This window comes from Ceratotherium simum, chromosome 28 (assembly GCF_057802395.1).
Source record: "Ceratotherium simum simum isolate JZ-2026a chromosome 28, ASM5780239v1, whole genome shotgun sequence".
NCBI classification, from domain to species: Eukaryota; Metazoa; Chordata; class Mammalia; order Perissodactyla; family Rhinocerotidae; genus Ceratotherium; species Ceratotherium simum.
The window spans coordinates 17,022,533-17,310,890 of record NC_141927.1 but is presented as its reverse complement, the minus strand read 5'-3'; the positions used below and the strand labels follow the sequence as shown (position 1 = coordinate 17,310,890).

The window sequence follows — 288,358 nt, the reverse complement described above, 5'->3', positions numbered from 1 at the left end:
AATTTTAAATAAATTTAAGAAGATTGAAATAATACCAAGCATCTTTTCTGACCACAACGGTATGAAACTAGAAATCAACTATAGGAAGAAAATCAGAAAAGCCACAAATACATGGAGATTAAACAAAATGCTACTGAACAACGACTGGGTTAACGAAGAAATCAAAGAAGAAATCAAAAAATACCTGGAGCCAAATGAAAATGAAAATGCGACATGCCAGAATTTATGGGATACAGCAAAAGCGGTTCTAAGAGGGAAGTTTATAGCAATACAGGCCTATCTCAACAAACAAGAAAAATCTCAAATAAACAATCTAACAATGCACCTAAAGGAACTGGAAAAAGAAGAACAAACAAAGCCCAAAATCAGTAGAAGAAGGGAAATAATAAAAATCAGAGCAGAAATTAATGAAATAGAGACCAAAACAACAATAGAAAAAATTAATAAAACCAAGAGCTGGTTCTTTGAAAAGATCAACAAAATTGACAAACCTTTAGCTAGACTCACCAAGAAAAAAAGAAAGAAGGCACAAATAAGTAAAATCAGAAATGAAAGAGGAGAGGTTACAACAGACACCTTAGAAATACAAAAGATTATAAGAGAATACTATGAAAAGCTGTATGCCAACCAATTCGACAATCTGGAAGAAATGGATAAATGCTTAGAATCATACAACCTTCCAAAACTGGATCAAGAAGAAGTAGAGAATTTGAATAGACCAATCACCAGTAAGGAGATTGAAACAGTAATCAAAAACCTCCCCAAAAATAAAAGTCCAGGACCAGACGGCTTCCCTGGTGAATTCTACCAAACATTCAAAGAAGACTTAATACCTATCCTTCTCAAACTCTTCCAAAAAATTGAGGAGGGGGGGAAGCTCCCTAACTCATTCTACAAAGCTGACATTACCCTGATACCAAAACCAGACAAGGACAACACAAAAAAAGAAAATTACAGGCCAATATCACTGATGAACATCGATGCGAAAATCCTCAACAAAATACTAGCAAATCGCATACAACAATACGTTAAAAGGATTATACACCATGATCAAGTGGGATTTATTCCAGGTATGCAAGGATGGTTTAACATTCGCAAATCAATCAACGTTATACACCACATTAATAAAATGAAGAACAAAAATCACATGATCATCTCAATAGATGCAGAGAAAGCATTTGACAAGATACAGCATCCATTTATGATAAAAACTCTGAATAAAATGGGTATAGAAGGAAAGTACCTCAACATAATAAAGACCGTATATGACAAACTCACAGCTAATATCATCCTCAATGGTGAAAAACTGAAAGCTATCCCTCTAAGAACAGGAACCAGACAAGGATGCCCACTGTCACCACTCCTATTTAACATAGTATTGGAAGTCCTAGCCAGAGCAATCAGGCAAGAGAAAGAAATAAAAGGGATCCAAATTGGAAAGGAAGAAGTGAAACTGTCACTATTTGTAGATGACATGATTTTATATATAGAAAACTCTAAAGAATCCACCAGAAAACTTTTAGAAGTAATAAACGAATACGGTAAAGTTGCAGGATACAAAATCAACATACAAAAATCAGTTGCATTTCTGTACACTAACAACGAAGTAGAAGAAAGAGAAATTAAGAATACCATCCCATTTACAATTGCAACAAAAAGAATAAAATACCTAGGAATAAACTTAACCAAAGAGGTAAAAGATCTGTACACCAAAAACTATAAAACATTTCTGAAAGAAATTGAAGAAGACACAAAGAAATGGAAAGATAGTCCGTGCTCTTGGATTGGAAGAATTAACATAGTTAAGATGTCCATACTTCCTAAAGCCATCTATAGATTCAATGCAATCCCTATCAAAGTTCCAACAACATTTTTCACAGAAATAGAACAAAGAATCCTAAAATTTATATGGAACAACAAAAGACCCTGAATAGCTAAAGGAATCCTGAGAAAAAAGAACAAAGCTGGAGGTGTCACACTCCCTGATTTCAAAATATACTACAAAGCTATAGTAACCAAAACAGCATGGTCCTGGCACAAAAACAGACACACAGATCAATGGAATAGAATCGAAAGCCCAGAAATAAACCCACACATCTATGGACAGCTAATCTTTGACAAAAGAGCCAAGAACATACAATGGGGAAAAGAAAGTCTCTTCAACAAATGGTGTTGGGAAAACTGGATAGCCACATGCAAAAAAATGAAAGTAGACCCTTACCTTACACCATACACAAAAATTAACTCCAAATGGATTAAAGACTTGAATGTAAGACCTGAAACTATGAAACTTCTAGAAGAAAACATAGGCAGTACACTCTTCGACATCGGTCTTAGCAACATCTTTTCAAACACCACATCTGACCGGGCAAGAGAAACAATAGAAAAAATAAACAAATGGGACTACATCAAACTAAAAAGCTTCTGCACAGCAAAGGAAACCATCAACAAAACAAAAAGACAACCTAACAATTGGGAGAAGATATTTGCAAACCACACATCTGATAAGGGCTTAATCTCCAAAATATACAAAGAACTCATGCATCTCAAAAACAAAAAAACTAACAACCCAATTAAAAAATGGGCAAAAGACCTGAACAGACATTTCTCCCAAGAAGATATACAGATGGCCAACAGACACATGAAAAGATGTTCAAAATCACTAACTATCAGGGAAATGCAAATCAAAACTACAATGAGATATCACCTCATGCCCGTCAGAATGGCTATAATTAACAAGACAGGAAACAACATGTGTTGGAGAGGATGTGGAGAGAAGGGAACTCTCATACACTGCTGGTGGGAGTGCAAACTGGTGCAGCCACTATGGAAAACAGTATGGAGATTCCTCAAAAAAGCAAGGATAGAACTACCATATGATCCAGCTATTCCTGTTGGGTATTTATCCAAAGAACTTGAAAACACCAATTTGCAACGGTACATGCACCCCTGTGTTCATTGCAGCGTTATTCACAATAGCCAAGACTTGGAAGCAACCAAAGTGCCCATCAAGGGACGAATGGATAAAGAAGATGTGGTATATATACACAATGGAATACTACTCAGCCATAAGAAACGATGAAATCCAGCCATTTGTGACAACATGGATGGACATTGAGGGTATAATGCAAAGTGAAATAAGACAGAGGGAGAAGGTCAAATACCGTATGATTTCCTTCATTAAGTAGTAGATAATAACAACAATAAACAAACACATAGGGACAGAGATTGGATTGGTGGTTACCAGAGGGGAAGGGGGGAGGGAGGAGGGTGAAAGGGATAATTCGGTACATGTGTGTGGTGATGGGTTGTAATTAGTATTTTGTTGGTGAACATGATGTAATCTATGCAGAAATAGAAGTACAATGATGTACACCTCAAATTTTTGCAATGTTATAAACCAATGTTACTGCAATAAACAAAAAATTTAAAAAATAACAAAAAAAAAAGGTGCTGGCCAATTTGGTTCCTGGTGAGAGCTCTCTTCCTGGCCACCTTCTCTCTCTTTCCTCACATGGCTTTTCCTTGGTGTGTGCATGCGGGGATAGAGTGGGGAGCAGAAAATTCTTACTCTTCTTATATTTGCTTATTAGTGAATCCCACAGTGAAGGTCGCACCCTCGTGACCTACTCTAGCCCTAATTACCTCCCAAAGGCCCCGTCTCTAAATACCATCTCATTGGGGGTTAGGGCTTCGACATATGAATTTAGGGGGGACACAATGGAGTTCATAATAGTATAGGACGGCACAAGACAGCCCATTTCCTGTAACAGGGCCTGTCTCTTCATCCTTCTTCCTTATGATACAGCATAGAAATCATAGTACCTTCCCCTGCTATAGCGCATAATTGTCTCTTTATTTCCGATCTTCCACATCTACGCCCTTAGCAAATTCAACACCAGTCACTTCATTAGGTCTACATAATAATTAGTCAGGGTATTTGGACTAGAGAAGAATGTATTACATATTTCCCTCATTCTTGTTTTTAGATACCACAGTTGTCCTTTTACCTGCTCAAATTTGTTCTTTCTTTGGTGGTAAACTACAAATAACATCAAATTTACCATTTTATCCATTTTGAAGTGTATAGTCGTGTAGCATTAAGTACATTCACGTTGTTGTGCAGCCATCACCACCATCCATCTTCAGAATTTTTTCGTCTTCCCAAACTGAATCTCTGTACTCATCAGATACTAACTCCTCATTCTTTCCTCTCCCTGCACCCTGGTAACCACCATTGTACTGTCTGTCTCTATGAATGTGACTACTCCGGGTACCTCACGTAAGTGGAATCATACACTATTTGTCCTTTTGTGTCTGACATTTCACTTAGCATAATGTCTTCAAGGTTCATCCATGTTGTAGCATGTGTCAGAATTTTCTTCCTTTTTAAAGTTGGATGATATTCTATTATATGTATGTACTACATTTTGTTTACCTATTCATGGACATTTGGATTGCTTCCACCTTTTGGCTATTATGTAAATGCTTCTATGAACATGTATGTACAAAGTCTTTCTTCATAAAACAAATAATTTGGAATTCTGACCCCGATTTGAGGAATAATGAACATTGCTTGGTGTTTGCAAAAAGGAAATGCTGTAGGGCTGTCTGAGTGAATATTTTAGATGATGTGTAACCTTTGCCCCTTAAGGATACACGATACAATTCTAAAACATTATCAACTTTAAAGTTCTTTCATAGCTAGATATTTTCTTTAAAATCTTTATTCTTCTGTATAACCCAGGTTAATTTCTTAGAGAAATCGAAATGTTCTAGTTTACTTTGATGCTTAAGGGTTTCTGGTATAAACAAAAGTAAAAAAATTAATTTGGCATCAAATTTAACATAAATATAAAAATAGTTATAATGGTTTCTCAGATTAAATTTCAGGAGATGCAAAAGTTCATTTATTTTTTGTTTACTGGTGCAAAAGAGAAGTACTAGAATATACAGAATCTTAAACTCATAACGTTTTAGATCTGGAAGGAATCTTAGAGACGATCTATCTCAACTCCTTTATTTTATGGTTGAACAAACCCAGAGAGCTTATGTGATTTTTCTTTCATTCTATTCATTCATTCATTCATTCATTCATTCATTCATTCAATATTTGAGTTTCAACTGTGTATGGTATACTGTGTCCAAGACTATAAAACATATGCAAATTGCTTATAATTTTTTTCCTACCCTTAAAAATCCTATCTTCTAGCAAGGCAGAAACTCTAGGCATTGAAATTCAACAAATATCGAGTCACTGCTATGTTCAGGCCATGTGCCAAATATTGAAGAAGATACAAAGATGAGAAGGAAGACACACCAACACTCAGTGAGCATCCAAGCCAATAGGGGACAAGACGCACATATGCTGTGCTGTTGGAAAGGGCCTGAGTGAGGCATTGTGGCACAATGGGGGCTTGAAGAAGATGGGGATCACACCCATCAGGGGAAAATAAGTGACTTCTCGAGAGAGCAGTTACTTGCGGCAGGCCTCAAAGGATGTGGGTGAGCTGAAGAGGTAGAGATGAGAAAATTGAGGAGGAACTTGATCAAGACAGGAAGGCAGGGAAGGGTGAGGCTTTTGGGAAACTCAGGAATGGAGTCTGTGTGGAGGACGGCTTAAGGGACGGTCTCTCTCATGGGCTCTCTCATTAGGCAGTAGAGATAGAGGGACCGGTTCTAGTTCTGGCTAAACCTTAGGATCTTCATTTATAACACCCAAACCGTTAATGTCCCTGCCACATAGGGTTATTGTGAAGGTCAAAGGAGATAACATATATGAAGTGCTTCACAGGGCCTGGAACACAGTAAAGCTCCATACATGTCAGCCGTGGTAACAACTTTGTGTTGCAAAGAGCCTTTCAATGTCAGTTGAAGTAAATTGAATTGAATATACTTAATTCAATATGGAACCATTAGAGGATTTTGTACAAATGAATGATATGTTAATAAATACACTGTTAAAAAATTAATCTGTCAGAGTTGTGTAGGAATGGATGGAAGGAAGATAGGAGGTAGAATTAGGTGGTAATTGTAATAGCCCAGGTGACAAGTAAGTAATGAGAGCCTCATTAAGTCTGATGGAGTGACAATAATAATCAATAAATTATATAGATGTTAGGGAAATAAAATTGGCAGGAGGGGAGGAGCCGATTGGGTTTAGTGGAAGGAAGGAAAACAATCAAAGATGAACATTCAGCACGTAGGTTAGAGACTGAGAGGGACATTGAAAGATAACCTGGGGTTCAAGGTGATGATATTGGCTGTAAACGTGTTTAATCTAAGAGACCAGTGGAGATGTCCGATAAGCAGTCCCCAGTAGAGTTAAGTGCTAGAGACAGATTAAACGAGATGATGCCCAGGAAGTGGGAGCTGCACTTTATAACTCTGAAATCACTAGTGAATTTGACAGAATAGTGGATGGTAAACATGGAGACCAGATTTGGTGTGAGTTAGAATGAGTGAATGGTGAGGCATTGGAAGTGATCTTTAAAAAAAAGACAGTGGAAAAAAGTTAAGTATGGTGTTAGATAGCAGGGCATAGTTCCATTTTCTTTCTTTAACATTGATGGACGTTATTATGGTTTTCAGCAGAGAAGAAGGGGCAAACAGAGAGGGAATAGACTGAAAATGTTTTCCAGAAAGGGAAAATGGCTAGAGCAAGATCCCAGGGGAGATGGAGATGATTACGATTAAAAGCCTAGCCAGAGAGTTTAACCTTGGAATGAAAGAGAACCACTTTTTCCACCAAGATAAAAGTACAGTCATGTCAGGGATACATTCTGAGAAATGTGTCTTTGTGCGAAGATCATAGAGTGTACTTACACAAACCTAGATGGTAGAGCCTACTACACACCTAGGCTATATGATCCTAATTGTATGGCACCACCACCACATATGCAGTCTGTCATTGACTGAAGCATCGTTGGGCAGCATGTGACTGTCAAATGGAAAAGAGAAAAGAGAAAGCAAAGGTGATGGGTGAGAAGAGAGGAGTGGAAGAAGCTCACTGAGCCTCAGTCATCTCACGAGGCATAATGACAGTGTGTGGCACGCTGGGACACATGTCGTGCGAGAAATGCAAGACATGGGCTGGCAATTCAGAAGGTGGAGGGGTTGGCTGGGCACTTACTCTGCAACAGGTACTGTGCTAATTATTCTTAATTTATCTCATGCAATCTACAAACAATCATGAGAGAGTTTTCAGAAGAGAAAGCTAAGACTCAAGGGTCTAGCGACTTTCTCAGTGTCGAGTGTTCCGTGGTGGAGCTGAGTGACTCCTCTATTACGCTGGTTGGAGCGGAGACAGGAGGCTATGTGAAGCTAAGTCTTGAAGCATTGGCAGGATTTTAGTACGTGGTGACTGACAGGGAAGGAAATTCCAGAACGTTGTGTGAGCAATGTTTAGGAGTCAGGAAAAGGCAGAAAAACATACTCCAGAAGTGCAGAACACTGTATTCATTTCTTGTGGCTGCTGTAAAAAATTACCACAACTGGGTGACTTACAGCAGCAGAATTTATTCTGTCTCAGTTTTGGAGGCCAGAGGTTCAAAATCAAGGTGTCAGCAGGGCCGCACTCCCTCTGTTCCTTGCCTCTTTTAGCTTCTGGAGGCTCTGAGCCTTCCTTGGCTTGTGGCTGCATCACTTCAGTCTCTGCCTTCGTTTTCATGTCACCTTCTCCTCCATGTGTCTGTTTCAAATCTCCCTCTGCCTCTCTTATAAGGATACATATGATTGCATTTAGGGGCCACCTAGATAATCCAGGATAATCACATCTGCAAAGACCCTTCTTCCAAACAAAGTAAGAGTCACAGTTTCTGGACATATCTTTGGGCCATTACCAGCCCAGAACCAACACTTTACAGAGTATGATAAATGCAGTGAGAATTCAGAATAAATCAAGCAATATGTTGGATGCCAAAGGACAAAAATCTAGAATGGCAGGTTTCCTACAGTTTGTGCTTATCAGAATTGTAATGAAAATCTATAACAATTCAATGTGTACATGTGTATATACTGTGTAATTCAGCTGTGATAACTTAGTAAAACAAAAAATGAAAAACTAATTATTTCTACCCAAAAAGAACTAAAGGATGAAATTTTTGAGGAATAAAATTACAAATGTATAATTAGATTATTTGTTATTAAGAAGGTCAGCAACCACATTTTCTTAGAAACCCTCCAGAAAATATGAAATGATACTAATGATAATAAAAATAATTGAAGGGCCAGCCCCAGTGGCCTAGTGGTTAAATTCAACATGCTCCACTTCTGCAGCCTGAGTTCAGTTCCTGGGCAAGGACTGCACTGCTGGTCAGTGGCCATGCTGTGGTGGTGGCCCACAAACAAAATAGAGGAAGATTGGCAAGGATGTTAGCTCAGGGTGAACCTTACTCAGCAAAAGAATAAATAAATAAATAATTGAAGAACATTTTTCTATAGTAGGGGGATAATACTCAGACTTTTCAAAGTCTTTCTAGGTTCTGGTTGTCTCAGTGAGAATACTAACTTGTTTTACTTAGGTTACAGTAGCTCATTTTGCTAAAATATCAGAAATAACATATTTCAAATCACTTGCAAGAAAAATATTTTTAACAAACCACAGAGTCCCTAGTGCATAAACCTGCATGGTATAAATTTACAGTGTCAAACTCTTAAATAGTAAAGACCACAGTCTGGGATAGCCCATAAGTTGTGATTTCCCCTTCCTGAAGCCAGATTGTGGTTCTGAATTAAGCAATACTTTTTCCACCCTTCAAACAACCAAATCTTTGTAACAGTCTCAAAACTGTGTGAAAGAGGGAAGTGTGTTTCTTCAAATACTGTAATTTTGTTTGCTCAAAGACTTCCTGGATACACAGAGCACCTTCTCTTCTGCCCAGCCCATGTAGCGTCTACTAACAGAGGAAATGTATTTTTTTCCTTCATCACTTGAACTGCGAGTGTATATGTAGGTGAGAGCATCTCCATTCTCGCTCAACAACTACACCTTGTTCCATAGACTCCATTCCCTGGCTCCTTGAATGCCTTTTCTCGCTTCCCACTGGCTGGCTGTCCAGGCTTTGCTAATGGAACTCCAGGGCGCCTGCAGAGCCAGCACTCACTTCTCAAGAAGCCCATTCTATCTTCAGACCAGCTGGAAGGTTCTTCCTCTTACTGAGTTGAAATATGTTTCTCTGTAGTCTAACCGTTTGGTCTAAGTTATATCATTTGGGTCACACCGAACAATATGCAACTCTCTTCAAAGCACGGCTCGACAGATATTTGAAGATGGTGGTAATGTCCCTTCTTGCCACACTGAGTATGCTCCAGGCTAAATGACCCACATCCCTTCAGTCATCCTTTATGCCTCATAAGTCCCCATCCTCTCATCATGCTGTTTTCCTTTTGTTACAGATGTTCTAAATCCCTTTTAGTGTGTGCTTCACCACACCAAATCCCACGTCCCAGATTCGGCCTGAGCAGTGGATGGCAGGGCAGGAGCAGACCACATCATATTAATAGTGTACATCTCTTAATACAGCCTAAAATACCCTAGCCTTTTTGATGCCCACCTCACATTTTCTTTCAAAAGTTTCTAGCAGGGGATTTAAAACTCTTGGTACATTGGGAACAGATCATTAATCAGCCTAAATGCTTTCTCAGCCATTCATAATTTTCCATCTTTGCCCGTGGACGTGCTGTGTTCGCTTGTAACACATTGTATTTGCTTGTAAATACTTGTATTTACCAACTTGTCTCGTGGCTTCCAAGGAGCCCAGTCACTTACAAGAGAAGGAGAGTTTCATGCCACAGATTTCCTTAGAACTCTTAAACAAGAACAAGTTGAGAAAGTTGCCTTTTGGTACCTATACGTTAAAATAGAAAGCTTTAAAATCAAGCATCATTTACTTTATGGAAACTTATACGAATAAGACTAGATTCTTCTTCTCTACAAAGATATCCCCGAAGAGTGTAATGGAAAATGGAGTGGGTGTGTGTGAAGCACGATTTGGCATTCAAATGCTACCTTTTTTTCCTCAACAGAGATGCCAAGGATATTCTAGAGAAATCCTAAACCACGAGCCAGTGTTGAAGTTCATTTCTACATTATTAGATATTTTATTCTTTCCTAAAAATTTTGAAGAGCGTGATGAGAAGCTATAAAAATAACCGGTTAGGTTTTTTTTATTTCAGTTTATGTAAGGCAATGTAGATGGTAGGCCTAAAGAGATCTTGAAAACTAAACTATGAAATGGTAGCCTTTTGAACTGTGATTGGCAATGGAGGTAACCCCATACGCTGAGTGGGGGGTATGAGTGTGGAAGTGATCTGGGTTCGGATTTGGCCCCTGAGCTATAGCGGGTGGCGCTGATCACGACTACACTCTGAGCTAGGCCTTTGTTCTGGTGGGGCCTTCCCTGTAATGCTTGTTTATTCAGCAGTGTGAGCCAAGGGAACAGGTGCCCAGGGGGCTATGTCTTATTTCAGAGGCAGGAATGTGAAAGGGCCAGAGTAAACTTTTACCTCACTCTCAGGTTATGTAGTTAACCTAGCAGCATTTTACCCATCCCCAACATTCCAACAGAAGGCTACAAATAAACACGTCTTCCTTCTAGCTTAAGTCTTAACAGCTTTAAGAAGAAGCCTGTGAGCCAGTTCTGCTTATCCTAGAGTTCAGTTTTGGTAACTAGCCCCTCTTCTTGTCTAGCAACATTACTTGAACATTTTGGGGTTTTTTTCTTCCTATTGGTATCATTCCCAAGATAATTGCAGGACAGGTGTGGAGGAGCTGGTGCACACATTGAGAGCACAGGGCAGATTTGACAGATGAATTTATTCAGAGCCACCAGTTTAGTTACCCGAATTTTGCTGTGGGAAAATCAGCAGCATGACTAAAACTTTATTACTAAAATTATTGTATCTGTTAATACATATATTTATTATATATACTTATATATTTTTATATATTTACTATAAAAATATATACTTATTATATATTATATATATTAGATTATATTTATATAAAATATATAATAATTTCTCCCAAGGACTGAAAAAGGATTGTGTCGATAATTAAGAGAACTATGTAAAGAATTCTCTATTATATGAGCAGTCTGGGAATATGTTAACTTCATAAAAGACAATGTGAGAAGCTTCTTATGACTCAGGAGTGTGTTTGGAACTAAAGAACAATGAGAGATGAGGTGGGAAGTGGGTCGTCTTCTGAGGAAACTGTAAGCCAAATGATGAGTGACTACCTAATAGCTGCTCAGCTCATGACCTGAAACCCAGAAAGAAGGCTGATTCAATCCCCCAATGAAATCATATTATCTTATCTCTGTGGGGCTCAGTGCCATTCTGGATTAATTTTGTTCAGATCTTATTGATATTTTTTTTTTTGAGCCTTTATTTTGAGCTTTTGACAAAAGACTAATGACTTTATTGTTTCTATTAAAAAATAGTACATGCTCATTTTAAAAATCAAGCAATATACAAATATATAAGGAAGAAGGCAAAATGTCACCCAAAGTCCCATCACCCTGATGTATAATCATCATTAATGTTAACTGATAAATATTAATATCCATCTCTCTATAGGGACATCCAGATAGAAAAGATAAATGGGAACAATTTCCATATACAAGAATTATAAAGATGTCAATTTAGTTTTTAAAGTCATGTTTATTGAGGAATAATTTACATTCAATAAAATTCACCCTTTTTAGGTGAGTTTTGGTATATATAGTCATGTAAGCTCCACAATCAAGATATAGAATATTATTGTCACCCCATAAATTTCCCTCGTGTCCCTTTCTAGTCAATCACCTTTTCCCTCCCCCAACTCCTGGCAAAAATTGATCTGATCTCTGTCTCTATGGTTTTGCTTTTTCCAGAAAGTCTTGTACATGGAATCCTACAGTATGTAGTTATATGTGTCCGATTTCTTTCGCTTAGAATAATGCTTTTGAGATTCTTTCGTGATATTGTATGTAACAATAGTTTGCTCATTTTTATTGCTGAATAATACTGCATTGTGTGAATGTACCACACTGGTGAATGTTCACCAGTTGAATGTACCACGTTTTATCTGTTCACCAGTTGAAGGACATTTGAGCTGTTTCCGTTTTGGCTATTATAAATAAAGCTGCTTTGGACATTCGTACACCGGGCTTTGTGTAGATATAAGTTTTCATTTCTCTTGGGTGAAAACTCAGAAGTGGAATTGCTATTGTAAGTATACGTTTTATGCCATGAGAAACTGGCAAACTGTTTCCCAAAGTGGCTGTACCATTTTGCATTCCCACCAGAAATGGATGATGGTTCTAGTTCCTCTGCATCCCCATCAGCATTGGTATCATCAAGTTTTAAAAGAATTTTAGACATCTAGCAGGCATGTAGTGGTATCTCACTATGGTTTTAATTTGCATTTTCCTAATGACTTATGTAAAGCATCTTTTTCTGAGCTTTATTTGTCATTAATATACATTCTTTGGTATCTCTTCAAATATTTTGCCCATTTTAAAAATTGAGTTGTTTTCTTCATAGTGAATTTTGAAAGTTCTTCTCATAGTATGGATGTAAGTTCTTTTCCCAGCAAGTATTTTGCAAATATTTTCTCCCTGTCTATGGCTTTAAAGTGTTTTTGAAAAATCAGCCTTTAATTTTATAGCTAATGTGTTTAACAGATTGCAAATTGTCATAATAGATTTTGTCTTTCTGGTTCTTTTATGGATGGTTATATATATGACATTATTATGGCTGCTGTTTATTTGTGCCCCCAGGAAGCCATTTTTAAAGGAAATGTAATTATGTTTCTACCCTTCATGATCCAGGGGTTATTACAGATAATTTTATTCTTTTATTGAAACAGATCTCTGACTTATGGCCTCATCATCCAAGAGAAATTGCATTTCAAAATTGAAAGAAAGTCCTAAACTCCAACCATGACTAAAAAGAATTAACCAATTAAAAAGATATCTTGGTATTTTAACCCCATCAGCACATTTTCTGATTCTTAAAGTTTGGTTTTAGGGAGACGTGAATAGTTTGATAACAATCCAGTTTGTTCAGTTTGTCCAGTACAAATTGACATCTATTGTTCCAGCATCCTATCTAGTTTAGCATTTGTGCCAGAATTTTCATTTTAACTGAATTATTACTGTTGTTGTTAACATAACAATGCGTTAACATTTGTATTACAATAGCATTTGTTATTGACATTTGCATTTAAATAAGCCAATAGTACTTAGATTTTTGCATTATTCTTTCAGGTTCTGCCATGGTCTCATCTATTAGTGTGTGAGATACGTGAGCAGAGAAAGAGGGCGAATGGGGCTAAACCTGAAAGCTGACCAGTGATAACCCTTCTCTCTCTCTTTTTTTTTTTATTTTGTGAGGAAGATCAGCCCTGAGCTAATATCTGCCAATCCTCCTCTTTTTTTTTCGCTGAGGAAGACTGGCCCTGGGCCAACATCCATGCTCATCTTCCTCCACTTTATATGGGACGCTGCCACAGCATGGCTTGACAAGCGGTGAGTCAGTGCGCACCCAGGATCCGAACCGGCATACCCTGGGCTGCACAGCAGAGCGCACGCACTTAACCGCTTGCGCCACCCGACAGGCCCCAACCCTTCTCTCTTTTAAAAACACTTTTGGGCATATTAAAACCAATCCTTTCCTTTCAAATATAGAAAGAAGGATGCTCAGTGATGAAGTGCACCAGGGACATATGCAGTTAGGGAAAGCTAACTCCTTCTAGTCTTGGTGGAAGTATAAACTATAAATCCTCTTGTGAACGTGAGGGCATTTTACCAGTAAAGATCAAAGTTTAAAATGTATAAAATGTTCAAACTTTAAAATTAAACTTACTGCAATTCTTCTAGGATTCTGTCATACCTAAGTACTTTACACTCATGCCAAAAGATGTATGGAGAGGAGCACCAAATACAGAGAAATGTTTGTTTGTCATGGAGAAAAACTGAAAAGAATATAAATGATCACCAATGTGTTGGGAGGTGGCTAATTAAAGTACAGGAATTCCATATTAGGACATATTATGCAACTTTTAAAAACAGTAAGATAGATTTGTGTATACTAAGGAAAAAAAAAAAAAGGTCTGGCAAGTCATGTTAGTAAATGAAAAAAAGCACACAAAAGACAATACAGGCACTAGGACGCCATTGATGATGAACAAAGCAACAATTGTATGTGCATATCAATGTGAGTTATATGTGTGTGTAAGCATGGACCTCATCAGCTCCTGGAAAGATCCAGGCACAACTGTTCGCAGTGTTTGCCTCTGGGGAGAGAGAGAGGAGGGGTTGAAGGCAGAGGCCAAAAGGGCGACTTTCATATTTATTCTCTCTGTATCGGTATTGTTTGAAACATTAACAGAGAAAATAGAATCGTATATCATGTGTATAATTTTTAAAAACCAAACATAGAAAAAAGAAGAGCCACTCTATTAACCGTGTGCATTAACTAATGTCCTTAACACGAAGATTCAGTTACAGAACCACAGGATTGACCACAAGGGGAATTTAAATGCCTCTAAAACCTCCAAGAGAGGTTTTTGTGGTGGTGTTGTTTTTATTTGTTTTTGTTTTGTTTTTAACGAGAAGTGTTTTAACTTCAGCGTTGGGTAGGTTATAAAACAAGTGGTTCAGCACATACTTTCTGGTACGAGGACTTTTAGGGGATCTTGAAATGACTGCTTCCCTCGCTTTCTCTGAATCACCCCTTCACTTTCGTGACGAAACCTGATTCCATTCAACCAGTATTCAGTAATAAAAATTTAAAAATCCAGGATTTTAAAAAATATGAATGTTTGCACCCATGAAGCTTTATGCTAAACACAATATTCTGTAACGTGCAAGAAAAACAAAGTAGTGTAAAATGTGATAATAGCTATTTAACTTTGGAATCAAATAAATGGCCTTGTCCCTGTGTTAGTAGCAAGGTCATTCACACAATGATAGCCAAGGGCAACTGAGGGAAGTTTAACGTCAACAAGTCACTGAAAACAATTGTTGAAATACTTAAAGATATAGCAGAATTTATTTAGAATTAGCTCTTTTATGAAAACCATCTACAAATAACAAGCGTCAAATGTGTGTGACGAGATGGCATCAGAGAATGACTTGGCTGTAAAGCTACTGTGTAACTTAAGCAGGCCCTTAAAAGTGCATCTTTTAATTATAACGAGCAATAGAAATTTAAACAACTATAAATATGTAAAAATAAGAAAATAAAGTCATTCAACATGCATTTATTGGGCCCTTACTCTGTACCCGGTCTTGTTCCAGGTGCAGATTAAAATAATGAACAAAACTGACCCAAATTCCTGCCCTCAGGAAGCTCACGTTCTAATGAACAGATGCCATAATTCCATGTATGGCACTTCCAAATATTCCCTAATATCTCCATAATTCCACTACTTACACAGAACTAAAGTTTATAGTTTGGGGTATATCTTTTCTCTTTGCATTTATGTATGCATTTTTACACAAAATTGAAATTATGATGTGAGTGTTTCCTACTTAATGTAGCCAAAAAAAGGAAAATGAATGCAATAGCAAATTTAAATAATGTAGCCACATCTTCCACATTTCTCAACAGCAGTATTTTCATGGCGTCATTGTGTTCCAATGTCTAAGTGAACTGTAGTTTATTCAATCAGTCCGTTATTGTTTCAGATCATTTCATTTTCTTTTTCATCATTATAAACAACAATGTGATGGACATCCTTGGAGATAAATCTCTGCATGTCTAAGACTGCTTCCTTAGGATAAAGCATAAGAAGTGAAATTGCAGGATAAAGGGTTACAGGATTCTCTTCCATTACCGATGAAGTTACTATTTTAGTATTAAAATGAATGTTTTATATAAACTAGCAAAGCCTTACATAAAAGACAGAGATTTCTATATATTTTATTTAATTAAAGTAGGGAGAAAACTACACTGCTTAGTTCATATTAGTTTAATTATTTAGAATAATATAAATATGCAGCTTATATTTTTATGTCTGTATATTAATAGTTCTCCATAAGAAAATAGTTAATATAATTTGGTTTAAAAAGTATTTCTTATACCGTATTTTAGGGAAGAAATCATTTTAAAATCATAGTTTTGAACAACATGCAGGATAAATTATGAGCATAGAAGTGTATCAAACCCCATTCTTTCTCTGAAGTTATTTTTTATACGAAAGCAGAGATTATAATCACTGTTATGTGATTGATCCATTGTTTTGATCAGTGCCTCGCAGCAGAGAAAAACAGATACTCATTTCTCTAGATTTCTGAATTATGACTGTAAACTTCCTTTCCTGGGAGTTTATATATATATATATATATATATATATATATATATATATATATACACACCACATTTTCTTTATCCACTCATCCATTGATGGACACTTTAGTTGTTTCCATATCTTGGCTGTTGTGGATAATGCTGCAATGAACATGGGGGTCAGATACCTTTTCTGTTTTCATTCCCTTTGGATATTTACCCAGAAATGGGATTGCTAGATCATATGGTAGTTTTAGGTTTAATTTTTTGAGGAATCTCCATACTGTTTCCCATGGTGCCTGGACCAATTTACAGTCCTACCAACAGTGCACAAGCGTTCCCTTTCCTCCACATCTTCGCCAACACGTATCTTTTTGGTGATAACCATTCTCACAGGTATGAGGTGATATCTCATGGTTTTGATATGCTGCATTAACTATCTATTTGGGAAATTATTTCCTTTGAGTCCCCAAAATGTACTCGAGGGTTTAGTAATCACCATTGTGCATATGGAAAGAAGCTAAAGAAAGAGAACGGCCAATGTCACTTACCCTTGTTTCCTCAATCCCTAACACAGCGATGGGGTCTTAACAGGTACTCAGAAAGTTTAAATGAATGAATGAGGCTTCTTTCCTTAATGTTCATGAAAATATTTAGAAAAGCAAATCCTTGATTAACACTGGTTCTATATAAAGGACAACAGTGTACCCCTTCCAGCCAATAGCATCACCTCACCAAAGTGGATTCTTAAAACTTTCCGAAAAGGCCTGGCCCTAGGATCCACCTGGCATCAATCGTAATCCAAAAACCTTTTGAAAGGTGAAGATAACTCACTGCAAAAGGCACCTGAGAATGCAAGGAGGGGCCCTGAATGGTTCTCCTTAATTTATCATTGCAACATCTGTCTAACTATGCTGACCTCAGAAACTTGCTGTGCAGGATTTTCTGATGTTGCCAGCAGTTCGGTCTCATTAGAGACACAGTTATTGTGATCAAAGTTCAAATGGGATCAGAGACAAACAGTTTGAAACATAACACTAAAAGAGTGGTTGTGGCTTCCGATTATTTTGAATGAGTCTCCTTTGTTGGAATAAGAAGTTGGGAAGCCCATAGTGGGTCATGAACAGAAGGGAGACAGGATCCGGAGAGGAAGGGTTTGCTGTGAGAGGCCTGGGGCAGACAGCCTTATGTTATACTGTGGCTATCTTTCATCTCCTGAAGATTGCACATATATTGCAATTCCCCTAAGCAGGAAATCCAGCTTTTCATTTATGGCCATTTGCATTAGATCTCAAGCTACGGGCACTATATATGACAAATAGATTTCCCTCACTTAGAAGACAGATATAGACAGAAGTTTAGAGCATACAATGGCCCAACACACTTGAAAATGTACCACTTTGTTAACTGTGTAAATTACTGCAGTGTAAATTATTGTAAATTATTAAATGATTATGAAATCATTTATAATTGCTTCACATCTAATGTACAACACAATTGATTTAAAGTATTACGCTCTCAGTAAACAATTAAGGAAGATTTTTCAACTTTTTATTCCCCAGAGGTTTACAAACAAAATAAGTCTAATGGGCTTTATGTTTTATGGTTATCTTTTATTTGAAGAAAATGTTAATAAAGTAACTGACATTTAAATGATTCCTCAAAGGAACCCATTCTTCCAGAATTAGAAAAAGAACCTCCTTCATTTTGCAGCTGGGAAATTTACATTAAATGTGCAGAGTTAAAAAGCAGATATGAGGTTCAATTTCCAAGTTCATAGATCTCTCCATGAGACTTTATTTCCTGTCTCGTGTCTATGGCAGGCATTCTAAGTTATCTGCCCAATATCCAGTCTCCTTTCTTACTATAAGAACCCCAGTCACATTTGAAGTGACAACATGCCCAAGTTAAAAACTACATTTCCCAGCATCTATTGCAGCTGGTTTGGGTCAATGAAACGCAGGTGGCAGTCACCGTATGGGGCTTCAAGAAATGTTGGGCATGAGCCTTATTGCCCTTCTTGCTTTTTCTTTCTTGCTTGGAATGTGAATGTGATAGCTGAGGCTACAGCAGCCTTCCTGTGTGAGCCAAGTATGAGGCCCTCTACTGAGGATGGCAAAGCACAAAGGTAGAGGGAGCCTGGACCAGTGACAAGATAGAGGAGTCTTCACATAAGTCTTGATTTGCCTATCTACTATTTTTGATAGAAAAAAATAAACCCTTAATTTGTTTAAGCTGCAGTTATTTGAGTTTCTCCTGTGAATGGAATGTATACCCTAACTGAAAGAGTGTCCCAATGCAGTTTTGTAGTAAAGCAGAAAGATTAGAGAAACATTTTACATCAATTATTTATGTCATCTCTGTTCTTAGAGTTTGCTGCTGGAAATAGAAAACTGCTTCCCTTTCAGAGTCCCTGACTCCTGGATGTGGTCCTCATCCTTTCCTTGTATGCACATCCATACTAGGCAGAGTGCTGTTTTGTTTTCCCTTGTTCATCACTAAAGGCAAATTCTGTCCCAACAATCTGAGCATTCAGAACTTTGCTGGGATTGTGTGTCTATCTTATGCTCCATGAAATCAGCATCGTTTCTCCTCTAGAAGCAACTGCAGAGGATTTTGTTTGTCTTTATCACTTTGTACTTAAAGCAGAACGTTCTGGGTTATCTTGAATGAACATCAGATTTATATCTGACAAAGTGTCCAACCATGGCCCAAGACAAGGGATTTTTCTGTACTGGTTCAGAAGCAATTCTCTTTGGTAGTTATCTGTCACAGTGTGACATCCTCCTGGCTATGGAAACAATTCCCCTGCCACTGGATTTTGCCACATACCTTTAGCTTTTCTCTCTTCCACTATACAGGCCTTATAGAAAAGGGATCAACATAAAAAAATTGCAATAGTTGATGGTACAAAAAAGATGACACTTAGCTAAGATCTTAAAGACTGGTGAGGTAATTTATTGAAATATCAATGTGTCTGTGTTCTGTCTTTCTCTCCCTTTGTGCTCCTCACCCCAACACAAATCCTTTCTTCCTGTGATTTTGGGGTTTTGCCCTGTAGAAAGTAGAAGCTTTCTATTTCTACTCTATGCCAGTCTACTTCACTCTTCTGACTTCCTTTTAAATATTAGAGACATTTCCTGTCTTTTATGGGGATTTAAATGAATTGAGAGTAGGCAAGTGTCCTAAAGGGAAGGGAGAAAGGACTTGGCCTTTGAAGGCCTCCAGAGGGAGAAATTTCTTAACAGATGACATAGAGGTGGAGGTATTTGTCCTGTGAGTAACCTGTGGAGTTGGCGGTAACTCAGAGAGTTGGCTGTGTGGTGCCCCTAGAGAGGGTACCTCTCAAGGAGTAGATACCCCAGCATCACTAAAGACTTCCAAAACCAAGTGTAGTAACAAGCTGTAGAGTCCCCAGACCTGAAGGTGATACAGAGAGGCTGGATAGTGGATGACATTTATACTCAGACTGGGGTCTCTCTCAATACTTCTGGATCTAGAAAGACACCAGGACCTTTACATCACATGAGGCTCAAGGAAAACACTCTAGTAACAACTAAGGTTTCAATTCCTGCCACTCCGATGGCTGAAATCAAATTTAAGTTGACTTAAAGAGAAATGTGATCATTCTTCCCCACCTGACTTCCTGGAGAAGATATTCTCCAAGATTCTCACCTACTACTACTGAGATTGAGATTCTCACCTACTATATCATTTCTAGAGGAAATGAAAGATCTGCAAACACAGATCTGATGGTCATGATCTAAGATCTCCTCTGACCCTGGCACATTTTTAGCTCTACTTGTGCCCGTGTGTCTTATCAGGTGATTAGGGATCATTTTGATGTCATTCAGAGCCTGGATTAATTAACAAAAATTATTTAATCTTTTGCTATTTGAAGTATTATTTTGATCATTAAAATAAACTTCTACGGAGCCAGCCTGGTGGCACAGTGGTTAAGTGCACATGCCCTGCTGCAGCGGCCCCAGGTTCACAGGTTCGGATCCCCAGTGTGCCCCAACGTACCGCTTGTCAAGCCATGCTGTGGCGGCGTCCCATATAAAGTAGAGGAAGATGGGTACAGATGTTAGCCCAGGGCCAATCTTCCTCAGCAAAAAAGAGAAGGATTGGCATCAGCCCAGGACTGATCTTCCTCACAAAACAAATAAATTAATAAAATAAACTTCTATATTTTAGTTTACATTGCCTTACACCTGAATGAGAGAGATCTCATCTCATTAGAACACTGCCAGTATTACTTTCTCAGAACTCAGAGTTCTGCCTTCATTCTGGCAATTCTGAAATTTTGAAATTGAAATAAACAACCAGCTGAAATAAACAATTCAGATTAAGAAATGTACATTTATCAAAGCTGGCAATTCAGGGTATAGTAGTGCAAGTGGTAAAATATATTCCGAGGTGGCAGGAATCTGTGTCTTTTACTGAAGTTTCTAGTCAACTGTCAAGCTGAAAAACAAATATATTTGTCTTAAAATATGATTTGTATATAGATTAGAATTAAGAATTTTGAGATGGAGGAAAAAGGGAAAATGAGAAAAAACTGATTCTATCTTACCTAGAAATAATTTTTAAAAATGATTTGAACTTAATGCATTAAACCAGAGCAGCCTCAATTTATATAAAGCAAGCTAATTGAATCTGCTATTACCTCTGCTATGTATGATGGGACCAGAAACAGGAGGAAAAAAGAATGATGCCCTTGAATCAGGTTCACGGCCCTTATAAAACTGAATGTGCATTAAATGCAATATATGCATGTGAGTATATAATTATTTGCATCCAGGGAGGGCAGTTTTATTTAACTGAAACTCATTTCCAATGTAAGATATTTTATTTTAATTAAATGTTGTTATAACAATTGGATTAATTGAATTAGAAATGAAATGAGAATTGATTTGGAACAAGTCCTTCTTTTTGGCTTCCTGGTAAACACTGCACGTGGTTTGTTTGCTGTGAGGCAGGGAACATTGGCCCATTTAGTGTCAGGACTGGTACTCACCCAACACCTACTTCCCCCAGCCACCCCCTGGTAATAGTTACTAAGATGACAATGCCAACTGGCTGGTAACTACAGAAACTAGTGCAGGGATTAGAAAACATCAGAACTCTCTCAAATATGACTACATTTTTCAGGCTTTCTAGGCCTTCTGGAATTTCCCTTGGCTATTTGTACGAATCATGACCTGCGTTTCCTGGGTGAGAGTTCAAGAAGACACATGGCAAAAAGCCTGGTTAATCATGTCATTTGAAACACGCTTGTGGACAGTTTGTACTTCAGAGCCAAACCTTTTTCATTACTAAGATAAAAATCTCAGCACCATGCTCAAGAGAAACTAAAAGCTGTCTTTATCAAGAAAGAGCTAGAATTTTTGCATTAAGGTATTGGATAAAAATTGGGAGCAGAATTTAAAATCTGTTGGCGCTATTTGAGAGTAAAACCAGAGGTTACGTTAGAGAGGACTAGAGACAAACATGAAGTATTCGAAGTGAAAGGAAACTTCTAGAAGTTAAGGTAGGAGTATGCTGAAAATTTCCTGAGCAAGTGAACAATTCCTAAATTAGTAAGGATGGTCTTGGAAATGGTGTTGTGCAATTTTCAGTGTTCCCATTCCAGAATGAAGTATTCCTCAGAGTGTGTATATATATATATATATATATATATATATATATATATATATATATCCTAAATCCTTCAGAGTTTTATTTTTTCACTAGGTCCCAGGGGAGACAGGAAATAGTTAATCTGCTGGTTTTAGGGAGATCTGTATACGGCACTTTCGCAAAGAGGATTATTTCCAACAAAGTTAAGCTAATTAGTGAGTCCTGGTGAAGGTGGGAGTGTCGGGGCGGGAGACGGAAGGACAACAGGGAGGAAGCAGCAGAAACTGTGGAGTCACGTGATGTTGTTGCCTCTTGTTCTCGTGCAGGGGAGCCCAGTGTGCTATTGTTACTAGTCTCCTAGGTTGCAGTCACTTAAGTTGGAAGTCGATAATTAAACTTATGTGAATTATTCTCTTTTCGTATTAAAGGCAACTCTAAATTACTCCACCTTGGCAGCCGCATCAAAGACAGAAAAATACAGAACAGAAAGATGCCCAAGGTAATGTCTAAACTAAGGATTCATTTTGGGAGGTAGGAAAGTTGCAAGAATATGGGCAAGGCAAGGTGAAGATTTATCCGAAAGGAACCACTTTAACTTCTGCTGTTGTGTGCCAGCTTCTATTAATCTTTACCTCCCGTTCTCGTTATGTACCACCCACTTCTACAGGATATTTTATTTGCTCCTATCAAGTTGTCTTTCTTTTGGCAAATTGTTAAATAATTCCTTGGCTGCCCCTACTTCTCAAATCTTTAGAACTTAACTTGATTAAACAAATCTCGCAATAGTTAGGAGTGATGATTTCAAATCTTCAAACGTGATAAGAATCCAAATTTCAACTGGATATTTCTACCTTAACTTTTTGCTTTGTAGAAGGGTTTGCAAATTGACACGTAAAAAGCCTTACCATACAAGTAAGAAACAGAGCGGCATGAAATAAACTTAACACCCAACAATCCTTTCATATCTGAGAGACCACTTCTGTTCGGGGCTTTTAATTTCTTTCTTTGATTCTAATGCTTTCTTGTGGGGCAAGTTCGATGTGATATTCTTTGCCTCAAAGACATTTCGTTGGTTGGATGAGATTTTTTTCCTGAGGTATGTTTTCACCCTTCTGGCTTTTTATAGTGTTATGAGAACAATGACCTCACTCTCTCCAGTTGATAATAAGAATGGCATACTTTTTATAACTTGAAAAGGCATCTGCTTATTGATATGAGAGTTAAAATTAACTATAACGCAAGCGTTAGCCATTGCATGCCTTTTGCCTTATCTTGTGGAGCAAAACAAATAGGATGGAAAAATGTGAAGCCTGCGATTGTTTAAATCTTTGTAAATGATAATCTGTGTTCCTGTAGAGACTCTTAACTTCCTTTTAGGCTTTATTTCACAGCTGAGAAATTAAACAAAGAACCCAGTATTGTTGCGTATAGCCCTTTCTAAATAATACTAAAATGGGAGAAAATAAAAATCCTGTAATGGAGAGGTGACATTTAATTCACAATCATAGCATTTGATAGGCTAATAAACATGTGAAAATTGACAAGCTGACCTTTCTCCTTGGAGTTGACACGTACTTCCCACCTGGGTGCATCCTCCAACCTGTGGGATCCTGTTCTGCTTAGAAATCACAGGGATACCATTAAAACTGATTGGAAATTCAATCCTACACATGAGAAAGGATGATAAATGAATTTCAAGAGACTGGCAAGTTAAGAAAACTGAATAATTATAATAATCTTATGCTATAGCACTAATATTTCTAAACTAATCTGTGAAATAACTTAATTCTCAATGGATAAGAAAGCCATACATTTAACATGTGGTCTTTGTTTTTGAGTTAAAGCTGATAGGCTAGGATGGTGGATTGCAAATAGCGATAAATTCCATAATGAAATCAGGATAGGACTTTGCACAGTATTGCAATTGTCTGTTTACTTATCTGTCTCCCTGAATGAATTAAAATATCCTCATAGGACTCCATATTATCTTTATCTCCTTAGTACACTGCACATTGCCTGGCACACATAGGCACTTGATAAAGGCTTATTGTTATTCAGATTATACACATTGTGGAAAGAAGGCAGATCCTATAATTCTTAATCTAGCCCAGTGCTCTTTTTAAAAATTTTAATACAATGCTTCTCCTATTGTAAAAATGGAAAAGCCATGTGGAGGGATGGTGCATTTAGGCCAATAGGCATTGAATGCATTAGGATAACCGACAATTTCAGCTATTTGAGCGCTTTTCACCACTCTCTCCCTGTCCCATCTCACCGCTGGCCTGGTGTGCAGGGTACTGGCAGTGGCAGGGATGAGAGGGTATACAGAGGATGGCACCAGACCCCAAGCAGGGCGATCTGCAAGAGGCCAAGAGTTCTGAAAGGGTGAGTGGGTACAAAAGATGAATTTTGCCAGCTGCCCAAATGTAATTATGTCCATACCTAATCACCTGTCTAGAAGGTGGCAGGTGTATGTGAAAAGGGAAGACCCCACCACCACCACCCTCAGTGGAGGGGAAACGTCAGGGAGACCTGGGAATGAAGGACAGAAGGAAGAAGAGGCAGAGTCCCCAAGCTTCACCCCAGAGCAAAAATGATCCTACAACATGGAACATTCATTCAAGAAATATGTTTTCTTGCATATTATGTCTGAGACACTGTTTGGTCCTTGTTAAATGTTTTAAAAATGAATCACATAAGCTGCTACCTTCGAGGCACAAAGAACTTAGTGATGGAGGCAAGGGCTGTGCATAGATAATCAGCCACATGTGGGACCTGGGTGAATTTAGTGTGTTGGAGAGGAAGTCCCTTGGAAGCTCTCCCACCCTGATGGTGAGCCTGACATCTGGTGACCCTCCAGTCCACTCTCCTCACTGTAGTCACAGAAATACAAAGTTTGCTCAAAGTCAAACTTATCGTGTCACTCTCCTGCCTAAAATCTATCAGTGGCCATTCGTCCTTGGTTTTCAGATGAGTTAGACTCTGTACGGCAGCCGAGAGGGCTCAAGGCTCTGCATAGTCTCACCTCTTCCGACTAATCTATAGTCACTGCCCGACTCCCACTGCATCTCCTTTTTGCGGTTGCACTTAATCTTAATTCCTCTCTCTCTGTGTCTCACACACACACACTGGTTTCTATTCCATTTGTGTACTATTTCTGGAAATTATGCTCCTCTCCATACTCAATTAATCCCTGTGGTTTCAATTCTCTCTCTCTGCTACCACCACCCTGCTCAACCCACCGTCATCTCCCATCTGGCCAGTTGCTGTCATTGCCCTGCTTCTAATTGCTCCCCTCCTATCAAGACTCTGCACAGCAGGCAGAGTGTTCTTTATAAAATATAAATCAGATCTCTGTTCACTTATTTAATTAAAATCCTGCAATAATAAACTCCAGATCCCTCTCTATGACCTCTAAGGGGCTGCGTTGGCTGCCTTCTCTCTATTTCTCCAGCCTCATTGCATGAATCACTGTTTTCCTCCGACTCTGTGCTCTGCCCACACTAGCCTTCTCTTGGTTTCTAAAGCACTCTGAACTCCCTCTGATCCCCCCATCTGCCTGGAACATTCTTCTCCCAGATGTTCTCGTGGCTTTTCTATTTACTGAGGTCTCAGCGTAAATGTCAACTCCTTAGAAAGGCCTTTTCTAATGAACCAAACTAAAGTAGTCCTCCTTCAATTACACTCTTGTCACATGGCACTCTTTATTATCTTCATGATACCCTTCATTATCTGAAATTATTGACTATTTATTTGTGTACTTCTTTGTTTACTTGTCTGTCTTCCGCTGCACTGGAATGCATCTCCCTAAGGTAAGGAACCATGTCAGTCTTGTTTACCCAGCACCTAGTTTGGGGCTGGTGATTTGTAGAGACTGAACAATTGTTTCCTAAATTCACGACAGAATCTTCTTTCTCCTACTCTTTTCAGTCTTCACTTGCTCATTATATTTTTGTGTAACTCTATTTCATATCCAGTGGAAAGTTTCCCAGAACCTGCAGCTGCTTACACAATTACTAGTGACCTTTCATTTATGGACCACCTTCAAGCAACCTTCAAAGTTAAAGAGAAAAAAAAAGTTAATAAGTTATGGAATTTACCATAAGGTTAACATTGTAAAGGCTTAGTGTAATTTTTACCTACCATTCATCTCTCTAAATGACTCATAGTATTTGTTTCTTCACTTGTTCATTATTTCCAAACACCTGTTCTTCAAAATAGTAGCCACCAGCCCCTTAGATTTTGTTTGTTATCCACACTCATTCTTGCTTCAAGTTTTTATCCCCTCCACTATATTTTTTCATTTATTTGCCATCTTTTATTGGTTGCCTACTATGCGCCTGGCACTGGGAATGCAAAGCTGGCTTAAAAATGGTCCTGGCCTCAGGAAGCTTACAGTCTACTAGAGAAGATTGGAATGTAAACCAGTAAGAGCAATCTATGTCATCAGGTCTAAATACAAGTATGTACAGGGAATAGTGGGGCCTAAATAAGAGAGAGTGGCCGATTTTCCATAGCATCAAGGGTCAGGAAATGCTTTGGGGAGGAGGTGACCATAGAGTGATCTTGAAGAGGAGGAAGAGGCATTCCTCGCAAGGAAGCGAGGTCAGTCAAGGTAGGAGCTGTGAAATAGTCCGGCGTTTGGAGGAACTGCACAGAGTTTGGGAAGTGGAGGCCAGGAGGGAAGTGGATTAAGAGATGCGAAGCAAGAGGCAGGCACAGAGCAGAACCATTAGGATGACGTGTGCTCTGCTGAAATATGTGTTTTACCCCATAGGAAAATGGCCACTTAAGGTGTTTATTTTCCACTCTAAGAATCCTAAGAAAGCCATGGTCCATCTGCAGAATGAATTTTATTTCTTTAGTCTTTTTGACTGAAATAAGTCCTATTAAGGCCAATACTATATTATTTTAAAGACTTAGGAGAAGCCTCCTTACAAACAATAAAATAAACCAAGGTTGTTGTTGTTTGGTTTACAATTTTCTGCAAGTTTTCTCATGTCTTTGTTTTCCATTAGCTTTTTGGATTCACCAAAACCTAGAATGCGTTCATTTCAATGCATAAATGGACCAATTCCGATGAGAAAATTTTAAAGGTTTTATGGGAACTAATAAATAATTAGTAATTTCAAGGCATCATTGGAGACTGTTGTAAATATCTAGACTCTTCTTGATGTTCTTAGCCTTGTTTGCTTTTACTGTAAGAATAGATGAAGCTGTTACAAGGAAAGAAAATGGAAAGTTGTCACATTTTTGGCCATACCTTTTGGATTTTCTCCAATTATTTCATAGAATAGCTTCATGAAGCCAATTAACTCTTTGGATAAAAATGTCTTCAGTTTTCTGTTTAAAGATAGACTTTGATATTAGTCAAAGTGGGTGATGTGGGCTTCTTTAAAATCTGTTCTGTGCCTCTTCCTTCATGGATTGCCCTGAAATGCAGTCTTGCCTAAGAGAAACCAGTATTTACAGCAACCTCAGCAAGAAGACAATTTATGGACCTGGTAGATAGGAAGTGTGTCAAATGGCGATCTGCAACACCCAACAAATGCAATGCACCCTATTTCACCACAACGTTTTTATTACTGCTGCATAAGGGAGAATGGGGAGAAAAGGTGAGAATAAGAAACATGAAAATAAATAGTCAAGAAAATTAGAGTATTTTAACTTGTGATGCTAGAAAAAAAAAGAATAGCTAGAGAAGATTTGACACCAGTGAAAATCCTGAGGTTTACAAAACTCACAGTTTTAGCTGTCCATAAGATAATGGGTGATATTAAAAGGGACCGGGTGGGAGTAAGAAGGAAGTAACTTCTATTGTGTGGTTTCTACGTGCCAGGAAGTGACCTAGGCATATTAATTCATAATCCTATTTATTATTTGCCACACTTTTGAATCAGAGTCAGATGACATTATTGGGATTTTACCTAGTAGGAAGGTAAAATTGAATGGGTTAAGTAACTTGAGCTGGTCACATGGCTGTGTGGGAGATGGGATTAGAATCCAGCCCAATCCTGAAGCCCTTGATCTTTCCACTTCATGAGGCAGCTTCTTTTATTCTCACCTAGGAACATCCTAGTTAAGACGCATGATTTAAATTGGACTTTGGACTAAATGAGTAACAGAAAGGAATGTAAGAAATGCACTGATTTGTATCCTGGTATTTATTTGTTCGAATTTCATGCTTTTTAATAGGCAGCTAAATTTGAGTTGAATTATAGTGTTGTAATCTACAGTATAGATTCATATTTGCCTTACATTTATTGAGTGCTAACTATGTGCTGAGAATCACAAAGGCACATTTTTTTCATTAAAACATGGTGATTCATTCCACAAACCCAACAACCAAGGCAGTACCTTATCATCTTTTGACAAACATAGTTTATTTCAAGTGATTAAAAGAAAACGGCTTCTTAATGCTAAACTGTATCCCAGACATAAAATTCAATAGCAAATATCATAGGTAGGGCTGCGGTGGTGAAGAACTTTGATACGTAGTGAGACCTAGGAAAGGTTTAGTGTTAATACCAATATCTAATCAGGGTACAGATGCTTGGTTTTTCTTCTGCTTGATTCCTGATGGTTCTTCAGTGTTTATATTTACCAAAGACAAACAGACCTCTCTGAGTGTACTTTCAGAAAGTGCTTTCCAAATGGTTTGTTTTCCAGAAAAGGAAAGTTGTTACCAGATCAATGTGCTTAAAGAAATGAAAAGCCCTTGATTAGCAGCCAAGAAGCTTCCTAATGAAATGGCATTTCCCTCCAGGGATTTCAAGTGGTTAATAAAACCTAATGCTTTCTGTGTAAAGTGCTTATGTTTGGTTTGTGTGTTCTGAGGTCCACTTCGTAAACGTTGATACAAACATAAAGATGGTCCCCAAAATAAATGGATTTGCGCATCCACGTTCGGTACTGAAGCAAACGCTTTCTCTGCGTCATACCTCGGTTGTGTAGCTAAAGGTAAATTTACCCTGTGCACATCCCTAAAGGACCTCTTCATAAGCCATAGACCTTAAGAAAGGGAATGCCATACTTTAGCCTGAACACAGCTAATGAGTTTTCGTTTTATCTCCTAAAATACTGGAGAGAATTTGAGTGTATTGTGAGGAAAAACTATGCCCCAAATCAAATAAAGTAGTTAATTCTTGGAGAAATTGATAATCTCTGATGGTTTTTGCAGAGGTAAGGAAACTATTAGACTGTGGTCTTTGTTTTACCATCATTTAAATGTGTGTATAAATATATAAAGAGATTATAGTCTTTATGATGTCTTCATATAAATGTGTGTATATAAAATGCTTTAATTCTAAGTATGAGAAACTCACTAGTACTACATAGTTTGAAACTAGTAGAAAACATTTTAATGTTATGGGAGAGTTTCACGTTACCCAAGGGCAAGGATGCATTTGGAATCAGAGACTAGCAAATTCTCTCTCTCTCTTGTTCTCTCTGTCTCTCTCTCTCATCTCTACTTCTCTCTTTCTCTCTGAGCAACTTCTTCATTCCTCTTTCTTACTGTGCGGGATTTCTCTAGCCAACACAAGAATTTCTAGTTGTGCATCTTTCTCTTCAAGAGACTCAGTTTGAGAATAGAATCTTTTGGTTCCAAATTTAGATTCACAATAGACACATTTTATTTGATTAAAACATAATGATTTGCTCCACAAACTGAATAACCAAGACAGTGCCTTGTCATCATTTGACAACTAAGCATCACTTACCTTAAGTGACTAAAAGAAAACAGTATCTTAATGCTAAACTAGTGTCCCAGATGTAAATTACAAGAGCAAATGCGTTCTTGCCTACTTTGCGACAGCTGCTGTTCCCTGGGCAGTCAGCTGTAGCCAGGGTTCAGGTTCACAGTGGTATGAATATGCTGCTTTGCCATTATCACGATATGCACTTAGATGGGGGACAGGCTCCTCCTCCCCTAAAAAAGGATGAGGTGAAGAGAATTCAATATATCTACTCAATGACTTTATATAATTAAAGAGATTTCAATTCAAATGGGACCATTGCATTTTTGTAGCTAACCTTCAAAAAATTATTACCGTTAATCTTTTTCGTATTCCTTATGAATTTGTCTCTGCCCTCCATCCCCCCACACACTTGCTGACCAACTATTGCTCACCTTCAAAACTCAGCTCAGGTTTCTACTCACTCTGGGATGCCTTCCTCAGCTGCTCCCCTCTTTATTTCATAGCATCTAATTGTTCATACTTGAAAAAAGCACTTGTCATGCTCCTTAATATAATTACCTGTTTAAAGACTGTAATGGATTCTTTATATATTGGGTATCTTATTTCAGAGACTGGTTTCTTAACCTCTTATGTAAAGATAATCCCCAGTAGTACAGATGGCTGGCTCCTATAAGTAAGCTAAGAATAACATACCTATAACTCTTTTTTTTAACCTATTTAATGCTTTCTGAAAACCTTACCAAAAGTCCTACACGTATGTCAATTATACCTCAATTAAAAAAAAAAAAAGAATAAAGTCAGCAAATGCATGAAAAAATAAAAATCCTAGACACAAACCACAAACCAATGAGTCCATAGTCTTGCCATCACCTTAAAAAATACAAAAATGATTTTCCTTCTGTTTTCTCCTTAAGCCTCATTCAGAGTTTCTAGGTGTCAGCTCCATCAAAAAGAAATTTTGTAGAACACTCTCCGTGTTTCTACTCCTCGTCTGATGGTGTGGTAATACGATATGCATATGTCTAGGAGAGTATTTGAGAACTTTTACAAAGATAATATAGAGAAAGAAATCCTGACACTTATTTTATATCTCACATAAAAAAATTAAATAATTTTGCATATTTCTGCCCAAAAGTGGATGGGAAATATATCTCATTAATGTATCCCTCTTATGTTCTCCTTATCATACCCATAAGAAAGAAAAAATTATACATCTGTCACCATCTGAACAACTATCCCAATCACACCCCATTGCACACATTTGGGGTGTGGTAAGAATCCTATGTATTAACTAAAAGAAGCCAAGATCATGCTTCAAAGAGTACCAGGAGAATATATTTTCTGGTCCTACATTATGTTTTTGGAAAAGGATACGTACTTCGGCCTATAAAACTTTGGAGAAGTGATTTTATTTCTTTTAGCTTCCATTTCTTCATCCATAAAGTTAGCCTTATACTACCCACCTCCCTGGGTGGTTGTTGTCTTTGATATTATTTATCTGAAACTCCATTTTTTGGTTGGTTTTGAATTTGGCAACTGTGGTCACTTTATATCTATGAAAGATGGCTATGATCCACAATTAGACAGAATAGTACCTAACTCTGCAAACATCAGTTTGAAATCAAAAGGTGATAATAAGATTGATGAACCTATGGTGATGGGCCTAAAGCACTAGTTTTTAACCTATTTTCTGTTCCAACCTGCCTGAGAGATAGGATATAGTGATTAGTAACTTACAGGCTATGCCTTATAAGAAGATATATCAGAATTTAAGGAATGGGAGCAGAATTTATAGTTTTAAAAAGTGCCCTGGGGATGCTGATAGGATGCCTGTAGCAGCATTGACTCTATGGGATTTTGCTACTGTGCTAAATTTACCAAAATCTTTGAATTATAATACACTGAAAGAGTTTGTTCATTTAGCAAACAATTTTTATCTCCTGATATGAGTCAGGCTCTAGGTTATGGGACAGTCTCTGTTATACACTCAAAGTTTTCCTCTACAGTCTTCCACAGGATGTCATTTAAAAAAAGAAAAGAAAAGTGAATGTGGATCATGAAGATCCCATAAGGACAATTTGTAAGTTATTACGTGTTTGTCACCTCACTTATTTCTCATAGGAATGGTAAGGCCATCTCCGAAAAATGACCATGAATAAATCCACATTTCCTTTGTAATTATATTATTATATTTCCTAAAAGGAATGTGAAAAAGAGAACATTCTTAAAAACATCTGTTTGCAAATAAAATTATAATACCAAATCATGGTCTTTCTGGTAGTGGAAGTGGATTTCTTCATTTCTGAGAAAATACAGGCCTTCTAAGTTTAACAACAGCCGTGTTAGAGGCAAAATACAAAAGAAAAGCTGCTCATCTTCTCAGCTCTGAACAGTGTTTGACGAAGGCTCTAAGTATATCCTGACCCCACTCCATAAAACTACTGTCTTGCAAGACGTATGACATACGGAGCTCGATGGTTTTCAGTACCGGTGGTTTGCCAAGGAGAGAAGGCAGGTTTTTAACATCGCTCATGAATCAAAGGCATGAAGTCCTTTTTCTGCTGTACAAGAACAGAACTCACATTTGGAGCAAAAGTTTTCTAAAGCCAATGATGCAGAATATCAAAGAGCTACACACTGTCGTTTGCTTGAGTTTCTCTGACAACCATGAAGAAACTGTCCCCCTTCCCTCCAGCAACTTTTTCCTAAAGATGTCAGACTCAACATATGGGATAAGCCAGTAGAGCAGAATCTTAAACTTCCTGTAATATCTCAGCATTTCTCAAGATTGCTGTGAGAACCCATGATGTGTGGATTGTCAGGGAGTTGTGTGTTTTTCCCAACTCAGTCATTACCAATTGTACAACCCACATGAAAGCCACATTTAGTATTTCTGCATATTTTAAGAGGGATTGGTGACTCATGCCTGACAGGCAAAATGAGCAAAAAGGTCTCATAGGCATCTTCAAATGAGATTCTCCTGGGCTCCGCACTTATGAGCTTCATTTTATAACAAACCAGAGACTAAGTCTAAATTAATACCTACACAATCTTGAAGTCTCGAAGGCTTATACAGACAGTAGCAGTAGCTGCCAAGGTGGGTGTGGATCAAAAAGCCGTGTAAAAACCCTTATGCCGTTGCAAGCAGACTGTCTTCTCTGCTCCAGTTGTTCACGTAATTCTAACAACCATATGCTTGTCTTCTGTTTTCTGGCAACCTAGATCTGCTCTTTATTTCTTTTTTAGTCTCAATAGAAATTAAGTGGTTTTGTCCATCAACATTCCTGCCTGTCTGCTTTCAGTCTCCTGTGAAGAGGACCAGGTGGAATAAGGCCTTTTATAGTTCCAACACATTCATTGGAATTGAAATAATGGGCTGCTAATTTTCCATTTTTATAGGCAAAGACCCAGCCTCCCCCATGAGAGCATGGCATGCTGGGCTACTGTCTTATTCTACAATGAGGGGTGAAGCATCAAAGATTGTATCTAAAAGAGTAATTGCAGAGACAGGAGGAGGTTAGGAGCACGAATTTTATAGCATATGAATGAAGAATTATTCTCACATTGGCGTTGGCTTATTTTATCATGGGAATGCTACCAGAATCTAAAAAAGAAAAAAAGCAAGAGGAGGGGGAGGATGGTAAGTGACAATCCAACCCAACTAGTTTGAGCAGTCAGTTCAGAACGTCACTTTGAATTCATGAATTCTTTACTTGTCAGTTGAACAGAAATAATGAAGAAAGACATTTCCATTAAGGAAAATCCTACTTCAAAATACAATAGGCTGTCTTGCAAAATCTTAAAGCAGAATTCACAGTGGCCTTGCCCTTGGTGAAGCTCCAGTGACTCCATCACATAGCGCCTGCTCTCTGGAACGGCAACAGAATCAACAAGCGTGTGCCAAGATTCGAGGACCTTTACAGGATCCTGTGTAGGAAGGAGCTGCTCTGTCAATCTGACAGATGGAATAGCTGTGGTCGTTTTACTAAGGAGGCAGTTCAGATATCACTCTCATGATTGAAGAGCGTTATCCAAAAAAACAAAAACACGACTTTTCCAGACCAGTCAGCGGCAGTCAAGTCACTATGACACAAGTATGTCACTATTATTTGCTTCTTTGATATAAATAAGCCACAGTGGTAAAAATGCCACAGTAGATGTTTTACTTTGCTTCATCTGGGGGCATCTAACGATCTCAAGCCACTTGAAAATGTTTAGGATATGTTATCTGTAGGAAGGAAGCATGGGACTGCACCCAGTGGATTTCATAGTCAGAGGAAAGTCTCAAACTCTTGGTCAGGAAGCGTCCTTATAAAAAGAAGATATAGTCATGCATCGCTAACAATGGGGATGTGTTCTGAGAAATATGTCATTAGGCAATTTTGTCATTGTGTGAACATCGTAAAATGTACTTACACAAGCCTAGATGGTATAGCCTACTATACACCTAGGCTCTATGGTACTAATCTTATGTGACCACCATCTTATATGCAGTCCATCATTGACTGAAACATTGTTATGTGGTGCGTGACTGTTTATGTTTATATTTATATTTGTATGTCCTTATATAAAGGACATTTAAAACTTGGGTTTAGTTCTGAACCATGAGAATCTTCATTTCTATGACAATTTTCCTAGTTTGTTTTGTGTGTATGAGGAAGCTCAGCTGTGAGCTAACATCTGTTGCCAATCCTCCTCTTTTTGCTGAGGAAGATTGGCCCTGAGCTAACATCTGTGCCCATCTTCCTCTATTTTCTATGTGGGACACCGCCACAGCATGGCTTGATGTGTGGCGCGTATGTCTGCACCAGGGATCCGACCCTGCAAACCCCGGGCTGCCAAAGCAGAGTGTGCGAACTTAACCTCTGTGCCACCAGGCTGGCCCCAATTTTCCTAATTTTTTAAAAGTTTATTTCTCATAAATTTGTGTCCGTTTGAATTTCCCTTTGTTCAGGTTGATTTCCTAGTTTCCAAAATCACAGTGTCACAGAAGTTACTGATATGAAAAAAATTGCCAAAGCAAAATTTAAGATGGTGTGTTACAGTGGGATTTCATGGGGTTAAAAATCACCACCATCATCCCCAGCAAAGACTTCTACTTCTCTTTTTATTCCACGATATTAGGGGATCTGTAGCTAAAGGCAGGTTGACTGTCACCCATATGACACATGACTTCCCTGGAATGCCTTTGAAGACCTGAATCACCATGGGAATCTTTAAACTTGACCTGAATCCTACAGGCTTTATGAAAAAATTGTCATAGCTACATCCTCTTCTCTGCCTCCATTCCACTGTACCCATAGAATTTGGGGGGTATCTGAGGCTAGAACTTAAAGTATAGTTCCCAGAGGTCTTTGAAACTGATCCCATTCTCTGGACTGCCCCAAGCCCAAGCCAAGACTTAGGGATTAATTTTGGTGTTCTTAAGTTTCTGGATAATTCTGATCCCAGATGCAAGCCAGGCCAGCCTTGCATCTCAGCAGGAATGTGAAAAGCTTGTGGAATGCCAAGGAGCCAGCTAGCTCTGATATGAAAGACCAGTCAACTGTTCTTTAATGAGATTAGCCATCAAAAGTAATTGTAAAAAAAACCCTTTCCATTGTGTAAGAAATATCACTTGTTCTAGACATTTTAGTCATTGTCTATTAAGCCAATTTCTGCCTGATGAACAAGTCTCCTTAGATGTGAGCTTCCGTAGTTTAGTCATCATTCTGGGGCCCCAGAGTACAATTTATTGCTCTGGAATAGCCTGTTGCTAAGTAGTCTGTGGGGTTTAAGTTGTCACATTCCTTATGGAGTCAAGGTTACTATAATCGTCACTACAGCAGCTCTGGGAAAGGCAACAGGGTGGAGGGGAATTTCACACATGCCATGTGTCGCTTACTCATCCTGTGAGATCTGGCTTGGACTGGCTGCAGTTGGGAAAGGGGGAGGAGTGTGTCTGGACGATACAAACACGGGGACCCCAGATCCTGCAAGGATGGCTTCTGAGCTATAATTGTTCACCATGACTCACGTGTTCAGCTTGATTTTATGGTAACAGCATTTCAGCCCTCAACCGTCACCTCCAAACCAGGCAGAGTGAGAATTTGGTGAATCGATCCAAAAGATAACGAGAGTGTTTTCAAAGGGAAACCTAATCCAATCATTTCTTCCAACCCCAAAGAAAGTGACTTACCTCACCATTTACTCAGTAGATAGAAATAACAAAATTAGATTTTTTTCTTATCTTAGAACAAATTGTTTCTTGTTAGTTAAGGCTCAAATACGAGGTGTCAAGAAAAATTAAAATAATATCAATATTGCATCTATTATTTTTTTTAATTTAAAATGGAAGCAAGTTATTCTTTTTTTTTTTGCTTTGCAAATTGAGTTCTCTGTGATTTTTTTTTCATTTTATTGTATTTTTTTATTGAGGTAACATTGATTTATAACATTATATAAATTTCAGGTGTACATCATTATATTTTGATTTCTGTGTAGACTATGTCATGTTCACCACCCAAAAACTAATTACCATCCATCACCATACACATATGCCCTATCATCCCTTTCGCCCTCCTCCCTCCCCTCTTCCCTTCTGGATCTATTATTAAATACAAGATGAGTGTAAGTGTGTGGGACAGAATTTCTCTAATTGTTTTGGCCTCTGCTCCCCTTGGTTATAAAATATCTCAACTCCATCACTATTCCTGCTACACCAAGAATCCTCACAGGCAGCGTGATCCCATAGTGAGTCATTTTTTTTTTCCTGGGTGTCCTCATCAAACCAAAGGTTTTGTCAGGCTTTAATTTCTCTAGTTTTTATTTGACAAATAAGGTTCTTTCTCCAAATTAAATATCATAAATAAGATTTTTCAAGCCCAAATGCCCTTGGAGATTTGAATCATTACCCCACGTCCCCCTCCTTCTGTCCCACCCCCTAAACTTCCCTGGTTTTGAATTACAAGCCTAGAGGAAAAGACACATGGCAATTTAACTCGATTAATGTAGCGCTCAGCAGAGGCCCACTTGTCTCCTTCTTCGAAGAATGCCTTGCTTTCTACCTCATTGACTAGATGTATGCTATTATCTCAATCTTGCTTCAGGCTTTAACCAATGAAATTGCTCTCAGTAGGATTGCCAGTGCCCTTTAATTTGCCTTAACCAACTGGTATTCTCAGTTATTTTTTAAAGTCAGGTTTTATGAAAGTATAATTTATTATACTGTAAAATTCACCCTTTTTAGGTGTACAGTTATATAAATTTTCAAAAATGCATGCAATCATGGCACTCCCGCCACATCAAGATATAGAAAATTTCCACTCCATAAAGGTTCTTTGTGTCCCTTAGTAGTCAGTGTGCTCCCCCTAGTCCAGCCACTGGCAACGCCGATCTGCTTTCTGTCCCTACAGTTCTGTCTTTCCAGAATGTCATATCGATGGAAACGTGCAATTTGTAGCCTTTTGTGTCTTCTTCTTTCACAAGCATAATGCATTTGAGATTCGTCCATGTTGTTGGGCACGTTGCCGAGCAGCATTCTATTGAATGGATGTACCATAGTTTATGTATTCATTCTCCAGCTGGTGGGTATTTGTGTTGTTTCTGGGTTTTAGTGATTATGAAGAAAGGCTCTATAAACCTTCACATACGGGTTTTTGTGTGGACATATATTTTCATTTGTCTTGGATAAATACCAAGGAGTGGGATTACCGGGTTGCATTAAGTTTATGTTTCACTATATTAGAAACTGCCAAACTGTCTTCCAAAGTGGCTGTATCATTTTGCATTCCTACTAGCAATGAATGAGAGGTCCTATTGTTCTATATCCTGGTCAGCATTTGCTAGTGTCAGGTGTTTTGTTTTTTGTTTCTTGTTTTTTTAATTTTAGCCTTTTTAATACACATAGTAAAATGTTTGAGAGCTGGCCCTGTGGTGTAGTGGTTAAGTTTGTGCGCTTCACTTCTGCGGCCTGGGGTTTGCAGGTTCTGATCCTGGGCAGGGACCTACACACCGCTCATCAAGCCATGCTGTGGAGGCGTCCCACAGACAAAATAGAGGAAGATGGGCACAGATGCTAGCTCAGGGACAATCTTCCTCAGCAAAAAGAGGCAGATTGGCAACAGGTGTCAGCTCAGGGCCAATCTTCCTCACCCCCCAAAAAAAAGTTTGCCTTGTTTTCTTAAAATAATCTGTCTAAAATATCTGTGTTCTTCCTCAGCTTTGTATCACCTACAAGGTAAAATCAAGTTCCGTCGCAGGGGAGAAAAGGCCTGGCCTCTGACATCTTTTATTCTCTGCAATGCTGTGCGTACCACACATTTCCTCACCGATTGTCCTTTCTTCATCTCATCCACTTTACCTGGTCTGTTTCCTGCCCTCCTCTGCCTAATTCTGCCTATCCTTTAAGACACAGCTCAGGGGTTGCCTTTCCCAGGAAGCCTTGCTTCACCTCCTCCCTTCCCTCCCCCTTGCCCCTCTGCTAGCATCCACACCCAATCTGAGTTAGGAGCAGAGCATCTCCTTGGTACTTCTATTCGTATGATAAGAGTCAGTTTACGGATCTGTCTCCCCGCCAAGAGACTTGTCATCTTCAGAAAACAGATACTGCCACCTTGTCTTGGTATCAAGTGCCTGACAATACAGAGCACACAGCAAACATTTGACAGATGGTTGAATGAATGAATGCACACATAAGTACGACATGCATTTGATTCCTTTAATTGTTTTTAAAGACTGGATATGTGCAAAGAAAGAATTCCCAGAGAAACAAAATGGAGTTGTACATAAACAGGGGCCAGTACTTCATACTTCTCAGAGACCATCCCTGATATCCTTTCCAAGAGTAGTGCATTTTCTTTCCTCCTGCCTAGTCGGATTTGATGAAAAAGAAGATTGAATGGAACTACAAGGGTTTTGTACCACTCAGATAGCTTACAGACATGCTTACAGGAAATTAACAGCAGGGGCCACGGATCAGCTATGCAAGATACCAGCATTATTATTCTTTTAAATACAAGCAGTTGGCCACACAAGAGAGATGCTGAAGAAAGAACCACACCAAAGTCCAGCCAGATTCTATCTAGCATGAATGAGAGAGATTTTTGGTCTACAAATAACCTGGTGTTTATTACTTCAACATTCTCTGACCCATTCATATGAAGTTGCCTTTTCTTAGAGCGTTTCTGTAATACAGGAAGATTTGACTTTTCTTTGTTGACCTAAACAAAATGCTTAAAATGAACAGGCCCTGTTTGTCCATAAAATACCCTGACTCTACCCATAAACTAAACAGCACAGAATCTCTCTATTAATCTTCACAACTGGTGAACGACACTCGTGCTCCCAGGCTGTCAGCAGTTATGTTCACAGGTACGGATGAGCACTGGTGTGAAACCTGTGTGGAGCTGTGCTGCTCACAGCTGCTCTTCTCTACTCTTTCCATTTCTTCCACAGGCAATGACTCATGGGGAGCACCAGATTACATCCTACTTAATAAACCATTACATGATGCTCCACTCCACTCACAGATGCCCCCTCAGTCCCCTTCTGGTGCCAGTGCCTCCTGCCTTTATGATGCTGCCCTCTGAGGGGGCTTCTTTGATCAAACCAAATACCTAATGCTCCCAGGCAGTCACTTCAGATTTCTTGCTTCACCTCCCCAGACCCAAGCACACTACATTTTAGTTTGTACAAACTGCCTTTATTTTGTGGTGCTGTGGCTTTTAATTTGCATTTTAGAGTTTTATAACTGTGCCTTTTATTGAACAAGACTCAGAAGACAATCTCATCAAAAACAACTCGTAATAGCATTATAAACAAATTACAAGCACATGAAGCACTGCAGTGCATGAGAAGAAGTTCCAGTTCCCTTCCAGCCTCTCCCCATCCCCCTTCCCTAGGGAGCACTCAGTGCTCTATAGCTTTTTCTTTGGAATGGTGATTGCAGGGTACATGAATGTTGTAAATATTGCTAAAAAAAATAGTCCCCTGCACACCTCCTGCCCAACCCCTGGGGCCAGTGTCAGAGTTCCCAGAACTGCATTAAGGGCCTGAATCTTGGATAAAATGGCCCAATTTCCCCAGATCTGTTTCAGTCCTTGTCTAAAGACTCATTTGGAAATTCTTAGAACCTTATTCATCTTCTGTGTGTCCTCTTTCTATGCCTGGATCCAGTGACAGAGATTAAATCAGAGGGTTGTATCTGAGTTATCCTAGGCATTTGCCTTTTGAATTTGTCTTCTGACTCAATTCCCTTCTGAAAGTTTTTAAAATATTTGTTCACAACGAAGCCTGAGTCCCACTGTTACTGGATCTCTCTAAAGACAGACTGCACAATATAAGGAAGAGGAACATTCTCTCCTCCCTTGCAAAATAACATCACATAGCATTGGGACTTTGAAGATTCAGCGTCTCAAAGGCAGGATGAGAAAGTGATGGCCAGTTGATGCCCCATGGAAGATAATGGTACCTGCTAGAAAGACAAACAGACATCATATAAATCAACACCATCAGATGCCTGATGGTAGCTGCTGAGCAGACATGTTTGTGAGCATATATGATACCTCCTAGGGATTCTCAGACCTTCATGGTGAGCTATTAGAGATAGGAGGTTCTATGTTAAAATGAAGACAGTGAAGTCTGGGTGGTTACAGTTAGTAGGTCTTAACCAGTTTCCCTAGAACACAGAGCCTGGCAGAGCTACATGCTAAGCTAATACTTTGTGGGGGAGGAAAAGGGGTATGCAAACCAAGAGGCAAGGGTGAAGGAAAACTGAAAGTGAGGCAGAGAAAGAAGAAAAGCAAATACAAGGTGATAATTTACTGAGCTGGCCAGAATTTCTCAAGGAAATGTGGGTGGTTGTTAGGTCACATGGAGTGAGCTACTATATCGCAGATCTGCTGGCTTCTCCCTCTCTCTTTCCTCTTTTGATCAGAGTTAATTCCCCCACACTCCCAGTTTCTCCTATTTGAGCCCCCTGGGTAGCCCCTGGGAAATCAGAGCCTCCATGAGTTGAGCTGGGCCAGACCTGGGTGGTGAATTGCTGTGGCACCAACCCCTCTGGGTATGATGGCGGCCTTGCCCAAGTCCCCAAGTAGCCTGGGTGAGGAGATGAGATGGCAGAAGCTGTGGTTTTATAACCACAGGAATGGCACAAGTTATGGCTGGGACCACTCCAGCTGGGAAGCCAGGCAGACAACTGATGCGGCGGGGGGCAGTGGGGCCAACCAGACCTAGGGTGCATTTAATATGGGTCCTGTGCACGCTCTGGCATGCCACAGATTGGGAAGGTGTGAGAAGGTGCTGGTTATGTCCAGGGTTTGTGAATTTTCTAAGTAACAATCCTTAGAAAAGTGTCATCAATTAGAATTAGCGCCAAATGGGAAACGTTATAAAGGAAGTTGTAGAATTTCAGTAGGGCTCAATACAGACTCCTAGACTTGGCTAAACGGGGGAGCTGTTAGAGACTATCTCCACATAAAAAAAAAAACTTCAAATGGAAGAGGTTAGGTGCTGCTCCAACTTCTGCTACCCAAGCAGCATCACAAAAGAATCCAGAATCCTTCTTTTTCTCAAAGAAATGTTTTTTTTTTTTTAACTAAAGAAGCTATACCTTTTGGGGATAGTCTGTGTAGTCTTAGAGTAATTTAGATAAATTTTCTCTTCAGATCTTTTTCATATCTATGATTTTATATTTTAATACTTTTATGTTGATTAACTACCTAGAGATTTATAGGCTTTTCAAAAGAAATATCTCAACAAATCTCAAAGAGTTACATTTGTATGGAATGATCTGACAGCAGGAATGTTAACAATTATATTAGGGGTTATGTTCATAAGTCTAAAGAAGAGTAATCTACCTCAACTTAATTAGAATGAAAGCCACTACGGCAAAGCAATAAGCATATATGTTCTTTCAACCTCGTTGCATTTGATTAAGGATTGTATGAAAACTTTTCCCATTCTTGGCTTTTCTCCAGAGGTTTTTGAAATGCTTAAGAAATAAAAAAGTATTTATTACAAGAGCTTTGAAACCAAGAGCTTCCCTGTTTCTAAAACGTGCAAAACACTAGAGCCTAAACATCAACAATTTCAAAAACTTTTTTGGGTTGAGATTTCCTGGCTTACCTGCAGTCCTTGGCTCAGAAACAAATGGCGTTGCAACTTCTAGGAAATGCTTTGGCCTTCATCTGTGTATGGACCTGCATTTCTCTAGGCACAAATAGTTGATGAACTCTGTTTTATGTCAAGTTCAAAAAGTCCATGCCAATTTAACAATTTTGGGGATATGAGCAAGATTAGATTTATGTAATTTTGTTTCTTGCATATATATATATTAGAACTCATCAACGGTTCAATATTGTCTAGTCTACCATGAATAAATGTGAGGCCCTAGGCACTGGCAAGAGAAATAATGTCAGATCTGTTTTTAAAAAAACCTTGCTTGTGGGTAAGATAGACTCATAACCAAATATTCAATAGTAAAATAAGGTAAGTGGATGTTATTCCAAGTGTTGTGTGAACACAAGCACCACACAGTTTTAGAAGTGGCGGGAGCTCCGCTGTCTTTGTAAACTGAGTACACTGGGGTCAAGAGGTCCTGAGTGACTGTCCTTAGATCACAGAGCCAGTTTTAGGCAAAAATCCCTCTTTTTAAAACTCCAACTACTCGGATAATTCCTTATGTCTGTGCTTTCGTTCATTAAAATTCAAAATTAGATTTGTTCTATGAATAACTTGGATAAAAGGAGCTTGATTCTCGGGTGTTACTGACATGCTCTGGGACCACATTCCCTGGGTTTGAATCAAGGCTCTGCCGCGTGCTAGTTGTGTAACCTTGGCAGGTCATGTAATTCTTTGAGGCTCAGCGTCCTGTTCTGTAAGATGGGGATGAATTTTGTGCCCACCTCAGAGGTTCCTTATAAAGATTAAACGAGTGGCTTCTGTAAAGCACTTAGTGATGGGCACAGAGTAAGCACTTAATAAGTATTGTTTATTATTATTATTTAAATTGTTTTTCATAAGCTTATGAGAACAGTTTTTTAATATATTTACCCTCATAATCTCTGTTTACAGAGAACGATTTTTCCCTCTGTCTGCCCCCTGGCCTCTTCTATCAGCTGACTTTTATCTGCTCTGATCAGGACCCTGGCAGTGCAGCTACTACTTCAAAGCAGAAAATAAAGCAGATATAGAAGGAGGTGCTGAGGACTGTAAAAGCGAGAAATGCACAGGGCCTCATCGTTCACTTAGTTTCATTGGGTCAGTATGGGTTTTGACACGTTAATGTTCCAATCACTTTAGTAAAATGCTCCATGATTATGCTTTTTAACAACTGAAGCATCAATTCATGATCCAAGTTCCAGGTAGGCAGCTGTAGCTGTTCCCCTGAATCTTTTTATCAGCATCATGCCGGAGATGATGTTTATCATATTCTTGCTTAGGTTCCCTGAGAATTAAACTTGATTGCTATAATAAGAGACCTCAGCTACGGATATGTCAAGAGGCTTCATATTTCCCTTGACTCTGTCATAGATTGTTTATGGAACTTCTTCAAGGCAACAGGCCGGGTTGAGACTCCTCAGGAATTCCTCATCTTGTGAAAGCAAGTCTCCCACCTTCAAGGGAGGTTTTCAAAAAATTGAAAGTTGACTCCCATGCCATTATGTTGGTTTCTGGGTGGAGGAGAAATGACTAAAGTGTTTTTCCATTACTTAGTACCCATTAGCTGAATACTGCTGAAAAAAAAAAAAATCATTTTCAAAATTGGCAAAAATACACACAAAATTTAAAATCCGTCTGTTTTTATCACTTTTTTTGAGCAATGTTCATATGAATTTTCAATTGAATTTTTACTTACATAAGCACATTCTAATGTTCCGTTGACAGATTCTTTTTCTGTTGTAGTCTAGATTCCTTAGGAGAAAATGCCAATGGTTGACCTAAATGTAAGATGATAAGGTTTCATTCCTTTTTCTACTAAATAAGTCAATAAAATTTTGAACTTCATTGGAATTGAAATATTCTTTTATTTTCCTTGATCAAGCAACATTTTTTCTAGTCACTTGGGTGCTTTATTTCATTCCACCTTTTTCTATAAAATTGTTAAAAATTATTTTTGGAGATAATTTTTCATGTATTTTATAACTTCCATGTTAGGTTATTTTATAACTTACAAACATCTTTCCTTTGGGAATATGTTTTGAAAAACAATAGTGTAGGTGGCAAAAAATTATTATTTTTTATTGTGTACAAATCAAATCAAATGTATACTGGTTTTCCATAATGCTCATAATTAAGTCATTTTTGGTGTTAAAATTTATAATACTCAAACTTAGAATTATTTTAGATAGAAATATTTATATTCGCTATTTTGGGAACATGCAGTGTAGTTCTCATTTTAGGATCTAGTGGCATATATCTGGTAGAGGGCTGTATACATTTAGCACGGATCCCATTCTACCTGATTTGAAAATAATATGTGTATATTTTTTCTTCGTTTCGTGAACCTAAACTTTTCAAGAGCAGGGGGGCGTATTTTGTTCCTAAGCAGAAATGTATACATGCTAAATGTACACTGTAAAATACATGTGTTTATCCAATCAGGGTTTCATATGTGTATATATTTGTTACTTTGTGTTTATTTATGGAGCACATATTGTAAAAGCTGGTTTACCCATTACTTTATTACCTGAACATCTATTAATTGACATTTCCAATGTCATATTTATATTCATATTATCCATTGATTAATTCTAGAACTATCTATTGAGCACGTGTTCTGTGCCAAGAACTGTGCTACTTGCTGCAGACTTATACTCCTGGAGTTTTCAGTCCATTGAGCGAGTCAGACATTATGTGATGCAAAAATATCAAGTGCCTTCTGAATCAAAATTTAGGGATAATTATTTCCATTACAATTATAGTGTTGAATTGTATTACATTTTACCTTTTTATTAATGAAAGTACAGATTAGTTGAGAATTAGTATTAAATATTAATTAAAAATTAAGCAGTAAAATTAAATATTAATTGAATTAAATGCCCTGTGTAAATCCTTGAAAAAGCCTAGGAATTAGATGCTATGATTCCTGTTTTACATATGGAGAAACATTAAGATGATATTCCACAGTTATCTTGTTTTAAACATTGATAATTCTTGTGTATTTCATATGTAGTAGTAATCTATTACTCAAAATATTTCTTTTCTGAACCATTTTATTTTAAAAAGTGTGTTTAAGGCATATATTAATTATATGGTTTAGTAGTGCTAATTGTGTAACTCCTTACATTTGAAAGGATTTAGTTAGACAAACTTAAAAGCACAGAAGCTACAGTATTACAAGATGATAATCCCAGGAGCAGTGTACATGATGCCATTTAATTAACTTGAATGACCAGTTTCTGGAATGTTTAAGCTTTGTTGGACTTTCAAGAACAAAGGGGATGTGACCTCCCCGTGAAAAGAATGCTGTGGCTAAGCTGACCAGTTACTTATCAGCCCTGCTGTTATAGCTGTGCCAACCAGACATGTTCGCATTACTGGGACATGATGTGCAGGGGTGCTTATACTCAGACAAGGGTGATAAAGATAAAATTATGACTTCATTTTCCATGGATAACTTATCCTTTGTTCTTTGGAATTAGCCATTCTAAGACCACGTACAAGGAAAATGTAAAGTGAAAAATGTTCCAGCTTGTCCAGTAGTACTTTTAATACTCTGTAACAGCTAGATAGGCAAGATCTTATAACTGCCAAACCTGTTAAACTCTGCTATTATTTAAAAAAAAGCATTTGGACAAGTTTAAGAAAATATTAAACCTCAGCATTACACTTAAATTCTAAGTAATGATTAATGATAAAGATAAAGAATTTCATTTTGTTCAGAAATGATTCCCAGCTTAGATTTTGAAAATGGGTTACAATAATTATGATTGATTATATTTATAACCAGAGAACATCAATAATAGTGATAATAATATTTGAGATTTATTGAACAGTTAGTATGAGCTAGACGCTGTGCTAAACACTTTGCAGGAATTATTTCATTTAATCTATAGCCTTGTTAGATGCTATTATTAGTTACAGTGTGGAGATGAGGAAGTCGGGGTCTTTTTAACCTCGCAGTTTTGCTCTGTTCAGCCCTAGGTAGACACACAGGGAATGCATTTTTTTAAGCACCAATAACGTGGCAGAGTGTAGTGGTAAGAGTAGAACTTTGGGAGTCAAGAGATTTGCATTCTAGTCTAGATTGTAAACTTCCTGAGGACTCTGTCTTGGTTACCATTCCATGCCCAACACCTATTCTAATACCTATGACTAATAATAAATACTTAATAAGCCTTTATGAAATGATTGAATGAATGAATGAATGAATGGGGCTGCTAACTCAGTTTAGAATCTTGGCCAAGTTGTTTCACCCTTTTCGGCTCCACTCTTTTTTTATTCCTTTTCTATTTTATGTCTTCCTTGTTTCCAAAAACTATTTCAGGTATCATAATAAAAGATACAACTGCATAAGATCTTTAAAGTAAGGATAAAAGGTCAAGAATACTTTAAGAAAAGAGAAAACCAGATCCAAAATCAAGGATAAGAATAGCTGCTTCAATTGAGCATGGAATTTAGACTGAAGGTTGCTGCAGAAATGGAACATCTGCTTGCAACCACCCCACCTACCAGCTCTTCTTCTGCCACATTTGTCCAGAGCAGTCTGCTCCTGGAAGGCGTCTTGGAGAAAAGAAGAGAAAAGCCCAAAATATCAGCTGTGCTGTTTAATTATTTTTAATCATTAAATCATTCTAGTTCTAGATGATCATGTTGGGTCCATTTTTAGAACGTATGATCAAAAATCCAAGTAGCAGAAAAACTTTGGGTAGAAAAAGTCTTCTTTCTCTAGTGAAATCCAAATACCATATTGAATGGAGGAATTAGAATAGCTTCAAAAATAAGGAAGAGGTCTAAAGGACAGGTTTAAAAGATCAGAGAGAACCAAGTCCCCGCAAACTATAAGTACCAATATGGCGGCACAAATTAGCCCTGATCCTGTCTAGCAGAATGGTTACTGGAAACAAGAGAGATCATGAGAGAAAGAGTAGAAAAATGTTCTGCCACCATCACACAAACCCAGCTTAACATGATCACTAACTGCTCGAGGGAGGTTATTTGTTTTGGGTTCAGACATAACAGTTTGATAAGAAAAGAATCTGAACCGAATGGTGAGAAAGGTAAATAATTAACCATGTAACTTTGACAAACAGTGGCAATCTGAGATATTCAGGTTATGCCTTGAAAAAAGAAGCCTTACTCCCAGCAAAACTTTATCCTGAGAAGTTTTGCTTTATCGTTTGGAGGTTTGCTTCTTTACTTTTACTGCAGAAGCCACCCCCTTTCTTCAGTTGGACCAGGGTGCACTTCAGAGATCAAAAGGAAGCCTTTCCAGCACACTAAAGATATGCTGCTATTTCTTCCATGTTTATGAAAATGTTTGTTCAGCTGCTTCCTCCCATAACTGTTTTCTGTTTGCAGACTCAAAATCAGGTATTGGGTGATTCAAAGAACAATTCAGCAAAAATGTGCTTTTTTACTTCATAGCCCCTCATAGGTGTTCTGAATTTCCTGCCTCTATATGGCTATCCTGCAGATTCATTAATTGGGAAACTTCCAATAGCTTAGTGGCTCATTCTCCAAACTATGGTCTAAGAGCATGTAGATGGCCAACCAGAATGTGAATTTTCTCACTATTTTTCTAAGTACCTTTCAATTTGCTACATCTGGATTAATAATAGTAATCAGGGAAATGGAAATAAGGAAAAAATGTGAAGTGAGAAGAATACAACTTGACTTGAAAAATTGCCAGTATAAATGTATAACATATACATTTATAATTGTGCCCCTTAAAATATTATACATGGGGTTGAAACCCTTGGGAAAATTACAGTGGAAATTGCTGAATTAAAAGATACAGAATGCAGGAGTGTTGGTTATGCTTCCCATCCCTTCTCAGTCCAATTCAGTAAAGTCATTTCACCTGAAGATTTAAATCTGAAAATTAAATTATGTATCTTGATCTACTTAGCAATACATCTTTAGTACCACTCAAGAAATTGGGTGGAGAAATTAGTAAGTATGGATTGTACAGAGCAGATGGATGGAATTAATAATTGATGAAAAAATATCTTGTGACATTCTTTATGAAATAATATCTTCATAGATCTTTTATTCCAGTGCATAAGTACAGAGTAGGGTGTTAACATTTTATAAATAATGACTATGTGACAGAAATTGGGAGAACACTTAGAAGCAAACTCACTCCTCCACTTTTTGGTAAGTGGGATGCTCAATCTGCTTCATCTAATCCTTCAAAGTCATTTCTTGGTTTGTGTGTCTGTGTTTCTAGTGGGAGCAAGGACGAATATAGAAAAGTGATTATTTTATCTCTCATTCTTTCTCTCTTTCCCTGAATTTTCCATGTTGTTCTGTCCAATATTTTTATTGGTGTGTGTATGTGTATGTACAATGACCCTAATAGTACTGAAAAAAAGATCCCCAAACAACATCAGGACCCACCAAGATCTCAATAGTTGGGATGAGAGACAAAATTAAGTTTTACTCAGATCTGTGCAGAGTCCTACACTAGCATTGCAAAAAAGCCAGCTGCATTAGTGCAAGACTAGGAGACAAATGGCTTTAAAACAAAGCTTTATTCAGCAACCCTATCACACTTTTCACAACGTGGAGCTTAGAGTCTAGTATTTTAGTATTAGGCCACCTGAATAGAGGTCCAGGAGCCAGATGAAGATGATTGTCCCATCCTTCTTTGCATGGATGAGAGAAAACTTGGAGCAATCATCACGGTTTAAGAGGAAAAAGAAGAAATTCAAAAGGATAGAGGCCATGTATAGGTTTTAAATGTATTACAAACTGGGGACAAGTTTTGGGAACTAAGCGCACTTAGTTCAAAAAGAATACATGTATGGCACATATGGAGGATAGATTAAATCTGTTCTGTTGTCCCATAACACAGCAATGGGACCAATGGTAAAAACTGTGAGAAAGCAGATTCCACTCACACAAGAAGTCCCTGACAACAGAATAAGCTGCTTGGGAATGTAGTGAGCCCTCATCACTGGAGTTGGTCCATCCAGTAGTAGGCTGGGTAGTATTTGTCAGCGTTGCTAAGCAGAGCTCAACCACAAGGTAGCATTTAAATCAGCTCACCTGTAAACCTCTTTCTCACCCTGAGAATCTATCATTCAATGAAAGGAATGGAAGTTGAAGAGCAATCAATGTGGAGACAAGAGATATTTGATATGGAATTGATGTGCTATGCTATGCTTATTGGGCCACAGAGGATCTGATCTTGCCATGACTGTGGGTGGACCGTAGTTCCATGCTTTCCTAAGATGCTCTTGAGGTCCAGCTATAATTTGGTGCTGAGTTGCTATCAGGGCAGCATTATCTTTTCTTTCTTTGTTGTGTTATAAAAGAGAAATGACATGGCTGTACCCCCAAGGACTTCTTGAAGGCCATTTCAAACCCCAGATGATGATGATAGTGGTTTTCGTAGATGCTGCAGTCCCTCATATCTCCCCTTCAGGACCAAGGCGCTCACCCACTCAGCCCCCAGGAGTGTGTACTGCTGAAGGCTCACAACTAAGTCTCTCTCCAGGAATGGCTTCACCCAAGGTTACACCCCCTCCACGTAGGCAGCCTGAATGCAATGACTGGATGCAGGGGTACAAAAGCCCAGCCCCCCTCTCTTCATTTGGGACAACTTGGAAGTGTTATCTCAGCGCCATAGCTTCCTGTGTCCTCTGTCCCTCCCCCAGTCCCTTACAGATATTATAACTAAGGGCACTTCCCAATAAATCTCCTTCGGTAAATCCCCTTCTTAGCATCTGTTTCTAGAGAACCAACCTAAGACCATAATGGCAATGATGTTAACGATGACGATGACAACAATGATGATGACGATAGTGGTGGCGAGGCAGCCTAGTGGTAACATAGGAAAGGAAAACAAAGTGCATCTCATTTGCATTATCCTTCATACTAGCAAGTGAAAGCTTCATTTGATCCTCATAATAACTTATGAGTGTACAGGGGCCCAAATCATCCCCAATCTACAAATAAAGGAACTGAGAAACATAAAGTCAGTGATTTGGTCATGATCACATAACTAGGGATAAATTTTACAGTAAATCCTGTCTTCTGGTTCTCATTTTAATGTTTTCACCTGATTATAGTGCCTGGCACATCACAGAACTCGGAAAAATATTGTTGATAAATTAGGGTGATTTCATTGGCCCTTTATCCTGCTTTTTCTCCCACTGACCCTGCAAATCAGGGAAAAACAGTGTATGTTAATCTTCCTGATTTTGCAAGATAATCACAGTTTTAAATATTCTGAATTATTTTTTCAATAAATTTGCTTATACTCGCCAGCTGACATGACCAACTTCTTTTGTTTAGAGACTATGACTTGTTTATGAATAAAGTATGGGCAAAGTAAAAGAAAATATTCAACAGAATACTCAGGAAAGATTTCCTTGACATGCTCACACACCGGGTTGCGGTCCTGGATTTACATTCCTCATAGACTGGTGTGACTCAAATAACAGGTATTTATAGTCAATAAGTGCACATACCTCAGCTTGGCGAGTGTACCTGATGGGTCACTCTGAGTGAAAAATATTGCCGGTGAGTCCTGGATGTAAAGAAAAACTTTAGAGAAACACTCCCTGGTTCTGAAGAGTACATGAGCTCCAATAAATGTTTGTTATGATACAAATGCATTGATGTGGCAAATGAATTTAAAAGAATTTGAATCCACATTTGATGAGGTGTCACTGATTAAAATATTTCTCATTAAAACATTGCTCCCCTACTTCAATTTTGCTTGAATGAAATTCTTGTTTGGCTTGTTAAGCCATGGACTGTAGAAGCTTTCAGACTATAGCTTGTTTAACTAACTGCAGAAAGACTCCCTGTGGTGACCTGCGATATTTCACTTTGTAGGAGTTTTAGGTGAAGATGTTCTATAGCAGAGAGGAAATCTTGAGTGTCTAGTCATTGCAACTGAGAGAAAATCAAAACCATTCCTCTTCCTTCTTCACTGTGGACTTAGATCCAGTGTAAAGAACAGTTGGTAGCAGAAATTGTTTCCTTCATTTCAGGAGCAGCTCTGGAGTTTGATTGTCAAGTGATGACTGTTGCTAGTAAAATAATCTAGCATCTAAATTTCGCTAATGCTTTCTGCCATAGTCCTGTGTTCAGTATCTCAAAACAGTGAAAAATGTAATACTTTATTCTAAGAAGCAGAAACTATAACAAGAATGATCAAAATGATTTATCCTAAAATTTTTATCCAAAAAAAACGTGGAAATGTCACCATTCCTTTACAGCTGACTTTCAGTAATCTGATCCAAACAGAACCAACAGGAGTCTCTACATTTATAGGCGATTAGTTAAAACAGCTTAGATAAGAAATTTAGTAGAGTAGAAAGATCATGTGATTCTCTGATGTTGGAAGTCATGATTTTTGAAGCCTAACTTCTCATCTGTCAAATAAAAATAATTCCTACTTGGCAAGCCTACTATGAGAAACAGATTTAATATTTGTAAAACTTGTAGCATAGTGCCTGGCACATGGTAATCTGCTAAATAAATTACTTTCAGTTTTATTACACTATGCTTTGAAATTATAAATGATCTTCAATACAGTAAAAAACAGAACAAGATGAACAAATAAAAAAAGATGTTCTCCATGTGCCTAATAATTCTCTGTGATTTTAGGCACCTTTGAAAGTTGCAATAACTACTTTGATTACTGATGATCTGCATATGCTAAAAGTGCTTGACCTAAAACCAGAGAATGGGGTAAAGTCTGGGAGAGTCTGGATTAAGAAGTAATGCCTGCATTTGGAGATAAAATGAAATCGTACATGTTTCCTCTAAGAAATTGATGGCTGAAGAGAACATGGAAGCCCACTGATTGAGCGCAAAAACCTGCCTGGGCATCAGATGCTTATCGCCTACATGGGGGGGCACTGTGAAGTGAGAGTATGGGTTTGGAGAATTTTGCTTTGGAAGATTCTTCCAGAAAAAACAATCAGTCTGGAGGAGATTTGGTAGGATCTTTTTAACGTATCAGATATATCCCTTTTTGTTGTTGGTGCTTCAACTTTATAATGGTAGAGTCAGTCGATATGTAGTAGGGGAATCTTCTAGTCAATTCAGTAGAGGGAAAAAAAAGCATCTAAATAAACATTTTGTTTGATATGTCCATCAATTTCCTGGAAATTCACTCATTTATCAATTCAGTTCAGTAGAGTTGTTCACGCTTTAGTTCTTTGCAGACCCAACTCTGGATAGAGAGCAACAACATTCTCCCCAAAAAGAATAACTGTAACACCCTGATGGTTATGGGTTGAATTGTGTCCCCCAAAAGATATATTGAACCCCAGAACCTGTGAATATGACTTTATTTGAAAATAGGGCCTTTGCAGCTGTAATCAACTCCAATGACTGATGTCCTTATAAGAAGAGAGAAATTTGGACACAGACGCAGAGGAAGATGGCTATGTGAAGCTGGAGGCACAGATTGGAATTACACTGCCACAAGCCAAGGATCACCAAGGATTTCCGGCGACTACCAGAGGCCAGATAGAGGCAAGGAAGGATCCTTCCCTAGAGCCTTCAGAGAGCATGGCTCTGCCGACATCTTGATTTCAGACTTCTAGCCTCCAGAACTCTGAGACAATAAATTTCCATTGTTTAAAGCCACCCAGTTTGTGGTACTTTGTGACAGCAGCCCTAGGAAGTGATACAATGACCATAACCATTTTGATGTGAAATATGAGGCCCAGGAAGATTAAGCCAATTGCCCAAGATCACGTAACTACTAAGAGGTACTCCTAGCCTCAGATAAGGTACAGGCTGCAGACCGTTCATTTGAGGTTATTTCTCTTCAATAGCTGAACAAATTTTTGAGATCCAATCTGCTGAATTCTCTATTTGGCCTTTATATCAAACCACAGACATAACAATCTGTCTCCTTTATTTAAAAATCTCTATTCCATAAATATATGACCTTGAAAAAGACCAAATAAAAATTACACATAATGCCTATGTTCATTCTGTTCTTCTCTCCTCTTACTATAATTTATGACTAACTCATTTTTTTTCCAGTCTCATGTGAATTGAGAAAGTCTCATAAAACAGGTCCCCACCTTTTCACTGAAAATATGTTTATATTTACCAAGCTTCCCCAGAGAATATATTAGTAAAACCCAAATCTTTCTTTGACTTTTTCATAAAGTCAGTTTACTATTAGTATTTTTTTTTTTTTGGTGAGGAAGATTAGCCCTGAGCTAAAATCCGTTGCCAATCCTCCTCTCCTTGCTGAGGAAGATTGGCCCCAAGCCAACATCTCTGCCCACCTTCCTCCACTTTATATGTGGGATGCCTGCCACAGCATGGCTCAATAAGTGACATGTAGGTCTGCGCCCAGGATCCGAACCCACAAACCCTGGTCCACAGAAGTGGAGTGTGCGAACTCAACCACTATGCCACCAGGCCAGTTCCTACTATTACTATTTTTAATAACTGTTTTGTTATAGAAAATATGTCAGTTTATTGATGACCATACTATTAAGCACAAAAGAAAATTCATACATAACCCAATCACCGATTATTAAATATGGTTAATGTTTTGTGTAAATCCTTACTGCCTTTCTTCCACGACAACATATCCAAAATTTTACTTACGAAAATGGAATTGTGCTACCATACATTTTTATGGATTTACTGTTGTTGCCGTTTATCTAAAATATAATATGAACATCTTTTATGCCATAAATAGAAAAATTCTAGGTTAAAAAATCAAATAGGATCTTTGCTCCTAGCCCTCTCAGAGCTTTCAAAATACTCAAGTGCACTGCGAAACGCTAAGAAAAGGACACGGTTTGCAGGGTTACCCAATCCTTTTTTTGCCTGAGGTGCCCTTTTTAAATCACCTGTCACAGAATGAATACATTTAGGAAAACATTGTTCTACCTAATTACTTTTAGACCATCTCCCATGGTGTGGAGGTACCATAATCTATTTAATCAGTTCCCTATCATAGAAATCAAGTAATCATTATCATGAATGTACTCTTGGCAAAGTTTGTAAAATTCCCGTCCTATTTCTGAAAGAAAACATCATATTTCAATGATTCTAGGATGCACACTTTTTGTAACTTAACATCCCAGTATACCAGCAGTTGTGACAGCCTTGTCCTGCATGTACATCAAAACTCACCGAATGCAAGAAAATATTGAAAACGGGAGTGATACACTCACTTAAGAAGTGTTCCTGTGACAACTTTCCTGATAGTATAGGGCAGTTCTTCTCAAACTTTGGGGGTCTTAGAATCTTCTGGAATACCAACATAGAATACAGAAGCCCAGACTTGCTGAAATGGATCATGGCCTGGGCTTCTATTTTTGCCACTTTTCTAAGTGATTCTGATACATGCCAACCTTTGAAAACTACTAGATAGACGATGATATTGTGTGTGAGAGAGAGGGAAACAGGAATACCAACAGCTCTGAATCTGATGTCATTCTGAGGAGGTGAACGCTGAAGGTGAAGAATTTTAGGAGTATCCTTACTACTTTCACTTCTTTTTCTTTCTTGTTTTTTGTATGCACAGAGTGATAGATGACAAAATTTAAATAGATACATTAAAAAGAGCTCTTCCTGGGGCTGGCCGGGTTGCGTAGTGGTTGAGTTCATGCGCTCTGCTTCGCCAGGCCGCCCGGGGTTCGTGGGTTCAGATCCGGGTGTGGACCTACGCACCGCTTATCAGGCCATGCTGTGGCAGGTGTCCCACATATAAAGTGGAGGAAGATGGGCACAGATGTTAGCCCAGGGACGATCTTCCTCGGCAAAAAGAGAGGGGTTGGCAGCAGATGTTAGCTCAGGGCTAATCTTCCTCACAAAATAATAAAAATAAAAAAATAAAAAGAGCTCTTCCAACAAATAAAAATATTCTAGTTTAAAACAGGATGTTGTGTTACAATTTCATTGGCAAGTTTTTTTCCTTTTAGTGGAACATAAAATATTGGTATGTTTTATAATTTATGGGTTCTTCATTTTGTTGGCACCTCTTTTGGCACGCAGTATAATATCTTACATAAGAAGGTGTTCAACAAATGTCTGATAATAATGAGTATTAAAAGCAGTCAAAACATACAACCCATGAGTTGCTCCATTAAAATATTATTGCCTTGGTAAATGTGTCCCAGAGCTATCTTCCTAAAATACAAATACGGTCACATCTTTGTTCTTTTTAAAACCCTACTGGTGGCTTCCCATTCCTGAAAGATAAAGTCCAAAGTCCTTAACGTGCAGAACAAGGTGTTTCACAAACTCACATGTCTACCTGCTCAATCTTATCTCTTCTCACACCTGCCCAAGCCTGTGTTCCAGCTACATTCAACTTCTTGGGTTCCCCACACTTCGAATTTGCTTTCCTGTCTCTGTGCTTTCTTGAGTGCTGCTTCCTCGTCCTGGAAAACCTGTCCCTGATTTCCCAGACTCCCCTCTTCATCCTTTTGGCCCAGCTCAAGGATAGCCCCTTCATGAAGCTCAGGAACTAGTCATTTTTCTCTGGCTCCCTGGGTATAATTGTAGAGCAGATCACATTGTAACATAAACACCTGTTCACTTGTCTTCTCCCCCACCCAGAATGTGAATGTCGTTCAGTAATCTGACACTGGATGAGGTTCTTGGCATGTAGCACAGGATAAAGGGATGTTTGTTGGATTGAATTGTGGGACAGCTTCAGAGGCAGATACAATTCACCTGTGACTTCCTCAGCCCGCTCATTCATTCATTTGTTCATCCATCATATCTGTATCTACATGTCAGGTGCTATGCTAAGCAATAGAAATAGGGTGAAGACAAAACAGAAATAATTCCTGCTCTCATAGACTTTATAATCCAGCAGGACAGAGCTTAAATAAATAATGCACAAGTAAATATAACTACACAATGCTACACAATGTGTATAGTCTGACTGTAACTGGGCTGCCCTAGGGCCCTATCTGTGAGTGGTGTCACTTTCAAAGTCCAGCTGCAGAAGCCTTAATGAAAAAGGTGACTCTTTCCTGAAAGGGTCCCTCTGACATGAGTCATGACCGATGACCCCTGGCTGACATCTGGCAGAAGCAGCCTGTGGCCTACCCACTATCATTCTCCATTTCTTCCTCATTAATAGGACACTGATTTATCTGGGGCCACGATGTGCCCAGCTGGAAGATAGCATTTTTGAGCCTCTCTTGTAGCTAGGAATGGACAATGAGATATCACAGAAGTGCTGGGTGAGAGTTGTGAAAAATCTCTTTATAAGAGGCCAACTCATAATGTTATATTTCAATTACATCTCAATAAAAAAAAAAGAGAGAGAGGCCAACTCAAGTGGAAAATTTCCCCCTTTTCCTTCCTTTCCTTCTTCTTGCCTGGAACATGGACATGATGGCTGGAACACAGGTAACCATTCTGGACCATGAGGATGCCTTGAGGATGGAAGCCATTTTCTAAAGATGGCAGAACACAGAGAAGGAGCTGGAGTACTGATGACCATGAGGCCAGTTTTATACCAGCCCTGAACTTCTTGTGTCTCACTTCTTAAAGTGAAAGAAAAATATATTTCTGTCTGGTTTGAGCACTGTGATTTGGGTGTTCTCGTATAGGCAGCCAATCTTAATCCTAATAGATACTATGACAAGACCATTCTATTTCTATTAAGACTGTGTGAACGATAACTTGAGTTTCTTTGCAATTGTTGAGTTTAAAACTTTTTCATATATTATCTTTTTTGATTCTCATAAAAATCTTGTTAGGAAATCAAGGGATACATTCATTTCACCCAATTTATGAAAGAAAATCCACCATGCCCCCTCACATATCTTAAACTTGGCTCATGTTAGTCTCTTGGTTTATAAACTTTTTCTATGTCTTTCTCTGATTAAATCCTCCATATCCTTTAAGATATGGTTTAGGTATCAACTCTTAAAAGAGTTTTCCTTATCTATCCTCATGCCTATAGTAAAGTTGGTTGTGAAATGATTTTTTGTGCCAGTTTAAACCCACAAAGACTGTTTACAAAGTTAACCTCCTTCCTTTGATGTAGAAAATGTCCAGAAAAAGAACATTCTCCCCAGTTACCAGTTCAAGGTAACTAGCCAGCAAGGAGGACCTCTGAATCTGACTTTTGAAAGCACTGGAAATGAATTCTGATGAGGATAGACTTGGTAAAATAATTACCATTCTGGATTATAGTCCTAACTTGATAAAATGGAGCCCCTGTCCAGTATTCTAGAAGGTCACATTTTCCCAAGTTGTGTATGCTGTCACTGGTAGACCTTTAACCGTGCATCTACTACATCCAGTGCGTTTTTGTTTTTAGTTTTCTCATTTTTCAATCATTTTTCTCCTTTGATATCAGACCATTGGATTCTCAAATATGTACCAAATTGTGTATTACTCGGACCTCATAATATTTATTCATTTGGATGAATAAATCTCACTGAACAATTATATCAGAAGTGCTTCTAAAGGACAAGGGTGACCCTTCTATTTATCATTTCCCTGAGATTTGCACATTTGGCATCTGCTTCTTCAGAGTTTACTGAAACTGCCAAGTTTCACCTCGTGCCTCAGAGTTTGTTTCCGTGCTTCAGGCGAAACCAGCAGCGTTTGTTTTAAAATGCTCCTTGCCAGGCGTTGTTTGCCGAGCTGATGTGTTTCGTTACTAGTTCAATAACGCGGTGACGGCAGAGCCCGAAGGTTTTTCTGCGCAGTCGGCATCGTGGCGCACTGCCTGGGGTCATTGTTTCCATAGGAAACAATGGTTAGTGGGCAGGGTCACTGGAGGTACACTCTGTTAATTTGGTCACAGTGCCTCTCGGAGAACAAAGCGTGCCCCCTCTTAGGAGAGCGAAAGCAGCCAGCCTCCTCTTTCCGGGTTGCTTTTGAAGCTTATCATTATGAAGTAAAAACAACCAAGTTCCTTGGAAGCGAGTGCAGCTTTTTCTATATTGCTAGCAGAATCTCTCACACTGTGGGCTTAATAAAAGCCACGCGTGCTTTTCTTTATCAGGGGGTGAGCAAGATATATTTGTGTTTGGGGTTACCAGGGCTGGGGGGTGAGGGGCCGTGGATGGTTCATTGTAGCTTTGTTTCTTCTTTCGTTATTGGATAACACTACAGTTTTTCCCCCACCTGGTATTGACACATATTAATGCACATTTGAAGATCAAGTCCATCTTGTGAGGTACTGCAATTGCAGGCATTCGCAAGCCCAGAACTTGATAAACCTGAAATATTAAAACCATGTTGTTATTATTGGCCATCAAGACCAAGTTCTCCAGAACTCCTTCCTGGACCTCCTGCCCCTTTTCCCTATTCCTTTTAATCTAGAGAGGACACAGAACTTCTAGTGAGTTCTGGTAACAACTAGTGGAATGTTCTTCTATGGTGCACAGGTGGTATTTTTGTGTTAATAGATTTTATTTTATATTCTTTTTTTAAACATTTATATTGCTGACATTTGTCTTCTTATCATTTGCCCTCTGGTAAGGTTTTATTCTTGTGTAATCATTTTCTCATTTTTAATTTATTCAATAAGTGGATTTCCATAAAGCCTTCACTCTGGGTTTGTTGTGGTTTCAGGTTCCTCTGATTGATCAAGGTCATTCTGGATACTTCTCAAGGTCATACTTCCTCAGAGGATATGAAGGCATTTGACCCCCAGCCTGTGGGTCAGTCTGCTTCCCAGCATACGTTTCTTGGGTGATGGAATCGTAGAAATAAATTCAACTTGCTTTGCTGAGATACTCTGATCCTCCCCAAGGGAGTTGTCCACTTCCCATCTTGGTTCCATTTAACAGCACATTGTTCGGGTCGTTGCTAACATAACTAATTATGCAAGATTTAGGAACAAGCTTTGACGTATTCTATTTGTTGGTAGGAATTAGGAAATTCAGTCTAATCTTTATAACAGTCTGTGCTGTCCCATTAAACAAACCGTGCTCAAATTTTCTAAGTTCTACAAACAACTTCTTTGTTATACCAGGGATTCGGTCCCTTGGTGGATTGTCACCCAGCTGTGGAGGCTGTAGGGGTAGGTGTGACTGGAGGAGAATATGTTGCTTCAGTCAACAACAATCTTGTTAAATCTTTACAGCAGTGAAGGAACCAGACTAAGAAGGATTTCAACATGGGAACCAAGGGATAAGTGGCTAAATATCAAGATTCAGGGAAGCAATAAATGTAGGGAAATAACAAACTTCTTTCAAGAAAGTGCAAAATGTTTCCAATACTCTCTACTAAAGTAGTCTCTTAATAATATTAATAATAATAACAATAATAATCACCTGAGTCAGTCCATAACTTATCAACTTTAGTTTTAACTTTGATAAACAGGCCCTCATCAAATAATCTTACCTTAAATCTGTGTTTGTTCTGAACAATGTATTTTATTTCATTTTTTTAAACTTTTTATCTTGAAAACAAAAAACTTCAGGGCCGGCCCCGTGGCTTAGCGGTTAAGTGCTCGCGCTCTGCTGCTGGCGGCCAGGTTCCATCCCGGGCGCGCACCGACACACCGCTTCTCCGGCCATGCTGAGGCCGCATCCCACATACAGCAACTAGAAGGATGTGCATCTATGACATACAACTATCTGCTGGGGCTTTGGGGGGAAAAATAAATAAATAAAATTAAAAAAAAAAAGAAAACAACTTCAAACTACAAAAAAATGGTAAGAATAGTAAAATAAACTGGAAATATCCTTCACCTAAGATTCACCAAGTATTCATATTTTGTCACATTTGTGCTAACTCTTGATAGATAGATAGATGGATAGATAGATAGAGGTGGGTATAAATCTTTCTGTCATCTATCTATCTGTCTGTCCATCTATGTATCTATATCTGTTGTTATAAGAGCTGAATTATACCAAACACACACACACACACACACACACAATACAGATATATTATTAAGCATTATTCTTTCTGCTGAACCATTTGACACTTTAACATATTTCCTAAAAACAAGGACATACAGTTTTAAAACCACAATATAATACAATGTAATACAATAGAATATATAAGATAATTATCAAATTATATTATTATATTACATTATGTCATTATATTATTATTATATATAATTATCAAATTATGGAAATTTAAAATGCAAACACTACTGTCTAACATATAGTCCATATTCAGATTCACCAATTGTCTCAATTGTGTACCTGATAGCACTCTTTTCCTAATCCAGAATCCCACCCATGATCACACGTGGCATTCAGTTTGGTCTCCTTTCATCTGTATCAGTTCCTCAGGCTTTCTTTTTCTTTCATGCTATTTGCTATTTGTGTGTGTGTGTGTGAGGAAGATTAGCCCTGAGCTAACATCTGTTGCCAATTCTCTTCTTTTTTGCTGAGGAAGATTGGCCCTGGGCTAATATCCGTGCCCATCTTCCTCTACTTTACATGTGGGATGCCTGCCACAGCACGGTTTGACAAGCGGTGCATAGGTCCACGCCTGGGATCCGAGCCGGCAAACCCTGGGCTGCCAAAGTGGAGCACTCGAACTTAATCACTATACCGCTGGGCCAGCCCTGCTATTTGACATTTTAAACATGAAAGTCATATTAATTTTGCAAGGCACTTTTGCTGACAACATTTTTATTATGTCATTTGTGTGACCTTAGGTTTTGTTTTAGAAAATCATTCTTCATAATATGGTGATAGTATATACTTTCATACTAAAAAAAATTTCTGATGGAGATCTTCACCCACAGTCTGTATAATAAAAACCAAAACAATTAGCAGTGTGTATTATTGGTTTCCCATTGTATATCAGTGGATATCTTATTAATGTTTAATCATGTAACACATTTAATTGTAATGTTTAAATATATAAAAATTGTGAAAATACTTTTCGTGACCATTTTGTTTAAACTCCCACACCAAGACAATAACCTCAATAGAGAAAACAGGCAAAAGCTGTGAACAGGAAATTTATATAAGAGATAACCCAAAAAACGATTGAACATGAAGAGATGTTCAATTACATCAGTAATTCAAGAAATGCAAATTATGACAATAATGAGCGATTACTTTGCACCTATTGTATTGGCAAAAATTTGAAAACTATGTAATGCCAGTGTCCCTTCTGTAGCTGATCGGACCATGGAGTGGAACCTAATATAGGGCAGTCCAGGTATACAACTGCTGGCAACTTATGAGGTATTTCATCTGGGTCAGAAAGATGGGCTGCAAAAATCATATATGTTGCTTGGGAAACTGTATTTAGAAATTTTTATTTTTTTAAGTTGGGAGGGAGAATGAAAGAGAGATGAGGGAGAACAGAGCCAGGGGACCAGATTGACACTGAGGGGCCATGACAGCTAGTTATGAGGGGAGGGGTTAGGGGCAGGTGAAGAAGCCAAAGATCATAGAAAAAACAGAGCCCCAGCACAGAGTGATATATAACGATAAATAAAGATGCCGTGAGAGACACCATGGGAGCACAGAGATTAGTCTCAGTTCCTGCCAGCTTTCCAGTTTCTGGTCCTGTGCAGCTTTGGTGTTTTCCAGTTCTCTTCTTCGGGGGAGTGGCAGCTTGAGGTTTAGTAGGGCAAGAAGATACAAGATAAAAGAAGAAGGCCTTCAAAATCCCAAAGGAAAATGACTTCAAGAGTCTTATACCTAGCTAAACAATCAATCAACCATGAGGGTAGAATAAAGACATTTTCAGACATACAATGAAAACAAAAGCCACCCTAAAACACAAAATGAACTTAGGATGTTTCTTGATAACTTTTTTAACATGCCAACATTTAATTGAAATCACTTAAATTCTTCTGAAGTTATAGTAAGTCGATAAATGTATGAAATTGAAAAGGTGAATTAAAACACAGCCCTCACACTATCCAGTCATTCAGCACCTGTTCAGACAGGAGTTTTGGTCCTCATTCAAAATGTACTGTGAAATTAGAATATTCCGAGCATGGAAGACAAATGAGACGTGGACCAGGTTGGCTTTTGGGGAGTTGACAGAGCAGCATGAAAGTCGGACATGAAAGGAAAACTGCTACTAAGTCAACAGGGCAGGACGAGTGTGTGATAGTTGATCCAGATCCCAGGGACAGTGGACGCACAGAGGAGGTCAAACTCTTTGCCCCCCACTGCAAACTACCTGGAGTGTCGTTAGTGAGGTGGTCTATTTGAGCAAGGTGTTGAAAGATAAAGTAGGAGGCAGATTGGGATGGAGGTAAAAGGTGCCTGGGGGATGGGGTCCGGTTGAGAAGCTTTCAGATAGCACGAACAGTTGCAAGGCAAGGAAGCAAGAAATAGGATGTAATTCATGATTACTGAAACATGGGGAGTAAAGAATAGAATATGAGGCTGAAATTGAAGGCAGGGGCAAGTTCAGGAGCAGCAAAGTCAAAAATAACTAAGAGAAGGTCACATAAATGAGAACAGGTGAGCAGATTTAAAACAATATGAAACGGTGAGACTGTACCAAGCAGAAAGGCCCACCCACTTTTCTTCAGTAGATATGCTAACCCTGAGCCTGGCTCAAACCTCCCAAATGGGAATCTCACTGGAGAGGAAAGGGAAATGGGATCCCCAAATCTGCATCCACAGGATTCTTATGCATACTGAAGTTGGGGAATTGCCACTGAAGGCCAGAGTGCCTATGTGGGTAGGGAAACACAATACCTACAAAATACTAAATCAGTGACTACTAACAAAGGAAGCATCTATGTTTAGAAGTCCGAAGTGTTAACACAACTATTTCAAACAGGTTGCTAGAAAGAAAAATAAATGGGATGGTGTCTTGCATATGTACCAAATAGAATATGACTGGTGACAATATTAAAGACAAGACTGGAGATTTTGCAGAAGGTGTAAATGGTTAATGGCATTAATCATGGGAAATTCCCTGAAGAGGTGAAATTTTAAGGAATGATGGTGTGTGATCCATCTGAGGAAGTAAAACTATTCTTGTCTTGGAGGCAATGTTTAAAGCAAAGGATTTTTAATTTGGTTTGGATTTTTTTAAGTATTTTTAAACTACAAATAAATTATAATTCAGTTAAAGAATCATTTTCTGCCTTAGTAAACAATAGGAATTTTTAAAATCCTATTTTAAATTGTGTAGTACATAAAAACTGTGTTAAAATAGTTAGATAAATGGAATCTGTAGGTAACATCTTATTAAAATATCCTAACTAATTTGGTTGTTATTTTGGCCACATATAAGGACTTTGTTTCAGTTTAGTGGCTGCAAGATTATAATTTAAAATCAAAAAGTATAACTGCCCACATTTGCCAATCCCCCTTACGTTTTTTGTATGAGGGGAAGGTACAACCTGTTTTGACAATGGTTCCAATTAGTGCCTCTGCAGCGATTTGCATGTTATTAACCTGGATAGACCCGAATCTATCTGTTGAGAGGGGCTTCCCTTTCTCAAATTCACATGTAGCACAGGCTCATATAACAAAAGTTTCTCTTGAAAGCTGAAAACTCAGAGCACTTGTACTATGGGTGAAATATTTAGAAGGAGGACAGAAGCTACCGTCCTCAAAAAATGATGAGTGGTGAAAAGAAATTAACAAGCTGTGTTGGTGCGCTGCACATGATCGGCCATGCTTGCTGTCTAAGTCTGTCTGTTGGTTGTTGCTATGACTACGAAAAGCCAGTGGAACCCAATGAGCTGTCTGCAGCAGCGCTGGGAGGACCAGCCATTTTACTTATGGAAAACAGTGGGGCATATTCTGCTGACCTTTACCCTGCAAGAAGCATTTTTGAAAAATCTATTCAGAAAAGAGAGAAGTAATGGGCATGTTAGTATACAATTCTTCCAGCCACGCGTGCCTGCAAGCTGCCGTTTGGACAAGCTGTTGACTGCTATTCCTATGAGCTGATTTGAGAAAGTGGAATGCAGAGTGATAATGCTGCATATCTGCTATCAGACCGCAGAAAAGGTTTTTGTGTTGGGAAGGCAAGCCTTCCCTGCAATATTGTCTCAGCAGCTCTCTAGCTGCTTACTCGAAGAATAGTGACCCGAAAGGAGGGTGTTACCGTCTGTGAACACTGGACTTGTGTGTGGCTGCTGCATGTGAGCGGCAGGTCTGAAGTAGCAGGTGCGTGCTCCGATGGGCACTGGACTGTAACACAGGCTGACGCGCTCGGGTTTACCTGCTTCCTGTTAACAGATTGTTGGCTCAGAGAGCATCTGCCCACACGCTGAGGCCAAGGCTGAGAAGGAGGTCCCTGTGTATCCACTTGACTGACAGAGGTAAGCTCTTTTGCCTTTTTTAAAGCACAGCCTAACAATAACTTGGAGCAAAACTTAACCTAAAAGATTTACATTCATGTGTGATCTGGCTTTACCAAGGAAGCGCGCGCGCATGCACACCACACACACACACACACACACACACACACACACGTTTCCACAAAATAGTGTCAGAGACATAGAGTTGTTTCCGTGAGTTTACATTCTAGAAATCATATGATAAAAAACATTACTAATATGCCTTGGGGTTTAAAATAAATATTTACTGTTTTAACAAACCGTGATGGCTGGTCATTCTGGAGAGTCTTGGTAACCAACAACCTTTCTCCCTTACAAACAATGGATTCTTTTACTAACCGCACTTTGACATAAATTGCATGGAAAATCGGCAGCTCGAAAATTGTGAAGCATTTGTTCTTAAGCCTTATAAATGATTTAACTCTTCACATACCATGTATACGCTTAAATTAAGAAATTCTGTTCCCTGTGTAGGTCATTATAGCTGGTGGGTCACGCACTTCCTTCTTCTGAATTCAGAATCTTGGTGTGCTGTTTGATTTCATTTAGGGTAGTTGTAAAGCAAATAGTGTAGATACTGGAAGCAGTTCACACGTCTTTTCCAAGTATCCTGCATGCCACGCTAGCCCAGAGCACAACACCCCCATTGTGCTCCCCCGGCTCGGAATCCAGGGAAAGAAAGGAAGTGAATCTCCACATTGATTTCCAGCAAAGCTATAGTATGTGGTGGCAAAACTTCTTTTATTGCACAATTTTTCTCACAAGCAGATAGCTTTCAGAGAGAGTGAAACCAAAAACACCACACACCTCCTACAAATATACACTCATACTTGCAGAGGATGTTTGCTGTCAGTTGCTTTGTGATAATAACACAGACTTTGAATTGTAGTAGAAATTGCCCCTTAGTGAGTATTTCTTTGATTTATAGTCTCTTAGGCACAAAGCTGTTACTGTGAATTGAAATTGGTCAGTCAAATCAAAATCCTGGTAAGAAAATGACCAAACATTGATTAAATTCTGTTTCAGCAAAATTTCAGCTTTACCTAAGTCAGTTCTATTGTTGGTCTACCAGAAACGTCAGATATTTACAATGCTCTTGAAAATATTTAATGAAAAATACTTTGTTGAAAACTTGGAATAAAAACCTCTATCTACTAAGAAGTGAAATACCATGAAATGTAAGATTAAATCATATCTGAGATCTACTTCTAAGTAATATATTTCTATTTGCTAGATTTTTCCCCAAAATATAGGTGACATGAGAGTCGCTTTTTAATTTTAAGTGTAATATAATATTCAGGCTACATATGAGCATGCATCTCCTGTTTCACAGATAGAGCAGTATGCCCTCAGATAAGAGAATTATAAAGTGTAGGGAGAATATTGTTCAAAACTTCTGTACTAAATGTCACCAATGTTCAAGATATAAAGATGCAGACTAAGCCTTCTCAGTCTAGATAATCGTGTCCATATGTTTACTGATAAAAACAAATAGGAATATGCCTATTTGTGCGTGTGAGACATTGTATGGGATAAAATGATGACGTGACAGCATTGTACTTCACTTATGTTTAACTTTCAAAGGAAAGCTTCATGAACAGATTTAGTCGTGAGTCAAATTCTATAAATAAAAATATCAGCCAAGGGAGTGATTCTGTTATAGTGGAAAGAAAAGTAGAAAAAGTCTCTCTCCAATTTAATTCCCTTCAGAGCTTTGCACTGCAAAATTCTTAAAATTAACACAGTGAAAAGACCTGCAGCAAGAAAGCGATTTTGGGGGGCTTTTAAAAGAACAAGGAGTGGAAATGCCTAAGGCACACCTGCCTGCCGTGCCCTGCTGCCTTTGTCGTGGCACCATGTGGTACAGGAGCCTTACCCCAAGGGAGGAGGGATGCACAAACTTATACCTGTGTTCTTTTTTCCTACATTAATAACCTTTTGAAGTGATAGGCCATGAAAGATTGGCATTCTAAGTGCACTGGTGCACAACACATCTACATAGTTATTAATTCAACAATTTTGAGAGCCAGATGCAGAGATGTAATCCCTGTCCTTCAAGAATGCACTTTGATTTTTGTCTATTTATGTACCCTATTTTCTGCCACTTCCCAGATCACCTGCTAACAATATCAGATACTTTGTAATTTCCCAGATGCACTGTATCTAACTTTTGCAAAGCCAGTCCTCTTTGTATAGACTTTTTCTTCAAATCTCCCCCAGTGGCAGCCGCCTGTCATGCATCCTTCAAAATGCAGCTAGGATGTTTCCCCAGACACTGCCTCACCTTCTCCTTCGGCTCCATCTGGATCTTACGTCTGTAGTTCTGTCTACTGCACCATATTGCATTTGTCTCTGCTCACAGCCTTCCAGAGTCTTCCTGACCTCTGAATGTACTTTGTCCAGTGTCTAGAACTTGGCATTCAGACATTGTACTAGGAACCTCGGACTTCACTATTTTCCTATTAGTTACTGTAATTATAGGCTTGCTCTCAAAATAGAAGTCTTATTATCTATTATACTGCCTTTCATCAGAGAAACTCAAAGCATTTAAAAACTTCAACGAAGGTTTAATTTCCCTGATATGAAAGGATGGCTTCAGGATCATCCTTTGATAAAAGCTATAAAACCCTATAGGCTATCAGAATTTTCTGAGGGAAAATTTTATAACATATAAATTTTAAACAAAAACAGCTTTGAAAGCTTTAGTATCTAGAAGATGCTGTTTCTCTATTTACAGCTGTTATAACATTTTTAGATGAAAATAAGTTGAGTAAGTTTTTCTATTAGAAGTTTGCTCTAAAATCAGGCCACTTAAAATTAATGTTGAATTGATGGTGATTAGTAGCTGATTATTAACGAAGATACTTATGGAACTATTTTTCATACTGAAGCCAGAAGAAAGCAGAGGTCATGAACTGGAAAAAGACCAAGTAATTGAAATAAAGTCTACAATTTTAGAATTTCTTTTCATTTTCCTAAATAAACCTGAAAAGTTACTGATAATAACTATTTACATTTTACTTCCCTACAACTTGAGTTCCTGAATGAGGGAAAGAATATTCTGTTAGTATCTCTCTTGATACAGACATACTTTTGGGTATAGAGACTTCCCACCCTTTTTCTATATTAAATGGCATCATTATTATTTTTTTAAATAAGCTTAAATTTTTATAGCTTTTTAATGGAAAAATTGCCACAATGCTGTAATAAAAAATAAGAATATATCGGGAATTCTATTAAGATGTAATAATATGTAATCCATTGTCTCCAAGATGCCCATGTTGAAACCAAAAGTTGTAATTAATTTTTGTACATAAAGTAGCAAAGATTAGGAAGTTTAAAATATCCAAATGTTTGGAATTAGAAAACAAAATATTTAGGAAACCACTTAAATTCCTACTTCTAGATATTTTTATATTATATTCCAGCATTGAATTATATAATAAAAACAAGATAAATAGCAACTTTTAATTATCATGCTGTCCTGTAAAAGTTTATTTTGGCTATCCTCCAGCTGATTTGAACGTATAGCATGCTAATTCAATAATAGCTTAAGTTGAAATGAGTTCTGTTTGTCTTAGAGACTAATCATGTTTAATCAATTATTTTAAACCATATATAGTAATTAGAATTCAGGAAATATGAGTCTAAATTATTTGTGCATCATTTTTAATACTTTATATTTTAGGTAAGTTATATATTATTTTGAAGACCTAAATTATGTATTACTATATTTGAAATTCAAATGAAATGAGTGCCTTCTTGTTGCGTTTTATAATGAAGTATTGTAATATATAATTGTATTAGATAATTTTCTAAAAGTTCCACGAACTAATAATTTAATTATGGATGTCTATTAAATTCTGAACTATCACTGCAAAGAGTTTTACAGAGATTTTCCAAATGTCTTTATCTACATTACTTCTGAAAAAGTTAAGACATATACATTTAGTTATGAAGAAACACTTAACTATTGAGTTCTAAATATTGACAAATAAGAACTCTCATTCCAGCTTATGCTCAATTAAGATGATCTTATTTGAATAAATAACACAGAACCAGCAAAGACAGGTTTTTATTTTGAATTTTGACAACATGACATATTCACATAGAACTAATACTAACTTTATTGTGCCCTAGTCTTCAAAACAGAAATGCACTATTTTACCAACTAGGAAATTTAGCCCAAAAGGCAGTGGTTTCCTCTTCCCAGTACAGGTCAGGTATGCATAGATCCAGCATTAATTCTGCACCTTAGAACAGCATTATTTGAGCAAGAAGTCCAGAAAGTTTTCCCTTTTCCTGAGTCTAACCAAAAGTCTCACTTTCAAGGAAAATTTTCCTACCTTAAGAAAAAAAAATCTAGTAATGTTCTCATTATATTTCCTAATTTCTTTTTAGATTCATGTTATAATTTAAGAAAAATTTATTTTTTAATAAAAAATATTATATGAATATTTCAGTGATATTTTTGTTTTCTTGTACTATTGCCTACTTCTTAAGTTTTAGACTTTTTATTAACCTAGACAATCAATCTTCTAGCTTTCCTTTGAGATGTTTTCTCAATAGTGGGCGTAAATTGTGTATCAAAAATACTTTCTTATAATGAATCCTATCCTCTGCTTTAAGTGGGAGAATTAGTCCAATCAATGTAGAGATAATTCTTCTTTATAGATTTCTTTCCCTAGTAAATTTTTTCAGGAACGACTGAATGTGAGGGGCAGCATAAACCCCTCAGACTTCCAATCTTCTGATGTTCTACTCAATTCGGCATCCTTTAGAGACTAATGTGGTTTTAAGATCAGCCATAAGCACTTCAAAAAACTATAGCAAAAATAGCCTTCTAACCAAGAGCTGCAGCGCTTGTTAAAATCTAAGAGTACAAGCAGGGAGTGGCATGAAGAATGGTAAGTTTTTTGAATGCACCGAAAAACTATATGCAAATGAGACATTCTAAGGGATTTTGGGCCATGTGGGAGAAAATGTATTAGTATAAACGTTCACTCTGTCCTCCTCTAAAAAGTTGAAGCCCTTGTACCTACTTCTAGTTGGGGGTAGTTAGCTTTTTCAGAGACATTTGGTCCTCTAAGAAGGTGACCATGTGTAGAGACAGCAGCCTTGTTGATAAAAAGAAACATGCTTAAGCTTTCGACCGTGTGGAGAATCATCCTCCATATGTTAAGTCAGCTACCTCTGCCTCTTTGGGTTGTATTAATACCAAATCTTAGCACTTCCTAAGCTTTTCCTATGCTTTACACTATTAACCCAAACAGTTTCAGAAAGCAACACTTGCTTGCTTCAAAGTGACCTGCCTATTTTGTAGATTATCAAGATGGCTTCACCCCTAATGATTTCAGTTTTCTGTGCTACTGTTCACAAAGGAAAAGAGATTAGACAACGAGAACTTTAGCTGTTCTCGTGTTAACTGTGTCGTCTGGTGATCAGTTTGGGCACTCTCTGAAAGGACACTTAATCTCTCAGATACTTAATTGCAGTATAGTAAATACTATGTATTATATCCTGTGGGGATAAATCACTTTTAAAAGAGCTTGCCTCTCAATGTGTAGGATAGCGTTACTAGTAGTGAAGATAAAAACTTTATAACCACTTAGTGTGAAACAGTGTGAAAAGACTTGTGTTGTTCCATATACCTCAAGGACCAGCTTGAACCAGTTTAGGTAAAGGGAGGTTCTGAGAGTGGTGAGGGGCAATAGGACAGGAAAAGTTATAGTTTGCTTGGGCAGAATGAAAGTTACGGGGAAAACTCAGCTTGCTTTAGAATAGCCGCTGGAGCATGGTAGGCACGTAGCAAACAGGTCAATATATTAAATATTCAGTCAGTATTTGTTGAATGAATGAATGAATCACAGTAATCAGTTTTCCCCCCAGAATTGTGCTAATGCTAACACATTGATTAGAAGATGTTGCTTGAATTTAGAGATAAAATGGTAACTTACGAGTGTTCTGATTTTTTTGAAATCACAAAATAAAAGAGAGGAAAAAAAGGATGAAAATTTTAGCAAGTGCTACTATTTTTAAAAATAAAATATAGTCTTCCTGGTGAGAAGCACTATCTTTTAACAATGATATAAAACAGGAATATAACCAGAAGCTTAGATAAAGCTCAAATGTAACACATCATTTAGTCAATAAATGATTTTAAGAAAAATTGATTTCTACTCTTAACTTTCTTCTTGTTTTTTTTGAGGAAGATTGGCCCTGAGCTAACATCTGTTGCCAATCTTCCTCCTTTTTTCCTTTTCTTTCCCCAAAGCCCCAGTAGATAGTTGTATGTCATAGTTGCACATCCTTCTAGTCGCTCCATGTGGGACTCCGCCTCAGCATGGCTTGATGAGCGGTGCACAGGTCTGCGCCCAGGATCCTAACTGGCGAACCCCAGGCTGCCGAAGCAGAACTCGCAAACTTAATCACTAAGCCACTGGGCCGGCCCCTACTCTTAACCTTATTAAAGCCTCTGGTTACCATCACATCCATCAAGCAATATGGTCAACACTAAAGAGTTAAATTTTTCATTTTTAAATAAGCATAAGGGAGAAAAGTTTAAACCTAGAGTTAAAAGAATTAAGATCTTTATTTTAAGGCTTTAGAAGATAAATAGAGAATTCAGGATGAAAAAAGGTATTAGTTTGGGAGATCATTAAAACCATAAGAGCTGGAAGATCTTATATGGTCAATCAAAATATTTGCTCTGATTAAACTCAAGAAAACAATAAAAACTTGAACGGTTAGATTTCAGTAAACTACAGAAAAAATTATTCGATTTATTCAATCCAAAAGATATTGATAATAACAAATTATATAGAGCTTACTCTGTTAGTTATTATCCCAAGAGCTTTACATATATTAATTTTTAATAAAGGATGTGGGAAATCCCAAAACTTGTAAGCATATTTTAAGTGGAATTTTCCAGAAGTATTACATGTGATCTTAAATTATTTCCCAAAGAGGGATTTAATGAACAACACATTTAGTTGCTCCTTCTTAGATGCTCTCATACCACTTTGTGCATTATATTATTTGTTATCTCATTTTGATGAAGTTTTTCTACGTGTCTAATCTTTCCACATGAAAGTGAACTGGATGGGAGAGAAATAGTGTTTTATTTCTGTTTTTACCCCATCATCTTGTCTTGGATATGGCCACAAATAAATGAGGGATGGCTGGCTGATTAGCCCAAGTGGGTTGTTGGATCGAATGTCAACGAATAAAGGAAGTTACACGAAGGAAAAGTGATGGAGTCAAAGTAAAATAAACTGTGATTCCCTGTAACCATCATGAGCAAATTAATTCAGTCCACATATTATTGTTTGTTTTATTTTGTTATAGTTTTTTTGTTTGTTTTTGATTAACATGCTTTTCTTGTAAAACCCTAGGCTAAATGTCAGAGTAATCCTTTTTAAGTCATCAAACTTCCTCAAGAGGAAATCATGACACAACCAAAAATGATGTGGCTCATTTAAACCACTATAGACTTTTTCCCCAGAATTTAATCTCCCGAACAACTTAACTTTATGTTAGCTATCTCCGACCATCAAGAAAACAATAGAAATGTGGGAAAGCCTAATTATCTCCTTTACCAGAAAAACTACTATTCATTTGTTGAAAATATATTTGTTTTGGGAAAAGGGCTTTCTTAGGTCAATAATTCAGATGACTGGTAATATATCCTGAATTCTTTGACACTGACTTTATTTAGAAACATGACTTTTTCTATGTGGTCTGAAAGCTGATTATATCACTGACTTCCTTGCTACCATAGATTTAGTTTTATAAGACTAATATAACTGATTGATTTATATAATAATTAATATGACTTTTTTCTTGAATTAAAAAAAAGCCTTCCTTCTAAAGTGCATAAAGTGTTTTTAATATATTTTTAGTTAATTTTTAGAGGTATTGGCAGCAGAGAGGAGTTCCATCACCCTCATTTTATGTAAAAGCAATTGATAATCAAAGCTGTAAATAAGCTAGTTTATCTTGAAAAATACCTTCCTTTTGATCCAGAGTCCCAAATGTCTTTTCATTGCCTCCTATTGACAGTTCTCTGGTAAAATAATTCACTTGATCTATATTTTTTATGTGATGTATTAATTCATCATAATCATTTTAAACCCTAAACTTTTGCTTCCTTTGGAATGAATTGGGAAAACATACCCTCAAAACTCTGGCTCGTGCTTTTTGGCAGTGGTATCTGACTTTGCAACTGTCAAGAACTCAAAGATTGTGATCATAAAATTAAGTTTCCTGTGGAATGTTCCATTCATGAACTGCCTCTTTCCCAGATTCCTCAGGCATTTTCTGCATTCCGCTTCTAACCCAGCCTGTGAGAAGTGGTGTTGGGTTTCCATGGTCCATATAAGGCCTGTGAGGAGGAGAGAAGAGGAGCTTAGTGACTAGGATTTAGAAGGACCCTATTCCTCCAAGTATTTGTTGTTGGACGGAGTCATTCAACCAAAAGAGCTTTTGAGTTCAGTAGAAATTAGGAAAAGTATTGTGAAATTCACATTTTCTGATTTCCAACCAAAAGTAAAGCATTTTTGAGAAATTTGCACAAACTCTATCTAAGGCATCTCAAAGGGTGAGAGTATTTTATCTGGTGAACAAGACAGAATGGCCCCTTGTGGATTGACGTTGAGAAATGTCACTTCCTGAAAGGTCAGATTATCCTTTGGTCACTGTGTTCTTTTGGGGAATAAAATCAGAATTTCATCTGGCAAATGTAATGCCAGGTGACAAATGATTTTAAGCCTATCATCAAACTATATTTGCCCAACGAACACGTCAGTACCATGAGTTCATAACTGCCAAGTAGACTAGAATATCTGGGTTCACCCTTTCCCATAGATGGGCTTGCCCATACACTGACAAGTTCTCTAACTCTCCTTTTTTCCAGACTTTTAAAGATCGTGGTCTCAACTGTTGGTATATTAATATAAGTTAGCTGATCATATCCTTTCTAATTTTATCTGATATGGGAAATAAGAGAAATATAGGAAATATCTTTGATAGGGAAAGCAGAGAATGAATGATCCTAACTTCTGGGCACAACTTAAGGCGAGACCAGACCCAAGTATAGATGTCAAAGTTGTGATTGTATATTTAAAAATAATTTTTGAGTTTTCGTATCATTCATTTATTGCACACCCATCAAGGACCTACTATGTGTTTAGGGTGAACAAAAAGATAAGAAAATGAGTCAGAAAGCCATTAAAAAAGTTTACGGTTTAGTGGAAGAGAGGACAGGAACACTAATTACTATAACTGAAGACGGAAGGTGATAAAGTGCTATAAGGCAGATATAATCAATGCATTTATTTATTCTTTCAAAAAGATATGCACGGAAGTAACTATCATTCAATGTAGATGTAGAAACTCTTTAATTGTCTCAAGAAATAAAGTCCTAGAAGATGGTAATAACTGGCTCAGGGAAGGGAGATTTCTTAGAGGATCAGGGAAGATGACTTAGAGAAAATGATGTTTGAATTAGGCCTTATATGAGGTGGGATTTTGACAATAGCTTGGAAAAACAAGCTTTGTAGGCATCAAGAATTGTTTTACTCAACTAACATTTATGTAGCACCCGCTCACTGCTTTCACATAAATTGTTTAATCTGCACAACAACCCTGTGAAGTATGTACTAACATCACCATTTTACATGGGAAAAGAAGAAACTGAGGTTCGTTGAAAGACCCATCGGATTTTATTTTTATGAATTAGTTGCTGACTTTGAGGAGCATTTCATTCCAGTGCAGGGATAAAGGTATATCAAAAGATTCAGGAGTGAGTATGTTTTTAAGGGTGTGGAAGCAACACCTACAACTAAGAAATAAAAGGAGAATATTCCAGCTGAGACAGTAGAAAGAAAAGAGGAAGGAGGGAGAGAAATGAAGAAATTTGTTGGTATCAGCAAAGAGCTTAGCCTGAGTTCATAGCCGTTGGGGAGGCACCAGCAGGAGAGAAGAAAGGTACTAGAGCAAGTGGGGCTACTCCAGGAGCAAGACCCCAGAGAGGACAGCAGAGAGGAGACCCGAGGACAAGGGCTAGCCCAGCCTCAAAGGGAGTGGGGGAGACTGGGACCACGGGAGCACCAGAGAGAACTGAATAAATGGATCAACTTCTGAGAGCTGGAAGGCAGGGTGAGGGAATTCCCAATGGGAGGCCTTGCACACGAGGTAGGGGTAAGGTCCAGGGATGCATGTGAGGTGGCATGGGAACCTTTTCCTGCTCACAGTGCAGAATCAACAAGGAGGCACAAAAGATGGAACAAAAGCTGGTGGAGCCAGAGTCAGGAGTGAGGGCGTATCGGGAAGAACACCGCCTCACACTCACTCCTTCTTTGTGGCTGGGCTCTAAATGTCTAAAGGCACATTTTAAAAATTATTCATATAAATTACTATGACATTGAATGTCCGATGTAGGCGAGATTTCTCTGAAACAGTCTTTTAATAGGAAGTGGTATGTCATAGGCTGGGGGCTGGTGTTTACAAGCATGGATCTCAGACTAACGCATCTGTGGGTGGGAGTCCTGGCTCTGAGACCTGCCTGCAGTGAAGCAGACCAAGGTGCAAACTTCCCTGAGCTGTGGTTTCCGCTTCCAAAATGAGCGTAAGCATGGTACCGAGCGTTAAAGATACATATATTGTATATCGTATATAGCACAGCATCTGACATGCAGAAGGGTTCCATAAATGTCAGCCACTATTGTTGATGTTAGTGGTTTGTGGATTAGAAATTTATAGTATGATTCTCCTCTTAACGTGTGGGCCACTTACTTAATCTGAGTCCTCTGAAGACTTCCAAAGCCATGCATCTTTGAGTTTGGAAGGGACACTGCTACTGTTGCTCTGTGGTTAGATCCTAGTTACCTCTGAAAGGGGTGTGAAATCTAAGACTCATGAATCTCAGAGGGCCTCCATAATGCTCATCCCACAATTGATCAATTTAGGGCGTTAAAAGATATGGAATTCGAGGGGGATCAGGTAACTGGGTAGATGGTGATGCTATTAACCAAAATGGGAATGGAGACCTTTTTTGCTTTGTTTTTTTTATATGAGAGAGAAGACGTTTGGACATGTAGGACTTGACATATTTGTTGGAAACATCTAGGTGAAGGTGCCTAGTAGGCAGCTGGAAATACTTTTCTAGCTATCAGGAAGAAGCGAGCAAACTCTGGAACAAATCAGGACCTCAGATATAGCCTAATTCACGATAGGAATGGACTGATGACTGTATATAGCTTGAGAATATATTACCTCTATTAATATTATATATTACCTCTATTAAAGGCATTTTTCTGATTACAACATGTTTAATTAATAAACGATTATAATTATGTCTTTTTAGCCACTCTACAGTAAAAGATCTACATTTCAAAACATACGTAGTTTTTTTTTAAAAAAAAGCTTTTTTTTAAAACAAACTTTAAAAAAAAAAAAACACTCAGCAACCATTGAACGTGGTTGCTAAGTGTACTTAGGTCAAAATGTTTAAACTGCCTTCACCAGTTTTTTTGCATTTGTCTTCACTCATAAGTTTTAAAAACAAATACTAAATTTTTTATTTCTTTGTTTAAAAGAAAGATAGGAGGGGCCAGCCCGGTGGTGCAGCGGTTAAGTTCGCATGCTCCTCTTCGGCAGCCCAGGGTTTGCAGATTCGGATCCCGGGTGTGGGCCTACATACCGCTTATCAGGCCATGCTGTGGCAGGCATCCCAGGTATAAAGTAGGGGAAGATGGGCACAGGTGTTAGCCCAGAGCTAATCTTCCTCAGCAAAAAGAGGAGGATTGGCAATAGATGTTAGCTCAGGGCTAATCTTCCTCACCAAAAAAAAAAAAAAAAAATGAGATTTTACTGGTCTAAATGCAGTTGTTGGGAAGAAACAATGCAAATTGGCAACCGCCAGTATATTAGGCCAACATTAGTTATTTTGTGGAGTTTGGTATTGAGCAAAAGTTATTTTTTTCTGTTGAAGTTATAAATACTACTAACTTAATTTTCTTGAGAAAAATAAGGATCAAAAAGATAAATTATCTCAAAGAGTTTTGTGAAGATTAAATGGATTATTTGTCTTAAGTGTGTATAACAGGGTCTGGCATGTAGAAAGTGCTCAAGAAGTGTTAGCAAGGGTTGTTATCAATCATTTTTATATAAAATTAAGTAGAGAGGGAAGTGCTTTGCGTCTCTGATTCTCAGGGCTGTGCGAGTTCAGTGGTGACTAGTCGGAATCTTCGCTCTTGAGGATGGTTCACGGTCTTCAGGGATGAGGGAGGGGAAGTTAATGATCACACAGCATCACAGGTACCAAGACAGAGGTGAGCAAGCCTCAGAGGGGGGCGTGAAGGATCTGCCTGGACAATCTCAGAAGTGTGCAAGGTGAAGGGGGAGGTTGTAGATGGGAAGAACACCGTGTGCAAATAAACGAGGCAGGAAAGAAACTGAAGATGGGTTGGTGGGTCTGGAATGTAGGAACAGCAGGGAGAACTGGGCTTGGTGTGGTGAGGGGTGAGCCCATAGGCTCTACAGTCACACGAACTTGGACTCCATTTCTAGCTCTGTGATTGCTAACTGAGCGTTCGGGAGCAGGGCCCTCGGCCTCTCTAGACCTCTGCTTCACTTCCTGTAGAGCAGAGGTAATAGCATTCACCTCTGAGGATTATTGTTAGGATTAAATGAGATTATTGTAAGTGATTGGCATAGCACCTGACACATCAGAAGCACCAAAGGAATAGTAGCCACACCTATTTTTATCATCAGCCTCAGGATCAGCCTCACGTTAAGTAGTTTGGATTAATTTCTTAGGAGAAAGGAGAACCATTGGAGTTTCTTTAAGTGGGGAAAAATAATGCTCATGTTTGTGCGTAAAGAAGATATAACTGGTAACAGCATATCAAATCAAATGAAGAGAGCAAGAAATGGGTACAGAGAGACAGTTTCCGTATCTTAGGCAAGAGAAAAACAGGCATGAACTAAAGTGGTGGCACAGGGGGTAAAGAGAGAGGGATTTATTCAGTCAGGATTCCCACGTATCAGCCACTCTTCTAAGTGTTTGTAATGTGTCGAAAACAGTGACTGCTAAGCAGTCTTAAAAATAGGCGATTCTAAGGCAGTGTGGTATCACCTTGACAGAGGTGTATGACACGCTCGGAATCTACTTTGTGGAGGAGCTCCTGAGGCATCACTGAGGAAACGTTTGGGGGAAAGAAGAGCTGGGTGTTCACCTCAGAATGTGCTCAGCTCACTGTGACCCAGGAACAGTATGTGCTCAATCACAGAGGTGAGAAGGACGTGTTCTAAGGACTGAGAGTCTTTCTGTATGGTTGGAATGCTGGGTGCCCGACATGCAGAGATAGAAAGTAAAATTGGCCAGCGCCAGAGCCAGATTGTGGCGTAATTGTGTCACACTCAGCTGAATGAGAAGGCATTCAAAGAGTTCAGGCAGAAAAGTGAAATAATAATATTTCCGTTATAAAACATCTACTCTGGGGAAAGAATACAATTGAGGTGGGGTGAGAATAAATTCAGGGGGTCACGTAGGAGGATAGTACATATTACAGGAAGAAAGGTTCAAAGGCTCAGCTAGGAAAGAACAATAGGTCTAGAGAGAAAGCGCTGGAATCAAGAGAAGTTACGGAGATAGAAGCAATAGTACATAGTATTCATTTGAGGGTAGGGGCAGGGACATAGTTTGATTACCAGGTTTCTGTCTTGGAAAAAGCATATTTAAGGGAGAAGACAGTGAAATTGGTTTGAGAGGTTTTTTTCTTTTTGGTGAGGAAGATTGGCCCTGAGCTAACATCAGTTGCCAATCTTCCTCTTTTTACTTGAGAAAGATTGTCCTTGAGCTAACATCTGTGCCAATCTTCCTCTCTTTTGTATATGGCTTGATGAACAGTGGGTAGGTCTACACCCGGGATCCGAACCTTCGAACCCTGGGCCACCGAAGCAGAGTGTGTGAACTTAACTGCTACACCACTGGGCTGGCCCCTGGTTTGAGACTTTTTGAGGAGGAGATGCAAGTAAGACACCTAGGTGGAATAGTTCCAAGCGTTGTTTTTTAAAAAAGGGGTCTGGGCCAATAGAAATATAATTTGAGCTGTAAATTCAAGCCACATATAGAACTTTAAATTTTCTAGCAGCCACATTAAAAAAGGTAAAAAGAAATAGCTGACATCAATTTTTATATTTATGTAACCCACTATATCCAAAATCTTCTGATTTTAATAAGTAATCAATATAAAAAATAGTAATTTTTTACATTGTTTTTTGGTTTTTTTTTTGTATCTATAGTGTATATTTTACACTTATAACACATCTCAATTCGAGCTGGCCACAGTTCAAGTGCTCAATAGCCACCGGTGGCTGGTGGCTGCCATATTGGACAGCATAGCTATAGACCTTCAGAGCCTGTGCAGGAGATGTCTATTTGAGAGTAACCAGAATAAAAGTCTAAGGGGAGCTTATGCAGGGACACTGGGGGGCGGCAGGGGGTGGGGGAGAAGCAAAGAGAGCTTGTGCAGTGGCAGGAGAGAGGGAGGAATTGCCATAACCGCCCCCGACTTTGATCTTTTATCTTTTAAGTGTGTGGGATGTGAGATTGGAGTCTCAAAAATTTCAAGAAACGTTGATTATCTGTGTTGAAATTTTATAAAACCAGGAACTGCTATATAACATGCAGAGCGCAGTGCAAGAGGAAAATGCAATCCCTTCTATTCAAAAATTATTAATAATTTCAGGGCTGGCCCAGTGGCACAGCGGTTAAGTGCCCGCACTCCCCTTCAGCGGCCCAGGGTTCGTAGGTTCAGATCCCAGGCGCGCACTGACGCACCACTTCTCAAGCCATGCTGTGGCGGCGTCCCATATAAAGTAGAGGAAGTTGGGCACGGATGTTAGCCCAGGGCCAGTCTTCCTTAGCAAAAAAGAGGAGGATTGGCACCGGATGTTAGCTCAGGGCTGATCTTCCTCACACACACACACACACACACACACACACACACACACAGAATTATTAATAATTTCAAGATGAGGACCACAGGGGATTAAACCCAGCACCTGGCCCTTGTAAGTGCAGAGTCAGGTGCAAATGCTCAGGTCACAGGCTCATCAATCCAACTCTACACACAACTTGCATTTTTATGTATTATATATGAACGCTATTGCTTTTTGTGAATTAAACTTAATTTATTTAATAAGATGACTAATGATTTGGGGCTACTGTGGGTTATCACTACTGGCAGCCATTCTTTCTGGCTGGAGTTGAAAGTCTCATCTCCCCAGCCTGGGTGCTTGGAATGCATGAGTCCTGCTGTACCGTTCCCACACACCCCACACAGGTAGGACCTCAGTCAGGCCAGAATATCATCACCTGGATTCCTGCATCATGTCGAGGGGGCCCATGGGGTCCCCAACCTGGTAGTGATCTGGCAGCTCCTCATTATCATTCTACCTTCTAGAAAACCCTCTTTCCCCACCTCTTCCCATGGTAAGAGAGCATCCCAACATGGAAGTCAAAAGATGTGCCTCCTCAGAGGATGGGGAAGGAGCATCAGACCAATGGAACATAACCTGGAATTCCTTCCTCTAAGCAGAATAGCTTGGGAGTTTGGGGTGAGCGGTGCATCTGCAGCTCTAGCTCCAGGACAATGCTTGAAGATGCATTATTTGCATGTTCATATTTATGGCTTTCCGTGAATGGAACTCCCCCTACCTTAAACGTGCAAACTAATCATCAATTTCAGACTTTCCCTGTAGTACATTATGTATGAAACTGGGGATCTGCTTCATTGAGTAACACCAAGCACCAAGATGGCCCCAGACAGCCATAAATGTTGGTGTGCACCCCACACCCCCTGCTCTGGTCCCGTTTGTCCTTCCTCCTCCTCCATCTCTCTCCATTCTCCTTTCCCTGCACTATCTCCCCAGCCTCATGTCATTTCTTTACCTGATTATCGTAAAAATCCATATTATAGTTTGAAGTGCCACTTATTGTATTTAGTAAACAATTTCATGTTATTTATTCTTGGTTGCTTAGTTTTACAACTCATTGAATAATAGTATTTTTCCTTTAAAAAAAATGTGTGAATTCAGTACTTTTTAACATTTTGATATCCCATAACTGATTTTCCCTTTGTGTGTGCCTTGTCAAAGACAAGTTTCCTCCAATTCGGCATTCAAGTTCCACCAATTTTGTAGGAAAAGAGGGAGCAGGCAGGGCAGGAGTCAGCGGGGAGCTCCAGAGTAAGGTCCAGTCGTGGACCTGGCCCTCGTGGAGGTGTGACCACTGGCATGTGACTTAACATCTTTCAACCACAGGTTTGGTACCTGAAAAATGAGAATATTATGCCTATATCATAGGACCACTTGTTCTATTATATGAAATAATTCATGCAAAGTACACATGACAGTGCCTAACACTCAACTGGCTCTCAATAAACTACAACTATGCCTTAAATAAAAGTCTGCTGAGATGAAAGAGAAATGAAGATCTCCCAGAGGTCTTGACATAATAAAGCTTGACTGGGCCTAGAGCAAAAAAAAATTACATAAAATAAAAATTAATTTCCACAATAGATAAATAAATGTTTAAAACTTCTTAATATAGGCCGGCCCTGTGGCTTGGTGGTTAAGTGCGCGCTGCGATGCTGGCAGCCCGGGTTCGGATCCCGGGTGCGCATCGAGGCACCACTTCTCTGCCCATCCTGGGGCCGAGTCCCACATACAGCAACTAGAAGGGTGTGCAGCTATGACATACAACTATCTACTGGTGCTTTGGGGGCAAAAAATAAAATAAATAAAGTCTTAAAAAAAAAAAAAAAAAAAAAAAACTTCTTAATATAAAACCCACCAGACTTTCAATAATCACCTAGTTCTTAAGCTTAAAGTTTAACTTAAAACTCAAAGAAACTTCTAAGAGAGTCTAATAACACACTTCTGTATCTTCTAGTCTTGACTGAATTATATCACACTAAGGCAAACTAATCTTTTAGTTACAGATTATGCAGAGTATTAACTGCCAACACGATGTTAGGACAGAATGGGGGAGATCATTATTTTTAAAAATCCTAATTCCAAAGAATAGCCATCCTGCCATTAACTACGCTAATAGAGAAGAATTTTAATTAATCCTACAATCCTAGAGTACTCGCTTAAGAATGCATTATCTGATGTTTTTCCGATAGATTTACCTGCTTAATTATGTTTTTCTTGGGCTGATCTAAAATTAATCTTCATGTCACGTGGTGCTGAGCTTTGTGATCTGCAAGGTTAGTTAGGAATGTAAAATAACAGTAGGTATTCTTATAAATAATAATAATAGCTACCATTCATTGAATGCATACTGTGTCAGGCAGCTTGCCAAATTCTTTAAATAACTCTCATTGACTATTCACAAAAACACTCTGATGAGGCTATTCTCATTTCACGGAACAGGAAACAGGCTCTAGAAGTTGAACAACGTGTACAGGGTCACATGTGGGGAAGGTAGGATTCAAAGTTGTGTCGGCCGGATTCCAAACGCTGAACTCTAACATTTTTCTAAACTGCCTATTTGTGGCAACTTCAGATCAGCCAAAAGAAAATGTTATAACTCCCATTTTATCATTCTCCCTGTATTTTTGTTTGTAGGCTCTATGGAAACCTTTATTTATAAGAGTACACCAGATTTCTTTATTCTCAAAGACCAGAGGTAGCACAACAATGAAAAGAGGTAGGGAGAAAAAAACAATCTAGAAGGTCAATAATGATTATTTCTTTGTGATGAGATTCTGGATGATTTTTCTTTTCTTCTTTTTGGTTGTCCATATTTTCTAAATTTACTTAAAGTTACAAAAATTTCAAAATAAGGAGGTGCGTATAGGTGAGGACCACAGGAAAACTGTGTGGCACCAATCATATTTAGACATCTAATTATGATACTATAATGATAAGCAATAGAAATTAAAAACAAGACAAACAAACATCTCTGGATATAAATATTGTATCAATTCTCTTTTATTGTTATAATCTGTCTCCACTTTAATTTGAGAGGTTTTTTTTTGTGTGTGTGTGTGTGTGTGTGAGGAAGATCAGCCCTGTGCTAACATCTGCCAATCCTCCTCTTTTTTTGCTGAGGAAGACTGGCCCTGGGCTAACATCTGTGCCCATCTTCCTCCACTTTATACGGGACGCCACCACAGCATGGCTTGCCAAGCGGTGCGTGGGTGCGCACTCGGGATCCGAACTGGTGAACCCGCTTAACCGCTTGCGCCACTGGGCCGACCCCTGAGAGGTTTTTTAGATGTACCACTGGAAAACTGATCACTACCAACTTGACTTTCTGTGCTCAGTGTCAGTGGACCTGTTTACTGGCAGCGATGGTTTTACCTCCGGATTAAGAATGATTAGTTCTACTTTGGAACCAAATACAGTTCAGTTGGAGTTGGAAAAGAATTAAGTGTCTTGTGGCTATTTAGGCGTTGAACAATTTCCCTTTGTTAACTGTAGCACTCTGATCTAAAGAAGAGAGTGGCCACTCTGAGAGCACGTACTTTTGGGAGGAAACAATCTTATTTTCCTCACGTTTTTAAGAGAGTACCTTGCGTGATAGATAGCAAGTATGAGCACTAATGTTTATGAGAAATTCCATATCACAGGGAAGTCCTAACACACTGGGTGAAAGAGATCACCCAAGGCATTTAAAATAAGAAAAATAAGAAAAAAAACATTCTAAAGATCATTCTCAAAGCATTCATGTTCAGTATATGTTACATGGCCTTGCCTTTGTTCATCCATTTTTCCATCATTCACTTTTCACTGGCATGAGGTAAGCTTTTTCTATGAGTTAGGCCCTGTACTATATGAACCAAACAGAAGTCCTTGCCCTCAAGAAGCTTATACTCTCAAAATCTATTTATACTTTGTGTATGAGGGTGAATTGCCCGATTTATGAATATATCAGCCTGTACAAACAAAACATATGATCATATGAAATGTGGAAAAGTTTTTTCTTAAACATCTACTGTATTCATAAATGTATTTCTCATATTTTGTTCTTATGTGGGTGCTGAATTTATGCATACCATTGGATGCTAATAAAATATGGCATTGGCAAAAGTATACTCATTCTAATTTAAACAGATAGAGTTTTTAAGTTGTATGGAAAATTAGCATACTTTTCAGAATTAGTACTTAGAAAAACCTTTCAAGTTGTTCATGAAAAATGCCATTTTAATAAGCATCATTACAAGCGGCACATTGTTATGCTCTCAAAAGCATATTGATATCTTTTATTCTTTTCCCCACATACTCGTGGTTTTCAACTCAATGTTCAAATTTTTCAGAGGACAAACATTATGGAATATTTATAACCAAATACCAAAATCAGCTCTTCTTTTCATTTATGTGATGTGGAAAAGGAAAACAGTTTCAATGATACAGAGTTAGTGCTGAGTCAGAAAAGTGGCTCCTTTCAGGAAAATGTAAACCGGGAATCTTGAGTGATGCCCTAAATTAATACATCAGTTGTTAAGTGATAAATATATTTTAGAGAATTTATCTGTGAAATGAGAGATACTTTCTACCAGCCCAAGGAACTATTGTAAGAATAAGGAAGTTAACATTCTTGATATTAAAATGTTAAAGTTTCTTTTACATGAAGAAACCATCCGTAAGTGTGACTGGTTGTGCAAATAGATGGCGTAAAATAAGAATCCTTAGATTTCTTGGCTCTTTGGAGGTGGAAACAATTCCAATTTTAGAGTCACTAGCTACTCAAGTTATCTTGTAATAATTCCTGAAGTTTAGAGTCCTTATCTATTTGGGCAAAGCTCTTAGCACATATCCAACAGATGAAATGACAAAGATACATTTATTTTTCTTGTAAAGCCACAGTGATTATCATGTAAGTGAGAATAGGGTATGTTTTAGTTTAAATGTGTCTTTGTGTGTGAGTGTGGACACTAATTGGTAGGTGTTAATAGACTGATTTACTTACTTCATTGTTTTTGTGTTTTATATCTTACCCCAATGCGTGTTCCTCTTGGTATAAAGTTAACAAAACCACTGAAGCATTGAGTGGAGATAAGATATAATGAGAAATAAGACCCCAAATCTCCTGCCTCCTTGAAGTCTGTGAAACTAGAGCCATGTTTCATCAGCTTAGAAATTGGCAAGGACCGTTCATAAACCTTTAAGCACTGTAGATATATTGTTTCTCCTTGAAACAGAAATGGCAAACACAGCCCAAGAGGAACTGCTCACTTTGATTTGGAAACAGTGCAAGAGTTTATATGTATTTATATGTGTAGGAAGAAACTTCACGTTCATAACTAACTTCCAAATGTACTAAGCCCGTGAGAAGATGGTTGAGAAGCAAGAATAGCAGCAAAATTACATAACCATTCCTCACCTTGTATGTTTTCAAGAATTCTTAAATACGTAAAAAGGAGCTTAATGAAATATTGCATTAAAAATCAAGACGATTTAGGGGCCGGCCTGGTGGTGTAGTGGTTAAGCTTGCTCACTCCAGTTCAGCGGCCTGGGTTCGCAGGTTTGGATCCCAGGCGCGGACTTACACACTGCTTATCAAGCCATGCTGCGGCAGGTGCCCACATAAAGTAGAGGAAGATGGGCATGGATGTTAGCCCAGGGCCAGTCTTCCTCAGCAAAAAGAGGGGGATTGGCAGTGGATGTTAGCTCAGGGCTAATCTTCCTCATTGTAAAAAAAAAAATCAGACAATTTAAATGTTGTGGTGGCTTGCTTGAATGACTCTGTTGTAAGAAACTAATGTATTCTGAATTCACCATGCAAATTTGTCATTTTAAAAATAAAAATAGAGATGAGTTTGTAGAACTAAATTATTATTTTATTTGATAAATTATATGATTTATTATACAATATATTTAATCATTGATAAATATATATTATATAAAATATAATTAATATATGATATATACTTAATATATCTTTGTATAATGATATAATATGTAAATTATATTTGTAAATGCAACTTATAACTGATTTGATAAATTATATTTTGACAAATAATAAAATTATGACTTGATTTTGAATAATTTCTGCATGAAACTTGAAGGCTCTGAGTGTCTTTGTATTTGATTCAAATCCGGATAAGAAGAGCAATGGTGAATAGAATGATTTCTCCACGGAGATGGGTAGGAGTAGAAGGAAGACAGTACCATTTACTTTGAACAGTGAAAGTAGCTAATAATCATCTGTGGCAGCAAAAGAGTAAGTTTTAAAAATGGACCATAAGCCGATTTTTGAGGGTGAAAGGAATTTAAAAAAGAGCAATATTATGTTAACTGGAAGAATAAAATCATTAGAACAAAGACAACTAACCTGGTCTAGATCTGTAAGTCAAACACCCAAAGAATGATTGGCGCCTGCAGCCTGGATGTGCCCTGAACCCCGAGAATCATGTATTCACCCACTTACGGTCTTCAGTTTGCAGATTGTGGTGTTTGTTACTACCTGAAATTTCTAGCACCTTTGTGATTACCCAAAATAGAATGTGGTGCAGAAGTCCAGTTCAGAGTCTCAAAGGTGTGTTCAAATGTGCACCAGTCTTTTAAAAAGAGGCCAAGAGGATAGATCTTAATCAGCAACACGAAAACAGAGTTCATGTTACAGAATGGTCGAGCCACTGCCATTTATAGCCCAGCTTTGGCCACAAGTGATCGGCACCGTTTGTTAAGACCTTTCCAATTCCTCCTTCTCTTACCCAATGCTGTATGTGCAAATCTAAAGGCGACCTGAATTTAATCCTCTTCATCTGCCTTTGCAGGTAGGATTCATTACAGGGTGTAATCATAAAACTTGCCAAATAAGTGCACCCTAATATAACGCTATAGAATGAACTCAGCTGCAGATTTCTGTTTCTTAGAAGAGTTTTCCTAAGCAAGCCCTGCATGAATAAAAATAATTTCTCATTGAGAATTATCTCATTTTTTGAGCCGTTTTTCTAATTATCATAAATGACATTATTGTCCTTTGGTAATTGATTGATTCTGAGATCGCTTTATTCCACTCAAGTGTCTGGCTGTGCCTCAATTAAAATGTACCTAATATTGAACTTACAAGCTCCAATTTTTGCTTATTTCTGTTTAGGATATAGTCTATTAATTTCTTTCCCCCACTGAATCCCTTCTCACTAAAATTGAGACTCTCGTCTTCTCTCCTGTTCATGTCTATTTTCTTCTCTCTCTAAAAACCTTTTTGTTGCAGTTGAGGCAATCACTTGATACTTAAATGAGTCTACTATTGTGGATAGCATTAACCTCTAATTTAGTTCATCAGGGGTTTGAATAGCAAGTCTCTATCAAAGCTGCTCCCAGGGGAAAGAAAGTAGCACTTGGTGCTGGAGTAGCCCTGGTTCCTATGGTACAGACTGACAGGACACAGTGGGAATTCTCATCCCATCTCAGACCTAGAATATGCTGTCAATGCTGATTATGCCCTTTCACCCCCACTGGGAAAGTGTTTTTCAGACCCTGGTCCTCATAATGGCATTCCTATAAAGTCACCCTCTGCACCCCAGTTTTCAAAACATAAAGAGGATGATTAGGTAGGTTTTGTAATGTTCCTTCCAGTTATGATTCAAGGTTAAATGAAAGGTAAGAAACATGGGAAGCCCAAATTGGTGTTGAAAGTCTCCAGGCTGTCCCATATCCGGGGAATGTCGTAGACAGGGACCTAACGTAGGACCAATACGTAAAGCCTGCCTTTCTAGGATCAGTGTCACTGGATTTAGGCATAAAACCTATGAGGCCCCACGGTGAAGACAGTAACCCAGTGTAGGGAAGAGAGAATGTGGGAGAGGCAGCGGGGCTCAGAGAGGAATCAGAAGATCTGAGTTTTATGTAAAAAAAATCTGTGACATGATTAGGTCACAGAAACCATAGACCTAAGGTCATTACTATCTTTCTACAAAGGAACAAAATATAGGTGGTATATGGTAATAGTCCCATTTAAAGATGCCATTTAGGGCCGGTCCGGTGGCTTAGCGGTTAAGTGCACGCGCTCTGCTACTGGCGGCCCGGGTTCGGATCCCGGGTGCGCACCGACACATCGCTTCTCCAGCCATGCTGAGGCTGCGTCCCACATAACAGCAACTAGAAGGATGTGCAACTATGACATACAACTATCTACTGGGGCTTTGGGGGAAAAAAAAGAAGGAGGAGGATTGGCAATAGATGTTAGCTCGGAGGCGGTCTTCCTTAGCAAAAAGAGGAGGATTAGCACGGATGTTAGCTCAGGGCTGATCTCCCTCACAAAAAAAAAAAAAAAATTAAAGATGCCATTTATAATCCCCTCAGGTAGCATAATGATCACCGTGACAACCTTTCTCTGTCCCTTACAGCTTCTCCTTCCCTTCTAAATATGTTGTGTGAGGAAAATGCTGTCTTTGATTTGCCTTTTATTTAAATCTGTTTCCCAGAACATCAGTTCAATTTGTCAACGCCTATCTCCCTCAGCTATTTTCACTGAAACAAGTCAAGCCTTCTGTACGTTTTTGTTGTTGTTTTAGTTTTCCCTTCAGGGTAGCCCTGTCTTGCTTCATTCAATACATATTCGCTCAGTACATTCTAGCAACCAGACACTGTGCTAGGAACTGGCTATACTTATGTTTTTAAAGGAAGCACTGTCCTCAAGGAGCCTATGGTCTAGTAAGAAAAAGACAGGTCAACAGCAACAATGATATATTAAGCCCTCTTCTGCAACAGGTGTCTGACCAAGTTACTGAGTTTCACACACAGTCTCATTTAATCCTCTCCAAAGGTTCCCAAAAAGGTAGGTGGTGGTGTCTGCAATTTATAGATAAGAAAACCAAGACTCAGACAGATTAAATAACTTGTCCAAAGTGACAGAACTTGCTACCAGGGAAGCTAAGCCTTGGGGTCACCTCTGCCTGACTCCAAAGTCTTGTTTCTTTTCTCCTGCAATGTAATTATTGCTATAATAGAGAGATACTTAGACTTCCATTATCCTTCATTGTAATTGTAGTCAATGGATGTAAGTTAGTGTTTGTTTGTGACAAAAATGGATAGGATTATAACTCTGCTCCCCCCACCTGCTAAGGGAGTGATAGACTTGTACAGGGACTTACAAAGTCAATTCTTCCCTGCTTCTTCCGGGTAATTCCTTTTAATACCGATATCTTTCCTCTTCGACTTTCTTGCTTTAAAGAGGCTGTTATGTCTACCATAGACGAAGTCATTAATAGAGATGAGACTTTCTTCTTTTTTGGAGGGGGGAGAATTTTATTAATCAAGTTGTTTGACAATTCCATGAATTCTTGTTTAAAATGAAAATTTTAAAAAAGCCATAAAGTCTGAATGTGAGCTATCTGAAATCAATTGTAATGAAATTAAATTCAATGTCTAGGTGTGTCTGATCCATTTCATTTTCCCCATCACCAAAGTAAAAGTACATATTTTGTGAAGATCAATTAACATATTTGCAAAGAACTTTTTTCTACCCGATTTTGAAAAATTACTGATTACTATGTGCCAGGTGTGGTTTTCCTTGCATTATCTTCTTCAGTCCTCTTAATGATGCTCTTAGGTAATTAATGATATCCCCACTTTCCAGATGAGGGAACTGAGATTCAAAGATCATGCCCAAATCAAAGAGCTAATAAGCGGCAGAACCAGAAATTTAAGGACTATTTATCCTCAAAGCCCGTGCTTTTAACTGCATAGTTTTGTGCATCATTGAGACAATGATGATAACAACAGCAACAACCAACACTTATGGAGTGCCTTTTGTGTATCAGGCATTGTTTTAAGAGTTTTGCATGTATTAATTCACTTAATCCTTACAACAATCCTATAAGGCAAGCACTGCTATGATTCTTATTTTGTTAATAAGAGAAAAGAAGCAAAAGGAGATTCAAGTAGCCACTCTGTTGGAAGCAGTAGAGTTAAATTCGACGGTGGCAGAGCCTCTAGCAGTTTACTCTCAATCATTATGTTCTTGGCAAATATAGACAGAAAGACAAAATATTTATACATGACTGCCTGTTATAAAATGGAATATATTATGATTTATATTCACTTCTTCAATTTATGGTACTTAATCAGAAATCATGAGACAAGAAAGCTTAAAATAATTTCCATATTGTATGTATATCTTTAGTTTTATTTAGTTCTGGAGAACTATTGGCTTCCTATCCAACATACCTTCACCTCCATTATGACTGATAGCATTCATCATTTTAAGAAATCCTAAGTAGACATCTTAAAGGTTATTTAATATTCAAACTCAATATATTAATAGCCTTGAACATCTTTCAAATGATTTTTTCTGTCACAGGGACAAATTCCACCATTTCAATTTAGATTTTAAAAGCTCGGTAAACTACAGTGAAGTGACTCTGTTTCAAGTTTTATGAACAATGCTTTGGCAGTGTACGCCAAGAACAGGATAAACAGTTGGTTCCTGTTTTGTATTTCCTGTAGATTATTACTATGTTCTTATTTCTTTTGATATCACTGATCATTACATGTTAGTTTTAGGGAAAAAACCCAACTACTTTACTATATTTAGAGTCAAAAATATTCAAATGATGAAGCTCCTAGGGCTTCAAACATTTGCCTGTTTTTCATGGCAATTTTCATTCCATAAGGAAATGATAATGGCCTGAAACTGAATGTTGCAACTGCTGTGGAGGCTGGTTGTCGATGTGCAGAAGTTCTTTCAAAACTTCTGAAACTATTTTTTTACGTGGTATCTTAATGGCAGGCCTAACAGTCTACTCCTATCTTTCAGCCAGCCTATGTAATGAAGTTGTCTTTAGATGATTATGTCAGGTATGTTTCCAGCTCCCAGTAACAGATTACCTCAATGCAGCCATTTAACCAGGTGAGAGGTTGGTTTGCCTCAAACCACAAGAAGCCCAGGGTGGGTTCAACTTTGTCATCCTTCCCTTAGCACTTGCCTCCTAGAATGGCATCTGCGTTTCCATCAGCTAAGAGGATCGGTGCAAGGTTAGAGGGCAAAGCATGAAGAAGCCTTCTCCTCAGGAGGTTCTGTGTTGTTCGTGCATATGTGAAGCATTCAACAAGGTGTCCTGCCTATGGCTTATTGGCCAGAACAAACTGCAAGGAATCTGGAAAGGTAAGTTTTTAAGTAGGCGTATTATCAGGAATCTGTCGTAAGAATGAAAGCAAAAATGGGTCCTCAAGAGTAGAAAGCAGTGTTTGCCACAACTGTGTTGTGTAATTTATTTTAAAGAGTAATAAGTATGACAATAGTGACTTGATTGTAAAATAAAATGTAATAGAGAGAAACTTCAGTCAAAAATGATCCTTAAAGAAATATTTTCTGAGAAAAGGAGGGCACTTGCTAGTAGGTAAAAATGTGAACGTTTATTTTGATTCAGAGGTCCATTCCCCACTTATCTGCCAGAACACAAAATATCCATCACTGCAGTCAGGATCAGCTCTCTTGCGCCTTCGACGGGAGACCAGTCCAGTTCTGGCTCCGTCCTGAAAGTCTGAACAAAGATTTTCCCCCTTTTTTTTTGTAAAACTGAGATATCATTACTCATTTCTTGACATTTATAACATGCCTCTCCCATACCTTCTTATTTCTCGTATTTCCTTTTGTGAATAGGACTATTGTTGCTGTTTTTAATAGGTTGACCTTGTTGGTAAAAGCATTCTTTCCCAAACTTTTCTATATCTGGCATACATAAAAGTGAGAATATTTGTAGACACACTGAGATAAACCAGTGAGGTTGCTAATGTCCAGAGGTCACTGGTCCAGGAGCTCTAGCTGGCCCAGGCCTCACCTGGCCACCTGACAACTGAGGGGGTCAATGTTGTAGCAATATCCATAACCCACACCAATAGGTCGCACAAAGAGGTAGGAAAGTCTGGATTAGAGGCCAGCTAACACAGAAAATATTAATATGTCCAATCTCTGAAGGTTCCCGTTTCCAACCTGCATTCATTGAGGAAGAAGTTTTTCTTATGCACTCCATTTAATGAACCTATAGTTCCTTCTGACTCTTGAATGCTGGTCAACAGTTCCTTATTGTTTTTTCTCATCCTTCATCTCTGTGAGTTTCAAGGACACTTTTCTAACATTTTGTGTATTGTTTATGTGTGTGACTATCCTTGCAAAATTAACTTTTGTGGTCATAGTAATGATGGAAATGTGCCACAGATGGTTGGGTTAATTCATTCATCTTTTGAGTGCCTCAGAAAAGATATTTTTCATGCTGTGCCTTGGTGATTTCAAAGTGTTTTATAAATTGATAAAGAGCCTGTACATCTTCAAACATTCTTAGCTATAACAATCATCCGTCTGCCCATGGTAGAAGAAAGGGTTACACAGCCTCTTCCAAGACAACATGGCAAAGACCAGCCCCCAGCCTCCGACTCCTGCTCTGTAGCCCAGGCCACATAGAGCTCTCCTTTCCTCTCCTATTGAGATCACATGCCCCTTTGCCAGAGAACAAGATTGCAAATCTCCCAGCTACCCAATCAATGACTAGTAAATCATTGTATGTTTATAACTAATGTGCAATATGGACACGAGAAAGGGTTTCATGCCATAGGAGTGACAATGGCCTGACCAGGTAGCATTGTTGGTGTGATACTTCATGTCTGTCTGCTCATAAACTACCCTATAAATAATATCAGATATGACTTGCAGAGAGCCAGGTGGTGTAACTGTCTAGCAATATACAGACAAATATATAATTCTCTCAACCCTAATCAGAAGAAATTTTTGTCAGGGACCTCAACTGAGTGATTAATACACCCTAGTAGAGTATTACGTGGTTTTGAAAAGGTCTGGAAGTATACTATATGAGTGCAGGTAAATTGATTTATTTCAAACCCATTTTAAAGATAAATGCAAGGTATTAAGATAAAATATATTATATTCTGAGGGGACAGCAAGTAACACCTGCCTCTTAAGACAGCTGTTAAACCAACTATGAAACTACAAAGCAATATATTTCAGAGAATTCTCTTGGTTGGAAACAGCTGCTTAACTACAATATATCATTTTTTGCTTTTTACTGGATAAGATACTTTTTATTTCACAAGTTCTGATCATATATAACAAAAATGGCGTCATGTGTTGTTTACTATGCCTTCTGCGGAATTATTTAATTGCTTATTTATTCAATAAATACATATGGAGCACTTTGTGTCAGCACAAATATAATACATGTGTGTCTGGGAATGCAAGTGAAGGGAAACAGAAGCTTCTAGACTAATGGAGGAAAAATACATTAACTGATCATTCAAATAAATGCAACTGAGTTTGACACTTGAAGGAATAAGGAATATGATTCTTTAAGAGTTAAGAACAAAAAACTTGACCTTGGCCAGATCAGGGAAGCCCTTCCTGAGGAAAGGACACTTCAGCCAAGGGCTGGAGGATGTACGGCATTACCTGCTGAGCAGGGAAGGCGTTCCGGTGAGAGGGAACAGCACACACAAAGGCCCTGAATGTGGCCCATTCCAGGAATTGAACGAAAACCAGAGAAGCTAGAAGAAATGGAGCTAGAAGGAGGGTAGGGAGATGTGGGTGGAGATGCACGAAGATACCAGATTGTGCAGAGCCTGAAATAGGCCACTTTAAGAAGGCTTATCTTAAAGATTTTTATACCATATTTAGCAACTGTTGCATATGCTCAATTTCAAGGGAATATAAATATCAAGAAAAGCTAAGTCATGGTTATATAAAACAGCAAAGGCACTTCTTAAATACATATGGGATTCAGACAGCACATTTAAAAACAGTAAAGTTTTAACTGGAAAAGGGAGTTTTAACAAAGGTTTTAAGAAGTTATTTCTACATAATCTCTTGCATTTGATAATAGTTCTTTTACTGTTCATTAAGATTTTCCCTTTATTTGGTAAAGTCAGTCCCTGATTGCATAATTGCACATATGATGGCAAATCACCTCCTAAAATACATTTGCTTCATATCAGTAACTAGGTAGTAGAAATAATTGGACATATGATTTGACAACTTGCAAATGATGACATCTTTAGATGTAGATTATTGGGGGTGAGGGGGATTGCCAAATGTAATTTATATGAGCCCAAGCCAAACCAGAGATGTTCGAGTTAGGAAGGGGTTTATAGCCAATCCCTCTGCATACATTTCAGGGCACAAGTGTAGAAGGCTTGCATGACTGATCTGAAATCACTAAACTCTTAGGCTTGAGTTTGTACATTGATTTACTGCTCAGCACTCAACATACTGAGGTTCCTGTAGATGGCCTGGCTGACACTTACTAAGTGCGTGATACTACGAAGTATCATCATTTTTGTTGCTTAGTCTTCACTTTGTTTCATGTGATTGAAGCAGACAAGCATAAAAGATATTACTACACTTATTCTAGCCTTCATTTTGCATCCAACATGCCTGACTTCAGGGGACCACCCCTTCCTTTAATCAGCATTATCTGATTTCTATAGTCTCTATAATATGAGAATCTGACTGCCTTTTCAGTCAGTCTTTGAAACTCATGCCAGTGTTTCAGACAGTCTTACTGCCTCTCCCTAAGCACTAAAATATTTGACTAAGAGAATGACACATCGTTCTCCTGGAATATTAGACAATGCTACTAAATTGACATGGGCCACCAAAGCCTTCAAACCTTTATAGTGCAACTCACTTTTCAAAGGACTTCGGGGGTAAAAAATATAACCTAGAAAACAATATTCATGGGAAAACTACATTCACTTCCTTCCTATTGAGATCCTCTCAAATAATAGGAAGTGATGAGGAATCAATTGAGAATTCTGAGTTCTCTTGGGAAAAAAATTTAAACAACTCTCAAAATAACATGTATTCATGAAACTACGTGCATGAAAGTCCCTGGAAATCATCGTGGTATCTGAAAAAAAAGACTAAATTAGGCCATATATGGCAACTTGCACAGTTATTTTACTATATTTTAGTTATTTAACCAACAACGGCATTTACAATGTGCCAGAATTTTCTACACTCCTTTCAAATAACAGCTATTTTAATCCTCACAACAACTCAATGAGATAGGTTCTATTATAGAGGAGGAAACTGAGGCACAGAAAGATGAAGTAACTGGCCCGGTGTTACACAAAAGTGGCGAGACCAAGATTCAAACCAGGCTCACTGGCTCCAGACTCTCTGCTCTTAAGCATTACGCATTTTTTAAAGTTTTCTGAAATAACCAACCAATGAAGTGAGAGGTGAAGCTACCAATGGCCTCTGCATACAGAATTGGAAATTTTAAATATTAACAATATTAGCCCATAGTCTCTCATACAGTGAGGATTTTATTTTTATGAAGCCCTCTGGAACACACAACACTCTGGCGCCACTTGAAAAGGTGAGGAGTCAGGGCCGGCCCTGTGGCTTAGCGGTTAAGTGCGTGTGCTCTGCTGCTGGCGGCCCAGGTTCAGATCCCAGACGCGGACCGACGCACTGCTTCTCCAGCCATGCTGAGGCCGCGTCCCACATACAGCAACTAGAAGGGTGTGCAACTATGACATACAACTGTCTACTGGGGGGCTTTGGGGAGAAAAAGGGAAAAAAAGGAGGAGGATTGGCAATAGATGTTAGCTCAGGGCCGGCCTTCCTCAGCAAAAAGAGGAGGATTGGCATGGATGTTAGCTTAGGGCTGATCTTCCTCACACACACACAAAAAATTAAAAAAAAAAAAGTGAGGCGTCATTTGGCAAACTGGTGAGATCGTTCAAAATAGTGTGCTCACTTATTTAAGAGTGGGACAGAGGCTCAATGAAGAATAACAGAAGGCCTCTCTACTCCAAAACACCAATCATTCTCATGGGTTCTGACAACTGGAGAGTTGTGTGAGTTCACAAGATCCTCTCCTGAGATATAGATACCCTCTCCGATAGTTTGGTCTATGTCAACTCTGCCTTGGCATACGTTGTTTTAATTGGACCAATTCTTTGCTGAGAACAGTCTCAATTTTTATTTTGTGCTATGGAGGGAGAGAAGGAAATGTCCAACTAAACCAACTATCAACACTTCTGTCCAATTTTTTTTTTTTTTTTTGTGAGGAGATCAGCCCTGTGCTAACATCTGCCAATCCTCCTCTTTTTTTGCCGAGGAAGACGGCCCTGGGCTAACATCCGTGCCCATCCTCCTCCACTTTATATGGGACGCCGCCACAGCATGGCTTGCCAAAGCAGTGCGTCGGTGTGCGCCCGGGATCCGAACCAGCGAACCCCGGGCCGCCGCAGCGGAGCGCGTGCACCCAACAGCTTGCGCCACCGGGCCGGCCCCTCACTTCTGTCCAATTTTTTCCCTCCTCACCTCTGAAAGATTATTCCTGCTTGAGCCTCTGAAACCAATCCTGTTCTTATGGAGAACATCCAGATTAATTAAAGCAAACTCTCTAGAGGTGGGTCCACATACTGGTATTTAAAAAAATTTTCCAGGTAAGTCTCTTCCATACCCAGGCTTGAGAGGCACTACTCTATATAAATTTCTCTCAAATTCCAGTGTGCGTACACATTACCTGGGGATGTTGTTAAAATGTACTTGCTGGTTCAGTAGGTTTGGGTAGGGCCTGAGATTTTGCATTTCTGACAAGATCCCGAGTGATGACTTTGGTGTTTGTCCATGGACCACTCTTTAAGCAGCAAGGTTCAAGACCAGTGGTCCTCAAAGTGTGGTGAAAAATCACCTGGGGACTTGTTAGAGATGCAAAATTTCAGGCCTCCACCTAGACCTACTAAACCAGAAACTGGAGGTGGGACCCAGCAGTCTGTGTTTTGACAAGCTTTCCAGGTGATTCTGCTGCTCACTACATTTTGAGTGAAATATAACGCAAGCCACCTAGGTAATTTAAAATTTTCTAGTTGTCACATTTAAAAAAGTAAAAAGAAACAGGTAAAATTAATTTTAACAAAATATCTTATTTAACCCAATATGTCTGAAATATTATCATTTCAACATGTATCAATATAAAAAAATTAATGTGAGGGGCTGGCCCCGTGGCTGAGTGATTAAAGTTCTGTTCGCTCCTCTTTGGCAGCCCAGGGTTTATGGGTTCAGATCCTGGGTGCAGATCTACTCCACTCATCAGCCATGCCGTGGAGGCATCCCACATACAAAATAGAGGAAGATTGGCACAGATGTTAGCTCAGGGCTAATCTTCCTCATCAAAAAAAAAAAAAATTAATGAGGTAGTTTACATTTCTTTTTTTCATACTAAGTCTTCAAAGTACAGTGTGCATTTTACATCTATATGACATCTCAGTTCTGACCAGCCACCCATTAAGTGCTCAGTGGCCACTTGTATCCACTATATTGGACAGTTAAGATCTAGACTTAACAGCCATGATAACAGCATTAACTTTTATTGAATGCTCGCTTTGTATCAGCATTACTTAGTTAAGCATTTTATGTGCATTATTTATATAAGCCCTACCACAGCTCTGTGGATTGGTACTGTTATTATCCCAATTTTATACAAGGGAGGGGTTATGCCAAAGCTCTATTTAGTGTCTTACCAATATAAGAAGCCCACTCTAATATAAACATTGCCAAATTATTTTAAATGTTTATTCATAAAAACAAAAAAGAGAGAAAGAATATACATAAAATCGTTAACAATAGTATGATTAGTACAATTGCTAAGACATCAATAGCTTATAAAAGTCATAGGAGTTGAGTAAGCAGAAAATTCACAAAATTCCAAATTTACTATCCTCTAACCTGTTAAAATATGCCTAAAGTCCACCTTGCACTCTTCTGTGACATCAGATCTATTGAAAGGTGCTTATTGACAGGCTGTTGGGAGAGTCAGGATCTTTGGGAAACAAAGGAGACCTTGGTGAGTCACGTGGCAGGATAGGCTTCATCCAAAGTGGAAGTAGCAAGCAGGGTCAACGCCTGTTCGTGCAAGTGCAGATTTGGGCATAAAATGGCTCTAATACTAGTTAAATGTGAGGCAATGGGTTTCTCTCAGTATTAACGCGGAAAGCAGACAGTTTGGCATTTAAAAATAATAGTTGACTTAGTAGTCAAATAGTTAATCTTTACTTCTTTAACTTCCGTAGTTTCTCAAGGGAGGCCAATTTTTAAATGTATTTTCCTTTTCTTTATAAACGACTATAAGAGGGAACAAGTAAAAACAATTTGAGAAATTTCTATCTGAGGCTAGGCTTCCAATTTTTTGCCAGAATTGCCATTTATCATTTTGACCAAGTAAAGTAAGTATCCTATTTTAAACTGACAGGTATTTAAGACATATTAAAATGTGACCATTTAAAATAAATGAAAAGAAAAATGCATTAGTCCACAGAGATTTTTTTTAAACCCTGCTGTATGTTTTTTAAATAAAGTTAATCTTATTTTAAAATTTTGATGAGATATTTCAAATGTAAGTTGTAGTCTTTTTTAATTTAAACATCTGTGTGGTTTTAATATAAGTGTATTGCACTGAAAGATTTCACTATTTCACCACAGCACTTGAAATAGCAGTCATGTAACTTTATTTTTTACATATCATACATAATCTTCAGTATTTTCTATAATCAGTTTCAGTGTCTTTCTTTAAATGCAAAGAAAGAATTGGATTTGAGCTGAGCCCATAGTAACCAACCTTCATAATATTAACTATAAAAGATATCAAAGTGGTTTTTATGCTGGACTAGGATCAGAGAATCTTCTTCCACTTTCTTTTACCTCTCAGAAGTACCTTCTGACTGCTTAAGCATTCTCTTACGGGGAGTAGAGAGTTGAAAGAATTCGGGGATTTTATCTACATAGAATAAAGGCTTTGATAAAAATACTGAAGTGTTTCCTTGATAGGAAATAACTAATTTTCCTTTTTAGGGCTGTTGTAAAAGCCGTAATGAAGCAATGGAAGCCGGGAGTTGGTCTGATGACTCATAGTATCTTCCTTCAGTCATAGTAGAAAGATCTGGATGTCCAGTTGCTATGGTTTGAATAGTCTTCATCGTGTGAAAAAGAAGCTATAAACGTTTGTAACAAATTCTTTCTTTCTTCTTTACTCTTGCTGCGTTTGTGGGCTGTAAACCTTTCCAGGCAAGGATGCTGTTTATTTTGCCCACTATTGTACTCTCAGAGTGCCTGGGATATTGTAAGCTCGGAAGCACTTGCCATGTAAATATTTGCTGAATGAATGAATGAATGAATGAATGAATACAACTTTTAGATCTTAATTTATAATTTTAGAAACAAAGTGAAAGCTCAAGGTTTGCTGGTCGTTGTTGGTGAACCAATCTGAATTATTTCTTCGTTGGCCTTTGGAGGCAGAAGCGGGAGATTGGTGTCTGTCTGCATCATGTCACTGAATGGTCCTAGTCTCTGCCAACAGATAAGAAATGTCAACAGCTTAACCCAGTAGCTTTCAAAAATAGCCTAGTTGATGAAACTGGAAATTTGGGTGCCTGCTAGAAATAAACCATTTGTCTTCAGTCTTGAGAAGGATAGGCTGACAACAGATATTCCTCCCAGAGAGATCTAAAATATTTTTAAGACCCATATAAGGGAACAAGTAAATATCAGCAGAAAAGTCTTCCCTCTCAATAAGGCACACACAAAACATCTTATTTTCAACGAATCAGGTAAATCATTTTGAAAAGTTGAGGATTATGGCAAGGCACTATGTTTCTTTAAGATTCCAGTCAAGTTTTTTTTTTCTGTTGTCTTCAAAAGTGCTGGCAGTTTTCCTCCAAATTTAAATGAATATTTGCACAGTGAACCAAGTTGTTGTGGGTTTCCTGGTTTGTGTGCCCCCCCCCCAAGGGGGGTGTGGCGATTTGGGCACGGCTTTTTCATCCCTTCGCAGACAACTCCGGCTGCTGTTAATGCTGAAAATAGCTCAAATGCTTGCAGAACAGTAGCACCACCCAGCAGCCGGGATTCTTTCCCTCTCTTATTCGCCTTCTCTCCTGCCTTTTTTCCTTCAGACACTTGGATTGGACTTAATCTTAAACCTCTGGAGTTCAAGACCTTTTAAAAAGGGCTAAATAAACAATCTCTTCATCTGAAAGGCCAATGACTCCTACTTCCTCTGCTCAGAGCAACTGTTGAACCCAGCTGCCTGTAGGTAAGATTTTTATTCTAGAATTATTTAATTGGCTTATGATATGTTTATGACTAATGTTTTTTAAATAACTTGTTTATAGTGAAAATAAACGGGGGTTACCAATGATTTCCAGGTAAATGCAGTGTTCCAGAATACAGCAGGAGCATCTGTGCGTTTTTGTGGCTGTGATTTTCAACTTTGCTTCAAGCTCTCTGTAATGCTGACCTGCAGTACACATTCGCCTATGACTGAACTGCATGAGAGCTCTAATTAAGCCTGATTGCCAGAGCAGGGAGAGGGCCTTTCAGACATCATAATTTTGTTGTTTAGACTGCTTACTTATTTTCGACTTTCTAAGGGCATTTAAAAAAAAAAAAGGAAAAAAGATGCAACCACCTGAGTAAAGAAAATATATTAGTTCTAAGGACAATGAGCTAGCTCTATTTTATTTTACTCTTTCATCACTCTTTTGTTCATTGCTCGTGTGGAATTAGAAGTTTTTGTTCGTTTTGGGTTTTGTATATTCCCAGCACAATTTGGTGAGTCGGTTTTGCGAATTTCTTACCTAGATGAATGTCTTCGCCAGCAGGTTTCTCTAATGTGACAGCATACTATTTTGGATAGTTTTCTCGGCTTCTCCTCTCCCTCTCCTTATGCTGGTGCTTGACATTTTGCACAGTACTTTGATCTGTGGACTTGAACTTCAAACACAGCATTTACTTTGATTGTGGGTATTTACTATGTTCAGTAAAAAGTCTTTTTTTCTTTTTTTTTTTTTTTTTTTGGTTTAATGCTTTTATCCATTTCCTTTACATAATCTAGTGGACTTTGGTTTTCCTTACTGATATGTCTTGGGTTTTACTAGGACAGGGACTCCCCCAACTGAAAGGCAAAGACTGTTTTATGGCAAGTTTCTCTCACCCTTGTAGATTTTATGGCAATGCTCTGCTCCCCTCCAAGCAAATGTCTAAAAGCAAGCAGCAAATGACGGGGCACAGAATGAGTCTGCACAACCCCTCCCTTGAGTGCCTGGCTGCCTCAAAATTACCATGTGCCTTGAGGCCTAACTGTTGCTTTTTTAACATGGACACTGAAATCCTTGGAATTTAAAGATTCTTGTTTCCAAAGAAGTTTGTTGGTATCACAGACCACATGTCAAAAGCAAACATGCATTTTAAACACACAGTGATCTTCTGGGTAACACAAAAAGAAAAAGAAGAAAAATTTTTAAAAAGGAAGAAAGAGAAGAAAAATTTTTTAAAGGAAAACTAGAAAAAAAATAATAAAAAGGAAAAGCAAAACCCTCTGTAGCCAAAAGTGTGTTGTGCTGGTGAAACTTCTGCTGAATGAGGGCTAAGGAATGAAAAAAATGTATTTCCTAAAATAGGCAAAGTGTAGCACTTTCTGGCCATTCAATCAACTTTTAAATGTTCTCTTTATTTTGGAGAAAACTCGTGTGTATTTTACATTTGTTTGTTACCCTTTTCTTCCCTACCCCGAGCAAGAGGGCGTTTTCAAAGTCCTCAGCCAAAAACTAAGTTTGATGTTCCCTGACAAGCTGTCCCTGTAGTTCTGTGAAGGTTAGGAGTGGAATGAGCCTAATCCTGTCAGGAGACTGTTTAAGTCCCAGTCAAGGACTGTGGCTCCTCAGCTGACACAGTCTGCTCCCTGTACCCTGCACCTTGCTAAGAAGGAAGGAAGCAGGTGGCCGTGGGACAAGTTTTCAGAGGGGTACAGCTCTGGAGCATGCTGGGAGAGGTCCCTCCAGATTAGGAGCAGAGGCAATATGATCTCTAGAATTTGGATTCATAGCAGGAAACCTAGAGATGTTCAGTCCAATTTTTTATTTCCCAAAGCTGGACATTTAATTGCTACTCTTTCCCCTTCAAATCTGCATTCTAAAGAGCATATTAATCATCACATTTCTGTGATGAGTGTACAGTCAAAATTTTAAATCCTCCAGTTTTTTTGAGCATGTACTTTCCTGCCTTTGGGGGTCTAGAATATTCTCCCGCTTAGTACTAGGAAGCCTTGATTTGGCATTGCTGAGTTCAAATGTATTGTTAAAGGCGATACAAGTTCAGTTGCAGAATCCACTGGCACCGGAATGAAATGGGTTTGGAAGATAATAGACGGCCATTCTGTTCTCGGGCAAGCCATTTTTTCCTGTTTTGTTGTTTTTTTGTTTCTCTTCACCTTTTAACTTTACTCTGAAACTTTGGTTTGTTTCTGAATGTGAAACTCAAGGTGAAACCTAGCCAAAGCCACTAAGTTTCACACAGGTTCCACACGAAAGAAGTATTCTACCCAGCCTTGCTCGAAACTTGGCCCATGTTTTGCCAAAAGATTCATGAATGTCAGCGAGCCTGGACTTGAAACATAATCCAAAGCCAGGTGACTTCTGGCGACTTTGAGGCCTTATTGTATAAGTATAGAATCTGTCAAACAAGGACATCCCTTATTCTCATATCTTCTACTGTGACTTCATGTGTACACACATTTTTTCCAATTAACTCCCATTTTCCCTATGATATTTAAAGCCAGGTTCACTCCTAATATGAGTTTTTATAGCTGTGGTATTTAAGCATTGGCAAATACAAGTATGTATTTTAAATTCCAACACAGACTGAACCACAGTGGTGTGAACATGTTGGTATAATTCAGCTGAAGGAAGGAAGTCCCAGGAGGGTCATAGAATGTCTTTCTTTGCTTAAATATACCTCTGTGCTCTTGAGGAACAAACAGTAACATTTTGTCCAGGTCTATCCACTTGACAGTATGCCTTTTGTTCGCTCTCCAAAGGTGGTGTCAAATATATTGGTGGAAAAATAATAAACTTCCAGATTTTTTTGTGTGTGCTCAACTGATATACTCCTAGGGAACATTGTAAGCATTGGAAGTTCAGTACTGTTACTTGTAATGTAATGTATACTGAGAATAAAGACATACTCAGCAGAGTCAATTTCCTTCAGAAAAGCTTGGTGACCTACAGCCGATGTGTGTGTTTACAGTAAAATGGGGCTGGGTTGGGAAGGGGTGTATGTATGTGTGCTGAATGGGGGTAGGGTGGTTTGAGAAAATTTGTAAACTTTGTTCAGCAAATCTGTCTATCTAAAACAAAAATAATAAAGCCCAGGATCTGAAAACATTCCTTTCTTTTGTTGATCATCTAAATTTCTGTTGGCTGAACATTGAATTTTTTCTGGTATTATTTTTCTCATTAAAGACACCAGGAATTACATTCAGATCATTAGGATTCCAGAAATGGTAAACAATCTCCAATGAAAATAAGACCAATTGGGAGACCTACGTAGTTGTAGATGAACTTGCATGAGCCAGGCTCAGAAAGATCTTCATGGTTCTATGGCCATTATAGATGCTAAGCCACCCAGGAAACTAAGATTTCACGTGTCATTTTATTCCTTGGAGGATTTCTGAACTCATTTGGATAATTTTCATATGAATGAATTTGTGACCTCACTAAAAATTTAGTTGGACTAAGTTTAGTGAGATTTATAGATAGATATTCATTGTAAAATTAAATTGCCATCACATTTCATTTTGAAAATTTTATAATCTTATTTTTATTTAATGAAATAGGCTTTTTATTAAAGATACAGTCTGCCTTTTAGGAGGTGACTTGCAAAATGACTGTAATTGATCCCATACTAAGTAAAGCATTTGAAAAGCTAACAATAACAAAACTTGGGGTCCCCTACATAGGCACTGCATTTTAACACTGACTTCACTGTTCATAGCGTAGCATTTATCAACATATCTAATTTTGATATCCCAAAACTGATACAATAGGGCGGAGGAAAGGAAGATGCTCAAATGGAGATGCTGGAGAAAATGATTCATGACCTTCCCACAAGGAGGTTCTCACTGAACACATCAATGTATAAAGAATGCAATCTTTGAAAACAATCATCATCCACAATAAAATAGGAAAAGGGAAAGGGTAAATATACCAGGTTGAAAATAAACACCAAATTTGTGCATATGCAAATATTTCTTTAAATCATAAAAAGACCTTCTTCTTTCAAGAATGACCTCACTAGTCATTTAAGAATGCAAAAATCAGTCACTTAAAAATCTCCTGTGATTGACTTACCATCAGAAAAATGGAGTCCACGTAATACTTATCCATTCCTCGAGGATATATTACTATAGCCTAAATTTAGATATGTATTGCATTTGTTTTCTTAAAAAAAAAAGTTAGTATTAGTCTGATCAGACCATGATGACATAAAACAGGGTCCCTCCGCTTGACAAACCAAAGAGGATTATTTACCTGGAGCAGATGAAACCATCTTTTCCAAGAAAGTCATCATTCTCCGCCTAAATTTTTATTTGTTTTTGGATATTTTAATTTTCTCTGAAATAGGAAGTACTATTTAAAAGGTGTTTTAATAATGACAATGCCAAAACACCACAACGATCTTAAAGCCTTTTCTCTCACCTATCCAAGATGGACTGTCCAAAAGATGTGGGCATTTCTTGTAGGTTTAAATGCAGAGACTGCTGTCAGGAGATAAGTCAGGTCTCCTGAATGCCACTCTCTTTCCTGGGCTGTATCCTGGGCATCATGGAGTAGGAGACCCTAGGGACCCTCTAAATCCCTCCTATACCCATGGGGAAGTACAGCCCACTTGGCCGTGAGTTAGAATGGAGAAGGGACAAGGAGACTCCTCTTTCCTCTGGACTTGGGCTGAGGGCCTCCTTAAGTGTTTTGGTCCAACTATTTATTTTTCCTTTTCTCATGGCATTATCCGTCTTTTCTGTTATTTCCACTTCTCTTTTTTCTGGAGAAACAAAGGTCTTCCCTGCAAACTTCACCCTTCTTGAGTTGTTGAAGAAGGAAAACTTCCCAAGGTAGCTAGCTCTGGGGGCTGCAAGATTCATACAGTTACAAAGCTAGCTCATGGCCCCCTGAGTGAGAAGAGCGTTTGCGTGTGTGTCACAGGTAGAGCTGTGTTTAATAACTGAACAATTCATACCAAAATAAAAACAAAATGGAGACGAGGATAGCCCTTCAGGTTGGAACAAAATATCCATTTTGTAAACCAAACTTTTTATTTTAGAACAATTTTAAATTTACAGGAAAATTGTGAAGATGGGACCAGAGTTCCCATAGACCCCACACCAAGGTTCCCCTATTATTAACATCTGACATTAATATGGTAACTTTGTTACAATTAATGGACCAACATTGATACATTATTAAATATTTCCTTAGTTGTTACCTAATGTTCTTCTTCTGTTCCAGGATTCTATCCAGAATACTATATTACATTTAGTCATCATATTTTCTTAATTTCCTCTTGGCTGCGACAGTTTCTAAGCCTTTCCTTGTTTTTGATGGCCTTGGCAGTGTTGAGGAGTACTGGTCAGGTATTTTGTAGAACGTCTTTCCGTTGGAATTTGTCTGATGTCTGTCTCATGATTAGACTGGGGTTATGGGTTTTGGGGAGGAAGACCACAGAGGAAAAGTGCCATTCTCATCACATCATATCAAGGGTACATACTGTCAACATGAGGTGTCACTCTTGGTGTTGACCTGGATCTCCTGGCTGAGGGAGTGTTTGTCAGGTTTCCCCACTGTCAAGTTTCTCTTCTCCCTGTTCCACACTGTGCTCTTCAGGAGGAAGTAACTTTGTGCAGCCCATACTTCAGGAGTAGGGAGTTACGCTTCTCCTCCTGGTGGAGTATCTATATAAATTATTTGGAATTCTTCTGCATGGGAGATTTGTCTAGTCTCCCCAATTTATTTAAATTCAATCATTTATTTATATAAGTATGAACACGTGGTATATTTTTTATACTTTGGTTTATAATCCAGTGCTACTCTACTTATTTTGTTACTCAAATTGTTCCAGCTTTGGCCATTGGTAGCTCTCGCTTGGCTGCTACGCCCCTTTGATGTAGTCCCATCATTGTGAAGGTTTTTTTCCTGATACTACAAGATGCTCCAGGCTTATTTTGTATATTGTATATTTCCTGTCCAAGTTCTAGAATCAGCCATTTTTTCAAGGACCTCTGTTTCCTTTTATTGAAGAATGGTATTAGAAACCAAGACCAGGGCATCTGTTTTAATTTTTGAATATAACCTTAACAGCCACTTATCTTTTCGCTTGAAGAAAACTTTCTTTTTATTTATGGATTTTCAATCTGTAGCTGGTAATACCTTGATATGGTATATAAAGATAACCTTTCTTGATGTTTCGGAACAACAGGCCATGTGTTGCCCTTGCATACTCCCCTTTCCATCATTTTGAAACAAATTCAATTAAATATGAATAAATGTATTTTTTAGTGTTTGTTTTGGTGGGAGATTGAAAGTCTTACATGTGGTCTTCAGAAGTCTGAAATGCAGTCTTAAAAGGTAAAAATCAGTTGTTTCTTCCTTGAATACATGTAAGGACATGTTGAATTATTTAAAATATGATCAATCAAGACCATTAAATGAATATGGAATTCTGCTACCAAGACTTCCACTTACTGTACGCAAGGAACTGTGCCACGTGCAGCCTAACAGTCTGGTGGGCAAGTCAGACAACACACTCATCGGAAGAAGATGGGCAATGTAGGGGTCCACAGTGCTATCAGAGCACGGAGCTGGGGTTGGGAGTCAGGCATCCATGGTACTAGAAAATGAGACATGTTATCACAGAGGGAGAAACTGTATTTGAATTGAGACTTTGGGTCAGATAAGAAGGCATTCGGGTGGAAGAGAGCGATTGTGAATAAAGACTCAGAGGAGAGAAAACTCAGTACTCAGAGAATATCCAGAAATCTAGTATAGCAAAACCTTTGGTCTGATGGGAGTGCCCCTGGAAAGGTGTATTGGGTTGGCGTTTGTTTATTGAGGAGAATATTCTCACAGTTAGGTCCATATGTTGGTATTATTGCTGGTCAGTGTTCGAGATGATTAGAGAGATGGAGCACTGGGCAGTCCCTAAGTTGTTATAACTGAGAAGAAGGGGACAAAGATGAGAGCAGTAGAAATAAGAAGAGGAAACCAGCTAGTGCAGAGCATGAGGCATCAGGATTGTCCAAGACTGCCCTCTTTAACTAGACTTTGTCTTAGAAACTAAAACTTTACCTGGGAAATAATTGCTCTTGCAATTTTATTTAATATTCAATTTTATCAGAGAAAATAGGTTGTATTTCACATTCAGTAACTACTTTGATGTCTGTGACCATCTATTTTTGATGTAGGGTGGTATTACTATCAATATGGGGTTGGTCATGCAGGCATTATGTTCCCCGGTGTACAGGTAAGGATACTGACACTTAGATAAGTTGCTGCGTTTTACATCCCTAGTAAATAGCAAACAGTAGATTGGCCTTCATGTCAAGGTCTTTCAAGGTGTGCCATTCCGCCCAGTTATAAAATACAAAGATATAAAATGGGTTAGAAATAATAGCCAAAGGCTAATAAGAAAACAATTGGTCCAAGCAATGAAGGAAATATTTTCAAATCGTAACAAGTTTTGACTTTCTATACTTCCCTGAGAGAAAAACATAAGCAAAAGAGCGATGAGGATTACAGAGAAAGACACGAATGTACCAATGGTAGAACGAAACAAAAGTTATGACAAGGCTGATGGAAACAAAGATACAAGAGAGCAAAAAGAATCAGGTTAGTAACTTGACACAGTTTAAACACAATAATGTATTTTGTAAGGTCAATACAATATTATGAAAGGTCAATTCAATATCAGAAAGGATAGAATAGAAACAATCCCTTGTTCTAAAGACAAATTTGGGCTTGAAAAAGGAAATTGAATATAGTTTAATGGAAAAACACACATATAGCATGTGTTCTTAAAACATCGTATTTTGGTTACTTTGACCCGTTGCACATTTTGGTCCAAGTACAACTTCAAATTGGTTTAATTCTAGTGGAGCCTTTGCTGTTGACATGCATTCAGCTCAGTGGTACTTCTCTCGTTCAATTTTGCAAACCTAAGAAATTTGGTTGGTTTCAAATTTAGCTCCAAGTAGTGTTGTGAAGTTTTATGTTTGTTTGAACTGACCGATTAAATATTTTAAAACTATGTGACACTCAACTTGTAGAACAAATTCTTAATGTTAAAAATACCCAAGAATGTTGGAAAAGTTATTTATGGGTACATTTATGTGGATTTAATGAACATATCACCAAATATAGTTAACAAATATAGTTTTGATCTATAGATCAAAAATATTTTCTATTCGATGTTTATCTTTTTTACTATGAAAGTATTCACTTTTTAAAAAATTGTTATTATACTGAGATTAAAGATCATGGTTAAGAATGGAAAACTATCCAAAAACAAATAAGGCTATCTAAATGTGCAGTTAGATTGGAAACCACATCCTTGTGGTTCTAGCAGAGCCAAGTGTTGGAAGGTATGGCCTGGCATCTGGCTGACCTTCATGTGCACATCTGTGAAGAGATCACAACAGTGAGCCTGTACTGAAGAACTCAGCAAGGGAGTGTTGGAGATAAACAAGGAAGTTTTGTGCTAATTCAAGAAGGGTGTTAAATGTCAAACTAAGAGATCCAGGCCTCCTTCTGAAGTTGCAAGTGGTCATTGCCCCTGACTATACGGGGCAGTAAAATGCTAATTTTTCGGAGAAGTAAATGGCTTCAGAGTATCACCTTTTAGTGGTTGAGTTTACATAAGAAATCAAATTGTTTAATATAAAAATTGCTTTATAATTTAAAATATAAATTGTATGTTTATTTAATTTAATTACATAAAATAAAATTTTAAATAAAATGAATAAACAAATAAATAAAATAACATTTTTATTTTATTTTATTTACTTATAAATTGTTTTTATAATATGAAATATAAATTTTTTACATATAAATTCTATTTTACTATAAAATGTTTACTATAAAAATCAATAGTTTACTATTACTATTTCTGATGTTAAATTAAATCATTGAAATTTTCTTTTTATATCAACTATGATTATTTTCATTCAAGGCAGAATAAAACCAAAATTAGTTGGAAACAAGTTTCTAAACTTTATATTGATATCACAGAAGACTGTGGTTTATGATGAGAAACTTTAAAAAAGCCAAGTAAAAGAATGAAAAACTAAATGAAATGGTAAATTCAGTAGGAGTTAGATGATTTTTGCTAGAAAGAATAATGACAGTTGTTTTTTTGTAAAGAAAATTTTTAAGATGACTACTGGTCTTCAGTACAAAATATATTTCATTTTAGTTTGTGTTTGAGCAACTTTGAAAATTAATGGATGCATTTCTTGTTCCAAAATTCATTTGGGGTTGGCACTCCAGCTTTGTCTCATGTGGTGAGATCCAACACTTAAAAACCACAGCTTGTGTAAAAACTTGTCTGCAAACAAAGTGACGATTTTTATGCTAAGGTCGGAAAAGTTGATTGCGGTGAGAGATTGATCCTCCTTACAATATTTTATCTATTTTGGATATTGAAATTAAACAAAAAACATTGAGCACTAAAAATCATATGTGCCCACATCATAATTTTATAGATTCACATCCTTTTTCTAATCAATACAAAATAAGAGCATATGTGTAATAACACTTGACAGAAGACCATTTTGTATTTTTCAGTGAGCAGTATAGCTTGGTACATTTAACACTCAATTGTGCTTATTTATTTAAGAAGAATGATCTATGTATAAATCAGAAAGGAAGGAACTTAGGAGTTTACTAGTAAACCAAATAGTGTTTCAAGTGACCAAAGATAACGACTTTTAATGCCTTAAGCAATTTCCTATTCATTGAATGAAATATTGTCCTAAGGATCTTTTTGTATTGCTTCAGTCATTTATTTCTTAAAGACTTCTTTCACCATCATATATGAATCATATGGAGTTTGAGGTTTAAAATTTACACTCAGAATATAGACCAATCTTAATGCAGAAAAATTTGATAAAATCCAAAACAACCTTTAAGATAAAAATTCACAACCAGACATAGGAAGGAATTGCTTTAACCTTAAAAAAAAAGCATTGATTAAAAACCTATATCATGAAAGTACACAGAAATATATGGACTGAAAAATATGAAACTCAGATACTGATTATCTCTGCAGGAGGGAGGATATTTCAGAGACATGTATGACAGGCTTTAATTGAATTCATAATGTCTTATATTTTAAGATGAATGGTGGGTACAGGGATATTTGTTATATTATTCTTTTTATCTTTTGAATGTCTAAACAAAGACCTACATCATAAAGTCTTTTCCCTCCATCTCCCAAGCCTTAAATTTAAGATACATTCTATATACAGAATAAATTTCAAATATATTTCTCAGCTGCTAACATTGAGAGACAATATGAATTTTCTCCTAAAAGCAGCCCAGATTTTCTGAAAATTTACAAAGAGGAAACAATCCAACAGGTAGTATCTTGTTTGGCCTATCTTTCTATATTTTTACCTAGGACTCAAAACTTTCATAAATAGTGAATTAGAAAAGAAAGTGAATTTAGTTCTTTAGCAGACAAATATCTATTGTAAACCTACATTCAAGATGGTTTTTGTAGTGTGTATCATTCCACAAGACATTGTTATATACAATTCTTAGAACCTACTAAATGTGATATTTACTCCTTAAACTATTAAATAATTTGTCATGCTTTATGAGAATTTGTAATGGGGGTTGCATCTAGCAGTGAATAAGCATATTTTATCTTACCTCTTTAACGTTGGTTTTGGGATAATAGATTGAGAAAAAGGATTCCTGTTTTAAGATGCTCTGTGCAATAAATGTATGGAAAGTGATTTTATAACATATAGGCAATCCTCTCAGTTGCCACGGGACCATGGAAAGTAATGATAAGGTTCAATATGCATGAGTTTCCAGTTAATACGATAAGCAGGGACTGCCTATATTTAGTATAAAAATTTCACTCTGTGACTTAACATTTCTTGAAATTTAATTTATTCAAAAGATTTATAAACATGCAACTGTTCCTTAATTTTTACACTTAACACTTTGATATCACAGGGAAAAAACATAGTGATTTTTCATTACCATTTGGCAGGAATCAATGCTTAAATTCGAGGATTTTTATTTTGATGTTTTCTATTTGTTTTATGCATAGAGTCATTCCAATATTCTAAGAAGGAAAAGGTGGCAGACATTACTATCTTTTAAGGGTTTTGACAAATGATGGATAATACTGAATGATTTTTTTCTTTTTCTTTATTACAAATAATTTTACATGTGGTCTGAAAATCCAGCGCAAGCCTAAAGTTCATAATTTTAAATCATAAAATTCAAAGATAAGGAATTTTCTGTGTTTTTAGGTAAAGGCCATGAAAGTATGCAAAAAATATTTAAATGGAAAAAATAAACACATTGAGAGAAATTATAAAGTTCTAATAACATAAAGAGTACCTGAATTTCCTCATGTTATTGTTACTAACGCTGAGAAGCCAAATATGTATCACATAATTAACATGAAGTAGTATCTGGAAACAAATGTGAGAAAAAATTTTCAGATTACTGGCATTAGACACTGTTGATTCTCTGACCCCCATTAGAATCTCTACTCCTTTGCCTTCAGTGACACTGGAGGATTTTCCTTCAACCTCTCTGATTACCCTTGAATTCCACATACAGGTGCCTCTTTCTTTGCTTGAGTTTAGAGTTATTCCCTCGGGTTCTGTCCGTCTTGCCTAATCTCCCTTGAGTTCACCTGTTTCCTCCTTTATGATAATTCCAAAATCTATATCCCTCATCTCTCTCATGAGTTCCAGACTCATATTTCTGAGTAACAGGTAAACATCTCATATGAATGTCTTCAGAGTACCTCAAATTCAATACCTCTAAAATCCATCATCTTCTAACTCCCAAGCTGCTTTTCTTCCCCAGGGCTATATTTTAATAATCATGTTACCCAGTTACTCAGGATTAGAATCTAAAACAAGCATTCAAAGTTTTCTTCATACCAACTTAGTCACTACTCATTGATTCTATCTGCACACACAGCTTCATGTCACCCCTTGCCCTGACTAACAGGCTGCTGCAACATTCTTGACTGGATTTCTCAAGAGTGTCCTGACCAGTCTTTTCATCCAATCTCTCTGCCTTCCAGTCTAATCCCTGGAAGCCAGAGTTATTTTACTAAAAAGACTTTGCATGTAGACCTCCCATCTACCAAAGTCTCCTGTCATATAGCAAATACATTCACTTTGCTTTCTCTTCAGGCTTTAAGGACCAGGAAAGATGACCATGTCAACCAGTGGAAGTAAATTCAGTGCATGGTGTTTAGGCATAAATAGCCTTGTGTTCCCAGATAAGAGACAGAGCTGGCCACTTTTCCAGACTCATTAGTAAGGAAAGGGTGTGGCTCACTTTGCCAGACATGGAACAGAGCTCCAATGTCAGTCCTGTTACTTCTCTCAAAGAACCCTTTTGCTCAGATTCTCCTTCTGACAGAGTAATGACAATGCTCACAAATCACCTGTTTCGTTGCCACATATTATGCATTGATGTGATGGTTGCAGGCAAATGCTAAACGATAAATGTTTTATTTAAAAAAATTGAACTATGGTCAGAATGAAAACTTTTAAACCACAAACTCCATATTGTTGGTAGTGAAATGAGTCTTTAAGAAAGAAGTGACTGAAGCAATATAAAAAGATCCTTATGACAATATTTCATTCAATGTATATGAAATTGCTTAAGGCATTAAAAGTCGTTATCTGTGGTCACTTAAAAGATTATTTAGTTTTACCAGTAAACTCCTAATTTCCTTCCTTTCTGGTGTATACCTAGAGCAGTCTTCTTAAATATAAGCACAGTCGAGTGTTAAATGTACCAAGCTATAATGTTCGGTAAAAAATACAAAAACAAGGAGTGCAATCATATATTGGGACAGCATAAAGGCCTCACTCATTGAATTATTACCATAATTAAAGTAAATACAACTTTGTCTGATTAGCATTATATGAAGGATGAAATTCTAATTACCAATTCTCAGGAGCTTTTACATTTATGACATCATTGGTCTTTATGTCATTTAATCAATAACTGTTTGTTGAGAGTCTATTCGGTACTCTGTCCTGGCCTCTGTGGCAGTTGCTGAGGACTAGTATTTCTCCCCTCGTGGCACTTAAAGTGCAGTGGAGATAGTTATTGAAAGGTAATTGCCCAAGTAACCACATAATTAAAATTGCAATAATAGCTATGAAAGAAAGATGCAGAAGGCTATGAGAACAAAATCTACAATTTTGAGAACCAAGAGTCAATGACAAGAAGACTTCTAGATTTGGAACTTAATGAAATTATTAGGAAGATGAATTACTTGAGGTAGAATTCAGAAGAGGCATTGCACCATGCCTAGAATGAGAGCTCCTCCTGTCAGTAGCTAAGAGTGAAGATTAAAGAGATATGGGTATGATTCCTCTAAAAACAGATATATCAGGCATCATCATGAACATACACTCTCTAAATACAAGTTAATTTACATGATGGCCTTTGTCTCCTGGGGAAAAATATCTTTAGAGTGACAGCTGGCTGGAATAGTATATATAAATTCTCCGTGGATTATAGAGAAAGTATTGTGTTTGTTCCTATTTAAATATTGAAGGAGTATGATTTCATAGATGAATGTGACTTTGAGAAAAACTTATTTGAGCTTTGAGTAAGAATTTTCTAGATAAACACCCAAGGAAAGGTCTTACAGAGTGATATTGAAACAAAATTTCTCAATGAATAAAGACCTTACTGATTGCAGCTATGAATTCCAGCATTTTAACGTATGTTATAAAGTGTTTGCTTTGAGGCATGTAAGGACTTGAACATGAAAGAAAGTGTTTAAAGTTTTCTTCCTCACTTTGAACTACATTTCAAAGAAATGCATAATTTCAACATAAAATATATATTTCCTCCACAGACCAACACAAATGTGTGTGTGTGTGTGTGTGTGCGCGCGTGCACGCGCGTGCACGTGGGTGAAAATTAAATCTTGTGGCTGGGGTTATGTCTGTTAATTTTTATAATGTAACTGAAATAACAGTCATTTAAAATATTTTCTGCTTTAGTAGTTGGGAACAAATTATTCAGAATGGGATTGATAATTTTTTTCTTCTACTCTTTATATTCTCATTCACATTTTTGAAATTGGCAACAGGGCTAATTTATTTCTAAAAGGCAGCTGAACACTTTTATAGCATTTCTTTCCTAGGGATCAGAATTGCTCTAGAAAATGCTGTTAAAATCACAAAGTGGATGTCTGTATAGATATATTTTGTTAGTTTTTTCAGATTATTCCTTCCTCGTGTTTGGCTGAACCATGGACAGTAACAAAAAGTAATAAGTAAAAGATGATTCACTTCCAATTCAATGAATATTAAACAAAGTACATGTAGTTGTTCCTGATATGAGATAAACCTGACAGCTGGGAATCTGGGCATGGATAGGGAATGAGAATTATGTTGAATAAAGTAGAAATCAAAATGGCTGTTGAGAGTCCCCAAAGCTGTATATGCCATTTCAGTGAGCCAACTTGTAGTGGAAAACAGAAATTTGCTACATAGGAATATCAAAGTTCTGTAGCATAGAGTATTTTATAGAAGTTGAAGATCTAACCTTAATTGATGGCTAAAGTTGACTTAGAATATTGATAACAAATAGAGGATTTAGCAAAATGTGATAAACTTTGAAATAATTAATATAATAGTAACATAAGACCATGAAAACAATTAATAGAATTCTAACTATGTAATCTTATGGATTTATTCTATTGACTTACTATTTGCAATATCACCATCTGTCTTTGGATATTTACCATTGGGGATAATGTTTTAGAGCATTGAATTAAAGCGCAGCTAAATCTTATCAAATTATTCCCTTTTCCACATTCTTTAAAAATTGTGAAGGGAAATAACATTTCAACCCCTAGGAAACTCATCTATTTCAGAGATTTCTTAGGTCTTCTCTAATTCATTCCTTCACTTTTATGAGATTTCTGTGAATTGCTGTAACTATGTTCTCTCTACCCGCTGTCATTAAATATGCCATATCATTTAGTCTTGTAGCTCAACCCTCAGAGAAAGACATTCCCTCTTCCCCTCCAACACATGCAAAAACCTTATTCTGTTACTAGATACATCACAAGGGACACCTTGCCCTCGTCTCTGTAAAGAGGACAACACAACCTGATAATGTGTGGTATTGTGAGAATTGCCAAGTGAAAAGTAATCAACTCTGAGGTTCTTGCTTGAAAGGTGCTTTTCTTATATTAGGCAGAAAGAGTTTAACTCCTACTTCATATCTTTAAGCAAGAAGCTGTTATGTTTCCTGCAGGCATTTGGCGCATCACAGGACATGCTTCATTTCTAAGCTCAGAAAGACCAACATGTTCAGCACTCTAGAGACAGCCTCGTCATTCACTCACACAGATTCAACCTGAGCACCTTCTGAGAGCAGAACATTGTTCTGAGTGCTTGGAACACATCAATGAACAGCACTGATCAAAATTCCTGCCCTCAAAGAGCTTACGTTCCCACAAGGAAAAACAAACAATGGAAGAAAAATATAGTAAGAAATTACACAGTAGGTAAAAAAATGAAAGAGTGCTTTAAAAATATAGCAGGGTAGAGGGGATCTGGAGAACGTGTTGAGGACAGTGCAGCTCAGGGTTTTAAACGGTGAGCCAAGAACTTGAAGGAGGTGAGTTGTCCATGTGACTATCTGGGGGAGATGTGTTCTAGGCAGAAGGAACTCCCTCTGCAAATGCCCTAATGTGGCCATGGCTTCCCTGTTTGAGGTACAGCAAGGAGCCCAGTCTAGCTGCCGTCAAGAGAGGGAAGGGGAGAGTACAGGAAGATGAGATCAGAGAGGCACTTACACTATAGAAGGATCACTCTGGCTGCTGTGTTGAGAGTAGTCTGTAAGAAGGGAAGGGTGGAAGCTGGGCGACTAATGAGGAAACTAGTGCAATAGGCTGTGAGAGAGGACGATGGCTTGGAACAGGGTGGAGATGGAGGAGGTGACAAGAAGTGGAACTTGACATATCTTCAAGTCTTCTAGCAGAAGATCAGGCCCCCCAGCAGTGTGCTTCCTGCTTTTGCATGCAGTTTGATGAGGAACCCATCCCAAAAATGGAGAAATGGAAACCCTCTTCAGGATCCAGCCCTGGGTGTGACCTATGTTACCTATAAGCACATGTAGCAGATATTTTTTTGTAGGCTGACCACATGGTTAAAATTATGCAGAATAAGGCCATGCTCAACAGTGAGTTTGAGTTTTTGGATGGCTTAAATATATAATTCTACGGACTGACTTATATGATTTCTTTCTAGAGAATAAGCTACCTAGAACCAGGATTCTAGAATTCTAGAATAGAAGATTCTAGAATAGGAGAGTAAACTTTGGGAAATATTCTCTTTATCAGAAATTGACTGCCGAGATTTTTGGAAAACATCATTAAAAATCCATATAAACACCAAAATTATACTGTACTGTATAACTGTGCTGTACTGAGGGGAAAATTTTAATTTGGTTTACAATAATCTTTCAGTCTTACTGAGATACATGTTCTAATGTGAATAATGATTTTTGATGACATAAACAAAATAACAATCATGAGCTGGATTGAGAAGGGCTTCTGTTGAGCATCTTCTACTTCATATTCTTGGAACATCCTCTGTCCAAGAAGCTATAAATGAAAAGTTCAGCTGATTTAACTTCTATTCTGCCAACCACCGGTCTAAATGATTTGCACACCATTAAAATTCCTGGATGTCTTCGCTTGTTTCACATCAAGCTGCCTCGATTTTATGGTTACTTTAAAACATAACATTTGTAAAACTCTGGGACATTTTTGTTTTGTTTTGTTTTGCTTTTTTTTTTTTTTTTGCTGAGGAAGATTGGCCCTGAGCTAACATCTGTGCCAATCTTCCTCTATTTTGTATATGGAACACTGCCACAGCATGGCTTGATGAGTGGTCTGTAGTCCACGCCTGGCATCCGAACCCATGAACCCTGGGCTGCCAAAGTGGAGTATGCGCGAACTTAACCACTATGCCACTGGGCCGGTCCTTGTTTTGCATTTTAATCCATGTATTTTCAGATAATATACTGATATTTACTTCAGATGTCTACTAACACACAAAGTTAAATTTGTTCTTTTAATAAATGTGACTGGGTATGAAATCAGGATAAATGAAATGAACAAACAGAAGATTTTGACCCCAAGTGAGATAAAAGGAATGAGAAGCCATTTCTTTATATGACATGATTGCTATGAAAAAAAAGACTGTCAGTCACAATGGGAGAGGAGCATGATTGCTTGGAACCCCAAGAGGGTGGTCTGGGCTTGATAACTGACCCGGTCTGTTCCTAAATGACTGCTTGGAACAGAGGCTTCCCCATTCCACCCTCACGACTTCCCCTCCACCAACCTGCACTGGATATTTAATTTTCTTGTGTTAAGCCACTAAAATTTGGGGATTGTGGGTTACAGACATTGGCCAGCCTTACACGGTTGGTGAAACTATAGAGCCACATGACTCTATAACATAATATGCCAACGTATCTTAATAGATTTTGTGATTATATATGAAGATATATTTCTAAAGGGTAAATTTTTTAAAAGATAGGTGAATAATTCCAGAAACTCAGATCCAAGGGTGCCATGATTTCAAAAGAACAGAAAAATCATCATAGAATTTAACTTTTTAATTTCATTTGAAAGTATTTAAGTTACATATATGTCTTTTGGACAATGCTGATTAAATAATTCTGCCTTCTAGGAGGTTAAGAGTTATTCTATTGAAGGTAAAGAATGCAAAAGATTTTAATATTTTTAATTCCCCAAAATGAAATTGTTATCCTTTTGATCTGAGAAGAACATTTTTATAAACAATCTTTAAAAACAGACTTGAGGGGCCGGCCTGGTGGTGCAAGCGGTTAAGTGCGCATGCTCTGCTGCGGCGGCCCGGGGTTCGCCGGTTCAGATCCCAGGCGCGTACCGATGCACCGCTTGGCAAGCCATGCTGTGGCAGCGTCCCATGTAAAGTGAAGGAAGATGGGCACAGATGTTAGCTCAGGGCCAGTCTTCCTCAGCAAAAGAAAAAAGAGGATTGGCAGATGTTAGCACAGGGCTGATCTTCCTCACACACACACACAAAAAACAGACTTGAAGCTGTCAAATTCCAAATCAGTATCCCAATTAAAATTTGCCCAATTAAATTTTTAGAAAGCATATTTTACCTTGAACTTCTCAATGAATAAAATAAAGGAAATTTAAGATTTCCTATTACAAAGTACATTATATTGAATCCTCATACAATTTATAATTCTCCTGATAATGATTTTTTTAAATCACAACCTATCTTTTAAAAGCAACTTCCAGACAATACTTCATCGTCATTAAATGACTTAGGGAAATGAAAAATGTTAATGGTGGTGTTAAAATGGCTATAGTGCTATATCCACACTCCCAAAAACCTTTTTTTTTTATGTTTGTGGGTCAGTATCTTACAAAAGCATAGTGGATACAGAATTAAAATTCATTCATTAAGTCTAATTAGGATCAAATATTTATTATGCACCAGTAGCTGCACTAAATGTACTTCCTAGGATGGAAATTGTTTGTGGCTAATGTGCTGTTGCAATCCATAAAGTACTCATGGCTGTGCTAACTGGTGCTGAGATTGGTCCCCCCCGCCTTGTGGAATGTCTTTCATCTCAGTAGCTGCTTTATATAATTTGGCTAGAGTTTCCCTTAGTATTCTAAATGTAACATATTCAAAGACCAATATTATGAATAATAGACATGCAATGTTTTCTTGTCTGATAAATATCCATTAGTTACCTCAAAGGGATACAGATCCTTCAGGATATACATTTTGTCTTGACTAAATGGGTCAGAATTCATTAGCAGTTTGGAAAGACAAATATAAAATGGAACCAGTAGCTGGGTTTAATTAAGTTGTCACTTCTTTCAATCTTTTAAGGCAATTTTCCACTCATTATATCTGAATTCTTTCTGAAAAGGACTGTGCTCAGCATATCCTTGCTTTCCAATGGCATGATTTTGATGGAAGTGTTTTCACTTTATTAAAAAAGGGCGATGAAGCTGAATATATTCTTTTAAAAGTCTTGCAGTAGAAGTATATATTAAATTCTAACCACAATAATAATTGTTGCTTAAATTTATGATTAACAAATGCACAATGTTAACCTTTTCCAATTGTACAGTGCTATTTTGCAACTAAGTAATGTAGTTTATTTTTAAGATAGTGTTCTTTTTTCGCTGGGATCCTCTAGATTAGTTTTCTCAACCTTGGCACTATTAATATTTTGGGCTAGATAATTCTTTGTTGTGAGGGTCTCTGCTGCTCACTGTCAAATGTTTAGCAGCATCCCTGTCCTCTACTCACTAGACGCTAGCTAGCATCTGCCTCCACCCCCTGAGTGTGACAACCAGAAATGTCTCCAGATTGTCAAATGTTCCCTGGGGAGCAAAACTGCCGTGGCCTTAGATAATAAAACCACTGCCTTAGATAACAAAATATCCCTAAATGTCACCTCCATGTAAAGGTGATTTGGGTTATTTTTAGATACTGACTTTAGCAAAAACTCTTCTCCAAAGCATCTTGGACTCATTGTCCCAATTGTTCCTATGCCTAAGCTTCTCCTGGGGAATGTTGGGCATCTTTCCTTAGCTTCCTTTCTGTCTGTATTCCCTCTGCTCTCAGATGTCCCATCCTCTTCTATGCACGTGTGCGTGTGAACACACACACTCTGTGTGTGGTCATTATGTATCTGCCGCATTCACAATGCCTCGACCATCTTCTGAGCACAGCTGGGCAGCTCCCTCTCCCGCCCCTCCCAGCCCTAAGTCTATCCTCCTCGAGCTTGGTCAGAGGTTGGTTTTGACTAAGGATGCCTATTTCTTGCCCCTTTTGCCACCTAATTTAGAAAAATGTCAAAGAGGATCACTGATCTTCCATTCATCTCACTTTTTCTCGGAGCTGTCTGTTCCAGTTTGTCATTGGTCTTCCTCATTCCTGGATTCAGCACTAGATCTTACATCCAGACTGACTTCAATACTCACATCCTTTTCAAATAGTTCCTTTTTCCCCTGCCCCCAGCCTCAATCTTAACTGGAGCGTGGATTTCTCTCTTTTTCAAATTCATACAGTAGTTAGAGCTAATAGCATTCCTTTGGCAATTAATTTAAGTGCCCCTGTTATGTAACAATTCTTCTCTGGTTTGTTTGAGCCTTTGTTTAAGTCCTGTCATGAACTTTTCATGTGGTATGTTTTGTCTCCTCAAACAAGGCTGTATACTTTTTGATACAGAAACCATGTTGTTAATTTTTTGCTTCCCTTAAAGTGCCTTATATAAAATGCCTTATATATAGTGGCAATTTGATTGTTATTTGCTCGTGTGCCTTAAATATCCAGACCCACCTAAGATCAAGGAAAAGAAGAGAAAGAAATGATATCAAAAGGAAAAAAAAAAAAAGAGAGAAAGGAATAAGTGTTCCTATGTAGCTTAAAATTTTCCCCCAAATTTCAAAATATAAGTGAAAGCCAAAAACAAAATAAAAAGCCACATTTTTCTCATTCAAATTCTCTCACTCTTGAGCACTACTCACTGCACCAGGAGGGAGCATTTAATTCTCAAACAGGAAATGTGATTGAAAGTGTTGTGTGTTTATTACTTTAGAATTATCTCAATTATTTTCTATTTGGTACAAAATAACTGTGCAAAGAGTATACCAACTTTATCAATAAACTTCACTGAAGATCAAATGTTGGGGACTCCACAGCAGCCTTGATCCACTCTAGAGCTTTCTATCGTGCCATATGACCTGGCAGAGCATGTTGATCATCTTAGCTATTATGTTATGGCAGGTAACATGATGCTATTGAATTTTTGAATTCTTTTCAAATATTTGATTTGAGGGGTGCAGATTCTGATTGCAGGTGTGTTCTACGTTCTTGATATTTTCCAATTGGAAAGAGACAGTATTATCTACAGTTTGATGGTGATGAAATTAAGCAGGATTTTATAATTTGTACGTATTTGAGATATATAGTTGACACAACGATGATATTTTGAATCATCCTTTTTATTCACACAAGGGGAATAGCTTCAGAAGTATTAAATAACTTGCTCAAAGTCAGACATCTAGTAAGTGGCAGAGCAGGGATTCTAAGCTGGGTTTTTGTGACACTGCAGCATCCAGGATCAGTCCACTACAGCATAGAGTCTCTCCATAATATGTTGATGGGATCAAAGGGAGGTATTTGTGTGTATCCATATAAGTCACATTTGAACGGTTTACTATTTCCCCAATGAATACACTTAGCAACCAGCCCAACCACTGTTCGTAGGCAGAAAATGAAGCCATAGCAGCCAGCTGGGACAGCAGGTGAGCAACAATCCCCAAAGAATAGCTTCTGATTTTTTGTTTATAAGGAGATTATGGGTATACACTTGGTAGGCAGGCAGTTTCTTTTTTTGGTTGCATTAAAGGCTTTGGTCTCCATTTCTGTATCTGTTTTGTCTACATGGGCAATAGAAAGTCTTTCATTAGATCCATAAACTCCTGGAAAACCAGTCTACTTTGGCCCATTCTGCTTTTGCCTCTGCACCATCTTCAAAATTAATTCCTAGTATCTTAATGCATACATTGAACTAATTTATCCTTACAGTTCCTTCCCTTCCTAAAATCCCACTAGCTTAAAGGTCCACATTTCCTAAGCTTACACAACTTAATGCTTTTGTCTCTAATTCTGACTCAGAACGGCCAGGACTCAGAGGTCCATGTCATTAACTAATTTGTGTACAATTAGATCTGATATCCAATCCCATCAAGATTTCAAGTGAAAAAAGTCCTTTTTTTTCTTTCTTGTTGTTGCTTAATACAACAGGAGGGCTCTATCCCCTTTTCCCTCAAGACCTGATGCTCAGTGGGATATCAAGAAGGCAGGAAGCTCAAAGCAATTAAATCTTCTCTGACAGTCTCTGCTGTTCCCAGAGGTGGCTCAGGGCAGGGGCAATGCCTGGGAGCTGTTTTTTTCTTGGCAACATCAGACCTTCTTGCCGCTGGCTGTGGCACTCGGGGCGGTTCTAGAACTCAGTGGTTTTTGCAGTAGCAACTTACGCTGACTGTTCCAGCGCTTCTCTCCTCCTTGGATGGCCTAGAGCAGCTTCTGTATCTCAGGAGGGCCGGGTAGTTCAGTCCTCCCTCGGCACCAGCTCTAGAGGTTGGCTAATGGCAGTGTAATTGCTGATCCCTACTGGTGGCTGTGGAATTCCACGGCTTTATCAAGGACCAGTTTTTATTAACAGCGTCTCCTCAAAGTTCCCTAAATGCGCATTAAAAAAAAAACAACAAGCCATAACTGTAGCAAGCAGAGCCATATTTCTGAATACCTTTGTGGCCACTGTCTGCCACCCTCTGAGAAAAGAACATCATCTTAGTTTGGGGCTCTCTCGCATTCTTCTTCAGGTTCTCTTCCAAGAATGTTGTAGGTGGGGCTCCTCATTTCTTCAGGTGGAAAGATGCTTCTTACAGTAGGGCACAGAAGCTCATCAATAAATTAGGCTCCAGAAACAGCCCAGGGAAATCCTATAGTTGCCAAAGGTAAAATGTAAACCAGCTCTAATAATAAGCCAGGTTTAGCTATCATTTTTCAGTATGTTACTTGGATTACAAAAAGCTGACAAATAAGTTCCACAACAAAATCTAATTGGATTCGAAAATTACTTTGAGATGGTTAACAAATCCATTTTATTTATGCCTAAAATGTCTCCAATGTCAAAACTACAGATACAAAATCTATAATAAATCTTCTCTCACCATCAGTTTTTAGCTCCTTAACAGTTGCCGTCGGGCCCTCCCTTGAGAGCCTGGCTTGGCTGTGGAGGGTGTCTTTGGTTTAACATGCAGGGAGATCGTGCAATCCTTAAGGGGCTTCAACTCTCTGCTCCCTGTCTCACCTTACTTCAAAACCCAGAGGCAGATGTAAATACAGAAGGATAAGATTGGTAGACACTAAACTCTGAAAATATTTTCAAGGACAAATTGCGTAGATCAAAGCTGGCATGATTAAAAAGAGCTTCCCCGAAAGACTAAGTGTATTCAGGTGGCCTACGTGGATGTATGAGGTTCCTGAAAACGGAGCTAGTCATTCCCGGTAACCCCGCGTCACACACCCTGAGGCCCCGAGCCACAGCTTGCTTCCTCAGAGCCCAGTCCTCACTGATGAGGCCAAGAACACACGTCTGGCTGTTGTATCGTTAAATGCTAATTTCCTAGTTTCACACTGTCACTGAGAGCAGCCCTCTCTACCGCAGAGTGGACCACCCCAAAACTCATGAAATGTTCCTCAAATAAAAGCAAGCTTTGTTACCAGCCCTTACCACAGCGTAGACCAAACTGGGGAGAAATGCAAGAATCCCTGTTCCAGGAGATGGCAAAGGCCACGTCTTTCCCCACTCCAGGCACGGAGCAGTGCGTGCTGACAGAGGACGAGGAGAAGCCATTGCCCCAATCACCTGTGGGTTGACTCACCTGTCTGGGGCTGAGGTGGGGACAAGCAAGGGACCAGCAATGGCACAGTCCTGGGACCTCTGGCTGTCCCTGAGAGAGGACAGAGTGCCCTCTCTTCTATGGGGCTCTTCCCAAGAAAGGTCAGACTCCCCTGAGCACACTGCCCACCAACTAATGTCCTCCAGTTCTTTCCAATAAGATCATTGAAAGCCTGTTTGAGCTCATATTCAAACATTTGCAACTAAATTCAGATTACTGCATCACAAAAAAGTTGCATCCCCTCCTCATAGCTTAAAGTCTACAGGCTGCAACTAGTTTAGGAGACAGTCTGGTTGATGGGGGAAGAAAGTCTCCTTGCACATTGATATTTCCTCACAGAGCCTGACTCCACACAGGAATATTTTACTGGGCATTCCTAACCATACGTCAATCCAGGATGAACTCAGCTTGTCGTAGCTTGTTGTAGTTTGTCCTGGCCTGTAGCCACAGCCTCCATCCCCACTTAAGTAACTCTAATCAGATAAAAGAGACCATGTGGATCCATAGAAATCCATCACGCTTCTGAAAAAGAACCCTAAAATCATGCCTTATGGTGATGTCAGTGGAGGACTTTTCCGAAACAACTAAATGTGTTTGAATTATGTCACTGGAATCATCTTTCTATAACTTTTCAAGCTACTTAAGTGTAGAGAAAACATTCTCTCCTGTAAATCTTGCCTAAAGGCGACGCTGATGAAAAAACACTTGCTATCCACCCCCACCCCTGCCCCGTGCATCTGTCATTGTGTTGTTCCTTCTATGATTTTCTCCTCTGTTGCCTTTCCCTTAGTCTGCAAAGTAGAAAGATATAGTTGAGGTTTGCTGATGAATGGAGAGAACAAAAATATGACCAGGAACACATATTTGTGACAACTGGGGCTACACCCCACTTTTCAGGAAGGCCAAAACCGCAGTAAGAGTCATGGCTGGGAGATACGTAGTAATTACAGAGATCAATGAAGTAGGCTTTTATCATATGCGCTCTTCAGGCAGCCTGAGGTTGGTATCTTCAAATTGTGTGTGTGTGAGTAGTGGAGGGGGGTTAGTATATGCTTAAAAATAAAATATACCAGCTAAAGAAAGCCACAAAGAGAAATGCTGCTGGTCCATTGCTACTTTGTTTTTTACCTATGAAAATCATATTTAAATGTAAATTCTCCTAAAGTATTAAGCTACTATTCTACTAAATATAGTATAGTACACTATAGATTAGAGTAATACACTGAGCGATACAAAAAACTGGCTCCAATACCCATCCAGTGTTCTTGGGGACCCTGGAAAAGGCGATATGGAGCTACCGTGTTGCCAGATCCTATGGGAATGCAATAACTTATGCAATGGGGGGTATGGTTTTGAAACCTCCGGCACTCACATGATCATAGTGTAACTGGATAGTGATAAGAGCATCCAACAACATGAACTTTTAGGAAACAAAAGTGGGAGACAGAATAACAAAAAAATAAAGAGGAGAGGAGCAGGAGGGGAAGGAGGAAGAAGAGGAGGAAGAGAGGAGGAGGAAGAAGAATTAGGAGGAGGAAGGGGAGGAGGAAGAGGAGGAAAAGGAGAAGTAGGAGAAGGTGAAAGGGAGGCATAAGAGGAAGAATCTTCAAGTTTGTCTGGTCGAACCACTCATTTGATACCTGAACCCTCTCTAACAAAGGATTTCTGGGAGTGGGAGAGGGAACTGCAAAGTAACCGAGTAGATTATGAAGCTGAGAACCAGAGTTCTAAACTCCTAAACTCCCAGGTGTATATACTGAAAGGAGTCAATAAATCATTGCATTTAGCTCTGTGTCTTCATCCTCAGGAGTGAAGGATATCTTGGAATAAACATTGCGAGACTCATAGCCTAGTTTGAGACTGCTTGCAACTGAGGGATTATTTGTCCTTTTCTTCATCGCCATAGGTAGCATTCAGGGATCTAGTGGGTATGCGTGAGAGAGTGGGTTAAAAACACTCTAGAATTTTATACTGTGCTGAAATTTAGTGAGGTCAAGTGACTTAGCAACAGCAAATTCCCTCTAAGCAGCACATTGTAAAACTAGCTTGTCTTACTAGGATGCCACAGAAAAATAATAATAAATAGAAATGATTGTACCCGGGGTTCGCTGGTTCGGATCCCGGGCGCGCACCGACGCACTGCTTGGCAAGCCATGCTGTGGCGGCGTCCCATATAAAGTGGAGGAAGATGGGCACAGATGTTAGCCCAGGGCCGTCTTCCTCAGCAAAAAAAAGAGGAGGATTGGCGGATGTTAGCACAGGGCTGATCTCCTCACAAAAAAAAAAAAAAAAGAAATGATTGTAAAAATATAACTTGAAAAGGACAGTGTATCCAATAAAAAGTAACAGTACAAAATCTGACTCAATCTTACCCCTGTCTGATCCTGAGATCTAAGGTTCAGATCTAGGGTGCTTTCGTAGATGGGTGTACATGAGATCCCTCTTCAGGAAACTGAGCTGGTAGTGACCCTGCCCAGAGGACTCGGAGCTGCTTGTCACCATGCTCTGTGTGGCTCTTTAGAGTTAAGGAGGGCGCTGACACGTGCCGAAGGCTGTACCGCACTGGAGTGGTGCCAGAGGGTGTGCATATAGATAGAGACTTTATAAATACACGTTCCCAATTATGTAATGCCACACCAAATAACACAGAGCAAGGATTAGGAAATACTCGGGATCTACTTAATGCCAGATTTACGAATAATTTTTGCAAATATTCCTCTTTCTTGACTTCTTTTTATTTTTTCTCCTTTTTCCTATAGCAGATAGATCTTTATTTCTGACTTTTAAATCTTTGCTAAAAATTTGGTGTTATAATAATAGCTAACAACTCTTGAGTATTTACTATGTCAAAGGCACTATGGTGACCAGTTGAGGTGAATTATCTTATTCAATCCTCGAAGTAAACTGCACTGGAATATAAACTCAATGAGGGCATAGACTCTTACCTGTTCTGGATTATTCTGGATTCCTGTTGCCTGTTGGGAGGTCATAGGTACTCAATAAATATTGGCTGAAGGAATGAACAAATGGATGAGTGATTGAAAGAGCAACCTATAATGTAGGTACTATTATTATTCCCATTTTGCATGTGCAAGGTTAAGTGGCCAATGAATGATGAGAACAAGAAGCAGAGCCAGGCTGTCTGTCCCCACAGACAGTGCTCTGGGTGTGTCTAGGTACTACCTTTACATAGGTCAGTGGGTTTTGTTTTGTTTTTATTCACTGCTTGCTTTAGGAATTGAGGAGCACTAAAGTGCCAGCTGACAGGCTTGAAACATAAGATTCTCAAGGGTTGTTTGAACTCCACACCCAAACTCTGGGAGCCGGGGCTGGCCCCCGAGAACTAGAAGTTATTATCTTCACCAAAAATGATCAGAGAAAAGATGCTAGTGGGGCAAGTGAAATCAGAAATGACATAAGGGAGCTGAGATACCAATTTCAGAGAAAGGCAAGTGGAGAAATCAGGAAGGGCCTCCACTCTTGGAGGGACTAGAGGCTGCATCAAACTCCAGCAGTTCTGAAATGTAGGAGACAAGCACGTACAGACCAGGATCAAGTGGAGGACCCGATGGGGCGGGAGGCGATGAGCATCTTAATAATCACCTTTAAGGCCAAGCATTCAAGTTTGCTCTTGTAAGCTGGCTAGTGTATGATTTGTGGCTGGGTTGGTTGAACTTAATGGGCCAGAAATAAAGCAAATAACAAAAACAAAAATGTTTTTTTAGTTTACTTTGTGTAGATTCTAGGGCAGTGTCCAATCAGGGCCACAAGACCAGGGAAGCGTGATGGAAGGTAAGCAGGAGGTTCAGTCTCAGACTTGATATCTGGTTCTAAAGCGGTGATAGGACTGGAGAAGCAAAAGGTATTTTTCATGCATTTCTCTCTTACTCTCTCTGCCTGTTTCCTTCTTGAATCCTCTTGTTCTCTCTTATATCATGTTCAAGTTTTCAAATGATATTTCGCTTTAACGTCTTCATGTCATATTACACATTCTTGTATTTACAGACCACAGGTCCTAATTTTGCAATTTTTAGTTAGACTTTCTCTACACATTTTTGGGCTCCGATTCTATGCCCAAGGACCAGTACAGGCAGTTAGAGCTGCTCTGGGGGGATTATTTTGCAATTTGACCTCCCAGCATCACTCCACACTGCAGTGCAGACTGGGTGACCTTCAAGCCTTTATTTTGCTGACTTCCAGCTTTCCTTATGCCAAAGCCACAGATCATTCTTGTGATGGAAATGACCTTTTTGTAAAACCAAAGAGGAAATCTCAAGCTCCGTAAATAACTTGGCCTGCCCACTCCGAAGTGATAGTCCATAGGCTGAAGTTTCCGTGCCGATTGACTTCTAACAGGAGTGCATATGTTTAGCTTGCTGCCATTTCTGTAAATGGCATCAGGCATTGCCCGTGCCCGCAACTCTGAGTGTCCTGACAGCATGAGTGCGCTGTGCACGTGTGTCTGCTGGCCAGGATAGGCAAAGCCCAAGTTCAATGTATAGACAAGACCAGCACTTGGCTCTGCTCCAGTCCTGTAGAAGCCACACACAGCAGACTTGTATTTCTGTCAAGGGCTTCGGTTTTCCATCATCTATTTTTTATAGCACTGATACTAAACCAATTGCAGCAAATGAAGGGTATTATTTCTGACTTGGGTGCATCACGATGCTGATTTGCCCTCCGTAGGAAGCAGGCTCGCTGTGTTGGGTTTTATTGTTTACCATGGGAGACCCAGTTCAACAAAACGTAAGTGTTTTGAGATGCTTGACATTTTCAAAATGTAAATCACTAATTTCCCATGCACGAAGGGGACAGGGTGGTGATAAGATGGGATAGGGATGGAGATTTTATTTGGTACAATTTGTGCCGGGATGACAGTGGATTGAAGACAAGCAGAACAATTTGCTACATCCTCAGGTTTCTCAGTATATCATTAATCCTTGAGAGAATCTTGGTTTATTCTGAAGCAACTTTGTGACATTTCAGAATCATTTTGTGATGTGTTCTTTCTGAACTGTTTGTATGTCCTCGTCTCAGTGCTCTCCAAATACAATAAGCTTGCATTTTTAGATTTTAAAAAGAGTGACACAGACTTGCAAGCCAAGAAGTTTAGAGGGAACCAGTTATAAAGGACCGTAGCCCCTTCCCCCATCTAAACACACACACACACACACACACACACACCCACCCCTTCACATGCTAGCGAACACTCAGATATTTTAAAAATTAACCAGCAAACTAGCAATAACATTATATATCAACTTAGAATGCTTTTTGTTGACAGTAGATTTACTTACAATGATTCGTTAAATATCAATAATAAATGATCTTATACTAAGTTGCCCAATGTTAAGTTTTAAATCTGTAGTGTATTTCACCAGGTCGTTAGTGGTTTTATGAAAGCTAGTGCCATGCAATTTATGTCTCGATGAATACTGATCACATTTTAGGTCTACAGCTATTATTGCTTTTTCAAGCGTGTTTTTATTTTGTCCTGTTTTCTCGACTCTAAGACTATTTATTCAGCTTTTTGGCTTTGTGAATGTAATTACGGTTTTTAGCTGGTAAAAAAGAACATACCAAACCAACCCATACAAATTGCTATTTTTCAGTGTTCCTATGTGTCTGTGCTTTACCTAAGAGCAAGATCAGAAGGACACGAGAAATGGAAACAAGTCAGCGCTGGGCTGCATTATTCACTTTCTATTAAACTTGACAGCTAATTTGCAAGTTCGCACTTTTTTAATGCTAGAGTTCTTGAAACCCTGACAGCTGAACCCTTCTAACTCCAGCGAAATATGCAAATAAAGAATGGAACCCAGAGGGTTCCCTTGCATTGGTATCGTTTCCAAGGTATTATTTTGGCCAAAGACAGAAATTCATTCTTATTTAATGCTTTCTAGTAAAAGAGAATAGCATGAGAGTAGTAAGAGAGAAGGGAGATTGAAAGTGTTGTAAAACACTTTCCATTGAGAGCCACAGAAACAATTCAAAGATCAAATAGTTAATCAAAATTGATTTAACAAAATCATATTAAGTAAGGATCCTTCCTTAGACCCATTGGTAGAATGTTTCAAATGCTTTTTCTATATAAAGAGATGTTTAATCTGATGGAGCAAGTGGCATTTTTATACCCCAGAAAAATTATTTATTCTTAGAAAAGAAGAAATCCTGGACATGTAGCCAGATATGGGAACAAATGTTCAAGGGGTAACATTTTTTTGGCATGAAATAGAAAGAAAAGAGTTTTTTATGAAACTCTTGGCAAAGCAGAAAGCTTAAAAGTATTTCTAAATTTGCCCAGTTGCAAAACCACACAGCATGTTTTGCCTTTTCTGTTAGGAAAGAAGGAAAAACTGAGCTGGGACTGGCCTTATGAATCCCATCACTTCCCTTCTCCTGACAGGGATTTGTTAAATTAACTCAACTGTCGGAATGCCCAGCCTGTCATCTATTCTGCAAGGAAATGAAGCACATGGCATTCTAAGAAAGAACTTAAAGAAAATATTTGAATGACCCTGGGAGGTTAACAGCACAATCATTTACATGAAAATTGCTTCAAATGAGGATAATGTGTTCTTCTAGGGTCAGCAAAGTACGTGTGTCTAAAAGCTGCACTTAAACAAGCAGCTGTCGTGAAATCAAAAGTGTAGGCAGATGCTGGGGGAGAAGATGACACGGAAATCACAAAAATGTTCTATTACTACTTCTTCTTAATTCTCTGGCTTCTTTCTCTCAACGTGTTTTGCCCCATAGCGTGTTTTATTTTGTAAAGCAGTTTCATTGAGATTGTTAAGCAACTAGGGAACTAGTTCTTCTAAACTAGTAAGCCATTGTGCTCTTGAACTCCTATTAGGGGTCAGCAAAGCGTGTTTCTATATGTTGAGTAGGGAGTGGAAAGGTTTGTTTACTGAACGGAAACATCACTGTATTATTAATTTTTTTTTTTCATTTTACCTCACAGCTCAATAGGAGGTCTAGGTCTTTAGACAGTAGACAGAACCTAATTTTGTGGAGATTTTGCTTTATCTATGGGAAAGTCCTTCAGTAATTCCCCACACATGCTCCCCTACATATATAAAATGTAAATCCTCATAAAGGTACCCTACCATCATCCATGCTTCAGAATCAGGACCTCTGATTTGTCAAGGGTCTTATAAACCATCTACTTTTTGAGAAGACAATGTTTTAAGTGTTTGTGTGTGTGTGTGTGTGTGTGTGTGTGTGTGTGTGAGGAAGATGAGCCCTGAGCTAACATCTGTTGCCAATCCTCCTCTTTATGCTGAGGAAGACTGGCCCTGGGCTAACATCTGTGCCCATCTTCCTCTACTTTATATGGGACGCCGCTACAGCATGGCTTGACAAGCAGTGTGTAGGTCTGCGTGCAGGATCCAAACTTGCGAACCTTGGGCCACTGAAGCAGAGCGCGCTAACTTAACCACTATGCCACTGGGCCGGCCTCTAAGTTTTATTTTTTACGATAGAATCCCTCTCCTCTCCCCATCAGCAATTTTTTTAAAAAATCTCCTTTCTTTTGAATTGCACCAGTATTGTCAGTACAGGTCTTCCTAAACAGTACAACCATTCTAGGGAAGGCACCAATTCTAAAGGAGCAGACACATTCTTGTCAATGATTGAGGAAAGAAGAGACCCTGGCTCCCGATAATCCCATTGTCCTCACCCGCCTCCCTCTTTCCTCCAGTCCTGGAGCAGATACCAGCCTGCCCTCGGGGCTGGACAGTTGTTGCTCTTCGTACCAAACCTCTTTAAGCCCCAAACCTGAGACTTGAAAGCAGTGGAAATTCTAAGTATAAATGCCAACTCAAAATAATCATTGGAAAATCAACCTCTCCTTCTGTCTTGCCCTGAAAACAGTGAAAGAAACAGTGCTTTTAAAGCACTTAAATAATTGCTGAAAAGGGAGAAATTATGGGTATCTCGAGGCCAAAGAATGTTGCCAGTTCTTACCTTGGTTACTATTCTTTTGGAAAGGAGGGTAGAAGCTCAAATTAATAGATGTTGCTAAGAGCAACCCAGAACTCAGACATTTTCATTGTGCTTTACTCGACATGCTAACTTGGCATAAACTTGTTAGTGATGGGGGCAAAGGAAGAAAATATGCCAGCATGTATGGTATTGTTAGGTAAAATGGACCAAGCTTTCTTGTTGGGGAACCTTTCAGTTTACCCTAATATGGACTATCAATTACTGATTCCAAGTCACTGCTGAGAATGAGCCGCTGGGTGGATGACTTGGGTTTTTGATCTGCAGTGGTTGTGGGGTGAGTAAGTGGCAAACACAAATGAATGAGTCTTGAACACAGTCTTGGAGTACCCCTGGGTTTGAGTGGGTTGTGTTAGAGTGGCCCTGGGCTGAAGAAGAGGCCCGGGAACTACCCTGGAGAACGGACAGGGGCTGGGTGTCATCCACAGTACATAACCCGTGCCTATGGCTAATGAAGCCTTGGCACCATTGGGGAAAGGTATTTGTCTGAAGCCTCATTTTCAGACTGTTAAAGTACACAGTGAGAAACTAACGCTGTGATCATTGAATATTGTCAGCTTCAACCTCTCCTTAAAGCCCTTCCTACTTTCTCCTGAGTCCCAAAGTCTACTCAGTAACCTGCAGCGTACTGTTAAATAAGCTGAACTTCGTCTAGGCACATGCACAGAATTTTAGTTATCTGTAGGTAAACCATTTATTTTGATCCATCATAGATGAAGGGACAAAAGTACACACACATACGCACACACATACACACACATAAATACTTTATGATATAGTCCAGGAATGGCGATTTAACTAAGGTTTAACACAGAAGCAGGTGCATTTTTTAGTGAGATTTCCATCAGATATTATTTATAAAGAGGTACTTTAAACAGAAGGAAGACTTGGAGGGATTTGGGGGAGGGTGCGTGTGAGCGTGTGTGTGTGTGAAGTTCACCTTTTTCTCCTTGTCAGAAGAGTTCCATTTAGGAAATAAGCTCTCTTCCCAAATTTGCAGATATCTGCAAATAGTATTCTGCCCAGAAGGGAAAAAATAGCTATGACTCATTTGAAGCAAATCTCCTAGGATGTCAAAATGGAGTATTTGTTTCTGTTAGAGGATTGATTTATCTGCAGAAACATATATTGCTTCTCACTGTAAAATGAAATTGGTTGATTAGGCAGCTGCCTCATGAAGGGACATGAGGACCCCTGACAGGTTCCCACTGGCCCCCAAGTAGCTCCGACATCCCACGACCCTCACTTCCTACCTGGTCTGATATTTCTGCTCACAGGGTCCATCCTTCGTTCAGAAAATATAAATGACTCTCTTAAAATATCTTATAATTTACCTGAGAGAGTGTTGAACTTCTGTTAGCACGTTGTAGAGCCTTCCATGGTCATGTAAGCACTGCACCCCTTTAAGTTGCAGAGAGCAGTCCCTAAAAGATGATTTTCAGTTATTGAAAAGAGTCCCGGCAACGGAAATTTGAATTGCAGAAAAAGAATATATCAAGAGCTCGTGTGCCGATTAAGGAAAGATTCTTTGAGGAGGGAGACCAGGAGGGGTCTCCTTGCATGATGAATTGGCTTTGGGTGGAGAGAAGATATCAGAGCCCTGGGCTGGGGGATGAGGGGTGGAACGGACCATGCAAGAAATGGGTTTGCTTCCCTTTTACCCTCAATAATTCCCTCCTATCCTGCTCCACACAGATCTGGAAAGGACTAGAAAAGTGAAGAGGAGATGGGAATAGCTAGTATAAAGCATATTAATAACACTATGGTCTTTGCCACAGGGTGCTTCCATTCTATTAAAATGATGATCAATGGTATTAAAGCTTTGTTAGAGAAAGTTTGTTTTAAATAAAGGGGCAAGTTAAGTGGAAACGAATCAGGGCGGCCCATGTTGCACTGCGTGCTTCACTCCCACCTGAGACCCATCCTGGGTAAAACAGCCCCGATTTACCCTTTTCCATATAATTTTGGTGACTCATTGTGGTATGTAACAAACTAAAAATAATAACAAGTATTTGCACAGTTTCCTTTTCCTAGTTTTTTCCTGAGAATTAGGTATCAACTTTGTAAAGAAAAAAGTATCTATTTAATGATAAAGTTAAGTTTTCCTCAGTGTGATTTCACTGCTTTTGTGGTTGTTTGGCGATGGTGGGGCTGATCCCACCCACCTATTTACTGTACCGTTTCTTTTCTAGAGCCAGACTAGGACAGACTCATATACCATTCTGATCTGGGTGCATTTCTTCAGAAGGTACGCTGTAACTCACGGGGAACGTGGCTGCCTGGGCTTGGGGCTGACAAGGCCAGGAGGAGATCTATGCATGTATTTTAGCAAAAAGATTTCTCAGTGAAGTTCAGGAAATCAGATGAAGGGCACCAAAGAATACGAGTACACGCTGACCTCTCCTTGACATTCATTCCTGTTCTGTTCCCAGCAGAATTTCTGTCTTGAGATTCTGATAGATACTCTTGATTTAAACTGATTTAAATGAGGCCAGTGGAGAACCAGAGGAAATGAGGCAGGCGAAAGGGGTGTTGAGATAATGCGATTGTTTTGGAATTCTTTACTCTGCCTTATTTCACAATGGAATATTTGCTGGGGGTCTTAGGAACACTGTCAGGAAACTATAACTGAGCCCCATCCTTGTCCTAAAAATCCTTCTTTCTTGCAGCTTCTCGGTTACAGCCATTCCCATATACATTGTCCCTACCTGTCATAGCGGGTGCATCAGTGGGTGCCTTCACAGGGGCACAGAAAATGCTCTTATCACCACACACACACCTGATAGCAGGACTTCTAAGGCCCTCCAAGCCACCTATGTTGAATTTTCCTGGGCTTTCCACCTGGCTCAGTGGGGCTCCAATGGTGGACAGGACAGCGAGGCCCCCACATCTGCATGTCACTGCCTCCTGCTTCAGGCTAGTCGGATTGCTTCAGCTGCTGACTCTCAGGTGTCTTGGTTCTCTCTTTTTCTGAAATCACCCCGGCCAAATATTATCTGGATTTTACTCCACCATGTGTTGCTCATCTAACTCATCATGGAGGAATCTACCTAAATCTACCCAAAAAAGCAAATTTACTTAGTTCTCTTACCCTTTCAGGACAAATTGTTTCAATCTTTGGATTGCAAAAGAAGAGAAGCCTACAGGATATATTTTAGCCACTGTGTTCATTTCCTAGGGCTGCCATAACAAAGTACAGCGAACTGTGTGGCTTGAAACAAAAGAAATACATTGTCTTGCAGTTCTAAAGCCTAGAAGTCTGAGATCAAGATGTCAGTAGGACCCTGCTGCCTCTGAAGGCTCTAGGGAGGAGCCCTTTCTTGCTTTTTCCTAGCTTCTAGTGATTGCCAGAAATCGTTGGCCTTCCTTGGCTTATGGCAGCATCATTCCAATCAGTGTCTCCATTGTCACATGGTGTTCTTCTTGTGTGTCTGTCTGTCTCTAAACCCCTTTCTCCTTATAAGGATACCAGTCGTTGGATTTAGGGCCCACCCTAATCCTGTGTGACTTTATCTTAACCTGATTATATCTGCAAAGACTCTGCTTCCAGATGAGCTCACTCTCACAGCTACGGGGGATTAGGACTTCAACATATCTTTTGGGGGTCACAATTCACCCCCACGATAGCCACTATTGAACATTAGGTCATCTGCAAGAAAGAAGCAGCTCCAAAGTATGTATCACAAGCTGGAAGCACACCCTTCAATCCCCAGACTTAGCACTCACCCCCTCCCACATCCGTGAATCTGACCTGCTCTGCGGGGGCCACGGAGGGCCATGACCTAATGTCTCCCTGGCAGGACTGGCCCACCTAGTCCAGGCTATTTCTGAGTGAGGCCAGAGCACAGAGAACCAATCATCCCTCACCATCACCCAGGCACTTTGGCCTACCTGAGAAATCATGAACTACTAAAGCCCTAGAGAATATCTGCATGAACTTTAGGCCTACAACTTACTTTTCCTAAGTCCTATGATCATCCTTGTAATAGATCACTCTTTTTTGAGATCCTTTCTGTCACACATTGATGCCCTTCCTATCCACACACAATATTGAAATTATCTTCTAAGAGGATGAGTTTTTCTAAAGCCTGATGGGTTCCCTTGACTGTTCTGACTTTGGAGAGTTACAGAATGCCCTGGAGTTCCTTATTCCCACGCTAACAATCTATAAGATCACTAATCTCCATTGAACTTTCCATTTTCCACTGATATATTACTTTTAAAAGGAAAATTTTGACTTCCTGAATTGTAAATGAGGTTTTAAATGTGCATATTTTTCAAGAAAGCAGATCAGATATCTGGGCACAGATATCAGATTGTAGCATTTATTATCCACAATCTATGATAATAATCTGTGTGATACTTTTAGTCCTCCATCTGCAGACTGATTTGATTGTATATCTAGAAAGAGGCAGAGACAGAGGCACGATGGGAGAGAGAGAGATTCCACTTTCTAAAAGTCAGTGCTTGGTCATTGCATCAGATTTGGGTAAGGACAAAGAAAATCCTACTGAAAAAATAAATACCAAGAGGCTTAGTTAGGTATGAAGTGTGAAGACATTTTATAAATATTTTGGTACATAGATACAACAGAGTGATTTGTGAGGTAGTTATTTTGCATTATGCTATGTTCAAAGCCAATTGAAATTCTTCATTTGCACTAACCATCTGAGCTGTTTTCCATTCGGAGGAATGTTCTATTAAGTTCCAGCTCCTCCCATATTAGGTGGGCAGCATTAGAGCCTCTCTATTTGAATCTGTCTAGATGAGGCTGTATACTGAAGTAAGTTCTATGTATCAAAGATGAAGGAAAAGATTTAAATTAACCAGTGGGACTGAGGTTTTTTTTAAAAGCCATTAAAAGAGTATGGTTACTTGCCCATGAGAAAAAGATGCAAAATAGTGAGTGGCATGAGTTATTTGTTCCCTAACAGAGGAGAACCACCTGTGTAGTGGTCTCCATAGGCAAAATACTCAGTAAGCAGATAACGTCAACTTAAAAAATATATCGATATAACATTTTATCAGTAACAATGGAATTTGGGTAGAACAGTGATCTGCAGCTAGGTCAGGATAAAGCCCCTTCCAGGTTTCGTGATGGCCGGCACTAGGTCACTGTTCCAGCAGGCAGCCAAGTGCCTGGGTGCCCAGCTCCAAAGGTGGGGCTGCATTGAAAGCCTGGATCGCCTCAAGTCTGTGACTTCAGGGGCTGAGGTGAGCTGCTGCCGTGTTTGAACTGAGACAGCCCAGTACAAACCAATTACTGCAACCAGGGCCTCCTCCCCGAGGCCTGCAGCAGTTCCCATGAGGAATCTCTGACTGGCCTCTCTTGGAGGAACTAAAAAGAGACTCACTCAAGGACTTCTTGTCAGAGACGCTGAGTCATCAGTATTCTATTATAATTCGTTGAACACACATGTTGCCTACATTTTTGAAGATTCCTAAGTGCTGAAATGTCACTTTGTAGTTTCTCTGTTGTCCTGACAGTGTCCTTGGAGTGGGAGAAGGCATGTTTCACAAAAGAAAAAGGAGGTGATTTTACAAAAATTCAATCCACCCTTGAGATGATAAAATGAACATTTTTCTCTCCTGTTTTTTTTAAAAAAATCATTTAACCTTTTAAAAAACTATTGGAATTACACTGTTTGCATTTTTTGCATCTTGCACTTTTAATTCATTATTTTGAGACTCTTTTTCTATATCATTAAGTATGCTTTGAAAATGTAAATTCATTAGCTGCACAAGGAATTGTATAGTAAATAAGTAAATTACAACACACCCCAATGATAGAATACTAAAATTTCATATCTCCTAACGTTAAAGGAGCCAGAAATTCTTCTGCATTGAGTGTTGTATTTTTCTCCTTCCATGAACAAAATTACATAAGTTATACTATACAAGAAATGTTGTGGGTTTTTTTTTTTCCTATGAAGTAGATCTTGCTAATTCTAAAATTGGGCAGAACCATCTGGAGTGTGAGTCATTAGACTAAGTAAGAAGAAAAAAGAAAAAATAATAAAGTGCCTTCCCAGCAAACTGAAGATCTGCATTATTCCTTGTATTTCACAGGCTGGAAACTAGGGATCTGAGCAAACATTAGATTGGATGACTTTCTAGAATTAATTGAACTTGAGTATTCATGATTCTCATACCTACAGAACTACAACCATCAATTTACCAGATGGTGAGGGGTGTTCTCCCCAAATCAGTTTAACATAAGGACGAGGTGGATAGAGAAGGCACTGAGCGTCTAGCTCTGCCCTTTACTTATTCAGAAAGTGGAATTTCAGGAGAAAATCCTGTGTATAGCCTCTTAGAGGGGAGTCCTCTAAAAGAGTGGAGATTTGCTGAGCTGTCCTAGAGAGAGATGGGTAGAAGGTCAATGAAAATCTAATTCCCTTTGTTTTTCAAGTATACAAACGTAAAAGTTTTTACTTGTTTAATACCAGTAAAACTTATTCTTTATCACATAGGAAAGTAAAGAGGAGGAATTAAAGAAGCAGCTTCTATAAATCAGAGATATGGCCTTCCTGTAGAAAGATAATTACCAGTTATAGAATTCTTATCGTATGCTATTCCCTGAGCTAAACACTTGACATATACTATTTATTTCTCACACACCAGGGGTAAATAGATATCACATTCTATTCTGCAGCTGAGGAAGGAAAGATCCGAGGGCTGACTTTATTCGTTCTTCCATTTCCTCCCTCAGAAAACATGTATTTGGCTCCTAATGTGTGGCCAGCACAGTGTGAGTGCTGGAGACACGGTTAGGAACGGGGCCCATCAGTCTCTGCCTCCTCATGGAGCGAATGGAACTCACAGCCAGGATTTGAGTCTCTCTGCCTGTCTCCAAAGCACTGAACCTAACACTAACAGTGCGATTTAATGAGAAGCCTGTGAGATCTCACAGGAGACCTGTAAATAATTTGGCACCTTCATTTATTTTCTTCCTGATTTGAGAATCCTGGTGATTAACTTTAGAATTAGGAATTAAAATAATTAGTGCTATTGTGCACTATTTTGTGATGACTAAGTGAATGCAGGCGGCATTTGCTTAACTAGATTTAGAAATAAGGCCTTGTGGTTTTGCTGCTTCACCAAAAAGAGTCTTATCAGCCACTACAAAAGAGACAAGAATGCTTACAGGGAAGAGGTAGTGAAAAAGTATTCACTAGTATTTACCTAGAACACAAGATTTATCATGATGACGAGAGGCAGAATTGCAAAGCGAGAACCTTAGCAAAATGTTTTCAAGTGATCTCCATCCACGAAGACAGTTCTTTTGGCAAGTCAAGTGCCCTTGTCAACCCACAGTCAGGTTGCCTAAGTGACAGATGGTAGAACAGAGTTTGAAAGCATCAATTCATGGCCACATTCTTTCCACTACACCACACAGTAGGCTTTTTTAGGGACCACAGTCACTAGTGTTATGTTAGATCTTCCAGTCTCCGTAATGGAAGAGAGAACCTTAACTGAGTCCTGTTCTTGGGCTGGTTGGATAGGCCCTCAGACCCAGAAAGCAAGCGCTTTGTTTTTGGAATAAAAACCTTTTTTTTAAAACATTCTAATAATGTCCACAAAAGTTATTCTCCCAGAGGTTTACTAAAACTCAAATTAATTATAAGAAATTGACCATGTATATTTCAAGTGGTTTTTAATATCGGACCCCTAATGAAGGATTATAACACCAGGATGGGTTTAATCTTAAAAGCCAATCATATTCCTCTGAGAGTTGGTCATCAAAAAAAGCATAAAACCTGTCTGGAGCAGATTCAGGGGCAAACATTAACCAGTAATTCAAAACAATGTTGAGGTGATTTTATTGGGATTTAATTATTTTTCCTGAATAAGTTATTCCTCTTGCTTTTTCTTAAAATGTGTAGCAAACCTGGTTTTATCAAAATAAAATAAGCTTAATCATGGAACATTATTTAGAAATCAAGTTTTATTGTTGCATAATGGTTTTAATAACCTTGATAAATAAGGCTTGTGTCCTAATGAACACATTTATTTAAAGGAGCTCATTGAAATGAAATAAATCTCTTCAGGCTTTTCTTTCTTAGAGTAAGTATGATCTGATAAAAGGCTTCATTTGGTAATCTTGAAATAAAATTGTTAATTTTTCACTAATTTTGAAAAAATCAAAAATATTCAAATAAACAAGATTGACTCATTAAAAATGCCCTAGAGAAGAGGACGGTCATGTGTTGCTTAACAACAGGGATACGTTCTGAGAAATGCATCATTAGGTGATTTCATGATGTGAACGTCATAGAGTGTGCTTACACAAACCTAGATGGTATAGCCTACTACACACCTAAGCTCTATGGTACTAATCTTATGGGACCACCATCGTATATGTGGTGGGTTGTTGACTGAAATGTCATTTTGCTCACATGACTGTATAATAAAGAGCCAATTACTGAATTTACTAAAATCCTCCTACCTTTTTGTGAGTATTATTACTTTGATAGAAAGTCATTAACACAATATGTTGACTCTGACATCTATTTAGTTAGCTGTAATTGTGACCACATAAGGAATAGAGTCATTACTGCAAACTGTGGACATTCATTAATAATCTGTCCACTTTTCAGAGGGGAAGAGAATTTGCTGTGATAAAGCTATTTCTATCACATCAATGTTGATTGAAATGAGTGACTCATTTAGTAACCATGGAAATAATGCCAAAGAGTAGGAAGAGAGGAAGATGTGTGCGCACTTCCAGATGCTGCCGCTTTTGTGGAGGCATCTGTTCAGGGATCCAGATCTGTTAGAAGCATACTTAATGTCTCAAAAAGCCAAACTCATTTGGTTTTGCTTTCCTCTCACACTTTCGTCAATTCTCTATAATAGCCTCAAGTAAATATAAAACAAGGCAACCCAATACTTCACTCACAGGACCCTATGTTCTTTCCAGAAATGTGTCTCATATTTAAAGATGCATGTCCAAATGTGCTAAAAACAGACCCTCCTCCCAGACACATTTCTACTGCTTCTATTTCTGAAATTCCTGGTCAATGTCCAGGCTCCCATACTATATTTACCTTTATATTTGTGTTTTTCTATTTTCTTATATCTATTTCCAAATTTTCTAATATATTAGTACATATATACTTGTAAGACAAACAGTACAAGAAAAGAACATCAAGAAAATTAGCACCCAATTTCCTTATTCACTCACGCTGAGTCTTTTCAAGTGAAACTCTCTATCCATCTATCTATATATATATCTCCTTATGTCTCTTTAAATGTGGTTTCCAAATCTATCATCTGTTTAGCTTAGGTAGCACAGAGCTCTTATCAAGTAAGCTGTATTAGATTAAGTATCTTTGATACTTTGGGTCAAAAAAATGACCCATGAAAACTTTGGGTATTTTTCTATTTAAAGTCAGATTCTACTAATATGTTCCTTTGATATTCAGCAACTATTGACTGAAAGCCTACTATTATGTATAAGGCACGATGAAGAACACAAAGGGAATAAAGCGTGGTCCCTGCCCTCAAGAAAACATAAATAAATACAAATAATATAAAGTAAGGCAAGATGGCATGGTGCAGACAAGGAACTATAGTCATTTAAACGAGAGAGAGCAATCTATGTCGTTTACATGGGGGCTACTTTGAGATGGGCCTCTAAGAATGGATGTGATTTTAAGAGTAATTAGGAGTAATCCCAATGGAAGAAACATATCACAAAAGATGTGACCCCAAATCATGTTTGTCTCGCCACACCAGCCATGTGCTCCTGGAAGACAGGGACTTGTTGTGATTATTTTGGCATCCCTAAGACCCAGAACGATGTCTGATGCATGGTAAGTGCCCACGTGCCAATTAAACTCAAATGAAGGCTAAAACATAAAATGTGCGTAAAAAGGAGCAGCAAAAAGTCCAGTTTGATGAAAGAACGAATATGAGAAGGGAAATAGAATGTAACGTCTTGAAAATTAGGTTGGGAACGTACTGTGCTGGGCTTGATTTGGAATTTATTAATAGATAATGCTAAGTCATTGGTCCTTTTCAAAACATTAACCTTGCAACAATTGCACCATGGAATCAAAAGAGAGAGAGAGAGATTGAGAGAGCTTGGGGGAGGACGAGAGACAGGAAAACCAATCAAAAGATTAATATGATAATTTATTTGATAAAATGAAATTAAAATGACAGAAGTAATGAGCCTGAAATTAACAGCAGTAGCTACAAGTACTCTATGAACAACAGCAAAAACAATGATAAAGACAACAGCAATAGCTAATATTTAATGATCAATGCTATGTCCAAGTGTGCAAGGTTAGAATTTTGATTACCTCTTCGGACTCTTAATGCAAAGTTGTAATTCACAAGTTTATAGGTGAGGAAATTGAGACTTGGGGAAATTAAGTAAAGTCCTCAAGGAAGCTCTGCTAGAAGCTGTATTAGGATGCTGTATATTATCTTTGATCCTCTGGAATAGAGTTCTAAGTGGTAGGCGCCGGAAACCCACATTTAGAAGCTTTGTCAAATGCAGCTTCTCTTTTGAATACAAATGTTTGGCTAGACTATCCAGCACCAGTGGTAATAATTCCAAAGTAGAATCTCTGCAGCATGGTGCTTTTTGCAGGATAATTCCCACCCTTTTGTAACTACTGGATTATAGCAGGCTATGATGGTTTATAGTTATTGACCCACAAAAGGCTGAAGTTCATTGTAAATATTAACAGGAGAAAGGCTCGAAATAGATGTCTAAATCTCTTTATGGAACCAGTCAAAGATTTACTGTAATTGTTCCAAAAAAGGCTCTCTGTTAAAATACAAACTGGCAACACAATCTTATATGTGATTCATTTTTCTTTAAATGTATGTGGCATTTAATATGTAGAAGGTGCTGAACTAGATGCAATGAGTGATAAATGGTGAAAAAGAAATTAGCCTTAATCTCACAGATATTACAGTGAGAGAAACAGACACTCATGAAGGAAATAAGTATTCTAGTATTGCTCAAGGAAAGTGTTTTGGGAAGACAGAAAGAGTAATTACAGTCAATACATCAGACATGTGAACAAGCCGATTTGAGTCTTTCTCCGTGTTTGAGGCTGTGAGGAATACGTGCGTGGTTTCAGAGACTATTTTTGACTGGGGGAAAATAAATTGTATGTTACAGGATTTGAACAGATTACGAGCATTTTAAAAAACACAAGAAAGAAAGAGTAATTAATTCAGGGGGAGGGAAGCCTCGAAGGATGGGTGGAATTTGGAGAAATAAAAAAGTTAAAGAAATTCTGTATCCAGATTGGGAACACAGCATGAATGTCTGTGGTGGATTTCAGGAGGAACAGACAGACACGGCTGAAATGAGGGATGTGGTGGAAGATGAGACTGAAAAAGAATGGAGTCAGATCAGGGGATGGCCGTAAGTTCACGCTAAATTGTTAGAAGTTGACCTCTCAACATAGACAACAGAGAGCCCCCAGAAGTTTCAGAAGAAGGGAGCGACATAATTGGGCTAGGCTATAAGGAAGAGCCTTCTGGCAACAGTAAAGATGATGCTGAACAGACATAGGAAAGTTAAATTAGGAACACGTGCTTGAGTTCTCAAAGACAAACTGTGAATCTCATCATTGCGTGTCACATTAGGAAACTGGTACAGAGGTCAATTCTGCAAAGACACAGCACAACAGAAAATAATTGCTGTTGAATGATAACTGGCTCCTTCCGGTGGATATGCAGACCATTAACTAGCTGCTCATTCTTTTGTCTTTTTTCACCCTCTGTTCATGAAAATACCCCAAGTATTCAATAAAAACATACAAAAGTTGTTCCAGCATAGCTTAAGATCTAAATTTATGATGTGTTTTTTTTTTTCCTAAAACACCCAAACATCCTCAAGAAAAGCGGAAGAGGCTCTATGGAAGTCAAGAAACTCTAAATCTTTTTAATGTTAAGCTTCTTGGATGGTTAACTCTACTTGGAAGTTGAAACAATGAAAGGCTAACTTATTATACCCTTGAAACTGCTTCCTCCTGACCAATTGTAGAGAAACTGGCATACAGAATAGAAGAGCGACTTTACTTGCAGTGTCCAGTGTTAACAAATAGATGCTAAAAACACTGAAAATTGTTACTTCCTAGGTATCTGCCCCTTGTGTACATGGCATACCAAGAAAAATTTAAAGTAAGTGATGGAAAATATGTAGCTGCAACACTGCTGGAGTCTATGGATTAATATACAACCCTTGCTCTCTCCTCATTCCTTACAAGCCCAGACCTTAACGTTCACAGACAGAAGGTTAATGCCCTGCTCTGTGACTATGAACTCTACGGTTTCTTCCTTGACTCTACAGAGATAATTGAACCAGAAAGATGCTCGCTTAAAAAAGAAGTACTACGGGGGCCGGCCCGGTGGCGCAAGCGGTTAAGTGCGCGCGCTCCGCTGTGGCGGCCCGGGGTTCCCTGGTTCGGATCCCGGGCGCGCACCGACGCACTGCTTGGCAAGCCGTGCTGTGGCAGCGTCCCATATAAAGTGGAGGAAGATGGGCACAGATGTTAGCCCAGGGCCGTCTTCCTCAGCAAAAAAAGAGGAGGATTGGCGGATGTTAGCACAGGGCTGATCTCCTCACAAAAAAAAAAAAAAAAAAAAGTACTACAGGGGCCGGCCCCGTGGCTAGTGGTTAAGTTCGTGCGCTCTGTTTCTGCAGCCCAGGGTTCGTGGGTTCAGATCCCCGGCATGGACCTACACACTGATCATCAAGCCATGCTGTGGTGGCGTCCCACATACAAAATAGGGGGAGATTGGCACAGATGTTAGGGCAGGGCTAATCTTCCTCATCCAAAAAAAAAAAAAAAAAAGAAGTACTACAAAACTCCAGAGCTGTAATATTTCCGGTATGGATAAGACACATTCCCTACCTCAAGCCCGCAGATTCTGTGTGCCTTAACAAATATTGGCAATTATTCTACAGAAATGAATAGAATAAGATTCAAAGTAGTGCTTGAAGCAAATCAGTGTGTGTCTGCTCTCTCTGGGTGTGGAGCACACTTTGTGTTGGTGTATCGCATCTTTTTTTTTCTCCTGGCTTCCCTTAAAGCCTCAGAGTTGTTTTCTCATGATCCTCGTAGAAAAAGGTTGCTCTGTTAACATATGTTGCTTAGGTTTAAGCTTATTAAAACATAACCCTGTTCCATGTGATCCATAATTCAAACTAAATTGGTACTTATTCTCCAAAAACATAAGATTGTTTTCAGAGTTCTTAAGGGAGATGGAGCAAAAGAGTCCTTTTCTCTGTGTTTTCAGTGAAGTTGCTGCTACGCCACAGCCAGAAGGCATCTGTGTTATTTCAGGTGCTTGCCTTCACGGCCAAGGTTGTGCCCAAAACACAGTATACCTTGAAGTGGCTCTGGGATTGATTAATTTCTCAGATGTTTTCTTTCTTCCCCCTGTGACGATGTGAATTCAGCTCTGGCCCACTCCAGCTATTAAACAAAATAAAATTATCCTGGATCTTAGAAAACTGGTTATTTTCCTGGCACTTTGGGTGCCTATTTTGAATAGGGTTTTGGGTAACATTAAAGGAGTGTAAAGAAAAACTCAGGTGCTTCTAATTAGTAGACACTTAACATCCATAGTGTTGTCACTGCTTCAGCCTTTAATTAAAGGAAAGAGGAGACAAAGTTCTTAGGCCCAACATAAGGATGAAAGAAAAGGACTCTATGGTCTCTTCAAATCCTCCTCTTTCAACAGCTCTCTCAAAAATCTGCCCTAGGATAACTAATGATCCATTCCTGATTATTTTTTACCATCAATCAGATGCCAGAAACAGATTCATTGTAGAGCACCATTCTGCAAAGCCTAAAGTGATACTCAGAATTTTCACACCTTTAAAAATATCCAAAAAGGCAGCATAGCTGCTTCATGTCAAGCTCAATTAGAAAAAATTGCAGAAAAGTTTTCCAAATAATGCCACTTTCTATTAAATACCCACATGAATAATAATAATTTTAAATAAACATAACTGCTCATAGCTAATTAGGATTGAAGAACCACTTTGAGATCCAAAGAATAAGGAACTCTCCTGTCTTATTCGAGTTTCATGGATGTTTTTCATTTTTTCAAAACAACAAAACTCAGAACGTAACACATACATCCCTGACACCGTTCTCCAGATGAGCAGATAAAGCTTATACACGATCATAGCTGTTTCATCACCCTGTCTGAGCCCAGCGGCAAAACATGATCTCCTTTCTATTTATTTTTTGCGGATTATTCCGAAGTACGATTTGTTCCAACATCTGTTACAGAACTCATGACCTTTTAACAGGTAGCAGTGTGTTCATTTATGTAATGACTTGGGACTTAAATTATTGTTTTGGTTAAAATCTAAAGACTTTTTTCATTTTTCTCCCTTACTACATTATGCTACACATTGAGAAGGTTGTTTTGGAGAAAAATTATAATCTCACATGATAGTTTTTTCTAAATTATTTGGAAGTTGAGCAACACTGGACCTAATTATAAGGAACAAAAGCTTGTAATTTCTAAGAGGAAGACCTCAGTTCTCTGGAGCAGTGCCCTTCCTCAAGCAATGGATTTAGTCTCCTAAAAGAGCTCTTGTTTTCCCATTTTCTCCAAAGCATGTGAAAACAGAAACCATTTTACTCTGCAGAAAGATCAGGATGTTTTCTTCTTCCACTTTACAGTAAAATATTTGGCTTCTCTGAAACTGTCGTCTAGGGATCTTCTGGTTATACGAAAAAAATTCTTTCTCCATAGTGTTTGGCTCCCAACCCTGTTTGCATTTCATATCTGGATCAAAATTCCAATTGACTGTGACCAAACAGGGAGGGGGGCAACATTGTCACTGACTGATCCAGAAAGTTTGCGTACACAAGCTTCAAAGAGTTCCCTGCTACCTGTTCTGTTGTTCTTTCAGAAAGTTAGGGCACAGATTCAATCACCATGGTGATCTTGTCTACAAATAGATAACAGATCGAATGTTCCTTTCACACTTAAAGAGTCAGGGGGAAAGGAGGAATTAGGAAGTTTGTTTTCATTGTAATTTGTTTTTTGTTCATGGTGTACTTTGTCCTAGATTGTCTCACATTAACCTCTGACCAATCGCATGAGGTAGATAGATCAGAACCTTTAGCAACAGTCCCTCTGTGAAGGTAAGAAAATGGAAGCCCAGGGAGATGAAGAGATACATCTACAGTCCCATATTGGAGCCATGGCTAGGGTCTCAGCTTCTTTTTCTTTTTTCATTTTTACTGAGGTATGATTGACAAATAAAATTGTAAGATGCTTAAAGCGTACAACATGATGATTTGATATACGCGTGCATTGTGAAAGGATTCCCGCGTCGAGTTAATCACCACATCCAGCACCTCATATATTTATCTTTTTTTTTTTTTTTTTTGGTAAGAATATTTTAGGTCTACCCTCTTAGCAAATTTCAGAATCTAAGCTTTTAAAGCCCTGGTTCAATGTTCCTCATCCCACATTGCCTCAGTCCAAGGAATAGATTTATCAATACCTCCACTGTGAAGAAATAGCAATTTATTCTTTGGGGTGATAATGTAAATATCTTTCAGAAATTCAGTAAATGCATTCTATAGGTCTCAAAAATCAAAGGATAATGAACAAAATGTCTTCTAGCACCCGTACAGTTGTCACGTTCAGTGGATTGGCAAAGTGGAACACCTGGGACCCAGGCCAACCCTCTTAGACACGTGGAAGATTTTGCCTTGTTTAGCTGAGATATGTTTCTGAAAAATTTTTAGAAGATGTCCAGAAACCTTAATACTGTCCCTGCTTCTGCACTGCAAAGGCAGAATGCATTATATACACAACGCATTATATACAAGGTAAAATACAACTTGATTCCTCATTTTGTTGTAGACATTCTCTCACTTGTAAAGAATGTTTACATTATTGGTAAATAATCAGAATCTACTGTTATAATATCAACTAAGGAGAAATAAGAATTTAAGGCATTTTTTTCAATTTATTTTCTAAACCTCAGAATAAATCATTTTGTTTCCCATAAGATATTCCATGGATATTTTCACTTTTATGGGTTTTGACTCTCTTAACTTTCAGATAATTTTTACCAGAAATGATCAATAAGGGAATAAATATTGGGTTGGAAGTGCTTTATACTTAAAGGCTTTACAGATTTAAAAATTCCATCTTGTTAAATATATCATGTTAATGTTTGTTGTGCCTAAGGCTGTTTCTCGAGGTATTGAATCACTTGTAACTCCATTGAAATTTCTCTTTAAAGGTGTTGTTATTACTAGTGATTGATAATGTGTGTGTGGAAACTTAGAAATTAAATTTTATGTTTAATTTAGACACATTGTCAAATTGTATTTTTCAGGCATTCAGTTAAATGCATGGTAATGTTAAAAATTAATACAGCTCTGTGCATGACTGTTGAGTATTTCTTTAACAAAGGTTCTTTAAGAACTTTTTATGTGCAAAACACTGTGTTTAGTCTATGAGATAGAAAACAATGGAACGTGGAATATAGTCTTGTCCTCAAGGAACTTAAAGTCTGATAGAGATGATAAGGCATTTAAGGAAGAGTGGGAGGAAGGGAAGAAGGAAGGAAATAAGATCTTTGAAAGAGATGCAAATGTTATAGTGCCACATGGAATATGTTTACTAGCCAACATTTCACTCAACCTGTGACAGTTAGAAGGAAAATAAAATTTACTATAAAATTAGAGACGTTCTCCTTCTTACTATGCATAAATATAAATTGAATGAGATTATTACAGTTTGCTGGATTCCAACTGTGGTAGTCCATTCATTGCGATAAAAGGTCAGCGCTGTTACAGAGATCCAAAATAATAGAGGCTTAAATAAGAGAGATCTTTATTGCAGACTCATGTGAAAGTACAATTGGTAGTGCAGGGTGAGTATATCCATAATTATGAAGGGGCTCCTTCCTCCACACTCAACACATGGCTTCCTTTTTATGGTCAAGATGGTTGCTCCAGATCCTAGCACCAGGTCTGCATTCCAGCCAGCAGAAGCAGAAGGCATGCACCCTCCCCGTAAGGCCCTTGGCCCCTTCAATGGTGCACACATCATTTCCTCTCACGCTCACCGACTAAAATTTGGTCACAAAGCAAGGGAAACTAAGAAATGTTGTCTTAGCCTGGCTAAAGCCATGTGCCCAGCTAAAACTTCTATTATATAACTCAGGTACGAGAAAAGAGTTTTCCTATCACATGTTACTATAGGGCTTTTGTTTTCAAAACAGATTAGAAATGCATCTTGGATGATTTCAATAATCAAAGGAGGATTTCTCACCTTGTCAAGTGCTACTCATTTGCAACTGAAAACTAACACCTTATGCTAAGCTAGTCAGAGCCAAGTGTAATAATTAGATTAAGCTTGTCACTAAAATATCAAGACAAATGTTCCTGAAACATGGCACTTTCTCCTTTTGCCTTTTTTTCCCTCGTCTGGTTTATTTACAATAAAAAAGTAGGTTGAGGGATGGAGTTGCAGAAACTGATCCTTATAGCTGTTACTCTATATATCACATAACTGATAACCAAATGCTGGAAGAGAAAAACGTATCTGAATTGTGTTAGCATAGACTGCCCTAGCCTGGATCACATTTAATAATTAATTACAGTGTATAGTTCATGCGGGTTTGAAGTCTCTATAAAAATAATACTGGCAAGTCTGTTTACGTCATTCTCCAAGGAGCCTTCTCGATTTAGTACCAGGGCTGTGACTTGCACCTGCTGCTTCTCCAAACCAGAAAGACTGAATTTTCCTTTTCATTTTTCTTGGTAACTTCTCTCTAACCAAATGATTTGCCAGAGTAGTCTTAAAAATTCACCATGTAACAACTCAATCATGTACCTTTCTTTATGCAATAGACAACAGACAAGCTGATTTTTTGAAAATTAAATTGTATTTTAGAGTCATTGGGCAAACTTACTATTTAATGGAATCTGATAATTCATTTGTAGAGAGTATGACTCATTTGTAGAGCAAAAATAAATCATCTCACTGTTCCTGATTTTAAACTCCGGGTTTCCATATGACAGATTTGCTTAGCGCTAACCTGCAGAGGAAATTATATATAGCACACAACTGCTCTTATCAAGATAGATCCTAAAATTACAAAAATGTGGAGATTAAAGGAAACATTGTTTAAATGTCTGACTCTCTCATTTGCAAATGAGGAAACAAGTCCCTAAAGGTATAAAGATTCCCAAAGACACCCACCCAACCCCCCCAGTTGGTGACCAGAACCTGGAACTCTCAAATCCCAGAGAAGGGCACTGTCTGTTGCTTGACAGTCAGGACAACATGACTTTTAAGTGGAAGAAGCATAGATGTCCTTGTGCACAGGGTCAGCTTAATATGCAGCCAACCTTAGGCAGCCTAAAGCACAGACGCACCAAATTATTGAGAATAAGGTGATATTCAACAACTAACGAGACAGGAGATTTAAGAAAACCTCAGCTTTCTATTTGTTCCCTTGAACTCTTCCCACTTTGGTTAGTTTGCTCATATTTATCTAAACGTGTGGCTTTCCAACTTTTTGAAATTGCATACACCTGGTCCTCAAACTCCTGGATGGTGATGAGTTGGTTGTAGGGCATGATAAAATAATACTAATAATGCTAATAGTCACAGTGAAAATGATACTTATTTTCCTTTAATCATCCTTTGTACCAGGTACCTTTCCAAGTATATTACATACATTATTTCATTATAATTACATATATTAATTTCTCACATTGATCCTATGAGGTATGTACTATCATTTTCCCCATTTTATAGTTGTGGAAACTGAGGCACAAAGCATGTAAGTAATTCACCCTAAGTCATGCAGCCAGTAAGTAGTAAGAGTTAATTATTTAAACCCAGTTTGTCACTTTTTTTTTTTGGTGATGAAGTTTCGCTCTGAGATAACATCTGTTGCCAATCTTCCTCTTTTTTGCTTGAAGAAGATTAGCCCTGAGCTAACATCTGTGCCAGTCTTCCTCTATTTTGTATGTGGATCACCGCCACAGCATGGCTGTTGAGTGGTGTAGGTCCGTGCCCAGGATCTGAACTCGTGAACCCGGGCCCCGAAAGTGGAGTGCACCAGACTTAACCACTATGCCATGGGGCCGGCCCCGCCAAGTTGTCACTTTTAATCACTACACTATATTGGCTATCATAGAAAAAGAATTATATATCTCATAACCAGATGTACCGGAGACAGTGTGGCATAATGAAATGAGCCCTGATCTTGGGGCCAGAAGGGTTACAGTCTTTCCTCTTTTTAGTTACCTCAATCCAGAGGGTTGAGCTAATTATACTCCTCAGTCGGTGGCACTTTATCTCTTTTGAGCCCTGCTAATTTCCTAATGTATATGTAAGCACTTCTTTTAGACCATAAGCCACTCACCATACCTATGCATAATACTAATTTTTAAGAAATTACTAAAAAATTATGATTCAGTTTGATTAAACAAATATGTTTTAAACATTGGTCACATGCTGAACACAACTGGAGAAAACTGGCCTTACTCAGATACAATGCTTATAATTCTACTACGTAGATCTTCATGGCTCTCTTAATCTCCTCCCTTCATGCAAGACTGTCCAGGATTCAATACCTCACTGCAAGTAACAGGAAAAAATCATTCTTAGGCAATCGCTGCCTTTTTTTTAACTTTTGGCATTTTGACAGTGGGGCGGTTATGCCCTATAATCAAAAGAAAACATAAACCGGTCATCTCCTAGCAACTCACTGAAGATTTCTCCCAGGGAATAATTTGTGTGGCTGAGTCTGAGTGCATATAACTGTGACCATTGAAGCCAGCAGAGCTCCTGTGCTGGCCATTAACTCTTTTCAGTATCCTGCAAATACAGTGAACCTGTTTTTGATGACGTTGCAGAAAGAATGGGCACTAAAATGTCCCAAGCATGGGCAATTTCATGTGAAAAGGCTGAAGAGTTTATCACCTTTTTTGCTGTTGTTAAAAAATCTAATTGCAATTAATTGTCACTAGTAATCAAGATCATTTTGCTGCTCTGCAGTTCTCCTTTGCCGAAACCTGTTCCCCAACTCTCTCCTATAAAGGGACATCTGTCATCTAGGGTTTGACTGCGTCACAGCATCCTTGCCTGCCCTGATGCTTTCTCCCAGTGGGCTTCTTATCTGCCCCCACAGTCTGGTGTGCTGGTGAGACCAATCAATCAAAATCGGCTCATAGTCAATCTCAGGAAGCCACCGCTCTTGGAGCCTTGACGTGCAAGATGAAGGTGCAGTCAACACAGATTTTACTCACCATCTGTGCACTAAAGAGACAAATGTGACTCTAGGAGAATTCATTTCGTCTCTTCAAACCAAGATTTAGTACACTCCTTTAAAAAATTAGTTTTTAAAAGGAGAACCCCTGACTAAAGAATTCATTTGAATGAATGACCAAGGCAAGAAAGGGACCCATATCTGAAATGATTTAGCCACTAGTCACAAGTATCAACACCAAGGAAATGTTCGCTTTTTAATAGCAGCAGTAGTAACAGTTTTGGCATTGTATGCCAGACCTACTTCTAAGTGCTTTATGTATGTTAATCATTGGCTCCTTCAACAACCTAGGAGGTTAGCATCATTGTTATCCCTATTTATAGAGGAAGAAACTCAGTCAGGTCCAGGGAGAGGATAAGTAAGTTGCTTGAAGCTATCTATGTGGATGTGGTAGAACGTGCTGTTAACCCAGTTGGCTTGGCCCCCAAGTCTACACACCAGCCCACCCCAGCAGTAGGCATTAGCATATTTCACTCACATCTCTCTGTCTGGAAACAGAGGGCAGAAGGTGATGCTACCGTTCTTGAAAATAGCTCATAATTTGGATCATACACATTTGTTCTGATATTTTCTTTCTATGAAATCCTCTGATGATATAGAACTTGTGTCTATTTCTTTTTATTATGAAAAAAAGAAAGAGGACTCCTTTCTTTTAGGTCTCTTGCTGTGTGGTTTGTATATAGAAAAGTATTCTTTTTCAGAGCAGACTAAAATAATGTGATAGATTTTAGGTTTGCTGAGTGCTCTCCAGTAGTAGCATTATAGGACATTGTGCAGTACATATGAATATTACATAGTGCATATTCCAGAAACATTTACTGAACTGTGAGTATTTCTTATTATCTATTGAGCATTTAGTATTTTTCATTTATTATTTATGATTTCTGTCTTTAAACCATTTATACGGAGCTGTCACTCATGCATACTTTTAAAGGGTTTTGATTCTGTCTACATTTTTAGTATTTTATTTCAAATTATTAAGCCCCAGAAATGTTCTACACGCTCCATAAAATAATTTTTAATCTACTTTTATCAAAAAAAAAAATTTGAAGTACGAATATCTTTTAATCCTGGTAAGTTAGGGCTTAGGGAAAAAGGAGTTATTTTTACCACTCCTTTTTCTGATTTTAAAATTTTAGTCTAATTTTTATTCAGTCTTAATTATCTGGGCTAAATTAAAATTTTTCTCTTTTAATCTGAAAAGTTATTTTATTTTGTTTTACATTTGTCCCTTGACCTTGTTATAAGCCTTTTCCTAACTTTGTTATCTCTTTCTTGGAGAGAAAAGCTATAAATTTCGGAGACTAAATTAATATTAAAATAGAATGAATTTTGTTGTCATCCCTTTTTTGCTTTGTTAATTAGGATAATCCTGTTTTATGCCTGTTAATGTCAGTATAAATACTAATGACACCCCCTTTTACTCCTAACATCCCTCTCTCAGTTTAGACAAATTATATAGGCATGCTTTCCCAAAGCAGTATAAAGCTAATGATTAAGTAAAATAAATTTGTTTTTATTTGCAAAAAATTCATGTATATTTACTAGAAAATCTTGATATTTCCTAAAACCCATCATATAAAGTAGTTTTTTTTTTTTAAACAATGATTTACGAGCCTTTAACTTGTGGTCCAAAAACACAATTCCTTATCTTTTCATAGAATCATGTGTTCTGAACATGACTTAAGTAAAAGTTTCAAATGATTTGAGATACACAGGGAGCAAGATGGTATTACTTATTGCTGTTGTAAAACATATTTCTGCACAAATTTTAAGTTACAAGTTCTGTGTGCTGACGAGTTGAAGAGCCTAAAGCAAATTTAAATAAAGATGGATAAACATTATTCTACATGATGCCAGCTTAGTGTATTCATGAAACTCAAGTATAGACTTGGTATAGACCATGTATAGACTCAGAGATCTAGTTGGGGGACCAATTGTATGTTTTGAGGCTCACTGTAAGGCATTGTTCAAAAATATCCTACATTCCAGCCTGCTGACCCCTCCCATTTGGAATACTTCTTTGGAAAGAAATTGAAGACAACCTGTTAAAATGCAAATGTGTTATTTTTGTAAGACAATACCTCATCACTCATAATCTTAACAAAATTCAAGGAAATTAAATGTAAGATAGGAAATCAGCCATATATCCAATTAAATATTGAAGGTTGTTATCACCAAGAAAGTTTTTTTACTATACTTAGGATAAGTGGTAGCTATTCTATCCCATTTATAGAATTGAAAATTAAGGTCATGACTAGTGGTGGCAATTCCAAATTTCACTGAATTGCGTCAGCATTGTTCAGAATCAATGCCTACGATCAGAGTCCAAAGTCAGATCATGACTGTTTGCCTAGTTTCACGTAAGAAGACTAGAAAGGCAAATAATGGTGTTCAGCATGAACTTATGGCAATATTCATTTATGCAGTGCTGTAATATAATGACAGTGGAGCAATAAGCAAATAATAATGATTACAGTTTCTATTGATCAAATTATAAAGCATTGACTTGTTCCACTCTTTGACTTTCTCTTGCACTCTTATCCACCACGGCAATTATTTCCCACAGCTCCCTAAGTGGTAAAGTTGGGAAAGTTGACTACCTCTTTGTGTTTCCTAAAGGAAAAACAAAACTGATTGATTTCAGCAATTCGTAATACTCATCCCCTCCCCTAACAACCCTGTGGGGAGCCACAGGATGCCAGCGTGTAGGCGGAACCTCTTTGTAGGCTCCACCTCATGACTGAATTTCCTGCCTCTGAATCATAGTCTCCTGATAACGGTCCCCAGTTGTCTGAGCTTACATTCCTTTGGTGGGGAAAAGATAATAAACAAACGTGTAAGATGAGAGATGGTAAGAAGTGCTCTGAAGAAAAAACTCTTAAGGGTAAAGGAAATATGGAGGAGGGCATTTTATATGGAGTGGTTAGGAAAGGTCTCTCTGATAGGTGGTGTTTAAGCATTGGCCTGTAGAACTAAAGGAGAGAGCTGGGGATATACAGAGGACGTGTTACAGGCAGAGGCAAAGACTCTGGGGTCGTTGTGGGTTTGGCACGTTCAAGGAGCAGTGAGGTGGTCAGTGAGCCTGGAGCAGAGTGAGCAAAGAGGGAGAGTCAACGAAGCCAGAGATATAGTGAGGGCCCAAGACATGGAGGACTCTGCAGGCTGTGGTAAGGATGGGAGATGGGAGGCCATTAAAGGATTTTGAACAGAAGAGTGAGTGATTTCTCTCAGATTATGGAGACATCATTCTGAGTACTCGGGGAACAGTGGAATGCAGGTGATATAAGTGGACAAAAGGAGACCAATCATATGCCTACTGAAATAGTCAGACTTAGACTAAGGTGTAAGGTGGTAGTGGAGAAGGTGATGAGAAGTGTTTGGATTCTGGATATATTTTGAAGGCAGAGATAGTAAGATTTGCTCATAAATGAGGGTAAGGGATATAAGAGAAAATATGAGTCAAATATCACGTCACTGTTTTTGGTCTGGACAACCGAAATGGTGGTGTTGTTTACAGAGAAGTGAGATGCTGCAGGACGAGGGGATGAGTGGAGTGGAATAGGAGGTCAGGTTGATGTGCCTGGTGGACATCCAAGTGGACACGGTGAATAGGCAGTGGGTATTCTAAGTCTGGCAGTCTGAAGACAGGTTGGGGCTTGAGAAATAAATTCAAGAATCTTCGAATAGCTGTCATTTAGATTGCATAGCCCCTCTCTCAAACACATTCATATCTTATTCTGCCACCATCTCAAGTACGATTGCCTAAACCCTAACATAAATTTGGGAATTTTTCTTAGAGAACTGTAGATCTGATTGTGATGAAACAAAAAATCATGCGAAAAGATGATGGGAGGTGAAAACATGGAACAAGGGTGGTAGGACACCTGAGACATGCTTCACCTGCTCTGCATTTCTGTAGGCACTTTGACCCTTAGAACTCACTTGGATGATGTTGTACAGCAAGAAAGAAACCCTATGAATTCAAACATTGGTTAAACCTATAAATTTCTACAAATTTCTCTAGTTGAACCTCAGAGACTAAATATCTATACTGAAAAGTTGTCTAGATCTGCTACACAATTCTACCTTGTTTAATTGAGGAAGACATTAAATTGGTTTTAAAATAATTCCAAATATCTCATTAGTAGGATCCTTGCAATGTTTTAGACATATTTATTTGCAATTTACTAATACAGCTATGACTCAGTTTTGTGTCTCTTATGGCCCATCAATGTTTACCTGAAGAGCTTGGTTTCTATAAGCTCCATTGGGCAGTATGTTCTCTCTGCATCTCCACTGGCTGCCTCCCCGCTCGCCTCCCGAGCAGCATGGGCAGCAGACTGGCAGTGCTCACTTCGGCCATTAGCAGCCACGGCTAATTCACGATTCAGGTTCTGTAACTGCTAAGACGGGGGCCCCTACGGTGTGAAAGCAGCTGTGTATTTCACACAGAAAACAAAGACAAAAACAAAGAGCACTCCAGTGCTGGAAACTAACCACCATGATACAAATATGGGCATCATGCCATCATCTGGGAAAGAACTTGAGTGGCAAATACAAGGAAAACACGTTTCCTCCATCTTGAAAATTCAGGGTAAATGTAGATCTAACAAAAAACATAAGAACTCAGGCACACTCAATTGGCAATAGAAAAACTTCCTTTTGCCTATTTAACAAAACATGATGTAGGTAATAAGTTTGAACACTTCATATCTTTTGGCCACTAACATGATGCTCTTTTATGCCCTAAGATGAGGAGCGATAAGGCATCCATGGCGACCAGGCCTCATGACTGAGGGAGCACTCTGTCTTCCAGTTTAGGCTTTAAGATCTCTGGACTAGGGAAAGCTTTGCGAAAGCAAAGCTAAAATAATAATGGTAACTTTGAGTCCTGGGAACAAGAATCATAGCATGCTAGAGTTAACAAAAATTAGAGGTCTAGACCCCTCATTTTTCAGATGAGGAGACCAAGGCCCAAAACTTTAAGTGACTTTGTCTTTCCCCTCAAGATATTTATAATGTAGCTATAAAGGCAATGCATACACAAAGTTAAATAAAACAGCAGTCATATCAGATTGTTATAAGAGAGTTTATGATTCCTGTCAGATAAATGGCACATGTGGTCGGCCTATAGAAATACGCAAAGATGTGGGTGATTGGGCCAGAGTGGGGGACATGAAGAGCTTGAACCAAACTTCGAAAAGCAAGTGAGTAAGGTTTCGATAAAGGAAGATAGGATTTTGAGGTAATCAAAGATATTAAAGGAGCATGAAGGTTTATGTTAGGGAATCGTAGGTCGATTTTTCTGCCGTGTCACAGGGATATATTCTTTTAAATGCAGGTGCATGGGTGTGCTATAATTTACTTATATGCTTATTTTAATTTTGTTTAGAAAATAACAATGCAACACAAACACTTAGAAAACTGGAGAAAAAATTCACCAAGAATTATCCCTACCCTAATGCAGAAGATTAGTCTTTCTTTGAAACCTGCCATTTAGTTTAAGCAAAATGCAAGCTCCTTTACTGTAAGTTTGGTTTCCTTTTATTTTGAAAAAGAAAAAAAATGCTAAAGAGCTCTTTGGTTCACAAGAACTGAATTGAAATTTTTGACAAACAGAAGAGGAATTCAAGTTTGTACATAATCAGCTCTGACTTTTATTTGTTGAGGCAAATAATCCATAACCAATCTATAAATCAAAATTGGGGTGAGTTTATTAGGAGCCAGCTCTGAGGACTAGCCTGGGGCCTTCCTTCCCCAAGGAAAGAAGGGCATCAAAGAAGTGTGCTGTACAGAGTGGTTATATATCGTCAAAGAGCATGTATCACATATGATTTGAATGTCCCTTTTACAACAGTCGCAAGATTGCCACAGCAATTGATGAACACAGCAGGTACCAGCTCTGTGGTCTGGAGCTGGGTAGTCACAGCAGATCAGCAATCAATCCCTAGCCTAGGGAGAGATGCTTATCCTTAAGGAAATGCCAATGTGGGGGAAGTTACTTTATCTTAAAGGGCATTGTTCTTGTCTTTGGGACATAGTAAATACTTAAAGCAGATATTCAATGCGTGCTCAATGAGCCGCATTAGACCCTTTTGGAAAAACAAGGTCAGGCTGAATTAGTGTTACACCAAATGGCTTCCTCATATGCTCCAGTATATCCTATTGCTTGCCATTTATTTATCATATTTTAAGTGTTGATATATATTGAAAAATCTGCATGGAGAAGAGAGAGAGAGATACATAACGTAGAGATAGATATGGATATAGCTGAAGATTGGAAATCCAGAAATAATGTTCTAATTCAAATTTTAAAAGATAGCCTATAAAAGCAATGATGAAGATAATATTAAACTGTCTTGAAAGTATTTTATTTGTATCTTTGAAAGATGCTCACTTTTAAAAGATTACTCTTGTGGGACCTTTTCTCCCGTGCCTTAATGATATGAAGGGTGTCAAGACCACATGTTTCTTCCTCCTTTTCCATTTTTATTAGCATGACCAGGAAAGCACTGGGAAAGGCGAGACATAGAAGCAGGTGTCATGCAGGGTGGAAAGAATGGGTGAGATAATTCCAGGAAAAACTCAAAATAGATAATTAGTCTTTTGCCAAATGTATATGAAGTAATTTACTTTTTATAAGGTTTGTTCCACTGAATAAAATGATTTCATTTTTGAATGTTCCTGTGATTATAACTAAAATGTGACTCATCCACCTGATGGCTCATTCTTCCTCTTGAGACTAAACCTTCAGAATCAGGATAAACAAGAAATTCATGGAACCACAAAGGGTGGCTCTGATGATGGCTTTGGGGCTTACAAAGTAAACAAATGCTGTATGTGCTTCCTGTCTTTATGTTTTACGTGTATCTATGACAATATACTTCCTTGACCAAATTTACTTATTATAAGTTATTACGTAGTAACATAGAAATTTAAGGAATGACATGCTTAATGTGTTTGCCACAACCTCCATCCATTTTTGAGGATGTTGCTTCACTGACTGGTGAGTGTTTTTGCTCTTCACCTAGGAGCATCTCCTCCTCTGGGAAGTGAGAATCCGAGTCCCCTCTGCCTTAAACTCATTATCTGATTCTGTGAGAGCCACCCAGGGCCCCGTTTGTGCCCTTAGCACAAAGGCATAGGAGAAGCCTGGGCTCCTTAAAGGGGAATGAAGATGAGCCTGGAGCGTCCTGTGACTGTGCTCTAGAATGATGCGCTCAGAGATGTCTGGGACAAATGCATCAGAGAACTGCCCCACTGGGTTGGAGGAGCAAGCAATGATGTCTTCAGCATCAAAAACAGTGGTCATCCCATTGAAACAAATTTGCGAAGAGCCTTGTGCCTATGATAAAAAATATACAAGGAAGTCTGTATGAAATGTGTTTTGGGGTCGTTATAATATGCATGAGTATTTTTCAGGATTACTTATTACATACATTTTATATACTTATAACATACATTATTTATATCATACATTTTAAACGGAAGTATCTTCACTGCCTGAACCCTGAACACTGACATGACCTGTCATTTTGTTTTTCCAAGAGGAAAAGATTAATAACAATATTTATTTTAGAAAAATCCTCAGTACACAAACTGTTTGTATCTATCTTACCACTCTTTATCCCAAGCAAAATTAGATCAACAGAAAGCAAACAAGCAATCCCTCGACTCTGTTATCTTTTAATTATTTGTAAATAACATTAGTGGTTGATTATAACAATGTACTATACATTGATTAATCTGAATTACAACAGTTCTACACTTGAATTTTAGTCAATAGCCAAATTACATATTATAAACTGTTGTAATCCTTCACGTTCTTAGATCTAAGAAAGGCATTATAACATAGTGTTTAAGAACTCAAACTCGGAAGCCAAACTGCCTGGGTTCTCAAGGTTGACTCTGCTACTTAACAGCTGTGTGGGCCGGCCCGGTGGCACAAGCGGTTAAGTGAGCGCACTCCACTGTGGTGGCCTGGGGTTCGCCGGTTTGGATCCCAGGCGCAAACCGACGTACCGCTTATCAGCCCATGCTGTGGCGGCCTCCCATATAAAGTGGAGGAAGATGGGCACGGATGCTGGCCCAGGGCCAGTCTTCCTCAGCAAAAAAAAAGAGGAGGATTGGCAGATGTTAGCGCAGGGCTGATCTCCTCACAAAAATAACAAAAAAAAACAACAACAAAAAACAGCTGTGTGACCTCAGGCTAGTTTCTTAACTTCTCTGAGTTTTCGTTTTTATATCAGTAAAATAACAATAGTATTTACTTCATTTTGTTGTTGTGAGGCTCAAGTGAATTAATACACATGTAAATACTGTTAGAACAGTTACCTAGAAAACACTTAATTAGGAGCTGTTACTATCTTAATTTCTCTAGCAAGCAGTTAATTAACAAGCAAAGCAATAAGAAACATGTACATAAATATTGACAGCAGTACTGTTCAAAATAGCAAAAATCTAGAAGCAACTCAAATGCCCACAAACAAGAAAGTAGATATATACTAACCTGTGATATATTCACACAATAGAATATTATACAAGAGGCAAAATGAACACACACAGAAAAAGGCAACAATATGGATGAATCTTAGCAATACAATTATGTCCAGCATGATGACATCATTATAAAGATAAAAACAACTAAAATAAATATACTTATAGAAGATATATAGATGCAATGACACTACATAAAAAGGAAGGCAAGTGAATGGTGCACGTGCAATTCTGAATGGTGATTCCTTCAGGTGTGGGGATGTGAAGGATGGGATAATGGCTGAGACCATCTGGTTAGATGTAGGTTCTTATCAAAGTCTACCTTTTGTTTTAGATGGTGAGTGTGTAGGTGTTGAGTGATAAGGAAGGAGGGGAAGGAGGGAAGGAGATGTACATGGACCTATGATAAGACTTTGTCATGGAGCAAGGATTATGGTTTATCCCGTTGTGTATACTTGAGACACCTCCCCCAAAGTGACAGCAATCATCATCCATTGTTATAATAAACCACTAATGTTATTTACAAATAATTAAAGGATAACAGAGTTGAAGGATTTCTTGTTTGCTTTCTGTTGATGTAATTTTGCTTGGGATAAGGAGTGGTAAGATAGATATAAACAGCTTATGTAGTGACGATTTTTCTAAACGAAATATTGTCATTAATCTTTTCCTCTCAGAAAAACAAAATGACAGGTCGTGTCAGTGTTCAGAGTTCAGGCAGTGAAGCTGCTTCTGTTTAAAATGTATGATATAGAGCCAGCCCTGATTGCCTAGTGGTTAAGGTTCAGCATGCTCACTGCTTTGGCAGCCCGGGTTTGTTGCCAGTCACGCACCCCTGTCTGTCAGTTGCCATGCTGTGGCAGGGGCTCACATAGAAGAACTAGAAGGGCTTACAACTAGGATATACAACCATGCACTGGGGCTTTAGGAAGGAAAAAAAGAAGAAGATTGACAATAGATGTTAGCTCAGGACGAATCCTTCCCTGCAAAAAATAAGATAGAAAATAAGATAAAATGCATGATATAAATTGGTGATTTAGTATTGGTTAAATCAATATGGCAAGCATAGCATGTTCATGACTACTATTGATACTCAGGGATCCCAAATAACTTCTTAAAACTTATCCCAAATGACTTCTTAACTTCTTATACCTTACACTTAAACAAAACCATCCTGCCAACTGCCAAAATAGGGGCTCAATCGACTTCAACATTTGCCACTGATTTTCAGGAAGGGATGTGGATTTGTTAGCCTGATACCTCTGCATCATTCAGAGGTGTCAAGTGACATATGCCAGAAGAGACTGTAAATGTCTAGGGACACCATTACCTTCAGGTAAGAAGAATTTAGAAAAGAAATGTCATAGGTAACATAGTAAAAGCCAAGGCCAGGACTGTAATGGGCAAAAGAGGAGACTCTTCAAGTTTCTTTGCCTGGCTCTCTCTCCCTGACAGACTGCTTTATGATGGCAATCATTCTGTCATGTCTGTACATGAGGACATCTACATTCTATGAATAATTACTGAGCAAATACTAAGTACCAGATATTGCTAGGGGCTGAGGCGATGGCAGTAAAAACAAACAAACAAAAACACTGAGAAAAACCCCTACCAGTTAGTGTCTGTATATAGAATATATAATATTAAACTTTAAATACCTTCATAATGACTATGTCCAGTATTTAACTTATCCATCTCAATGAGTGTATTCCTAAAGAGTTTTCGCTAAGACAAAGAAAGGGCAGGATAATAAATCTGGCCAAAAATGATATCGTTATTTCTTTGAAGCTTTAACATCTGCCAGCTTTGAAGTGGTTATGTACCGAACCAGGAAGATAAAAGTATCCGCTTGAGTGGCCTATGAGACAGTTGGGCAGGGAAAACAGACTCCCTGTGTGTGTACGTGTGTGTGTGTGTGTGTATGTGCTGCTTTATTCCCCCACTTTTATCCGCCATGGTGCCCCCTACCCACATACCACTGGAAGAGCATCCATTTAGTGTTCATTGCTGTCATGGGCACGTGAAGTAATAATATTGGTCCCTGCATCACCATTAACTGTTGTGTGCTCCCCTCTCCCCGACTCTGGGTGTTAAACTATGCTTCCCCTGTATTTGGCCTGCCTAAAATCCAAAGAACTAAAAATGCTTATCCTCTTATACCCAAATCTCTTGGCCAAATGAACTGTGGGGCCGAGGTAGAGGCATATTGTGTTTTCCAGAGCTAAATATCTCTTGTTTTACTTCTCAAAACATACAGAGTTGAGGGAGAGGAAGTGTCAAGAGTAAATGCCGGGTTCTGCTTATACAATGCCTGGCTCTCAAAATGTTTGATTAATGAGTTAACGAATTAAATAATGAATGAATGATGGATGCCATTCTCCGAGGTAGGGAATCCTGGAAAAATGGGGTGAGGTTTGAGGAGAAGGGACTATCATGAGCTCAGCATAAATTGGGAAATACATATGAATTATATTTGAATTGTAACTTAGACGTACCAATTTAGAAAGTGGGATAATTCGATGAGGGTCTAGGCTGCTGTATACTTTTGATGGTATTAAAAGTTGGGTTTTTAAGCAAAATACTAGCATAAATACTTAAACTACATAAAATAAATCTTTTTTGAAAGATTTACTACATGTAAATTGACGTCATAGGTACAAATCATTCTTATGTATTCTTTAAAATAGGACCCTTGAAGGACTCATTTTTGGCATTATTTCCTGGACCTAGAGTTAATCTATATTTTTGAAAGAAAACAAATTGTTTCCTCACAAACATTCCACAATTCATACTTCTCCCTAATTTGATTGTCTTTCTCAATTACTTAAAATTAATGGTACATTTATCACATAGTTGCCTTACAAATAGCCAAGTATTTTGAATCATAAGTTATGTTAAGTAAATATTCTAATTCCAAAACTTCTGAAAAGGGGAACAGGCTGATTGAAATTTTTGTGGGTCATAAGACTTTGGCAATTTTTTGTGAGACCGATACCAATTTTTTTCCACAGTAACCAAAGCATGTAACAGCAATCATTCACATGAAAAAACCCTTGAAATGTCATTGTCCTTCCCGTGCTATTGTAATTCAGCAAGTGATGACATGACTAATTCAGCCAGTAAGAAAATGTAATGAAAATATTTGTTTGGAACACAGTGTGCTTAGATCTTTTAGCCTTTGGTCTCCTCAAAGGTCAATAGACTTTACTCTTTGAAATATGAGATATGCAAAAGAATGTAACTTTTGGAATGTGAAATTGCCTTCATGACTTATCTGTTTTGAAGGCCTTCTCTACTGCAAACACTAATGGAAAACAAAGAAGATCAATGATTCTTGTCACCTGCAATGTCCCTACCATCACCACACCACCCATGATTAAAAAAAGCTTTTAAAAGGTGATGATAATTTATAAATTGAAGTTTATTTTTATAAAAATTGTTTTGGTATAGATTTGTAAAATGGATATTATTTTAGGGAAGATGAAATCTTAAATTGATAATCTCAGTGGAAAGGCACTTGAGATAATATGAGAAGACATGTTATATAGAGACAATTCCATTGGTCTCATTTCTGGCAATGAGGTCCCAGGTAAACTTGGCAGCTATGAAGACAGACTTGGACTTGTGTTAATACAAATCCACCTCATCCTGATGCTATCGGAAATATGGATCTTTAAAAGTCTCTTTCTTCTGAATTTTAATATGTAAATAAGTCATTAAAATATTGACTTCCAGTTAGATTTGCTTGATATCATGTACAATCATGTCAGTAAGCATATTAGTTTGCACGTAAAAGTTCAATAAATATTAGTGTACTAAATATACCCTTCTTGGATTTGGATTTGGGAAAATTTCAGACCACAAAAGGACCTTATGCGCTTTTGAATATTAAAACAAGCTTTTCATTTTATAAGTTAAAAAGCTCAGGCCCAAAGAAGTGAAGTGATTTTCCCAAGCACACATTCACACATAAGATTTAATACTGACACACACTTTTTTTGTGTGTGTGAGGAAGATCAGCCCTGAGCTAACATCCGTTGCCAATCCTCCTTTTTTTGCTGAGGAAGATTGGTCCTGGGCTAACATCCATGCCCATCTTCTGCTAATTTATATGGGATGCTGCCACAGCATGGCTTGACAAGCAGTGCATCGGTCCATGCCCAGGATCTGAACCTGCGAACCCCGGGCCGCCGAAGTAGAGTGCATGAACTTAACTGCTACACCACCGGGCTGGCCCCAAATACTGAAACACGCTTTAATACAATGAAGAATATAATGGAATGTCGAGCATGGACTCGAAAGTTCCCTGAAACCTGGGTTGTTGTATCCTAACTCTGGTACTTACTGGCTGTTGATGGGTGTATATGCATATTTCTGAAGTGGCCACTCCCACAAAAAAGAAAACTGCTAACTTTTTGGCCTATCCATTACTTTTTGCTTCCTTCCAATATGAACTACATTTTCTCACCCTTAACCCTGACACAGGAAGGGCAGACAGCCAACATCCCAACAATAATGAGTTCATATTAGAAATTTTCTATGTATCATAGAAAAGTGATTGTTCCCCACAAATGCGTTTGCTAGAATCAGTACAATGGCACATGGTCACACCAAGGTTCCTGGGTTTCCATTACCAAAGGCTGCATCAGGAATGAGGAAATGCTTTTACTCACGATTAAAAAAGAAGAAACGATATGGAAGTCAATGAGTGTCAGATTTTTGTCATGGGATGTCCAGGCAGACACAGTCTCCACTTGTGGACCTGAGGTCGCACAGAAGATTCCACGTGAACACAAAGCTCAGGGTGGGTCTGTAAGGTGACCCCGTACCACAGCCCACCCTGGAGGTGAGACCAGCCTGACCTAAAAGATTTCATGTTCTCATGCAGTTGGGAAGTCAATATGAAATCCTTTCTGCATTTCAAAGAGCAGCAAAAGTCCAGGATAAGAGGAAGAAGGAGAACTTGTTTTCATAGATAAAAAGGGGAAAAAAAGACTGATAAAGAGCAGATCAAATAAGATTTAACTACATATGTTAAAATATGCCCAACAATTATCTTAAAGAGTGTTCCAACCATTTCTAGATGTAGCCACCATGTCAAATAAGTAAGGGTGTTATGAAATAACCAAATCTTTGTTCAAGTAAGTTTCACTGTTCTCCAATGTGTAATTTAAGTATAAATTTGTATGTTGTTTTCTTTGCCTATTTTTGGTGGATTGAGTGCAATATTTAGCTCTAAATAGTGGCAGAGTATGAAGGACTATATTAGGTATTAAAAATGAAGAATGCTGGAAACATGTGGGTTGGGTCAAGGACCAAAAGTGAGGTCATTTGGGTTGGCATTTTGCTAAATAAAAGGGCAGGAGATATCAACCCCCATTTTGTTATATAATTCAAGAGTCTTAAAGCACTTAGTTCTAGGATGAACTTGTTTACGTTCTTTCTGATGAGAGTTGTAAACCAGATTGTTAAAAACCCAGCATTGAGAAACTGTGTCATTTGAATATCATGTTTCTTAAATTCAGGTGTATCTTAAGGGAATGTTGAAACTTCTCGTTACAACTGTTATCCATCTGTCTTACTGTCTATGCAAAGCATAAATGTGGATTATTTGAGAGCATTACTCCTAAGAGCCACTAGGATGATTTCCCTGAGATGGAAAAAAAAAAAAAAAACCAAAGTACATGTGAATAATTTTTCTTACTGCTGCTAACATTCACCTGGCAGCTCATTATAGTCTTTCCACCAAATCACTCGGTGGCCTCACCTAACCTCCCTTCAGCCTTCAGTGACAACCTCTAAAGCCTGGTGAGAGACTCACATCCATGCCAGGGTGGTTCATGGACAAACACAAAAGGAGGACATTTTTTTTGTGTGTGTGTGGGGAAGATCAGCCCTGAGCTAACGTCTGATGCCAATCCTCCTCTTTTTTTTGCCAAGGAAGATTGGCCCTGGGCTAACATCCATGCGTATCTTCCTCTACTTTATATGGGACGCCGCCACAGCGTGGCTTGATGAGTGGTGCATCGGTGCGCTCCCAGGATCCGAACCTGAAAACCCCAGGCCGCGGCAGCGAAGAGTGCGCACTTAACCACTGCACCACCTGGCCGGCCCCAAAGGAGGACATTTTTAAGTAGAGGCAAGGAGGCCCCAACCTGGCTGTAAAAGTGGGATCATTATCTTTCTTGACGTATACAACCACTGTTCATTTATATATTGATTTAATTTACTTTTAAACAACTATATCACACTGAGCTCACAGTACACTAAAGCCTCTAGACTTATTTCAGATCGAGTTTTGAAAAGTCAGTCTCTTCAACCTCATCATGAAATGATTTGGGTTAGCCAAATTACAGGACTTCATATTTATCCCTGTTAAATTTTAATTCAGCCTGTCAAGGTAATGTGTCTTTCTACTTATTATCTGTTCTCTTGTGTGCATGCCTTCTGTAGAATTGATAACCATGCTACCTTATTTTTCCTCAAAATAAAAATGTTGAAGACACACAGCCAGATAGGCATTCCTGAAAATGATTTTTCATTCATCTATGATTACACCTAACACTTTTACATTTAGAACATAGAGATGTCATAAAGAATTGTGCCAAATTTCTTGCTAAAATCTAGTGACCCTTTCTTACACGCCAAAGGAACAGCAGTAAATAAATGATAATAATAATATTCCATTCCTGATATCAGAAATAAATAATTTTAACAATGAAAATAGAAGATAACTATATTACCCATTTTCATTGGATTCAAATGAATAGTGTCATAAACTGTCCACTCTTCAGCAAAAATACTAGAAGTTTCAGATTTTAATTTATTCAAAATTAGTATTTTCCCTCATTGGCCCATTATTTTCTCCCTTGGATTTTCTAAAATTAGTCCAGTTACCTTAAGATGTATGTGAAATGATATAAGATACATTTTCATTCTAGATAAACTTTGAAAGAGAAGTAGTGTTTAAATTTTAAGACTAAAAGACCAAATTGGAGCAAATTTCTACCATTGTCCCCCTACATTTCAAATTCCACGTAGCAAGTAGAGTTTCATCATTTCATATCTGAGACATTTACAAACACAAGTTTATATTAATACTGGCAGTATACGACAGCTTTTGACATTGCTAAGCTATATAAACATTGTTTCAGGTGTTCAGGAAGCACGTGTGCTTAAACAGAAGAAAAATATGACTGTTTCTTTAATAGTCAATTAACAATAAGCAGAATTATTTAACTGTAGTCATTTCATAAAATAACATTGCCATGGAAATAGGTTAAAATAAACATTAACTTAAAATTCTAAGGTTTTCTGAAAAAGTAGCAATAACTATTGGTCTGGGCTTAATCTAAATAAAGCTTTCCATTTGGACTTGTGCAGTAATTGGGCAAAAGGAATCCTTCTCATAAGCAACCATTGTTTCCGTATTAGTCTTAGAGGAATAAATATATGGTCCTGTGTTAAAAGCCATTATTTATTCATCATCCAGTTTAGCCTTCTACCACACTTTCTCCTGATATTTCCTTCTTGCCTCTAAACCCTGCCACGTGTGATTCACCACTTAATTAAGCACTATGCTTAATGTAAGGTATTGTAATTAACTGTAATGTGTTGAGGGGAATTATCTTGATTGCAAATGACATTTTAAGATGCCTTAAAGGGAGATGCCTGTTCTTTGCCAACAGTCAGGAGAGCTAAGCCACTTTTGAGTGTCACCTTGTTAACTGTTTGATCTTGGAGCAGTCATTTCTCTTATCCTCAAATGCCGAATCTCAAAAACCAGATGATTGCTCTAAGGTCCTTCTCAGAAGTTGGAATTTAAAAAATAAAACACACATAAAATGATACTTCTCTATTCCTACCACAGCATTGAATGTTTGCTTCCACTTTAAGTATAATATATGCAAAACTAAACGATCTTACAAAATTTCCTTTTATATCAGATGATTTGTAATACCAATCTATAAAAATTAAAATGAAAAGTTTTAGGAGGCGGAGTCAAGATGGCGGCGTAGGCAGACTCTGAACTCACCTCCTCCCGTGGACACAGCCAATTTACAACTACTCGTGGAAAAATTACCCCTGAGACAGAACTGAAAACTGGATGAGAGGAACTCCTGCAACAACGGACAATCCTAACTGGGGTGGAAGAGGCAGAGACTCCCTTCCGGAGAGGAAAACGCCGCCTTCACAAGCCGCCAGCGTCACGGCCGCCGGGAGCAGCTCACAGGTACGCAGCCTCCCTGGAGGCGCGGGGCCCTGAGCCGGGGAGCACCCCCACTGTGGGCATTTTGTGGACCCAGCACAATCGACACCAGTGGCATAATATCTGACCTTGCCTGCTACTAAAGCATTGGGGAGCACCCCCAGAAAACCCGGTTCACAAAGAAACTAAAACTGGCTCTTAAAGGGCCCACGCACAAACTCACCCGTTCCAGAAAGCATCCTAAAATCACCAGATAGAAAGGTGCACACTGCTTTGGTGACAAGAGACTCACCTAATAGGCCCTGAGTGCATCTCGGTGAGGGGTGAGACCTCTCCAGGGACTGGGACATTGGCGGCGGCCATTGTTGTGGCCTGGTGTGAGCGTGCTGACACAGACGCCATTGGAGTTTTCCCTGAGACGTGCTAGCCCAGGGTCTGCTCCACCCGCTAGAGCACCGATTTAATCCAGCTCAGCCAAGGCAGGCAGCCCACCCTAGAGACTGGCCCCACCTAACAACAAGCCCTCAGGCAATGTGTGGGCCTACATAGATTGGTGACTGGATTTTCTGCAGCCTGGCAACTGAGCTGACTTGAGCTGGGCAGGGTGTGCACAAGGAGCGGGTGGAGAGTGTGGGGTGGTGGCGGAGTGTGTGGGGCTCCTGCCGTGGAGAGACTGGGTCCGCTTGGGGAGGTCGGGGTGCTCACACGGGGCAGGACTGTGTTGACTGTGTGTGTGGACCTCTGGGCGGCAGGGCTTGTCAGCTGCAGAAGACTTGTGCTTCTCAAAGACCCACATAGGAGGTTTGCCCCACCTTCCAAAGCCTGAAACAATTGGGTGCTCCTGTGCCTGAGGCCAGCCCCAGCCAGCTGCAATCCTCAGAGAGCTGACAAGAGACCTAATAGGCTAGAGGTTTACAGCAATTCTAAGGCCCTGAGCCTAACAACCTGCCACACTGGGGGCCTACTCACTTAAAAGAAATACTGCAACACAAATGTGGTATTAGAACTTACAGCCAACTGTGCTGGGGCTCCCCACACCTGATAAAGAGACTGAAGGGCCCACAACAACTACAAGCAGCTGAGCATTACAACAGCTGGCCAGGAGCATAACTCAGCCTCCCTGGGCGCCTATAGGGAGAGCTAACAGGCCACAATAGAAGGACACACGTAGCCCACATAGGGGCCACCCTGGAACATTGAGAACTGAGGGAAGCACACTGGAAGCCTCCTAAGCCATCACTTACATAAGGTCACCTATCCAAGAGCAGGAGACGTAGCTGACCTACCTAATACGTAGACACAAGCACAGGGAAAGAGGCAAAATGAGGAGGCAAAAGAATACATTCCAAGTAAGGGAACAGGACAAAACCCCAGAAAAGGAACTAAGTGAAACAGAAATGAGCAACCTACCTGACAGAGAGTTCAAACTAAGAGTGTTAAGGATGCTCACTGATCTGGGGAGAAGAATAGATGAACTCAGTGAGAATGTCAACAAAGAAATGGAAGATATAAAAAGAACCAATCAGAAATGAAGAATACAATACTGGAAATGAAAAACTCATTAGAGGGACTCAAAAGCAGAGTAGAGGATACAGAAGAACGGATCAGTGAGCTGGAAGAAAGACTAGAAGAAATTACCCAAGGTGAACAGGTAAAAGAGAAAAGAATTAAAAAGAGTGAGGACAGTCTAAGGGACCTCTGGGACAACATCAAGCGCACTAACATCCGTGTTATAGGTGTCCCGGAAGGAGAAGAGCGAGACAAGGGGGCAGAGAATCTATTTCAAGAAATAATAGATGAAAACTTCCCTAACCTAAGGAAGGAAACAGACATCCAGGTACAGGAGGCACAGAGAGCCCCAAACAAGATAAACCCAAAGAGGCCCACACCAAGACACATCATAATCAAAATGTCCAGAATTAAAGATAAAGAGAGAATCCTAAAAGCCGCAAGAGAATGTCAAGTTACATACAAAGGAAACCCCATAAGGCTATCAGCTGACTTCTCAGCAGAAACCTTACAGGCTAGAAGAGAATGGCACGATATATTTAAAGTGCTAAAAGGAAAAAACTTACAGCCAAGAATACTCTACCCTGCAAGGTTATCGTTCAAAATGGAAGGAGAGATCAAAATTTTCCCAGATAAGCAAAAATTAAAGGAGTTTGTCACCAAGAAACCAGTGTTACAAGAAATGTTAAAGGGACTGATTTAAGGGGAAAAGAGAAGACCACAAATAGGAAAAATTATCTATTTCAATGATTAGAACGTAATGGATACAAATACACAAAAAAGAGGTTAGATATGATATCAAAAACATAAAAGGAGGGAGGAGGGTAGTTAAAGAGTACAGCTTTCAGACAGAGGTCAAACTAAAGTGACCATCAATTCTGTATAGAAGAAGTAAGGAACAGAGAAGGACTACTTAAACACTGAGGAAAAAAATAAAAAAGTTAAAAATGGCAGTAAGTACATACTTATCAATAGCTACTTTAAACGTCAATGGACTAAATGCCCCAATTAAAAGGCATAGGGTGGCTGACTGGATAAAAAAACAAGACCCATATATATGCTGCATACAAGAGACACACTTCAGACCTAAAGACACTCACAAACTGAAAGTGAAGTGATGGAAAAAGATACTCCACGCAAATGGCAATGAAAAGAAAGCTGGGGTAGCAGTACTCATATCAGACAAAATAGACTTTAAAACAAAAACTGTAAAAAGAGACAAAGAAGGGCATTACATAATGATCAAGGGAACAATCCAACAAGAGGATATAACACTTGTAAATATCTACGCACCCAATGTAGGTGCACCTAAATATATAAAGCAATTATTAACAGACATAAAAACAGAAATAGACAGTAACACAATAATAGTAGGGGACTTTAACACTCCACTTACACCAACAGATAGATCATCCAAACAGAAGATCAATAAGGAAACATTGGCCTGAAACGACACCTTAGAACAGATGGACCTAGTAGATATATACATAGCATTCCATCCAAAAACCGAAGAATACACGTTCTTTTCAAATGCACATGGAACATTCTCCAAGATTGATCACATAATAGGCCACAAAACAAGTCTCCATAAATTTAAGAAGATTGAAATAATACCAAGCATCTTTTCTGACCACAACGGTATGAAACTAGAAATCAACTATAGGAAGAAAATCAGAAAAGCCACAAATACATGGAGATTAAACAAAATGCTACTGAACAACGACTGGGTTAACGAAGAAATCAAAGAAGAAATAAAAAAATACCTGGAGACAAACGAAAATGAAAATACGACATGCCAGAATTTATGGGATACAGCAAAAGCGGTTCTAAGAGGGAAGTTTATAGCCATACAGGCCTATCTCAACAAACAAGAAAAATCTCAAATAAACAATCTAAAAATGCACCTAAAGGAACTGGAAAAAGAAGAACAAACAAAGCCCAAAATCAGTAGAAGAAGGGAAATAATAAAAATCAGAGCAGAAATAAATGAAATAGAGACGAAAAAAACAATAGAAAAAATTAATAAAACCAAGAGCTGGTTCTTTGAAAAGATCAACAAAATAGACAAACCTTTAGCTAGACTCACCAAGAAAAAAACAGAGAAGGCACAAATAAGTAAAATCAGAAATGAAAGAGGAGAGGTTACAACAGACACCTCAGAAATACAAAAGATTATAAGAGAATACTATGAAAAACTATATGCCAACCAATTCGACAATCTGGAAGAAATGGATAAATGCTTAGAATCATACAACCTTCCAAAACTGGATCAAGAAGAAGTGGAGAATTTGAATAGACCAATCACCAGTAAGGAGATCGAAACAGTAATCAAAAACCTCCCCAAAAATAAAAGTCCAAGACCAGACGGCTTCCCTGGTGAATTCTACCAAACATTCAAAGAAGACTTAATACCTATCCTTCTCAAACTCTTCCAAAAAATTGAGGAGGGGGGGAAGCTCCCTAACTCATTCTACGAAGCTGACATTACCCTGATACCAAAACCAGACAAGGACAACACAAAAAAAGAAAATTACAGGCCAATATCACTGATGAACATCGATGCGAAAATCCTCAACAAAATACTAGCAAATCGCATACAACAATACGTTAAAAAGATTATACACCATGATCAAGTGGGATTTATTCCAGGGATGCAGGGATGGTTTAACATTCGCAAATCAATCAACGTAATACACCACATTAATAAAATGAAGAACAAAAATCACATGATCATCTCAATAGATGCAGAGAAAGCATTTGACAAGATCCAGCATCCATTTATGATAAAAACTCTGAATAAAATGGGTATAGAAGGAAAGTACCTCAACATAATAAAGACCATATATGAGAAACCCACAGCTAATATCATCCTCAATGGTGAAAAACTGAAAGCTATCCCTCTAAGAACAGGAACCAGACAAGGATGCCCACTGTCACCACTCCTATTTAACATAGTATTGGAAGTCCTAGCCAGAGCAATCAGGCAAGAGAAAGAAATAAAAGGGATCCAAATTGGAAAGGAAGAAGTGAAACTGTCACTATTTGCAGATGACATGATTTTATATATAGAAAACCCTAAAGAATCCACCAGAAAACTTTTAGAAGTAATAAACGAATATGGTAAAGTTGCAGGATACAAAATCAACATACAAAAATCAGTTGCATTTCTGTACACTAACAATGAAGTAGCAGAAAGAGAAATTAAGAATACCATCCCATTTACAATTGCAACAAAAAGAATAAAATACCTAGGAATAAATTTAACCAAAGAGGTAAAAGATCTGTACACCGAAAACTATAAAACATTTCTGAAAGAAATTGAAGAAGACACAAAGAAATGGAAAGATATTCCGTGCTCTTGGATTGGAAGAATTAACATAGTTAAGATGTCCATACTTCCTAAAGCCATCTATAGATTCAATGCAATCCCTATCAAAGTTCCAACAACATTTTTCACAGAAATAGAACAAAGAATCCTAAAATTCATATGGAACAACAAAAGACCCCGAATAGCTAAAGGAATCCTGAGAAAAAAGAACAAAGCTGGAGGTATCACACTCCCTGATATCAAAATATACTACAAAGCTATAGTAACCAAAACAGCATGGTACTGGCACAAAAACAGACACACAGATCAATGGAATAGAATCGAAAGCCCAGAAATAAACCCACACATCTATGGACAGCTAATCTTTGACAAAGGAGCCAAGAACATACAATGGGGAAAAGAAAGTCTCTTCAACAAATGGTGTTGGGAAAACTGGATAGCCATATGGACAAAAATGAAAGTAGATCCTTACCTTACACCATACACAAAAATTAACTCCAAATGGATTAAAGACTTGAATGTAAGACCTGAAACTGTGAAAGTTCTAGAAGAAATCATAGGCAGTACGCTCTTCGACATTGGTCTTAGCAACATCTTTTCAAACACCACATCTGACCGGGCAAGAGAAACAATAGAAAAAATAAACAAATGGGACTACATCAAACTAAAAAGCTTCTGCACAGCAAAGGAAACCATCAACAAAACGAAAAGACAACCTAACAATTGGGAGAAGATATTTGCAAACCATACATCTGATAAGGGCTTAATCTCCAAAATATATAAAGAACTCATGCAACTCAACAACAAAAACTACCAACCCAATTAAAAATGGGCAAAAGACCTGAACAGACATTTCTCCAAAGAAGATATACAGATGGCCAACAGACACATGAAAAGATGTTCAAAATCACTAACTATCAGGGAAATGCAAATCAAAACTACAATGAGATATCACCTCACGCCCGTCAGAATGGCTATAATTAACAAGACAGGAAACAACATGTGTTGGAGAGGATGTGGAGAGAAGGGAACTCTCATACACTGCTGGTGGGAGTGCAAACTGGTGCAGCCACTATGGAAAACAGTATGGAGATTCCTCAAAAATCAAGGATAGAACTACCATATGATCCAGCTATTCCACTGTTGGGTATTTATCCAAAGAACTTGAAAACACCAATTTGCAAAGGTACATGCACCCCTGTGTTCATTGCAGCCTTATTCACAATAGCCAAGACTTGGAAGCAACCTAAGTGCCCATCAAGGGACGAATGGATAAAGAAGCTGTGGTATATATACACAATGGAATACTACTCAGCCATAAGAAATGACGAAATCCAGCCATTTGTGACAACATGGATGGACATTGAGGGTGTAATGCAAAGTGAAATAAGTCAGAGGGAGAAGGCCAAATACCGTATGATTTCCTTCATTAAGTAGTAGATAATAACAACAATAAACAAACACATAGGGACAGAGATTGGATTGGTGGTTACCAGAGGGGAAGGTGGGAGGGGAGGGTGAAAGGGATAATTCGGTACATGTGTGTGGTGATGGGTTGTAATTAGTATTTTGGTGGTGAACATGATGTAGTCCATGCAGAAATAGAAGTACAATGATGTACACCTGAAATTTTTGCAATGTTATAAACCAATGTTACTGCAATAAAAAAAAAATAAATGTAAAAAAAAAATAAAATAAAATAAATAAAATAAAATGAAAAGTTTTAAAATTAAAAGTAGGGGGAAACTTAAAGCTCAAAAATTTTTTGAATTGTTCTTTTATTTTCAATTTTTTTTACATTGAACATAAGTATTTATTAACATTTTTTAATTTCAACTTTATAGGAGGTATAATTAACATATAAAATTGTAAGATATTTAAAGTGTACATCATCATGATTTGACATATGCATACATTGTGAAAGGATTCCCCTCATCAAGTTAATTAACACATCCATCACCTCACATATTAATCTTTGTGTGTGTGTGTGTGAGAACCTTTAAGTTCTAGTCTCTTAGCAAATTTCCATTATACAATACAGTGTTATTAACTATAGTCACCATATTCTTTTCCTTGCTATAGCTTTGTAATAGAGTTTGAAATCGGGAAGTGTGATGTCTCCAGCTTTGTTATTCTTTCTCAGGATTGCTTTGGCTATTCAGGGTCTTTTGTAGTTCCATATGAATTTTAGGATTGTTTGTTTTATTACTATGAAAAATGCCATTGAAATTTAGATAGGGATTGCATCGAATCTGTAGATTGTTTTGAGTGTTATGGAGATTTTAACAATATTAATTCTTCTAATTTCATGAACATGGAATATCTTTCTATTTATTTGTGTCTTCTTCCATTTCTTTCATCAATGTCTTATAGTTTTCAGTGTATAGATCTTTCACCTCCTTGGTTAAATTTATTCCTAGATATTTTATTCTTTTTGATGCAATTATAAATGAGATTGTTTTCTTAATTTCTCTTTCTGATATTTTATTAGCATATAGAAATGCAACTGATTTTTGCATATTGATTTTGTATCCTGCAACTTGACTGAATTTATCAGTTTTAACAGTTTTTTGTTGGACTCTGTTGGGTTTTTGTATACATAGTATCATATCATCTGCAAATATAGAGTTTTACTTCTTCCAAATCAGAAAGGAAGAAGTAAATGGTTCTTTAAAAAGATGAAAGATTTGCTCCTCAAAATAGAAATTTATGGTACTCTGTATAATGGTAGAAGGAAGGGGAGATGCTTTCAGGAATAGCTGTCATCAGAATGTTATCACTGCAATTTGTCACACAATTCTTTATAGGACATTTTATAGACATCTCTTTCCTCCAACCATCACTTTGGGCTATGAGCTGTCAAAGGTAATGGAAAAGGTTTCTTAAAAGGCTAATTGTCAAAACCTTTCAATGTCACTTTCCCTTAAGCTCAGTGGTAGGGACTTAGCTGGGGTAGGAGGCAAGCATTTGATTCAACTATTTCTTTAGGACTGTCTCCTCTTGTTCATGCAAAGTGCGGGGAAGAAATCTCAGCTAAAAGAAGGCTCTGTTTAAGGAAGAAAGAAAGCTTCCTGGAAAGCAGGATTCCTTTTCAATTCCAGCACGTTGCTAAGTTGGGGGTGAGATAATTGTGAGATGGGAAAAGACATACAAATCGACCTAAAACCATGGTGGCTCACTTCAATCTAAAGCAATAAAATAATGTCCCGCATATTTGCAGGAAAGTCTAGATTATTTTCCCAAGACTCAGTCAAAGATAAAGGTCCACCTCAAAATGTTTGCAATATAAGTGAATGGGAATTATGCCGGTTTATGGGTTAGGGGATGGTTTGCTGCAGTCAGGGAGGGAGATAGGTCTGCTCTTGCTGCTGTTGCTACTGCTGAAGAAGATGATAATGACATTGGTATAAATTGTTTAGATGGCTAGAAATAGGCAGAATTGAGATTTGAATCCAGGTCTTCCTGACTCCAAGATCTATCCTTCCAACACTGTTCAGTTCACCTATAACATGTTGTTCCTATACTCATTAATTCTTCACGTTTCTCTTTGATAATGCGCCTGACTCACCAGACCCACATTAGGGATCTGGTTTATTTTCCTTAGGAATACATTTGGCTTTTGATTTACATAATAGAAGCCAATGGAATTTTTCTAATACTGTCCTATCAAATTGAACAAATGACTATCTTAGGAAATAAGATGCATTTGTAAGTACTTAGGTGTAAGCTATAAACATTCTTAAGTATTATGACATAAAAGTAAAAGATACAATGAAAGTAGGATACCAGAGCAATATTAAATCACATGACCATTTAATGAAAAAAGAAATCAGCATTCTTTTATAGTGAAATAAGAGAGTGATTCACAGACTCTGAGCCTTTGGAATAGCATCAGAAAGAGAATTATCTACCAGGCGAATGACTTCTTCTAACCAGTATAGTCTTTAGGAAAAATCTGTAAGTATTTTGACTAGCTTGCATTGTAAAATCTCAAAAGGAAAATTGCTAGTTTCCTTGAAAAACATATGGTGCTCTTTTTCAGGAAAATTTTCCAGGTATCAGGAAATTTGGTATAATTCAAAAGAACACTTTGTATATTCTTATGAGAATAATCAATGGCCTTGTGTTCTTTTGTTCTTCACTATTCATGGTAACGATTTCTCCTTATTCCTAGAAGTGATGTTGACTGTGCTCTGGCCTAGCATTCATGTATAAATACTGTGAGTAGTTTGGCTTCTGGATACTAAGGACCCATCTTCAGTCACCATTAGCTCAGGGATGTTGGGAGGAAGTTAGAGTCCTTATATGGAGCCTGAGCGTGGTCAACCATGCCCTCACTATTGGCTGTGATGATTGGTACCACCCACTCAGAGGCAAAGGAGTCTCTGAGTTGGCATCATATACTGGCTGTCATTTCAGAGAAACCATTCAGAAAAGGGGTTCAGGTGGATCCTTATGTTTCTAAACTCAGGGACTGTAAAGGACACAATAAACTACTTGGAGTATTTCCCTTGAAAATTTCAAAGCAGCATATTGATACATTAGAAAAGATAAAGATAAATGTCAACAACCTAAATTAAGTCATTTGACTATAATTGAACAGTGATATCCTTTGGCATATATGAATACTTCTAATCCTACCACAGTCAGAGACAGAAAGAGAGAGACTGGGAGAGAGACAGAGAGAGAGAGAGATGCATTGACTAGTAAGGGTAGTTTATCCAGAAAGAGTGGTATGAAGATCCCATTTCAAAGCAAATTCAGGTTAAAATCTGGTGCATAACCTTAATATGCATCATATTTTTATTCTTGCATTTAAAATATATCTAACCAAGTCTAACATCCCTCAATGTTTTCCTGCCCTTTAGACTGTCTCTGTGTCCTTTCTTCTGAATAATATATGAACTGTGAATTGATTAATTTCAAAATAACTCTAGCAATTTACTGGATTAAAATTATTCCATGGAAAAGTCTTTTGGGCAGCTCCTCATATTAACTGAGTTAAAAATTTGTCCTATAATTTTATAGATGGCCTTGGTGCTTAAATTCAAGTCTACAAAAATAAAATGACTTGCAGAGAATTCTTGGCCAAAATTGAGGAAAGGATTTTGCCTCTGCTCCTCTTCAGAAGGGGAAGCCTGATAAAAGAATTCCAGCAGAATTACAAGATTATAGGCACAAAGTCATGTTGGTGCCTATGAAAAAATAATCTAACATCTTCTTAGGACTTTCATTCAAAAGTTAAATTGCCCAATCTATTGTCATATGGATGTTGGGAATAAAGGCTGCTCTGATCCATAAAAAAGAAAATGGGATGTCTGATAATTGAAAGAAATTCAAGCAGAATTAAAAGACTATAGACACAAAGTGATGTTGTTGTCCATGAATGAACAGCCAACGCAGTCTATTGCCATATGCATATTAGGAAAGAAGGCTACTCCGACCCATAAGAAAAACAAGCCCATTGCTATACACAAATTAGGACACATATAAAGTTGCTTTTTATATAAAACTTTGGCAAGAACTGAACTTAAGTAAATACAGCTCCACACCACCTGTTGAAAATCATTTTGGCACTCTAATGCACAGACAGTTCCTTGCTCTGTGGATTATCTGCTGAAGTTCAAGGTAGTCTGCATTTACGGTCAATTTTCATAGTCTTGGCCCTCGTTCAATTTCAATTTAAGAGACTACTTGAAGTATTGTCTCTTTTAGTGCATGGAAACACTCTAGGAATTTGATGCTCTCCAGAATAATCTGTGCTTGTTATGTAAGCACAATCAAAGACACTTTTTCAGGACAGAACAAAAGAGATTAGATTCACTTTAGTTTAAATTGTCTAAAGAGAGTTCTCAGTTGTGGATTCGTTAATGGCTTTCATACAAATAATGGAAATAGAATCATGCATTTTTATTAGTCACCCAAGAAGCCTTTTGGTTTCAGGTTCTTCTGGAGAACTCAATCACTGTGGCTCTTCTTTTAACAGCTTGAAAAATGTCTTGCCTGATTAGGAAGTTAGTCATTTCACATTTTGACACCTAAAACAATGCAAAATTTAAAAACCTCACAAATCACACTTATAAGTAACAGGATACATCACTTTAAAGATGAAAAGCTCAAGGATTTGTGGCGCCTTTCTTTGTTCCTGTGAATCCTATTTTCCTTTTTGAGTGTCAGATATTTTGTAAACATCTGCGTTTGAATTCAAACAACAAATGCTGATAATAAGTCCTCTAACTTGGTATAGAAACATCATTATTTTATATTGGCAAGTTTTGTGTTGTGAGAGTTAACCTTCCTTCTGTTTGATGTTTTCTTAATCAAGCAGTATTGTTCCAGCCCAAACACTGTCTTGGTCATTCAGTTTTAAAACTTAAAACAGTTTTAAATACAGAGTGTTCTGAAGAACAGCGATCAAGTAGAATTTGGGGAATGTCCTCACAGTCCTGGTTTTCTGCAGTCTGTTTATTCCTTCTTGTTTTAGCATTTGCCTCTTGGTCACAGACCTCCCTTGAGGCTTTTCTTTTCCATTTATTTTGTCCATTTAAGGATAACCTATTACGAGTTTTGCTCCTGAGAGATTAAAATAAGTATGTTTGATGGAGCTTTCTCAAGGCTCCTGCACCGACTACTGCCTTCTTCCCTGGCTTCCTTGGCATCTCTTCAGTAGAGTTTCTCAGCAATGCACCTCATTTTTCTGCGTATTCTAAAGACGTGTGTGTAGAAATGTGCCTCTTTAGTTGTATACACTAAAAAATAAGAGATAAGATTCATCATAACCAAGTTTCCCTCAATCACTTTTGGAAGTCAATTGGCCTGTGAAATTTTACTGTAAAATCCGCTGTAATATTGTGGTAACTCTTCCAGTAGTGGGCATGGCAGCTCTAAGCATTGTGCCTGCCCTTCTTCTTCTACACTGCAGTATTGTTCCAGGGAGGAGAGCCACGAACATGACGTTGAACACAATCAGATGTTCCAAAAACACTACATAACAAGGACATCATCTGTATTGTTTCCAGTTTATAGCTCCACAAAATAAATTGGGGTGAATATCAGTACTGTGATTTTATTCATTCTATATATTCATTGCTTTAGTACTTATTGAGTACCAAGCTATTACTAATTCAATCTAGGCATTAAAATATTTTTTTCTCCTCTTGGCTCATGATTACATCTCATATCATTTAAGTGAATTTATTTTCATGCTATTTTATTTCACTATTTATCCCCCCAGGCTGGGAGAGAAGATAGGTATCATTATATTTAGCTAGTGTTCACATTTTGATTTTATTATCGGAATTTCACGGATATAATGAGCAAAACTAGCCTTTCTCTAAGAGATGAACTTCAATGGCCGTATTGAAAGAAAGCGATGGATGATGAATAGAGCAGAACACATGAGGACAGGAGAGATGGTCAGAAAGGAGGAGACGGCAAAAACCCTGGCAGAATAAGACAAAAAAGCAGGAAGATCATTTGGTGCTCTTTTAACAGACTGCAGAAAAATGTGTTTATCAAAAAAGTCTTTCTTGACAGATCATGGCAGATGATTTCATTTCAACCCTATCCCTACTGGTCCATAAAGTATAAACAAAATTTTTAAAATTATCAGCTATTAGAGTGCTCACATACATGGAAACTGAATATGTTGTATTGGTGAAGTTCACATTCATCTAACAATAGGCCCTACCCAGGAGCAAAGACCAAAGGGCTGGGGTAAAGCATCTCTTCCAGAGCGCTCTCACTCTTAGAAGGTTTGTTTCTTGTGGGAGCATGTCCTTCGTCTTTGGTCTTAGGGTAGAGGTAAATAAGAAACTCTAAAAATGGGCTAAGGGAATACCAGGGAAAGAACTAAGTCATCTCACGTCATAAAATAACACACAATATTAAAAAAACTTTTTTCTACAAGAAGCACCATCCACCAGCCATTTCTAATGAATTAATCTCAATTGTCATACGTCAAACACTTCATTGGGAAAAAGCACAGTATCTGATACTGAAATAGAAATAGGTTTTGTAGTAACCATTTATTTCCTGCGTCTTAAAAAAAATAGGTGAATCTCATCTTCCTTGAAATACACATTAAATACATTAAATGTTCCCCAGTAATAAATTGATCCAGTAATAAATTGAATATAATAAATTGAGTAATGTAACATAAATTGAATAATGTACTGATTTCAAATAAAATAAATTGAATAATGTAAGGTAATAATTTCAAAGTACCAGGGTACCATTTAAAATTCTGAAAGAGGACACTTAACAACTAACGATCCTTTCAGTCTTAGAGAACGAAAACTGTTAGTTTGAATGTTTGTGAAAGAAATTTAGTTTTTAACAGTGAAAACTCCTCTCCATTTTCATCCATTAATGGTCACCATTAAACAAAAACGTTAAGTTTTTGTTTATGATCATAGGCCCAATGATAATTGAAATTTAACTTGAATAGAATTATAAATTCTGCCCACTTCATTAAACCTTGATTTAAATAAGACTAATGAGGGGCCGGCATGGGGGGGCAAGCGGTTAAGTGTGAGCACTCCGCTGCGGCGGCCCGGGGTTCGCTGGTTCGGATCGTGGGCGAGCACCAACACACCGCTTGGCAAGCTATGCTGTGGCGGCGTCCCATATAAAGTAGAGGAAGATGGGCATGGATGTTAGCCTAGGGCCAAGTCTTCCTCGGCAAAAAGAGGAGGGTTGGCAGATGTTAGCTCAGGGCCGATCTTCCTCACAAAAAAATAAATAAATAAATAAGACTAATGATAATGTGATATTAACTCACAGGTACACCAAAAACAAGACAAAAACAAAAACACACTTTCGTGATATTTTGTTCCACATACTAGTGAACAAATTAATACATCATTTTTTTTCTACAGGAAAACTGAAGACTTTAATAACAAACCCTCCAAGGTCAAAATGAATACAGGTATGCTGTCTCCATTAGTTTTAAACTCTTTAGCCTTGCTCTCTAAAAATCATCTTGGCCCTAAATCATTAGTTTAGCCCTCTGCTGATCCTAAATGTGATGCTGAGTTTCTGATTAGATAGCCTAAATTCATTACTTGATTTCTTTGTCTTTGTGCTCCAATCTTATAGCTATCAAAAGTAGAGTTGTCTGTTTTGCTGTCTACTCTTACTCCTTTTTTCTGTAATCATATCTTGAAATTAACTCCTATAAACCCTAGGAAGACGTAGCATGTCATTTGATGTATACATTTGAAATGTCTCACTTAAAATAGGCTAAATTCATAGGCAAGTTGCTCTAGTAGAAAATAGTAAAATTCCCCATTCTGTAAATACTTTATGTTGACAAAGTCAGCAGATTGAGTGCCAGAGCTTCATACAAAATCAGCTTAATTAATTCATAGACACAATACACATAAAGTTATAAGCATTATATTTTTAGATGTGAGAACAATATCTCCAAATAGCTTGACACTGATGTCTCTGAATTCTGAACTGTATACAGATGAATAATAAAAGTGTTTGTGATACATGCTATGTACATATGAAATTTTTTTCCATAGTAGAAATGTTTTAGCTCATTTTTTCACCTTTTTCCCCCCTGAAATTTTTGTATTCAGTATTGAATAATTCTGGACAACAACTTTATCACTGAAATTTTGTAACGTGTTTAAAGAATACTGTTTCCTATCCACAAGCGATCACTGGGAAGTCGTGTTAGCCAGTCACCCCATGGCAAAGGAGAGAGGATGGTCCAAGATATTTTCTCACATCAAGCTGGTTGTCTTTTTGCTGTCTCTTGTTATCAAAGTGCCTCGAAGGAGGGTTGGCAACCACTAGTTAAGAACCAGTATCTAATCCCGAGATCAAGTGTAGAGACATGCCCCGCTCCCCGTGATTCTGCGGCTGCCCCTTAGCAGAAGCCTGCTCTAACTGACCTCAGAGAACTCTAGGTCAGCTGGCCCCTGGCAATGCAGTCAACTTGTAGGTGTGTAGAGCAACAGACAAGGCAAGGTTATTGGAGACAATCAAAAGATACAAGGAAGGCTTAGAAATCAAGAGAAGTTATAACCCTGGAAATGAACCAAGTAAAGGCATTTGAACAATGGAGATGTGAGAGTCAGATATGGAAAATGAAAGAAGAAATATTATTAGGCAAAGGAGATTGGAGAAAGCAAATAGAATAGAGAGCCCGCAGCCGAACGAGGACAAGTCATGTTGTGAAACTGCAGTCCTTCCAGGAGAATGTCCACATGTGGAAGTTATATTGACTAATTGTTCTGAGGCATCTTCTCAACTCAAGTTGAACATAACTTCCCAATATCCTGCATTTTGTGGAGTGCTGATTTTCCTATTTATTATAACCCTATTATGACAGAGGTAAAATATGTGATTATACTAAATATATCATATTCATGTACAATGCATTCAATAATTAATCTTTCTAGTCATAGAATTGAATCCCTAATGGCTAAGTAGGCAAATAGAAATTTGTAAATTTGTTTAGGTAGGTCTCTGGGGTACTTGAGCCAAGTTACTGCTCTAGCAGCATGAATATAACCCTCTAAAGCATCCTCTCATTTAAAGGAATGAGGTTGGCTCTATATAGAATAGTAATTGGCATAGTTATTTGGCTTGTATGGGTGAATTTACACATATATATGCATATAAAATATGATATTCAGATTTACACATACAAAATTGATTAGAAGTGACTGGAACACTGTTTAAAATTCCAATGTAATACTATAATGTTGCTATAAAAACATACTGTTTAAAAATATATATATAAATATTGCTGTAGGAAGTTGAAGACAGCATTGTCTTATATCTACAAAATGAAGTAGAAATTAGTTCCTAAGTATCTAATAAATAAAATTGGTTTTCATTATCTACCGGCCAATCATTAAGGATATATATCACTGTTTGAATGTCCATGTGTCAGTCACTAAGGTTAAAAAAGATTACTTTACATCAGCTTTTTGTTTTTAGTCAAATACATAATAAATAAGCCAAGGGAAATGTGATTCATTTTTCATCCTAAAATATCTAAAATACAGACATGCAATATTTCCACTCTTAGAATTTGTGACCCATTATTTTCTAAGGCGATTTTAGCTGTGGAAGAGAATAAAGAGAGAAAGACACAGAATAATTCATTGAATGTGATTTACCCATATGAATGTTTTCCAGCCGCAGAAACAGCTTCCACGAGTCTTGCAGCTGAGTGGAAGAGTGTGCAGGTCATTAAAGAGTGTGCAGGTGAGAGTAGCATTAGGATTCTTCAGGATGACCTAAAGTATGCAAGATAGCATCCTCATTTTGAGATCTTAAAAATATCTTCAAGAAATAGCAGAAAGTATCAACACGTAAATAAGTAGAAACAGAATATAATAGATTTCTCTGTTCCAGCAAGTTCACGAATGCCTCAACTTTTCAAATTAAGCTTTTCATTAAATTTTAATAAAGGCAGATTCTCTATTCATTTTATCAAAGTCTTAGAGTGACTTAGAATACAGAAATTATTTAACCCAGAGGTTCCCACACTTTCTTGGTTTACAGTGCCAAGATATCTTAGTAAATTTTCACCATGCTCTCAAGCCAAAAGAAATACCTAACAGTTCTATTTATTAAGTAGTTAGGTGCAAACAACTTAACAAGTATTTATGTTCCATCAACTCAGAAGCAATTTGAAAAAATAATACACTTAAACTGAAAAAATAATCGCTTTATTTCATTCATTATAACCACAGTTACTTACTACGGGAATGTGTGTGCTTATTGGGCACTGCAAAACGTCTCAGAACTTGGAAGTAGATTGTACATCACCACCCCCATTTACTGATCCAAAATTGTTTTCACAGGGTACTGGCTTTTTGTTACAGCAATCACCAAAAACTCAGCTTTTTAAAGACGTGACATCATTTAAAGGAAGATAGTATAATCTATTATGTTGAAATTGGGAACTACCTCAGGCTAGTACTTCACGCAGTGTCTGATAGATATCACTGTGTTTTCCTCAAAAATGTGAACTTTCCCCCCAAACCTTTGTGAATCCACTGAGGTAGCCTGGGGCGCCTCAGCACATAGTTTGGGAACCATGGGTTTAACCAGTGTTGCTGGATCTCCTCATTCTGAAATTTTCCCTTTTTGTCTCTGTTCTTGTTTTCACATGTGCAGAATTAAAAGAACTAGAAAATAAAATCTCTTAGAGAGCCACCAGTATACACTTTCAACACCCTTGACTACACAACCCTTTTAGACCATCAATAGCTACTATATAGGGCATATCCAACAACATTACCTCCATTTTATCAGAAACACTCATCCCTTGATGCTATTTTCAGTTTGCAGAGTTTGCTAAAATCCTACTGGTACCCCTCTTGAGGATATCTTTAGTTGTATGTTTCTACCATTTATGTCTTTGTATATTTGATCTCTGATTTATAGTCTTTGATTATTTGACTTACTTTCTTATGTTGTTTCATTTTTCTGTTTTAGTTATTATCTGCATCAGGAAATTGCTATTTTAAACATATATTTAAGAAATTATATTTTGATATGAGAACTATTCTGCTTGTGATTTTACCAATACTTAATTCAAATTAAACTTCCAACTACTCTTAAATTCCCTCACGTCCAATAAACAAAGTGGATACTTTTCCTTAAGAAATAAAGAAAAAGAAAAAAATAATAACATGTGGCAATATATAATGATTATGTTATCATATTAGTGGTTATATTATTTGTCTTTCTTGTTATGACTTTCAAAAAGGATTAAATTTAAGTTGTTTTGGTTCCAGGGGAATGAGCAAAACTATTTATTGCACATTCCATACACAAAGGAATGTGGGAATGGAATTGGAATCTGTTCGTAAATAGAACATTAACCATCCAATTTTAGAAGTTTTATTACTCTAAACTTCTCCTATCACATTAAAATAGCTGATGCATTTTCACTTATTTTGCTTCGTGTTGTGATTTGCATAAGTGTAAATATCTAGATCATCACATCCATATTGTTTAAAAGTATAAAAACTAATTTTTTTAAACTTGGTCATTTCAATACTGTACATATCAATATTGTCTTTGATTTCAATTAGGATAATTATTTCCGTAACTAATAGCTATGGGAAGACATAGAATTTCCATAATGCTGTGTGTTTCTTTATGAATCCTATATATGAAATATATCACGCTTATATTAGTTAATAACTTTTACTTCAAGTGGTGCTTCAAGCTATCTTCAGGAATCATAATAGCCAGAATACAGTAAAACCTAAATGATGGATACAAAAGTATATTATACCATAGCTCTTAATCCTGAAATGTAAGTTACCCATAACTCTAAAAGCTAGTTACATTGCTTATAAATTTAATAGTTGAATTTAAATGGTATGAACAAAGTTGAATTCTACACTTGTGTTTTCATTCACAAAAAATCATAAAATGTTAAGTATAAAATCTGATTTTTTACTAAAGCATTGGCATCTATTTCTAAAACAGACCCCTGGTTTTTTGTTTCGTTTTGTTTGTTTTAGTTTGGGGTGGGTGTGAAACTTGCAGATGTATTCCACCGTTACTAATTCTGACTGTTCATCTTTCTCATGGATGTCTGGCACATTTCACTTAAAATGCATGATAATGCATGTGCTTTCTCCTTTGCTGTGGCCTCTGCTATGTCATTTTTTTGCTTCCAGATAGCGGTGGGTGTGCTCGCAAACGTGCCGCCATGTCTGTTACATTAACATCTGTGAAGAGAGTTCAGAGTTCTCCAAACCTATTGGCTGCAGGTATAATATCGCTAACTCACAGAATGTCACACTTGACCGGCTTTATCTGACCTTTATCTCTCTCCAGAATTATCTTGTTTGGATGATGAGAGGAGCTGTAAATACCTTTCTAATGCCCCACGAGTTCTTATTTTTCTTGCCTCTAGAATAGCGCCTACCCCTTCTGACTGTTTTTGTTCTAAAAATAAAAAAGCCAAAGGAAACTGATATCTTGTAGAAAACATTTTAAAAATCTAATTAAAAACAACAGTCACTTGCCAAAAATGTGTTGAGTAACTGCAAGTGTTAACAGCTATTTAAGTTTTTGTATCTCATGAACTAAAGGAATATAATATTTAATTAAGATAGCTCATAGATGCTATTGTTGTTTTTACCTAAAAACTGTCGGGCAGTGGGGGCACAGTGGGTCAGGAAGAGGGATTTGCAAGAAACTGAATCTTTATTAATTTGCTTCTTTGCCAAATGTTGCAAACAGAATCACAGAATATTAGTTTTGAAAGAGACCTTAAACCTTCCTTTAATCCAATTAGCAAAGACCCTTCTAATATATATTTTTAAACATCTAGGTCCAATTAAGATTAACATGCACCCACAGGTATAAACATACTCCAGAAATTTATTGGGAGTGTGATATTTCAGCCTCAACTGAGGTGGGTCTCTTTATAATAAATGTCTGTCATGATTTCAACCGCAGTGTCTCCAGACCCTGAAATATATCCATACCTTTTGGTGACCGGTTGGTTGGTTGGTTGGTTTGATTGTTGGTTGGTTAGTTGGAGGTTCCTTGTTTTTTTATTTATAATATTTATGGGTCTTGGAGCAGAAGTGGAAAGGGGATGGAGAGTGTTTAAATAATTTTAATTTTTCACTGTGCAAATCAGTGTCTTTACCTCACATATATTTAGTAGTTAGTTAAATACTCAGGATGTCTTTGGCTTTAAAGCCGCTTGATCCTAAACTACACAGCTTTATTGAGGAAAGAACAAGCTTCCAAGTGGAGAATTCCACTCCTGCCCACCACCTCCAATCCACAAATGGATTTCAATGTCCAAGTTTAAATGCCGGGCCAGGTGGTTTCATAATATATTAAGTTAAAAAAATGCAAGTATGATCTCAGTTTGGTTAAAAAAAATCTCTCTATATATGTATTTGTACATTTTTGCTCATGAGTGTACGACCAGGAAAAATGTTAGAAAAACTACAAATGTGTTTACATTGGATATCTGAGGGAAATGAGAATGAAAGAAATTACAAAATACATAAAATAAAGTCCAGGGCCGTCACGTAATTGGAATGCCTGTACTGTGAATATCATTGACATTTCAACCAAGCAAAATTCTAGCTCAAGCTACTCAGATGTGGACCATTGATGCGCTAGCGAATGTGATACTGATTCAATAATGTCAAATTGTTATTATTTATAAAAGTAACCACTAAAGGAATAATATTAGATTGAACTAGAGATGGCCATTTTGGAGAGTCAAAATTAGAATATCAGCAATTTCGTATCACTCAACTTAATAGAAAATATTTAACGCTTCAGAATCAAAATAATAGAAAAGATTTAATACTTTAGGAATATGAAATAATCTTCATCAATAATAATACGTACTGGCTCTGGACCATTTTAAATTTTATATCACTAGGAGTAAGATTTCTCGTGAACAAGGTCCCTTGAATTTTGGATTTAATTGTTACATTAAAAATAGATCTCTTTTGTATTAATTAGACACATAAGGTATGATCCCTTTTTCAAAGAAGTTTTAATTACATTTTGAAGAAAGAAATCAGCCTCTTTTTATGCCTAATCACATTATATGGTTGCCTTCATAGGAATTTATTTGACACAGTGTCTTTTTGTGAATCAAAAGAGGATTAATAAATATTTATTACATTAGATATTGTTAAAATGGAACAGCCTTTAAGTAAAAGACTACCTCCACACAAGGTTCTAAGCCTCCCTCTCTCCACCCTCAGATCAGAAAGTCAGTGTGAGCTGCTAGTCATCAGCTATTTGTCCCCTAAATGAGTCCTCCTCTTTTCCTTTTACCAGAAGTGAAGTCCCACTGGACAATTCATAGCACACAGTGATGTTTTCAGCCTAAGCTAGAACACATCAATGACTGTAGAGACACAACTAGCCTTTTTGAAGTACATTTATTTTACCAAAAACACTTGGCCGTCTAAGGTAGCATTGATAAGGGTGGTATGACCTGGTGACCAGACGGCTGTGCCAAGAGACAGGGTCCTGCCAACACCACCTACATGTTTTCCACCCTTAGGAAAATTCGTCTGTTAGTACCTCAAGTTTCCTTTCCCAAAAAAGAAAAGATTTGTTTGTCATTTTCCTACCTCTCTGAGAATTTAATCATTTCCCAAACTCACAAGGATTTGTCAGAATTAAAGGAAGGTAAATGAAGAAAATAAATGAACAGTCTTATCACAGTACTTAGAAACACAGTAGGCAGTCAATTAGTTGACTTGAATTTAACTAATATATTTAAATTAATTCTTAAAAAAATTTGAGCCCTCTAAAGAAAGGAGCTATAAGAATTAAAATCATCATGATTTTCAAGAGAAGTATAGTTTATATGTCCAATATAGCATATCAGCTAAAAGGAATTTAAATAGAACCTCAGAATAAGAGATTATGATGTAACAGGTACCACAAACACAGCTACATAAAAATCATAATGTTGAAATCATAAAGTTGGAAAGGACCTCTGAAGCATCCAGTCCAATCCTGACACGGATCCGGGAATGCCTTGACAGCTTCTCTGACAGGTGTCCACCACCTCTGCCTGGACACAGGGAGTGCTCACTGTACTAGTGAAGCGTGAGTAGAGTTCTTAATTCTCAAAGACCCTACTTATACTCACATGCAAAACTACCAGAGAACAATAAATCTGTCCCATTTACTCATTATTAAATTTTCAGAGAGGCAATGACCATCTACTGAAGAATACTAGAAATTAAGGGCTCTGATGGCCAGAATTCTAGCTCTGTTTTTTCACAAGTGAATGATCATGAATAGTGTTCAAGATATTGGGCAAAACCATTTCCCCTATGCATCTGCCATGTCGTTTACTTTTTCAACCTTTTTTTTCTTTTTTAACCTATGTTCTCTTCATTCAACATGATCCAGGATGCTTTCATGCTTTCTGGTACCTGCTCCAAACCACATGTATCCTCCCTTTCCTAAGCTTTCCTGAAAGGGATGAAATAAAAGCAAGGCTATGATGAACAGTATCCATGTGGGAACACATTTATCTTTCAGTGCCTCCAAAGCACTATAATAACATAGCAAATCAGGACTGGGTGTTTTTAAAATATCTATGATTGGATTTATTTTAAAGAAATTGAAATATTGTACACTTGAATATCCTTAAAAGACCACCTATTTAAAAGTAGACTTTAATCATTAACATAAGAAGCTTCATTAAAATATGACTTCATCCTGAAGTTTTAATCCATGGCCATCTTTATCCTTTCTCCTTTCTTGTAATTTCTACACACTTATATTTACTATGTTAAGCAGAGTTTTTCAGTAGACGTCACCATTATTAATATCTCATATTTCCTATAGCATAGATTCGTTTGGGAATGCCTGGGCCCAGTAGGGAGGGAGCGAGGAAGCCCCTAGCTGAGCCTAGAGTGACCATCCTCTGATTCTTGCACCTAATGTTTATCCCACTCAACAGTCCCATAATCTCCAATGTGGTCACCAGTGAGAAGAAGCAGAACTGGCCCTGTACAAACTGTCAATTACAGGACGTTTATTTCAAGTGTCCTTCACCTCTTCCACCTCCAAGCATCTGGCTCCTGTCACCTCCATCCCCAACACATACCCACACCCTTCTTTATGAGCTCAGTTTTATTAAACCAAGAGTAAAATAAACTCCCTATTAATAATAATTATTATTAATGCTGCTTTCCTTTTCATTGCCATTGCCCCAAGTCCCAAAACTTGTTCCTTGTCCACAAACAGTATGTGGCACCCGGGTGGTTATTCAATCTCTCTCCTTCAGTGCCCCAAAGCAGAATTCTAATGATTGCTCTGTATTGCTAAACTATGTCTGTTTTCTTTATAAAATCCTCATCATCATTTAAGTGATTGACAAGTTCAATCATTTCTGCTTCCATCAAATCCTAGAAGTGGAGTCTAGTAAACATTTCACATATGACTCTTCAAAGTCATTTTTACTTATGGTACTCATTTTATTACTCTGATTTTGAATTCATTGGAGATAAAATCCATACTAAATTAGCAATTATAAAGATTGAAGATTTGTTAGTCTTCTCTAACTCACCTGAGCTGCAGTCATCCTAATGTACTCTGTGCTGAATCACATTTATTTTTCTTCCTTTGATTTGGAAAGAATCTATATCAAATATTTTATCTAAAAATCAAAGTATTGCATTCATCAACTCATTTTTTTAATCATTTCAAAATCACGTGTTTAGATTTCAAAATAACTATTCCTTAAGCATTAGAAAGAAAACTGAGTCCTTCTTACATGCACATTCATATTCTATTAGGTACTGAAATAACAGCAATTAAGTAATGGTCTTGGGGAACTTATATAAGGAATCCAGGACCTGGACAGAAGGTCTGGCTGAATGACCCCCCAAAGTCTTTTCCAAAGTCAAGGCTTTATGATTCTAGGTGAAGTTGACTATCCGGTATAATAGAACCAAGCAATACAAATTGATTACCTCAAACGGGCATAAGTTATAGAAGATTCTTGAATGTATAATTCTAATAAAACTGATGGTAAATATCTTGTTGATCCCCTTTCCAAATGCATTGTCAAAAGCAATTTATTAGTACTGAAATTGATTTTCCACAGCTTACTGCAAGACAATGGAATATATTGTAATAGCTCTTTCATATTTGAATATAAAATGACTTTTAAATGGCAATAAGGAGAAAATTCAAAGTCTAGAGAATGATTTGAAAGTATCACATAACATGGCAGGCACATTTACACTTTCTTGAAGTTAAAAAAAAGCAAACTACAAAAAATTGATCTCTGTCAAACACAGGAATTAAATACGATCAGTAACACCAGGGCATTAAAAGCTAAGGATATGTGGTTTGATTTAATGCTTGGAGAAAGTTTCATTGTTTACAAACCAGATACCTTTTGACCCTTTAATTTAATATTTAGACATTCATATGTCCAGTTTGGGCAATAATAAGATAAAATTACATGGTTATAACATGATTGAGGGGAAAAATCAGTGTTTGATACACAAAGATTAATTATATATTATAGTCAATGAGTGATATTCTAATTGAAGTAAAAATAAATGCATTGTAAAATTAAAAAAATAATAGTGGATTTGATGTACTCAGAGTTTAGAACTGAGATAACATTTGCAAAAAAAAAAATGCATGTGTTTCTTTGCCAAATGATTTTTACTAGATTGTTAATTTCTTTTACCCTGGTATTAATTTCAACATTTCTTTTTCTTTTAGGGCGTGATTCTCAGTCACCAGACTCAGGTACAGAAAAGCTATTCTAAATAACCATTACATTTGTTGTGTTTTTTTTAACATATTCAAAGCCACATTGTTGACCTCACAGCAAACTTAAATTGCATATACAGTTATGCGTATTAAATTAAATTACATTTTGAAAAGGAAAACTTCAATTTTGGAAATAAAAATAAATTTTATAAAAAAAATGTTAAAAGTGAATGTAGATATTTTTGTATCCAATTTGTTTTCCCTTAATAAAAGCTTGGAGATCTTACAATGATCGAAATCAAGAGACACTGAACGGAGATGCTACATATTCCTCTCTTGCAGCAAAAGGGTTTAGAAGCGTTCGACCAAACCTACAAGAAAAAAAATCACCAACTCAGGTAATCCTACACATTCTTGTCTACCATGTCATTTCAAAGCGTGGTATTAGACCACTGCTTTAGACTCTCTTTTCTAATAACATGCATATTCTGATACATGTTTTATTATTAATATATTTTTGCTTTTGTATTTGTATTGGTTGCCAGACTTGTATTTACAACATGGAAAGAGAAGTTTTAAGTTCAAAACACTTTTGTTTAATCTGATTCAGCTCGTAAAAGTAGGTCAGCTTCTAACAGTGTTTAGGATATATTCTAATTCTTAAAAAGCTGTGAGCTGATGATTTAGATTTCAAAGTTATGAGGTCAGCAATACATTATTTACTCGATAAATATGAATTATGCAACTGCTCATTATAGTGACTAAAGGAGCTCTGTGTTGGAGATATTAGTAAAGTTGTGCCACAAATATGAACAATGTTATAGAAACAATGACTAAATGTGCCATATATATGTATACATACCTTAAGATCTTAAAATATGCCAAGAGAACATATGTTCACTTTTAACATAATTTCCCACAATGTAGATGGAGACAAACTTTGTAATGTATTCTCTATAAAAACTATTTTCCTCCAGAGGGCAACTATTGAAAATAAATTAAAATGCATTCTAAACAGAATAAAAATGATCATTCAATCTAGGCAACAAAATGTGTAGCATAATAAGAGGGTATGACATTGCTTTACTTTCTTTAAAGGTAGAGTTAACACTGGTTTCTTGAATGACTAACTCTGACTTTCTCTCTGTTTTTCCTTCAACATTATTTCTTTCTCCGGATGCTCTTGGCAATACAGGCACCCCTTTCAACACCTAGAAAAGAGAGCTTTTGTAGTTTCTTGGTAACCAATCACACAAAGGGTGACATTTTAGACCAATTAGTAACTAACACACAAATTCCCTCCTATACAGAGTACTTTACTAACAAAAAGCCTCTTCAGGGAACTATGTATTCTAATGAAGACTCCAGCCAGACAATTGTATATTCTGAAGAATCTAACACAACTGTGTCGTATACACAAAAAATTACTAATCCACAGCCAGCTTCAAGCACTGGTTCCCCACCAAATGCTGATACCAGTACCCCATTTCTACAAGAGGATTACATGCAAGATTCTCAAACTCGGAGAATTTCTACATTGAAACTAATCCATAACCAAGACCTAGGAAGTGGCATCCCCTTTAATACTCCACAGTTCTCCAAATCTGTTGACGTACCATCATTTCCCAAAAAGCCTTGCTCACCTCCCCCTAACCCAGTGCCTGAGATACACACAGCATCTCTTTCCATTCAGATAGCTCCCCCTTCAGGACACGATCCTGAAAGCCACAAACAGCTACCTGAGCTTTCTCCAGAGACTACAAAGATACCTCTTCAGCAAGAGAGACAAAAATCTGCAGTTGCTGCGGCCTCTCAGTCCTCAGACTGCCGGGTGGTACATTACACTTTCCAATCTCTTCTTACAGGCGTACTGTAGAGACGCTAACGCCTTTAGTTTGGGCTTCTTATATAACCTAATGCTTTGTTAGCTTCTAAGCAGGAAGGAAAAGGAGAAAGAAACCATCTTCCTATTAAAACCCTACTAAATTCATCAATAAATTTCTAGGTATCTTTTAATTAAAAAAAATATATATATATATATATATACACACATACACACAGATCTTTTATCCAGAAATCATGTTCTAAAAGTTTCCTCCTTCTAGGTATTTATTAGAAATCATCAGTGGTTGATTATCACTTAAGAGTCTGCCCACTACTTCAGTGCTCAAAGTACTTTTAAGTTTTAAAGAAATATTTTTCATTCCAGACCTTTTAGTACCTAGATTTACCTTATTTACATGTATAAAATCTCTTAAAATAATTGTCAATTATAATTCTCTTTGGCAGGAAACATTTATCTTAATTCAGCTAGCATTTATTTCTTTGTAGCTCAATATTCATTTTCACTGAAACTTGATCAATTTCTACCCTTTAAAATTTATCATTTCAGAAAGTATATTAATCAATCTTTAATACTCAGACTTTTAAAAAGTAAATCTTTATTTCCCTATATGTACAATTCTTTCATAGCATCATTCTGCTGACATTTATTAATTTATTTGGAAGAGAAATGTGGCTCTCTTCACTGCTTCTCCACAAAATGATATAGTGTTAAGAGCATAAGCTTTAAGGATAAACTGCTGATTTCAATCCAAGCTCCATCACTGGCTATATGTGAGGCAACCATCTTAACTTCTGTGTGAGTCTGAACAAAGAAATGAGAATATTAATTAATCCTTAATTCATAGGTTGTGATAAGACTAGGGAGATAGTAGAGGTAAATTACTTAGGACAGAGCATGCACTGCATAAATGGTAACATTAATAAAAGATATACTATTAGCAACAACAGCAGTAATGAGCATATTGAAACACTAGTACCTAAGTAAATCTGTGCAATACTATTTCCTGTAGCTGAGCTATTAAATATCACCCAAGACATATCTTTGAACAGAATATCATTTTTAAACTTTATAGAAAATCTCCAACAGACATCTGATTGACACCAACATCTCCTCCCCCACCCATAAAGCAAAAACTTTAAGTTTAGATGATTAAAAAGACAGGTGGGTGTTTTCATACATCTACTAAAATATCTCCTTCATCAACTGATCATGATATGCAAAATACATTCATTAAAGTAATTTCTTGGAATTAAGGTAATGTCTTCTGAGAACCCCAATGAAATAATAATAATAACAAAAACAATAATAATAATGGCAGCCAAAAAATACTCTTACTATTTGTAGGCACTGTTCCAACTTATTTATATTTATTAATAACTTCTATAATCCCATGAGGTAAGGAGCAAAATCAAGCTGAGACACTACAGACAGGGTTGTGCTAGTGTCAGAGAACAGATTTACTTTTGTCCCAGGACGTGACCCTCCAGGAAGCAGGGGTCAGAGAAGTCATAGCAGACGCCACCACGTTAACAACTCAGTTCACTCATCTAACATAGTTTGGTTCTTCTAAATGGTTTTATTATGTTTGACAACTTAAGTTTGATAACTTTCCTTTTTCATCGTTTTGTCGCTATTCAGGCTGACCAGAACAGTTGGTTTTATGACACAATCCCTAGAGAATCAGCATGATCCCCAAGTTAAGATTTGCGATCCTGTCCCTTTTATTTACTCAACAAATATTTACTGGGCATCTGCTATGTGTCAGGTCTGTTCTGGTCACAGAGCTGTATTTGAAACCACTGATGGTTAAAATCTTGTTGGGGATGGGGGGAACAAATATTAATAAAAACTTAAATGCATAGATGACATACCTTAGAAGGGGATTATGTAAATAAACTAAGCAGTGCTAAGCTGGGATGTGGGGAGCAGAGTCCACGGTAAATAGGGCAGTCAAAGAGTCCTCATTGAGAAGATAGAAGAGTTCCGAAGGGGGAAGACCATTCTCAGCAGAGGGAATATCTGGGGTAAAGGCTTTAAGTCTGAAGCATGCGGGGTATGCTCAAGGACCAGCAAGGAAGCCAGTGGGAGGGAGAGGAAGCAAGTGAGGGGGAGAGTAAAAAGAGGTGCAGTCAGAAGTAACAGGGGCCAGGTGACAGAAGTACTTGTAAGCCATTGCAAGGATTTCCACTTTTATTCTCAATAAAAATGGGAGTCATTGGGAGATTTTGAGGCTACAAATATTATTGTTTGACAGATAGTCTATCAGAATCATTCTGGCAGCGCAGCTGAGAACAAACTATAGTGGGCAAGAAGGAGAGTAGGCAAGCCAGTTAGGTGGCTGTTGCAACAATTTATGTGAGAAAGGATGGTGGCTCGAAGCAGGGTAGAAGCAGTGGAGGTGCCGAGAAATCAGATTCTGAATGTATTTTGAAAATCAGTAACTAGAACTTCTTGACAGACTGCATGTGGGAAGCGAGGGAAAAAGAAGAGTCAAGACTGACTCCAAGGTTTTGAGACTTTGCAACTGGGAAGGATGGAATTTGCCATCCTTCGTCCATTGAGACTGGATAACTGTAGATAGGGCAGGTTTGGGGAAAGATCAGAGGGTCCAGATGAGACATGATAAGTTTGAGGGATCTATTAGACATCTACATGGAGAGGTCAAGTATGCAGTTGGATATAGGAATCTGGAGTTCAGGTGGAATGTCCTGGTTAGAGAGATAAGCCATTAGCTTATAGAGGCTTTTTGTAGCCAGGAGACTGAGTGAGATCACCAGGGTGAGTATAGTATAGAGAAAAGAGGAGTTCCAAGGATTGAGCCCAAGTGCATCCCAACAGTAAGAGAAGCAATCAAGAAAGGAGACTAAAAAGAGTATCTGCTAAAGGAGGAGGAAATCCAGGAAAATGTGGCCTCCTAAAAGCCGAATGAGGAAAGTACATCGAGAAGAGATGGTTAACTGCACAAATGCTGCTGATAGATGAGATCTGCTAACTTACATTGACCTAGTAGTGGGGAGGGGAACTTCTTGGAGTGGCCTTAAGAGAGACCAGGAGGAGAGCAACTGGACAGTCAGCTCTTTCAAGGTGTTATTAATGTAAGACCTTCCATCTAGTTATTCCCCCACCCTGAGCATCAGTTCCTTCATCTATATAATGGGGATAATAATAGCATCATCTCATAACATTGCTGTGAGGGAGAAATAAGGTGTTGCATAGAAGGAACTTGGCATAGTGCCCACTACATAGTAATCCCTCAATATCTAGTAGCTGTTGTTATTTTAAAATAATATTCTTTTTCCAAACTGCATCTGATTGGGAAAAGAAAATATATTATTTTCAACAATACATGATTGTTTTGCTTGAGGAAGATGTGCCCTGAGCTAACATCTGTGCCAATCTTCCTCTATTTTGTATGGGGGTCGCCACCACAGTATGGCCGCCAACGAGTGGTGTAGGTCTGCGCCCAGGGAACTGAACCCACACCGCCAAAGTGGAATGCACCAAACTTAATCACTAGGCCACAGTGCCGGCCCCAATACAGCTTTATTTTTTTACGGATGGATAAAAGTTTATTTCATCTGACCGGCAGTTTGTTCCAACATGACAGTGTGTTGTCTTATATATATAGCACTTTGTCAAAAGGTGGCATAAAACTGTTGCAGTTTTGACTTTTTTTTATTGTGGTAAGACTATTTAACATGAGATCTACCTTCCTAACAAATTTTAAAGTGTACAATACCATATTGTTAACTATAGCCACAGTGTTGTACAGCAGATCTCTAGAACTTATTCCTTGTATAACTGAAACTTGATACCTGTTGAACAGCAACCCGGGGTGTGGGGGGTTCCCCACCCCCCTGCCCCTGGCAACCACCATGTTGCTCTCTGCTTCAATGAGTTTGACTCTTTTAGCTTCCTTATGCAAGTGGAATCACGAAATATTTGTCCTTGTGTGACTGGCTTATTTCACTGAGCATAATGTCCCATATGAAGGATTTTCTTCTCTTTTAAGGCTAAATAAAATTCCACTGTATGTATATACCACATTTTCTTTATCCATTCATCCATCCACCGACGTTTAGGTTGTTTCCACATCTTGCCTATTGTGGTATACTTTATTTTTAAGTCTCATTTTCCATGTAATGGCCTTTCACAATGGTGACCTTTCCATTTTAAATACTTACGTTCCACATTTTGGCAAGAAGTCTCTGTAGATGCCAAGAGCTGTGAGCTGCACACTCGAGTCAGCCAAATATGTGCTCTGTTATAAAGAATTAGCCTCCGAAGGAAATAGCAGACCCAGAAAACAAAAATTCCCTACACTGAGAGGTGAAAAGAAAACTTCGGTTTCTGGAAGTTTCATTTACATATGTTTGTTGTTTTTATTAAAGCCTGACCATTAGTTTAAGAAGAAAACTGCAGCCTACTGTTAGGAATTTTAACTGTCCATATTTGATCATCTGACATATTGTTTTATAAACTGCATATGTTTTAATTTACCTCCTACAAATTTACGTATAGAGAGAACACAAAATGGGGTGTGTTACCCTTCTGTCACTGTGCAAACAGATATCCTGTTGCTAAAAATGTCACATTGTTCTCAATGTCAGATAAGTGAAGGTCTAAGCCAGAACCTTTGAAAAGACAGCAAAAGCTACCCCCCGAACGTTTTCTCTAGCATTTCTGAGTGCTCTGCCCTTTGCTTCAGAAAAGATAAACTTGACCCTTCTATTATGAAACAATGTAATCAATCATTTGCCAAAGCTTCACTTTCACAGCTGCTGCTGCACATATGTTGGGGACTCAGAGGGGAGTTTGTCTCACTGTCATGTAGAAGAGAAAGAAAGCTCATCTCTTTGGCTCCATAGGATCAAGATATAGAAGTTAAGGAAGGCCAAATAATGCATAAATGTCAGCAGTGTGGGATGATAGAAAAGGTGTAGAATATAGAGTATTCTGGACCAATCCCACCAGTACCAGCCGTGATCACTCATATATTCCATTAGCATGGCCAACCAATATCCCATAACTTTTTGTGTGTGGATTTGTTATGCTATTAGTTGATCAGGTCTTTGACACTTCCTCCATCTGCCTTATGTGTGTTGTGTATGTTTCTGAATGATTGAACAGTATAGAATATTTGGGAGCCCAATATGAATTTAGAAATCACCTGGGATCTCCTCTAACAACACCTCCGAAGAGATGAGCATCCAGCCTTTTCTTGAATACACTTAGGAACGGGGAGCTCAGTTACTCTAGGGGGCAGCTATTGAGTGTGTGGGCAATTCTCAGATCTAATTATTAGAAAGTATTTCTAATACTGAGTCATAATCTGCCTTCCTTAATTTCTGCATATTCATCCCACAGAGCAAAAGAGATGAAGTTTTCTCTCTCTTCTAGATGACAGTTTTCATATTATTGTTCTCCTCCCTACCCTGCTCTTTGCTTGTGCAAAGCATTCCTGTGCCTTCCAAGCATTAAAAAAATTCTTTAAATGGCTCTCATTTGTTGAAAGCTATTACAACACACCAGACACTGTACCAGCACTTAACTTACATTATCTCACTTCAGTTTCACAAGCTTTAGGAGATGGGTTTTATTAATGTCCATATTTCACACATGAGGAAATTGAGGCCCAGGGAGGTTAAACAGTTCGCCCGTCTGTCTGACTTCGGATCCACAGCTCAACCAGTAGATTCTACTGCCTCTATTTTCTGATATAATCTGACTTTTAAACCCCATCTTCTGGCCTTCCCAGATTCAAAGTCATATTCCCCACCTGAGTTCCACAGAGTACAGTGGAAGTATTTATTCCCTTTTTTCAGATACCACACTCCATCAGTGTGCCCAAATCTGTGTGACCGTTTTAGATCACTTGTCACCTAGGTCTTGGGTAGAGACTATAAGGCTGTTAAGACCTCAGGCAAAAACGGCTTTTATTATGAAGCCATAGGGCAATCTTGTATCATGAAATGCAGGTGGTACAGCCAGGCCTTAGGAGAACTGGGGAATGACCAGTTAGCTACTCTCTCTTCCTCCATCTTAGCTGCCACATAGTTCCTGTCTTTCCTCTCTGTGAGTCGGCCTCATTCTCCTCTCTTAGTTTCTGCCCTTTCATTGCTTCAAGTTGCCTGTGGATTTCCATGACCTTCTCTGACTCCAGTTATGTGTGAATTCGTACCTGGGGCTGGGGGGTACAGGACTACCTGACTAGGGCATTCAGTGCAGGTTATAATTCAAATTCCCAATCCCAGGAAGGAGACAGTGCCTCACTGGCCTAGTTTGATTCAGTTATTCCCCTTTCTAAACAATCAGCTGTGGCCAGTGAATTGGAGTCACCTGGTAAAAACATGGCTGCCAAGCACCTCTTCCTCATCCCCTGAGGAGTGGAGGTGGGAGGTAAAGATTGACTGTGTTTTTTTTCTTTTTCATAAAAATTCTTAAATTGTTTATTTTAAAGTTACTGTGGAAATTTAAAATCTGAAAAATGATATGGATAATTATATAATAAAACCCATTAGAAGTACTCATCACAAGGCTTCACCAATTTTCATTATTTTGCCATTTGTTTTCAACGGTCAACTCCAGTTATCCTGGTAGTGTTTTAAAGTCAATATAAGATATGATATCCTTAAGTTTGTAGAAATTTTAGTACCTGTACCTGACAGATGAAGAAAAAAAATAATGAAAATACTATTATGACACCTAATAAAATGCAAATAATTTCTTAATATAAAGATTGATTTTTATATAACTCCCTCCTAGATATTTTTTCAAGTATTTACTGTCAATTCTATTGAAAAACAGAGAAAAAAACCTGTGAAATCCCTTTGCTTGATATTTAACACATATTTCATACGTTCCTTGAGAAATGAGGGCCAGAAGCTCAACCATTAAAGATGTTAAAGGAGGCGATGTTAAGATCCCAGACCACAGTGCCAGGTCAGCCATTTGGAATCTGAGACCAAAAAAAATATACCCCCCATATATACATCTTTTTATGTATTGTTAATTTTTTTTGGGGGGGTGAGGAAGATTAGCCCTGAGCTAACCTCTGTTGCCAATCCTCGTCTTTTTGCTGAGGAAGATTGGCCCTGGGCCAACATCCATGCCCATTCTCCTCCACTCTATATGTGGGATGCCTGCCACAGCATGGCTTGACAAGAGTTGCGTAGGTCCATGCCCAGGATCCGAACCCGTGGCCGCCAAAGCGAAGCACATGAACTCAACCACTATGCCACTGGGCCAGCCCTTGTACTGTCAATTTTTTTCTAGAACATTTCAGTAGTTTAAAAAATATTGAAAGTTGAAAAGTAGATATATTAAAACCAAACATTATTGAAAGTCTAAATATTTTATTTATAACAAAACAGAATTTATTATAATTTTACTTCATCTTAAATTAGTTAAAATTTGTTTAAGATCATTGTTGGTCAAGGGGAAATTGTCAAACACGGCTATTCTCTCAACTGAAAATAAGATCAGGAAAAAACAGATATTGAAAATATTATTATTTTATTATATTATTGCTTCCATTAAAAATCTGGGATACGAATTTTTCCTTTTTACCTCAATCTTCAAAATGGCTTGTCATGGCAGTGTTTGTTATTTAAACTTTTGATATTTAGCTCAGTATGGATTTTTTTTTGCACTGATTTTGATTTTTTTCTAAGATTGCATTAAAATAGTGTTTATCTCAATTACTGAGTTTTTGTCACTCCATTTAATTTTGCACCCAAGATAGGTGCCTCACTGGCATCACCCTCAGCCTGGCCCTGCCAGACCATGCTCCCTTTCTGTATACCCTAGCTCCACACCGAGCCCACCATCCTTTTTTCACCTCCAGTTATCTAACGCCCAGTCTGATTTGCACATTCTGGATACATCCCTGGCCCAGGGTGGACACTTGAATTTGCAATGCTTACATCCAACCCAATTTACTTTTTGTACTGCTGAAGCTCACCATTCTTGAGTCCTCTTGCTCCCTAATTCCTCAAGGAGTTCAATCCATAGGTTTCATCCATAGGTTCTCCTCGGTGTTCTGGATGGAATTCATTTGGACCAAGATGTTCAATGCTATTTTGAATAACTAGGTGCTCTCTCTTAGAGTACCAAGTATGTTGAGGTTTAAGCACTGTCCCTTTCCTTTGTAGAGACCAGACAACAGCAAGCTGGTTTTTCTAGTTCTTCTCTCCCTTATGGCTCAACAGTTGGGGAATGTAAAAAGGAACTTAACTTCAAGAAAAGTTGGTGACATTTGACTTATCTTCAAACACCTTAACCTTTACATGGTCTTGAAATACTGAGACACAAAACAACCATGATGGTTTTCTGCAATCATCTATCTGCCACCAATTCAGTATGAAAAAAACACAACTGTTCTTGTTTTAAACTAGTTTTTCCTCCTTCAAGGAAGTCCAGATTGAGAAAATACTTCCTTCTTCGCTTATTCACACTTTTCCTCCTACTCATCTCACACGCTCCTCAGGGAAACACATACATTGTGATTCTCTCTCCTTCTGTGTCTAAGAGGGTATTTCATTCATGTGGACATCAGGGTTGTGTAAAAGGAGCCTCAACTAGTCTAAGAGGTAATTTACATCTTTATCTCAAGATATTTCAAAGCTCTTGTGCGGGTGACTAATAGACTGTTGAACTTTTGAGTTTTATCTATAGAAATTTAAGTGTGGGTATGACTCACCAAGAGGCATTTCATCTGTTAACTTCACACACACATGCACACACACACACACCCATACACGCTAAAAGATTCAAAACTGTGAGCATATCAGGAGGTGGTGAGAGAAATTCAAAAAGTGAAATAATTCTGTTTTCTGTAGACACTCTTTTTGGAATAATAAATGAATGGATAAAGACTATTCCTAGACATAACACTATACAAACAAACTGATCATATTACCCATAATATAACAATAACATATTACCCAACCCATAACGATGGCGGTTTTAGAGAGAATATGCTTTAGCTTTTGATACGTTTCAAGTCCAAAGGATATGGGCAAGCCAATCCCAAGAGGGTTGTAATTATTAGATTTTGCCTTTTAATTTTAAAGGAAGAAACCTCCTTTGAGCAGATAACTCAAATCCTTTTGCGTGATTTATATTATTTAACTGAATTTTCACTTAGCATAAGCAAAGCTAAAGAGGTTCATGTTATATAGAGACCTCTTTAGTGAAACTGCACAGTTATGTGAAATTCCATTGAAACTGTCCAACCCAAGACTGCTCTATACTGAATTCATTGAGACTTGTAGCAAAATTCTAACATATTAAGTTGTAATTATTATAGTTTCATACTATTATAGTTTTACTTCCAATAAAATCTGCAATTATTATAAAAATTTACTAATAAAAAAGGTACATTCCTACTAAAATATTTTAAGTTCTGGGTAACTAAGATTTCTGTCAGTTAATTCTAGAGATTTTAAACCTTATACAGTAAAAAAGTATCACATTTATAATAAATATATATAAATAACAAGAAAAAAGCTTATTAAGTAAAAACAGAATAAAAATCTGTTTTTTTTATTTAGAGTTGGAGTTTCTTAACCTATTAGATTAAGAATATGCTTTAGGAGGCTGGCCCTGTGGCGTATTGGTTAACTTTGATGTGTTCCACTTAGGCGGCCCAGGTTTGCAGATTCAGATCCCGGGTGCAGACCTATACCACTTGTCAGCTATGCTGTGGCAGCAACCCACATACAAAATAGAAGAAGATTGGCATAGATGTTAGCTCAGGGCGAATCTTCCTCAGCAAAAAAAAAAAAAAAAAAAAAAGAATGTGCTTTAGAGTATCTATGAACCCCAAAGGTTATGCAGAATTTTATGTATATGTTAATTTGTCATTTTTTCTAAGAGAAGGACTAATAGCTCTCATCAGATTTTTCATGTTCTTGGACTGAGAGAGACTTTTGTTTGTTTGTTTGTTTATTTTTGAGGAAGATTAGCCCTGAGCTAACATCCATGCCTATCCTCCTCTACTTTATATGGGATGCTGCCACAGCATGGCTTGATAGGCAATGCTTAGGGCCGTGCCTGGGATCCGAACCTGTGAACCCCGGGCCGCTGAAGTGGATTGCGTGAACTTAACTGCTACGCCACCAGGCCAGCCCTGAAAGACACCTTTTTATATGGTAGATTTTTTTAAAGTATTCAATCAAAAGTCTGAGGAAAAAAATTATGAGTTTTTATGAGATCAACAGCCTGCTTGACATCAAGTGTCATAAAAATGATGGCTGGCCGAGAACACCAAATGGTACCACTTAAATCTTTACTAGGCAAGATTTCTAAGTTTATACAGCTCTTTCGATTTCATTTCCCATCCTCATACTAATATCCTATAATACTTTTGGCTATCTATCTTACAACTGGCACCACATCAAACACTCAAAAAAAACCTCTATTTTGGAGTTGCAGGGGAATAAGAAAAAAAAATTTGCTTTGGAGTTTCATTCACTCATGTTGAGGTTGATGCTTATCATCATGTTTGATATGTGTGGACAGACTCATCAAGGTTACAATGAATAGCTACAAAACCTTTAATGGGCCATCCATCCTCTTCCTTTTACAGACAACCCCTCCACCATGTTTAGCCTCTTGGGTTACATAGCCTTGGAGGTATTAAACCTTTTCTTTCTCCTTCCGTTTCTTTCTCCTTTACCTAAGATTTAAAACCAACAGTAGTTCTAACCAACTAGAGTATACTCTAACCCTCATCAGTGGCTGGTTTTCTTTTTCACTTCCTTTTCACATAGGTACCACTATTTGCACTGCTAGGATATTTTAAAGTTCAATTCTTTTAGCAGTTTACAATGAAATCAAAAAAGAGATTCAACGGGTGGAAAGGAAACAAAATTCCCTTTCAAGTTAGTTGTTTTTAGTTTGATCAGTCTTTAGATCCATAAGTCAGAAAAAAGTGAGGCAACTTGATTTATATTTTGGGGACATTTTCTTGGGGGGCGGGGGGTGTAGACTGCTACAAAGATTTTTCTAGTGAATGGAAAACTAATTCTGCTGACCAATAGACAACCTGGTATCATTTCACCATCACAAGTACAAAAACTAAAACTACTGAGGAAAAAATTCCATTATGCCAACACTCTCAAGCCCCCACTCAAAATTACAGTGCAGTGCTGTGTGAAAACTGGTCTTATTTCCAAAAAACACTTACTGGATTCCTTTTCTTTGTGTTTTCAAGCTTTATCTGTACTGTGTGGTTGGCACCTAATCCCTCTGAATGTATTTCCTTAAAGTGCTTGAAAATAAAACCGATGCTTTGCCTTCTCTGCCACATTGCAAAAAGAGATGTTTTTATTAATTGGATCATTTATATCTCTTATTATTTTTTCCTCAAACTCAGCTTGGAAACCAGAACTTAACTGCCAATGTGCTGGAGGTAAATGCTTCACAGACACACAGACAAACCACACCAGAAGCCTCTTCTTCATGCCCTCCTTCTGTGGTACCATTTAACTGAACCACCTTCTCATGAGACAGTGGCTCCAGCCCCGCATCACTTATTCTGCCACCACCTGCTGATGTGGGGCCCTCACACCTGCACGTTGTCTATATAAACCTCCTCTCCTTGCTCCTGACCCTCTTATCCACAGCAACGTCGCAGGATCTCTCACTACAGACTTCTTCTTGGGGGAGCACTCCTCCCGCTCCTCGAGCGAGTCCTCCCCAGCCATCCCAGATGAGCTGCACATAGCTAACTCTGACACCACTGACCATTCTGAAATACCTCCCAAGCCTGGATCAGAGGTCTGCCGTGAGAGCTGGCACGACTCTAACCACTCCTGCTGCCATACATGTGTTTATTCTTCCTTCCTTTGCCTCCATAATTTTTTAACACATCTCCAAAGGTCAAAAGGACTGAGTACTTGTCTGCCATCTCATTTTGCTGCTGAGCATTGTTATTCGCATAGGTGTTGATTATTAGTAAACCAATTCTTTCCAGTCTACGAGGGAAATCCATTACAGTCATCCTCATAAGCCTACTTTGGGCTGAAAAATTCAATTATATTCTCTTCATTCATTTTAGAGTCAGTTATGTTTACACTGTGTCGCTCTAGCTAATGAGGTGTACAGTGACTTGCCTTAAGAAGTTATCTGAGAAATTTAGCAAAGTATACATATAATATTATGATGGTTAGATTATAGAAAGAGTCTAAATTTTTCAAAAATTTTAACCCAGTATTAAATCCTGGTAAATAACAGTTTACCTCAGAGATTCATTTGAATGTGTCTTGTGTGAATAATTTATATACCCTTGTTTCTCACCTACATGATTACTGACTGCATGATGCTATTTCTTCTTGCCCCCCATGCACTAACAACTACTTCCTTTGAACCCATCAGTCTTGAGTGAATGATGTAAATAATCTTAATCTACATTGCAGAAATTCAGCCCTATCATGTTTGGGGAATTATTTTTTCTGAGCCATTCCAGTGTAGAAATTTATGAATACACTTATTATTTTATATATTAATCATTTATCTTCCATTTATAGCAATATATAAATATTTCTCATGCATATTATATCATTTCAATGTCCATATGACAAGCAGTCCCTAATAAATGATTTATGAATGACTAAAATGCTTCAAAATTTTATGGCGAAGATTTTCAATTGCATACAGTGTATACATAATGGCTTCAATTTGAAAGGCACATAACTTTAGGGGAAAAAAATGGAAATTTTTTTCTAAAATTGATTTTATAATGATGTTCTAAATAAGCACTGTCATAGACAAAATTTTAGTTGTGCTACGTAGTTTAAATGTTATATCAAGGTCATAAATCTGCAAATTTCATGCATAGAGAAATATTATAAGCCATATGTTTTTCAAGATGTTGCAATTACAGTAAACAAAGGATACTTTTTATTGGATGGGATTTAGTATTCATTCAATGGCTGGGTATAAAACTTTGGACTGAAATGTTCTATTGAGTGACTGGCTACAGAAGGAGCCTCATTTTCCAGGACTAACACCACCCAGAGCCCCCCAACACCAGTGCCGGGAGCTCGGCAGGCATGGGTTTCTCTGTGTTCTACTATGCCTTCAATAGTTCTTAACTTTTAAAACTTTAAGGAATGTTATCAGAGCCTTTAATTAAAAACAAATCAGTGATAGTATATCAATTTATATACTAATCTATTTAATTTTCTGTTTTTAAGACAATTTAGGAGCCTGAGAGGTATACATATAGTCTTGTAGGTGCAAGAGTATAACTGCAGCTGAAATTAGTTTTAAGTAGCAGTTTAAATTGTGCATAGATTTTCCATGAGATGATTTTCCTAATAATTAATTCACTATGGCAATAAACTATGTCCTGAAATTCTAATGGTGTTATTTCATTAGTGAAACCCAAATTGGTTTAACACAAGGAAAGAGTAAATCTATTAGCAGTAATTTTTTTTAATACATAATCAATATTATTGAAAGCATCAAAATAGGATTCAGGGCAACTTTTCTAAGTTTAGTAACATAGTAACTTAATGGTTTTTAATAAGAAGAATTCCCCTGCTTTTAACGGAAATTATAACAATAGTATTAGAATTATATTTACAAAGATCAACCAAACTTGATTTGGGCAAGGAAGCAAAACTATTCTCAAATAATTCAGCAGAGGTACGCAAGTGCTCTGTAGCATTTTGGTGGCCAGTGCCTCACACTTCTTTGCATGTCCGGTGCTCTTCAGGTAGAAGAACCTAAAGATATGGTTGCTTATGATATGAGAGTGATTTCTATAACAGCTTAGAGAAGTACTTAATCAACAAGCACAGTTAATATAATGAAATGTTTATTGACCTTAGGACAGATGTGGTTTGACTATAAAGTAATGAAATTGGATTTATTCTAGATCATTTGAAAACATATCTGCTTCAAAGTGAAAAATCATGAAAATATGCAATTAATTGTCCATCTGTGTTTCAGTCTGGTATAATAGAAGTTTACTTTGTTTTAAAATAAGTAGAAAAAGTTCACAAATTATGGTTCTTTATCTATGTGCATGTGTGTGTGTGTTTTCAGCTGTAAGGTCATTTTAACTAAATGCTCTTACTAATGTTTGGTCTCATTCGCATGCATTATGTAATCTCTACAATGCTCAGGGCTGTGTTGTGGATAGATACATATGCTTAATAGTGGTGAGCTCAACCTCTATGAACTAAGCTGATTCAATTCAATTAAAATATGTATCTTTCTAATATCTACCATGTTATTAACAACAGGTTGCATGTTATAAAAAATATATATATAAGAAGCATATACATGACCATCTCCAACAAGAAGCTTGAAATAACACTGGGGATATAAAATACTCATATATAAAGCAATTAAAACAATAGATTATTAAGAAACCAAACAGAAGCCCATAAAGTCCTAAATGAGAGTGGAATAAGTAAAAGCCTGTGGTTTAATATGTCTTTCTGATGCTCTGCCGGGTATCTGATTCTTCTAGAATAGACTGCTTCATGATATATAAATCCAAACAATTGTGTTCCTTATGTTTGTCACCTTGGCCTGGAAACATTTATTCCCCAGAAGATATCCCTGACTAAGTCTGAGAACCAATCCTTTTGCTCATGTCATAGAACATTCATATCGAATCCCGCATGTAGAGCAGCGTGACTGTGTTTTGACTTCTTAAGTCATGAATGTAAGAGCAAATTCGCCCCCCACGTTTATTTTATACTGACTCCTACTGATACATTTTGGCATCTCTGTTGGCAGAGTGGCATGTGCACTAGTTGGTTGCTTCCATCCTTCCTAATCCCCTCCTGTGTCCTCTGACATATAAGAGAGTGATTTTCAGAAATAAAGGAAGATAGAGAAGACACTGAAAAAAATGTCCCCTATCTCTCTAGACACCAGTTTTCAATGTAAATAGAAACTTGACAGCTGATTACTGTCATTTGAATGCAAGTCTCTTATTGTCATCTAAAGGAATGATGTTTACAGGGGACTCTGTGGTTTAACGGGATGTCTTTACACTTTTCTCAGAGCCAGATAACAGTGAATGGAAGCTCTGGAGGGGCTGTGAGTCCAATGAGTTACTACCAAAGGCCATTTTCCCCATCAGCTTACTCTCTACCAGGCTCACTCAATTCCAGCATTATCATGCAGCATGGCCGGTCGCTTGGTAAGTCATTTGATAGTCATGATTTTCATGACCATTTCAACAGAGCAAGTACAAACCACATGAGAAAAATATAAAGCATCAAAGTAATTTTTTAAAAAGGAGGCAGAAACATTCGACACTCTGCTATTCAATGACCCTATCCTAGGGGAGGAATTAGGGACTGCATAGATTCAACATTGTAAAAAATAGGCACCCAGCTATTCCAAGATGATGATTGCATCTAAATCTGAGTCTGGAGAAGGCTATTAGATGTTTGGGGTGGTGGAGTAGAAAGAAAAAGAAAAAGATGGATAGTTAGGGAGATAAGAGGTCACAGCACCAGGAAAACATTCATATAGTGCGTTTCTATGGATGGCAAATATTATCCATTTTCAAGGCAGCACATTCTTTTGTGGAAGAGCTTTCATTGTAGAAAATTCTTTTGCTGTATATTTGGAGGAACTAATTAACAGTTAGAACAGTCCAACAAGGGGACAGGCTGTCTCACAAAGTAGTAAACGCTGAACTACTGCCTCACAAAGGAGTGAACTAATCTAACTGAGGCCAGAGACCATCAGTCAGGGATGTGGGTTCCTTTAAATGATAATTCCAGAATTTTATAGAGAGAGTTCTTCAATCTTCTGGAATTAGGAATTAGATGAAAGATATAGTTCTCCTCCAGACAAAAAAAAAAGGAACATTTGAACATTCATAAGAATTTTTAAGCATACAATTTCATGGGGCTCGTGAACTCTTTGAAGCCTCTTGGCAAAGAAGCTGCACTCTATAATGATAGAAACATTTTTAGGTGGCAAAAGGTATTAGACGGTTTAGAAAATAATGTAATAAATATTTCTGGGTTTTCAAAAATGTAAAAACATAACCCAAAACATTAAAGAACAGACCAAATCGAACCATCATCTGAATTCAAGCTGAAAAAGGTTCCATGATGTTGAGCAACTGGCAGGCTTCCAGGGCAGCAGGCAGCAGGGAGGAAGGCGGAGGATAGGGTGACCACGGCACATCTCTCAGAAAAGTAGGAGAGGAGCGATCCTCTGACCACCAACAACCAACAACAGAGAGAAAGAAACTAGAACACACAGCTTTAACTCCAATTTCCTCTTTGGCAGCATGCACACACCCTCTTCCCCAACACTGTCTGTGTATTGAAAGAACATGATGCTACTAGTCTACCCAGGAACATTTTATGTCAACATCCAATACATGCATTGTAGAACTCAACTTCTATAGTCAACAAAACCTGTAGAACTTAAGACTTAAATATAGTCTTGAGACTCATTAAAGGAAAGTCTAAATATACCTGTGCCTTCTCTAATGCTGCTCCTGGGATCATCTGTTAATCTTATAATGAGGTCTTTTTAGAGTGTAAGAGAGTAGAATGTCCTTACGCCAAAATGTTGTCCTTAAACAATCAGTCCCTAGTGTAGTATTATAATGGTAGTCTGTTATATCTAGATTTTTTTATGGAGCTATGCATTATCACACATCTATAGTAAAACTCTACAAATTATTCTAGCTATAATATTTTCCCACGTAATTATTCATACAGTCTGACTGTCTCCATTGCCTGTCTTCATGAACACAATTTTGTCCCTCCTACCCTAACAAACAAAATATATAAATATTTGAATGTAGACAGGCTTTTATGTTAGAACATATCAATGGGTAAATTTTACATATAAACTATACTACATGGAAAGAAATTCCCTATATAAACATGGAACAAATTCCAATTGGCCAGTGCTGAGATAGGTCCTGAGGAGAATATATGAATCTTTCCTGTCCTAGAGGAACTTTATATTTAGTTGAGGTCAAAAGACTACAAAAATGAGAGTGGATCATATCAGAGAATAATAAAAGGCTGACGTGTTATATAAGCTATAAGTTCATAGAATCTTATGAACCATAAATAAAGACAGAGTTAAATACTGTTTGCTTAGCCTGGGACTTGGCAGATACCAGGTGCTCAAAAAATATCTGTTGCTTGATAGAAATACTAGCATCCTAGTTGCCCACTCAAATCATTTTTGGAGTTAAATGGAAAATCAAGGTCAAATATCACATTGTGTCTTAATTTGGAGTTTCCTGGAAAAGAAATTTTTACATACAATGGCACATAAATCAGTCTTCTTCCTAACCTGATTCGTTCTCCATCAGAAATGGATTGAAACCGCTTTTCTGTTGCAAACTAAATTCAAAATAGCCCTAATAGTAGTAATAGCAGTTATAAATGTTATAATGGATGTTGGCTTATAGGAGTCTTATCTCTACTTATCTTTATAATGATGTGTAAAATTTTTTTTAAATCTTACTTATGAAGTTTTATATAAATTTGCTACAAAAAACACAGTCATATCTTTAGATAGATATGTATCTGTATACATACATAGACACATAGGTAATCAATCAATGTTATCTAAAACATTGGGACTTTAAATATCCACATAAAAAGAGACCTTTCTGAGGGACAGATCTGACAAACCATGGCAAAGAATCATTCTTGGTCACCAGAATTTTGAAATTTGTTGTAAAAAAACAAGAAGTCCTATTATCAATTGTACATGATAAAGGTAATAATGTTGATTTTCATAAATATCTGTGAACTAAGAATAAGTAGAACGTATAGTACATATGTGTCTTCTCTGTTTCTTATGAAAGTATCCTAAAAGTTAATAAAGATGGCATGAAGATAGGAACATGATAAATCGCATCTAATTTACATGCTTAGGGCAATTTTTATACTCAAGGGGTTTGAAGTTGTAGTTTTTGGTATTTTAAAAGCAAAGATATTATGGCCATCATGATGACTTAAATAAAACTTAATACTAATAATTTAAAATCATTTATTTACCTATAAGCCTTCACATCCAAGTATATGTTTGGATGTGAAGATTTCTTACTGCGATTTTTGTTTTCACTTTATATTTATGAAATCGCTGTCGTAGACTCAACAGTCATATCTTTTGTCCTAAGAGTACATTTCAGTACTTGTAAATAATGGTAGTCAGCAGTTTCACAAAACTAATATTAATTATGACCTGAGGGAAATTATTAAACTTGTCTCAGCTTCTACCCCTCATCTATAAAATGGATCCCTCCCCTTTCAAGATTACTAAAAGGATAAGATGAGATAATGCCCGTAAAGTGCTTTCTTACAGTGGCTGCCACACGGCCACAGGGTCTTTAAATAGATGTCATCCTTCCCCTCGTCTTCTTTGTAAAATGATGAGGATATTTGTTGCTAAAGGTCTATTCAATATACACCTACATGTTAACAATGAGCGGTTCAAACTGAAGGTAAATGAGTTAAAAGAGATAGTGATGAAGACTCTGTGTTACAAGTTGGCATAAATATACAAAAGGCACTATTGATTTATGATTCCTTGTGCATCAAATATATTATATTTCACCCAATTTTCTCCACAGATTCCACAGACACATATCCCCAGCATGCACAATCTCTGGACGGCAGCATGGGCAGCTCCATACCACTGTACAGATCCTCAGAGGAAGAGAAGAGAGTGACGGTCATCAAAGCCCCGCATTACCCGGGGATCGGGCCCGTGGATGAATCTGGAATCCCCACGGCAATTAGAACGGTATGAAATGCCAGCATGCGCGTTGCTCTGGGGCCGTGCACAAATTCCACAAAGGATGGATTGTCAATGGCTTTGTGCATTCCTATGGTCTTGTATAATGAGGATTGCCCTCTGTGCCTTCTGAGTTCTCATGAATGTTATGCTGCGCATAGCAGAGAAAGAGAACTGTCGATTGGAGATAATTACACAACCTGCTTTTCCATTTCAATTAAAAATCATGAAAATTGTGATTTTGTTAAACAATAAAAGTATGTTTTGTTTTGTTTTACCTTTTACCCAAGGAGTGTCAGGGCAATAGAGAGAAAAGAGAAAGAACAAGGAAATGTGAATTCTTTGGCTGCATTGAATTCCCACGTGCATTGCAAATCAACCAGAGATGTGTTTCTTGAAATGGATGTGTGTTAACACCAGGAGATTGGGAGCTGTGAATTGGGAGTTGGGAGGTGCGATGATTGCAGTGAAGGGAGTTAATGCCATGGAAAAGGAAAAACTGTCTGAAGAAAATACACATTTTACTGTCCATCTTCAGCTGTGCCTGCTGAGAGCTCTCCCGGGGATGATAAGTGAAAGTGTTTGGACTTTTTTTTTTAGTCTTTAAACTCTGCCAAAGCGTTGCGCAGTGTGTCAGGGCAGCCCCTTCTGGCAAAGCTAAGCAGCAGCAGAGGCAGCCCTGAGAGTGCGGGCCGGCAGCTTGCTGCCCCAGTCCACTTGAAGAGGAGGTCTGTGCTGGCCGGCGAGGAGGACTAGGACAACCAGGATGAGAGCAGCAAGGCCTTTGCAGGTGAAGCTGGGCGCAGGGTGAGAATGGAGCTCAGGCTGCAACGGAGCTCACTGTGTCTGCAACACCCACAGAACCGGCTGGGGGGCTGGGGCGTTGCCAGGAGCTGCTTCCCCGGAATGCAGACCTGGGGGGCCAGAGACAAGAATAGTGGATAGAGGAAAAGAATGAGAAAGAGCAGGAAAAAAGCAGGTACCATTGGAGATGCTCAAAAAGAACTAATGATAAAATGTGGGGGTTTTCTTCTCTCCTTGAATTCGCATTTATCGTGTGGGGCTCCTGTGTTCTATACACAGAGAGAAGAGTTAAAAATTGATCATTCCAAGCATCCGTATTAGAATTGGAAGCCAAAAAGTGAGTCTGTGTAGCAGTCACTGGGTTTTTAGACTCATTAGATTCCGGGAATGTTGACTGTGACTAATTATAAAGTCCGCAAATTCTATGTTGGAACTGATGATTGTCATATTTAAGTGACAGAAAAACTTCAGGGATTGTGACTAACGTTCTTAATCTTATAGCAACTCTATGTTTCCGGTGATGGTGTTTTGTCGTTTGTTTCCCTTTTAAGATTTCTGACTCAAAAGGGTTAAATTTGTATTTATTTCCTAGTGGAGGGATAGTATCAGACAGGTATGGTGTCAATGTTTATATTTAATTGACCTTTGAAGCATGGTATTTAGATAAATTAGGCAATCTCAGATTCTACGTAGTTATAGATTCTGTCTGAAAGAATTTTATCTGAGACTCTGGGTGGTCTATCACTTATTTACAATAAATGATATGTAAAAATGGACATGCAAAGCTGGACCATTTTTTTTTATCCAGAAGACATAATTTTCTTAAATAGTAAGGCTTTCCTTGTTAGTTTTCAAAAGGAAAAAACTGAGATGTTATAGATGGTTAGTGAAAATCAAGTAATATTAAAATTTTTATATTATTTATCTACTGCCCAATCAAAAGCATGTTTAGATATGCATAAGCAAACACATATACTAAACCTTCAATGCTAGTTTCCTTTCTATAAAATAGAAAATAAAATATAAACAACCCAGAAGTTCCTTATAAGGAGCCATAATTTTTATGTACAGTTGTGCTCTTATTTAGGCTTTGAAAACTTTACAAAGAAGGTACCGGTTTGGGAAGACTCTTGTTCACATTTCCTATTTTTCAGCCTTGCAGAGCACATCCCCAAGTATAGCTGTGTTTATAAATGTTGAGTCAGGCCGTCGCTGAGCCACAGCAGCCAAGAATCTCCAAAGGTTGTTTTTCTTTCTCGTCCCAGTAGAAAGTAATGATTATCAGGCTCAGATTGCTTTACCTGGCCTTTCTGCTTGGGTGTATACAGCAAAGGCAGTACTGTCTTCATGTATCGTGTTATGGTCTCATTTCATGCAACCAGCATATACCAAAGAAACAGAATTTTGCAAAGTAACCTCGAAACTCTAGAAAGCCAAGAGTCAACAAATGTACCTTTGAGCTATTTGAACAAAGCTAAGCAGCTCCCCAGCCTGTTCGCCTCATGTGACTGGGGACGTCTGTTAGCCTTTTACTGCCATTCTTAACAACAACAAGCACTAGGGTTCAGATCCCATGAGATTGTCTAATTAAGGCCAGCTAGTTATGTGAAATACAAGATTCTTTTCTTCTAGTTCAAATATAATATTGTTTGAGCATTTTCAAACCTTGAAAGGGGCAAAAACAGAATAACTGTATAGTGGTGTGTAGAAAATATATGTCTTTTCCCTTTTTGGGAATCTCTGCATGATCAATCTATGTAGAGTTCTGATGTTTTGTAAACTATAAGAATGTAAAAATTCAGGTATATTCAGCCAAGTTTCTAGAAAACAACTGAATAGTGAATTACTCGTAGTTACTGTCCGTGCAAAATAATTTTGAAGGACACATACAAGAGTAAACTTCCTCAAATTTGAGTAGACTTCTATTTACTTCTTCTCAATGGTAGCCATAACAATCTCCATGATGGTATTTATAAAAGGAACTTTAAATGCTTAGAGTACTTCTTTTAGAAAGGGACATAGGGTTTTAGTATTTCCTTTTACCAGTTTCATATTCCTCTTTGCCAACCGACCGGGCATTTCCTGGCATCTCTGTGCTCACCATATAAAGCTAGCAGATGGCAGAACTGAGATCCTGTCTGATATGTGCCCTCCAGCAAGTGAAGAAAACAATCCTGTCTGTCAAGATACATTGCCATGTACAGTGACATAACTTACTTATTAGGCTTCCTTGTTGCCATTGGTTACGTCCAGGTATGGCTGGGAGACACTTTTGCATGTAGTTCTGTCTTATCTTCTGTTGCTGAATACTCTAAAGGAAATAAAGCTTAATGAAAGAGAAACCCATCTTTTATGAAAATAAATGTCACTTCAAGATACATGTTCAACTACTTTGTTTAAACCAGCAACTAATAGCTAGACTCCTGCTTCATCACAGCACCCCCCCACCAGCTCCCCCCATTTGAATGTAAGGTCAATCAACAATCTCCTCAATTTTTCCATTGTAGAAAGAGCCTGGAATGAATGAAGAGGTGATTCACAAAAAGTCAAGTAGCCCTTAATGTTAATCTATATTTATGGTGATTACCAGAATCAGATATTCTTAGAGATCAAACTAAATTTAGATATAGCACAAAATGTTCAATTTCCAGATGAAAAATGCAATGACCACATTTCTGAGAGAAAAATCATGGTATAAAATCTAAACCAAAGCTCAGTCTAACAAATACAAGAATATTTTTGTGGCAGTCGTAACAGAGTGTTTTATATCAAGAGAACTGTCTTGAAAAATCTGGTATATTTAGTGACTATACACAGAATGGTTGAGTTTCTTGCCCCAGTAGCTCTGGAAATGTTGAGATAAAGATCTTGCCAAGCAAAATCTTTAATTTTGATTAAAAAGTGTACATCTACTTTCACAGGTATATAATAAGGTAGCATTCCATCCAATAACCTGGATTCATTCATTATTTTATTTGATAAATATTTGAAGTTCCCTACTGTTATTATTTATTGAGTATTTCTTATAGTTTAGGAATTGTTCTAGGCCTTTTGTATACATTGTCTCATTCAATTTCCATAACAATCCAATGACAGTTTGTTATATAAGATAAAGTTATTTCATTTTAGAGAGGAGAATCCTGAGGCTCTAAAACGTTACCTCACTTGCCCAAACTCATATTGCTAGGAAGCAGGAAACAGTTATTAAACGAACCAAGATTTGAATCTAGGTTGATCTGACATTAATTTCATCTTGCCACTACAGCCCACTCTTTCTATCTTGTCAAAAGCCTGGGATGCATAAGGAGCTTCTACTCCCAAGGCACTTAAAATTTAGCAAGGCAAATGTTGCCTACATTTTCTCATCATGTTAAAAAAAATTTGAAACAATGTCTACATTTTTAGATTTGCTCTAGGACCTTAGATTGTTTACTAGATTCAAAGTTTTCATAACTTAGACTAGCAAATATTAAATTTTTATTCCTCTAATTGTAAACTGATGATCAGAAAACAGTTTGAGTCAAAAATATTCCCTAGTTCATTCTAAAAATAATCTCTTGAACAGAACATTCACTAAAAGGTTTTTAAGGATAATGATAATTGTCACCAAAAGAAGTGAAGCAAACTATTACAACATTATAACTTTTATTCAGTTATTTTTATATAAATATGCTTGTGCAAATATCAACTATCTAGTGCTGGGCACAGCTATGATCTGGAAAAAATAAAACCACAGCATAGAATGTTCCAATTCTGCCTAAAATCAAACAAGGGTAATATATTTGCAAACTGCCTGCATTATTGGATACGTTACTGGTATTGTCATCATGAAATAGATTTTTTAATCACAGAACAGAAGTCTGATATTAAAAAAGATAAACTATAGAAAGAAAAACGTTGAGGAACAATGTTTATTTGGAACCAGTTTTGTGACTATTTGGATGTTCTCTTTTGTAGACAGTTGACAGACCAAAGGACTGGTACAAGACAATGTTTAAGCAAATTCACATGGTGCACAAACCAGGTATGTGTGTTGTTATGTTTTCTGATCAAGTTCTTGTGGGTTGAAGGATGTATATGTATACTCCCCTTTGCACAGTTTTGGTCCACACAAAATGTGAAGACTCTAGCAAACTTCAAGGCCCTCCCTCTTTCTTTTCAACATTCCTCTTTGTTCTAGTTACATCACCCCTCAAATCACAGACACCTGTGCTCCTGCCTCAGCCCTAAGCTGCCAAGAAGCCTCTTGCAAGGTGACCCTTGGAGGGGTGCCAGGTGTTCTGCTCTTATCCCTTTGTCCTTCCCTTCTCACAATATAAACTGATGTGGCATATTGTGTACTTAAACAGACTCATTAGTCCTCTGTCCACACAAGTCTGCTCCTTATCAAGAAAGTGAGCATAAGTAGGTTTCACTGAGTTGACAAGAAATCTTTAAAGCACTTACTTAAGGAAATTCATGATCCAGAAGAGACGGCTGCCTGGGGAAAGGAGGAAAAGAGACTGACCTTGTATGCTGTGTAGAGGGCAGCAGAGCAAATTTGTTCCAGACAAGAGCGATCCATCTGCAGAGGCACAGCAAAAACAACAACAATTGAAAATTTAAAAAATGGTGTTATGAACTGGGCAAAACACATTGGTTTTCTAACAAATTTCTGTTGTTTCTCTGAAGTTCCCCTGTCTTGTTATGCTATGGTGACCGAATCTTTATTACCATAATATTTATGTTTCATTTTCTAGATGATGACACAGACATGTATAATACTCCTTATACATATAATGCAGGTAGGACGGGTTTGCTTGCTCGCAATGACTGTTGTATGCTCAATCATGCTTGGAAGAACTTCACAGTGACTTTTTCACCACTCTGAGTGCATGTTTTCAGTTTCTATGATTAAGAGGATGCTTTTTTCTTTTCCCAGAGCATGCGTAACAAAAGGATTGATCTTTTCTTATGGAAATGAGAACTGATACTGTTTTATCTCATTCATTCCCACTGTTAGTTTATTCTCAGCTTCAGGAATGTTTAACCCAAGTGTGAAGGACAGCATGAAAGACATACGGGAGGGGGGGAGTATAAAATAAGATAAAGATCTCCTTTTAGCCATAGAGAGAGAGATTACAGTTGCGTAAGATCTTTCAGATAGACTTCACGGAAAACAAGTCAAGCAAAGTATTTCGTGACCTGTCCACGCTTTTGCTTGAAAATGCAACCATTCATTGAAGGATTTTTAAAAATCTCACTTTGCTCGGCCGCTTATCTGACTCAGAGTTGCCCATGGTCGTAATGGAACGACTTCAATTCCGGGCATTTCACTTGTATTTGAGAGCGTTGGTACTTTGTGAAGCGGTTGCAGGCTGGAGTGTGGGACCCCTAAAAAATATTTCCCGTCATTGCTTTCTCCTGAATGTCATATCAGGGGATCCCACACAGGGCCTCCTGTCACTGCCCGGCCGGAGGCTCGGGGCAGTTGCACAGTGTCTGGTTTTCCTTTCTTTGGAGTAGACTCTGAAGCTCAGATTGCTCACCCCCCTCCAGCAGCTGCAACCTCATGTAGGGGTCCCCCTGACAGCCTGGCCTCAGAACTGCATGAGGTTCTCCCCTCCTTGATGCCCAAAGGCCAGCACTCAAGGCCTTTAACCGTCAGGAATTCTGCCACTAGTCTCCAAAGACAAATAGAGGAAAAAACGAGCAGAACAAGCTTAGCAAGACGCGAGACCTCTGGTTTTCCATCCTCGCTTTTCCAGATGATAGCAGGAGGCCCGCTAAGATGTTTCCCTCAACTTTTACCTGGACACAGGTAATCCAAACTCACCTCCTGTGTTTAGCCTTGTTAAAAAACAAAAGTCAACTGTGTAAATTTTAAAGATCTTATTGGCTTTATCCAGTGATTCATGAATCGAGCAGCATCCTATCTAGCAGATAGAAAGGAGCTCCAAGGAGCTGTACAAAATGAAAGACTTTCATAAGCAGAAAGAAACAGGAACAAGGAAGTTATACTAGGCAAAAAAGCAGGTCGGTTATTGCAAGATTACTTTCCTTAGGGGGTGGTGGGATCTATCAGGCGGATGACCTAACCAGTGCTGATCAAGTGACTCCTGATTGACTGGTTTAAGATTCCATTTCTGGGAGAGCCGAAACTGTAATTAAGTTAAGTCTCAGTTTGGAAATGTGGGGCTTGTTTTTAAAAACCTCTGAAGTTGGAGTCTGACTGTAGAATTGAGGCAAAGCAATAAGTGCAGACGTTGGCTCTTTATTTGTCATGGCAATTTGCATGGACCTTCAGCAGAAGCAGATGAGTGAAAATAGCCCTAGCTCAAAAGATTGAGGATGTGAGAAATTCAGAATTTTTATTATTTTTAAGATTGAAGTTTTGTATTCATTAGTAATTAGTAAATTGAATAGTAGTTACATATAACCTTGCAGAGCCCTCTAGAAGTTTTACCATTTAATCAGTAGACAAGGTGAATGCAACTAGTCTTCTCTTTCTACTAACCCTACATCCCGCTCTTCTATGTCTTGCACTTTCTGCCTCTTTTTTTTTTTTTTCTATGGCATCTTTGCTGCCCTCTTCCCTCTACTCACCCAAACTAATCCTTCAGGGCTAACTAGTGCTATCAGTTCCATATCTTCTCTAACCAATCCACCATCTTCTAAAATCCTTTAATTCCTAATATATATTTTCTTCACTTGGACTTTATCATATGTTACCAGTTATTTTCAATCATAATTCTATTTGTGTCTCATTTCCCCAGATGCGCTATAAGCTTATTGCACAGCACATATATAACTTGCTCAACATTTTGTTTGCTTGCAATTAACATGTCAATTATCACATGTAAATCAGAGCTTTTAAAGTAATAAAAGATAATTGGAAATAGTTCTGTTAAATATTTTTAATCTTCCTCTGAAACCTTAACTATCTTATTAGTTTATATTATCCAGGAGAAAATTTACTAGTACTAGTAATTCTTCCTAGTACCAGTCTGAATTATTACTAATTCCAAAATAATTAACAAAGATTTACTTTAATCAGTGCTTGCATATAGAATACATTAATAATGAATTAATATATTAAAAATAATAAATTCATAATATTAATAAACCAATAAGGAACATACCCTCCAGTGCATGCATTGTGAATATGCTTATTGATAACAATTTTGGTAAAACCATCGAATATTTTGTGGGGTACAAATAATTCAATGCACTTTTAAAATGCTATTTGCTTCTGTTTTGTTTCGTTGTGTTGTGTTTCATGACAGGCCTGTACAACTCACCCTACAGCGCTCAGTCACATCCTGCTGCAAAGACCCAGACCTACAGACCCCTCTCCAAAAGCCACTCTGACAATGGCACTGATGTCTTCAAGGATGCTCCCCCTCCCATCCCTCCCCCACATGTTCCTCCTCCAGTCCCACCATTTCGATCAAGAGATCGGTCTTCAACAGAAAAGTAAGGCATTTTCCCCAAAAGTGGCCTAAATTTAACTTAGGATAAAAATAAGGCTGCATGGCATTCAGTAGAAGAATCTGTGCTTACCTTACCGAGATAGAATAGCTTACTAGTCTTACACGTGTCATCTTATTAGTCAATATATGTACCATGTTGACCTCCTCTATTGAGATTGTAGCAAATGCTTTCACAATCCTAGTTCATCATATCATAGTGACCCAAGTTAGACCTGAAGTAATATGGGCACAATCTCTACTTTTTGATCAATAGATGCATATAAGAAGACAAATATGTAGAAATAATTGACATGTACTCCCTTTGGCATAGAAAGGTCAGAGACTATGCAGTTGATTTTCAGTTTCCTCAGATTTGAAGTGTTAGGTCTATAAATAATTTAAAATTTCCCCTCTGATCCACAAAAATATCTCTTTGAGAGCAGGGAAGGTTATTCATAAATCATAAATAAGGCATTAGTTAATGTGTCTGTCTGTGACTCATTTCCACCAGCTTTTCGAGATGATAGTAATTTTCATTTCCCCACTGAAATATTTTTATAGAGACTGTGCACACAAAAATAAAAATTTGTAACACGCTTTTATTGTGCCATTTTTATTAGGATTATGACTAATAATCCTCCTTATAGGTAACCTCTATTGAGAGCTCACTGTGAGCTGAGCAAGAGGCTAAGCATGTTTCTTGTATTATATCATTTAATTCTGAGAACAACCCAATGAGATATGTTCTATTTTAAACCCATTTTAGAGAGAAAGAAACTGTGGCTTAAAGAATTAAAGTAGCTTGCTCGGCTCATCCAGCTAGTATGTCCAAACCAGGATTCAAACACAGCTCTGACTAAAGCTATAGCTCATGCTATACTGGCAATTAACAAATAAGGATATAAGAATTATTCAATATTAATACTGGTTACGAAGCATCCATCTATCATATTCATCCCAGAAATATTATATTCAACACCCTATTGTACCTTTAAGAGTAATTGATGATCTTATAGGGTGTAAGATACCACAAAAATAGGCACAGGTCATGTGTGAAGAGATTCTCATTTTAACAACAATCTCCTCAGGATGAATTATATGTTTATAAGTGTGATGTCTTAAATTTGAGAAATAATTGTCTAGACACAAAATAGTATCTCTGCTATTAAAAAAAGACCCAAAATTAACTCAGATTTAAATGTATTATTTGTCCTATGTGTTTAGCGAAAATAAATCTCTCACTAAGAAATATGATAATCCCTTAAAAATTTCTAGATGGCTTTCATATACATTGTCTCATGTGGTGTTCAAAATACCTCTGCTGAATATTACTCATCAATTTACTAGAAAGCCAAGACTTACCCCTAATTCTCCTGTCTCTTAGAGCACTTCTATTTCCAATATGCCATGGAGTCAGAATTTCATCCCATTCCACGAAGTCAGAATTGCTCTCATCCATAGTCAGAAAATTTTTCTTCCTCAAAAATGGTCCACCCAAAGGAAGCCGCCTTCTTCAGCCCCAGCCACGTAGAAAAGCTTTATTTTCTAAGTCCCTCCTTGACTGTCTCTTGAAGGATATTAGCTCAGGAGAAAGAGCTGATTCCAAGGTCTCCTGTGCAATGGGACAGATGCCTGGCTCTGGTTTTTCAAGGGTAACACCAGAGGTGGATCTCCCATCCACATGACTTGCTCCTATGGATGGTACCCCCTGTGGTGCTTTTGTACTTTTCACAGACAAGCTATGTTGCCACTTGTGAGATAAACAAGATCAAACATGGCGTGTGCATTACTCCTTGTCACTTTCGATCAAGGATGCCAGGTCACAGAGTGGTGGGATAAATTCACATAGCTTAATGGAGCATAACCGCCACTTATTCTAAACACAAACATACACAGCTGCCATTTGTGACCCAAGGGTTTACTAGCAGATCAGTGGCTGCACATCTAGAAACCCCTTATGACTTTTTGAGCCAGCAGGAGTATAGTCATTGTGAGGAAAAAAATAGAGGAAAATATAGTATGAAATCAAAGAAATGGCTTTCTTTAAATCATTTATGCAAAACAAAACATAAATGTGCTATTGGCTGCAGATTAACTTTTTATCCTCAGAGACCTTTTAAAAAATCTATACTGAAATTAACTTTGAAAACAGATAGTGAGTGGTTTTATATAACTGCTTTAAGCATAGAGGATTATGTTAATATGTAATCTGTTGTTTATTTCTAGGCATGACTGGGATCCTCCAGACAGAAAAGTGGACACGAGAAAATTTCGTTCTGAGCCAAGGAGTATTTTTGAATATGAACCCGGGAAGTCATCAATTCTGCAGCATGAAAGACCAGTAAGCACTTGTCATTGAACAGAACGCCCGTCCTCTAGGCTTCCTGGGTTCCCAAATAAACCTGAATTTCATATCGTTTAGAATTTTTTATCCCAAAGGTAATTTATTTATTTGGCATTACTTAGAAATCATGTTTATTTTGTATCACGATCTGTGCGTCTTGTCTCAGAATTGAAGATGCACTCTTTACTATATTGTCCCTACCGACTAAATATAGGACTCATTTGTATGTAACTATGGCTGTGCCTAATTATGGCCCTGAGTCTAATTAAAAAGAGCAAAAAAGAACACTCATAAATGCAACATTTAATTGCTAGTCTGCATTGCTAGTAAGAAAAATCATTCATTAATCTTTCTGATACAAATGGACCCAGGCAGTTCTATCCTTTGGTTTCCATACTGGTTGCTTAATATTTCTTTTGGGGAAATTTTCCAAATGCCTTTTTTATAACAAGTTGTTTTAATGGATTCTTATTAAATCCCCCTCAGGTTACCAAGCCTCAAGCTTCCTGATTGATTGTCAATCTAATGGATCAAGATTATATTTAATTTTGCAGTATTTTTTCCAATTATTTAATTATATGCAAACGAAAAGATATATAAACTTGAAAGTAACCACTTGCCTCCTCAAAGTGCAATTGAACACATAGGTTCTTCCTTGGCCCTCTGTTTTTAGTCCCCAGTCCCTTCTGAATCCTTTGCTTTCCCTCCTAAATCAGTACCCCCAGGATCTCTTTGAAATGCTATAATTTCTCTGTATCACCAGCAAAACCTGCTTCTAGAGAAACAATTGATGTTATTTGCAATTTCCTCTCATCCTTATCTTTAGAGGATGTTAGGTGTCAGTGAACAGGAAAAAGAATTTTCTTTATTAGCTCCCTTAAGAGTATCCAAGAAACCACATTATTACATATAATGCAAGGCCAGCCCTGAAATCTGATCAGAAACCCTGGCCTCACCACGCCCAACATGAGTGTCCTTGATTTAGTTTTTGAAACCCTGTATTTATGGTTATGTTCTTGAGAAACATGTTCAAAAACTTTATAATCACATAATTCATACATGATATTTATCTAAGCCTTCTTTGCCTTTCTTCAAAAAACTCAGATCTTTTAGAGTAACAAGACTTCACCAGAAAAAAATGAAAGAAAAAAAGAAGAAACACCACTGATTTGCAGGCTCCAATGCAAACTTATAACTCATTTACTAGGTTATTTGATTGAATATCATGATACCTTGAAATTTCTAGGATGAGAATTGAGTGAAACATGATGTCACTATTGCATACAATCAAAAATAGCAAAATAATTTTGCAAAATAGTAAGTCTCAGATTTAAGTGTAAATAACAAAACTTTACTGATCATCTTACCAATTTATGAGGCTCTTAGGATGACAAACCTTGTAATTATCTTGGAACGCTTTTAGCTGTGGTGTCAGGAAACAGCATTGATTTTAGAAGCTTTCCCATCAGGATGTTTTTATTATTTACTCATTCAACAAAATTAATTGAGCACCAACTATATGCCAGCCATTCTGTTAGGTGCTAGGGGCACAGTAGTGAACCAGACACAGACTCTACCTTAAGGAACTTCGAGTCTATCCTTTAATGGATACGCAGAGCTAGATCTGCATTTGTGTGAAGAGACAACCTCCTTGTGGTTAAGATGGAGGCACATCTAAGGAATCCTTCCTTTGCCCCCTCAGGAGCTCATTCCTGGGCCCTGTCATTATGACTGAAATTCCCACATTACTCATGTCTTTGCGTTAAAGCTTTGAAGGCTCCTAGTTTAAAAACAGCAATAATAACAATAACCATAGTTGTAGATCTTTATCAAGCACTGACTATGTGCCAGGCCCTGTAATTAGTAATTTATGCCGTATCTCACGTGATGATCCCAACGACCGTATGAAGTAGAAAATGGCATTCCCATTTTACAGCTGGAGAACCTAAGCACAGATTAGGAAACCTTGCCCAGGTTCACATAGCTGGTGGTGGGTGCTGGACTTAGGAGCTGAGCCCAGGCCAACTCAAGCCTGGTGCACTTAACGACAACTATACTGCCACACCACCAGGATTAGCTGAGTAGGAAACACATTTAGCTAGTAGTCATTATCACCTTAATTAGTTTATTTGATTTTTTTATTATTTTGCAGTGTAAATTAGTTTATTTGCTAAGTTATAATAAATTACTGTACTTGATTTACTTTACCAGAAGCCTGTGCCCTAAGTAGTTAAGACATAAGAACAGTATACTTAACTAATTCTAAGAATATGAAGATCTGGAACACTGGTACTGCTGGAGATTTGGGTCTGGATGGGCCTCTGTAGCCACAGGAAAAGAGAAATGGAGGGAACTTAGAAACTTGGAAGGAAATAAGAATGCATATCTTATGGACAAATAGAAAGAACCAAAACTTTTATCCCTCCTAAACAGTTTTGCTGATGGCCAGCCTTATGCAAAAGGATTTGAGCTAGTCATCTGTATCATTTTGGCCAGGCTTTTTATTTTAGGACTAGGCTATTATTTTTTTATTTATTTTCATCAACCCTGAATTCATTCTGATTGCCTCTGTAAATCAGGAAAAAACAAAGGGCTAAGTGTATGGTGGTGTTGCAGAGACTGGCTTTATGTTGATATCGTTTAAATAAGATTCTGGAGTGTGTTGAACACACAAGGTGTAGAGGATGAAGAGCAGGTTTGCTAAATGAGAGTGATGTAACAGCAAATGGACAACACTTAACAATTTCAAGGTTTTATGAACGTGCTCTCCTGTCTTACTCCAAGATCGTTTGTGAGCATTCCCTTGCTCTTTTCAGTTTAGTTTTTGTGAATTATACACAACAGTTAGGTAATTCTCTGTTGCTCTTTTGAATTCTTAGATGACTGTGTCATCTGCCTGGTTTTCCCAAATGTCATTTTGGATTCCTCTCTCCCAGTGATCTCAAAGTCCTGTCCCCTAGGAGATCCCCTGCCACTCCTCTCTTCTGGTCCACAATCATCCATTGTCCGGATTACGACAGCCACCCGATTATTTTCCCTAATTCTCCAATCTGGTCTCCACACCACAGCTAAGGCAATCTTTACAAAATCTTTATAAAACCTCCTGCTCAAAACTTTCTCCTGGCTCTCAAGTATTCTTAGAGCAAAATCCAAATTCCTTAATTTACAAAAAACCTAATGTTTTAGCCCCACTGACCTCTCCAGCCTCATGTCTGTTCCCATCCTTCCTGCCTCACTGACTGTGCTCCAGCTATGCTGAGAGCTTTCAGTTCCTTCCTTCCTGGACCTTTGCGCAGCTTGTTCCCTCTGCCAGGAAAGCTCTCTCCACCACCTCCCTCTTCACATGGAAAATCCCATCTCATCCTCAGCCTCGTCTCACTTCCCCCGGGCAGCATCCCTGACTCCTGGACAAGAAGTGTGAAGCTCCCCCTGCTGTGAGCGCGTAGCACCCTGCATTCCCCCCTCACCACACTGAATTGTAATGGCCTGTTTACTTGTCTGTGTCCCTCACTAGACTTTAGGCTCCTTGAAGGCAGGGACCATGTCTGGTGCACCAGTTGTATCCACAGCACCTAGCACAATGCCTGGCACATGGTAGGTGTTAAGTGAATACTCACTCAATTCATAAGCACGTGAATGAATATAGGTTTTACCCTTGCAGGTAGTAGGTAAAGTTGGTGAGACTGAATCCCTGTTCTGTTGCTTATCCATGAAGTCTATACATTTCTAGTGACAAAAGTCACAGTGGGTACCCCACACGAGGGATCTGACACACTGCTATTAGTAACTGTGGTTCACTAATTCTGTGGTTCCCTGGGGTACAAGGAGGGTAGAGAAGGCAGTACTATTTGAATAAAAGTCCTCCCCCAGACTCTGCCCAAAAGGATCTCCTTCATCCTTAGGAATCAATGGAATACGCATTTACATTCTTTAACAGGAACTGCAAAAAAATGAACGCAGTTTTTTGAAGTACATAGATATTTGTTTGACTATAAATTTAGAAATGTTGATCAAATGGGCCTAATGTTTGATCTACAAAGTACTTTGCAATCACCAGGAATTTATCTTTAACTGACTTGAACCACAATTTATTCCATGAGACAATCATACAAACTCTCTGCTGGGATTATGTTAATAAAAACTTTACATCCCATCTGGATTGGATGTGATTATAGGTGAGCCAAATTAAAATAAAATAAAAATACATTTAAATACAGCACTTATTTAAGATCTCTCTATGCTTCAGAAAATAGAAGATAATATGAAGAGGTCACCTTTCTCTACATTAACTAAACCAGCACATAATGGTACAAACAGAAAGAAATAATCATTGAAAACACTGTGCAGAGTTGAAATGCAATTTAAATCCTCAGCGAACTTAAGCTTCGTTAACAGTGAAGATTGTCACTCAAAGCTTAAGCTATAAAAGTTTTGGGAGTTTCATCTGATGGTTTAGATGGTTAGACCATAAAGAATTACTCCAACTGACAATGTGTATAGCATTTATTGTGGAACCACAATAAATATAAAACATAGTAGCCAATGCCATTCAAGCTTAAAAATCTAATGGGCGTAAATTTTAAAGAACCAAATGAGGTTGACACTTCTTTTTGTTTGGAACAACATATAGAAATTGCATGCCTGCAATGAGTATACTGACAACAGTAGAATTTTTATAACCTGAAAAGCAACTAAATGCTTTTAAACTGTAGAAAACAAGAACTTTAAAAGTTGTTCACCCCAGGCTGCCTTTAAATAAGAATCGTGTGTGATTTATAATTTTAGATTTTCTTAAGCACCTCTTCTTGCACTGATGACACGTTAGTTTTAAGCACAGGTTTGCTGGGTTTTTCAAAATGAGAAGAGACCAAAAGAGGTGAGAAAGATGCACAGCAGACTCTCTGCTCTTTTGTTGTCTTTTATAAGCAAATAGAGCAAAGCGTGATCGTGCTTCCTAAGTGAGTTTCTGAGTGTCAATATTCGTGTCGAACTTCAGTTGAACTTTCAAGTTACGCCTGGATAGTGTGGATTTAGTGAGATTATGAATGTGTACATATATGTCTGTGTCTGACCATCTGTATGTGTATCACTGACTGTTGTGAGGCCTCTGTGTATCTTAGCAGAAGATCCCGATTGCTACATCAGACATTTCATTGTTGCATGACTAAAGGGACTCAATAGGTCAAGCCCAGCAAAGGGAAAATTCTGGTTCTGCTGCTTACCATTTCTTTACCACAAAGGGTCTGCTGAAGCCTGTGCCTTTCATTAAGTTCCAAAGTTATAGCTAATTACCAAAGATTGTTTGGGGCCTTTTCTCTGCTAATTTCTATTGGCATGGATTCTAGAGAGCTGCCCATTGAGACTATAAATTGAAATTTTCCTTCTTCTTTTTTTTTTTTTTTTTGCTGAGGAAGATTCACCCTGAACTAACATCTGTTGCCAGTCTTCCTCTTTTTGTTTGAGGAAGATTGGCCCTGAGCTAACCCCTGTGCCAGTCTTCCTCTATTTTGTATGTGGGTCACCGCCACAGCATGGCTGACGAGTGGTGTAGGTCCACGCCTGGGATCTGAACCCACAAACCCAGACCGCTGAAGCTAAGCACGCAGAATTTTAACCACTTGGCCATGGGGCCGGCCCCTATAAACTGAATTTTTAATCTGCAAAATCATAATTCGTGGAAAATTGCCATGCTCAGGATGGTGCAGGATGATAGATATTCTGCTCCCTTAGTCATATTCTTTCATAGAAATATATCTCTATAAATCAGAATTACATATTTATAAATATATATATTTACTTATATACTTTCTTAAGGTGGAAGTCAAAGTGAAGTTGCAACCACTGGCAAATATAATTATTTGTTTAGTAAATTTGCTGCCCTCTACTGTTCAAATGTTTTTTAAACAAATTTGTTTCCTCTAAGAGAAGTTTCTCTCTCCTTTTAGCAAAACAAAGCACAGCACTTGAAAGCAGAGATTATAAAATCAAGAATTAATAATATTATTAAGTAAGTAACATTAGAAACAACAAAATTTGAAAGAGCCAAATGTTAGTTTTCCTGTGGAAGAAGTATAGGCCTCTATAGATAGAATGAAATTTACTGGAAAATTCTCTCTAGTGTCAATTACCCTAAAAATCAGCTCCAGTTGAACTATTCCATGAAATAGTTATATGCTGCAGCTATTATCGACATGATAATTGGAGAAAAACAATATTTTACTAATATCAAAGTCTCAATGAGTACTTTTGCATTACTGGATCAAATATAAATTGAATCGAGTTTTTATTAAACAGAAAATGGTAAATTAGTTACCAGAATATTTTCTTTCTATCAATTTCACTGTTACTTCTGAAATTTAAACCAAATATGATAGTGGCATAAATAAGAGGAAATATCTGCAGATTCCTGCAACATTTCCCATAGTAATTACAGGATGTCCTCCATAATATTATAATAGTAAAGCAAAATAATATTTTCAAGGAAAGAAAAGAACAGACAACCTCAATACCAGGACACCATCGTGGTCTTTTGTGTATGTGTGTGTTTTCTTCCTGTGCTTGTCCAGACACAGGCTTTGTGATACCATTGTAACTATTGTGCAAGCACATGGTCATATTCTGCTTTTATTGTGCAGCATCTCATTATATACATTGCCCAGGGTTACTACACGATCTTTATCATTATGATCACCACATATTTTGGATAACTTGGGCCCTTTTACTATGTTGTTATGATGTCTCAAATATTTCTATCACTGTCTGCAGCTACCATTATAATCTCATATTATAAAATATTGAAATAAAAAGCACATCTCTAAAAATACTTTGGATATAACTGATTATTAAATACAGACTGTGTATTATTAACAGAACTATTGAGAATGCAAAAAGTCAATAAAACGCTTGGACAAGCTAATGTCAAATAATGGCTTTTGTGTGCATATAGAATATCTCAAAGCACCCAGTATTGCAAAGAATATATCCTGTCATGGCCAGGGTGAATGGCTTCTGGGAACTAGAAGCCTTCTTTTTTTTCCTAACTTAAATTCTACTGTTCAATTGCACCATGTTTAATTAGTGTCATGTAACAAATTATCAAAGAAGTAATAACCCATATGGAGTAGTTTAAGCATCCGTTTTTAATACAAAACCAACAGCCTGAATCAATCTGGTCAGGCCCGTATTATTTGAAAGTGTTAAGGATATCGCTGGGTAAAGTGAATGCTCCATATCTGTTTTTTCTGTTACTAAAGCAATTGTATGTATTTTCTCAAACCATTTATATTAACACTCTTAGTTTTTCTATCTTAAATACAATATTCAGAAGCCACCGGAGGGGAGCATGTCAGTTATAAAAGTGGGCTTTTTCTCTAAATTACAGTGTCAACCAAACCAGGGTGGGATTTTTCTCCCTCATCCTCTCCCCAACCCTTAGCCAACCTCAGTACTGCAAAAAACTCTCCCCAAATCCACCTCTCTAGCTCAAGGTAAACAGGTAGGAGATGATATTTGGGGTATCTCATAAAATATGATCTTTCTTCACTTTCCGAGAGGCTTCTTGTCTTCACATCTTTTTGGTGGTCCAGACCATTCCTAAGCTATCTGCCCCCGCCCCAGGGATATTTTACTTTTCCAGAACGTTTCCTCCTGCCTTGCCTGAGGCAGAGCACAAAGCGCTGCCAGCTGGTGCCCTGTCGATTCCATTAAGAACCTCTATCTAATGAATCAGTTTTTCCTTCGCCCCTCTTTCTTACAGCCCCCTCTCCCAACAACTCTGACACCTGTTCCAAGGGAAGCTGGCCGGAAGCCTATTTCTATCCCACCACATGGAGAAGTAACTGGTAGCCCCTCCCCTCCGCCCAGGACTGGCTTCCCCACACCAAGCCTGAGCACCCCGGCTCTCTCTCCCATCTGGGTGAGCTCCTTCCTTCTTTAACTTACTGAATGCCTGTTGGGATGTTGAGGTATAGCCCTTGTTCTCCAGAGGCTAAGAAAACAATCAGAAGCTGGCTACTCACCCCCACCCCCACCTTGCTGCCCCTTTCTTTCTCACCAAGACCCCAGGTTCTTAATGCCAATCGACCCCTAACAGCCTCCCAGCACCTCTCACTCCTCTGCCCACTTTGTATCTCTTCCCACCTTACCCTCCCCTGGCTCTCGATATGCCTGCACCTGAGCAAACTGTCTGCAGACTGCAGACAGCAGACTTACGTGCTGGGACCCATGAGGGCAGGGGCGATGGAGCGACTCACCCAGGAGAGCCACTTGGTGACTGAATTGAGCCTATTTTAATACGCTGGTGTGCCATCAATGCTCATTCTTGCTGCCACAGAGAGTTTCTCATAGTTTATGCATCAAGCCAAGGAGAAAACTAGAAATGGCGGACAGAGGAAATAACTAGAGATCTAAGTGATGTCATCGAAGCTCATCTTCATATCCTAATTTAACTCATTTTACTTTACTCCCTCTGTTCTCTCCGGCTGAGATTTGTTGGATGAGAGTCGATGCATGTCTGTGTGTGAATGTGTGTGCGTGTTTTTCATGCCACACAGCATCTCCCTCACTTAGCTCAGTATGCCTTTTCCTTCCCTTTTCCTTCACATCTGCTCCAGACTGATCGCATAAATCCAGATGACATAGATTTAGAAAATGAGCCCTGGTATAAATTCTTTTCAGAACTGGAGTTTGGACGCCCGGTAAGTGAGGCTAGACTATTAATGTAAGAAAATTAGGAGAATGTTGTTTGATTTATAAAACGTATTATCAGAAGAGATAGGTGTCATTTAGAGAATAAAAGTTGAGTGTGTACTAGATACACAAATTTGGTACACCTTGGCCCACATTCACGTCTGTACCAAATGCTCAGACACCTCCCATATAGTTTTTCTTTACCACCAAATCATGCATTAGGATTACTTTGTATCTAAGCAAATTCAAAATGTCGAGATCGTTTTTGTCTTAGAATATTCAGACCATTATTACAGATTTATAGAAGATTTGTATTTGTTGACAGTCGTTTTGGTCTAGTTCAATCAGAAGAGCACCATCATGTTTATAATGATCATCATTACAATTATCATAACTCCCATTTGCTGAGGAATCACCAAGCACCTGGGCAGTGCTGGGTTCTGTGTTCGTTGTCTCAGTGAGTCCTCACGATGCCCCTCCAATAAGAAGAAGCCAGAGACCAGAGGCGTTAAGTAATTTGCCCAAGATAGTAGGTGGCAGAGTCAGAAGTTAAACCCAGTTAAATAAAGAAAAAACTCTGAGCAATTCCCACTATAATATACTGCCAGAATGTTCCCACTATACAATATCTCCTTTACTCTTAAGGATATAAGGAAAGGGAAAAATAAGGACACCCTGTAGACCTTGATTTCTAGTCTTACTAGTGAAAACTACCACAACATTTAGTCCCCAAACCCCCAGCAAAGGTGGACCTCACAAGAATTGCTTAGTCCATTTGGGATAAAGAGTTAACCCAAGCCTCAAATAACAATTTCCTTTATTAACTCAAGTTTTTGTTTGTTTGTTTTTTTGTGAGGAAGATTAGCCCTGAGCTAACGCCTGTTGCCAATCCTCCTTTTTTTTTTGCTGAGGAAGACTGGCCCTGGGCTAACATCCGTGCCCATCTTCCTCTGCTTTACATGGGACACAGCCACAGCGTGGCTAGATAAGCGGTGTGTAGGTCCATGCCTGGGATCCGAACCTGCAAACCCCAGGCCGCCAGAAGCAGAGCGCACGAACTTAACCAGTATGCCACTGGGCCAGCCCCTTAACTCAGGTTTTATGGGGGAACTCTATCTACCAACAGCAGTGCATTTGATGTGTGTCAGTCAACTTTTTTTTTTTTTTTTTTGCTGAGGAAGATTAGCCTTGAGCTAACATCTGTGCCAATCCTCCTCTATTTTGTATGTGGGTCACTGCCACAGCATGGCTGATGAATGGTGTAGGTCCATGCCCAGGATCTGAACCCATGACCGTGGGCTGCCAAAGCAGAACGTGCCAAACTTAACCACTATGCCACAGGGCTGGCCCCTCAACATACTTTTTATACTTTCACTGGTTCTTCTGAATTTTAAACTCTTAAAGAACATACCTATTACACTGCACAGAATTTTATTAAAAATCAGAGAGTACAGTCTTTTTTTTACCACATCATATACTGATCATATATTGTGTACTGGGTGGTTATGGTAGTCCCTTTCGTCCATTAAAATGCAAAGGAAACTTGGTTAGATTCATTATATCATATTGAACTGGATCAAAGTGACTGTACATGAATATAAATCAAAGAATTTTTCCTAGAATTTCCATACCTAATAGGAAGAATGTTTTCTCTCATTTTTCCCCTAATTTGTATCCAAGTATTCATATAAACACATTTTTTGTTTTAGAGGAAAAAAAATTCTCTAGCTTTATTTTGTATGTATTGTTATTGTTGATTAGACAGTTCATAGGGACTATACCAATTTCTGTTCTAAGCCTAAATTATCAGCATTTTCTGTAATCATTTTCAGCCACACATGGAAACTCACCAGCATGCTATCCACTTGCTCTTTAATGTTTCTTTAATATACCTTGCATTCCTCTGTGGCTAGAGACTAGGAGTGCTGATTTTGATTTGATGAAATGAGTTTATAAATGTACTAATCAGATCACTAGTAATTTTGCCCAGTGCTTGAGAATATTTACGAACGTTGCACTCTTCCTCCCAGGCTACCCCCATGTTGCTCCATTCATGTCACTCTTTATGTGTATCTGATGCTATCAGCACTCAATTTCTAACTGTTGTCACCTTTTCCACATGTTCATTCCTTGCTGCATTGATTCTCCTCATTCCATCTCTACACTTCTGCTTATGTGGTGCGTCTACACCCAGCCTCCTAAAAAGGCTCTGGACTATGTTCAAGATCATTCTTCTGGTGTTTCCAATGAGGTAAAAACAAATTACTCTCTCTTTCAGATTTTTCTTTTAGGAGCCGTTACTGTGATTCTGAACCTCCGTGCTTTAGAATTCACTAGAGTGTCTAAGCTGTTTTTGAAAATCTGTCTTTGCATCATTGTGTTGTATCCAGTATCATGGCTTGGAAGTCAATTATTCCAAAGTTGTTGGCTCTTGCTGAAATGTAGGTGAAGGATCATTCCAGCCATAACTGTCAGTGGAGCTCTTCAGTGTACTCCTGGCATCCAGGATTGTGATAATCTAAAATCAAATGTAGTAGTCTTAGTGCATCTGTTAACCACCTGTTTTGATGAGACAGAGTAAAACACTACCAGAAAGCTTCTCAGAGCCATTTTATCATCATGCTTGGAGGTGCAGCATGATGGTTTAGATTCTTAGATAATCAGATGTTTATGCCCCATGTATTCCTAAAATTTATTTTAATTCTTTCATTTTCCTAAAAACGATTTGTGGATTTTAGCATCAGATAAAATCAAGACTAGAACTGACAAATACGATTTGTGGATTTTAGCATCAGATAAAATCAAGACTAGAACTGACAAATAACCGGGACACATGTCACAACTTCCCATTTCTACACCCTTGACAGACATTACTAATCCTTCTCAATGCTGTAATCCAGGTAGCCACTATAATAGATTATCCCTGGCATATGAGATGAAATGCATTTGCCATCTTTATTTAGGAGTGTTCACAGCAATCTGCTAGGTAAGAAAATTTATGCCAGGCAATGCAAAATTTTATTTGAATTTGTCAAAGAGAATATGAAAAAGGCAAAAACAATCCAGACTCAAAAGCTTTTTATCCTGCTCTCTACAAAGAGAAATAAAATTATTTTGGAAAGCAGATTTAGGACTCATTGGTAGGCACAAGCAAAAGTGACAGTTTTGCTAAATATCAGCTATATAAAAAGCCTCCTTATGGAAATCCTTAAAATCAGCTAGGATGGGAGCAAAGTGAATAAACTGGTTTTTACAGTAGTTTTTGCACAGTAGTTGCTCTGTGGGCCTATGTCAATACAAGAAACATTTAATAAATATTTTATTTTCATTGAAAAGTCTTAACTCTGCTAAATGTATGCAACTATAAAATAAAACTAGTAGGAGGCCTATCCTGCAAGAAGTACTACTGACACATGGTAGTGACAACTGGAATTGCAGGCACAGTCTCAGGAGAAAATACCCAAATTTCTGGAGTTTCAATTTGCAATTCCAAATTATTTCCCCTGAGGTATGCATCAGAGTGTATATTAGAACAAAGAAGTGATTGAAATATTTACATATTAAATAAAAAGTAAAATAGAGTAATCAGGAACATTCTGGGGTATTGAATGCAGTCATTTCCAAAGGGTTGTGTTTTGTAGACAGGCATATAATCTGAAGAAAATCAAATACAACAAGCAATTCTATTCTGTGTATTATGTTACCTTCACATCTGAAGAAAGGGTATTATTTTAACATATGAACAACACAAGAATTTACTTTGGAATTCAATTTGGTCAGATATTTTGGTCAGATATTCCTAGGATGTTTTTAAGGCGGCTGTTTCATTGAAAACTGAAATGGAATTTAGAGATCACCATGTCCAACTCATTCATTTTTAAGTCAAGAAAAGTAGAGCCCAATAATTTGAAGAAATATATCCAAAATCACGGGGTAAGATGAAGACAAATTAAGAGTAAAACACAGACCTCTCAACCTTGCCTTCAGTGCTATTTCCTTCATACTATACTTCTTAGCACTTTCAAGAGATGTATTTAGAGCTTAAATCTTTTAGAAACAAATTATTTACTTAATACTATTCCATATTAACTATTGATTTCTGTGAAATAAGTTCCTATAATTAACATTACACAATAATTCTTGGGCTAAGAATAGTAGAAACAATTCTATATACTCTGTGATGTTATGGTAGTGGCAAAAAAATCACATAAAAAAGTGCTTTGCTGATGGTTAAACTGACTTGCTATTATCTCTTCGAGATTGAGAGGGTGTTGTACTCCCTAGTAGCATATTAACTACTTTATTAATTTCACATCATGGTTTTTCAGAGTGTAAAAAAATACTCTGATAAGGTTCTGGATTCTGTCTTTAAAAACCTTATGGAAAACATTTCTCGTAAAATTTGTAATTGATTAGACATGACCTTAGCTACCGTTTATCAGGTGCCTAATATATGCCATGAATAACATATTTTTAATCCATAAATATGACTGAGAAACTGGCCTTAATGAAGAACAAGTAAGACTTTTTAAGCAAAGTTTAATCACATGATCACTTAGCAGAAAAAGTCATACTTTATTAAGATGACCTTCCTTTAGGTGTGTTAAAATAAGTGATAATATGTAAATACTCAGTAGATCACAATAAGTAAAATAGGTTACCTCATTTCTGGAGACAATTTCCATTCCAGGATGAGTACCATTCATATAACTATCCTACAAGTTTTTCTCTCAGTCATCTTTCTAGACTTTTTACCGTTTCCTTATAATTTAATACTGAACCTTTTCCTTTGAGTATACACAAAATCACAGAACTGGTTTCAGTTTATTTTGGATTGTGGAAACCAGCACAAGGAGGAATAGTTGTAGTTTCTCAGCCAAAGTCTAAAATACAATTAATTTATCAGTGTAGAGCCTTCTCTTATACCACGTTTTCATATTACAATATTGTTTAGGCTCATCCCAAGCTGGCGATTCAAAATTTCTGTTCACTCTAAGGGTGTTCTAAGGGTGTTCTGGTATTGACACTTTTTGTGGATCAACTGTGGTTTGCGGTTGGGTGTCCCGCGAAAGCCGTGATCCACACAGATGGCAATGCTCTGAGGCTCTTTGGTGCTGCTCCTCTGCAAACATGTAGGACTAATATTTCTAAATTGGAATATAATTATCTGGTTTTATTTATTTACTTGTTTGCCTTCCTTCTTATTTAGTATTTATTTTTCTACCGTTCCAGTGTCCAATTCAGATTTCAGCAAGTTAAAATAATCACGTAAACTTATGAGATTAGCAGACCAAATTTTTTTTCTAATTTTATATTTGCTAAGAATTTAGGAATCTAAATATTTTCTAGGAACTAAAAATATTAGAAGATGCTTTTCTGTTTGAAAGGGGGGAAAATATTCTCTTGCAGAGAGACACTTTTGTTTATTTCTGGGCAAGATTCCATTCTCATTCAGTAAGATGGAATTAAATGAAAATATTAGTTAAATTAACTGAAAAAATTAGAAGCAATTTTAGAGTTATGCATAAGGGGGCTTGTCAGACTGATCTACATAAAGAATCTCAAAATCCTGTACTCATAGTTTAATTGGTTAATTGGTGCTAATTTACAAATAGAAAATAAAGTTATAGAAGTAGTTTTAAAAGTGTGGTTTAATTTCCACTAAGCAGGTTTTTAATACTCCGGTAAAATATTTCTGTGTGATAGAAACTTAAGATGAAATTTGTCGAATTCTGCCTTTCTGGTTGACATTCTTAAACTTTTATATGAACAAACATTTCAGACTAGAGTTTTGGTTCTTCATCAGACCAAATTTCGGGATGAAGAAATTGATCATCAGCCATGACCTAACCAAGACTGTAGATACACAGTCGTCTAGATATATACATTTGTCTACATTTCCCTATACATTCTGGACATTGTGCCACAGTTACTTACATCTTGCAGCGTCATCTCAGATATTCAAGAGCTCAATACTGATCCTCTCTTGCCCGTTAGATATTTCAGCAATTATTCCAGTAGATGGTGCTGGGAAGTGAAAAAGTCATAGCTAACATTTTTGCTTAATATCTGTTTTATTGTACTGTTCAGAATGAAGGAGTATGAAAATGGTGTGCACAATAAGCATTTGGAATTATTTATCAACTTGTGTTATCTATTTTTCTTTGTTTCTACAACCATAGACAACTGAGAGTTGGTTTTCTGACAAAAAATATTAAAAATCCGCTTTTTTAAAAGAAGGTTACATTTTGGTTCATTGAATCATTTATTTGAAACTAACCGTGACCTTAACTAATTTGAAAGATATTAATCTGTACCTGATTTAAGTGCCAGGTAGTTTAGTTTAATTTCAAACCAAATTCTGTGGTTTTTATTAAAATGTCATGTCTATGTGGACAGATGAAATGTGTCTCAAGTTCTGCTTAAATTTTATGTTTTAAAGATAACACTTGGCAACACAACAAAAAAATGTACAAAGAAGGTTTATGATTCATAAATATTGAAGATGACTACAAATATTTTTTTTAAACATCAAACCATTCCTTGATGTAGGAAGTCTATTTTCCTCCATGAAAGAGTGGTTATTGATTTTTCTTTCTTCCCCCAGGCAACGTTTGGGTTGTGGATAATTTGAGTTACACAGAGAAATACAGTGCAATATATTAGAAGAGAAACTAGATAGAAAGAAAGTAGAAATCAGATTACATGATTTCTCTTTGGGAAGACATTTTATGATCACAAATGGTATTTTTAATCTCAATTTTGATAATATTTTTTTTAGGATACCTAATTTAATGCCCATGGACAAATGAAATTTTGCTATCATAAAAATTTTCATGGAACTATTCTTCTATTTTAACAGGCCTCCTTGTATCAATCCTCTATAGACAGAAGCCTGGAAAGACCCACTAGGTAAGAATCTCATTACATTATGCAACCAGAATATTCTCTACCAGTGGTTACTTTTTCAATAGTAATACTATTCAGTAAAATAATAATGAGGATTATGTTATCACTCACTTTTAGTTTAAGCACCATACTCTATGAATTGCTTTATTTTGTTTCTGCATCATTTTATATGATCATATTCAAGAATTTATAAAAATTAAGGGAAATAATTTTGGTTTCCTTTATAGACTGAGAAATTCTTCCCTTCCCTTGTCTCCTCTAGACTCAGTTTTCTTTTCTTTAAAGGGGATTATAAACATCTAATTTTCACTATTGTGAGCTGGCATTTAAGGTAATATATTTGAAAAAATTTTTATAAATTATAAAACATCTTCTAAATTATGTTCTACACATATTTCTTCGTTATACTCTGACCACACAAATCAGAATTACTGTTCCTGCCAATAAATGAGGGCTTAGTCTATACCAGGCATTCTAAGTACATAAACATTTTCAATTCTTAAGACACCACTATACCGGGCCGGCCCCGTGGCTTAGCGGTTAAGTGCTCGCACTCCGCTACTGGCAGCCCGGGTTCGGATCCTGGGCGCGCACCGACACACTGCTACTCTGGCCATGCTAAGGCTGCGTCCTACATACAGCAACTAGAAGGATGTGCAACTATGACATACAACTGTCTACTGGGGCTTTGGGGAGGAAAAAAGGAGGAGGCTTGGCAATAGATGTTAGCTCAACGCTGATCTTCCTCACAAAAAAATAAATAAATAAATAAAACTGTAAAAAAAAAAAAAGACACCACTATACATTAAGTATTATTATCCCCATTTTATCTCTGAGTAAACTGAAACGTGGGCTCCATAACTTACAAGTTTACGCAGTTGGCAAAGAGCAGAGATAAAGTAGAACTGAACCAAAATAGCTTGTGACCGGTAGTCCTAACTGCCCTAAGAGTCTCAAGGCAGTCTGTTGGTAGGCTTTAAATATCACACTTAATTTAAAATATTACAGAAATTCAGACACAGCTCAATAGCAATATTGAATAATACAAACTCCCAGCCACATTGTATCAACAACAAAAATTTGTATAACCTTAATTTTCCCTTCTCTAGATTTCTATCAACAGAAGTAGAAAAGCTTGTAATTGGGCCCTTTGTAACGTGGGTTCATGAGTGCCATCCAATGACATTAATGTCACTAAGACAGGAACTCCCTCAACTCCTCCTTTTGTGTCTTTTACATCTATACATGCACCTAAAATGGTTGCATTTTAGAGTTCTAATCTGACCTGAGGATTGTTATAAAGACACACAGACCCTCAGATGACTAGTTAATCACAGCAAAAACTGGTCTGGGAGAAGATGGGTGCCCTCCTTAGAAAAATGCAGACAAATTCTGAGTCTGGCTCCACCTCTGTACTTGCAAAGCGTGGGTGTTCCATTTACTCATTTGTAAACCAGTGATAACAGGGCATACATCATAGGTTTGCTGTGCAGGCTATATAGGACAATAATGTCAGTAGAGCAAATAGCGTATCGCTGGCTCCTAGGAGCTGGTGTCGCTGTTGCTGGTGTTGTTGATGTAATTTTATCTAATGATTTGACAGACAACATGCTGGGTGGTATATATCTTTGTTCACTAATGTTTGTTTTAGATGATACTATACAGACCCAGAACCATGATAAAAATTCCCTGCCATTATAGACTGTCAACATCATTTAATACAACTGGGTGATAGGACTCTTTAAGAGTCTATTTGCTGACCAGATTATTGGCCATTCATTATTTAACTAGAAAAATGTTGGAATTCCAAGGTAAGGTTTTAAAGCTAAGATTATTAAGCAAAGCTATAGGGAAATCTTGAGATAAGAGAAATTTATCTCACCAGATGTCTTCCTTTTTTCTAATCCTTTCCTCCATTTTGGCATCCCTCCTCTGGATATATTCCTGTTGTTGGAACTCTTCTTTATGGAGAAAAGATACATGATACAAATAATAACACTGAATTATCAGTCAAAACATATTATAATAGTAGAAGAATTTTTACTTTAAAAAGTGATTATAAATTTATGTCCATAAGAAACCTACACTTGAATATTTATATTGGCTTTATTCATAATTGCCAAAACTTGGAAGCAACCCATATGTCCGTCAAAAAGTGAATGGATAAACAAACTGTGGTACATGCATATAATGGAATATTATTCAACAATAAAAAGAAAAGAGCTATCCAGACACAAAAAGACATGGAGAAACTTTAAAAGCATATTGCTAAATGAAGAAGCCAATCTGAAAAGGCTACATACTGTTGATTCCAACAATATGACATTCAGGAAAAGGCAAAACTGGAGACAGTAAAAAAATCAATAGTTGCCAGGTGTTCAGGGAGAGAGAGGGATGAAGGGGTAGAGCCCTGGGGATTTTTATGGCAATGACACTACTCTATATGATACAGTAGTCATGGTCACAAGTCATTATACATTTGTCAAAACTCATAGGATGTTCAACTGAAAACATGAACCCTGTGTAAACTATGGGCTTTCATTACATTTAATAATAATGTATAAATATGGTTCATCAACTGTAACAAATGTATCACACCAATAGAAGATGTCAATAATAGGGGAAACTATGTGCAAGGGAAAGAGAATGCAGTAGCCCCCCCTTACCTATGGGGGATACTTTCCAAGACCCCCAGTGAATACCTGAAACCACAGATAGAACCAAACCCTATATATACTATGTCTTTTCCTATACATAGGTACCTATGATAAAGTTTAATTTATAAATTAGGCACAGTAAGAGATTAACAACAATAACTAATAATAAAATACAACAATTATAACAATGTACTGTAATAAAAGTTACTGTAGATCTTAGCAACCTCAGCATATGATTTTTTTTCTTTCCTTATTAAGTCAAGAACTTTCACTTTTTCACTTAAATGGCTTTTCTTTGGCATATCTGAATTGCCAGCATCACTACTCTTGCGTGTTGGGGCCATTATTAAGGAAAATAAGGGTGACTTGAACACAAGCACTGCGATACTATGACAGTCGATCTGATAACCCAGAAGGCTACTAAGTGACTAATGGGTGGGTAGCGTATACGGCATGAATCTGCTGGACAAAAGGATGAGTCAAGTCCTGAGGGACTGAGTGGGACCACGAGATTTCATCATGCTACTCTGAATGGCATGCAATTTAAAACTTATGAATTGTTTATTTCTGGAATTTTGCATCTAATATTTTCGGACCACAGTTGACCGTGGGTAACTGAAACCATGGAAAGCGAAACTACAGATAAGGGGGACTATCATATATGGAAATTCTCTGTACTTTTCAATCAATTTTTCTATAAACCTAAAACTGCTCTAAAAAACTGTTAATTTTTTAACGAGGTGATTATAAAGAAATAATGTTTAATATGAAGGAATGACTTCCTCAGAATGCACTTTGGGGGGTGGGGGATAGGAGTTCTACCACTGTCACTAGCACGTTCCACCAGCCTGTCTGGTTCACGTGTTAACCTCCTCCAACACCAACCAGACTGAAGCTGATTCCTTCTTTCAGTTCTGCGAGCATGGCCAGTGACTTCAGGAAAAGGAGGAAGAGCGAGCCTGCAGTAGGGCAGCCGAGGGGCTTGGGGGACCCCAGTGCAAGCAGGACCAGTCCCAGTCGAGCTGACCACCCAGGATCAAGCTCCACCCTGACAAAGTCTTTCATTAGTTCTTCTCCTTCTTCCCCATCAAGAGCAAAAGGTGAGCAAGAATAAACAGACGTATAAACAATTTACTAGTGTGTTAACCTAGAGCACCCTGTGAGAATGGTCCAGTCATCACCATCCAGAGACGGTTAGCATTTAAATGCAGTGTCCTGAATAAAGTATAGTTTCAGAATAGCTTTCTTTACACACAGACTAAATCAGCTTGGTGACCCATCTGAGTGGCTTAAAGGACTCTATCATCCATTAATGCTTTTTTCCTCCAAATATATCATTTGTGGGTTTTTTTGAACAAGTTCAAAGTATCTAATTTCTTATCAGGCTATTAAAAGGTTACGTTAATAAACGTTTGCATACTGTCAAATTTTTCTAATGTTACAATGAGCAAAATTAATCAAATTTATAGAATAGAAATTAAAAGCAGCAACAGAGAAGAGTGATGCCTAAAACATAAATTGGGTTTTTTTAATTATTTAATTCTAGATAAAAATTTGCCTAACCTATGAAAGTCATTTCTTTGATCGTTTACTCTATATTTTGGTCAGTATTCATTTACACAGTAGAATATCCATGTTCTGCATGTAACAGTGTTCGATTCACAACAGTCCACTGGTAAGAACTACCTGGTTCAAGCCGTAATTATAAAATTTAGATATCACCAAGCCATTTTTCTGTATGGCTTGTCTCTTCTCTGGAAATTAAGTGAGCTGTGTTGAAAGGGAGCAAGTCATTCTTTCAGGTCTCTGAAATATCGTTTCATGCATTACTGCCACCATAATAGGAATATTCCTAAGATGGAGACTGAGGATTGAACTAGCATCCATAGGTACCCAGGGCTATGCCAAATTTGGGGCCCCACAGTCTCCTCCAATCTCCTGGGGTTGCAACAGAAGAGAGAAGGAATTTGAAATGTGTGGAGAAAGTGAGCTCTAACAGATGTTTCCATAAAATAGCACAGATTCAGCTACATGTATCAAATGTAGGCACTAGAAGTGTTGCCACGTGTTAGTTAAGGCTAAGTGGCGGCTGATTTGTGGGCAAAAGATCGGCTGGTTTTGATGACTGGACCCTGGATAGGCAGGAGGCACTAGCTCTCTTCCATGGCCCAGTGAAACTGTGAATGCTAACTGGAGGGTTCAGAGGGACGGAGCCCCTTTCTTTATACCTTTCCTCAGTAGACAGAGATAGATACCTTTATCAGATTCTTCTCATTTATGCAAATACCATAAAGTAACAAATAGGACATGAAATGCCATTGATTCATTATGCTCAGACGCTACTCCAAAAGTTAAAAGGATTCTGATTAATTTAGATCCTTGTTTTCATCGTAGGGAAGGTTAAGTCAACTTCCTTTCCCAAATATTACATATGTACTTAATGTACTTATCTACTTTTGAAGAATTTGGGGAAGATTGTAAGGCAGGAGCTGTCAATAGAGACATCTTCCTCCACTAGGTCTCTTTCTAAGAAGAAAATGTCCCATTAGGTTGTAATTTGGCCTCTCATTTATTAGTTAACTCAGCAAAGCAAAAGAAAAGAATATTTCCATACATATTCCAAATTGAGGTCAGGTTTAGCTCTCTATTATCAAATTGCAAATGTTTTTTTAAAAAGTCCTTCCCTGGAAAAAAGCAAGATGCATTTACCTCTGATGAAAATTTTACATTATATCCAGTTATCTTTATGAGAACTTGCCTAGTAAGAGGCTGAAGGTAGAGAAATTAAAGAGGTAAATTAGTTTGTTTAAAGAAGCTCTAGTTATTTTTTTGGGAAATATTAGCAACAATAACTCACAGCATCTTGATTTTGCAATTTTGGAAAATACTTCGTCTTATAGCTTTTTCATCAAATGCCCATGAAAAATTATTTGATACAGTTATGGGAGTATTAATTAAATGTAAATTTATAAATTACTCTTTACCTCTCTATTATTATAAATCAAATAAGACTCAAATCCTGACTCTATTAAATTGATTAAATCTATAACAGTTTTGGCATTAATTGCTAAACCTTTAAATTACTACCAGGTCATGCTACTGGCTTACAAGGTATTCTTGTGTTTTTGGCATACCATAGTTGCAGAAAGATGTATGAAGTAAGCAATAGAAATAGGGATATTAGCCACACCAATTACCTTTTATATATGGTTTTTTAAACTCTAATATCTGCAAAGCTACATTCATTGAAAAAGTATTACCATGCTTTAGAATTAGATTATTCTCTCTAAAACTGAAGCTACGTGTATAACAATCAATGTCTAGATTAAACCATGCTAACTGCTCTCTCTTTGCTGTGCTGTCCGACACTAACTGACATGCTCTCCTCTTTGTGAACCTTTTAACTTCTCCAAATGTCTCTCTTTCACCACGCTGCCCTGGATTAAAAGGTGGGGATGATAGCAAAATGTGTCCATCCCTTTGCAGTTACTCAGGGCTCAACGGCCTCCCCTCCAATGAGTTAGATTACTGTAACACTTACAGACAGCATTTGGACGTCCCCCGGGACTCACAGCGGGCCATTACTTTCAAGAATGGCTGGCAGATGGCCCGACAAAATGCAGAGATCTGGAGCAGCACCGAAGAAACAGTTTCCCCCAAAATCAAATCCCGTAGTTGTGATGATCTCTTAAATGATGACTGCGATAGCTTCCCTGACCCGAAAACCAAGTCGGAAAGTATGGGCTCTCTGTTGTGTGAAGAGGACTCCAAGGAGACTTGCTCCATGACGTGGGCTTCCCCCTATGTCCAGGAGGGCCGCGGTAATGGCAGATCAAGGCTTCGACACAGGTCAGCCCACGATGCCCCAGGGTTCCTAAAAATGTACAAGAAAATGCACCGCATTAACCGCAAGGATTTGGTGAATTCAGAGGTGATTTGCTCGGTGAAGTCGAGGATAATGCAGTATGAGAAGGAGCAGCAGCGCAAGGGCCTGCTCCATGGGTGGAGCCAGTCCTCCACGGAGGAGGTGCCCAGAGACATGGTGCCCACCCGCATCTCTGAATTTGAAAAGCTGATTCAAAAGTCCAAATCCATGCCAAATTTAGGAGATGATATGTTATCTCCCGTAACCCTGGAATCACAGCAAAATGGTTTGTGTCCCAAAAGGCGATTCTCCATTGAGTCTTTGCTGGAAGAAGAAAATCAAAGTCGACACCCTTCTCAGGTACAACAAAGCTACAAGTCTAAAACCCTGGTGCCAATTCACATTGAGGTCACCAGCGATGAGCAACCAAGAACTCACGTGGAGTTTTCCGATAGTGACCAAGACGGAGTTGTGTCTGACCACAGTGATTACATTCATGTAGAAGGATCCTCCTTTTGCAGTGAGAGTGATTTCGATCACTTTTCTTTCACGTCGTCTGAAAGTTTTTATGGATCCAGCCACCATCACCACCACCATCACCACCACCATCACCGGCACCTCATCAGCTCCTGCAAAGGAAGATGCCCTGCCTCCTACACTCGATTTACCACAATGCTAAAACACGAAAGAGCTAAACATGAACACATCGAAGAGCCCAAAAGACAAGAAATGGACCCTGGCCTTTCTAAACTTGCATTTCTAGTCAGTCCCGTGCCTTTCCGGAGGAAAAAAAGTTCAACTCCCAAAAAACAGACTGAAAAGGCGAAATGTAAAACGTCTGTATTTGAGGCTCTGGACTCTGCCCTTAAAGACATTTGTGACCAAATTAAAGCTGAAAAGAGAAGAGGAAGTTTGCCAGACAACAGTATATTGCACCGTCTTATCAGTGAACTGCTGCCAGATATTCCCGAAAGGAATTCGTCACTTAACGCTCTGAAAAGGAGCCCCACGCACCAGCCTTTCCACCCACTGCCTCAAGATGGTGCTGTTCGTTGTCCACTGTACCAGAACGATTGTGGGAGAATGCCACGCAGTGCCTCTTTCCAAGACGGGGACACCGCCAACAACAACTACCACCACCAAGACCATGAGAGTGCGCTGCATCTCCAAGGTGGATGAACTTTTCTTTCTTTTACCTTGTGATTCAGACCCACCCTCCAGCTCCTCCATTTTCCATTCCTACATCTCATCATTCCTGAGCTGTGAGACCACTTGGCATCGTTATGTGTTGTGAAGCAAATGCTTGTCATTCAAACGTCTTACTGAATAGTTCTCATGTGCCCATGTGACATTTGGACCTGCTGTGTGGCTTAAAGTGATCATCAATTCACAAAAATTTACTCGTTCGAATCGAAAGGGAAAACCGTTTTGTAGCTTAATGTTAGCGTTGAAACAACTGTTACTCAGGTTGAAACATATTAAACATTTTACCGATTAAAAAGATTTCAAGACAGAAACCATAATTGCATATCAGTATCCTTAAGAGACTGACAACTTTGCGTTAGCTTTTTTTTTTGTAAAATGAATCAAAATCAATAGTTTAACAAATAGCCTTTTCCTTGATTTTTACATTAACTTCATATATATATTTAACTTCATTCACTCAATAAATAATTTGCTCATGTTCTGTACAAAAGATACTATATCAAAACACTCAGGAAACAAAACTGAAATATGTAACATAATTGATGAATGATTAAAAGAGAGTAGGGGGCCGGCCCCGTGGCTTAGCAGTTAAGTGCGCGCGCTCCACTACTGGCGGCCCGGGTTCGGATCCCGGGCGTGCACCGACGCACCGCTCCTCCGGCCATGCTGAGGCCGCGTCCCACATACAGCAACTAGAAGGATGTGCAGCTATGACATACAACTATCTACTGGGGCTTTGGGGGGGAAAAAAAAGGAGGAGGATTGGCAATAGATGTTAGCTCAGAGCTGGTCTTCCTCAGCAAAAAGAGGAGGATTAGCATGGATGTTAGCTCAGGGCTGATCTTCCTCACAAAAAAAAAAAAGAGAGTAGGATTTGCTAATAACTTTCTCCAGTTAAAGGACACAATTGGGATAAAATTTTTGTGAATGTGTCTTTAAGCTGTATATATAAAAGTTTCATTTCCATCACTCAGTATATTTATTTTCTCTTCCTTTCCATTACTTATTTTCTATTTCTGCTAAAACAATCCTATATTGACATTTGAATTAGACCATTTAGGTTAAAAGTGACTCTCAACTCTGTTTTTGTAGATGGATTATCACCTTGAAATGGCAACACAAGGACAAATAGCAATTCAAATGCAGAAGATGCTTTTTGAGATTTACATAACTGAAAAGCATAGGGTGTTTTGATATTTTTATGCAATTCTTTTCATTAATTCTTAAAGTGCATCTGTTTACTACTTAAATTTTAAGAAGCTGGAATGAACATTCCAGGCTGAAACTTGGATCATCAACAGAGTCTTCTATGCACCAGACATTGCAAAGTGCTTTACATGCATTATCATATCATACATATGGATGATACTTGCAAATCATACATTATCTTACATATCATACACTGGTATAAACCCGGCTGACAGGTATTTCTATAAGCACAGTTTTACAACTGAGGAAATTGAGACCCAGAGAGAAGAAATTTGACCAAGGTCACACAGAGAGAAGGTAGCAGAAATGGATTCAAACTCCTAATAATTCAGAATTTCTAGTATAGAATATAATCTCTATAGACAAAAAAGAGACATAATTCAAATTTCATATTAATATAATAAATATGGCTCAGTTGTTAATTGTCATTGCACAAATTTTATATTATTAGTATTTATCTTTGCTTCCATTTATACTCTGCACCATGCTTCAAAAACAATAGATTAGAATTTTTAAAATCAATTTCGACAATTTTGAAATTTTCACTGATTGAGACATGTCGGAATTTAATATTTGAAATAAATTAGCTACCTTTTCCAGTTTTTCAATATCCTTAAATAATCATCTCTCAATTTATGTGCAGAGTACATTATTGAAACATGATTTGAGAGGGCTTTGAAATGCATTTAGAGAGTATTTCCTATTTTAATAAAATATTTGCTTTCCAGTTGGGTTTATCCAAGTGAAAAATAGTTTATATTCTATGGGTTAGTAAAAGTAACTTAAAATTTTTGATCATTATGAAGGCCCTATGATCATAAAAATATATTAAGTTAGAATGAAAAATATACTGCACAAAATCCTCTAGCATTCATGAAAATAAGTAGTTAAGTTTTACCTGAGATATTTATGGCCATGTTACCTTCTTAAGCCTAAAGACTTTGGAATTCACAACTCACAGAGAGTTAAATAGTTCTCCCTATATGTCCTGTTACTGATACCCCACCTGCTGTTAAGTAGACAGTTCTTTATAATCAAAGTAGTCAGAACCTTTACACAATGTTTTCTTTAAGGATCAACATTCTTGACTCTTTTATAGATGGATTTACTTTATTTTCCATGCTTCTTGTTATTAAATATAACTAAATTTATTAAAGGGATAAGGGAAAGAATTTATAAATTTTGACCCAGTTATTTTGGTAAAATTTTACAACAGAGGCTACTGGAATACTTTTAACCTCTAGTTACATTTCCACATATAAATGTATAAAGTATAAGATACTATTAAGAAATACTTGCAATCATAATTTTGAAATGAAATTATTTATACTTTATTTTAATGTGAACAAAAACAATTCAATATTTCATAAGTAATTTGGCAACCAATATGATACTTTCTGTTTAGAGAATTTTTATTGCTTCATTTATTGGCATAAATATTTTCTTTTTGATAAGGTAATTGAGCACAAGGGAAGGCCATAGATAAAGAAGGGCCTTTTCGGCCTTAAGCCTCAAGATGACATCTTAAGACTCAATGAGTATTTAAAAACAGAGAGAGAGGGTAGAATGGACATGACCATAGTTCTCTCATCATCATGCTTTCTTTATTTTTCTCCCTTTCTTTTTCATTACTACATTCTTAAATTCTAGTTCCACAAAATGTTTCAGTTTCTATAAATTGTTGCGGTTTTCAAATTCTCCATCTTCTACAGGCCTTCTACAGTAATTATAAATTGGAGGCAAAAAGAATAGGAATAGAAAGAATTAAAAAATCTTTGAGATGAAAAATCCCTACAACTATGAATTGTCTACACCAGGTGCTGTAGCATAATTATATGAACAATGTAACAATTACATTTATGTATACGATTATAATACTTCTGCATCCTTGGATATTTTTCCTTTTGAAATGCTCTTTTTTCGTGTCATATCATGAATTTATAATTACCTATGAGTTTTATACCCGTGTATTCCATTGTGGCGTCTTTCCAAATTTGAGGGGAAAAATAGTTGCCACCAGGGGAAAATGGCTAAACAAATCTGCTTTTAATTAAGTGGGTACTCACTCTGGCCCTGTCCTTTCCAATAGACCGCGAGTCCCCTAGAAGTTACTTATCCACTTCGACTGACTTGGGGAGAAGTGCACCGAGGGAAAGAAGAGGAACGCCAGAAAAAGAGGTAGTCGGTTCAATAGCGTTTGAGTCTTTTAAAACAACATACTTGCTAAAGCACTTGCAAGCCAAAGTTATGTCCCAAACCAGTCAAGAATCCAGATTAAAAACATAAAAATGACAACGGGGAAACTAGAAACAGTTTTCCCTGGAGTGAAGGAGAAGTGGTTTGCATTCGGACCCTACCTGCAGATCTCTCCCAGCTGTGGTCCAGTTTTGGTAGTGAGGCCTCTCTGAGTCCTGACCTGACACCCATGAATTAACAGGTGTGGTATAAAAGAGTCTTGAGCTGGGCCAGCCCATAGAGGAAGGAGGTTTCCCCTGTACAAATTTCTGGCCCAGTAAAAAGGGGAGAGCCCTAGGTCAACTGTGTTGCAAATCAATACAAATTCTACATAAATAATTTTCGCTGGCCTGCATTTGTTGGAGAAAAATCACTGCCCCTAGGAACCACCTACCAGCTGGTTCTTTGTCCATGGCCCTGAGCCAGGGCTGAAGCTCTGGTTCATTCGTGACGGTTTGATGGAAACTGAAAGCTGGTCTTGGACTGGCAGCCCCTGCAGGAGAATGTCTACAGGTGTCTGATATAATCCAGTGCCTGTGGGACCCCCAAATATGTCAGGAATGGTCTAGTTGCCTAAAGTTCACCAGAATCACAAGGAAAGAGAGTGGAGTGAGGGGATTGTTGGGAAGTGGAGAAGGAAGAGCTGGAGTAGCTAGCTGTAGGGTACAGGGTGCCCCAGGCAGATCTGTGGGCGCCAAAGATTGAAGGTGAGCACATCATACCGTGACTACAAGCTGAGCAGCTGGTTTACTGTGTGCCAAATTCCTGAACCCTCCAGCGAATGCAAGATGATCAAACCTGGACTTTGGGCCACTAACTAGCCTCCCAGTGATAATTGGGCTAATATTTCTTTGCTACTATGTTAATAAGTGTTTAGGAAAAGGGATGTTGATTTCCTTCATGACTTTTTTCAGTCCTTTTATCACAATTCAGAAGGACTTGTGTCAATACATAGGACATAGAGCAACTGACCTTCTGTAATTATCCCAAGAAAAGCCTTGGTTACAGTCAAAATTATAGCTAGGATAGAATCCTCTTCAGGCATTTTATTCTCCAATTACAGCATTCATCTACCTTAGTTCGTAAGATGAAATATGATATTCAATAGTTATGGTAAATAAATCATCTGTTATATTTCTGTTATAGTTTAAATATCTAAATTAAGAACTAATTGACTTATTCACAAGTTGCATATAGGATTTACATTATATATGTTTAATCATTCCTTTAGATTACATTTCTCTTTAATTCACGTGAAACTGCTTTCTTACAGGAAATCCAAATTTTAAGTTAGTGCTAATTGTTTACCTTCCTTTTCAGAAATTGCCTGCAAAAGCTGTTTATGATTTTAAGGCTCAGACATCTAAGTAAGTAAGATAACTATTCATTGTATGATTTAAGTTGGCTTTAAATACTTTGGTAAAACTTTACGAGTTTGCAATGAGATAGATTACAAACAAGGCCTAATTCCCAATTCAGCAATCCACTCTAATTAAATGGTTCCTTCTGAATTAATTGGGATGTGGGTAATTTTATTTTCATTTTGAGTGTAGTTGAGAATCACTGAGTTTTAAATTACACTAAATATGTTAGATAGAGCACAATGAGTTCAAAAGGATAGGAAAAACAAAAAGAAACTAAGAATCTTTGTTTCTAGAATTTTCGTGTCAAGAATGAAGTAAAAATAAAGTGTAGGGGAGTAATTAACACTAACTGGGAGAATTTGATAACATGTACTTATCCAGCTATATCGAGGATAGTTTGTGGGGTTGAAGACTAGAACTGTGTACAAAGATTCCTATAGTAAAACCTCCAAGTCTCAACACTCAAAGCTTAGAGATTCTGAGCAAAGTTCTCTCCTGTGGGTCTTTTGATGCTGGTGTTTTCATACTTCTGTGTAGCAATATTTCTTTTACCTTTTTTCTTTAGGAACTTGTTCTTCAGATGGGCATGTGGTTGAGAAAGGCTAGTACTAAGCACATGAGTAGGCTTAACTAGGAGGGAGTCTTCAGCTCTGTTGTGGCCCATGTGCACAGACTTTATTTAAGAAACCTTGGTCCCCATTAGAATTCAAGATATTTAATTCATTGTAAATTGGCATTAAATTACTCTATGTTGTTTAGACTAAATGTATATAATAACCAAAATATTTTATTCATAAAAATTCATCTTATATGAATTAATAGTTCTAGAAACTGTCTCTAACATAAGACATATAAAAAATAAAATCACTCAGAATTTGGTAATGCCACTGAGACAGGGAATGAACTAAATAAGAAAATGCTGTTTAGAAATTAAGATGTTGAACATGGCTTAAATCGGGTGTTAAAAAAAAAAATCCTGAAGAAAAGCTTACTTCTTTTTTTTAATTATTAACTAACATCTGCTTTGTTTCTACTGTACTCTGGTCCCAACTATTGTTCTTTGGATATGGTGTGACAATTTGCACAATGCATTTGGGTTTTATAAAATGATAGAAAACACGTAAATTTCATTTCTACTTTGTGACAACCAGTCAAAAGCTTCCTTCAATGTAGGAAACTCTGAGGAATGATAAGCCATATGAAATAGAAAAGGTGTCGACCCAGGACTCACATGTTTTTTGAGAAGGCTTAATAAAACACAAGCTTTGAGAGAAAGATTACTTGCAATGCAGAGGAAAGGTGTTCGGGGTGTTGATTGTGTCACCGGATTTTGTTTGCTCCGAGGGCCAAGCCCCTCCCTCCCTCTCAGACCACACCCCTTATCTTGAATACCCGGAGTTAGCAAAAGTTTTGGGAAGTCAGCTCTTCCACATGCTGCCCCTGGGGTTAAAGATGGCACAGCCTTTCTGAAGGGTTGTCTGCAGCACTCTCACCTTTCACAAAACTCTTCCTAACCCAACAAAATCTAGTTGTAGGGGCCGGCCTGGTGGTGTAGTGTTTCAAGTGTCTGTACTCCGCTTTGGCAGCCCAAGGTTCGCAGGGTTTGGATCCCTGGCAGAGACCTACACACCACCCATCAAGCCATGCTTGTATGTGGCTGCGTCCCACATACAAAATAGAGGAAGATTGGCGCAGATGTTAGCTCAGGGACAATCTTCCTCACCAAAAAAAAAAAAAAAATCTAATTGTATAAGCCTTCAGAGAAGTAGATGAAAGAATCACCCATGGAAGCCATCCCATAATTTTAGTAAGAAAAAAATGTTTCCCTCATACCATAAATTTATCTTACTGCAGTTTGATCACATTATTCTTGTTCTGTTCTTGGGAGATGTAAAGAGCAGGTGTTCATTAAACCCAATATGGTTACCTATTTGACACAAAAATCAAGGTTATGGATGACTCATGCAGCTTTAAAAGGCTCACACACACAGCACTGAAAGTTGCTAGCCACACTTTTTTTGTGTGAGGAAGATCAGCCCTGAGCTAACATCTATGCCAATCCTCCTCTTTGTGCTGAGGAAGACCGGCCCTGAGCCAACATCTATTGCCAATCCTCCTCCTTTTTTGCCCCAAAGCCCCAGTAGATAGTTGTATGCCATAGGTGCACATCCTCCTAGTTGGCTAGCCACATTTTTAAGTCCTTTCAATTAAAAGCTAGATGTCAGTGCTTTTTGTGCCTAACGTCTTATAAACAAGAGACGGACATATCTGTTGCAAATAAATACCAATTTTAAAAGCTATCTTTACCTACTACAACAAAGTTTAATTAAAAAGAAATGACGGGGCCAGCCCGGTGGCGTAACAGTTACGTTTGCACTCTCTGCTTTGGTGGCCTGGGGTTTGCAGGTTCGGATCCTGGGCACAGACCAACGCACCACTCATCAGCCACGCTGCGGCGGCGTCCCACATAAAGAAGAGGAAGATGGGCACGGATGTTAGCCCAGGGCCAGTCTTCCTAAAAAAAAAAAAAAAGAAAGAAATACAGCTCCGTAACCATCAAACTTAATGTCTCAATTGTTAAACAGGAAGAAGATATAAAATGCCATTTCCAAAGGTTATCAGAGGCCACTCTTCAAAGGTGGGGTTGGGGGAGAAAGCAAACTTATCAAAATGGGACTCTTAGAAATTCTAGCTCTGAGATGAGAAGGACACAATTTTGAAAACTGTTAAGTGAGATTACTGTCCTTTATCTAGACACTTTAAAAATTTAAATGCAAGCCTTTATAAATAGAAAAGATTTCTGTTCACATTTAAAAGAAAAATAGCTAGTTGTCTCTAATTTACATGTCATTTTTTTTAAAAAGCTAAGCTTCCTAGTTTCATTTCCAGAAACAAAACATACCTGGTACAAATAAAACTATTGGATTGTAAATATTAAATATTTTGTTTTTTGTCTTCTATATCAGGCACTTGCACAAAAGAGGGAAGTACTATATTTGAATGTAAGGCTCTGTGAATCTCTTTGTCTTTAGGGTTACTGAAAATTTAACACACTTGCAATGTGAAGATTTTAGCACTTCTAAATGTGTAATAATTCTTTTAATATGCAACAGTTTTTTCAATTAATTCTTTTAATCAATGAGAAATATTCTACATCTGATATAAACCTCTCTTTACTGTATATTCCACACAAATAAATGAGCCAGCTCAAGATTCTGAACTAAACAATGGAGAAGATTCCGGAGTGGGGAAGGCAGATGTACAAGAAAGTGGGTTCTTGGGGAAAGGCATGAAATAAGTGCCCTCCAACAAGATATAATTGTGGAGGCAAAATAACACACAGACACAATTACCTGGATGATGATGTCATGAAAAACTGATACAGTGAGGGCGAGAATTTAGGCATGAATTATTCAAAATAAGTAATCTTTATAACTTAAAATTAAATACTCGGATTTACCTTCTGTCTTCTTAGAAACAACCAAAATGGAAAAGCATAGTTAGTGTCTTGAAAATATTTTTATTTTTTAAAAACAAAATATATAAAGAAGGCAACAAGCAATTTGGAAATGTCTTTGCACTTAAAATGTGTTTATCTTTGTGACTACAGTTAATAATATTACATTGCATATTTGAAAGTTGCTAAGAGAGTAGATCTTAAAAGTCCTCATCACAAGTAAAAAAAAAGCTTATAACTATGTATGGTGATGGATGTTAACTAGACTTATTATGGTAATCATTTCACAATATATACAAATATTAAACCATTATGTTGTACACCTGAAAGTAACATAATGTTATATGTCAATTATACCTTAATATAAAAGAGGACAAAAAATGTGTATCTTTGTGCCCCATTGAAAAATAAAAGTATGAAATCTTTTCTGTTTCACAAAATAAATTCCTTATCAAGATATTCTACTTAAATGCCTGTCAACCAGCTTCAAGGATCCACAAATAAAAGTTTTTCTGGTGTTGGCACTTCTGTGCTAAGGCTAAATGATATGTATTTTCCTTATTGTAAGTTTTAGCATATTAACAGGAGACAGAAAAAGAGAGAGAGAAGTAAGTAACTAGCTAACTAGCTTCAGGACAAAAAAATAATCAGTACAGAATTAATCCATCCTTATAGCCTGTCTCCCCCTTTAAATTTCGTATTAATGTGCCCGTGATTTATATCAGACGTGATGTTGACACTTGTTCTTTCTGAAATCATTTCTAAAGTTATAATCTTGTAAGTGAATTCTAAAAATTTGTAAGGGAAATCTTTATCTAACCGGGCTCGACAGAATTTTTAATATTGGAAGTATATTTTCCGGCCAAATACAGATCTAATGAACATGTTGATCTTAAGAATAATTGCTATACATCAAGAAAAAAAAAAAGCATTTAAACATGTCTCTTCCAGGGAGCTGTCATTTAAGAAAGGAGATACTGTCTACATCCTCAGGAAAGTTGATCAAAATTGGTATGAGGGAGAGCATCACGGGAGAGTGGGCATTTTCCCAATCTCATACGTAGAGGTGAGTCCTTAGGAAGAGGTTTCCACTTACGTGGTTGTTGTTTCCAAAGTCACCACGGGTCAAGAATAAATAACTGTTTTCCTTCACAGAAACTCACCCCTCCTGAAAAAGCGCAGCCTACGAGACCACCTCCCCCCGCCCAGCCTGGAGAAATCGGAGAAGCTATAGCCAAATACAATTTCAATGCGGACACAAATGTGGAGCTGTCACTGAGAAAGGTAGCCTGGCTGTTTTCTTCATCAGTGCATTTGAAAGGCTGTATATTTTCAAAACTAAAATCGGTTATCTTCTTCCTTAGACATTTTTCTGATTTTCCCCATTTTCTACAAAGGACCCCATAAGGCCCTGAGTCACTGTTACCTACCACCCCTTGTGTCCTTCCAGGAGAGGTCCCCTGCAGGACACAAAGCTTCTCAGAGAGACTTTTCGTCTGTGGTTTAGCCTGGCAGGCCCCAAAACCTTTCCAAGGGGAGCCTCAGGCTGAATATCAAGGAGTTATACATGGGGAAGCCTTTTAGGAAAAGCCGTTTAATATACTTCAAAATATTGTTGGGACCAGCCCTGTGGCCTAATGGTTAAGTTTGGCGTGCTCCTCTTCGGCGGCCCAGGTTCGAGAGTTAGAATCCCAAGTGCAGACTTCCACCACTCGTCAGCCATGCTGTGGCAGCGACCCACATACAAAGTGGGGGAAGATTGGCATAGATGTTAGCTCAGGGCTAATCTTCCTCAAGCAAAAAAAAAAGAGGAAGATTGGCAGTGGATGTTAGCTCAGGGAGAATCTTCCTCAGCAAAAAAAGGAAAAAAATGTATTGTTGTTCTGCTGCCTTATTATTCAAATTTTTTTAAAAAGACATGTCCCAATACTGACTTTTCTCTTATGTTGGAATCAGGGAATGAACCTAAAGTAGTGAAGACATTTCTCACTGGGGAGCCTTTTTGAAGAGTCATCTATGCAGTGCTGTTTCTTTTGTGGGACTTTTCGAGACCTCATGACTGACCCAAATTTCACTAGCAGCCTATCCAGTTCTACTATCTTTTCTTAACATCATCAAAAAGAACTCTTTTTAACTTGCTGCTTTACACAGTTGAGAATGATTAAGTGAACTATTTTTATTGTTTGCTAAGCAATCACATACCCTTGTTTGAGGTAACCGCATGTCTGCCCACAACAGACTAGATAGTAATATGTAGGGTAGTTCTAGAAACCTCTCATGCCTACTGGTGAAATCCTTAGCCAGGAGCAATAAAGGAAAACACCTCTGTTCTTGTCCTGGCAGAATCTCAGCTCATTCTCTGCATCAAACATTGATTCTCTTCTACCCTCCAAGCTGCAACCCAGCAAAATAGGAACTGTATGAGCTTATGTTTCATACTTTAAAGAGAAGCTTCCGCCAATGCAATTTATAGCAATTATGCAATTTATAGCAATAGCCTAGCAACAGTGGTGTATTATCAGTGAAAATCAGTGCAATTTTAAAATTAGAAAGATTCACTTTTCTTCAGTATGTTCTGCTCAGTGGTAGGACAGGCTATACAAACCATCCAGCATTTTGGCAAAAACACAACTTTCACCTGGGGTGCCACCTGCAGAAGGCCTCCCTTCTGTACTGAAGTTTTGGCTGTGTGTCACCTCCATGGCCCTATCAGGTGCAGCTGCCCAAACTTCGGGATCACCTGCTGGAGGCAGCTGCAGAGTTTTTGCTGTTTAACCACATCTTGCCTATTTATTTCTGGGCCACATGTGGTTTTGAGTTAAATTTAAACTGAGTTTTGTGGCATTGGCTTGATCACCGCAGGAAGCAAGAATAGTGGTTTGTAGAAAGTTCTATTTCTGCAAAAGCCAGGGGTTCTATGAAAATATTTAATGACTACTATGGCATGGCTACCAACCAATCAGATGGATGCTGGTGTGACACCATCTTGATGCAGGTGTCGGGGGAAGAGAGAGAATCTCCCTCTGCCCTTTCCCTTAAGGTTCTTATGGCTGGCCAAATAATTAACAAGACAGGTTAGCAGGAGAAAATAATACCAAGTTTATTAACATGTATACATGGGAGAAACTCAGAAATGAGCAACTCGTCCCTCTGTCTAAGCTGCTTGCTTAAGTATTGCAGCTAAAGGCGAGGAGCGTGTAGGGGGTGGGTAGTGGCCTGGGACTTCAGAGGGCAGGAGGACAATTCTTTTCGGGGTCATCTATAGATAATGTGGTCAGGGAGAGACAGAGTTTTTGATAAAAGAGGCTTGGTGCCTTTGCTATTGTAACCTCTATCCTACATTATCTTTATAGCCATCATGATAGAAGATCTGTTCCAGGAAGGAGCCACCATGTCAAATTCTTTAGGCAGTTAGTGGGGGAGGTCAAATGTCCCTCAGAGAAAACAATCAAGGTAAAGAGATATATTTTAGGATGGCCAAATCTTGATCTCCCACACAGGCCAGATGGATGTCACCTCTGGGCACAGCTATGGATTATCTAGGGTGCTGTCTCTGCCCCCATCCCATTAGCTTCACTCTTTGTTACTACTTAGCACATGTAGATTAAAGAAAAAACTCAGTGTGCCTTTCAACTTCATCTCGTCTAGAGGTTGATTTCTGCCAGCCATTTCAGACACACCATCACAGGGAGCTGTGGTGCACTTTTCTGAACCTCTTCCTACAGGAGGTCATTCCCTTGAATCTGTCAGTGATAGAATGATGCTACTGTCTTTGAGACGTTGCCTGTTAAACTATTCTGCTCTTTGAAATAACTTACACAAGTCATTTCACATGGTACCAGTATGAACATGTCTAAGCCCATTCACATTAACTAAGCATCCTTAGGGAGGATCCTAATGTCATGAATGGATGATTAAATTGCATTTATGTTGATAATCTGTAATTTGGGTGTAAAGTCTGAGACTTTACTTGCATTCTTTTGACTAAAAAAAAACTGGAGGTATAAAACTTTCCCAAATGGAAAACTATTGTTTATTAGAAAACATTGACCATTATATTTTTTATCTTATCACGTCTCTATTTATAATGCATTTTCCTAATATTCATTACAGGGAGATAGAGTTATTCTTCTTAAAAGAGTTGATCAAAACTGGTATGAAGGTAAAATTCCAGGAACCAACAGACAAGGCATCTTCCCTGTTTCCTATGTAGAAGTTGTCAAGAAGAATACAACCAAAGGTGCTGAGGATTACCCTGACCCTCCAATACCCCACAGCTATTCTAGTGACAGAATCCACAGCTTAAGTTCAAATAAGGTAAGAAGACATTCTAGCTTATTAATATAATATTTGGGAGCTTGGAGTAAGGTAATCAATACATGATTTTAGGGCATTAGACTAAAACATCACATCTATTGCAAAGCAGAAGATTTACATGTTATGTTTCTAAGTGTGTGAGTGCCATGTCAAATCGATACAATTTAATTTTTCTTAAATAGGTGCTGGCTAAAGGTTTAATGCTTGATTTTGATAATTTCATTTTGAAGTTAAAATAGTGAAAGAGAAAACATTAGTATCATAAAATCCTATATGATATATATCTGTGTATATATGTATACATATCTGCTTTCTGAAACTCAATTTTTTTCTGAAAATTGATTTTATTTAATATATATATATTTTATGTGGGTTATATATAGACATGTGTTGCTTAACAATGGTGACATGTTCTGAGAAATGCATCTTTATGCAATTTTGTCGTTGTGTGAACATCATGGAGAATACTTACACAAACCTAGATGGTATAGCCTGCTACACACCTAGGCTATATTGTACTTATCTTATGAGACTGTTGTTGACCAAAACGTCATTATGCAGCACATGACTGTATATATATGTGTGTGTGTGTGTATATATATATATATATATATGCATCTATATGTAGATAAATAGATAGATCCCAAAATGGTTTGTTTCAACAACACATGATAATAGGTTGACGAAATTCTATAAAAGTCTTGGGGTTTTTAATATAGAAAGAGAAATAGAGTAAAATTTTTAATTGAAGTCTGTAAGTCAGTTTATTAGTTTGAATGAAAATGTCATAGGTTATTAGAAGTCCTCAAGTGTATTGTATTAGTTTTAGGACAATTTTGTGCCAGTTCTACTGTCTCACTTGAGTAGTAGCTAAAGATAATTATCTTTCTCAATACATAATCTAAAAGGGACTTTGCTTCCTGAACTGGGTAATTAGAAAAGATTAATTCTCCCACTTTTTTTATTCACAGTGTGAATTTCTTCTTAATTTTCTGTTGCATTATAATATATTGCATTCTTTTATGATGGTATTTAGGGATTTCTTTCTCCGTTTCATTAACTTCCAAGTATAAAACTTTAAATTACTAAGGAATTACTTCCAAAATATTGTAAGTACTTCCAAACATTTAAAAAAATGTATTAAGTTGCATAATTTATTAATTATTTTAAACGAGATCAGGGCTGGGACATGGAAAAATAAACCATGAAATAAAAATAAACCATTTGCTAGAGCTAGCAAAATAACATCAACATATCAGACATTATTAAAATGTGAAGTCATTTCACGTTCCCCTGCAAGATCATTTCAAGATAGCATCCCCAGTGATCTAAACTACTCCTTGAAAATGAGTCTTAGAAGGATTTTACATAAGTAAATGATCTAACAATCTACTATCTTAAGAGAAGCATTTCCTCTTGAAAGGGCTAAGGCTAGGCATTATATTTCTTCTACTCCTCTTCGAAGACTGGGTTTCAGTGGGAGGGTAATTACTCTCAATCCTTTATCATTGGATAATGGAACAGTTTGGTACCATCCAGTTTTGTTTGGCTGATCATAAAGTTTTCCAGAATCTTCTTTAGCATATTTACTTCACTACCAGAGCTTAGCATTTAGAGATCAACATCCTTCCTTCAGTAGTTCCTACTGACAAAAAGAAAAGAATCTTCATCCATATATTTGTCTTATCCACCATTCAGTCATCTTAAAAGAACTTACCAGATAAATTTCAAAGCGACTGTACCTTCAAATAAAACTTTAAAACAAGGAATAAGCATGTACCTACAAAAGTTTATTTAACATTTAAGAAATTCTTCCATAATCTCCTAATTAACAATGGCAATATAATATCTTAGATCATAATATTTTAATCTTTGTTCTGAATATGATTTGAATGTATTTTCAGTTTCCTAAGTTTTTTTCTTAGAATACAGTATTTTACGTTTTATACATAGAGAAATGTACAAATTTCGCTAATAATTAATTAGTGTTTTATTCTCACTGCTGGGTAAAAAAAATTGTGTTGAAAAGCTTATGTCCATAATTTGAAAAAAAAAACTTAATGCTTTCACCTCAACTGATAATCCATGCCAAGATGGCATTAGCTTAACGAAGGAAACTTCTCAGTAGTGGTGAACTCAATCATTTTCAGAAAATGAACTATAATGTACTTCTAAAGGATGACATTCAAAATATATAAATGTTATATATCCTATTTTCTGACTGACATTTGAAAATAAAGGAAGGAACTCATTAAATGGTTTATAAGTCACTCTGACACACTCAAATCACATTTCTTGACATACTATCTTTATTTTAGGGGAGACTCAAATGTAAGTTGATATTATTTCTGATATTTCTGCTTTTAGTACAGTAGAATCCACTTCCAATGCTTTTGGAAGACAAGATGATTGTATGATTTTTGTATTATAGGTATATTTTTGTGATAAAGGTATCCCAAGATACTTAATTTGACTTTCGGTAGAAACAAGTCCGTTGCAAAGCTAAGCACTTTGAACCTGTCAGCATGTAAATTAGTGCCTGTGGTGATAATGGCACTTGAGGAGCAGCAGGCCTAATAGTGATGGGGTAGTAATGATGATAATGGAATTTAAAGATCTTTCTTTCTCATCCACATAATATTTCTGTCCATAAGAGAAAGTGAAGCTGGAAAGGAATAATCTTGAATTATTATATATTTCACAGACTTTCAAAATTTATTACAGTGTTGCATAACATAGAGCATAAAATAGAACTCTGGCCCATAAGGGAACTTCTCTAGACTATCAAATGAGACTTAGGTAGTTTCTATCTTAATAAAAATTGAACAGATGTAGGACTTGCTAGGAGTGTCTATCTATGCAGTAACAAACCACATGAATGCTATCACTTCATTTCAGGTGCTAAGCAGCCTTTAGTCCTGAATCTTCTGTTAGGATGCTCCCATGAGTTTTGTGACACTTTTTTTGTCTCATTATCCCACCCCATGGGGACGTGACCTCATATTTCCTTTTTTGAAAAAACAGCTAGATAAATCCTATTAAGGCCGCAATCCTATTATAGGACACAGAAGTCAAAAGTTAAGTGAAGAATGTACTGTGCGCTGATACGTACTCAGGCCCGAGGACCACGGGCACTGAGCGCATGAGTGATAGCTCATCCTACACAATCTACTAGAAAGTGCATCTCCAAAATCTTTCTTGAAGATTGTTTCTTTCCAAACCAAAATCATCTACCTGGAGAGAACTAAAGTACTATGTGATCCACCAGCCCTCTCAAGGCCTTCATATATACAACATGTTGCCTTCTTTCTAATATAGCAACAATAGTTAAATGTATTAGAATGTTCCTAGGCAGCACTTCTAGAACTACTTTTAATGAATTTACATAAAAATTCTGTTTTGTTCAATATATCCAAAAGATAGCAATAAGATTAAGATATACAGAAGTGTATTTTTACTTCAGGAGATTGTTTCATAAATTATACCTCCACAGGTTTACATAAAATGTCAAGCTTTTGAGAGCACGGGACTCCTAGCAGAGTCCCATTCACTCATATTACTCCCATTCACATCATATGCTCCCTTTCTAGGTAAACCTTTACCTTGGTTTTTTTTAACTTTGAAGTAGTAGTTAATGTAAGTTGTTTCCTTCTGATCATGGGTTTCTGTTCTTGAAAAATATCTTTCAGAACTTATTTGTTTAGAAATCTGTTCATGTATAATGGTGTAAAAATATTTTATGCCATCTGTTATAACCACCTTGCAAATGTAAGTGAGAAAATTATACAAGTTCAAAAGATTTTCTACGGGAAGAAAGAACACTAAACAAATTCAGGAAATAAAAACAGCTTAATTCTTGGTTTTGATTCTACATTAACATTATTTCAGAGTCATTTATGCTACTAAATCAGTATCTTGAGACCTAGTTTAAAAGAGGTAGTCCATTAAATTAAATCTCTTAAGGTTTTGCTATCTGTCCTTATAATCTCTACGACAGCTTTATCTTGTTTGACGTTTAAGACCCCTTCCAAATACTAGTAGAGTTTCATTTTTCAGATAACTTTCTAATTAACATGCTAATGATTTTATGTATTTAAATTCAGCAAAATATCTTCAAATCTAGACCACAGCGTAAAATATTTTTCATATTCACTACCATTCCTTTCCAGCATTTCTCTGTCTCTGTGTTTTGATGCGTTATTATTATTTTCTTGGTTTATTTTCTTTAACTTCATAATCCCTGCTCATTTCTAAGCTGGCTTCCAGTGAACCAGCCCCTCCTCCCATGCACAAATCTGCAGCTGGCTCAGGGAAAGGAGCTCTCCAGGGAATCGCCCAGGGGGGACTGTCCCTGACAGCCAGGTGTCCGCCGGCAGACCTTTTGGCCCCAACACCACCTTCTTTTCTGGACGACTTTTTGGATGAATTAGAGAAGCTTGGTACTTTACTCTTATCTGCCGACCAAGCCAAACCAAATATCCTAGAGGAGACCACCCTTGAGATTCAGGAGGAGCCCTCAGTTCTTCTCCCAGTGCCTCCAGCATCTGTACCCACGGAACCACCGTCCTCTCTGCTCCCTTTCCCCTGCTCCGGTGCGAGCTCAGCTGAAGCCCAGCTTTCTGAGGCGGTGCCACTTCAGGACCCCAGAACGACGCCTCCAAACAAGTTTGCAGATTTGACAAAAATGAGACGGGGCTTGGCAGGCCCTGAAAAACGACCTGAAGTCCTAGGTGATAAGTTCGTGGCCTCTGCACACACTAGTGTGGGTCCCTTGCCCCAAACCCTCCCTGTCATTGGAGAGGAAGATGAGGAAATCTGTGAGGGGGTCATGTCAGGCATCCGAAGAGGGCCAGACTCACAAGAACCAGATGCCTTGTGGTGTGGTCATGATGGCACAGAGGTGACGCCAAGCCTGCACATTGAAGAGAAAGAGGGGAGGCAGGCTGACTGCTTAAAATATCCAGTAGCCAGCCCCACAGATCCTAGGACCCCTAAGGAAGACAGCAATGCAGCAAAAACCAGTCATGAGGTATTTTAATTTTGCCTAATTCCTGAAGAACTAATCAGTCTTAGTACAATTAGCTAATACGGTTAATCGTATTAATAAACATCAATTTTGACATTGCCTTAGAAGCTTCCTTATAGGAAACACAAGTGCTATATAAGTCAGGGGTGGAGGGGTGTATGGAAACACACTAAATTTTCATAAGATGATGGAAATATGTGATAGAATTCCATTATTTATTTACGACTATAAATTCATATTTAAACAGTCTTTGTAATTGATATGGTCTGTCTGATTTTCCAATAGTAATAATGATAGCTAATAGTTGAGCTCTTTCTGAGTGTCAGACAGTATTCTAAGAATTCTACAACTTGACTTTTCAAAACTCAGTAAGATGGATTTTGTTGTTATCCCCACTTTAGAGATGAGGAAATTATTGCAGAGAGATTAGTCCAATTCCAGGATGTGAAAACTATACACCATATCTTTGATGTAGTGGCAGTTTGGAAAAAAAAAAGAAGGAAAAAAACAAGAGAAAAATAGGACTCCAGTCCCCTTTCAACTCTTTCTGAAGAGGTAATTTTCTTCAAGTTGGTAACTAATTAAGAACTGGATCCTGCATCTTCATCTGACAAACACAGAAACTGGGACAGTGATTTTAATCAACAAAGGAGGAAAAACCCCTGAGTCTTTAGCCTGTAAACCTCTCTTTAAAAATAAGAAAACTTGGGCTGGCCTGGTGGCATAGTGGTTATGTTTGAGCACTCTGCTTCAGCAACCCGGGGTTCACAGGTTCAAACCCCAGGCAGAGACATACACACCGCTCATCAAGCCATGCTGTGGCGGCGTCCCACATACAAAATAGAGGAAGATGGGTACGGATATTAGCTCAGATCCAATCTTCCTCACCAAAAAAAAAAACCTTGATCTCTCCAATATGCAACCTGTGAATTAAAAAGCAAGTATGCTTACTGGCAAATACTGATATTATGAAACAAAAAGAATGATCATGTTATGCCACTATGCAAGTCCCTTTCCCCCATGGATCTTCTATTTAAAAATCTTAAAAATTGAAAATCATTTTTAAAACCCCATAGTTTCCTATTAAGATCTTACCAATAACAAATGTAGAGGCACCCCGCCTATACAGGGTCTTCTTGGGCTTACGTGATAGTCAGTGCCCACGAGGCCCCTGGACACTCACAAAATCCTGCAGCTTGGCCGTTCCTCAACCAGGAGAGAAAATTCTCCTGAACAAAGAACGCAGTCATGCCTACATTTGTATAAAATAAACACACTACTTAATAATAGGGATCATTCATTGCAACAAGTCAAACATGTTTCTAAGTCAATTACTTAAATAACTAATTTTCTCTTCAACTTAATCAATTGGAAGACGTGATTAACTATGTGGCTTGGTTCCCAGGAACCTGTTGCAGGTGGTATCCCAGGCATGGCGTTCAGGGCTGAGTTTCACAGCCACTTCCCACCCTGCATGCACTCACATGCATACACACACGTGTGCACAGGCGCACACACGTAGAGCTTATAACTTCCCTAGCTTTGTAACCAACTGACTACTTGTAAATTGTGATCTACTTTACAAGCAAGTTACAAAGAGTCATCCAGGGCTTTAGACACTTTTTTCTTTCATGTTTAGAAGGAGCCATCATATAAATATGTTATAAAATTGTAGAATATGGTGTTCTTATCTCCAGCCACCCACATCAGGAAAATTAAACTGATCATACCCATTGGGAATTTTGAATCAAATTCAAAAGAAAAAGTTAGTGCTTTAAAAGCAAGAATTTGTCATAAATGTCACTTCCCAGAGTATTTGGTAACTTAAGTTTGGGGGATATTCTCTAAAGACTGTGTAACCTCATTCTGGACACAAGCATAATCGCCTCTTGTCTTTCCTCAATATTTAAGCCACCTTCATTCTCTCCGGGAGATCGAACGTCTACACCTTTCCCCAGCTGTCTTCTTTCTTCCCCTTCCTTTCGCTCTCCCTTGGCCTCTGACTCTGAGCTGACCTCTACACTTTCTCAGCCTCCCCAGCCCTACTCACCTCCTCTCCTCCCTAAATACTCTTATCAACAGGAGATAAATTCACCAAAATTAAAGGTAACTGCATCTCGAGTGTGGTTTGTTGCATGTCTTTAAATGAACTTAATGAATCAGATGTTTGTATTTTAGATTGTGCCATCTTACAAGATCTAAAAAGTCATGTAAATGTTGGTTGCTAACTTTTAACATCATTAACGTGGCCTCTACGCAAAAATTTAAAAGATGGAGTCACATAGCAGCCATAGCCAGATTGAGGAGAAAAACCAACTAAAATTTATATAAGAGTTTAGAGAGGGGCCGGCCCGGTGGCGTAGTGGTTAAGTTCGCATGCGTGGGTTCAGATGCTGGGCATGGAATCACGCAGCACTAGTCAAGCCATGCTGTGGCAGCGTCCCACATACAAAATAGAGGAAGATCGGCACAGATGTTAGCTCAGGGACAATCTTCCTCAAGCAAAAACAGGAAGACTGGCAATAGATGTTAGCTCAGGGTCAATCTTCCTCACCAAAAAAAAAAAAAAGAATAAGGAGAACCATCCCATTTAAAGGTGTCAGCTTTGTGCCTGTCATCCTCTGTCACCTCTTAGTGGGCTCATTGCTTCCCACGATTCCCACCCATCAGCAGGCTTTTGGCACTGACTATCTTGAGCCTTGTTCTTCCATAAAACTGCGGTAAATTAATGAAGATGCAGGAACGAGGCTCCTTTTATAGCAGTTAACAAAGCATCTATCCCTGAGACTCACAGGCTAGCAGCTCTGTTGTTGGTATTTAACGCCCCTTAAGGATATCATTAAAAAAGGTTTTTAGCAAAATTAATGACTGGCCTTGGAAAGAGATTTCATGACAATCAGAGCATGAAATCAATCCATCCCAGAAAAGTTTTGTTTCTGTGATCAGAATGATCCTGAGATCTTTTCCTTTCTACAAAAGGTGATAAACTTCAAATAATAACTCATCCTCACATTCAATCTTTTGAACTTGAAATGAGAGCCTCTGCAGATAAGTGAAAACACGAAGGCTCTTGGCAGAATCAAGTTTCTGTACCAGGAAGCACTGACGTCTGAGAAATGCCATTTCCACAATCTTCCAAATCCCCGTCACCAAATCCATCCTCCACAATAGTCCATCCATGTGAATTCATGTTACATATGAAAGGAATTTTTTAAAAACATGGAATGCTTTAAAAACTAATTGCTCTTTGCCCTTTGCGGTTTTATCTTAGCTGGCAGGAAATAATTAGGAAATTTTTAAAATAATACTACTACTTTAGATAATGTCTAAGACTAAGAATTTGCCTTTTTTTTTCCTCTCTGTCTGTGGTTTTCTTTTTAAGGCCAAAGTATTTATTCCTTGCCTTTCCCTACTTGTTCTTCAGCCTTTAAGCTTAGTCAGTCAGTGGGAAAGGAACTTTAGAACGGGAGTTCTCTAAATTAGAAAGATGGAGGACTCCCGGTGTAGCATCAAGGACAGAAGCAGGATTTAAACAGGTTTATTCTCCTGCAAGAACCAAGCTCATCTCATACGTGCTTTAGGTTTCAGTGGTTTGCAGAATGGTATGAGACAATGGCAGTATTCACAATAACGACTTTTTATACTAATCCTATTGGATCAGGCCCCACTCTAATGACCTCCTTTACCCCCAGCTAGTTCATTAGAAGCCCCATCTCCAAATACAGCCACGCGGGGCATATGAATTTTGGGGGACACAAACATTCAGCCCGTAACAGTTACTTAGGAAAAGATTTTTAAGCACAAATGGTAGCTCTTCTTGTCTATAAGCAGAGGAGAGGAGAGGAAATGGCCAACTGCAGAAGAAACACAAGGCAGCTTCTCTTTTTAAAGGAGTGTCCAGGCACAAGCACTGAGTTAGGCTCTTTCTATGCACATCACCTTATTTAATTCTAAAAACTACCCTCCCAGACAGAATTATAAGTGACTGAAGAAGTTTTCTGATTAGAGAGGGAGATTAGATATCAAAACCAGCCTGCCCTTGCAAGCCTTTGGAAATGGTATTGAAATGCATGGGTGTGGAATGGTTTGATGTAGCTTGTCAACAATCAGGGGGCTTGATCATTTCAAATAACCTCTAATTCTATCCTATCCTCTCCTTATTTTTGGCAGGGGGGTGGTTATTGATATAACTGACATATAGCATTATATTAGTTTCAGTTGTACAACGTAATGATTTGATATTTGTGTGTGTTCTGAAATGTTCACCAGAATAAGTCTAGTTAAGAGCCGATATGAGAGAATGGAAGTCTTCATAGTAGTGATGTTTTATAAGAATACTTTAATAACTGCATCAAATATCTAAATCTGGAAACACGAAGTTGCTTTTTCTCTTTTTTATCTCATATTTGAAAGCAAATATTAATTTTTAATCCCTCACTGAGTTTTTTGAAAACCTTATAAGTCTTTTTTTCTCTTCATAGAGAGAATATAAGTTGACTGCAGTTGCTTGTAAATATAAATACAAATTGAATCAACCACAAAGTTTAGACCCTTATTATAGTTTAAACTCACATCTGACATAGTAACAAACTGTGCTGAGTTGAGTCCTTTAAGGTTTCCTATTTCTTCCATTTGAAGAATGTTAGAAGTCATGCTTATTACAAAGAAAGAAAGTAACCTAGCACTAAAAGCAAAGAGAAAATAAAATTTTAATAGGCATAGTATAATATGCATGATATCATTAAAACCTTTTTTTCAACCCTATCAACCATTGCTTTACTTAACCCATGTTAATTTAATGCAATTTTATTTTTTTAAGTATTTTCTGAGACAATGTAAGTCTTTCATACGCAATCTAAAAATCTTCCGTGAAAGTAAAATTTACCACCACTTTATAGACAACAGAAGACTGAAATGTACGTATATGAGTTTGATATATAAATCAGAATCCAATATTTTCTTCAGTCTTTTGAGCATCTTTTTTTAAATAATGGTTTTTCATAATAAAAATCGTTATAATTCTCAGCTCTTCTATAAGCTGAGCTTCCAATTCCATCTAAGAGAATATTTTGTAAAAGAAACTTATGGCGTGTGGACTCACATTGCAGTGGAAGCTCTGTATGAAGAGACTGAACGACTCTTTCTTGGGTTTCTTCCAAGAAACTCAGTTATTGGGGTCCCATAAGGAAGTCTGTTCACCATAAAGCCATCCCATCAGAGAGTGATCCTGTTGAGCACAGTTTCCAACATAAAATTAAGCCCTGATTCTTCCTAATATGTTCAAAGGGTTTTTCCAGTTGTTTATCCACATCATTCCAATAGCCAAATGTTTTTTTCTCTATGATCCTTAATGTTTATAGAACCACTGTATTAGTCAAGATGGGGGCAGCTGCAGTGCCAGAAAACTCAAAATAATTACAGCTTAAACAAGTCTATTTCTCTTATGCATAAATATGGGGTATACGGCTCCATAGTCATCTGAGAATCCAGGAGATTCCATTTTATTTTGGCACATCACCGTCCTCAATGAGAATCTTCCACTGCACGGTCCAAAGTGGCTGCACCAGCTCCAGCAGTTCCTTTCCTCATTCCAGTCAGCAGAAAGGAGAAAAGAGGAGGGGAGCTTATGCCTTCTCCCTTGAAGGCTACTTCCCAGAACTTGCACATATCCTATCCGTCAGAACTTACCACGTGAGCATATCTAGATACAAGAAAGGTTGGGAAATGGACTTTATGCAGAATGGCTATGTGCCTACCTAACATCCAGGCTTCCATTACTGAGGACGGACAAAGAAGAGAATGGGTACTGGAGACCATCAAGCATTCTCTGCCACAATCCTTAAAGAAAAATGCCCGGTGCATTTCATCCCCAGAAACTGGAAATTTGAGGTCAATCATTACTAATTACTATGAAAATTTTTCTAAATGAGAGTTGAGAAAACCACATGCTTTTATTTTAAAGTCCTTTAGTTCTGCCGAAGTTGTCATAAGCCAAATCAAATACCTGACGGTACATTGCTAGATCTTGTTCACTGTTGGAAAGAAAATAAGGCATACTCACACACAAGAAAGGTCAACTTATTCCCTGTCATATTAAAAATCTTACTTTGAAAGAATACCAAAATAGTCACAAGGTTCTTGGAGTTAGGACAATATTTAGTATTTAATCATATTTCATCATTTTCCCCAGAAAAGCCATATTTTCTTCTTATGTGTTTTGTTAGAAAACTTCCCCCAACAAGTGATTGGCACTTTCTATGAAACTTGATGGATATTGAGTGAAGTTTCCCTCTATCTTACCTTGCTTCTATTCAAATAAGCCCAAAGAAAGCTGTTCAGATCTGAGGGTGTCTTGAACATTCTATTAAGGATATAACGTCTTGTATGTGTTCTTAGCCATCTAGGTTGCATTCACACATCTTCTCTATGCCAACTTCCCTCTATAAATCTTTCTCTGCTATGCCTGTGAGTTCCATATTAAAGCAGCTACTGATGCCTGTGGTGTGAAAACTATTGGCAGCCGGAAGAGCTGTCTGCAGACTGTTGAACCCCACCCATTCTGCTATTATTCAGGAGTTCGGCATGTTGTGTGTGCATGGAAAAAACAAAACAAGAAAGCTCCTCCTGAAGGCTGCGTAATGAAGACAAGAACTAACTCACTTCTTATGGCTTTTCCAGGCTGATTTAAAAAGCAAGATATTTGTCTTGGGTAAGCCTCCGCGTAGCCCAGTGATGTCTAGGAGATCCTGCGGCTCGCCTGTCAGAGGGCTCAGCGGTTCCCACAGGGTAGGGTCAAAACACCCCGCCTTGAGCCTGACACCCTGGTCACCCTCACCCCTCCTCCCCAGGGGGCTGGATCTTCCTTAGTTGTCGTTGCTGTGCTTTGCCAGTAAAGTAGGGCTTATAGTGGTACCCTTGAGATACAGTGACCAACTGATGCTAAGCTATGAAGTCAGATCAACATGAAAATCCCATCCTAAGTCTTTCGGCAATGTGCTTCCCTTTTTTGTGTGTGTAAGCTTTCCAAAATCCAGAAAGACATAGTGGAATCCAAATTCTCCACCATACAAATAAGGGTGTAGTGTTTGTTGTCTTCGCCATCCGTCTCATGCTTCTGTGCAAATGTTCTCTATAAATTGCTACTTTCCAGTCACTATTTTTAATGTAAAGAACAAAGCTGTTGCCAATCATATACTGAGCTCACACACTTCCAGTAATGTTTGTATCTGTGTTGTTCAGTTTATTTGGATTTTTTAAAAATCCATGATCCTTGTTGCAAAACATCCTGTTGCTCGGGTGATGTGTGTTGCATTCACTCCGTGACCCTTTTCAACCCAACCTTGCTGCTCTGGGCCCTGGGTATTCCCAATCCCTTGACAGCTTTGATTGAAGTCAAATTGCTTTCCCTTTAACTACTTAGTTCTTTAACATCTACAGCACTTTAAAATGAATGGATTCTAAATGGTACCATCGGTTCTGAGAACGGCAGCCCAGGAGTTTGGGAATTTTCATCTCTGCATAAGTCAGGATTCCTTTCACCGTTTCTATTTTGATGGACTCTGGTTTAACCTTACCAGGTTTATCACATAACTATGGTTCTGCAAGTTTTTAAAGGCTTGATTGTAAAGATTTCCTTTTCCACTTTTCAAAAATGTAGATACTTCTCTGTATTGATGCCATTTTTGTGCTTTTTGCTTTGCTTGAGAAGACCGCGTTTTGTTTTTGAGGCACAGATTTATGTTGCCATAGAGAGAGAGGAATGTTGATTTGAAGACAGTCTTAGACTCCACTGAAGAGCCTTCCAGAGCCAAAACAAAAAGAAAGCTTTTTCCTCAATTAATGTGGCCCATCCACAAATTTCCCATGGGTCAATGAGATGGTATGCTCCGGGTCACCTTAAGTTTTTTTCTTTGCCAGATTTTTACTTTACATGTTTGTATGTTATATGTGTTTGTGTGGAACATAAATAGTCTATGTTCTTTAGATTTATGCAAAGTTGTGTTCTACCTTCATAATTTAAGAAGGAAAAATAATCCTATAAATATAAACATGGTTCTATTATTAGGAGAATTTTTTCTAATTCTGGTTGGCAAGTACTACAACTAAAATTTTCTGGGAAAAAAATGATTTAAGAACTCTAGAACTGCTTATAATTCTTTTAAAGATTTTTCCACATTAGTATTTAAAGTCACAGTCAATCTTTATTTAAGAATTACCTAATACTAGACATAGCTAATCCTCCAGAGATGCCTCTGCAGAAGCACAGATAAATAGATGGGTTTTCGATACCATCTGAGATAGGGAAGTATATATTTTACTGATACCAGAGATTCCAGGATATTTCAAACCAGTTTCCTTTATGATCAGTGGTTTGGGCTTTGGTTCTGGCTTTGAAAATTAGCGTGTGTTTAAAACCTGACCCATTTGTATCCACTTTTGACAACATTAAAAAATACACTAAAAAAGAAAAAAAAATGATGGTTACGTTGCCAAGGAAAAAGTTAAATATTTAAGATTTCATGAAAATAGTGTGCTGCTTCATTGGATTTTCTAACTTTTATTGTCCTCTTAAGACTCATCAAGGAAATACAAGCACGATATAAGTCTCACTCAAAATTTCCAGCACAGTGTCTGCAATGTGTTAACTTGAAAACCATCTTCTTAAGCTCACAGTTCATGTGAGGCTCTCTGAAAGTCACAAATGTATATTGTTCTATATTCATCGCAAAACTGCTAAGAAGTTATGAGTAATAGAAATGCCTGAGCAGATAGTTAAAATAGAATGAACACAGACCAAAAATACTGGTGGCTAAAGAGTGATCCTCTCTCAAGAATTTAAAACGTGGGAAGGGAAAAACATGGTCAGAAAAACAGATGAATATCTATTCCACATCGCTCTGTGGTCTTTAAAACATCCTTTCAAAATGAATCCAGGCTGAAGGAACTTGGTGAGAACCGACCCAAGGCATAAACAACTTTCTGTGTGTTGCTGCAGCTGCTCACCATTAGGTGGCAATAGAGTGCAGATACGTTACAGATGGTTTTCTCAAGGTTTGTACCTGTACAGTTAGAACACCAGGGTGGAAAAGGCAAAAGATAGTCTCCTAAGATAATTGGCTTGAGTATCCACAGAGAACATAAATACTAGCCTAAAGGACAAAAGAAAGATGCTGACTTTAACCAACTTAGGCCATCTGATCCATCATAGAAAGCTTCTATGCAGTAAAGAGTGCAAGTCAAATTATAATTCTGTTTCTTCCTTTTACCTATTTGTGATATTAAGAAATTATCTTTGAGTTTTGGTTTACTGATCTGCAAAATGAAATTGAATTATCACTATTGTTGTTTTTACATGACTGAGACACTTGAGAATTAACCGATAAATGTCAGTTGTCACAGCTCTTTGACAACCGAATGTGTAAGGTTGATGATGGCACCTACACATAAGAGAGGAAATGTATTTGTGGAAATGTGGAGTCCTTTATGGATTCCCTGAAGGGGACAAGATCTTAATCTTCATCTTGTCCAACTCCTTGATGTTAGAGATAAGGAAGCCTGAGGTACATATCCAAGGTTATATAGTCAGTGCCAACACCAGAAAGATACAATTGTACCTTCATAAATAACTATTAATGCTGCTTACTCTTTTGGCCAAATACTTTTAAAATAAATTAATTCAAATACTATAACTGGTCATCTTTCCTCAAAACTGGTTCCTAGTTATCCACATTGACATGGATGATTCCTGTTAAAAGTAATCTTAGGAAAGTTCTAAAACTCACCATTGTAATAAATACACAACTTCTAATAAAAGCTGTGATAAATTCTGGCCTGAGTATATGAATAGCATAGAAAATTGATGATTAAAAAAGGGAGTAGGGGGGGCCGGCCCAGTGGCGCAAGCGGTTGAGTGCACGCGGTCGGCTACGGCGGCCCGGGGTTCGCCAGTTTGGATCCCGGGTGCGCACCGACGCACCGCTTGGCAGGCCATGCTGTGGTGGCGTCCCATATAGGGTGGAGGAAGACGGGCACAGATGTTGGCCCAGGGCCAGTCTTCCTCAGCCAAAAAAAATGAGCATTGACAGATGTTGACACAGGGCTGATCTTCCTCACCAAAACAAAAAAAAAGGAGTGGCAGAGAGGTCCTTTTAAAGGATATGAAGGAAGAGAAAAGACATATTGGGAAAGATTGGTACGAGCGAGGACATTACTGGCTGGCACACCCAGGAACACAAGTTCTTGAGACGTAAAGGCCAGCGGAATTAAGGGAGCCATACACTCTGGTGGTACTCTAGTGATAGCCCAGTTTTCATAATTGTCAAAGGGATGGTTCATTTAAATGATCAATGAGATGAGTTGAATTGAAGGAATTAAACTAGTTGAACTGTAATGACAATACCTAAAAGGTGCTATAGGGGTTTAAAAGTAGATTGTTCTATATTAATGAACAATCTTGTTTTTAAAGTTGTGTTCACATTTTAACGTAAGGGAGCAATGAAATTAGATCAACTAGTTAGTTATTGGTCTAATGCCACCATGTGAAAATAAAACTTTTACTCAACTTAAAAATATTAGAATGGTTTAAGTAGGTGGAAATATGCTCGTCAATTTTAGAGCATAATGAAATTAATTTTACAAAACATTGTCTCTTAAGAACAAATAATATTTTCTCATTTATAACTTTATTACACACTGTTAATGGTGCTATGATTGTTTTTGTGAGATAACAGTAGCCATCTTGGTATGTGATTTGAAATAATGGCATTTTAGATTTTTTTTAAGTTAGATTTTTATATATAGTATTTTTGAGTGACTAACACAAGCACTTTCAATATCATGTAACTTAAATGTATACTCTTTGGCCAGAAATTTTACTCCTGGAAATGTGTTCTAAGGACTAATTCAAAAGAAGAAAATAGCTCTTTGTATAAAAATATTTATAGCATTGTTATTTATACTCCTAAAAAAAGGCTACACCAATCTTAACTTCAAAAAAAAAAAGAGAGAGAAATGGGTAAGAGAACTAAAAAACATATATACACATATGTGAAGGACTATTATTCTGCAATGATTTAAAATGAAAAAGACTGAGAAAAGAAAACTGGAAAATTATTACAAAATATTAATAGCAATTGATATATACAAATCTTATTTCTGCATGAAAGTTACATATATATGATTGGATGAGAACTTGAAGAAATATAATAGAATATAGGCTTATGGATGACTTATATTTACCTTTTTTTATATATTTAAATTGATTTAATAATGTGTTGAATTAAATGACCTTAAAATTGCTGGAAAACAGTTTAGTCTTAATTATTCTTAAAATAGTATATTTTATATTTTTAATAATAGATACACTGTTAGTAATCTTACATTGATTAATAAGCGTAAAGTATTATACACTCTTAAGTCATACCTGTCCAATAATTTTTATCCACTCCTTAGGCTTAAATTTATGTATTCCATGGACAGATTGTTGAGTGGAATTTCTAAGAATACTGTTAATAAGCACTTCATGAAGGAGATTCAAAGCTTAAAGTTTTAGTACCATAAATATCTAGTCTTCTTATTCTAGATAGACAGCTTGAGAGGAGTAAATAAAGAATTTAGGAATGGAGCAGATTGTGGACTTAGAGATTGAAGGGAACTCCAGAGTTCCCCATCCAATCTTGGACCAGTGGGTTTTGTATGGACAATTTGCAGTGGGGGAAGTTCCCAGCCTGTTAGTAATCTGCTCATAACTCTGGGATCCAGAAATTGGCCCTGAGATCTAAAGACATCTAATAACTAATTCAGTTATCATCCAAGAGTCACTTTTATAATTGCCCCACAAACTGATTTATCTCCTTTCACCATATAGCCATCATTTAGAAGAGAATGCTTTTGAAATGTGTTGTGAACGAATTGAAATGCTTTTTTTCCCCTAAGAGGTAACATTTAGGTAGTCAGTATAAACTACACTGAGTTTACATATTCAGCAAATGTGTTAACTTTCATTCACTGCAATATTTATGTGGATGTATGGGATGCTAAGGCTGGTCATTTCCAATATTATAAGTATCTATTACAGATACTGGTCTTGATGCTTAGTTTAAAAAGAAAGGAAACTCTTTTGAGAGTTCAGTGCACTGGGAATGTCTACCAATATTTCTCTTCTAAGGTAAAATGTTACATGTTACCTGGACATTGTTTGTTAAATTCTATTTAAAGTTCTCTGTTTTCTCTTTTTAAATATGCATGTGTTTTCTCTACATTGAAGACAGAGAATGTTAATTCAAATGTAGCACGGCATGTCTGCCTGTTGATATTCTCATCTGTGTTGATGTGAAAATGTTGTCTGTGAAGGGAAAGCATATTGGAATGAATGTGGATACTTTGCTGTTAGCCTAAATGTGGTTTATTTTCCGCTTGTTTGAGAAATCACTGAAGAATAAGTTTGTATGAAGGTGTCCAGACTTCCCATTCTGGTGGTTTGGTGTCTCTGTTCTTGCCATATTCCTGGCCTTTGAAAAATCAATGGGACTAAACCCTTTTCCTTAAAGCTTGAGCTGGCTAGATTGTAGATGTGTTCAAAACATTTGAACCTTGGTTATTTTGATTTAATTCAAAGCACCCTTCAAAATATTTTAATTATTAATCCTGCAGAAACCCTTTTTTTGGTTTTCTTTCTTCCTCTTGGTTTTTTACAACAGGAAATATTAAATGTCAAGAAAAGTACCATGCCATTATCCAAATTACCTTTTAATTAGTACCAGTTTAAACATTGATTACATTGAAAATCATTTCATTTCAGCCACAGCGTCCTGTGTTTACTCATGAAAACATTCAAGTTGGGGGGGAACCGTAAGTATTCTTCTTGTCTTCTAAATTCAACACTAACCTGAACCCACAAAATGGACAACTGACATACCAAAAGAGAGGATGGTACAGCTTTGCATGTGAAAGAAATCAAAGTAACTAACACGAGACCTCCTAGATGAAGAGAAATTGCAATAGTCTCCTCCTTTCATAACGGAGAGCAGAAGCTAATTTTAAAAAGACACCCATGATTTTGTGGAGAAGACTGTAATTTATGCACTAGAAAAACCTTCCAAACCTGCATTGAGTCCTCAGATTTATGAATCTGTCTCCCTCTGTTCTACTCATTGTGTAGATTCTAGTAACTACAGCTTCAAAGACACAAAAAATGTTCCAACACTGTTTTTATATGTATTTGGAGACCAGGAGAATGTAAAAGTAGACCTAAAGTGATAAGTTAGTGACATAATTCCAAAGTTACGTTCTTAGAAGGCTCTTTGAAAATGGCAGTATTAAAACAGTCACTGTCATTCAGTTAAATGCCTCTTCACACTTTCAGATTCCCTCTCCTTTCTGATACATGAGTCAAATCAACTTGAAGATGTCACATATTGTCTTTAAGATTCTCTTTTTTGGTGTGTCTTTTTCTGCTCCGTTTTGCCCATGAGAGGTGTTCAGAGGTTATCTCTTTCCTATTGGCTCCTGCCTATTTCTGTGAGTCAGGTGCTAGACCCCTGGGAAGGAGCATTTATAGAACTAAATCATGTCAGGCATACCTGAGCACACGCAGTGAGCCACCCAATCTCTGTTCACCTGGAACAGAGCAGCCAGCAGGGCCTGGCCTGTGCCCTGCTGACTTCATCACCATCGTCTCCCTCCTCACTCCTCATAGACCTGGCACTTAGCTAAAAGCATGCTCTTCAGAAACCAGCTCCCACCTGAGACTGGCTCTCACTGAGTAGAGCCGGAAAGGTGTTCTTGTTAAGGAAAAACCTGTATCATGAAATGAGCAGGTTGGAAGTAAGAATCATTTAAAATTTCCTTTAATTTGAAAAACTTTAGATATGACTTGTAATTCTAAAGTTTTGATTTGTTTTCTTATTTATGCAAGCAATGATAGGATCATATCACAAGAAATAAATTCCAGGGATGTTTAGGTTTATTGCATTACCAACACATGATATTAAGCAGCTTGTAAGGAGTTTCTGAATTAATAGGTATGTTATATTACACTGTTTCATGTAATATGGAGTTAACACCTCCAATCGTGGTCACTTGAGTATTGATGAAGCCACAGAGCTCACAGGTGGCAGAAGGCACATTTTCAACATCTTGCTTTGGACATTATAAAACATTCTTTATTAAATTTCTATTTGATTACAACCCCAATTAGGGGGATTAGAGGGTGTCACTTAATCTCTTTCATTTAAAAAAGTAGATTTTGAGTGAAAATAAAAACATAATGTTATAATGTCTCTGCCATTCAGAATTACGGTAAAATATGTTCCAGAGAAAGTTGCAAGATACAGAGAGAGCTTCCCGTTTGGCTGAGCACTTCCTATTTAAACGACAAATTTCTTTGGGAGGCATCTTGACCCCACCACCATCATTCATCTCACCAACACATCTTTCAAAACAGCATTTTTAATTGTAATCCAACTGCATTTCCTGTCATGCAACGCTAATTTTGAGAGCCAACAGAGGCAGGAGGATTTCCGGAAAGTTTGTTTATGTTTCCAAGAAACTCCTTACTCCCTTTTTTTTTTTTTTTTGGTCTAATTAAACCAGAATGGTAAGTAACTTTTGACAAGCACCCTGGCTTTTGTCATACCAAAGTGAAGTAGAAGTTCATGCCAATTTGGGGTTTTTAGCTCTTGGGACCTTGAGATTCTTCAAGCAGCTGGGGTTTGTGGCCTTATATAGGCCTGTCTCTGTAAGTGGTTAGGGATGTGCCGGGTGGAGGCAGAAGCCGTAAAAGCTGGATCAGAGAATCAGTGTTTCCCAAAGTGAGAGATGCAGTGCATGCCCACTGAATTAGCAGCCCAGCGATGACTCGCTCCCTCAAACGTGACGTTGGAAAAGGAATGATGGTGACATCAACTTTCTCCATGGAGATACCAAAGATACCATCAAATCTTGATGAAATCAAATTCTTGAAATTGATTGAAATCAAATTCTTGAAATTGACTGAAATCAATTTCTTGAAGCAAACAGCAAAATAATTGGACTACTCCAAGCAGGGCTGGCCCCGTGCAAACATCCAGATTAACTAATGTTGGCATTCAATGCTTCCCTGTCTTTTTCACCACTGCTCTGGGATTCTGGCTACCTGTCTCTGCCTTTCCCCACAGTCAGAATCCTTTCTCAACAAAAGACCTGAGAAGCCCAATCTCAAAAGAGTACAAGTGGCTGAAAAGGTTTACTAGGAGGACAAAATATTAATGGGAAGAAATCTCTAATGTTGGAATTTCAGGCTTTCGTACCAGGCCAGGGAGAATAATGTTTTCTAGGAGAGGGTGTTAGGCACCACATATTACTAGCTCTTTCTCAGACACCCCCCAACCCCACAAAGCCAACTTTATCCAGGTCCCCCAGTGTGAAAAAGTTCACGGATGCCAAGGGAAGCCGAATAGAACTGTGTCCCTGATTTATGACATGATGTTTGAGTTCAAGTGATAGAATAGTTTTGTTCTGCCAAAATATGATCTGTTGACTGAAGTAATTAGAAATAAATCATTCTTGTTCCTGAGCAGTATTCAATATTATCAATCTTTTAAAATTGGCTTTAAAAAATCTAAAGTGACTTTAAATGTGATTCGCACTTTCTTACATGGGCAGAATTACAAAACTGTTATGAAGGGCAGCAGAAACAAATTCACTGATTTTTTTAAATCTCCCTCACAGTACTGGTAATATTTTCGTAGTAATATGAAGTTTTCATATTAATTGCGTATCAAACACTTCCTGACCTCCTCAGCTGCTAGAATTTGTGTCTTCGCTTTCCAAAATGCCAGTTCACGTTAACACACATTAGAATACATGTTCTTTTTTTACCACAAATTCAACGCCTGAATTCGTGACTGATCAATGTCAACAAAATATGTGCTCTCAAAGAATTCAGACAGAAAAAGGAAAGTGGCAGCATTCTATCAGTAATTCTTTTTTATATAAAATTATTTCTAGAGAGAGTTTTTACATTAAACACATTTTCTCCAGGACCCATTTTAAAAAGGAACCTGTGTCCATAATCTACTGTTTGAAATTGTCTCAGTGATAACTGAGCATAGAATCCATCCATTTGATTTCATAGGTGAATTACATCAGATTTTCAAATTCCAAATCTTCAGAAAACACTGATTCAAACTATGAAACTAAACTGCTTTAAAGAATTCCTCTTGGTGAAAAAATAACCTTCTCTTTTATAGCAGTTCCCATATAGTGATTTAGAAGACATGTATCTGAGACATTTTGTACATCTCAATTTAGAATCATTTGAAAATCCAACTTGCAAGCCTCAATTCTTTGCTTCTGATTATGACTAGCTAAAACTATAATTCCTCCTTGTTTTTAAATAGCTGAATAATGCACTTATCACTTCTTTTAGATTCTGTCCTGTTATTTAATGTCTGAATGATATTTATGACTGGGCAATTGAAATTCGAGTCTGATTAATAAAAGTTAAAGTGTTTTAATCCAACTCATGGATGTTACAGTATTCCATGACTACTCCTCATGGTAGTTTTGAAATGCTGTTAGAGTGGTCTAATACCTGTGAAAGTCTAAATATGTCTATTTACTTTACATGCTCACCAGAGACTTACATTGCCTAATTTAAAATGTTAATAACAATAGAAATGGTAAAAGTAAGATGAATATTGTACTATCTTGTATAGTTTCACAAAGGTGTAAAGATTTTTTTTTAAACGCATCCGTTTCTCCTGTTTAAGGTTTCAGGCTCTGTATAACTATACGCCTAGGAACGAAGATGAGCTGGAGCTCAGAGAAAGTGATGTCATTGATGTGATGGAAAAATGTGATGACGGGTGGTTCGTGGGTATGTGTACCTTTCCTTTCAGACACATTCGGCCATTGTATAATTTGCTTGTGTTTGCTCAATTGGCATGGTTTGGTGCCATAGCCAAGCTTTCTTTGATGTCATAATGCCTCTGATCTTTCATTCATATGCCCAAGGCAACTTTATTTTTAATATAGTTTAGTATGTACTGCTCCTCGTGTATGTGATTTTCCACTAGTTTTATTTCCAATTCAACTGAAAGAAGAAAATTTCTTTAAATAGCACCAACCAGGAAAGACTGAGACTTAAGAACAACAACAATGTTCCCTAGATAAGATATATTAATACTATGATCAGTGGAGAATGTTGGTTGTCAGCAGTGAGGATCTAATTTGAGAAAATGAGAGGAGGTGAGCAACTCCCCCATTTACTAGGTCTGATGGAGTTACCCTAAAAGTCCAGTGATTCACTTGAGCTTTGATTTGTGGTAGAAGTAGCGAGAAATTCCATTCTTACCACTTAAAAGAGAATCCTATTCTCACCAGCTTAAAAGAAGACTAGAGGTTTTCTGAGAAAACATTTGTAGACAAGCATTTCATTCAACAGGACACAGAGGAAAGAGGTAAAGAAATAAAGGCATAGGAGGATGGAGGAGATGAAAGATGAGTTAATGAGGGCTTTCTATAGATAGGCAATCAATGGAGAAATAATAAAAGAATGAAGGCCACAGTTGCAGCCACAAGCCTCTACCTCTGTTTATGTTAATTCCCCATTTAGAAGAAAATAAAATGGCTTACCTACACAGAAAAAAGAAAATCAATCATCAAACCAGGACAGTAGGTTCCAGAGCATAGATGAGAAACAGAACTTAGAGACCCCATTCACTCTGTTTGAGCTGGAAATTCTAAGGAAGAATTTAGTGCACTAACTTTTACAAAAAATTTCAAAGGAATTATATTATTTGAAACCAAAGGCGATCATAATGATGGCCATGTGTGCATTTGGTTCCACTTTTCATATTAGAAGCCACGACCGATGACAGAACCCCCCGGCCGCAAATAGTGTGGGTCTTTTTCTTTCTTTAGTGACTTTTTAATTTGTTCAAATTTTCTATATTTTATGAAGGACAAATGAATGCAAATGAATGGTGTGGCATTCAGTGTGATCTTTTATGAGATAATAAAACTGGATAGGGACAGCGTCCCTGATAATGCTTTAATGTTACACCTGTGTTGAGGAGATGTGACACCTTTTGCTCACCGAACCCAGCCTTGCTGTTGTGTGTTTCCAGTCCATCCTATCACACTACTAGCCTCGTCCTTATTTGGAAGATTGGATTTGAAGTTGTCACTTCTCAAATGCTGTTCCTCTTCCTGTGGGGAGCGGGTGCCACCACCCGCCTCCTCAGCAGGATTGGCTTTCCCTTCAGAGTGGAAGGCTGAGCGTTTCGGGTTAGCCTGATGTGATGGAAGCCGGCATGTAAGCTTCAGAGGCAATGAAGGCATCAGGCAGGACAGACTGCTTACTCTGTCTTCCTCTTGTCTTAAAGTGAACTCTCTTCGCTTCCAAACCCTGCTGGGCTTGCTCTCTTAGTGAAGCCTTGTAAGTGAGCAGTTTTCAAGCCCACAAATATGGACTGATGTTTCATTGTTGTTAATTTCACTTATTGCTTCTGTTTTCAGGAACCTCAAGGAGAACCAAATTCTTTGGTACTTTTCCAGGAAACTATGTCAAGAGACTGTGAATCACTCTCCCCCTTTATTTATGCTGACTTTCAGCACCACATCTGCATAACCTTGCCTGAAAGATCCCCGCAGCCCTCCCGCTGTCATGCCTCCTGGTTTCCAATAGAAGTCACCCACTAACACCATCTCCACCTGCCACCAAACCACCAGCAAAGTGACTGTCCCTGCCGAGCCTCGGGGAGATTGGAAGACTTGCTTCCGTGTGAAAGTGCATATTCCTGCTTTCTGCTCTAAACTTTGAAAAGTCGATATGAGGGATCAGAAAGAAAATCATTATACTTAAAAAGGCTTAAGTATTTGAGGCAAAAAAGGAAAATGTCTCAAGGAGGCTCTCTGGTCCCCTTTGAAAGATGCTCTCCCCTCAGGCAACCAGAAAATCATTTATTACTAAATGCTGTGGTTTGCATTTTCACATTCTGAGCTTGGCAGTCCATTTTTCTTTCACGAGTTTGCCTAGTGTCCTGGTTTACACGATATGACAACTGTACTTCAGCTATCGTTTGCCTGCACTTATATGTTGTAATATGCACAGTGATTACAAAATCTAAAGCAAGAGTAGGAAAGTTAATTCGAATGAGTGTGATTTTGTTGATTGAATGTGAGGTTTCAAATAGGAGTCTTTTTTCCTGCAGTTTTTTTTGTACTTTTTAGAAGTGCAAAATAGTAAGTGAATAAGAGCCTTTGGTCATAATCACGAGAATATAAGCGGTTTAGCTAGACTACAAAAAAAAACTATTGTGTTGTAAAGTTGCATTGTTATTTTATATTAAAATGTAATAATCAGCATCATGAACAATGAGCTCTTAGTGTTTTATTTATCTGATAAAATTTTAATAAAAGCAGTGTTAGTGAGAGGTGCAAGGAATTATTCTAACATAGACACTTGAAAGTATCTGTAAGCAATATTCATAGGTAAGATTTCACTGTGTGTACATACATACATTTGAGATTGTGTGAGAACAGACAATCCATATGGTATGTTGTACATTTTATGGAAATGTAAAAGAATCCCACACATTATTTTATAGAAATAGAGTACTTCGGAAGCATCACAAGTATTAAGGCTGGTTTTAGCAAGGATTATGATCAATACAGTTATTTTTACTATGATAATTATTTTTCTTCTATGGAACTCAGAATCCTGGCTACATTTGAGGGCAGGAATATGTTGAGCCTGATTTTCCTGGTGTGTGTAAAATATTTCCTTGGAATAAACTAGGCACTTTTTAGAGGCAATGTAAATCATTCAGGTTATATTTTCTGCTCTGAAGTAGAAACTTACAAAATGATATTGGGACCTGAAAGATTTAACGTGGTTAACAGCGCCTGAGTTACACATACCCTGAGAACTAGCTTTGTATTTCTTATGACTTTGCGTAAGAACTCTTCATATTTGGATCTTGAGCACCTTACAGATAAAACTTTTTATGGCATTTCTTCTGTGGACAGTGATCGATCTTTTCACAACGTACGTAGACTCTAGAATTTTGTACATATGTTTGCTCTTTTTTTGTACAGACTGTTTAGTTGTTGAGAAAACAGGGGAATTTCCTAATTTGGTCTTTATCCTTCACTTAAACTAAGCTAAAACACTTTCAGCAGATTATCCTTCACATATCCCACAGATCATAAACCCACCTTGATAGTGCGATTCTGTAAGATAGCATTTATGCAAAAGTTTAAGAACCTAAAAGATCTCAGCAGCCAAACTGAAATGTACATAAATATTGATTACAGAGGAATTTCATTAGGAAGGAAGTAAAGAAACATCTTTGATCAGCCTACCTTGATTGCTGTCAAGTTCACAATCAGCTTTATATTTTAAAGGCTTTGGGTTTGAAATTAGGTCAACTGCATGCAGCTTCGCTGATAAATGGACAATTATCTTTGATGCCGTTAATGAGAAAAGACTTCAATATCTGTTGCCTGTCACATTTAAGAAAAATTACTGTTTCTACACTCTGTATCTGATTTTAAAAGGAAAAATATTCATACCTGCCTTTCAGGTCATTGACTTTGAATTCTTACAAGCAAAGGTCATTGTGTTTTTCTTGAATAGACATCTAATAAATTTCGCTTGGAAGTATACTTCAGTTTTTCTTCTTGACATTTATCCTTAAGTGAATTGTGTATTTTATCCCAATATGTTAGATAAACTAAGAGAAAAACATTCATTCTGTGTTCTCTTGACATACAAATGGAGAAAAGATGTAGCCACATCAGCTCAGAGAAGAAATATTTTTTTAAACCCACCACTGAAACTCATTAGTAAATACTTTTTGGCTAAAAATTGCTCTTCAGCTAAAATAACACATTTTAAAATATTTCTTCCCCCAGAACAGATATTTTTCCAAGGAGAAGTTAATTACAAGAAGTTGTAAGCACTTTCCCAATTCAACTGTCTTAAATTTTAAAATCCTTGTCCTAAAAAGCTTTATCGTCATCGGCATGGCAGACTCTGGTGACACCCACAGCTTTCAATGCATTTCAAATCATGTGCTACAGTTGGGTGTCATTCCTTTTTCTCACACGAAGAGTAGATAGCTCTCCTAGTTGGATCCTTTGTAACATACCTTGGTCTCTTCTGGATCTATGTGTTTCAACCCTCTTCCATATCTGTCTCTCACATATTCAGAAAGACGTCCATTCCTCGGTCGGCAATTCAGTTATCAGAGATAACTGAATTGTCATGTTGCTTCACATTAATACCAACCCTGATCCCCTCTATTCCATTGGATAATATCCACTATATGTTAGCTTTCCACTAAAATGTGTTCCCTTTGTGTGAAGAATATGCCCCACAACATTCTTTTGTTCCTGTTTTCATCAGAGCATTTGTGGCTAATTTAACTAGGTAAATCTGAATTGATAAAATTCAGGATGCTTGTTTGTGTATTCAGAGGTTGCTTGCCATTGCTCTCTTCAAGTCAATCTGCCGCCAAATGATTGGCCCTCTAAAAATGTAAGTCTGATTTTAAAAACACGTGCATCCAAATCTGGATTTCCTTGTCCCACCTGAGCATTAATCACTTTGCTTCACTGCAAAATCTGCTGAGGTGCAGCAGCCGCCTCATCCAAGCCCTGAGCTCGGGAATCCCTAAAGTTCTGCAGTTTGCCCAGGCTTCTGTCACAGCCAGCCAGGCACTGCTGTGGGGTCCGGAGCAGCTACAGCCATCCTTCGACCTCCCTGCCATGCTTCCTCATTGTGGATGCCAGGATCCTGGATGGAATACTGTATTATTTGCTGCTTCAGAATTTTTTAATGCTTAGTAACCTATTTTACTTGATTTTATGTCAATGCACACTCATCATTATACACCAAGAATGACTTAATGCATCTCATTTATGCCACTGAAAGCCCCTGTGGTAGATGGAGTAAGATCGTTGTTGTGAACCCCATACAGTGAGGCTCCTAACGCACTGTCTCTACTCATCGGTCTCCATCCGCTGTGGACTCACATCTCTGCACTAACTGGCCATCCAGGTCAGTGGAAGGGCGGCAGGGGGGGACGCTCTGATATTTTATGTGCCAAATTTTAATCCCTCCTTTAGCTAGACCCTGACTAAAACAGGCATGTCTATTTCTTATTTGACGGAAAGCAGAAAGAACCTGTTGGGGTTACTGTTTCCATGACCATTCACTGCTTGACTTCTCTGCGTAGGTGGTCAGTCTGTGTGGCCTGTTAATTTCTTCCTACTGTTTTCCAGATTTCAGCCACAAAAGAAGATATTTTTTAAAGAGTCATTTGATCAAATAGACTATGCCCTCTGTCAGCTTCCAAGAGCCTGTTTATTTAAAGATTTAATTATTTCATCCTTGCCTCCAAATTGTAACCAACAGTTGTTTATGTATCAATTATGATTTCAAATTATTTACTTGTCATGGATGATTAGGTAAGAGCACAAGCAGAGATTGGCATTATTAATAAACGGTCAACACCAGAGATTGACAAACTATGGCCTATGGACAAAATTTCAGCCTGCTACCTGTTTTTTATGGCCTGCAAGTTAAGAATGGTTTGTACAGGGCCGGCCCGTGGCTTAGCGCTTAAGTGCACATGCTCCGCTACTGGCGGCCCGGGTTCGGATCCCGGGCGCCCACTGACGCACCGCTTCTCCGGCCATGCTGAGGCCGTGTCCCACATACAGCAACTAGAAGGATGTGCAGCTATGACATACGACTGTCTACTGGGGCTTTGGGGAAAAAAAGGAGGAGGATGGGCAATAGATGTTAGCTCAGAGCCAGTCTTCCTCAGCAAAAAGAGGAGGATTAGCACGGATGTTAGCTCAGGGCTGATCTTCCTCACAAAATAAACAAATAAATAAATAAATAAGCAAATAAACAAATAAAACTGTTTAAAAAAAAAAGAATGGTTTGTACAGATAAACACTGGCAATCAATTTGATGATAGCGAACACTAACTTAGAACTCCAATTAAGTGAAATGACTCCCCCAAAAAAGAATCCTTTTCTTTGCACTGGTAGATCTATATTAGAAAAACTTTACCCTATTATTATATCTTGAATTTTGTGAATAAGAAATTGGTGGAAATTTACTCTCTCTTCATTATGTAAGTACGTACATAATATCCTCAATTTGCCTCCTGGCCCAAAAAAACCTAAAATATTTACTATCCCTTCCTTCACATAAAAAGCCTGTGAATCCCTGGTCTGTGCTAATCCTCAGCAACAAGCCTGGAAACTGACTAGGGGGAAAGGAATACTGAATGTCTGCAATATACCAGACGGTAATTTACATGTGTTGGGTGTCTTTATCCCCAGGACAAGTCTAAGAGGAAATCTGCTTTGTGCTGGCTTTATAGATGAGGAAGCTGGGGCTCTGAGAAGGTAATGCAAAAATATGTGACAGAGGGGCCAGCCCAGTGGTGTAGTAGTTAAGTTCACGTGCTCTACTTCAGCCGCCCATGGTTCGTGGGTTCGGATCCCAGGTGCAGACCTACACACCGCTTATCAAGCCATGCTGTGGCAGGCGTCCCACATATAAAGTGGAGGAAGATGGGTATGGATGTTAGCCCAGGGCCAATCTTCTGCAGCAAAAAAAAAAAAAAAAGAGGCGGGTTGGCAACAGCTGTTAGCTCAGGGCTAATTTTCCTCACCAAAAAAAATGTGACAGAAATTAGATTCAGAATTTGATGTGTCTCTCTCCCATGCCTGTATTCTTTGTTCTAAACCCCCCAAGCTTGGTGCTAAACACACCGTTGATCAAACTGTGCACTCAGAGTTAAACAGCTACATCCATTTACCTCCTTCTTTCCCCACCATTCTTAGAAACTGCCATATGAACAGTCAGCCATCCATAACAGCATCTTGCTGTGCACAGGATGACAAGAAAGAGATGCACGCTCAGTCCAGCCCAACAGAGTTTCCCTGACGAAAGCTAACTTTGATTTCTAAAGCACACAGTAATCACTGAGGATATCACTTCAGTTATTGACATGTTTTAACTGACATTAACTGACATGAGCCTGCCCGTGAGCTGTGATGCGTTAGGCCCTGGAGGCTGTTGCCTGTGAGCCAGCTCAGCAGCTCGTGATGTTCAGAAGTGCTTGGTATTGTCGAGCCGCTTGGAGACAGGCGAGCTCTAGGAACACAGTGTGCTTACTGGACGTCTTTTCAATTTACAAAGCCCCAGATACACTAGGCATTCTCTGCTGGATGACTCGCTGAGTGACCCAGAGCCTTAGCTCACTGCTAAATTCAGCCCCTCCAGAGCTCGGGAAAGTTCCATCTGAGCTCATGCACGTACATATATCTTGACCCAAAAAACTTTCAGTACAAGACAGAAATCTGCCTAGCAAATCTTCACCTGTTCCTTTGGGGTTTCTTGTTTCATCCTTTTCCCTAAAATATGATGAGTGACTCAGTTGTCACAGTGTCTTCCAAAAATAAGTGTCATTTCACACAAAACTCTTGTTACTGTTAACAACACCAGTGTCACCATTAACAACACCAGTTTCAAATCTTG

The 288,358-nt window shown here is 37.9% G+C and overlaps 1 protein-coding gene across 20 annotated transcripts; it reads left to right on the top strand.

Moving 5' to 3' along the window:
- The first annotated feature begins 63,404 nt into the window (after positions 1-63,404).
- On the top strand, positions 63,405-284,460 carry SORBS2 (sorbin and SH3 domain containing 2). Of its 20 annotated transcripts, XM_087418384.1 has the most exons (30): positions 99,004-99,040; positions 167,379-167,625; positions 181,318-181,367; positions 186,106-186,198; positions 191,681-191,707; positions 191,945-192,069; positions 192,867-193,505; positions 208,548-208,686; positions 212,113-212,285; positions 217,038-217,104; positions 217,820-217,864; positions 220,346-220,535; positions 222,758-222,872; positions 230,632-230,790; positions 231,488-231,571; positions 233,758-233,814; positions 238,426-238,475; positions 242,042-242,229; positions 244,579-246,165; positions 249,499-249,587; positions 250,965-251,011; positions 255,417-255,531; positions 255,621-255,749; positions 258,579-258,782; positions 263,038-263,811; positions 265,720-265,914; positions 270,487-270,620; positions 276,604-276,657; positions 280,560-280,666; positions 282,310-284,460. In XM_087418384.1, exons 3-30 carry the CDS (start codon positions 181,358-181,360, stop codon positions 282,369-282,371), a joined length of 5,658 nt encoding a protein of 1,885 aa, XP_087274510.1. In that variant the 5' UTR covers positions 99,004-99,040; positions 167,379-167,625; positions 181,318-181,357; the 3' UTR covers positions 282,372-284,460. The 20 variants fall into 20 exon arrangements, with proteins under 20 accessions (XP_014641754.1, XP_014641753.1, XP_014641756.1 ...); XM_014786268.2 differs by lacking the exons at positions 167,379-167,625; positions 192,867-193,505; positions 244,579-246,165; ... (1 more) ...; positions 265,720-265,914; positions 270,487-270,620 and adding an exon at positions 63,405-63,948 and having other exon boundaries at positions 98,905-99,040; positions 276,608-276,657; XM_014786267.2 differs by lacking the exons at positions 167,379-167,625; positions 192,867-193,505; positions 244,579-246,165; ... (1 more) ...; positions 265,720-265,914; positions 270,487-270,620 and adding an exon at positions 63,405-63,948 and having other exon boundaries at positions 98,905-99,044; positions 276,608-276,657.
- Positions 284,461-288,358: the final 3,898 nt, after the last annotated feature.

What these genes read in the sequence shown, in the direction of transcription:
- SORBS2 (XM_087418384.1), top strand. An exon ending in GCAGCATGGCCGGTCGCTTG is followed by an intron (nt 208,687 to 212,112) that starts GTAAGTCATTTG and finishes TTTTCTCCACAG; the next exon opens with ATTCCACAGACACATATCCC. An exon ending in GAGTGCGCTGCATCTCCAAG is followed by an intron (nt 246,166 to 249,498) that starts GTGGATGAACTT and finishes CCTTTCCAATAG; the next exon opens with ACCGCGAGTCCCCTAGAAGT.